The 288,358-nt window shown below is 33.4% G+C and overlaps 2 protein-coding genes across 3 annotated transcripts; one reads left to right on the forward strand and one right to left on the reverse strand.

Moving 5' to 3' along the window:
- Positions 1–23,673: 23,673 nt before the first annotated feature.
- LOC126880518 (uncharacterized) lies at positions 23,674–176,381 on the forward strand. The gene is made up of 4 exons (XM_050644416.1): positions 23,674–23,775; positions 91,436–91,600; positions 140,939–141,109; positions 176,147–176,381. Exons 1-4 carry the CDS (start codon positions 23,701–23,703, stop codon positions 176,312–176,314), a joined length of 579 nt encoding a protein of 192 aa, XP_050500373.1. The 5' UTR covers positions 23,674–23,700; the 3' UTR covers positions 176,315–176,381.
- Positions 176,382–197,152: 20,771 nt separating this feature from the next.
- LOC114341444 (uncharacterized) lies at positions 197,153–198,699 on the reverse strand. 2 transcript variants are annotated; one of them, XM_050644417.1, is made up of 3 exons: positions 197,751–198,693; positions 197,623–197,691; positions 197,153–197,544 (listed from the first exon to the last, which is right to left on the reverse strand). In XM_050644417.1, exons 1-3 carry the CDS (start codon positions 197,856–197,858, stop codon positions 197,419–197,421), a joined length of 303 nt encoding a protein of 100 aa, XP_050500374.1. In that variant the 5' UTR covers positions 197,859–198,693; the 3' UTR covers positions 197,153–197,418. The 2 variants fall into 2 exon arrangements, 1 of the variants encoding a protein (XP_050500374.1); XR_007696622.1 differs by having other exon boundaries at positions 197,153–197,691; positions 197,751–198,699.
- Positions 198,700–288,358: the final 89,659 nt, after the last annotated feature.

Genomic DNA, 288,358 nt, shown 5'->3' on the forward strand with positions numbered 1-288,358 from the left:
ACATTGTTTCTGCTAAAGCATAGTTTTAGAAATATTTACGAAAAACCCAAAAAAAAAACTACTATTTTACCGACTTTTCCCCCATCTCCCCCCCCCCCCCAAACCGGTCGCTCAAAATAGTGTAACTTTTTACTGAACAATATGTGGACCATATAGAACAATTTGGTGTTGAAGAAAACCTTTTACTTTGGATAGCTGGGTTAGACTTTTTTTTAGACCAATTATACTATACTACCTCGGTAACTTTTGAAACTTTTTTAAGATACTTAAGACCTTTTTTATTTAAAATTTAATGTAGAACATTTTTGTATAGAAGGTTATTCATGCTAGACCGCGTAGTTTTAGAAATATTGACGAAAAACGCAAAAAAATACGAATTTACCGATTTTTCCCCTCTCTCCCCCCAAACCCGAAGCTGAAAATGGTGTGACTTTTTTCTTAATATTATGTGGACCATATGGAACAATTTGGTGTTGGAGGATAACTTTCACTTTGGATGTCTGGGTTTGGGCCTAGTTATACCATACTAGTTGTTAAATAAAAATTTGTTTAGTAGTTTAATGTAATAAGCATTCTTCAATAAAATGTTTTAAGCTCCTTTAAGCCTTTATTGATGTTACTAGTGTGGTAAAATTTGCTCTTTTTTAGACCCAACATTAAATTTATTTTCATATGAGGTAGATCCTGCGAATAATAGGCGATACATCTGTTACCAGCCACAGGTTTTCTGTACAATTCATTACATATGCGCAAAGTATTATTGTTTTCACCCATTTTGAAATTATATGAAAACCTTGATAGGTCTGGATCCCGCGTATGAAAAAAAAGTTGATTAATAGCAAGCTGAAAATTTGTTAATAGCTTAAGGGTGTCTAGTCGGATAAACTTTGATATATGTGAACACTGGAACAAGGGAAGTTTTAATTGTGGAACAGGTTAAAATTTTGTAACGGTCAGACCACGAAAACGGCACATGTATTTTGTCCGACAGAACAGACTTAAACTCTCCGTACAGAGATTAAACTCTCATGCAAAAATCAGACTGCTATTTATCACCAAATGGGCGTTTTAATGAGTGGAACATGTAGACTATGTCAAATGACAGGAATTATGACAGGTGATAAATAGCAGTCTCATTTTTGCATGAGAGTTTAATCTCTGTTCGGAGAGTTTAAGTCTGTTCTTTCGGACAAAATAAATGTGCCGTTTTCGTGGTCTGACCGTTCCAAATTTTTAACCTGTTCCACAATTAAAACTGCTTCTGTTCCAGTGTTCCCATATTTCAAAGTTTATCCGACTAGATACCCTTAAGCTATTAACAAATTTTCAGCTTGCTATTAATCAACTTTTTTTTTCATACGCGGGATCCAGTCCTATAAATTATCCATGCCTGTCTGTCCCATAGATTTTGCAAACACAACTTCTCCATCATTAAACCAGTTAGAATGACAAGTGAGGTATAGAATTAAAGCTCATAATTCAAGAAGAGTATTAAACGTGAGGTAAAATAGAAGTAAAATTAAGCTAAGACTTCCAGTTTTAGAGATGCAATCGGAAGTACTGTTTCAAAGTCAAAGTAGTACAGGCAAAGTAAAACTTAGGAATTTGTAAGTCCAACTGCTTGTTTGTACGTACATTTTTACGTACATTTCTTCATAATATTTTGCCATTGTTTGCACTTTGTGTGATTATGTAGTTAATTTTAGATGATATCTCTCTGAACTGCGATTACCTCATTAAAGACGGAGACACAGCGCTGGAATATATCTTTGAATTCACTAAAGCTAGATTTTTCACAGTTGAATACTGTGAGTGTATAGAGAAACATACTGCGGTCGGTCAAGCTAAACGTAGAACTGGGGTTACTGAGAGGGTATCAAAGTTGCTTTCCTACGAAGGTAATTAAATCCATTTACTAAGTTTGAAAATCAGTACTCACATTCTAAATTAAATATAAATACAAGTTTTTATAGTCGGTCAGCTGTATGACGGGACAGAGCCGGTCGGTCGGCCCTAATAGTCGATTAAGGAAATGAAGCATTTTGGCTCGCAATTTTTTCGTTCAGCATGGATTTACTTGAAATTTTCACAGAAGGTAGGGAATAGCCCAAGAATCATTTTATATATCATGCCGCTATCATACGCTAAAGCTTTGGTGGTGATTGCCACCCCATCTCGGGGGGTGGTAATTTTTTATTACATTTTAACCATGTAATTCGATGGAAAAAGTGATTCTAAGCATATTTTCTTCGTAAATCTAATATTTTTTGAGTTATTCGCGCTTTAAAATAACAGTTTTTCGATGAAAAAATCGACTTTTTTGAGAATACCTCGAAAAATATACATTTAATAAAAAAAACTGTCGATACCAAAATTGTATATTTTAGTAACACAAACCAAATTATTTTCAAATAACATCTTTAAGACCAATACAAACCGAGATACGGCATGTTAAAAGTTAGTTTTTTCGTCAAATGCATAATTTGAAATATTCAAAGCCAAATAATGGGAAAAATTTGCATTTTTCGAGGAAAACTTAAATAATCTTTTTTCAAGTATACAATTAGACCTTTCAAAAAAATAATAAAAAGTTTCTAGCATGAAAATTATCGACATATAATCAAAAAAATATCGGTACCTGCTTTTCTCTACGAAAAAATCAGTGAAAACAACCCCCTAACAACCTTCCTAATTCAAAATTGGTCTTCACCTTTCTGTAGTTCCTTTTATATTTATATTATCAATACACTCAAAGAGTTTGACCTATTTAAAATGCCTAATTTTGGAAAAATTGGAGTTTAAAGAAAAATTGGTTTTTTGCAAGATGGTATTTTTCACCTTTTACTTCAAAATATCTCCGAAAATACTGAAGATACGAAAAAAATTATGAATCACTGAATTGTATCTTTTTTAATAACTAAAATTACCTTGTGCATAGATTTTCATTACAGTGAATAGTTAGCCAGATATAGCTGTTTAAAACCTCTACTTACCAGCAAACACCCCTTTATTCGAGCCCTTTAAACCCGCCCCAATTAAAAACTAAAGGATCTTACGCAATTTAATTTACACAGCCTTATAGCTCTTTAAAAATCCTGCACAATAATTTTTGAAGAAACTTTCTATCGCCAAAAATATATAGAATATTTTTCGAGGTATTTTTAAAAAACGCTCTAAAAAAGTCGATTTTTTCGTCAAAAAACTGTTATTTTCAAGTAGGAATAACTCGAAAAATATTAGTTTTACGAAGAAAATGTAAAATACACTTTTTTTTCTTAGAATCACTTTTTCAATCCAATTACATGGTTAAACTGTAATAAAAAACTCCCACTCCCGAGATGGGGTGGCAACCACCCCCAAGGTTTTAGCGTATGATAGCGGCATGATATAGAAAATTATCCTTGGACTATTCCATACTTTCTGTGAAAATTTCAAGTATATCCATGCTGGACGAGAAAACTGCGAGCCAAAATGCTTCATTTCCTCAATCGACTATTAGGGCCGACCGACCGGCTCTGTCCCGTCATAGAGCTGACCGACTATAAAAACTTATATTTGTATTTAATTTAGAATGCGTGTACTGATTTTCAGCCTTAGTAAATGGAAATAATTACCTTCGTAGGAAAGCAACTTTGATACCCTCTCAGTAACCTCTGTTCTACGTTTCGCTTGACCGACCGCAGTATGTTTCTCTACACACTCACAGTAATCAACTGTGAAAAATCTAGCATTAGTAAATGCAAAGAGATTTTGCAGTTCTTCCTCTTGGTCTATTATTGTTGGTACATTCTTATTGTTAAATATTTCCTTCAGTATCGGTTACTATAAAAAATATATAGAGTGCTACATTCTAATCATGTGTTTGCAACATTTTTTTTTGAGATTTGTTTGTTTGATTTTCCTCTTTCCATTTATTCGGTGACGATTATACAGGAATATTTGCACAACAGTTGGTTCATTAAGAAATAAGTACAGAAAGATTAGAATTTCGGTTCAGATCAGATCGAAATATGGATATTTGCCGGCAAGATCGAGAACAAGTAAGTCAACCGTCTAATGAATTGCCACAAAGCACCAAATGAGAAACAGTTAGAGATTATCAAAACGTTAGAAAATGAAAAAAACAGAAACGTCAAAACAACCAACAAAGAACAAAAAACAAAACAAATTATACGTACTAACGAGTATATTGTAATGGAATGAAAAGATAAGCATCGCAAGCCTATAACAGATCAGTACAGACTGCACAAGCGCGCTAAATACCAACGACCTATTAAAATAAATAATTCAGCTGAACCACCTCCTGTACGCCAATGTGTTGAAAGTTGCTTATTCATTAGTTAAGAGGTAATAATAAAATATTAACTTTTTTGCCCCTTCGCAACTGTCTTCGGTAGCTCATTAAAAGTTTTACGAAAAGTTGAGCCCGTAATTTCAACGAATAACTCTCTCGCAGAGCAAATACTTAGGAAAATTGCCGAATTTTCGTGAAAATTCAACGAACAGCACGCCTTAGCAGTTCCTTGTGGAGATTTATGAATTGGAAAAATGTATTTTCCGCTAATAGTACCGATTTTGAATATATTTTAGAAACTTGTCACGAAATTAATCTAATTTCTAATTCTAATTTCTATAATTTTATGGAGAATTTATGGTAATTGAAACGAATTTGGTGCTGTTGCTCAACTGTGGAGAAAAGTAAACATTTTTTAACAGAACATTAAATTGCGATGAACAATTAATAAAAAAAATGTCATTATATTCTTCTTCAAGTGATATCTTCGTGACGGAGGTCAGCAATCTTCATAGTTATTTGGAATTAGAAAAGGCTGCCCTGAAAGTATGTTTGATGTAGATCTCAACTATTCTATCTGGTTAAGCAGCCATGATATTCTACGTCTCCATAGGTTTTACTGTCCTTAAATTGTTTCCTGCATAATCAGTTGGAGAAAATTGTATCTCCCTCCACTTGTAGTATGTCTGAGATACGCAAATTTTCTTTTTTTGACTATATGTAATATATCGATTTCTCTTTCCATCCTTCTCAAAACCTCTTTGCTTTTGACGTGTTCCATTCATGAAATTTTTGGAATTATTATATACAGCCACAAATTGCATGGTTCTAGTCTTTTCATTGTCGCATTAAGGTCCAATCTTCCATTCCATGAAACAAAGTCGAGAAAACGTAGCCCCTGGTCAATCTAACTTTTAGGTCCAACTTTAAATTTCTTGTGCAGATCATTCTTCTCATTTTGTTGAAATTTGCTCTAGCCTTTTCTATTCTGATTTTGATTTTCTGGAAGTAATCATTTGTAGAGTTAGTAATTGTTCCAAAATATGCAAATCTGTCCATTATTTTGACATCGGTTTCGGCTATTAACAGATTCTCGTTATTTCTCGTAAGGTAGGGAACAGTATGGAATCAAAGATAAAAATAACCAATTGAAAATAGAGACTACAGAAATAGTAGAAGTATGGAAACAATACTACGAAGATAAATTCAAACACGAAGAAGTAGAAAGAAATGAAGCGGGAAGAAATAGACCAGAACTGGAAGAGGAACAGGAACCAGAGTGTATAAGGAAGGAAGAACTGGAAGAAGCTATAAACAATATTAAACTTGGAAAAGTGGCAGGAGCTTGCGGCAGGAGCGGCTTGGATCCAAATAGATCCAGAAATGATAAAATGGATGGGTGAAAAAGGAGAGGACTGACTATTACAGATATGCAAGGAAGCATGGAGTACAGCGAAAATCCCAGATGACTGGAAGAAAAATATAGTTCTACCAACATACAAAAAAGGACAAGATAATGAATGCGAGAATTATAGAACAATATGCTTGTCATCGGTCGCCTTCAAGGAATACACGAGAATTATAGAGAAGCGTCTAAGATCAGTGATAGAGAAAGAATTGGAAGACGAACACGCTGCATTCAGATCAAACCATCAAACAAACGATAACGTCTACATTATAAGGAATATAATAGAGAGACAATGCCGTAAAGGGGATGAACTATTTCTCATGTTCGTTGATCTGAAGGGGGCATTTGATACAATAAACAGAGAAAGAATGTGGAAATATTGGAAAACTATAATATACCAAAAAAGATGTAACAAGTCATAAAATCTATATACATACAGGGTGCGCCAAACCTCTGGTTTTCTTTGATTAGGGCTAAATTATGGGATATACAAAAAAATGATTTGAATATAATTAATGTATATCGAAACCGTCTATAATTTAAAATTATTTTCGAATATACAGGGTGAGTCAGAACGACGGTACGAACCAAAGTTTTGTTTTTTTAAATGGAACACCCTATATATTAAATCATTTTTGAATATATTTTTTAAAAATATTAAGAATTTGTATAAGGTAATATAGGCCTAAAGTTAACAATTTTCGAAATATTTACACTTTTATTGAGAAAAATGGTAATATTCAAAGGGCTGTGAATTAGGCTTTCAAGGTAATAAAAATTTAAGTGATATGCCAAAGTTTTCTTAGTATACTATTTGACATATAGCCATAGAGTATACAGTGTGATCACTATTTGCAAATACAAAATTTTCTCATTTTTTTTAAATAGGACACCCTCTATATGAGTATTGCCTTTTGTAGTAAATATTACAACCTTTCTTTTGGTATAAGGTTGTATGCACCTAGCATGTTTCGTTTTGTAGATATTTAAAAAAAAACTATAGATTTTAAGTTTTTGCGGATTTTTTATTAAAAAAATTTTTGCAGAAAAAATAATTATAATCTGGTTTTAGAAACATACATTAAAATATCAAATATGAAAATAAAAACGTAATTAAAGATTAAAATAAATCGTATACTAGTACAATTCAATTGAATTTAATAAATTAAAATTATTTTACAAAAAATATTTTACTATACCAATGAATGCATAAATTAGTTACTAAATTAAATAAACAACCAAATTTGATATCTACCCTAGAATTTTTTCTACCACAGAATCTTTCCTGTACCAAATTAATTGTTAGTTAGTATATTGTATTTACGAGTAAAATCAGTTAAACTTTTAATTTACCTACCTCTTAAATTTACTTACATCTTGAAAACATAATTATAAAGCATGCTTTGAAGCAAATGAATGTTAAATGTATAAGCCAAATTATTTATTAATATAAATAGTATTAACTGGTGTCACAAAAGCTGGTAATACTTTTGTAGTTGAAATTTTTGTAACAATTTTTTATATTTTAAATTTTAATTTTTCAACCGAACAATTGGTGGATATGACATTTGTTTTGGGCGAAACCATTAGAAATTATTACCAACTTTTGTGACAACTACATATTATTATGTAGATACTATTTACTTAATAATATACTTCTATAACGTTCATTTGTTTCAAAGCATACTTTATACTACGTTCTCAAGATGTAGGTAAATTAAAAAGTTACAAACTGATATTCAATTTAACTAACAAAATTAGGTACAATAAAGTTACTAGGGTAGAAAAATTTCTAGGGTAGATATCAAATTTGGTTGTTTATTTAATTTAGTAACTAATTTATGCATTCATTAATATGGCAAAATATTTTTTGTAAAATAATTTTAAGTTATTAAATTCAATTGAATTGTACTAGTATACGATTTATTTTAATCTTTAATTACGTTTTTATTTTCATATTTGATATTTTAATGTATGTTTCTAGAACCAGATTATAATTATTTTTTTTGCAAAAAAATTTTTTAATAAAAAATCCGCAAAAACGTAAAATCTATAGTTTTTTTTAAATATCTACAAAACTAAACATGCTAGGTGCATACAACCTTATACCAAAAGAAAGGTTGTAATATTTACTACAAAAGGCAATACTCATATATAGGGTGTCCCATTAAAAAAATGAGAAAATGTTGTATTTGCAAATAGTGATCACACTGTATACTTTATGGCTATATGTCAAATATGTTAATTTATTTAAGAATAACAGTATACTAAAAAAGTTTGGCATATCATTTAAATTTTTATTACCTTAAAAGCCTAATTCACAGCCCTTTGAATATTACCATTTTTCTCAATAAAAGTGTACAAATTTCGAAAATTGTTAACTTTAGGCCTATAATACGTTATATAAATTCTTAATATTTTTATAAAATATATTTAAAAATGATTTAATATATAGGGTGTTCCATTTAAAAAAACAAAACTTTGGTTCGTACCATCGTTCTTATTCACCCTTTATTATCAAAAATAATTTTAAATTAGAGACGGCTTCGATATACATAAATTTTGTTAAAAACATTTTTTGTATATCCCGTAATTTACAGGGGCGCACCCTGTATATGGAAGTAGAAGGAAAAGTACACATAAATGGAGAAAGATCAGGCACTTTTAAATGGGATAAGGGAATTAAACAAGGAGATGGACTAAGCCCCTTTTGTTTATAATAGTTATGGATACTTTAATCAAAAATACCAAAGATCAAACAAGAAACCTTTAATATATAGTAGGATATAAAAACTTAAATGCAATAAAGATCAACTCCCTTCTATACGCTGATGATATAGTTTTAATCGCAGACACTGTAGAGAAAATGAAGAAACCAATAGATATTTGGCAAAAAGAGATACAGAATTTAAACATAGAAATGAATCTCAACAAAATAAAACTCATGAAAATAAATGAAGATGAGAAAAAAGAAAGGAATACTTTCTGTAAGGGAACAAGTAATAGAACACGTATCTACTTTTGAATATTGGGGAAATATAATAACAGATGATGGGAAGACGGACTTGGCAATAAGTAATAAACTGAAAAAGGCAACTAACGTGTATAACTCTTTAAATAATACAATTTTTGGAAAGTCAGAAATAAACAACAAATCTAAACTCAGAGTATATAACAGCATAGTAAATCCGATAATGACATATGGGGCGGAAACATGGATTGTGCAAAAGAAACATGAATCAATGATAAACGCGACCCAGATGAAATACATGAGAAGAATAGCTGGAGTTACGACGTGTGATAGATTTAGAAATGAGGATATAAAAAGAGAGCTGGAACAAGGACCGATAATAAGGAAGATCGAAAAAAAAAACAATTAAGCCGGTTTGGACACATACAACGAATGGAGCAAAAAATACTTACAAAGAAGGTACATGAAGCCAAAATGTGAAACAAAAGGAAAAAGGGAAGGCCGAGGAAGACATGGATGGACCAGATCCAGGATATAGGTGAAAGGAGACGTATGAGTATGAGGGATATGAAGAACCTTGCCACCCTTAGAAGTGATTGAAAGAAATGGGTAAAAGGTGGAACCCGATATCTGTCGCCCTAAAGGGCACTAAGGATTCTGAGAAAAAAGAAGAAGAAGTTATTTCTTTGAGGTTTCGATATACTCACAAATTGTATCTTCTTGACTATCTTGACGTTCATTATTCTACTCCACTATTCTGGTCATCACTCTCTGAAAATCTTCAATATGTTTGGATAATATCTCAGTGGCATGCGCATATCTAATGTTGTTAATGGGAATTACATTTACCTTAATTGCAGCTCTTTCACCGTCAAGAGCTTTTTCCAGGATCTCTTTCGAGTAAACATTAAAAATAATTGGCCCCTCTCTCACCCACGTCTAATGTTAATTTTGTCTAACAGCTGGAGGTTAACATGTACATTGCTCGCAGCTTATAGTCTAACTTCCATATTATTTAATTTATGATGCAGAGGTAATTGTAGTCTATCTTCTTTGATTTCGGAACATTAATTAATATTGTTCATGTACTTTATCGAATGCTTTAATGTAATGTAATAAAATATGCATATGTATACATCTTTATTGAGTCCAGACACCTTTGTATCAGTATATCAAGTGAAAAAATAGCTTCATGCGTTCCTAGACCTTTGTCAAACTCACAATTATGTATCATTATGTCCATTTTCTGATATATTTGGTTACGGATAACTTTTAGTAGTAACTTTAGCACATAATACATCAAGCTAATGGTGACATCAATTTTGCGAAACCGAATTTGCCAACCACGCGATTTTTTACTCATAGACTGGGAAAGTGAGCTGCGTTTAGATCGTCCTAAGACAGGTTAGTTTGACCATACTGATGACTTGTCGGATGACGATGTCGGTAGTAATCCTCAGCACAAGAGGAACCGCAGTTTGGCTTATGACGTGGCTTACGACTAAACGATTCTAAGACCGCATATTTTCGACCGTAAGATGAGAATATATCTTAAGGTTACGGGAGCAGAAAGGCTCAATAAAATGTGACTTTACAGTCAATTGCAATTTGTTACTATTACTGGACGAGCATTCCGTTGAGATTATCGGTTTACGATGGGATCGAAGAACGACATACGGAAGTGAAACATGGACATTGCGAAATAAAGAAATCAATTAACTCAGCATGGGAGCTCAAAATCCTGCAAGTTATTATTATTATTATTACAAAATAAGTAAGGGCAGATTAGCAAGCTCCTATTATGCCCAAAAACAGGAAAACTTTTCATTATAAAATTATTAACAAATTCTAAAGTTATAAGCAAAATGGATAACAAAATTATGGAAACAGTAGACAATGCGGTCCTAAAAATAATAATGTCCTATCCTAAATCAAATAAAGAACAATTAAGTCTATTTTTGAATATGTTTACACTAGGTGCCGATATGGTATCTTGGTCCAAGTTATTCCAGATATTAAATATTCTGTTCTGCAAGAAGTTCACCCTGGATCTTGCTGTTGTCTGTTCCCTCTTTAATTTGTAACGATGGCTTCTTAATCTTTCGTCTTGATTTAGAGTAAACCTGGTATTCAGGTTTCCAGTATTGTATTTTAAAATACGGAAAGATATAATTAGGTCTTAAATACGAAAAGCCAGTCTTGTCGCTTTCTGCTGAACATTTTCAAGTAGGCTTTTATCGCGAATGAGATCTGGATTCCACACTGGCCCGGCAAATTCAAGAATAGGTCTGACGTATATTGTGTATAGTTTACTAACAGAGGTTAAAGATAAACGTGTAAAACGTTTACGGATCAGAAACAGTTTCGAATTTGCATGTTTACACACCGACACTATGTGATCAGACCAATGTAAATCACTATTAATTATATTATCACTCCTAGATCGTTGTGAGACGTTACTGACATGATGAGATGTCCATGAATAAAGTATGGTAGTGATGGATTATTTTTGACGATCAAGTATATTCAAATGGGAAATAAGCCACAATTTTACCTAAAAATGATTTTATTAACGTTTCGACGCCCAAGTCGGGTGTCGTTGTCAAAATACAAAATAATATTAAATAAACAAAAATGTTGTTGCTTAGTAAAAAATTCTTCTAATAATTTATTTAATCTGACTCATTTATATCGGCAATTCAGATACGTATTATACATTTTAAAGTAGACGACTTTAAAAATGATATTGCCAATATTGATGAGTTGCGTTCCTGGGACGACTTTACAAAAAGATAGTTCATTCGATTACATGAAATCAATCCCAACTCAAGAATAGCCGCCACAAAAAATCATAGCATGTGATCTGTCTTTAAAAAGACAACCAAATGCAACGGTGGTACTGAAATTCTCGCGTTAGAGATTCCATAGTAAATCACGAGGGAAAACCAGGAAAAACCTCGTGATACTATCCCGACATCGCAAGTATTTGGGTTTACATTTAGTTTATTCTCAAAACTAATACCAAATTCTGACTTGATATTTTAAATTTTAAATAATACTAAAATACTAAATATGTACTAACTCGATATGTTACTGATTTACTAATTGTGGTATTTTCTTTCTATTGACTTCCTCCTTTAGTATGGGTAACCACACCCTACTGCATTCTACCGAGGAATTTGCGACACAGTTGGTTTCATTTAGCATAATTAGAGCCGCTTCTTTGATTTTTCTCTTTTTACTATCTGCTTCTTTTAGGACTATACTTGAATCTCTCCACTGAACTCTATGTTCATTATCCCATGCGTGTTGACATATTTGAGATCTATCAAATTCTCTATTTTTTATATAAGACTGTTAAATATTCTATATTTTTTATATAATTTTATATAACTATATAAATATATTTAATATATTCTATATTTTTTATATATTTATTTTTTATATAAGGCTCTAATTATGCTAAATGAAACCAATTGTGTCGCAAATTCCTCGGTAGAATGCAGTAGGATGTGGTTACCCATACTAAAGGAGGAAGTCAATAGAAAGAAAATACCACAATTAGTAAATCAGTAACATATCGAGTTAGTACATATTTAGTATTTTAGTATTATTTAAAATTTAAAATATCAAGTCAGAATTTGGTATTAGTTTTGAGAGTAAACTAAATGTAAACCCAAATACTTGCGATGTCGGGATAGTATCACGAGGTTTTTCCTGGTTTTCCCTCGTGATTTACTATGGAATCTCTAACGCGAGAATTTCAGTACCACCGTTGCATTTGGTTGTCTTTTTAAAGACAGATCACATGCTATGATTTTTTGTGGCGGCTATTCTTGAGTTGGGATTGATTTCATGTAATCGAATGAACTATCTTTTTGTAAAGTCGTCCCAGGAACGCAACTCATCAATATTGGCAATATCATTTTTAAAGTCGTCTACTTTAAAATGTATAATACGTGTCTGAATTGCCGATATAAATGAGTCAGATTAAATAAATTATTAGAAGAATTTTTTACTAAGCAACAACATTTTTGTTTATTTAATATTATTTTGTATTTTGACAACGACACCCGACTTGGGCGTCGAAACGTTAATAAAATCATTTTTAGGTAAAATTGTGGCTTATTTCCCATTTGAATATACTTGATTATAAAAATGCCACAAGAAAATAGCTTCAGAACAACATTTTTGACGATATTTAGTACAACGCATTTTTCAATGTTAAGCGGAAGTAACCATTCGGAAGACCATTTGAATATTGCGTCAAGATCGTGTTGAAGAACATGTTGGTTAATAATTGGATTTACAAGTAACTTGGTATTGTCAGCGTAAATCAAAACATTACTGGATACAATGAGCGGACGATCACTAGTTTAGATACAAAACAGTAGTGGCCAAGTAATGATCCTTGTGGGAAATCCGCTCTTGACTGGTTTATCTAGTGAATAGGCTTCCCTAACACGAACTCGGAAGTATCTGTCAGATAGAAAATTTTGAAACCACATTTTTAACTTTCCTCGAATACCAAAGTGATCCAATTTAGTAAGTAGTCGGCGTTTAGGGACACGATCAAGAGCTTTAGAGAAATCTGAGTAGACTACATCAACAGGAAGCCGATTATTTAACGATGACGTCCAGTCTTTTATACAATAAAGAAGGTTTGTGATGGTTGAACGACCCTTGATAAAGCTATGCTGTTGTTGGGGGATGACATTTCCTTGAAGAAGAAACTCAGACATAGCTTCCGAAATAATGGATTCCATGACCTTGCCGACAATAGGAGCTAGGCTTATTGGACGATAATTATTGCAGTCAGGTTTATTTCCTTTCTTAAATATAGGAGTAACCGAAGCCAATTTGCAGGACGAGGGGAGATACCTCTGATTAAAAGAAACATTCATTATGAGAGATATGGGGATGACTAAAGGTTCAGCATATTGTTTAAGGAAAAAGGGTATTAGTCCGTCTAATCCAACAGATGAATTATTGCGTAATTTCCAAAAATAATGTTTAATTTTATCCGGTGTGGACGACATATTATCAAGAGTTGAAAGAAGACGTTGAAACATTATTTGAGAAATGTTATCGTTCGGTTCACCTGTAAAAACCTGGGGAAAAAGTAAAGATAAGCATTCCGAAGATTCATGATTCGAAGAACATAAAGACCCGTCAGCTCTTTGAAGTAGTGGTATAGACAGTATATTATACAGTGCTAGTCAAAAGTCCGTACCCCCCCTCGTATCTTTTGAACGGTTATACATATAATAGTGAAATTTGGAGGGAGGAAATAAACGGACGTACGCTTCTTAACTAGTCATGACAGGTGACGTAATAGTGACAGATGACTTTACAGCGCCACTGTGACAGATCATTTTAAATGGGACCTTATGGCAAGTGACACCTCATTTGAAAGGTTTTGATAATACCTATTGAGTCATACTAATTTTTTTGGGTTTAATTTGATTTTGATTTTGGTGAATAAATAAAATAAATATAACTTTGTAGTTTCGCATTTAATTATTAAAAATTCAAATGTCCGCCCATGATTATTTTGTCAAAAAGTTGACATTTTTCAGCTCTCTAGTAGTTTTTACGTCAACGTCAACCTTTTTGACAAGTAACCATAGGCGGAGGTTTGAATTTTTATTAATTAAATGCGAAACTACAATTTTATATTACTTCATTTATTCATACAAATGAGTTTAAACTCAAACAAAATTAGTATAGCTAAATGGGTATTTTCAATACCTATCAAACGAGGTATCGCTTACCATAGGGTACCATTTAAAATTATCTGTCACAGTGGCGCTGTAAAGTCATCTGTCACTTTTACGTCACCGGTCATGACTAGTTAAGAAGCATACGTCAGTTCATTTCCTTCCTCCAAATTTCACTATTATAAGTATAACCGTTCAAAAGTTACGAGGGGGGGTACGGACTTTTGACTAGCACTGTATATGGTCCTTGCATTGACAGTGTGACATATGAGTGGAGAAGCAGATACATCAATTAATTTAAGACTCTCTTCGGACAGGGAATCATCTTGAGATACATAAAAGTCAATAGATTAAGATGGCAAGTCACGTGGCGTGGTACGGAGTGATGACGACAGACTGATTAGCAATGTGTTTTGGGAAAATCAGACGGTAGAAGACCGACAGGACGGCCTAGAAAAAGGTGGAAAGAGGCAATCAGAGAAGACCTGAAGAAGATGGAAGTGAGACCATGGGAAATAGTAGCACTGGATCGGAACCAATGGAGGACAATAGTAAACGCGGCAAAGACCCACGAAGATTTGAAAAGCCAAAGATAATGGTAATGATGAGATCGATCCTTGTCAGGTGACCAGATCTTTAAATGAACGAACATTTGAATATGGTGGTTCTATAGGGTGTTCTAACTGGTAGAGCAGATTCCAGGTTTGAAACTCCCAGATTTGGGATTTCTAGTGTTGGTTAGAGAGACTTCTGGCATTTATTAAAAAATAAGGCCAGTTTGAAATCCTTTATGATAATAATTTTTAATTTTTAAATATATCTTTTTTTGTTTTTCCTATAATCAAATTTGGTGATACTCGCTAAGTTGCTAATGACATGGTATTGCATCTTTGACGACGTTTACCAAGCTAACTGGAAATACACTTCTATAATACAACAACGAATTAGAAATGGGGGTTTTTGTCAAAATACCGGTTTTCGGTTATACCGGTTTTTTTACTTACGGTTTAACCTGGCGGTTATAACCGGTCAAAAAACCGGTTATTCCAAAAACCGAGGTTAAAACCACTAGGTTAAAACGTTAAATTTGTATTGCACTTTAGTTTGTGATACTCCACATGCCCATTTTTAATATAAACTCCCTAACAGTTTTCGATATTTACAAAAAATATATTTTCATTTTGGAACTTCTAAGGGCACCAACTTGTTTTATGTGCACTTTTGTACTAAGGTAAGTTAGGTTCAATCGATTTATTTTTGGTCCCACAATATATGATTTCATTTCTTAATTACCTTTGTGTTACACCCTTTATAATAAACTAACGAAACGAAAATTTCGGCTGCAAATAATATCAAATAATTGCAAAATAACAATGGTGGTGAAATTAGGTATAAGACTATAAACATAATAAATTATGAAGCAAATTATACTATAATGTGTAGAGGTATATATATGTACATGAATTATAAAAACAAAAATGTAACATCAAAAATGGTAAAACTTATAAAATCAATCTTAAAATTCTAAACTGGATGTATTATTGTCTTCAATTTGTATGTGTATTGTATTTCCAAAAAAAAAATCCTTTTTGCACAACATACACAAAACAATTTTATTATTTTCATTTTTTTTTTAAGTGATTCCAGTGGAATGGTTTTTTTCTCCTGGATTTGTAAATATAAGTTTATTCTCGTTTGTTTAGGTATACAAGCAAGACATACTTATTCTCAAGTTCATCAAAATAGGCAATTCAGCTTATCAGATTTCTTAAACATATTTCAGTGACTACGAGAGTCATTAACGAATATGTATAAACATTAAACAAATCAAGAATTATTGATGAATTTAAACAAACAATATTTTTCCTTCGAATTCCTTATTTTATTCAAAAGTAACTTATCCGGTTTTTCACCGGTTATTACTGTAACAAGAAAAAACCGGTTATAACCGGGAGAAAAAAACAAACACTTAAACTGGTTATTACGAACTAAAAAGCCGGTTTTAGGTTATAAACGGTAGGTTTTTCCCATCCCTATAACAAATACTTAGAACCGAAAAACTTTAGAAAAATTATACTAAACATCGTCCCAGTGTATATGCATTTTTGTAGTTATATCTGCAGAGCTAAGCCGTCGAGACTGCAAAATAGAACATCTAATATTAATTTAAATAATAGCGATTACCAAATCAGTTTAATTACCCTCGCAAATACTGCTGAAAACTTCAAATTCGTTCCAGAATCTAATTCGACCGGAATTGCCGCTTTTCCAGTACTTCAAATGTAATTACAGCAAATGAATTAAGCCAGAAGCTAGATATTAAAGACTGATAAATTCCAGCATAACTAGGAAGTTTGAAAACATCGAGAGAGTGCTTAGTATTGTTGAGGTTTTAATAAGTGCTTTGTTCATTTTTCGACTATGATCTCGTTCCGGGCTAAGACATTAACGGAAATGGGGACCGTGCATTGTGTTTTCTAGTGCTTTATACTTTTTGTTTAGTTAATCAGAAAAATGGACTAGTGAACTTAAACTGTTATGAAAGTTGCTCAAAATTTCAGTTAAAACTAGTTCGCGTACGTTTTTACTTTTCATATTAAGAAAGTATTTCTCGCAAAACGAAAAATCGTATATGGAAATGTTTTTTATTAACACATTGTAGGTACTATACACCATACTCGTAATAGTGCAGTCACTAAAGGTGGATGTGAGCTATTACCTCCGATTTCGTTGAACCTCCATCGATTTGCATGAAAATTGGTGGGTGGTTAGAGGATATCTCAAGGAACAAAGGTTACATGGTGTTAACTTGCGCTTTTACCCTGAGGGTGGATGCCACCCCTCCTCGAGGGTGACAATTATTTTATTAAAATTAACCCCACAATTCGATAAAAGGACAAATTATAAGCAAAATTTGTTATATAAAGTTATTAAAATAAATCAAAACTTTTTGAGTTATTAAAGATCAAAGACTTTAATTTTTCGTGAGAAAAATGCATGTTTTTAATCGATTTTTCATAAATAAGTCAAAAACTAAAAGTTTTTACAAAAAAGTTATTATCAAAATTGAGGCTACTAAAAAATCAAATAAACTCCCTACTCGAAAATCCTTTCGATGTTAACTAAAAGTGAGTTATAGGTAATTGAATGTATATTACTTTCGTCGAGTACCCAAATCTAAGTATTCAAGCCTAAATACCGGGAAAATGATGCATTTTATAATATAAACTTATTAAACGTTTCTCAAAGTTCTTAGAAATATCTATCAAATAGCCCTCGAACAGGTTGATAGCATTAAAATTTATGCACCAAAAATGTTTCAAAATGTATCTTTTAAAAATTTTTCCAAAAAATGTTATTTTTTTTAAGTTATGTATACTTCTTTAGGCACGAGGGTAAATTTTTATTATTACTGGGCGCATGCGCACACTGACAGTATGGTATGAAACGTTATACGGGATCTGATTGGGTGTTAAAATCATCTGTCAATAATTGTTCAAATGGGGATTCTGGATATACAAAATGTTATGTATATTAGTATTTATTGTTGTGAGGACAGAGACAAAAAGGTTTATAATTATTGTAGTGACTTTTTAAATAGTTTTTAAAAGCAACAGGTACGTACCTTATTTTAAATGCAGTAAATCCTCTCAGTAACGGCAATATACAGTCGAACCCGCTTATTAGAATCCCTGTTATAGGAATATCCCGGTTTATGGAATATAAATTCAAGTTCCCGAAACATTTCCATTTACTCCTTAATAAATTTATCTGTTTATTGGAATAGGATCTAACTAGATAATACCGCTTATTAGCATATTTTGCAGGTCAAAGAATATTTTTTTTTACAATTTACTAAAAATTTAAATTATGTTTGGTATTATGGTTTGTCGTCAACGGCCTGTAGTGCTGGATTAGATATTATTAGGGTAATAAATATTTATTACTTTGTTACGAATACCAATTTGATCTTTAGCATGGACAGCATGGCCGACAAATGCATGGGTCATAAAATAATTTTTATTTGTCTACACAAAGGCACTGTTGCCTGTTATAAAATTGTTAGAAGCAGTTTATTTAGAATTCACTCAGAGAGTACCTACTTGTTTACAAGATGTGAATTATGGCTTTGTTAAATTCGAAAAGAAGGGAAAAGAACAAGAATGTAACAATCCATTTCTTAACGCCAATAAAACTTCTATTCAACCAATGGATTAAGGATTAAGGATGACCACACGGATTAACAACGAAAAAGCTATAATTACCAATAATTTCTCAAGAAAAGAAAAAGTAATTTTGTTATATATGCATTTTAATAAGAAAATATTTACATATCCACATATTGCATACATTTCATATTAATTACCTAATGTATTCATTCACATACATGTAATGTAATTTGGTATTTAACACATACATAGATAAGTACTAGTTACACTACTGTATTATTGACGTAAATAGACCTAAAACCATTTACATACACTGATTATGTCTTCTTCTTCTTCAGCCTGTGTTCGTCCACTGCTGGACATAGACCTCTTCCATTTGCTTCCATCGATTTCTACTCTTGGCAATTCTCATCCATTGCTTGCCCGCGACTTGTTTGATATCATCTGCCCACCTCTTCTGCGGTCTGCCTACTCCTCGCCTGTTCTCTCTTGGTCTCCAGTTTGTTAGTCTCTGTGTCCATTTTTCGGGATTATCTCGGGCAACATGTCCGACCCATTGCCACTTGAGCCTTGCTATACGTTCTGCGACATCAGTAATCTTTGTTCTTTCACGAATGTCGCTGATTATGTAGGTACCTACATATATGATATACATATTGGCATAGTATGTAAAACTACACATTGGCATAGTATGTAAATAATATTATTACCTACTATATATTCGGTAACACTTATTTCGATTAGCCACCAATGATCGGTTATTAGAATATCCCGGTTATAAGAATATTTTTTCCTTGCACAAAGGCTATTCCAATAAGCGGGTTCGACTGTAATTCTATCTATGAACGGACTCTACTAATACTACGAAAAAAAGGGGATGTTGAGATTTTTGAGGGGAAGAGCTTTGTTGAAGAATTTTTCAATTCAGTGTTATTTTTTTATAATGTCCTTTGATAATTTGAGTTTTTACAACACCATATTTTTCGGTCAACTTTTGTAATCTTAAACCGTACTTATAAATAGTGACAAATATTTCCTCTTTTATGACATTTTATGACCAGCACACCGACCCTAATTATTTAATCCCTTTTTAGGTAGGTACAATAGGTATTAAATATAGTACTGGGAATTACTATCAACAAGTTGACAAAAATATTTGGCCGACATTAACAGGTAAATTTTTATAAAATGTGCTTTAAAAATATGTGATTGTTTGGCCGCGTCCGTATTATAAAGGTGGCCGTAAATACCAGATAATAAATAAGGGAATCTACATATAATTTGTTTGGTGAATTTTGAAATTGGCCGTTAGTACAGGTGGCCGATTTTGACAGGTGGCCGGTAACACAGATTTTACTGTGTTTCAGTATTGTAATAAAAAATTACAAATTAGGTAAATACCTATTTGGAGGTAGTTAATAGGTAATGCTTTGATTTACATAATTTGATTACCAACAAAAATCTCCATCTAATATATAGCTTTTTTAGTCTATATTTTGTCGTATTTTAATTCCACAAGAATCAAACTTATTTGATTAAACTAACAGAATAAGCTACAAACTGCGAAAAAATTTTAAAACGTTTAGTTGCTAGGTATAACTTCCCACGTTATTCACAATGTCTCGGTAGTTAAATTCTGCGTGGGGCGAGTTCAAAATAATGGTAGGGGAGCCCAAGCGGGGATTTTTGCAGCTACTCGAGCGCGTCAGATTATCATATGGGGAGAAACCTGGTACCTTGCAGATGTACCTCTACCATATATTGGGTCTTAACACAGGGGAATTCGTTAATGGGGGCCCGAAAAAAAAAAATCTATCCTTAAAAAAACTCGAAATTGTCAGATTAAGATAAGGTAAGTAAAGTACATGTAAAAGAGTGTATATTTCAAAAATCTGACGATTTGAACCGGGCGTAAGGAAATGGGTGAGTCCCAAAGTTTCACAAGAAAAAAGGGAATAATTCGCGAAATGAATGACAGATCGAAAAACTAAAAAATATGCGCTCAATATTCTTTAAAGATCTATCGAATGATATCAAACATAACTTCCCACGGAGAGGGGTGGGGGGTAAATTTAATATTTTAAATACGAATCCCGCGATATTTCGCGAAATGAACATCAGATCGAAAAACTGTAAAATACACTAATTTAATATTTTTTTAAAAATGTATCGAATGCCACTAAAAACGATCCCCCACGGAGGTGGGGTGGGGGGTTACTTTAAAATATTAAATAGCAGCCCCCATTTTTTAGTGCTGATTTGGATTCCTTACGAAAAAATAAGTAACTTTTATTCGAAACATTTTTTCGAATTATGCATAGATGGCGTTATAATTGGAAAAAACGATTGTTGGAAATGGAAAATTACATTAAAAAATGGCAAGCGCCCACTAAAACGGAAAACGTTACTAAACTTTTTTTGGTTTTAGGACCTACTCTTCACAACCCAATAAGTCCCCAAAGCGCTCGAGTGACTGCACATTTAGCATACTTTGCTCTCCTACCATAATCTAAACGTGATAGACGCAGGTTCAATTCCCAATGGAAATTTTTATTTCTTTTTTATTTTTTTTATTTTTTTTATACATTTTATGATGGTAAGTATATTTACTATTTTTTTTTTCAGAAAATACGTATTTAGTTAAAATTTTCTCAACAATTTTTCAGAAATAATTTCTTTGGTTTCATTTTTCAATGTGTTTGCGTGTGTTTTATTCTTTTACTTTTTAATTTTTCGTATTGTTTTAATAAAATTTTTTGGAAAGTAGTAAGTATTAAAATTAGTTTAAAATTAGTTTAATAATAGAATTTAACTCCTTACGTGCGTACAAAGTACACACACATTCTTTTTTTTGTAAATATTTCCGTTAATTTTTAAGATATCAGGTTCACCTAAAAACTAATTAAAAGTTGATTCCAAGAGCTATTAAATAATGTTAAATTTAGTCTTTTACACCTCTTACTTTTTTAAAAATTAAAGGTTAAATCGCCCCGGTTACATGGTTCTGGCAGCAAAATTGAAATTTTAAACGTTTCTATCTCGGTTATTTTTTACTCTACAGAAATAGTAAAATGGGTAAAATATTTGGAATAGAAAAAACTAAAATTTAGTTTTATGTCATTTTTTACGTATATTGAATATTTTTGGAGTTATTATCAATAGAAAATGAAAAGTACGATAATTTAAAAAATTCTGATTTTTTTAAATTATACCTTTTTTTTAAATATGTATTCTAAACCGGTCAAAATTGTTAAAATCATTAACTATGTTAACCTAAAGAAATTCTTGTGAGGATGACTACAAATTTTAATTTTTGTGGAAATGGCGTATGTTTTATGTTTCACTTTTTCCTAAAATAATCGAAAGGATTCTCTTATTTTCATCATAACTTGCTTAATTTTGATGCTATTAACTTCTACTGGAGCTAATTTGATAGGTATTCCGAAGTACTTTGACAAGTGTAAAACAAGTATATTCTATAAAATGCATCGTTTTCCCGTTATGTAAGCTAGAATACCTAGATTTGAGTACTTGTGGAAAAAAATATACATTCAATTACCCATAACTCACTTTGAATTAACATTAGTTTAGTTCTTTAAGTGGGGAGTGTATTAAATTTTTTATTTTATTTAATTTTGGTAATAATAACTTTTTTATAGAAGCTTATAGTTTTTGAGTAATACGTGAAAAACAGCTTTAAAACATGCATTTTTTAAGAAAAAATAAAATCTTTGATATTTAATAACTCAAAAAGTATTGATTTATGTTAATAACTTTATATAACAAATTTTGCTTAGAAGTTACCCCTCTATCGATTTCTGGTATTATTTTTAATAAAAAAAATTTCACCCCTGAGAACAGGTGGCATCCACCCCCAGGGTTAAAGCGCAAGTAAAAAAACAGTACAAAATAAAAATGAAAACTGTGGTACTAAATAAAAATATTCTAGGAAATTGATATCTTCGGCGCATCCGACTGAGCATAAGCCCCGTGAAAATTTTTCGACAAGGTTACCACATTACTGTAAAAATGTTTTATGGTAGAATCTGTTAAAATTAGCCATGTGCTAATAAATTTATTATTCTCATGAATTTGAAATATCTAGCGTATCCGGCGTGTCATATGGCCCAATATTTTTGTCCGACAAAATTGTTTTCGCTGTTTATATGATAAAAAACATTGATTAAAATAAAATGCCCAATGTGGTTAAATTTTTTGCTTGCATAAAATTGACAATTTCGCGACAGTTTGACAGACAAACGCCCCACAACCATAATGCGCCAAGCTCCAAATTTGTCCGACTCTACCCAAATAACAAGTACAAAAATTTCGACGATGTGGTTATAAATAATTATTTTATATGTGGGCCCAAGGACTATTACGAAGAATGGTCAAGAAAATTATTGAAGGAGTACAGAAATTCATTACGGCGCTACTTTCGCTTTGTAAGTACTAGTAAGTAGCAGAGACATATTAAATGACTGTCATTTTTTCACGTAAAATCTTTGTAGCACTTCATTTATAATTTTGGTGACTACCAACGAAATATAGGAATAAAGAACAAATATGTAGAGTACATTGTTTCAGTTGTTTTCCCAAAACAGTCACCAGTTTGTTTTCTAATTTAATCAGCTGTAATTAGCGATAACAATTCATATGTTTTGACATACCTCGTATAAGATTAATAAACTTTAATGCTGTATATCTATTATAAAACAGTAAATTCTGTGTACATAAAATGATTAATAATATCGTTTTTGAGAGAGAAGCTTCAGCTTCTGCATCGCTGCGTCTATATCATATCCGAAAATTAATATTCGTCCTATTTCGTTGGTCCATCCGCATCCAGCATCCATTACAAAAGCTGCAATATAAATTTCGTGTTTATTTTCACTAATCTATCTTCTGGGTATCGCAGTCAATTTTATAAATGAGCACACAATAGAAACAAACCCGGACGATTAATGGAAGCTTTTCGAATCGCCAGCTTTTTCCACACAATGCCCAGATAACATTTACATTGTTACGCACAATTACATCTGACCAGATTTTTATCGGTCGGATAATAATCATTAGCGAAAATGTTTTTGACGCGAAACACATTACTGGCTAAGTGTAGCTATCAGTCTTTTTTAGTAATGGCTTCGCAGTTTTCGATCGCTATTCTGACGTGCAGTTTGTTGGCGATCATCGCCGAGGGACTCGAATTATTCGTAAGTCGATTTGTCAAGCTCAATTTTAAATTATCTGGTGATATATTTTATCAAGATTATTTTGAGTAAATATTTATTCTCAATTCTCTGTGTAGGCGTGAGGTTAATTATACAATATTAGAATAATATAGTTAGTGCACATAATACTTTTTTTGCACGATTGATCATTTTTGACTGTTTACCGTGACAGATTTTACGTCAGTAGGTGACATTTACTAGCAACTCGACGGTAAGTAATCCAACTCGACGGTAAGTACTCCAACTCGACGGTAAGTAATTCACTTACCGTCGAGTTAAAAAATCTCTTAATTTTAATTTATTTTTTGAAAGAATAAAGAAAACTAACGAATTATTTATTAAATTATGGTAACTTATGGTACAATTTGTTAAATTATTTAATGAAATCCCACTTGTTTGGGCTGCGGTTTCACTTCTAACAGAAACTCCTGCAGAATCGCATACATTAGTAGTATCCAACATTTTTTCTCTTCAAATACGCGATCAAAGTTGAAAACTTGGAAACATCAATGCCATCATAAAGAAAAACGGTGGATTTAATCATTGAATATTCTGCCCAGAGGCTTCCAGGAGCTTTCAACTGCATATGTCTTTGAACGAAACATGCCAATAGAGTATTTTCTTAGATTCTTAAATTCTTGCCTTCGCACCATTTTTTAAAACTTTGGTAGGTATTTTGATAACGGATTTTGGATTTTTCGGGAATAATTGCGGAACACCCTTCTTCCCAAGCCCGTTCAATTTCTTCAAATTCACTTTCGCTCATATTTTAATTTATAATAATCAAAATTGTACTTAAAATTATTGACAACTAAATAAAAACTCAATTCTCCATGCATTGTTGTCATGCACCCTAGTTACTACCTAACAACCAAAGTATCTATCTTGATAAAATAAATGAAACTAGTCAATATGACGAAAATGTTTAATTTTATAATTTATAATGGTATCAATCGTGCAAAAAACGTTATAAGCATGTCGAACGTTAAGGGTAACCGATCTCGGACAATAATTGGAGTCGTCGCTCCGCTCCTCCTCCAAACAATTGTCTTCGATCGGTATAAAACCCTTACCGTTCTCCATACTTAATATACTATAGTGTAACATACGGTGTAGCCAAGTTAGAAAAGGAGCAAATTAACTTGGGAAAGGGTCACTACAGGAGCAACGCGAAGAGTTTGTGACAATAATGTTAAAATTTCATTTCATTTTCAGACACTTTTATATTTTTGTTTGAAACGTTTAGACGTTTGGAATGTCTCTCCTCAGGGAGCTGTAGATTCCTCGTATGGATGTCCTAGTTGTTGCCTTGAGTCCTTGAGGTCTTTTAACATTATTGTTTTACAGTTTATTTTTGTGGTAGCGGTGGCTTGCTAAATTAAATGGTTTTTTGAAGATATTCTTCTTTAGCGGCGAATCGATTGAGGGTAAAATTGTACATTTACCGCGCGCCTGCGCACACTGACAGTATGTAGTTCATTGCTAATCTTTCAAGATAGGTATGTATGTATCTGTAACCGTGCGAATAAGTCATTAAAAGAATATATTAGTGGTTTTAGGAAATGTATTATTTATTATAATACTTGTGTTTTTGGATTAATAAAATATTATGTAAGCTTAACATTTTTACACTATATGTCGCCGTGTTGTGTAATTATATCCGAAACTTACATGTCTATCTCTAATGCCTCGATGGAGTAGTTAGAAATGCGTTAGCACTGAGATTGGAAGGTTGCGGGTTCAATTCCCGGGCGATTCATATTTTTTTTTTATTTTTGGTTGTTTTAATAAAAATTTTTTGAAAGTGGTAGATAAGAAAGTAAGTTTGATTTTTAAATAAAATACAAATAACCTTTTAAGTATATTTACTTCGTTTAAATTACCTATTATATAATAGAAGAATATCTTCTTACGTACGTACATAGTACACACACATTCTTTTTTTCCATTACTACTGTACAACACGTACATTGTGCATCGTACAACTTATTTTCTTCTCCCTTTTAGTCAATTAAGGCGTGGATGTATTAATTATACAGCTTTCCGATCGTTCTATGATCATACAGCGTGACAACTGTACTTTATCAAAGCACAAGAGACCGTGCATTTTGAATTCCACAGGCCACACCTGTATGTTGTTTAACCAATCCTTTTACCAACCGTCACCCATAATTTACTGACAACTTCTGGCAATTCGTATTTATGCTGAAGGGATCTTGTCGTGTAATGTTACATTCGTCCTGCTCTATGACCGTAGTAGCAGTTTAGCTCTATTCCTTACCTTGTTTAAGGCGTGTTAAATATCAATGTTCCAGTTGAGAGTCCTAGTTCCAGTAGTCTACCTAGGGGTCTACTTTAGCAGGACCCTCAACTGGAACATAGACATCCAACACACCTTAAACAATGTAAGGAATAGAGCTAAACTCCTAGGAGCGCTGTCTGGAATGGAATGTCGGGTGGTACATCAAGCCAAGACTCTCATTCACACATATAAAACATACATAAGGCCAATTATCGACTACAGGAATATTCTCTATGCCTCAATCAACCGTCCACATAATAATAACATCCTGGCCTGTGAGCGAAAAATACTCAGAAAATGCCTCAAGAAGCATTGGAGATATCCGTCGGTGTTAGTACATCCACTCGCAAAAATAATCCCTATCAACGAGAGAATCCGTTCTCTCAGCCACAAATACGTCTCGCGCATGATGAATGGTAACAACCATAGAGTAAAAGATGTTCTAACAAACCCTTGCAATCGGCAAGGTCACATACTGACCAGGTTTCCCAAAAACAAAGTTCCATTCCCTCCAGCCAATCTTCTACAATTGGTCAGAAACGAATTTCCTGATGAGTATTATGATATCCTAGAACAAATCCCCCTAACATATTGCAGATAACTTAAACTGCACCCCTAAACGCTGAATCCAAGAGCCGTTCTTCAGTAGTGGCAGCATTGAATCCCTCCTGGCTGGTTTGAGCAAGTTTACGGCAGTATCTTCTCCTTTACCTCTTACAGCTTCTCTGCTAAACTAACCTCCACCTTCTAAACCCCTGTTTCACTAGCAATTTTGCTCCATTCACATCAACCTAACACTCACAAACAAGCTTACTTTCATCGTACTTACACTCCCAAAAAGAAGTTCCCAGCACCCTGAAGAAGACAAGGCCTAAACGGGGTAAAAATAATGATTTCGATTCGATCGGAAGGCTGTATGATGAGTGTCTCTAAGCCTTTATCAGTTTGAGGTTCGTGTGCGAAAAGCTCAGGAATCTGCTCAGGTGTTTTATTGGGGACATAATTTATAACTACATCTTCTGTATAGTAACACCGTTCGATTTAGCTTCTAGTGGTAAACTTGGGTTCTTACTTTCATTCTTTTTAAAGTGTAATGGAGGTGCTATTACAATTACTGCAAACTCTTGTCTGTTTTCAGCTGTTCTTAATAGATGTTCAAAATTTAGCTCTGTCCATTGTAGAATGTTTCCTAGGCACGATAGTCTTTTCTTTCCCAGTCTTCTATTTTCCTTGGTCTTTTCTCTCACTATTAGTTGAACATCATATCGGTACTATTATTTCTCAGTATACGACCTAAGTATGATGTTTTTGTAACTTCAACTGTGCTGAAAAGATCTCGTTCCTTTCCTATTCTATGCAGCACTTCGTTGTAGGTATGCGATATCCATGAAATTTTGAAGACTCTCTGGTAAATCTACATTTCAAAAGCCTCCAATTTATGTACGGTTGATGTTTTAAGTGTCCAAGTTTTAACTGCATAGAGAATTTTGATCGGTCGGATAATAATCATTAGCGAAAATGTTTTTGACGCAACACATTACTGGCTAAGTGTAGAGCGATCAGTTTTTTTTTAGTAATGGCTTCGCAGTTTTAGATCGCTATTCTGACGTGTAGTTTGTTGGCGATCATCGCCGAGGGAGTCGAATGGTTCGTAAGTCGATTTGTCAAACTCAATTTTAAATTATCTCGTGATATATTTTATTAAGATTAGGTCATTATTTATTATCAATGCTCTGTATAGGGGTGAGGTTAATTATACAATATAAGAATAATATAGTTAGTGTAGATAATACTTTTAATGTAACATACGGTGTAGCCAAGTTAGAAAAGGGCTATATCAACTTGGGAAAGGGTCACTACAGGAGCAACTTGAAGAGTTTGTGACAATATTATTAAAATTTCATTTCATTTTCAGACACTTTCTTATTTTTGTTTGAAACGTGTGGACGTTTGGAATTTCTCTCCTCAAGTAGCTGTAGATTCCTCGTATGGATGTGCTAGTTGTTGCCCTGAGTCCTTGAGGTCTTTTAACATTATTGTTTTACAGTTTATTTTTGTGGTAGCGGTGGATTGCTCCATTATATGGGTTCTTTTCATTACTATTGTACAACACGTACATTGTGCATCTTCAACTTATTTTCTTCTCCCTATTAGTCATTTAAGGCGTGGATATATCAATTATACAGTTTTCCGATCCTACTATGATCATACAGCGTGACGACTGTACTTTATCAAAGCGGAAGAGACCGTGTATTTTGAATTCCACAAGCCACACCTGTCTGTTGCTTAACCAATCCTACTACCAACCATCACCGATAATTCACTGACACTTCTGGTAATTCGTATTTATGCTGCAGGGCTCTTGTCGTGAAATGTTACATTCGTCTTGCTATATGATCATAGTAGGAGTTTAGCTCTATTCCTTGCCTTGTTTAAGGTGTGTTGGATGTCAATATTCCAGTTGAGGGTCCTGCTAAAGTGAACCCCCAGATAGTTCGTCAATAGTCTAGTCAAACAACGTATATTTTTAATATTATTTATATTCCAGTAATGCGGAACTGATTCAAGGACTTTCTTCTAATCGGCTGAAAAAAGCCTAAAAAAAGTTGTTCTTTGCTCCCTATATTGGAATATATGTTTTGTTGAGCCTTTGTGATATTGTTTCTTAATAATTTTATTGAAGTTATACTTCTTTACGCTCGATATGAGGGTGAATTTTTATATGTTAAAACCTACGATCCCGGCGCATGCGCATTATAACTTTGTTCTGATTGGATGTTCAAATGATATGTCAAAAATTATTCAATATGTCGGCTGTGGCAAAGCTGTGGTTTGATTATTTATGGTTGTTGCGTTTTGAAATTTGTGTGAAAAGAAACAACAAACAAGAGTTAGTTAATAGTTTTACTACCTTTTTAAATAGTTTCCATATATATTTTTGGACTATTTTGGACAAGGACTCATTCTAATTTGGTAAGTAGTTTTTATTATAATCATATTGCAATTATACATTTGGATTAGGTTGAAATAAATTTATTTTTTCAAGAATGGGGATTTTAGAGAGAAATCCGAAATTAGGTCCGATTTATATTTTTAAATTATGATTTTTTGGCGTAGATTTATTTATCTAGTAGGTACGTAATGCTTTGATTTACATGCTTAATTTGATTACCAACAAAAGTTCTACCAATGTTCATCTAATATATTGTTTTCTTACTGTTTTGTAATATTTTAATATTTTCTTCCTCAAAAATCAAACTACATAATTTGATTTAAATTCAGAATAACTGTCAAACAGTAAAACGTTCAAATGACCTATTTTTCCACATGACAAATAATGAGTAATTGGATGAGTGAGTCTAGGCTTCGATTACGAATCAAAGCGTCCCCAAATTCGCGGGTTCGAATCCCGATGCAAGTTTTTATTTTTTGAATTTTTTTATGCATTTTATGATTGTAAGTATATTTATTATATAATTTTTTTTTCAGAAAATGCGTATTTAAAATTTTTGCCAAAAATTATTATCGTTCAGAAATAATTTTTTCTTTGTGGCATTTTTCAATGTGTTTGTGTGCGTTTTATTCTCTTATTTTTTTAAATTTTTGGTATTGTCTTAATAAAAATTTTTGGAAAGTATTAAGTATTAAAATTAGTTTAATATTTAAATAAAATATAAATAAACTGTTTAAAGTACATTCTATCAATTTCGTTAAAATCACATAATATGTAATAGAAGTATAACTTCTTACGTGCGTACAAAGTACACACACATTATTTTTTATTTGGGAGGAATTTGTACAAAGTCGGAAGACAAGACAATAATTAATCGACTGGTATTTTACTACTAACTGGGTGTTGTTTGATCATTCGGTATTAAATAAGTTCTTTCCTGATTATGAAGTCCTAGTTCTTCTTGCGGATTTTAGTCCATAATTTAATCAATAATTTAATCTAACTTATCAATTTATCGAATTTATTCTAAGAGTGATGTTATGTTATCAGTTCGTTAGGTATAAAAACTATGCCGAATTCTAGTCTTAATGTCCATAGCAATATTGTTGCTGCAAATTATTGTATGATAATCTTAGAATATATTACGGGCTTCTACAACACAATATAGTAATTTTCCTAACAAGTGCAGAAAGTCATTCTTTTCCGCACGCGACTGCAGTTTGCCGAACGACGCGAAGCGGGAGTTCGGTAAGCAGTCGAGTGCGGAAAAGAGACTTTCTGCAAGAGTTAGGAACAATATTTTTTCTAAGAGTTTTTAAAAAATTACCAAATCTTAATCAATTAATTTAATTAATATGAAAATACATACACAAATTAATTGTTTGACAAGGTTGTCAAAACCAAAGTTTTAATATAATTAGTTAGCATGACGACAATCTTGGTTTCCATGACGATGATTCAAAACGACTGTTATTGTCTACCGATTTGACTTTTGAATATTATGTCAAAATAATTTTATTTCATCGAATTGTCGCGTTAATTTCATTAAAACAGGAACACAATAAGATATATTTGAAATAAATTAGTAAATAACATCTAAATATTAGTTTATTGCATGTATTATAATTACTTTAAGGCCATATTAACATATCTAAATTAACACGCGTGCGGAAAAGTAAAAACCGCGTGCGGAAAAGTAACACGCGTGCGGAAAAGTAACACGCGTGCGGAAAAGTGAAACTTTCTAAACTAAAATGCGTGCGCGAAACTAGACATTTTTGCACGCTCGTAGAAAAATAATATTTTTTCTGGTATAAGTGGGTTCATTCCATTTCTATTGCTAAACACATTCCATTTTACTTACCAGGGCATCCTAAAACTACTTTGTCTTCTTCGTACTATACGTTTAAGTTTACTGCAGATATGTTAAGCTCAGGAATCTGCTCATATGTTTTATTAGGGACTTTTTTTAAAACTACCTCTCCCGTTCGATTTCACGTCTGATAATACATTTTTCTACGACCGTTTAATAACATGCTCATTATTCGCTATTTTTTCATAGATAATAGCACCCATTACTTTACCCGTGAGTAATATTTCATTACTCACGGGATGAAGTTAGATTCAAGTGGCGCATGCCACTTTTAATATTAATCGGATATAAAATGCAAATAAAATTACTTAAACTTGTTTATTTAATACAATAATTATTGTAATTTATATCAATAATTATTATCTTCGAAAAATTTTTAAAGGAATTTAAACTGTAACAGTGTCAATATATTTTTACGTTTATACCTTGTTTATTAAAAATTTTGAGGTTTATTATTAATTTATTTTAGTGACAGTGAAATTAGCGCATTTTGTTTGTGTTAATTGGAATTAACTAATATTGTGTTTATTTTTTAAATCATATTGTGTTAAATATGTTGTAACATATTGTAATCTGTAATTATATTACTATATTATATATAGGTAAATGAAAATATACATTATAACTTTAAGGTGAAACAGTAGCGATCAACAGGTAGCTAAAACGCGTTCCAAGATTGCGGCTGTAATTTTGAATATTTTTTCGAGATATTTGGCACGCGTATTCGTAATATAATAAAGAATGGCGGTACAGAGCCCAATTTGAAAAATATATTAATATGTGGAAATTACTCTGTAATTAAATACAATATTAAAAAAACGAGCCTGTACCGCCATTAAGAAGAACAAAAAAATACACTTTCTTCAAATAAACTTTTTTATCCGATGCCTAGATTTTGTGTCATTTTGGAACTACTAAAATTTTTTATTTCATTAGTAGTTCCAAAATGACACAAAATCTAGGCATCGGATAAAAAAGTTTATTTGAAGAAAGTGTATTTTTTTGTTCTTCTTAATGGCGGTACAGGCTCGTTTTTTTAATATTGTATTTAATTACAGAGTCATTTTCACATATTAATATATTTTTCAAATTGGGCTCTGTACCGCCATTCTTTATTATATTACGAATATGTGTGCCAAATATCTCGAAAAAATATTCAAAATTACAGCCGCAATCTTGGAACGCGTTTTTGCTACCTGTTGATCGCTACTGTTTCCTCTTAATGAAATACGTCCACCGATGATAGCCATTTGCTATTTATTAGATTCATTGACGGTAGGTACAAATTTATGCTTTTAATTTTTCTGAAACGACTAGAACTTGGATTGACTATTTCTTGTTGTATTTTTGCAATAGTGTTTTTCATTCACAGTCATTTGTTTCGAGCTTCTGTCATGTGTCACATAATATTAATATATCTACGTCATACGTTATTGATATATACCAATGATACAAACCAAAGACGTATGGCGTAGATATATTAATATTATGTGACACATGACAGAAGCTCGAAACAAATGACAGTCAATGAAAAGCCCTATACTTAAGAATTTGCTAGTAGTAGGCAACCAATTATTCAGCCACCTATTAGGGGTAAACGGCATTTAGGAATTTTTGTAAATTATTATAATTTAAATATCGAGTAGTTTATTCGAGTATATTTTTACTAATTAAAATAAAAAAAGTCGTAGAAAAAGTATAGTATTCTACTCGCATGTAATGGCTATTACATGCTCGTTGAATAATATACTATTCTTATAATATTCCGATACTGAGTTGCTCCTCTTATTACCTAGCACATATCTGCTTTTTTATGGTTGTTATTTTGAAATTATTATGCCAATTTACTTGGAATTATTACGTAAAATTAAATCAAACTCTACACCAAAAATAAACAACCAAATTAATCCCACCAAACAGGTAAATTGTCAATTTGTGCCGTTTCAAAAAGTCATGTTTTGTTTGAAATTTTTTTGTGCACCTCTCTCATTTTAGATTTAACGCAAAAACAATAAAAATATCCATCGACGAGCGCACGTCGAAACGAATAAAAACCTTAATCGGCCGTTTTCACTAAAACTGCCACAATAAAAAAAAACACGTAATAAAACCCTAATAAAAGCTAGAGACTATTGTTCAAAAATACAACCTTCAAAATAAAAAATAACGCAAGAAAAATCAACCTGAATAATATCTACGAGGTGAGTTTCATATGTTTTATCATACTATGTCTTGTGTAATATCTGATGAGGCAGATTTTTCGCGTTGTATCATTTTATACCTGACCTGACATGCTTCCTATAGACCTTTTAAAAATTATAGATCAGCAGCATATTGATGTTTTAGTGGTACTCTTGAACAAAATTTATAGCTCAAGCACATTACCCAAAGAATGGTTGAAGTGGATTTATTTGCCTCCCTAAAAAGAAAAACGCAAGAGAATGCGGCGACTATTGCACCATTAGTTTAATGTCCCTTGTGTTAAAGTTGCTACTGAAAGTCATATATAACCGAATATATTGTAACAAAACGAGCGTTCGGGTATTTATATACGACTTTATTATTTATTTGTACAAGTTCACTTTACAAACTTTAGCTTAAGACTAAAAACTATTTACAAATATGCCCGTATTTATACCCAGTTGTTATTCTGGAACAATCGACGCCCATCTCTAGCTATCAGCGTGTTCCGCCTACGGGTCGTACGTTCGAGAAGTTCCTCCTCCTTTCCGCCGAGGCCTAGATCATTCGATGACGTCATTCTCGAGGTGTTTACTGTTATACGGCGGTCGGCCAAGATTTCTCTTTTGTTACAATATCATAAACTGGACATAGACATTAATGATACGCAGTTTGTGTTTCGCAAAGGCCTGGGAACTCGTGAAGCTCTTTTTTACTTAACATACTTATACAAAAGTGCCTGGACGTCAATAAAGAAATATATGCGTGTTTTATTAACTATAATAAAGCATTCGACAAAGTACGACATGAACAATTAATGCATGTCCTGGAATCAAAGAAGTTGGACTACAATGACCTCAGGATTATATCGAATTTATACTATAAACAACGAGCAAAAGTACGTGTTAACGACCAGCTGTCAGACGAAATTGAAATCAGACGTGCAGTGAGACAGGGATGCGTGTTGTCGCCAATTCTTTTAATGCCTAGTCGGAAGTAATCTTGAAAAAAGCTCTTGAGGGTGAAACAGCTGGAATAAAGGTAAATGGAGTTTCCATTAACATTAGATATGCGTATGACACTGTCATCTTAGCTGAAAATATTTGGCATCTTCAGAGGCTGGTGACCAGAAGAGCAGAGTTTGGACAAGAATACGGGCTAACAATGAATGTCAAGAAGACAAAGTTTATGAGAATATCGAAAATTTAAAGAAATAACGAAAATCTCTTTATAAACGGATCCAATATCGAACGAGTCGACCAATATGTATACCTTGGAACAATGATCAACTCCACAGGAGATTACTAGGCTAGAGCAAATTTTAACAAAATAAGGAAAGTGCTCTGCACAAGAGATTTGAAGTTGGAGCTAAGAGTTAGGTTGGCTAGGTGCTACGTTTTCTCGACTTTGTTTTATAGAAAAGAAGCTTGGACCTTGAATGCTGCATCAATGAAAAAACTAGAATCATTCGAGCTGTGGGTGTACAGAAGAATCCTGAAAATATCGTGGACAGAACACGTCACAAAAAAGAGGTTCTGAGAAAGATGAACAAAGAAATTTTAAATCATAAAAACCATCAAAACAAGAAAATTTTAATTTCTCGGACATATTACACGTGGAGAGAGATACAGCTTGCTCCAATTTATTATTCAGGGAAAGATTCAAGGAAAGAGAGGCATAGGGAGACGCAGAATATCGTGGCTGCGCAACCTGAGAGAGTGGTACGGATGTACTTCAAATGAACTTTTTAGAGCAACCGTCTCTGAAATACGAATAGCTATGATGATTGCCGACCTCCGCCGCGGAGATGGCACTTAAAGAAGAAGAAGATCTGTTTTATTTGCATAGTGAAATAGTTGTCAGTATTATCTCCCAGAGATAAGATATCGAGAAAGAAACGTAAAAAATATCAGGAATTAACGAATCAAATTGACCACATCCTCATCCCAAAAAGATGGGCAGCAGACCTAACTAATGTCATAATGTCAGAACGTATCACGGGGCAAACTTTGACTAAAATCATTATGTCGTGGTTATTACAAAACTGAGACCGAAAATCGCAACAGTGACAAAAGGAACAAATAGTCGAACTAAGAAAATGGAATGTTAAGGTATTCAAAAACCCAATATAGAATCAAGAATATAAAGTGCCCTAATGCAGAGCTGCAGTAGAGAAAAAAAATGTGAGCTAGACTTAACCAACTTCAAGTAAACACAAGGGAAATTATAACATGCCCCAAAAGAGGGTGAAATTTGTATAACATGAAAAAGGAATATAATTTTGACAAGATGTTGATATGTCATATAAGGGGATGTTACACAATGAAGAATATTGGGTGGATTTTTAAGGGATGTTATGAGTATACTCTTATTAGCTTAAAAATTAAAAAAATATATAAAAATCAAAATACGGATGTCAAAAAAAAATAAAATATTGGGCGCCACTGGTTGCCTAAAGGGAACCAAAAATTATACAAAAAATAGAAATAATAAAGGAAAGATAGATAGCTAAATCAAAATAAACCAAAAAAACATGGTCCCACAGAATATACACCATATACAAAATATTTATAACGTAACTTACTTTATCTTACTCTATACTATACTCAGTTAATTCTTTATTGTTCTTACGATACAAGAGAGAAGGAAAAGAGAAATATTAAGATTGTATTTAGCAAATTAAACATTATTTATTAAAACAAAAAAAATAATTTAAATTTGTGATCTCTTACGGTCTACAAATAGAGATCGTGATTACAAAAAAAAAAAAAAAATAGAAAGTTTACAAAATATACCTTGTTTATCAGTCCTGATTTGCTTGGTGGTTGTTCAAGTCCAAAGCGCGATTTCACTTCACTAAAGTCACCAAATTGATACAACAAAAGTACATCAGGTTACCCATAGTTCGTTAAAAAAATCTCCATAGTTCATCAAAAAATTTTATAGAAAAATTCAGCATTATCAAAATAAATTAGCACTTACTCGAACAAAAATATTTAAAAAAAGAATTTGTTATCTAGTTCATTAACGGAATCAAAAAATACTAGCAAACTTTAGGCTTTAATTAGGGTGTTGAACTAAGAAATAAAAATAAACTGTTTAAAGTATTATATTTCGTTGAAATCATATAATAGAAGTATAACTTTTTACGTGTGTTACGACTGGCTTCTTCTTCTTTGAATACCGCTCCCAAATTTTATCAAGTCATTCATTTTATCAGTCTTTCGGCAGGTGTATTTAAGGGGTTCTTAGTTAGGGTTTTAGGGTTCATGACAATTTGCTGATATCGTTCTCGATCTTGCGTGGCATATAATAATTAATCTGCTGATAAGCCAGTCCATTGACGAAGGTTTGGGAGCCATGAATATTTCTTCCTACCAATTCCTCTTTTTCCGTCGATGTTTCCGTTGAGTATTAACTGCAGTATTCAGTATCTGCTGCCTCTCATTATAGGTATGCCCTAGATATACAACTTTTCTCTTTTTAATGATTTTTATCAAGTCGCCTTCGCCTATACCTATTCTAGATCGGCTTATTACCACTTAAAATCAGTTTTTAGCCATTTCACTAATAATTGTCTCCCATACGCGAAGCTTGATCTTCTTCGCTTTGTCCACGATGGGGTAATTTATCATTTCAAAGTAAGTGACTAAGAATACCGAATTTTTGAAGTGTAAATCGAAACGTTAAAATAAAGTAGTTTCAATTAATCTTCTGAAAAGAGCAATGAATATCTTTTTTTTTTCTATTCTCATATATCAATTATGATGTCACTACCTGCATCATAATGAACTTTATTTAGTCCAGAAAGCAACTGCGCATCCGCTAGGAAAAATATTCTAATTCGGATTTTTTGCACAATCTTACTCAAAAAGGACCCCTTTTAACAAACTTGCATGTTGCCAGGACCAAAAGTGGGTCAAAAATTTTTTAAACGTTTTTTTTTTGTTTTATTCCTAAAATTATTTTTCTTGCATGGAACAAAATTTTTTAGGTTTCTTGGATCATTCCAAACAAAATAGGTCTTAGGTAAAATTTCTCTAAAGTTGATAGTTTTTGACATATAACCGATTAAAAATTGAAAAATTGCGAAATCGGCCATTTTAAACCTTCAAGAACTATGTGAAAGACTTAAAATTTGAATGTTGCCAAGGTGGGTAGATATTCTTTAAACATTGACTGATGAAATCCCGAAGAGTTTTTTGCAATACAGTATTCAAAACTCCTTTGTTTTTTAATTTCTAATCACGCGTGCGCGACACTATTTTCCACCGTTGCATGTGTATACAGTATGGTGCAAATGAAAGGAATTAATTCGTTATTTCGTAAACCGGCAACTTTAAGGAAAAAACCCGAGACAGATCGATTTTTATTTTTAAGTTATGATATTGCGGCATATATGATATACTAGTGACGTCATCTGTCTGGGCGTGATGACGTAATCGATGATTTTTTTAAACGATAATAGGGGTCGTGTGGTAGCTCATTTGAAAGGTTCTTCAATTCTCTATTCAGTAATGTAAACATTTACATAATTATTTTTACAGAGTGTCCAAAATTTTTTTATTAAATTAAATTATTTGACAAAAAAGAAGTTGAAGGACACCCTGTATAAATAATTATATAAATGTTTATATTACTAAATAGAGAATTGAAGAATCTTTCAAATGAGCTAGCACACGATCCCTATTCTCATTTAAAAAAATCGTTGATTACGTCATCACGCCCAGATGGATGACGTCACTAGTATACCATATATGCCACAATATCATAATTTAAAAATAGAAATCGACCTGTTTCGGGATTTTTCCTTAAAGTCGCCGGTTTACGAAATAACGAATTTATTACTTTCATTTGCTCCATACTGTCGGTGGAAAATAGTGGAGTTTTGAATATACTGTATTGCAAAAAACTCTTCGGGATATCATCAATCGATGTTTATAGAATATCTACCTACCTTGGCAATATTCAAATTTTCAGTTTTTCACATAGTTTTTGAGGGTTAAAAATGGCCAGTTTCGCAATTTTTCAATTTTTAATCGCTTATAATATGTCAAAAACTATCAACTTTAGAGAAATGTCATTAAAAACCTTTTCTGTGTGTAATGATCCAAAAAACCTAGAAAAACTTTGTTCCATGCAAAAAACAAGAATGTGTGTGTACTTTGTACGCACGTAAGAAGTTATACTTCTACTACATATTATGTTATTTTTAAGACTATACCAAAAATTTAAAAAAATAAAAAAATAAAACGCACACAAACACATTGAAAAATGCCACAAAGAAAAAATGATTTCTGGACAATAATAATTGTTGGCAAAAATTTTAAATGCGCATTTGCTGAAAAAAAAAATTATATAACAAATATACTTACAATCATAATATGCATAAAAAAATAAAAAATAAAACTTGCATCGGGAATTGAACCCTTGAATTTCGTGCCGCTTTGACTCGTAATCGAAGCGTAGACTCACTCGTCCAATCGCACATTATTTATCATGTGGAAAAATACGGTAACTGAACGTTTTACTGTTTGACAGTTGTTTTGAAAATTATGTAGTTTAAATTTTGTGGAAGAAAATATAAAAATATAACAAAACAGTAAGAAAACAATATATTAGATGAAGATTGGTAGAACTTTTGTTGGTAATCAAATTAAGTATGTAAATCAAAGCATTACATACCTACTAGATAAATTAATCTACGCCAAAAAATCATAATTTAAAAATAAAAATCGAACCTAATTTGGGATTTCTCTCTAAAATCCGCATTCTTGAGAAAATAAATGTATGTATTTCAACCTAATCCAAATGTATAATCACAATATGATTATAATAAAAACTAGGTACTTACCAAATTAGAATGAGTTTTCCTTGTCCAAAATAGTCCAAAAGTCCAAAAATATAGGTATATGAAAACTATTTAAAAAGGCAGTATAACTATTAACTAACTTTTGTTTGTTGTTTCTTTTCACACAAATTTTAAAACGCAACAGCCATAAATAATCTAACTACAGCTGTGCCACAGCCGCCATATTGAATAATTTTTGACATGTCATTTGAACATCCAATCAGAACAAATTTATAATGCGCATGCGCCCGGTCGCTAGGTTTTCCCATATAAAAATTTACCCTCTATCGCCGGTAAAGAAGTATAACTTCAAAAATAATTTTAGGAAAAAAACAAAAAAAAAACGTTTAAAAAATTTTTGACCCACTTTTGGTCCTGGCAACATGTAAATTTGTTAAAAGGGGTCCTTTTTGAGTAAGATTGTGCAAAAAATCCGAATCAGAATATTTTTCCAGGCGGATGCGCAGTGGCTGTCTGGACTACAGATTTTCATTAGGATACTGATTTTTAACCAATAGAATCGCGATATGGCATTCGCGATAAAGATGGTATACGCGCAGTGGCCAATGGCGAGTCAAATACATACGCTTTGACAGTTCTCAATATGTAAACAAACCGTCAAACTGACAAACTACTAAATTTATTTGTGTTACAAAATTAATAAATTTGAATATATTTTTTGTCGTGAATGATCATAGAAAAAATAGTGTATACAACTTGCATTTAGTTATCATTTTGAAGCTCGTACTTTATATGAAACTCGCCGCACACGGCTCGTTTCGTAACCCTCATACTCGCTTCATAATGGCCATCATTAAATGATCTTTGCATAATATACTATTAACCTTTATTTTATAGAATAAATATTTTAAATAAAAAGTAAACTAAAGATGTAGATAGAAAATTAAGGATACGTAATAGATAGTCCCCGTATAAAGAGAGAAAGAGATTCCCAAAAAGAAAAAGGTGTTTATTTTATGAGTCTCATTATGAATTTATCTTGGAAGCTACGAAACTCCTGAACTCTAACGACGTAAGCTTCGATATTTTACTGGGGCGTTAAAGCAGATTGTAACTCGGCTCGTTTATCCCCAGATTCCCCAAGTCTACGGCGTTGTTTGGGAGCTTTTGGGAGCAGCCGGGAGGAAGGTGGTGGAGTCGTTGCAGAGACTCTAGCACCGATGCTGCTTTTTTTGTTCTCCTTTTTATGTAAAAACAGCGCTGTAGTCTGTACTGGTTTAGCGTTTAAACTTTAAAATTACCTGTGTTAGTAGAAAATTAAAAAATTACAAGGCCCGCTTAAGTTTAGACGGGCAAAAAATACAGTACGGCCTCTGGAGTTTTAAATAGCAAAGCTAATGTTGAGTTTCACAAAAATGAAGGTATATTGTTTCATCTACAGATTTTAAATTTTATATATTTTGATGAAATGACAATTTTTTTTTATTTAGCTAATGCCTCGACAACTAATGACCATTGGCATGGTAGGTACGGTGAATATTTGCAGTTGGGTACCTAGTGTCACGTGTAGTGTGTGTGTTGAGTAATTGTCTTGTTACTTTGAAAAGTCGACGTCATTGTCTGCAAACAGACGCTAATTTTATTCGAATGTCTGCGGTCCCTCCAGTGAGTACCGATCCCACAAGGACAGAAACTATTTTCATTTATTAATTTAGAATAAACTAAAAATCCCTGACCCTGGTGAGATTCGAACTCACGACCATTCGGACCTTTCGATCCAAAGGTAGGCGCTCTTACCATTGAGCCACAGAGGGGGCTAAAATGACAATTTAGCTGGGTATATAAATAAATATAAATGGTTATATTTATATCCTTTGCGTATTTTGATAAGGATAAAACAGGCGACCGGCGAAAGCCCAATGGTAGGGGAGCCCAAGCGGGGATTTTTGCAGTTAGTCGAGCGCGTCAGATTATAACATGGGGAAAAACCTTGTACCCTGAAAATATACCTCTACCCAGTATATTTTCGAATTTTTCTATCCTTAGAAAAACTCGAAATCCTCAGATTAAGATAAGGGAAGTTAAGTACATGCAAAAAAGTATACAATCAAAAATCTGACGATTTGAGGAAATGGGTGAGTCCCAAAGTTTCACAAGAAAAAAGCGAATATTTTGGAAATTGAATGACAGGTCGTAAAACCAAAAAGTACGCACTCAATATTTTTCAAACATCTATCGCATGATACCAAACACGACTTCCCACGGAGAGGGGGGGGGGTTGTGAGGTCCTGGCATCAGACAAAATCTATTTGCCGCAAAACATAATGGTAAATTTAACATTTACGAATCCCGCGATATTTTTGAAAAATCTATGCACCAAAATGGCACCAAACACGACCCCCCACGGATGTGGGGTGGGAGTTATTTTAAAATCTTAAATTGGAGCCCCCATTTTTTATTGAAGATTTGGATTCCTTACGTAAAAATAAGTAACTTTTATTCGATACATTTTTTCGAATTATGGATAGATGGCCCTATAATCTAAAAAAAGCCAATGTTTTTGGAAATGGAAAATTAAATTAAAATGGGAAAGTCCCCACGAAAATGGAAAACTTTGCAAAAATTTTAGAGCCGTAAATCCTCCGGCAAAAAAGACATCTCCATTATAATGTCACTGTACATTGAGGCGGAATGCAGCATGACATAAAAAGGGATCAACAGTGACGAATTTAACTTACTTACTGGAGTTAGACAAGGATGCGTGCTTTCTCCATTTTTTTTTTTAACATAACAGTAGACTATATTATCTCCAAACTAAACTCCGACACAAGAGGTAGACTCGTATAATGGATGTTAACCACACGCCTAAGCCATCTAGAATACGCCGGTGATGTATAACATAGGGACCTAAAATTATCACGAAACATAGTAACAGAGACTTAAAATTGGCATTGATGATCCACCTACTTCGCTGCTACGTGTCATCGGTCTTACTTTATGGTATCGAGTTTTGGACTGTGAATAAAAGTTATCTAAATTGCCTTGAAGCCTTCGAAATGTAGTGCTATCGAAGACTTTTAAAAACTTCTAGTTCTTGGGTGGAGAAAACTCGAACTTCCACAATACTAGAACGCCTCAGCAAGAATACTGAGATTCTACAGAGCACCAGGAGAAAGTTAGAGTCCTTCGTACATAAATTAAGAGGTCCCAAATATAGGTTCATCATCATCATCATCCGTGGCGTTGCAGCTCTTTATGAGCCCAAGCCTTCTTCAGAACAATCCTCCATTCGCCCCTGTCTCTGGTAACTCTTATCCATGCTCTAATTTCAATAGATTTCAAGGGTTATAGGTTACTGCACAATATTATACAATAAAAAATACCAAGCAAACATACTCCAGGACAAATAAATACTTCATAGTTGAAGAACTTCCGAGATTGGTATTGTTGTATTGGCACAAACATATACTATTTAGGGTGGCAGTGAATAAAATTAAGACAGATATGATGCTAACCAACGTTCTAAAAAGGACATCGTACATCAAGAAGAACATTATGATATCTGCCTTTTAGGAGAGAGGTTCCAATATGTGGCTAACCAATTGGAAATACTTTTCATTGAAGTTTGATAATCAATATTAATAAAATCAAATCCATGAGAATCAATGCAAGAAACAACATACTATTTACGATATATTAACAACGCGCAGACTTCCATATTTTGGAAGTGCCATAACAGAAAGTTTAGGGAAGAAAATATTTATTTTTTTCAATATTTTTGAAAATATATTATAGTAGGGGAGGAAAGTATGCTAAATTTTCAGTCACTCGAACGTTATGGGTCTCATTGTGTTGTGAAGATTAGTTCCTAAGACAAAAAAAGTTAAGTTTTCCATTTAAGTGGGGACTTTCCATTTCTTAATTAAATTTTCCATTTCCAACAATCGTTTTTTCTGATTATAGCACCATCTATCCATAGTTCGAAAAATGTCTCGAATAAAAGTTTCTTATTTTTACGTAAGCAATCCAAACCTGCTTTTATCGCTTTTTTCTTGTAAAATCTCCAAATTCGCTTTTTTCTTGTGAAACTTTGTAACTCACCCATTTTCTTACGCCCCGCTCAAACCGTCATATTTTTGAAATGTACACTGTTCTGCATGTACGTAACTTACCTTATCTTAATCTGACGATTTCAAGTTTTTCTAAGGATAGAATTTTTTTTCGGACCACCCTTAACGAACCTTCCTGTATTAAGATCCAGTATATGGTAGGAGTACATATATAGGGTACAAGGTTTCTCCCTATGTGATAATCTGACGGGCTCGAGTAACTGCAAAAATCCCCGCTTGGGCTCCAATGCCATTATATATTATTCAGATAAAATGTTTGCTGTTTTATGACGATAGTTGATCATAATCATACACCAATAGATAAGAAAATAAAAAAAAAGTTAGAAGAACGTTCTATATTTTATGCTAAGCTTTTCCTCTTCATGAGAAACATAACTCTTTGATAGCCGATTTTTGTTTGTATATTTACAACCATAATCTTTTTTACGTATAGCACTTTTTAAATCATAATTTGAGTCTCATTCGTCATTTATTTTCCATCTGTTGAATGAAGGTTTTTCCCAATTACTTATTATTTCATTTTCTACTTTATTTTGTTTGGTTGGGTGTAGCAGATCTTTTTTTGTACTGACATTACTCCAGAGAATACGAACAATTCTTCATAGGCATTTATTGGTAAAGATCAGCAGTGTATCTCTAAGGGTTATAGTCACTTTCCGGGTTTTACATCCGTACAATAGAACAGACATGACATTTAACTGGATAGGGGAGTGCATATATAGATTTTCACTTCGGAAAAAATCACTTCGGAACAAGATATAGCTTTTTGTAATTTCATTAAGAAATGTTTAATAAACAACATATCAAAAAGTTCTACTCGAGGAGTGGGTCCTTCATGTTTTATTAAACAAATGAACTAAGAAATTAATTTTTTTTTAAATAACTCCGAAAATATAAGTTTTAGAAAAAAACTGACTTAACCATAAAAAAATTCAGAAAATTTTGCAAAAAAAAAAATTTATAAAGAATTTTTTAGAATTAAATCTGTATCTTCTATAATTTTTTATTTAGAACGCTAAAGTCACCCTTCTCACAAACATTGGCGCACTGTAAACTAGCGTAAGGCGAAGTGTACGGTTGAGTTATTTTAATGTAATTCTTTAACTAATGGATCAAATGAAATTTTACAAATTGAACATGAACGAAAAATAATCAAGCTATATTATGGTTATAATAAAAAGAAATAAAATGTATGGTCATAAGTACGGTGTGGGCGGAAAATGAGCCTTACATGAATTTTGTTTAAAACTGATTTAAAAATGTGTAACTAATACAGTTTTTCTTATATAACCCTTATTTTTGCACAACTTACCTTTCAAGCATCTTACTCAATGATATTTCATTAAAAAAAATCTCACACATTTAATTCAAATGAGATGACGTCTCAAAAAATGTAATTTTTGAAATCTTCGTAGTTTTATAGAATTACCACCATTTTAAGACGGTATTACTCAAGTTTAAACAGATCCATTAGTTTTATAATTCCTTTTTTAAAGTTTGGGATGTAATCTTTAAAATGCACTAAATTAATTTACTTTAGAAATGAAACATACTATTTCTTTTTGAGAAAATTAAGAAAGATAACAAAAATGTAATACAAAAACCGAAAATTACCAGCTATAAAAATGTTTATACAAAGTGATCAAAACTTTTTTCTGTAAAACTTGCCTAAAATACATTATTTAATAATTAGCTTTAACAATAATAAAAAATGTTCAGCAAAAAAAATTTTTTTTAGCTCTTATGTAGTATGTCTACGTAACTTGGAACCTATTGATACCTTTTTTATGATCAGTTTTACGAAAAAAAGTTATTCATTATAAAATAATCTGCATCATATACAATCTAAGATCCAATCATCAAATATCAAATTTAATTAATTTTATACGAGATATGTCAAAGAATATGAATTTTACTCAAGACTAAAATACCGTTACATTTCACAATACATTTAATTACATTTATAATTAAAAAATTTGTTTAAGTGTTCAATTACATCCTTCTAATTAAAATATTTTGAATAATAAAGGCACTTAACTCTTAGAAAAATTCATATTTTTACTTACCTCGTATAAAATTAAAAAAGTTTGATATCTGATGGTTGTATCTTAGATTTTAGATCAGGGAGAGTATTTTATGAAGAATAACTTTTTTTCGTAAAAGTGATAATAAAATAGTTATCATAATTGTAATAAAATGGTGATGAGTAACCGTAATTTGGGAAAAAATGAAATTTTTTTTCGATTAGAATGATGTAATAATTACGTAGTATATTTAAACATAGTTTTTAATTTCAAACAACTTTTCATAATAGCATTTTTTGATATTCTGGAATATAAAGGTTCAACTGATGGTTGAGTTTTAGATTTTTGTCTATCCAGAGCATTTTATGAAGAATGACTTTTTTTGGTAAAATTGATTAATAAAAAAGTTTTCCATGTGGTTCGGTTCCTATCTACGCAGACATACTGTATAAAAGCTTCTGTATAAGAATTTTCAAATTGCAATGCCATATTCGGATTCAGCATAATCAAAAACAAAATAGAAACATATTTGATCAAAGTGAAATGATGAATTTAACGATATTTTTAAAATTATTTATACGAAATCATTGTTATTGTTTAAACAATTAACAAAGAATTAGCGGCCAAATCCGCGAGTAGAACTTTTTACTTTAACATGTACATAAACTAACAAAAAAAGTTATAGAAAAATATAAGCTTGTTTGTGTTTTTCCGAAACAATGCATGTTTTCGTTCTAATTGCACTCCCCTAGGAATATGTATACCTTTGCCGTTATATTATACTGTCCAGACTTCCAAACGGGATTGAGCATGCTGAATGATTGTTGAGCTTTTCGTATGCTTATAGGAATATCCTCTTCTGTACCTCTGATAATATAATCAGAAAAAACGATTGTTGGAAATGGAAAATTTAATTAAGAAATGGAAAGTCCCCACTTAAATGGAAAACTTAACTTTTTTTGGTCTTAGGACCTAATCTTCACAACACAATGAGACCCATAACTTTCGAGTGACTGAAAATTTAGCATACTTTCCTCCCCTACTATAATATATTTTCAAAAATATTGAAAAAAATAAATATTTTCTTCCCTAAAATTTCTATAATAATAAATATGACTAACACGGTATGGTTATGTAACTAGGTTTATTATTAATAAGAAGGTATTTTATGATGCATGGTTTTTAAGAAAATTGCTATTTTCAGAGTGATTTCCGCTTTTATACTAACTACTAAATGTCTTTTTCTTCTTATTTTTCTTTTATATAGACAGTACTGCCTGTTTTTCTTCAACTGTTCCCTTCATTCTGTCCCTAAATACTCATTCCCATTTTTTTCTTGGGCGTCCTATACCTCTCCCGTCTAACGGTGACTTGCCTCTGGCTATTCTTACAATCCTTGGTATACTCCTGGGTATAAAGACTGATGTATTTATATTGTCTACCCCACATGTGCGTCTGGTTTCCTTACTTCTTACTCGGTCCTGTACTCCTTTTCCAACAATCCTTCTTAAGATCTTCATTTCGTTGGTCTCCAGATGTCTTTTTGTTTTGCTTGTATCTGGTCTTGTTTTGGCCGTGTAAGTCATAACTGGTTTAATAACTGACTTATATAATATATAGGTTCGAATATTATTCGGGGCTTTGTTTCCACTCTTAGGTATTTGTTTTTCCAAATTGTGTCGTTTAGGCATTCGACCGTTCTACTGGCTTTAATTATTTGGTCTTTTACCTCTTTTTTTATATTGTTGTCAGCTGATAGATTAATTCCCAAGTATTTGAAAGTCATCATTTGTTGTATAATTTGATTGTCTAACTCCAACTCCAATTTGAATCTTATTGGTTCTTTGGAGATTACTTAACTTTTTGTTTTTTGGGCTGTTATTTTTATATTCATTTCTTTTGCTTTAATGTTGAATTCGTACAGTAACCTTTTTAGGTCGTCTTCGCACTATTCTACATTAATTCAATAAAATTGTGTTTTGACTAGGAAAGTTTTGATTTCTTCCATTATAAATGTATTTTGGGCTGCTGAATCCGGATATGAGATTTGCAGACAAAATTGCGTATTGGAACGTTGAAAAAATAGCGAAAAAAGTGTAAAATTTCTGATTTTTCCCGCTTTTTTGCTTAAGTCTCGAAAACCATAACCTTTCAGTAAATGGTCTGTTAATAGAAATTAAAGTACCTAAAATTCTCTACAAATATCACTATTTACTTTTTTTCAGACGAACCATTTGGTCTAAAATGCAAGTTGAGAATTGCCAATTTTTAACGGTCTCGGCAAAACCCACTTTTTACATTCCAAAACTTTAATTTTTATTAGAATGCTGTCATTTTATAAATTTCTCCAAGTTTTCTGCACAAATAATAAATGTTAGTTCATTTGATATGTCTCTTGTGATAGCTTTTATGAATCCATTCCATCCTACGAGGCCGGGAATGTCTCTGCGTTTCCCTTAGAGCCACAGGAGTCACAGTTTCAGTTGGTGTGAACATTTCCTTCTGTACTGTTATCTTGATTGCTGATAAATCTTGTGGTTTTGTCCATTTAAAATGAATTAGTTGAACAGCTCCCTGACTTCCATAAACCTTAGGCGCGGGTTTCAAATACAAGAAATGCCACCTAAGACGTTAAAAATGTGGTATCCGTCGATTTTATGTACGTTAAAATCAGCGTTATCGTACACCTGCTGTGTAAAACACGGCAGGTCAATTTTCTGCGGATCGCCTGCGAATGCTAACAAAACCCCAAAGAGAAAACTACATCAACCTATTTTCTTGAGCCGTACTTTTTGTAGAGAAACCGGCCAATCCTGCAAGAAATGGTAAGACGAATTATCTGGGCTTTACTGCCGCTACAAGACATTGAGCAAGCGTGTTGCTTGTCTGGAAGTGTCAGCAATCGCAGGCGATCCGCAGAAAATTGACTAGCCATGCTTTACACAACAGGTGTACGATAACGCTGATTTTAACATACATAAAATCGACGGATACCACACTTTTCACGTCATGGGTGGCATTTCTTGTATTGCACCAAAACATGTAGTAGCTCCTAACCAGTCCATTCCTCGGTTAAAAACTAAACCCGCGCCTGAGGTTTATGGAAGTCAGGGAGTTGTTCAAGTAATACATTTTGAAAGGACAAAACCTCAAGGTTTATCAGAAATCAAGATAACAGAACAGAAGGAAATATTCACACCAACTGAAACTGTGACTCCATCTGTGTCTGATCTTCCGGGTCTCTAAGCGAAAAGCAGAGACATTCCCGGCCTCTTAGGATGGAATGGATTCATGGAAGCTGTCACAAGAGACATACCATATTTATATTATGAACTAACATTTATTATTTCTATGGAAAACTAGAAGAAATGTATCAAATCACAGCATTCTAATAAAAATTAAGTTTTGGAATGTAAAAAGTGGGTTTTGCCGAAACCGTTAAAAATTGGCAATTTTCAACTTGCACTTTAGACCCAACGGTTCGTCTGAAAAAAAAGTAAATATTAATATTTGTAGAGAGTTTTAAGACCATCAACTAAAAGTTAATAGTTTTCCAGATTTTGGCAAAAAAGCAGAAAAAGCAGAAATGTTTCGCTTTTTTCGCGATTTTTTCAATGTTCCGTCAATAAATTTTGTCCGCAAACCTCATATTCGGATTCAGCCGCCCAAAATACATATATAATGAAAGAAATCAGAACTATTCCAAAACTTTCCCACTAGGGAGCTCTTAGAGTACAAATTGACAGAATTACTTACTATATGTCAATGTTATTAATGTATACATATCCCTATCAACTTTGTATATATTTTATTTATATACTTGATAAGTTAAAATCATATTGCAAGAAAATACTAACTTTTTTGTCTACTTAGAAGTCGTTCGACAGAAATTATCTCTCATCTCTTTCTTTTCATCATAAAGACAATTTCCAACTCGCAAAGAAATTGTCAAATTGCAAAAACTTCCATCCAAGATACGTCTTTTCCTATCATTAACTTCCAAATGAAAGTAATAAGTTGCTAGTTTCATTTCATTTATTTTAAAATGTCGGCGTCGTGTCGTCTAAAAAAGCGTTTCCGAAGACGAGCCAAACGTTCATCGACAGTATCAAAAATAAAGGACATTATGGAAGTTTTCAATTTTAATTGACAAAAGAAGAAGGGTTGAAGCGGAGGACTCTATCCTTAACAATCTAGTCACCTCATTCCGGACAACTCATTTAACTTTGCCTTATCAAATTAATGTCCCTCACTTATTACGGCTCGTAGTCCGGGAGCGCTTCCAGCTTTTAGAGTGTTCTTTTTTCATTTTATATGAAAATTATAATATAACTTTACGAAACGGTTAATAAATGAAAATAACAAATAAATATATACTAGGATATATAAATAAATGATTTCTTGAACTACTAATTGCTCTACCAGAAGAATATTCTTGTTTTTTAGAAAAATAAATCCTCAACTCATACTCCATTACTTCTTCTTAAGGCGCCTTCGCCATTATTGAAGGTTTGCTATAACTACAGCAAATTGCGCTTTATCTTGAGCTGTTCTTATTATCCAATGTGTGTCCATGCCTGTCCAGTCTCTTACGTTCTTCAGCCAGGAGCATTTTTTTCTGTTTCCTTATTAGGTTTTCCGTAATCCGTTAATGTGTTTTTTCTATTCTCATACTATAATATAGCATGGTTTTGCACCATCCTGGTGCTCATTTTCTAGCAACCTTATTAGGAGTCGTTTGGGTTTGTTTGGGAAAATTTAAGTTTTGTGACTATTTTGTGATTTTTGTAACTATGAAGTTCAAATCACAGACATTTGGTTGAGGTACTACGTTAATAATTACTTTTTTAAGATTTAGCTTACTTTTTTATATAGCAGTGAAATATTAGTGTATTTAGTTCTCAAACTGTTGTATCTACGGCAAGTTCTTGTGCACAAGAAATGAGCCCAGAAAATTAGGTTTTTATATTTTATTTTTTATTTAGGTCGATTTCATGTCAATATATAAATTTAGGTTGTATTAGTTGCTTGTTTCCCAGATATTTCGTTGTTCAATTGCTTTTTTTCATTTGCTCGGTTAATTCAGGTTGTTGTTTAGGTATTTGTCTTAACTTTAATTTTTTCCCCATTCATTTGTATATGTATTTAACTTTGCTTAACTCATTTTATTGTATTTTCTTTAGTCAAGCTTGTGCCTGCTTATTTATAGTTTTTCATATTCGTCGGTTTTTAATTTAGTTGTACGTAGCAAGCGTACTATAACCATTTGGTAACGATAAAAGTCTCATGTGAGTTGTGCCCTATATGTATAAGTAAGAGGTATATAACTTTGTAACATACCTATAACAGGACTGATATTATATATCCTGTTAAAGCGTTAACTTTGTCATTTTAATAATAATAATAATAATAGAGTTTATTTGTAGCAACTAACAACATAATAAATAAACCCAGTTTCTCACTGAAGTTGTTAGTCACATAGACTACAACTTGTGCGTGAGGGCTAAATTTTGATTAAGCATATTAAATAACATTAATTTATTTTATAAGTTAACAAAAAGGAATAAAATATAGTCTTTCTCGATCATCTGACTTAAAATTTGGGCTCCTCTTCTCACCTAATTCAGTTAGAGTCACATAATATTCACTTTGGTTTAACTAAGAGATTGTGCAGATCTAGGTAGCTATTTTTAATAAATATTTACTTATTTTGTATACCATCTATTTTTATTATTCCTTTATGTTCACATTTACTGATTTAATATGTTTAATATTCGACAGCAGTTTAAGATACCTGGGAAAATGACCGACCATCATTTTATTGGCGCCCATGATTTGTTAGTGTTATTTAATTTGATCTTTTTTATCAATTATTCTTCATTATCTAATTTCAGTACATGATTTTTATTGTAGTATTTACATTTTCTAGCCATCATCACTATCGACTTTGATCTACTGTTCTTTGACAGGCATGCAAAATTGGCCGTATCCATCCTTGAGTGTCAAGTTGTCGTTTTCTTGCATCTCATGCTAGCCAACTCTATTCAGTTTGCCTCTGTTTCTCCATACTTCTATAATCAGTCCATCTACTTCTACATCTAATCTTTTCCCCCCTACATAATACTACTACAAAGTAGTATTTTTCTCACTTCAGCCTCTCCAATGAGAAGCAATTTTTTCTTTATTTTCATTTTTGCTCAAATTTAGTTACACATTAGTCTTTTTCTTTTCCTTGGTTCTGTTGGAATTTATCTTTTCTCTTTAATTTTACCCCAACAAAAGTTCCTCTGTTTTGTTACATTAGTTATTTTCTTTTTTACTTCTGTTGGAGTTTATCATCCTCTTTACTTTCACTACAACAGAAGTTGTCTTCTTTGTTACAAAGTGTGTAAAATATGTAAATTCTAGCTGAGCACTTTCGGCTTTTAAAGCCATCTTCAGAGCAATGGGCAATAATTTCAAAATACCACTATGAAGAGAGAGGGATCCCATGTAAGATTTAAAAAATTTCTACTTCTTATGGAATTTTTTATTGGTAGAAAGAAACTTTGTCTGACTTTTGGAAAACATTGTCTAGGTGTTGTCGGTCGTGGTTGGGAAATTAAAAACATCAAATGGACAAACAACAAAGGACTCTCACACAACAAAAATACATTACAGATTACAGAGATTTGTTTTTTGGACCTTACCATGATCAAATCTCTGTAATGTATTTTTTTTGTGAGAGTCCTTTGTGCCCGTATTTGATCTTTTTAATGTTCCAACTACGACCTACATCTAGACAATGTTTTCCAAAAGTCAGACAAAATTTTTTGCAACCAATACAAAACTGCGTAAGTAGAAGTTTTATTTAAATCTTACATGGGATTCCTTTCTCTTCATAGCGGTATTTTAAAATTATGCACCATAGCTCTGAAGATGGCTCCCTGTCTTTCAGTAGTCATAAGTGTGTACAAAAACTATTTCAGTCTTTACATTTATACATGAATATATGCGCACACCAGCAACGTTATAAATTATTATATGCAGAACAAACGATGAATACAGAGCGTTATCAAGAGAAATCAGAAAACAGTGCCGCAAAGATAAAGCTGATTACATCTCTCAAATATGCAGAGAGATAGAGGAACATGGCTGTCGAAATGAACCGAGGGACTTATTCCAGAAAATCAAACTCCTTACCAGAGAATTTAAACCTCAAACGTGGTCTGTAATAGATAAGGAAGGTAATTTAAAGACCGATAATGATGAAATATTGGAAACATGGCGAAACTACTGTGGCGAGCAATATAAAAATAACGAGGTATCAGCAGAAAATCAGTGGCCTTCTGAATACCCTAGAGAACCTACTGTTTTACTCGCTGAAGTCAAAGATGCAATTAAATCACTAAAGAGAAATAAATCCCCAGGCATCTGGGGATGATGGCCATCTGATTGGTGTACCTCAATTTATATCCCACTACACAAAAAAGGAACTACTACCAGATGTGAAAACTACCGCACACTGTCACTAGTAACACATGCTAGTAAAATCTTGTTGCATATCATCAAAAACAAATTAAAAACCTATCTACATTACCAAATACCTCAGGAACAAGCGGGGTTTGTAAGGGGTAAAGGTACAAGGGAACAAATCCTGAACCTGAGACAACTCATTCAAAGTCTAGAGAATTTCAAGTACCTATGATTAAATGCTTCGTTGACTACCAAGAGGCATTTGATTGTGTAAGCTGGATAAATCTGTGGTCAATTTTAATAGAAATGGGCGCACCAATGCACCTGGTGATACTTATTAAAAATCTGTACCAGTTTAATATAGCGACAATAAGACTAGATCAGAAGTTCTCAAACCAATTCAAGACCGAGAGAGGTGTTAGACAAGGATGAGTGTTGTCACCTGACTTATTTAACATTTATGGTGAACATGTCATGAGGATGGTTTTAGAAGGATGGGACGGTGGAGTAACAGAAGCTGATGACACTACACTTGTAGCAGCAAATGAGCAAGAAATGTTTGATCTTCTGCGAAGAGTTGAGTACGAAAGCAATAAAGTTGGTCTAAAAATCAATAAAGCTAAGACAAAAATAATGGTGGTCGACAGATTCGACACTATTCAACTGACTAACATGTTACAGGAACAACAGATAGTAAATACCTTTATCTATCTCGGGTCTAGTATAACTAACGATGGTAACTGTGAAGCTATGTTCGGAGACGTATTGGTATGGCAAAAATGCGATGAGTCGCCTAACTAAAGTTTGGAAAGACAGATCTATCTCTCAAAATATCAAGATGAGACTGGTGAATGCCCTTTTATTCTCAATATTTCTATACGGAGCAGAGACTTGGACTCTTCGCGCATGTGAGCGCCAAAAAATTAAAGAATGCTGCGCATACCTTGGATAGCTCATAGGACAAACGCTTCCATTCTAAACCAACTCAATATTAAAAAACGGCTGTCCACAACATGTCTGCAACGAATTCTGCAATTCTTTGGTCACGTGGTTCGCAGAGGTGACGACAGTTTGAAGAGATTAATTGTTTCTGGAAACGTTCCGGGGAGAAGATCAAGAGGACGATCACCAACTAGATGGTCTGACCAAATAAAGCATTCAGCTGGAAACTCATTCTGCGAATCTCTTAGAGCAGCTGAAGATAGAGACCAATGGAGAAACATTGTTAGGAATATTGGAAGAAATCATGATCCTCAGTAATGGGGAAACGACAAGAGAGAGAGATAAATTATTATCACGGTGAACGACAGGTCGTGAATGCAATTGTAGATTCCCTTGTCGAGTATTTCACACTCCGTTTGCTCTATTTTTCCATCTTAAAAATCGCAGAGGATAAATAAATTAAGTTTTAATTCCTGCCTCATTATGACTTACGATAGGTACATAGATGGTGCTAGATGCATCATTTGTAATTATTATTTTAAAATTACACCGAAAGGATGAAAATAGTTGATTCCAGTTCAGTGCTTTTACAAAAGTGCTCTGACGAGAACAATTTGAATTAATAGACGCCGTATTCTGTTAACAAATCTGATTCATCTTTACTTTTAGTAAGAATATTCTTCTTCTTCACGTGCCATAACACAATTATCCGACGTTGACGATCACGATTGTGCAGGCTTCTCGATCTTTTGCAACATGGAATAATTGTTCTGCGTTTAATATTTTGAGTCCATCCAGGAATATTTTTTAAACAACAAACATTTTTTTCCTACACTTCTACAGTCTCCTCTTTTATCTTTAAGGATCAGTTGTAGCATTCTATATCGATTTTCCCTTACTAAGTGTCCCAGATAAAGTATTTTCGGTGTTTATTAGTCCTCTATTTTTATTGACTTAGCCCACTTAGCAATTCCTCACTAGATTTTCATGCTGCCCAAGGTATCTTCAGCATCCGTCGATCAATCCACATTTCCAATGCTTGAATTTTGTTCATAATTAATCGATACTTTTACTTTCGCACCATACAAAATATAGACTAGTACATACTATACTAAATTTACAATCAAGATGCAGAAGAAATAAACAAACCAAGACCCGTTAAATGCTACTAGGAGCACTCCCGAATCATAATTTACAATGTATAAACTTTAAAAATCATTATTTGGGACATACAATGTATACAGGGTGAGTCACCACTAACGGAACGGAAGATTACAGCGAAATGGTAAAAGATTGGAAAACAATTTTAAAATAGTAGTTTGTAAATTGATAAAACCTACATTTTAAAATTATTTTGAAATATACAGGGTGTCCCAATAAACCAATAAATGGCGGCGTATCAAAATTATATTTTTTCTTATGGAATACTCTGTATTTTACTGCATATTTTAATTGTCCGCAAAAAATATGGTAGAGTTTCATAAGGCTTCCCTATACCTATGTACAGAGTGTTCTGAGTTATGTTGACTTTTTTTAAAATGTAAAGTTTTAAAAGAAGGCCTATTTTCAAGTTATTTAAAAAATTATAATAAAAAATTACTTTTATATACTAAGTCTAAGTCACTAAGTATACTAAGTCACTCTCGATTTTTAAACCCATCATCTCGGCATAGTTGTAAGAAACGAGTGTAGTTGTAAATAAATTACTTTACTTTTAGTTGCTGATATGTAAAATAATTTTTTTCATTGAAAATAATTAAACACCTAACGAGACAAAAAGAATTTTTTAAAAACAAATACATGAATAATGAACCACAACTTATTATAAGTAAAAAATTATCAGTTATGTAATAGATGTTCAAAATGTTTGCCTTCTTGTGCAATAAAACAAAAGATTATATCTTCAAATGATTTGCTTACATTATACAAAGTAGCTGTTGTTATAGACGCAAAAAGGGTTCTAAATTCTTAATTTTATATCATCTGGAGTAGTCGGAAATGCAGCATAGATATACAATATTTTTAATATAACCCCATTTAAAACCCCATAAAAAATCCATCTTTGTCAATCCGGGTGACCTAGATGGCCAAATATATGGACTAGCTTTACCTATCCATTTATTTTTAAACTTTCTGTTTAGGTAGTTCTTAACATCACGTCAAAAATGAGCAGGAGCTCCGTTCAATTGGAGCCACATGTTTGTTCGGACGCTAAGTGGAAGGTTTTCAAAAAGGATCCAAAAATCTTGTTTTAATATATTTAAAAAGTTGTTCCATTCAGATTTTCGTCAAGAAAATACGGGTCGATAACGTACTCGCCCAGAATACCGCCCCAAACATTAACACTTTATCGGTGTTGACGATCAACAGTAGGAAATAAATGTTTGTTTACTGTATCATAATAAAATGAAAATTATGTCTATTTACTAGACCATTATTATGAAAAGTAGGTAGATTGGTCTGTATACAATACATTTAAAAAAAAAATCAGGATCTTCTCCAAATTCTAAAGTCCATAAACGATAAGTTAAATATTTATTATAATCCTGTTCGATCTAATACTGGTGTAGTTGACTTTTATACGGATAATAGTGGTTTCTCTTAAGTACTCTAACACTCGTTTGACTGATTTCCAATTCACCCGAAATATTTTTTTACTAGCATTTGAGTTTTCCGTAACAGAAACCAGGACATCAAGTTCCTTGACGTCATCACAAATAACTGGTTTATTTTTATTTAACTTTCCGTACGCAATATTACCAATAGCACGGAATCTATTAAGAAATCTCTCAAAAACGTCCTCTTTGGGTGTCTTCTATCAGGATACTTTTGAAAGTAAACTTTGGAAGGTAAGATACATACAGTTTTGGAAACACTCCCCAATGCAAAGTATCATGTCTACTCTTTCGTAGATAACGGTGATTATTCATTTTTAGGAACAACTAAATTTGAATATTAAACACGGATGTTTATATTTTTGATAATTACCAGACCGTACTGTCATAAAATGACAATGTCATATAGATCTTTTTTTAAAGTTCATTTACAGATTAGGAATTTAAATAATTGTAATTTACGCAAAAACTATGAGACCTAGGTATAGGACATCCATATACCATTCGAAAGAGGTAAACTTGTGTAGTATAATTATTTATTAATATACAAGGTGATCTATTTAAAATAAGCGTCATATAACACATTGAATAATCCAATAATATAACTGTAAATGTTGAACACCATGTAAATAAATGTGTAATAATTAATGATGGAATACATTCAACCAATATCCAGCTACTTAGAGGTAAAATTATTTTTTTATAATTTCTTAAATAACTTGGGAATAAGCCTTCTTTTGAAACTTTACATTTTAAAAAAAATTCAACATAACTCGGTACACTCTGTACATAGGTATAGGGAAGCCTTATGAAACTATACCTTATTTTTTTGCGGACAATTAAAACATGCCGTAAAATACAGGGTGTTCCATAAGAAAAAAAAACTTTGATACGCCCTCATTTATTGGAACACCCTGTATATTTCAAAATAATTTTAAAATGTAGCTTTTATCAACCTACCAACTACCAATTTAAAATTTTTTTCAAATCTATTACCATTTCGCTGTAATCTTCCGTCCCGTTAGTGGTGACTCACCCTGTATTCACATTGTAAATTTGGATTTGGGAGTGCTGCTAGTTGCATTTAACGTGTCTTGGTTTGTTTATTTCTACTGTATATTGATTGTAAATTTAGTATAGTACTAGACTTATCCTAGACCTAATCATTATTTGTTTTATTTCTAAACTGAGATGACTATGGGAAAAAATGTCTTCATTTTCTTAAAAAGTAGTTTAATTCATTGCTATTCTGCGTTTTATTTCTATGCTTGGATCTAGTTGTCATTTTGTGAACTATTTCAACTTTGCCTCTATTTAAATAAAGCGCTGTGCGTGAGTTACGACTAAATATTAAAAAGTTGATTTTGTTTGACTTTATTTTAATCCCCATTTCTCTTCCAACTTCGTCAATACGATCAAGCAGAATTTGGAGACCTTCAATACTTTCTGACAGTATTAGTGTATAGTCCGTGTATCACATCACATTAAGTAGGTCCCCGTTGATTTTTATTCCATATGGTTGTATCTTAAGTGCCCTTTTAAATAATTGGCCCGAGTAAACATTGAACAATGTTGGGACAAAATATAACCTTGTCTGACTCGATGGAGATTTCGTAGGACTATTTCAATTTTTACGATAGAAGTTTGATTCCACTATTTAAAAAAATTAACTTTTATGTATGACTGGTATATTATTTGATAAATAATGACATTATTTCGAAGTCTGTTAAGTACAGCATAACGCTCTAGGGCGTTATTTTGAAAAATAACGCCCTAGGTATTAAATTTAAATAACGACTTAAATACTACCAAGTTGACAAATATCAATCTAAGTAAAACTATGGTTAACACAATTACATTACTACTCTTACTGGTAAATGTACTTATTTTAAAACTAATTAATTCAAAATTGATTCAAATTTTTCGCATATAAAGGCAAGCATAAAAAACCGCTAAACGCTGTAAAAATGAGTGGGGCATACAATACTCCAGCTACAAAAGATCTGATATGAATATTACGTGTCGCGAAAATGTATTTTCGTTCTGATGCAAAATAAAATTTTAGTTTTATTTTAAAAGCTTTTTCCATAATATTTGCTAAATTTGAAGTAAAACGCGCCACAAAAGAGTAACTTTGATACAGTTTGAATTTTGAAACTGTTTTGTGGCGCGTTTACTTCAAATTTAGCAAATACTATGGAAAAATCTTTTAAAATAAAATTAAATTTTTATTTTGCATCAAAATGAATATACATTTTCGCGCCACATAATATTCATATCAGATCTATTGTACTTGGAATACTGTATGAGCCACTCATTTTTACGGCGTTTAGCCGTTTTTTGTTCTTGTATCAGGAGTTTTTTAAAGTTTTTTTTATAAATTAAATGTATGAACTTGAATGCAATTTACGATTACACGTTCAACTTTATAAATGGTCGCCTTTATCGCATTATCTCCCAAATTATCAAGTGTCCATCGAATGTACACTAGATTTTTTTCTATTCGAAATAGATCGAAAAAAATTATTGGGATGGCCCGTTAATGAATTCGGATTTCCCGTTGCCAGATCAAATTTAGCATCGTAACCACTACAACTACATAAACCATTTCGGAAATAATCGTTAATTTTATTATACTTTTGTAGTTTAATATCTTCTAAACAACTTAACCGATTTTGATCACTAAGCATGAGTTTGAAACATATTAACAAGTAGTATCTGATGCATCTAAGGTCAAGTAAGATAACTGAAACTATTATAGGAATTATTTAGATTAAAAACCCGTTTTCCCATAGGAAATAGATTTTATCATATTTATTAAGCCTATAACTTAAAAATTCAAGTTTTTCCAGATCTGCGGTATACACTGTCAGAATCGTCTAGAGTTCTTCCACAAACGCTGTTATTGGCGCGATTCGTAGGTTGAAATTTTGAGTAATTGTCGAAAAACCAAAATTTTCAAAGTTTAGTTTTTCAGTTTTTCGGCGATACTGAGCCGTGTGTATGTCTGATCGTAACGGATTAAACACCAGTTGAAAGCTTAACTCAACACCAATAATTTGGTGTATTTAAGGTTCTCCTGTCTCTTCTTGAACCAAAGATATATACCTGCAAAAAATATGCCGTTTTGTACCTAGCAATTCCTACATAGCTGGCTTATGGGTGATCAAAAGTCACAAACTACAGCAGTTCTGAATCGGTCATGACGCTCTCTTCAAACTCAGAAAAAAAAATTCAGATCGGTTTAACTTTTCCATCCACACACATACATATCCAAACATTTTCCCTTTTTTTAAATAGAAATTGAGTCATAGTTCTGATCTCGGTAACTTTTGAATGGTACAACCGATTTTCAAAATTAGACATGCGTCGGAAAGCTTATGGTCAGTAATATTCGAAGCCGCAAATGTCGGACTCAAATTTTCGAAGTCTTTGGAAGTTTTGGGGACGAGAACGAAAAACAGACCCTAAATAGGAAGGGCAGTAAAATCCACACCCTTGGACTAAAATGGATGGTTGATATATAAATGGGTTAGTCTTTTCCTGAGCTTTAAGATGGGAGTTAGTACAAATTTTAATTCCGTCAGATTTTGAAAATTGAAAATTTCGTGTATAATATATAGTGTCGCGTGTAGGGGGGTGTGAGTGTGCGCCACTGGCGAGACCTGCCGTTCTCTGGTAATAATTTAGTTGGCAATAAATGGTAAAGACACCACGGGTAATATAATAATAACGCTTTCGGTCAACGTATATCCCTCGGGCCGAAGGCCCTCGGTAAATATACCATTGACCTCAAGAGTTATTATCCTTATAATACACTTGGTACCTTAATAACTATAAAATTTAGTATCTTCACTTAACATTCATTTAACCTACATATGGGATTTTAGTAATTTTCAATTTTGCTTAATTTTTAATTATTATTTACCAATATAGATGTAGCATAGGACAGTGGTCCCGCTTTAAAGCTTCCTTCTTTATCATTTTAATGAATGACAGTCCACAGCTGTTCACTTGAATATACAATGTTGTAGCTCAGCCACATTGCCTTTCAAAATAAAAAAGAATTTAAAGGTGATTTTAATAATTGAAAAGGGATTTTACACCCGAGATCTGAGGCTTAGCCCAGTATCTATCCATTTTAATATGTTGTTTGGTAATTATTCTTCTATACAGGATTTATACCTATAGAACGTAAGTTTTTTCTTGTATTTTTATAAAGTCAGTCAGTCAGCTGTCTTTACTAGGCCAAGAATGGATGGGTGATACCTACACCCATACCATGAAAAAAGTTTTTATGTTTTTGTGCAACGTGTATGTGGCCGTTTTTTCTGTTTTTTACTGTTTGGTGTTGTACGGAGAACAAAGAAGTTAGCATTTACAATAAAAAAATCACATTTACATTCATAAGATGCACATGATTACACCTCTATATGGCGGTATTTTTTAATATTTGACCATTAGCTCCGATGATGACGTTTATGTCGAAAGCGCTCAGCTAAAGGAATAAATTATTTACACACTTTGACATACTACATTTTCATTTCCCTTATAAAAATTGGTGATATAGAGACATAATAAAATATAGGAACATAGATTCTTTGTAAGAAGTCTTTCTCTATATTATTTTGAAAAAAGGAGATATTTTTAGAAAAGTGTTCAGACCTTTTGACACCCAAGATTAATATTGCCGCTCAACTATAGCGCCCTTCTTGCAGTCTCTTCATGGAAAGTCTAATGAATCGCATTTAATAACCAAAATAGTCAAAAAACAAAAAAGCGGAAAGAACAGAACGACGGCATTCTTGTTGTCAACGCCTCTCTTGACACGTATCAACCTTTATCATTTTGTTTTTCACCGAGAACATGACTTTATCTTGGTTGTGGCATCGCGACGGACTTTGTGGAGTAAAGAAAAAACAATAAAAATTGCAATTTGCAGCAGCGTCGCTCGAGGAACTCACTCAATTTTAACTTACAATAATATAAACAAATGAAAAAAACTTGGCATCTTCCTGTTGCGATTCTCTCGCATTCTGCGTGAATAATTCATCTTCATTTGTCCATTATACTTTTGTGATTTGAATCTGCAATCTGCAAAAAATAGTTTTTAAATGTAAATTTCCATTACATAATATTAAAATCAAAATCGTGATACAAAAATTCAACCTTTTCTTTAAAAATAAATAACTCACTATTTTGTTTAGTTTAGGTATAAAGTATAGTAGGCTATATTGATTATGTATTTTAGAAAGGAACTACAACGTTAACGGGGTTTTATTGTTTCATACAGTCAATGGACCTATAAATATGAAAAACCCGTGAAGGAAAATATTTTTTCTTACAAAAATATGTTCAAAAGAAAAGCAAAAAAAAAACACGAAAGATAGCAATTTTGTTTTTTGCCCCATACCTTTTTTCCACGGGGATATAGGTATAGGAATTGCTTCACAAAAAAAAATCCTTCCTCTTTAAAATGAGGTTCAGTGGAAGTCTCTATGATATACAGTTTACAAAATATGATTTTGCAAAATTCGCCACTCACAGCGATTTTGGCCCATTTTCGTTGTTACTTCTTAAACATTGTTCTGTAACTTTTTTCTGCGTAGCTTTAGGTAGATGCAATGCCACATTTAATAGAAAGAAAAGTCAATTACTTTTAAAGTGGTCTATTGCAGAAGGTTGTGTGACTATTTTTAAGCAAGATATGGTTGTTCAAAATTTTATACTTTTAATGATTTTTGATATATTTTACGATTATGTTTCTTAAATTTCTCATTATAACTATTTTATTTGTATATTTAGGTATATACTGTTATATTTCTATTTGATATAAAAATTAAAATTTGATAATTATAAACAAAATTCACTTTAATATAAAATATTTTTAATTTTCTCAACCTCGGGTATATAAATTTAGAACAACCTGTATACAACAAATTGTTATATTTAATTTTAAGAAGTGATTAGAATAAGCGTACGAAACTCGGAACAATGTGCTTAGATAAACAAAGTGAATGACGCGTACCATTATCGTTCTTCTCGGAAGGTCGATCATTAGCCTATGCTAAATAAAACTCAGTGAAATAGATGATAGTTCATTATCGTTTTTCGCGGAAGGTTTCGATCATTAGCCTATGCTAAATAAGACTCATTTGAAAGAGAGAATAGGTCATTAAAATTTGTAAATAGTTAGAAAGTATTTTATAATGGGAATTAAATATTTTCTTTTGAAATCCATTAAGCATATTTAGAAAGATTAAAAATTGGTTTTGAGGAATATTACGAATGTGAGTTGGTGGTGGAAGATTGATTTGTGAATCTGGAAGGGATATTTAGAAAGTAGGGGAATGGATGAGAAAGTGAGAGCAGAATGTTTTGAGCTGTCGAGAAGTGAAGTCGAGTAGTAGACGGTAGTGTACGGAGAGTGAGAAAGCCGGTGTAGTTCCGTGAGTGTGGAGTATCTATCGTGGAACGAGAAGCAGGTCATGGCGAGAGTAAAAGAACCTCCTTGAGCCAAGAGTGTCCCGGTAGCTGATAGCAGTTTCGAGAAAGGTAGAACACAGCATCACGACAGACGCAGGAACGAGAGCTATTCGAGCTAGTTTTTCAAAGGAGAACATTACTGGAAGCCAGGACGAGGTTTGATCGCAGCCAAGGATAGCAGGAAACGGGTCTTGTGTGAGGACATTTTCAGTTCACCAGGAAAAGGTCAGTCTCATTTGTTTGGACATGAATGTATGGGTTTTTCGTATTAAATTCCACATAAAAAATTGAATAACATAATCAATAATATCAGAAAAGCTTCATCAAACTTAAATAGAGTTGTTCCTAATAACTCCTAAGAGTTAAATGTTAATAAAAACTTTCAATTGAAAACCAAAAGGAAATAAGATTCCCATTTGTAAATGTTATGTTTAAGAATAATAAGAAATAGCAAATATTAAGCATTGATTGCCTTTTAAATAAAATAAAAAATATTTTGATTATAATTGTAACCCATATGTGTATTTTTTTTACTCTTTTCTTTTCTATCCCGATTAGGAACCATTAAGAAATATTTAGAAGCCACGGAAGTAAGTAATTAATTTATAATTCGCCCTGAGATTGAAAACATATTGATATGTGATCTGGTTAATTAATTGGATTAGTATTAATACATTGATTCAATTAAGTAACATATAAGAATATTATCTCATATCAATAATCAAGATCACATCAACTGTCGTCCAACGTGGAAAGCATTGTAAAGTATTTCTAGTGGCAAATTTGAAGGATAGAAAGAGTAAAGCCGGTATTTGAAAATTTATATGCCTGTGGTAAAAAGTGAGATACTTACATTTGATAACATAAAATTTTAGATCTCTTTAGGTACAAATTTTACATAACTGATTTAATAATTTATTTTTACGATATTTACATTTGATATATTTATTGACAATTTATAATATTTGGGTGAGAAAAAGTCGTCTTGGTAACATACTAGTAAAATTTCATATTTGGCGGGGACAGTACTTCTTGAAAACAAATGTCTGTGACAAGAAGCCAAAGCAAAGACAACAAAAAACAAAAAGAACATTCAGACCAAGAAGATATTTTAGACACGACAATCATGGCATCAGAACAGCAAGAATTATCAGGAATAGATAAACTATTACAACTGATGCAACTCCAGTCACAAAAACTGGATGACAATCAAAGAGAAACAAAACTAGCAATGGATGAAGCAAAAAGGACAATGGATAAAAATCAGGAAGAAACATAAAAAAAAAGGATGACAATCAACAGGAAACAAAACAAGCCATAGAAGAAAACAACAGAAATATAGAGAGTATTAAGAAGGAAATGGTTAAAAAAATAGAAGAGATTGCAGAAAAGAGCGAGAAACAGGAGTTAGAGATTAAAGAAATCAAAATCAAAATAAAGGAGATAACGAATTGCCAGAAAAAAGAAATGGAAAGTTTGGAAAACAAGTTGCAAAACGCTATTCAAGCAGACATAGAAGAAGTGGAAAGAAAGATTGCGGAAATCAATACGCAACAAAATGTCGGAGAAAGAAGAGAAATGGTTATACATAGCACAGATGACGTGAAGATAAGGTTTGGCGGGGATGTAAGAAGATTACACCCAGTGCCGTTCATAAATAGCCTGAAAAAGAAAATACAGCACATCGGAAATTTCGAAACAGCAAAAGAAACTATCAGAAACCATCTCAAAAATGAAGCAAGCCTATGGTTCGATTGCAAAGAAGAAGAATTTGACAGTTGGCAACAATTTGAACAAAAATTTTTGAATTATTTCTGGGGAAAAGTCCAACAATTGGAAATTAACAAGGAATTGCAAAATGGGAAATACAATGATAGGATGGGTATATCAGAAAGGACATATGCATTACAAATTTACTATAACGCAAAACATTTACAATATAATTACTCATCGGAACAATTAGTCGAACTGATTGCAAGACATTTCGAAGAAACGCTGGAAGACCATATCACATTGCAAAACTACAAAGATATAGATAGTTTATGCCAATTCCTACAAATAAGAGAATTACGTGTAAGAGAAACAAAATCAAGAAGGTCGCGAGAAGATTACAGGCCCCGAGAAACACAGGATTACAGAGATAGAAATCAAAATAGGAGGGACTATACAAGACGAGATTTTAATCCCAGAAGGGAAAACGAAAATAGAGACAAAGGAAGAGGAAATTATGAACAAAGAAATAGGCAATGGAATGAGGACAGAAATCGAGAATACCAGAATAGAAACACCACACGCTCAAATCAAGAAAACAGAAATAATGGTAGACAAAATGAACAGGGATATCAAGAAAACCGAAACAGATCCGACAGACCAAGAGAAAATAGAAGAGAAGTAAATAATACCCAGACAGATGGATATGACGGAGAGAGACATTATGACGAAAATATAAACAACGATGAGCAACCGGCGTTTTTTCACGACGGCGCTCACTAAAAACCAAAAATCAAACAGGAATCTTTTGTAACCCCAAGGAGTTTATTAAATTGGCAAGAAACAACGAAAAGAAAAATGGAGTTAATTTAAAATTTGTGGATGGATTTATCAACGAGAAACCAATTAAAATTATGATAGGCACTGGATCTGAAATAACATTGGTCAACAGAAAACTAATAGAAGAAGTTAACTTAACAAATTTACTACTACTATCGGTTTACAGCGTTCTCCGACGCCTTCCGACTCCTAACCGCCATTCTTCTCTGTTTAACCATAGACCTGGAGGGATTTCTCTTTCCTCTAGTTCTTTTTCAATTCCCTCCCTCCAGCTTCTTCTCGGCCTTCCTCTTTTTCTTCTCCCTTGTGGTGTCCATGCCAAAATCTGTTTAGGGATCCTGTCATCTGGCATTCTCTGTACATGGCCGTACCATACCAATTGTTTTGTTTTTATGTCATCAAGTATTGTATGTGTTACTCCCATCATTTCTCGAACTTAACAAATTTAATTTACAAAATACCTAGGGTAAATTTAGTGGGCGCAAACAAACGGACATTGGCAACTATAAATGAAGGCATACGAGTAATGGTACGACTGGGTAAGAAGATGTATGCACTACAATGTGTAATAATGCCAAACATGTCACATGACATGATAGTAGGAGTTGACGAATTGGCAGAAAAACATGTAGTGATAGATTTTAAAAATAATACGATGAATCTAACAGAAGAAAAAGAAGAAGAACAGGACAAGGAACAGGAGAAACAAAATACGGACGAATCAGGTAAAGAACAAACAGTGGAAATGAATTTGGCAACGAAGTAAGGAAATATACAGGGAGTTGGTTTTGCCTCGAGAAAATTTATTTAAAAATGCAGATAAATTTTATCGAATACAAGGCGGGGATTTGTTATATTTCTATTTGATATAAAAATTAAAATTTGATAATTATAAACAAAATTCACTTTAATATAAAATATTTTTAATTTTCTCAACCTCGGGTATATAAATTTAGAACAACCTGTATACAACAAATTGTTATATTTAATTTTAAGAAGTGATTAGAATAAGCGTACGAAACTCGGAACAATGTGCTTAGATAAACAAAGTGAATGACGCGTACCATTATCGTTCTTCTCGGAAGGTCGATCATTAGCCTATGCTAAATAAAACTCAGTGAAATAGATGATAGTTCATTATCGTTTTTCGCGGAAGGTTTCGATCATTAGCCTATGCTAAATAAGACTCATTTGAAAGAGAGAATAGGTCATTAAAATTTGTAAATAGTTAGAAAGTATTTTAGAATGGGAATTAAATATTTTCTTTTGAAATCCATTAAGCATATTTAGAAAGATTAAAAATTGGTTTTGAGGAATATTACGAATGAGAGTTGGTGGTGGAAGATTGATTTGTGAATCTGGAAGGGATATTTAGAAAGTAGGGGAATGGATGAGAAAGTGAGAGCAGAATGTTTTGAGCTGTCGAGAAGTGAAGTCGAGTAGTAGACGGTAGTGTACGGAGAGTGAGAAAGCCGGTGTAGTTCCGTGAGTGTGGAGTATCTATCGTGGAACGAGAAGTAGGCCAGGTCGAGAGTAAAAGAACCTCCTTGAGCCAAGAGTGTCCCGGTAGCTGATAGCAGTTTCGAGAAAGGTAGAACACAGCATCACGACAGACGCAGGAACGAGAGCTATTCGAGCTAGTTTTTCAAAGGAGAACATTACTGGAAGCCAGGACGAGGTTTGATCGCAGCCAAGGATAGCAGGAAACGGGTCTTGTGTGAGGACATTTTCAGTTCACCAGGAAAAGGTCAGTCTCATTTGTTTGGACATGAATGTATGGGTTTTTCGTATTAAATTCCACATAAAAAATTGAATAACATAATCAATAATATCAGAAAAGCTTCATCAAACTTAAATAGAGTTGTTCCTAATAACTCCTAAGAGTTAAATGTTAATAAAAACTTTCAATTGAAAACCAAAAGGAAATAAGATTCCCATTTGTAAATGTTATGTTTAAGAATAATAAGAAATAGCAAATATTAAGCATTGATTGCCTTTTAAATAAAATAAAAAATATTTTGATTATAATTGTATAGTCCTGTCGCCAGGGGGGGTACAACGGCCTCGTTAATTCAGATGGACTTACTCAAGTTTTTTTTATGTATTTTGACCCGTAGAACACGAATTTTTTGGGTAACAGTTGATCCGGATGTCGATAAGATTGTTATAGACCAAGAACTTGAGGAATCAAATAACAGCGATTTTTGGCAAAACAAAACAATATTTTGTATTTTTTGGGCCATTTTAAGTAAAAAATATTTCTACAAGTTTTTTCGTAGGATGCACAGTTTTCGAGATAAACGCGGTTGAACTTTAAAAAAATCGAAAAATTGCAATTTTTGAACCCGAATAACTTTTGATTAAAAAATAAAATAGCAAGTCTGCTTACCGCATTTGAAAGTTTAAGTCAAATTATATCGGTTTTGATTATTTGCATTGGTAAAAATTTATTTTTTTATTGTTTAACAAAGCTATAAACACGTAGGGTTTCCCGTGCTTTTACATGCGTTTTAACGCATGTAACGTAGAAATAGTCTTGATTGCACTAGTACCTATTCTACCTACTCGTTCGATTTTAAATGAGAAATCATAGAAACATCACTCACGCACTAGTTGTTTGTAGCTTTGTTTAGCAATAACACAATAAATTTTTAGCAATGCAAATAATCAAAACCGACATAATTTGACTTGAACTTTCAAAGGCGCTAAGCAGAATTGCTATTTTATTTTTTAATCAAAAGCTATTCGGGTTTAAAAATTGCAGTTTTTCGATTTTTTGAAAGTTCAACCGCGTTTATCTCGAAAACTGTGCATCCTACTAAAAAACTTGTAGAAATATTTTTTGCTTAAAACGACCCAAAAAATACAAAATATTGTTTTGTTTTGCCAAAAATCGCTGTTATTTGATTCCTCAAGTTCTTGGTCTATAACAATCTTATCGACATCCGGATCAACTGTTACCCAAAAAATTCGTGTTCTACGGGTCAAAATACATAAAAAAAATTTGGGTAAGTCCATCTGAATTAACGAGGCCGTTGTACCCCCCCTGGCGACAGGACTAGTAACCTATATGTGTATTTTTTTTACTCTTTTCTTTTCTATCCCGATTAGGAACCATTAAGAAATATTTAGAAGCCACGGAAGTAAGTAATTAATTTATAATTCGCCCTGAGATTGAAAACATATTGATATGTGATCTGGTTAATTAATTGGATTAGTATTAATACATTGATTAAATTAAGTAACATATAAGAATATTATCTCATATCAATAATCAAGATCACATCAATACATTATACAAAAAAAGACAGCTTATTTTCTTTACTTTAAAATGGTGTGTTGTAGAAATTCTAGGACTACTTTTAAACAAGATATGCTTTTTCAGAATATGACATATTATACACATGCAGTAGGTCCCACTGAGTTGGAATCACATGGAAAAATTTTTTATTATTAACTTTATGAAAAAAATTTTTTCCTTATAAAATGCTCTGCATAGTCTAAAACCTAAGATGCAATCATCAGATATCAAATTTTATCATTAGTGTAAGAGGTATATTAAAAAATATGAAATTCGCTCAAGAGTAAAGTACCTTTATATTTCACAATACCGAAAAGTGTTATTAAGAAAAGTTATTTGAAATTAAATATTATATTATAATATGCAATTATATTCTTCTAATAAAAAGTAAAAGGAAAACGTGGACCAGGAACGCGAAGGATGCAACCACAACTCTTTTCAGAGCAGCAGGGTGAAAACAAAATATTATTTTTTCAGAAAAATGTTAAAGTTCATCAACATTTCATCAAAACGATACTAAAGAAATTGTACCGAGAAAAATGTTAACAAATTTATGGTCATATTATATCTTAAAACGTTAGAGCTAAAATAGCATAACCTTACGTTAAAAGATTCCCCTAGATAATTATAATATATGGGGCATTATATTTAAAATAATGAAGTTTCAGTCAACTTCCGGTATACCCCAAAGTGGTAAGGGATTCTAAATATTTTAGATTAGAGGGGTTTATCTAAAAACCGCCGAGTACTAAATTTTCAGGTATTAATTAGGTCAAGTTCCTCTAAAACATATAGCACAGTTAATGAACGGGAAATACGGCGATACCGTGTAATTTTCAGGGGCAACTCCGAATTTCATGAAAAGTTGGATTTAGGTTCTACTTACCCTCCACTTCATAGTTGAATCTGTGCATAGGTTGGTTTTACTTTGGGGGTTACAGTCACCCCTCCTCGGGGGTGAAAACATATATGTTCAAGATAAGACCGGAAATGGATAAATTGACTAATTGTAAGCAACTTTTGTTCTATAGAGTTTTAGTCAATACGTTTCGAGTTATTTGCGATTGAAAATGTTTATTTTTCGACAAAAAGCTACGTTTTTAGACGGTTTTTCGCAAATAACTCAAAAAGTAAATATTTGATCAACAAAAATATTTTTAGCAAAAATATAGTTTAGAAAAAACAACAAAAGAGCTGTGAATTTGTAAAGTCTCTAGATCCAGCAAAAGCAAATTTTTAGCTCATGAAAAATACGTTTTTATTTTTCCAATTCCAAATCGAATATTTCAGCGTGAAATAACCAAAAAATCAAGCTTTTTTCGGATAAAAACCCATTTAAACTTTTTTAAAGTGTTTAAAAAAGCTTTATTTTAATTATTTATAAAAGATTCTAGCATTAAAAATAAGCGAGTTACGCTTGAAATAAAGTTGGCTCCCTTTTTTCTGGTAAATAAAATCATGAAAATCTCCCCGTGTTTAGCTCCCCAAATGAAATTAATTGTTACCGATTTATAAACAATTTACTTTACTTACCTATTTTTTATATGATCTGTCAGTTTCACTGGTTTAAAGTGCTTATTTTTGAAAGGGCTATAGTTGAAACGGCTTGAACGGATCACTAAACACGAATGTATGCAAAATTTTGGACAGCCATATCTTAACCAATTTTGGTCTTACAGAAAAACAAAAGGAAGCTATCATTATTATAACAGCAAAACCTAAATTTTTTTCTCTTTGAGATTTTTTGTATCAGTAATACTTTTCAAGCTATTCTAAAAAAAAAATTTTCCAAAATTTTTAGAAAAATTTTTTTTTACTAAAAAACCAAATTTTTTTACTTATTAACTGCTTAAACTTACAGATCTAATAAACAATATACGTACATTTAGAGTAAATGGTAAAACGGTAACGATTAATTTTATTGAGAATGCTAAATATACGAAGATTTCACGTTTTTTTACCAAAAAAGACCTTACTTTTTTTCAGCGTAACCCGTTCATTTTTGACGCTAGAAACTTGTAGAAAATAAAAATAAAGCTTTTTTAAATACTTTAAAAAATATTTATAATTTTTCCCGAAAATTGCTTAATTTTTCGGTAATTTCACGTTGAAATATTCTATTTGGAATTAGACGAATAAGAAGGTATTTTTCATGAGCTACAATTTTGCTTTTACTTGGTTTATAGAATTTACTGATACACCATTTTTTTAGTTTTTATAATATAAGCTACACTTTGGCTAAGAATATTTTTTTGATAAAATATTTACTTTTTGAGTTATTTGCTAAAAACCGTCTGAAACGTAGTTTTTTTTGTCGAAAAATAAACCTTTTCAATCGCAATTAACTCGAAAACTATTGACTTACATAAAAATCTCTATAAAACGAAAGTTGCTTATAATTAGTAAATTTATCCATTTCCTGGCTTATTTTAAACAAACGTTTTTCACCCTCGAGAAGGGATGACTGTCACCTCCAAGTAAAAGCAACCAAGTGCGCAAATTCAACTTTGAAGTGGAGGGTAATTAGAACCTAAATCCAAATTTTCATGCAATTCGGAGTTGCTCCTGAAAATTACACTCAAAAACGTTCATTTAATTGGGCTAATAGGAATCCTTCATAAACTAAACGCGAATAAAAAAGAATTACTCGTATTTAGTGTAAAAAAAAATTTATTTTCCCGATTCAGTTTCTTTCTAGAATAGTTTACTAAAATTCAATTGTGTTTATCTTCATCACATTTCTTAATATTTATTTAAAAATTTCCTTGTCCTTATAAACATAACCACCGTACGTCCTAGATCTGATCTTGTCAGTATTGTTGACTTGTAACAGCCCAAGTGGAATCGCTGTAGCCCGCGGCAACTAAGTTTATTTCGTTTGTTTTCTACTTGCGATCAAAGTTTCCCTCGTCTTTTTACTATTCTGTATAAACAACGGAAAACACGACTTTTATTTGACGAAATAGATATTTCGAGAGAGCTAAACATCAGACTCGTTGAATGTTGTTATGTAAGGCATGTTTGTTTTTATGAAAAATACTACATTACCCAGTGATATAAAGTTTTCCAAAAATGTTTTCTTTAATTTTCTGATTAAAGCTTATTTCACTCGATATATATTTTATATAATGACTTTTAATAGTTATTCTTTTCTGTTAATAGAAAAAATACAGACAACAAAATACTCATTTTAGATATACTGGACGCCCCATATCAAATCATTGCACCGATCAAGAAAATTAAAATTTGTAGAAAATTATTCCACAGATAAAAAAAGAGTCATCATACCGTCCGATAAGTCTTTTTCCAATTCTCGCAAACCTTTTTAAAAAGTTCCTTATGCTAATCGAACCTATTATCTTGGAAAATAACTCCATACCAATCTACCAATCTAGCTTTATATAGAGTAGTCATAACAGCTAGAGGCAGCTGCCTTCCTAGATGTCTCGCAGGCAGTTGACAAGGTCTAGCATGATGGTCTAATTTCCCTAATCCAGTCTGAGCTACCTCATCATATATACAAAATTCTAATCATATATTGGATCGGTACTTCTCCGATCTGATCCGATCCGATCCGAACCGATCCGAACCGATCCGATCCGACGTCGGATTGAAAACAAAGTCATGGTATTAAATGACTGCACTTACATTGAATCCGTATTTCTCCGATCTATCCGATCGGATATCGGGCGATGGATAGGAGAAGCTACAGTAGAGAAGCAGTTCGACGTCGGCGATATCGGATCGGATGGGAGAAAAACGGATCCAATGTAGGTGCAGCCTTAGTTAATCATGGTGAAACTTACACTTCCCTATATCCGACCTCGGATAGGAGTTCTTCAAGTTAGTGCATTCGGTCCAATCCAATATTTTCTGTACACGACTAACATAGCTACGACAAAAAATAATACTACGATTGCTAAGTATACAGATGATACTGTTAAAATGGCTACATATGTGAATACCAGATTAGCATACAGAAATTTGCAAAAATATTTAAACCAATTAGAAAATTGGTTAAAACTAGGGAGTGTCAAAGAAAATAATACTAATTCAACTCAGATCCCATTCACGTTAAAAAGACGGAACTGCTCTCTGGTATTTATAGACCGAAAAAAATACTGTCTGCCAGGAAATATAGCAAATATTTGGGTATCCACAATCCACATCATAAATATATAAAAAGAAAAAATACAAGAAATGGTATTTTGACAACGGTATCCGATTTGGACGTCGAATCGTTAATAAAATCATTTTTTTAGTAAAATTGTGGCTTATTTCCTATTAAAAATAGTTAATTACAAAAATGCCGCAAGAAAATAGCTTCAGAACAACAAGATTTACTTGTTCTAAAACCCGATAAAACAAAATAAAATTCAAGTTTTTCAAAACCTGCTTAATTTTGTAGCCAATTTTATTTAAATACCTATAAATTTTTGCACTAAGTTCGATATCGTAACAATACATAATCTAGTGTTGCTAAGCTACAATGTTACTTAGTAACTGTCAACTCCGATAAATAATTTGCGAATTTTCATTTGTTTTTCGACAATGTGAGTGGTTCAACAAAGAATTTATTTTGTGAACTGTCACTCTTGATAAATATATTGCTTGTTCTTAAACCCTACAAAACAAAAACAAAAAAATAATAAAGAAGACTAGGAAAACTAACAGTAAATAAAACAACATCTGCTCGACGTAGCCTCCACCAACATAAGCGTTTATTAGCATGTCTGGGGTGATTCCCCTGATGACGACATTAACGATTGCTTGTTTCAAATCTCCAATATTTACAAGATAAATTCTTTGTTGGATGCTTAACATTGTCTTTTCGAAAAAGAATAACAATTCGCAAATTATTTTATCAGAGTTGACAGCTCTACTAAGCTACATTGTAGCTTAGCAACACTAGATTATTGTTACGATTTCGAACTTAGTGCAAATATTTATAGGGTTTACATAAAACTGGCTAAAAAATTAAGCAAGTTTTGAAAAACTTGAATTTTACTTTGTTTTATGGTGGTTTTATAACAAGCAAAACTTTTTACCAGGAATGACACTTTTCGCTAAAATTGAAAATAAAAAGTTTTTCCTCTTGGGCACCCCATCCGTGGACACACTGTATAATGTCTTGTTCATTAAAAAATAAATTTGATTTATGAAATTGTAACTTAATTTCAAGCCCTTTGATATAATAGTATATTACATACCTAGCGAGAAAGTACTCCATTTCAGCCGAGCGGCAAGGTAGTTTACCGAGGTGCGAAGCACCGAGGTAAACTACAGACGCGAGGCTAGAATGAGTTCCCGCGAAGTTTGTATACTATTTTACTCACAATCGGTGACATTGTTTTAGACGTACTTCAGCAACATTATTAGCAAATACAGGTGGGGACATCCTACAGTTGAAAAAGTTGGGGGGTTGGAAATCCAACACCGTAGCAGAGGGATATGTGGAGAATTCATTACATGGACAAATAAAAATTGCTAATATGTTGTCTCATGTAGAAAATCCAGAAACGTCGGCGTCATCATCTATTTCTGACACTCATAATTTTGAGCAACACGGTCTTACTTTAACCGTTAATAGTAACCATAATTCCAATGTAACTATTAATATTTATAATTTCAAATAGTTTTCTTTTGTTATTGTTGTTGTTGTTTCTTAATTAAATAAATGTTGAGTGGATTCTGTTCTTTCTAAACCATCTTTTAATCAAAAATGACATTGACATTTGCAGGTAGAAAAGTGACAGATGCTAGCCGGGAAAGTACTTTCCCGGCTAGCTGGGAAAGTAAAGTAAGTAATAAGTCGCTTCCTGATTACTTCAAAGATTAGAAATCCATAAATTACTAATAGTCCATGTGGTGAGACCGCTCCCGTCTGAAAAAAATTTCTGATTCGGTTTCTTTGTGGATTCCTATTCAAAAATGTCCCCTTTAAACAAATCTGAAGGGTGCCGGGCGGAAATTTTGGGCAGAAATTATTTAAATAATTTTTTTTAAACAAATACAAAAGATCATGTTTTTTGCTCCGGAATATATATTTTTAAATTTTTTGGGTAAATCTAAACAAGAAAGGTATCTTGTAAATTTTCTCAGAAATTGATAGTTTTCGAGTTATAGGCGATTTAAAATATGACATATGCGAAAATACGCATTTTCGAGACTTAAAAACTCATATTTAAATTAGTATTTTTGAGGCTACCAGATACTTAGATTGAAGATTAAACATTCAGCTTCAAGATTCTGAAGAGTGATCGCGTCTAACTTTAATTTGTACCGTTATTTTTTAATTGTTGAGTTTGTGTTTTTATCCGATTTTTTTGCCGGTGCGGCGCGCTTTATTTCAAAAATCTCCTATTATCCTCTGAAAAATATTTTTTCTAGATTCTTTGTGATATTCTACATAAAATAAGTTTCTTGCCATTTTTCTCAAAAGTTAATAGTTTTTAAGTTATAAGCGATTTAAAATCCGAACAATCACAAAAAAACGCATTTTTGGATTTTAAATCGCTTATAACTTTAAAACTATTAACTATTGAGAAAATTGTTAAGAAACTTATTTTATTTAGAATGTTCCAAAGAATCTAGAAAAAATATTTTTCGAGGGAAATTGGAGATTGTTGAAACGGAGCGCGTCGCACCGGCAAAAAAATCGGATAAACACACATATTTAACAATTAAAAAACAACGGTATAAATTAAAGTTAGACGCGATAGCTCTTCAGAATCTTGAAGCTGAATATTTAGTCTTCACTTAAAGTATCTGGAATCCTTAAAAATACTAATTTGAATATGAGTTTTTAAGCCTGGAACCTGCGTATTTTCGCATTTTTCAGATTTTAAATCGCCTATAACTCGAAAACTATCAATTTCTGAGAAAATTTACAAGATACCTTTCTTGTTCAGAATGACCCACAAATATATGTTTCGGAGCAAAAAAACGTGATCTTTTGTATTTGTTTAAAAAAATTGTTTAAACAATTTCTGCCCAAAAATTCCGCCCGGCACCCTTCAGATTTGTTTAAAGGGGACATTTTTGAATAGGAATCCACAAAGAAACCGAATCAGAAATTTTTTCAGACGGGAGCGGTCTCACCACATGGACGGTAACCGATTGTGAGTAAAGATATTATTTCTACATCCTCGTAAACATTTGATCATAAATCGACAATGTGTCAGTTTTTTGTATAGAATTTCCCCGGTCCTAAAATTTTGAATGGTTTTCTATTTTGAGGACGATTTCTGAAGTGAAAATCGAAACCTCAAATAAACTTACTTTTAAAGTAAATTTGTGGTTTATTTCCAACAAAAAATAGTAAATTAGAAAAAGAAATTCTTAAAAACATAACCTCTAATAAGCTGTTTACAAATTTTAAGACATCTATAACATAAATATGTAGTTTGATTTGTCACTCAGAAAGACAAGTTCTATTGGTACAATATAACTAGCGTATATTCTTTTTTTTTTTTTTTTTTTTTTTTTATTTAGAAATAACCGCATTAACCACGAAGGTCATCAGCGGGGTAACGAGAATACAATTAATAAGTTTACAAAAGTATGAAATTGTGTACAATTAAATCTTACTTGCTAGGTTACATTTATTAAGGAATTGAAAAAGAGGTTTACAGTCGGTTTGCAGGTTAAGAATGTCTTTCATATTGTTTGAATAACCAGATATAGATTGTTTGTAAGCGGCAAATTCATCACATTCTGTTAGCACATGTTTTACTGATACTGGTATATTACACCTTCTGCATTTTGGTGCTTCGGTATGGGTAATGAGATGCTCATGAGTAAGTTTACAGTGTCCTAACCGAAGACGAGATAAGATGACTTGGTTCGATCTGTTGGTTGTATGTGGATTCCATGGACCAGTATCTTCTTTAACGTCTCTTAACTTACTCGTGGATGTTTTCCATTTTTCACTCCATAAATTGAGAGTCATTGATTTTAGTAATTGTTTTATATCTGCGGCTGGAATTGATTGTTCTGCCAATGTTGGTAATTGCGCAGCTGTGTAAGCCCAACGATCAGCGTTTTCATTTCCCTCGATTCCAGAATGAGAGGGAACCCATAGAAAAACTATTTTTGAGTCTGTTTGATGCAGACTGTGTAATATTTCTTTGATTAATATGACTATAGGATTTTTCGTGAAGGTTTGTTGTATGAGTCTCAGTGAATTGAGTGAGTCAGATATTATTAAGAAGTGTTTGGTTTGTGCATTGGAAATGTGCTTCAAAGCTTGTAATATGGCATAAAGTTCACCATTTAAGATGCTGTAGGAGCTGGGAAGCTTAAATAAATATTTGGTTTCATTGTTTATGTATACTGCTGCTCCTACACCTTGGGAAGACTTAGACGAATCAGTGAATAAGTGGGTATAATTTTTATATTTTGCGACTATTTGTTTATAATTTTGATATATAAGACGTGGATTGGTATCGTATTTATTATATTTCGTCAATTGGGTGTTTACATGTGGGGTTCTGATAATCCATGGAGGAATGCTGTGTTCATTCATTAACCACGTTCTGGGGAAATTTTGGAGATTTAACGTTGATATATACCGGTGAATTCTAACATAAAAGGGTGGTGGAGGAGTGCTATGTTGAAAAGTTGATTTGAAACGATTACAGAACGTGTTTTTGTGAGCAGGAATTGATGGTATTGATGCTATTCTAGAGGCATAGGATAAACTAAGAATTTGTCGTCTGAAAGATAGAGCTGGTTCTCCCAGTTCGCAGTATAGGCTTTCTACAGGCGTTGTCCTGTAAGCCCCTAGAATTATTCTTATTGCGGTGTTGTGTATAGTATCTAAGCATTTTAATATTGAAGGGCGAGCAGATGTGTATGCAATACATCCATAATCAATTTTCGATCGAATAAGGCTTCTGTATATTTTTAGCAGCATTAGACCATCAGATCCCCAAGACTTGTTTGCTAAGCATCTTAATAAATTTAAGCCCTTTTGACAAGAAAGAGTTAGTGTTTTAATATGATTTTTCCACGACAGACGTTCGTCGAATATCATGCCCAGAAAATTTATGTGTGAAGTATAGCTTAGTTTCTGGTTGTATAGGAATATTGATGGTCGATGCTGCTCTGGTATGTTTCTTTTTGAGAATAATATGCAATTTGTTTTGTTTGGGGAGAAATTGTACCCAGACATTATAGACCAACGTTCGAAGGATGTTATGCATTGCTGAAGGCTTTGAGCCATGGTGCTAAGACATCTTCCCTTGATAAACACGATCATGTCATCTGCGTAAAGTCTGGCTACAACTGGTTTTTTTAAATCTTTTAAGACATCATTCATAGCAATTAAAAATAAAGTTGGGCTGAGAATTGATCCTTGTGGTGTGCCGTTTAATTGTTTCTTGGTTGATGATATTGTTCCAGAAATTCGGATTTGGAATTCTCTTTGAGATAAAAAATTGCTTATGAAATTTATTATATTGCCTTTCAATCCCCAGTGATGTAGTTTATTTAGGATGATTTTATGGCATGTAGAATCAAAGGCTTTGTTAATGTCAAAATAAATTGCTAGACATTTATCTTTAGTAGCAAATGCTTCGTGAATATGACTTTCTAGGTCAATAATGTTATCAAGTGTGCTTCTAGATGGTCTAAATCCGGATTGTTCGGGAATTAATAATTTGTGAGTTTCCAAAAACCATATTAGTCTCTTGTTGATTATTTTTTCTAGCAATTTACTCATGGAGCAGGTTAGGGAGATTGGCCTGTAAGATTCAGGCAAGAGTGAAGATTTGTTAGATTTAAATATGAGGATGATTGTTGCTTTCTTCCAGATTAAGGGGAAGTCACTATTATTCCACATGTGATTAAAGATATTAAGCAGGATTTGTTTCGCCGTTTCTGGGAGATTTTTTAGAAAAACTGGAGGGATGTCATCGGGACCAGAAGAACTGTCTTTTAGTGATGAGAGAGATTCCTCCATTTCTTCTTTTGTTAGTGGCTTGTTTAGAGAATTAAGGTTTTCCAGCTCTTTGAATTCCGTAGGGAGGGCAGTGTTATCATTAGTTATATTTCTGTTTATGGAAAGCTTATGATAATAGTCTGCGAATGCTTCACCTATTTCTTTTGTTTGGTTTATTCGTTTGCCGTCATAATCTAATGCTTTAATGACATGGTAAGTTTTGTTTCCATAAATACCTTGTATCTTCCTCCATGCCGATGATATTGTAGTGTTTCTGTTTATGCTTCCTACGAACTTCTTCCATGACTCTTTTTTACTTTTGTTGGTAATATATCTTGCTTTTGCCCTATGTTTTTTATATTCAATTATACTTGTTGCGGTTTTCTCCCTCCTACATCTATTTAGAGCAGATTTGCTGTTTTGTATTGCTTCGGCACATTCGTCATTCCACCAAGGCACAGGTTTAAATTTCTTGATATGTTTTGTTTTTCCTATTGAAAATTCAGCGGCTTTTATGATTATTTCGTTAAGTTGAGTTACTGCTGTATTTGCGTCCTTCCACTCATTAATTTTGTATATGTTATTCTCAATGGTTTTTGAGAAAGAGCTCCAGTCGGCTTTCTTTATTTTCCATTTCTGATGGATACTATCTCCGTTTGATATTTTGTCTTTTATACATGAATTCGTTAATTTTATGGGAAAGTGGTCACTGCCTAGTAAGTCATCCATAACTCTCCATTCAAGGTAAGGACTAATAGTTGGGCTACATAATGAAAGATCGATGCAAGAAGAATTGCCAGTAGCTATATTGAATCTGGTATTGCTGCCATCATTCAGTAAACTTATGTTCATGGTGTTGAATATGTTTGATAGAATTCGACCCCTTCTGTCTGTTTTTTGAGAACCCCAGGAGTAATTGTGGGCATTAAAATCTCCTAGAAGAATGAAAGGAGTTGGAAGTTGATTAACTAGAGACTCCAGTTCATCCTCAATTAAATAATGGTCAGGAGGAATGTATATGTTGCAGATGGTGTAATTTAGTTGTGCTTTAATTTTTACGGCTATCGCTTCTAGGTTTGTATTTATTCTAATTTGTGTTGCTTGTAGATTCTTTGAGACGTAAATGGCTACGCCGCCACTCGCAACTTGTACATTTCGGTTTTTAACGAATTCATTGTATCCCCTCATTTTGTGGACATTTTCGTCTCGGAAGTGAGTTTCTTGTAGACACAATATGTCCAGAGAATGGAGGGCTATGATATGCTGTAGCATATTTAAACGGGTATAGTACCCATTTAATTTCCACTGGAGTAATGACTCGAATGTATTTATTGGGTATCTTGAGATGTATTTGAGATATCAGATTGGGTATCACTTACATCTTGGGATTGCTTTAGTAATTTCTTTTTTAGCCTTGTGACACGAGTTTTTAGTTTCTTAGTGTTTGCGTGAGGATGAACTTCTTCTAACATATCTATTAGTTTTGGAATATCTTCTGTGAAGTCTTCCGCAATGCTAAGAACATCCCTCGATCCGTATGTATTTTCTAGGAGCTGTTTAAGCTGATGGCTGTTGATTATGAAGGGAGGAGAATGGGAGTCGATATAGTTTATAATAGATTCAGTAAGTTCTATTTCTTGATCTAATGTATTAGATTTGGGTTTTTTGTTTTTCTGAACGACTGTTTGGGGAAGAGAGAAGGTAGAAGTATTGGGTGGCATTTGTTCTTCTGGAGTGGCTGGGGTCATATCTTCAGCTGTTCGTTTTGTTGCGGATGAAGTTGTTGACTTAGTAGTTTTGTCCGAGGTTGGGATATTTTCAGATTGAGCAGTGTGATCTGGATTTGTTACCAGATTGGATGTGATCAAAGCAGTATTGGCAATTTTTGCACAATTTTCTACTACTGAGGAACTTTCGGGTAGAATATTATTTATTGAGTGGGAATTTAAGTCATTAGGAGATGTTTCATCCGGTTGAGATATTGGAACATTATGTGTGGGTTGTGATGATTGTTGGGAATGTGGGTTAATATTGCCCGAAGGGCATTGGGATGCAACATGACCCGATAATTTGCAGGTGAAGCAGCGTTGACTGTCTAGGGCTAAAAAGATATGATATGATAGATTATCATGTGTTATTTCTAAGAATTCGGGTATGGTAATATCTGGGGAAGGAGCGATATACACCTGTCTTCTGAAGCTGAGTATGTGTTGGTATTCTGGATTTGATGCACCTATTCTAAGAAAGTTTATTGGAGAAACTAATTTTAATCCAATATTTTCCAGTAAGGTTACAAGAGTTTCGTGTGGGATCGTTGGGCTTACATTCGATAATAATAGTCTGTCTGCTGGTGAAATTAGACGTCTTGCTTTGATGACTTCATTATTGACAACAATTTGACCATGATTAGTTAAAAACTCATCAACCAGTGATTTATTGGTTAGATAAACACATATTCTGTTGTGTGAAATTCTGCTACAGAAAATTATGTTTGTTGGTTTTACCAGAGGTCCCAATTGGAGAAGATAATCTTGAAGTTTTGCTCCCTGAATGGAGCCGAAGATAAGTGCCTGGTCTTTGTTAGGATACTTGTAGATATTTTTTGAGACAGTGCTTGCATAAGATGTGTTGGAGGTATTCATATTATTTAAATTATTATCTGGGTGAGTGTTGGTGGATGAAGATTGATTTGTAAATGTTGGTTGTGACATTTTATTTAAAATATTCAAATTTGCTAAGTTATTTTGTTAAATATAATTATTGTCCAAATCATTTTTCCCAGGCCGACCCTGCCTTTTGTTGTTAAAAATTCTTTATTTCGCTAGGCGAGTTTTTACTAGCTAATTACTTTTCAGTCTTGTGTATCTGATATCTAACCTCAATCAGCCTAACAAAAATCGTCTGGATGCAGTTAATATTAAAAATTTACTCACAGTTGCTGTTCTTGGTATTTTATGTCACTGCACTAGTAAAACTTAACTATTAAAAGGCTTTTATTTAGCGGTAATTTGTTTAAATCGACCGTAAATTATAAAACGTGTGTTTACAAACAGGTCTCACAAACAAGTCCAGCGTATATTCTTGATGTCATTAAATTTAAGGTATATGGAGAGATTATATAAGTATAAGGAAATATTAAGGTATAATAGGTTTTAATACAAATGTAATTATTATCTTCGAAGTCACACAATATGTAATACATACAGTCGGAAAAATGAAAGATTACCCATGAACGATCACATCAATCACTTATTTTGTATTTTCTGTCTTTTTCTATAAATAACCAGTGGCGTAGCGTGAGTTTCGGCTGCCCGGAGCGGAAGACAATTTTGCCGTCCTCTTATTTAGGTATTTTAATTTAATGTATACTATACATTAATACATTTAGATTTTAAATAAAACAGTTTATTTAAATTTTACAATCACGTCTATTTATACAGAAATTCTTTTGCTTTAACCAATTAGGTACATTTACATTGATATAACTTAGTTACCTCTAACTTAAGATTAGGTACACCTTGACGATCGACAAGATTAAATAAAATCAATTTTTAATTATCCCCTTTGTGGCTCAGTGGTAAGAGCGCCTACCTTTGGATCGAAAGGTCCGAATGGTCGTGAATTCCAGCCTCACCTGGGTAGGGAATTTTTCGTTTATTATAAATTAATAAATGAAAGATAGTTTCTGTCCTTGTGGGATCGGTACTCACCGGAGGGACCGCAGATGTTCAGATGCAATTAGCGTCTCTTTGCAAAGACAATGACGTCGACTTTGCAAAGTAACAAAACATTTACTCAACACACACACACACACACACACACACACACTACACATTACACTAGGTACCTAATCGGAAAAATCCATTGTACCATGCCAATGGCCATTAGCTGTCGAGGCATTAGCTAAATAAAAAAAAAATAATTAGAACGAGAACGATACTATAACGTTATATTTTTATTTTTATTGAAAAGTAATATGAGTATTTGTTATGATTAAAAACAAAACTTCCATCTTCAATTAAAAATTTAAACGTCTACTTTTTTTAAGAGCAAAAACTTTTATTGCACCCTCAATGTCTATCGCATCACACACCTCTTGCTCAATAGACAAAATAGCCAAATTAGTTAGAGTACTCATTGTCGATCTTAAATCATTTTTAATCAACTTCACTTCTGAAAAACTTCTCTCACAGCTGGAATTGCTTATAGCGGCTGTGAAAATTATTCGGAACATTATTAAAATATTGACCAGAGTATCTTCCAGCTTGGATTTAAGAATAAATTTATATAATTCAAGTGAGTCTGCAATAATCAATTTATTTTCATTGCCTGTAGCAGCAACGAAAGTCCGCAGTCGAAGTTTTTCCAGCTTGAAATTCTGCTCGTCAATTTCGTAGACTAGATTACATTCAGTGTTGTCTGGATCTAATAATATAGCCGGCGTTAGATATGCAAACTTATCCGTTAAATTCTGTAGCTGTTAAAAAAGGTTAACGAATTTTTACAATAACTATCTAACGAAGAAAACAGCTTTCGTCTCAACCCATTTTCACAAGACAAGTTAGCATCTCTAGTTCTGTCATTAAAAATATACTTTCTTGTTATGCACCTCCGAGGTTTTATGGACATTCCAAGTTCTTCACATATATCTTTTGCATAACCTACGGCGCCATTTGCCCATTACTCTATTTTCTCTGTCAATATCATCTGCAAAGCATTTACTTTCTAAGCGCACAATCTTATGTCAAGTCCCCTTGTTTGTAAATATTTTTTTGCATCATTCACTTCATGTAGCACCGGTTTCCACAGGCACAAAAAACAAAGAAAGGAAAAGGTGCCTCTTGCACTCCACCGCGTGTCTTGAACCCTTTTTAATCTTTTGCCTGTAGCTGCTATCAGAACTTCCCAACGATGTGTTGATGGGGGGAAAAAAAGAAAAGCAACGTTCTAAAGTGCCGAAAGAAGTTACTAAATCCACATCAACTGAGGCAGCGTGTAAACAATCTAGGTTTAACGAATGATTTGAGCAAGGTACAAATTCAGCTTTAGGGTCTATTTCTTGAATTCTTTGCTGAACTCCTGAATACTTTCCAGCCATAAGAGCAGCATTATCATATGCTTGGCCTCTACAGTTGCTTATATCTAGGCCATCAGCTTGAATCTTGTCCAAAATCATCTTTAAAATTTCTTCAGTAGTTTTGTCTTTAGTTTCAATAAAATCTATAAAAGATTCCATTACTTTTGCTTCCTGATTTTCAATTACAACGTATCTTAATACCTGACTTGTTTGAACTTTATGAGAAAGATCTGGAGTGCTGTCGAATAAAATTGAATAATACTTAGCCTTTTTTATTTGTCCGATGATATTTTGGCGAATGTTGGTTAAATTTAGCCGCCCCTAAAAAAGGCCGCCCAGGGCGGGCCGCGCCCGCTACGGAAAAATACGGAAAAAATACAAAACAAGTGATTGATGTGATCGTTCATGGGTAATCTTTCATTTTTCCGACTGTAATTAGACTGATAAATATGTAATATTGGTATTATATCTAATATGTTATGAAATTTCTATGAATCGAACAAAAGAATTTTATTTTTCTTCTCCGCGTAGCTGGAAAGAAGTAGAGTTCATACGCCTTAACAATAATAGCCATAGAACATTACGATGAACAAAATTAATGGTGGCATTAGATCCCCTGCTTATAAATAACTATGACTTATATCAGCAGAAGCAGTGACGATAAGAAAATCGAAAAATTCTCAGTCTCGCTGTATGAAAGAAAAACGACACAGCGTGAAAAATTAGAAAAATGGTATATGATATATGAAGATTATTATATATGTGGTTATAGTTTATACTGTTATAAAATTTTCTGATACTTCTTTTAACAAGATATGTATGTAACAACTATAAATCGACTACGTTTTGGGCATGCTTGCTATCCAAGTCATTTATATAAAATAAATGTGATTGAATACGATAATTGCAAACATTGCGGAAAGCGGGGTAATCTTGGTCATATCTTTTTTGAACGTACTAAGTTTCAGCAGCATTCAAACTCTCTCTATAAAAATTTAATAAAACTTGATATGCATGCACCATTCAATATCCAGTCTCTGCTGGCTGCAGTCTCACAACAAATACACAATATCATTATAGATTTCTTGTCAGATACACGCACGTTTCTATAAGATTTGTACGCGGGCATGTTATTTTTTATGATTTAAGTACAGATTTGCATCCTTTGTTATCATAAATGTTATATCACTTTATCAGAGATCCATTATTGTTTTTATTGTATTATTATTGTATTGTATTATTTACTGTATTACTATATTGTTTCTGTTTAATTTTGTATTAGGGATAGGATTGTATAATCTTTATTGCAACTGGCTGAATGACTAATGTCTATGCCATTAAAAACAAAAGAATGTGTGTACTTTGTACGCACGTAAGAAGTACGCAAATAAATGATTTCTGAACAATAATTGTTGCCAAAAATTTTAACTAAATACGCATTTTCTGAAAAAAATTATATAATAATATACTTACAATCATAAAATATATAAAAAATAAAAAAAAATAATAACTTGCATTGGGGATCGAACCCACTTCCCGTCGGTCGAAAATCAAAGTGCTTTCCCATTGCACCACTTTCTCGTATCTGTCATGTAGGAATATACACCAACTGAACGTTTACACCATAAACTTTTGACAGTTGTTTATTACTTATATGAATTAAATAAAATTAGTTTGATTTTTGTGGAATTAAAGGAATATTTTGTGGAATAACAATATATTAGGTAAATATTGGTAGAAAATTGATGGTAATTAAATTATGTAAATCAAAGCATTACATACTATTTTGGTAGGTTCATTTTAAATTTTCCAAATAGGTAGGTACCTATGTAATTTTTTATTGAAGTTATACTTCTTTACCGGCGATATGAGGGTGAATTTTTATATGTTAAAACCTATGATCCCGGCGCATGCACATTATAACTTTGTTCTGATTGGATGTTCAAATGACATGTCAAAAATTATTCAATATGGCGGCTGTGGTACAGCTGTAGTTTGATTATTTATGGTTGTTGCGCTTTAAAATTTGTGTGAAAAGAAACAACAAACAAAAGTTAGTTAATAGTTATACTGCCTTTCTAAATAGTTATCATATACCTATATTTTTGGACTTTTGGACTATTTTGGACAAGGAAAACTCATTCTGATTTGGTAAGTAGTTTTTATTATAATCATATTGTAATTATACATTTGGATTAGGTTGAAATACAGTAGAGCGTCGATTATCCGAACTAATTGGGGGACATAGGTGTTCGGAAAACCGATTTGTTCGGATAATCGAACTACAATATATTGATACATATTTATAGTCATACATATTTATCCACAAGTGAATAAAAGCCATATTTATATACCTACATATTTATTTATATCTTGATAATGACAACTAGCAACTAAACAAAAAAGTGCAGTTTTTGCAACAACATAATTATTTTTGGATAAAATATTGAAGAAAATTGAAGATATTTTAAGCGTCAATTACTAACGCTTGCTCGGTATTCGAGTGCGGGACGCGGGAGTCGATAGTTAGAATAAGCGGTCGTTCGGTTGATCGACATTCGGATAATCGACGCTCTACTGTGCATTTATATTCTCAAGAATGGGAATTTTAGAGAGAAATCCCAAATTAGATCCGATTTTTATTTTTAAATTATGATTTTTTGGCGTAGATTTATTTATCTAGTAGGTATGTAATGCTTTGATTTACATATTTAATTTGATTACCAACAAAACTTCTACCAATCTTCATCTAATATATTGTTTTCTTACTGTTTTGTTATATTTTAATATTTTCTTCCACAAAATTAAAACTACATAATTTAATTATATTCAAAACAACTGTCAAACAGTAAAAAGTTCAATTACCCTATTTTTCCACATGACAAATAATGTGGAATTGGACGAGTGAGTCTAGGCTTCGATTACAAATCAAAGCGCCCCGAAAGTCACGGGTTCGATTCCCGATGCAAGTTTTTATTTTTTTATTTATTTATGCATTTTATGATTGTAAGTATATTTGTTATATAATTTTTTTTCAGAAAATGCGTATTTAAAATTTTTGCCAACAATTATTATCGTTCAGAGATCATTTTTTCTTTGTGGCATTTTTCAATGTGTTTGTGTGCGTTTTATTCTTTTATTTTTTAAAATATTTGGTATTGCCTTAAAAATCACATAATATGTAGTAGAAGTATAACTTCTTACGTGCGTACAAAGTACACACACATTATTTTTAGGATACTGAAACATTTACAATAAGGTACGTACCTGTCGCTTTTAAAAACTATTTAAAAAGTCACTACAATTATAAACTTGCTTTTTTCTCTGCCATCACAACAATAAAAACTAATAAACACAACATTTGTTTATCCATAATCTCCATATTGAACAATTATTGACAGATGATTTTAACACCCAATCAGATCCCGTATAACGTTTGAGCGACTAATACCATATTGTCGGTGTGCGCATGCGCCCGGGAAAATAAAAATCCACCCTCGTGCCTAAAGAAGTAAAACTTCAAAAAAAAAACAAGATATGTAACGAGCATTTCCTCAAAGACCGAAAAGATGTGAATAATCACTTAGTTGTGCTTTGTGACATAATATTTTATATAGTTTTTTATTGGTGTAGATTTTGAAAATTTACTGTTAGTACATTTTCATAATTTATATTTTCTATGGTATTCATATAAAAGACAAAACCAAAATTATATGTTTACTACAAAAAGAAAAGAGACAGTTTTACTTCCATATCTAATGAAACAAGGGAATATCGTTGCGTCAGAATAACAAGGTCCTATCTGCAATTCTTGTCTAAGCTGAGATTTTTATGTAACTTGGTTTTATTTTATGTTCTTCACCTTAATATGATACTAGCACCGACATCTATTAACAGGTGGCTAAAATACGTAAGTTACAAGGTTCTATCTGAAAGAATTTTAAATGTTGATAAGTTAACAAGGTTTTACCTGACATAAAAATCAGTCAACTAAGTACACAAGTCCTATCTGCAAGAACTAAAAGTGTTTATAAGTTAACAATAAGACTTTATCAAATAACTTCAAGTTGTTTTATTATACATAAATTGTTAATAATATTATAAAAAAAAAAAATCAATGGAAAAATCCCAATAGTTGGCTGTATACCATAGTTTAAAAACCTATACAGAAGTAAAAACTTCAAATTGTATTTTGGTATAAAATAGTTTATTTAAAACTTCTAAAAGTCATCCACATGGATTGCAAAACGTTTTCGTTCTGAACAGAACATCTTCAGTGCATTCCGCAAAGTAGTTGTAACTAGCACACCAATGAAGGTGGTAACTTCAAAATATATGGCTTACATTATACCTTATGATAAAATATTATGACTACAAGTCGATGTTACTAGATTAAAATATGTATGTGCCTAAAGAGCAACATGCTTCCCTGCTCGAAAAGAATATTATAATAATTGTTAAACAAATGTATATGTGGAAGATAAACCTTTATTAAATAAGTTTAAATCATTTCTCAAATCAAAACCCCTTTGTATTAACTATTGTAAACTATTGTAAAGACTATAAATATACGAAGCAAGCTTTCAATCCTAATAGCAAATAATTAATATTGAAAAATATCAAAAATTACTAAAAGATTTTTAAATTGAAAACTTACTGGTAAGTTTTCAATTTAAAAATCTTTTAGTAATTTTTGATATTTTTCAATATTAATTATTTGCTATTAGGATTGAAAGCTTGCTTCGTATTTTTACGGCCAGATGGCGCTAGCCACCCATTACCATCATTTTGGCTGCAATATTTGGAAAAACATTTCGATGCGATTTGATTGGATTAAGGAGAACAGTGCCTACGTTCCTTCTGATGACGCTCCAATAAGAGCAGAAAATTGCAGTTAAAGGGACTGGCTGCACTCCTTATTCTAATTAAAAAGTAAGATTGTTTTTCCTTCGTATTGCAGCCGAATATATAAAAATGGTACACACATTTTTATTTTATTTTCTTATTACTCAGTAGAGTAACTATGGTGCATCTTTCAGTTCCTAGCCGGCTGCAGACGGGGGATTTGAATTGCAAAGTTTAGAATTCCTTCCCTATCGTCTTTACTGCAGCATCCATATGACTTGCAAATTGTAGAAGTCTTGGAGGTGTATACATGGGGATGTACCAGTAAGTTTTCAATTTAAAAATCTTTTAGTAATTTTTGATATTTTTCAATATTAATTATTTGCTATTAGGATTGAAAGCTTGCTTCGTATTTTTACGGCCAGATGGCGCTAGCCACCCATTACCATCATTTTGGCTGCAATATTTGGAAAAACATTTCGATGCGATTTGATTGGATTAAGGAGAACAGTGCCTACGTTCCCTCTGATGACGCTCCAATAAGAGCAGAAAATTGCAGTTAAAGGGACTGGCTGCACTCCTTATTCTAATTAAAAAGTAAGATTGTTTTTCCTTCGTATTGCAGCCGAATATATAAAAATGGTACACACATTTTTATTTTATTGTAAAGACATACAGGTGGCGATAATAGTAAAATAAATACATAACTTAGAAACTTTAAACAGTCGTAACTAAAAATTGCACCTGAGGCAGACAGAACTTATGTTTGGTTATTCCAATGCAACAATATAGTTTCGAGAGAATGGTCCATTTTACGTACTATCTAAGGGTTATTAGAGAAGAGAAAGTTCAGGAAGACTGGGAACTGAATGCCAGATTGGCTAAGAGAAATAAAAAAATGGGAACCTTTTCCAGGGTAAAATGGGAAGACCACGAAGGTCTCAGAAATGAAGAAGTTTTGGTTAGGAAGAAAAAATAATAAACAGGAGGAGAATGAAGAAGAATTGTGAGTCAATTTAGTAGGCAAGGAGCATATCTTGGTACTGGGGGTTGTTACCCCTGATGATGGGGTTGATTTAGTTGAAACACTATTTAGCAAAATATATTTATTTAGAACACTAAATAAGACAGTAACTAGTTGGTGGACAACGTGTCTGATCTAACCACGTCGTTGTCTGAATAATGAACAATCTCTCTTCTTTACTTTGTTTCTAATTGTTTTTTTATGATTGACTACACCTGAATGTGACCATTAAAATACTAATAGTAACATAATTGCTGACTCCATTGTTTTCAAAACGAGTGGGCTACATTGTAGAAGCAATGTCACCCATTTACGTAAAGTAAACAGTACATGTATATAATATTTGTTTGAGAGTTTTAAAAATTAAATCGATATGAAGTACTCTTATTTGTTGGATGCTAATATAAATACTGTACAAGCATGATTGGAAAGAAACCACTCCACTGGATACAATTGTTTTAATATAGTATTAAATTTTTGTAATATATAAATTGTATTTTTAGCCCTAGGCCTTCAAGGCCTGTTGAGCTTGTTAGATAACTAAATAATATTGTTTATTTCACTTTCCACTTCCATATAAAAACAAAGTTAATTACTATGTTTAAAATGTCTTGTGTGGTACAATGAAGTCGCTCTGATGAATTTCTGAGTGTGAAAAGAATCTTCTTTCTATAATCCGGTATGAATGACTACTAATATTTCTACGTAATTAAGTAGCTGAAGGTTCTAAATCCAAAGCAATATATATTGTTTTCAATATACGCTTACTATATAGGGTGAGGCAGATAAAGGGCCTATTAGAAATATCCCGAGAACTAAAGGCAACTGAATTATGAAAATTGGAATAAGGGGGTTTTAAAGACTGATCTATTTAATGAATATATTTTATCTATTGGGTACTTCCGGTTATACCGGAAGTTGCTTAACACTTCGTTTTTTTTAAATGGGACACCCTATATATTTTTACATTTTTGGATTCTCCTCGATTTCTTCTTTCTTAAAATATAAGATTTTGTAACATTATACGGGGTAGGTTAAAAGATAATTACGTTTTCTTATTAATTTTGTAGCAATATTTACACCCTGTAGGATTGTAGTAGTTTGACATAATAAACTCTATGTTTAAATGATTTTTAATATAGTCTACTATTATTATTAACAATTACTGGTATAGCTAAATTTTTAATACTAGTATACAGGGTGGGTCGAAACTCGAAATGAGTATTTTCTGAGTTTTCTTAAATGGAACACCCTATATTTTAGTATTGTAATGAAATGATATTTCATGGTACTTTTTTACTTCTTAAGCATTCCCTAGACCTAACTCCTTTAATTTGTGGTTAATTATTAATCGCACCAACAATCTTAACTTCCATGGTATTTTAATAGCTCAACCATTACTGGCAATTTTAAGTATCAGTCTAGATTAATATGTATTTATTTCCAAAAAATTATTTGTTATTGAATATTTTCACGGCCAACCTAATACAATTTCACGTATTTTGTGTTGCAATTAATGTTTGGCTTGAATCACCAATAACTCACAAATTAAAGCAGTTAGGTATAGGGAATGCTTAAGAAATTAAAAAGTACCATAAAATATCATTTCATTACAATACTAAAATATGGGGTGCTCCATATAATAATACTCAGAAAATAACCATTCCGAGTTTCGACCAACCCTGTATACTAAAATGAAAAATTTAACTATACCAATAATTTTTAACAATAGTAGACTATATTAAAAATCATTTGAACATAAATGGAGTTTATTATGTCAACCTACTGCAATCCTACAAGGTGTGAATATTGCTACGAAATTAATAAAAAAACGTAATTATCTTTTAACCTACCCTGTGTAATATTACAAAACCTTATGTTTCAAGAAAGAAGAAATCGAGGAGAATTCAAAAATGTAAAAATATATAGGGTGTCCCATTAAAATAAACCAATTTACAATTATTAACTTCTGGTATAACCGGAAGTAGCAAAGAGACCAAAATATTTTCATTAAATAGTTCACACTTCAAAACCCCTGCATTCCAATTTTCATGATTTTCTTACCTTTAGTTCTCGAGATATTTCTAATAAGCCCTTTATCTGCCTCACACTGTATATTTTCGTTGCAGAGTAAAACTGAAAGATCGCTGAACCTTCAAAAGCTGGAAAACTGTAGAGGGACACATTATCCTATGCAATGGAATAATGCGAAGGTTACTTTTGACAAGGCTTCAAAACAAAAAGTGCTCAGTGTTACGCTGCTGGTCAAGGAAGAAATTTCGACAGGCTTTTGGGTGAGTGTTGAAGACTTTTTAATTCAATCTAGTTTTATATAAAAGTGAGTTTAAAACATTAAACATTCGGTTAAATTGATCAATTTAGGTTTATATGCCAAAAGAAATGATTCAGGTACGAAATATTCAGAAAAATATCCTGTATCTGTAAAAGAGTACTTACCTTTACTGTTGCGCACAACAAATCATTAAGATCTAGGATATTTTGATAAAATACAATCATAAGATTATATATAAATACAGCTACAAAAACTGTTAACTATTCTGAACAACCAGATGAACAATATTTCTTCAATCATTGCTGTTTTGTACTTTACTTTTCTAGTACCTAATATTTACGTGTGTTTAAAGTTTTCCTTCACTTTATTAATTCACCTCGATCTAGGTATACCTCTCTTTTCCATTTTCATCAAATACTACACCCAAGTATATATGGCCGCCTTTTTAAAACCATAACTCTTACCACTTACAAACCTCACACTAAAATTTTCTTTTCTCTTCTTCATTCCTTTCTCCCACCCTCGTATTTTCTCTTCCTTTTATTTGTTTTCTCTTTTTCTTCCTGCCTTCTCCCACATGTGACATTAATAAGGTAGAGGGCCGAGTCGATTACAGCTTCTCTTATACTTCTTACTTTTTGGATGGTATTCATTTACTTTTAATCACATGATCTATCTGATTCATTGTCCTTCCATCTGGTGAGACCCACATACCTTTGTATGTCTCTTCTCGTTTTAGTTTTGTTCATTATGACCACCATGTATTTCTTCATCGAAAATCCAATATGTCATTGTAACCAATACTTTTAAAATAGTATTATCATGCTATATTTATACTCTCCAAGAAATTTACCACAGAAACTAACTTCTACTAACTAATTAACTAATTAGCTATAATTATTTAATTATACAATCACCGAAATTGTTGGATATACAGCTCAAATAGAAAACTTGGTGTAGTATGTTCTAGAGATCCACTATTTCGTTGGCAGTCGTTAACATCACCAGGGACGACAAAATAATACTAAAGGTATAATGGTAAAATTAGGTATTAAAAGGCAACTTGCTAGGTTGAGGTTGTTATGAAAGATATTTCATAAGTATATACAAAATACAAGCAGCATTATTTACAGCTAAATATAGCATTGAAATGAATGGTATTAAATAAAAAGATAGAGATATATAAATACTTAAAAATAAATAAGAATGATAAAAACCAATAAATAATAATATTTTAAAATTTATGTACATAGAAAAGTTTTAGAGACAATTATGTCAATATCACACCTCCGCTCAAAGAATGTCATAACTCAAAAAATTTTAAAATCGGTTTTATTGCACCATCAGTTTAGTTAATAAAACTAAAAAATCCTATCTCACAAAGTGCCACGTCTATGGGTCAAGTATTTATCGTTAGATGACACTAGTGTCATTATACGATTATCCAAAATCAACGACGTACCGAACACAAACAGTATCACATATCAACTTGTGCAAAGCATTTGTCCATCTAAGATATGTATAAAGCGTTGTTTGTCGAGTTAAGGCAGTATAATACGTGATTAATTTATTCAAAACAATCTGCTCATGTGCTCAAGAAAACTTATTTATCTTTATTTTTGCAGTATTCTCTGTTTGATGTTGTTACTTGTATTTAAACTTACATCATTAAAAAATATAAGTCTGTTGACCAGATAATAATAATGACATATATTCTGTACTGCAAGTGTCACGGTTTTAAATAATATTTCGTAGATTTTTCGTTATTTTATACGTATAGTGTCACAACTCAAATTTTTTTTTTAATATTTAATATACTTAATACTCTATTTTATAGAGCTTTAAAAACCATTGTAACTGACTAAAATAGTTATTATTCTAATTTTAATTGTTTTTGAATTAAACCCGAAAATGTTGTAGGACAAACTTTAAACGTCGTTCTCGAAACTTTGCTTTTTTGACTTATGACACTCTTTGAGAATAAATGATGCATAAATGATGAAACCTTAGACATTATCGTAGAATTGTTTAACATAGTGTACAAAACAGGCAACATACAAAAACAATGGTTACTCTCAACCTTTTGTGTTATCCCTAAAAATACAAACGCTAAAGATTGCAGTGAATACAGAACAATATCAATAATAAGTCACATTTTCCAATTATTCTTAAATATAATACATGGTCGTATAAATAAAAAACTAGAAGAAGGAATAGATGATAGTCAGTTTGGGTTCAGAAACGGGCTAGGAACCAGAGAGGCGTTATTTGCTTTTAATGTGTTAGCTCAAAGATGCATAGACATGAATGTGAATGTGCATGTTTGCTACGTTGATTTTGAGAAAGCTTTTGACAAACTAATACATGAAAAATTAGTCCAAATTCTAAAGACAAAAAACATAGACAAAAGGGACTTACGAATAATAACCAACCTTTACTGGAATCAAAGATCACAAATTGTAATAGATAACGAACCCAGTCCAGAAATTGAAATCAGGAGAGGAGCTGGGCAGGGATGTATTATGTCTCCATTACTCTTTAATGCATAGAGTAAAGCCATTTTTGAAGAAGCATTGCTATCTCAAAGTGAATGAATAATAATTAACGGAAGATCTATTAACAACATAAGATATGCAGGTGACACCATGATTATGGAAAGCTCTGCTGAACAACTCCAACTACTACTAAACAAAGCAAACAATTTCTGTGAAGAATATGGACTAAAAATGAATACAAAAAAGACCAAATACATTATAATAACTAAGAAAACAAACATACAAACAAGCATACAATTGGGAAATGTACCGATAGAAGGGGTTGATAAACACAAATACCTAGGAACCTGGATTTCAAAGAAAAATGATCAAACAACAGAAGTAAGGACCAGGATAGAAATAGCAAGAAATGCGTTTGTAAAAATGAAAACAGTTCTCTGCAACAAAGACCTTAACTTAGAACTGAGAGTAAGAACTTTGAGATGCTACGTGTTCTCGATACTACAATATGGATTTGAAAGCTGGACATTAAAGCAAGAACACATAAATAAGCTACAGTCATTTGAAATGTGGTGTTACAGAAGGATGCTTAGAATAGCATGGACACAGAAGAAAATGAACACGGAAGTATTGCGAGAAATGGGTAAAGAATGCGAAATAATAAACACAATAAAAATAAGAAAGTTACAATATCTGGGACACGTAATGAGGGGACCGCGACATGAAATGCTAAGACTGATAATACAGGGAACGATAAGAGGCGGAAGGAGTATAGGAAGAAGGAGAGTGCCGTGGTTGAAGAATTGAGAGACTGGTTTAAATGCAGTTCTATAGAACTCTTTAGAGCAGCTGTAGATAGAGTAAATATAGTGATGATGATATCCAACTTCCGATTAGGAGACGGCACTTGAGGAAGGAAGAACTCTTTGAGCGGAAATGCGATATGTTGTCAAGATATTGACAGAAAACCATATAAGGGTATAAGAGCGCGCTATATATATATATATATATATATATATATATATATATATATATATATATATATATATACATCCCGCTATCATTATGTCATCTTTTCATGTTGCAGTCATTTGGCATCACTAAGAAATACTATAATTTTCGAATTTTAATTCGTGTATGTTTGTTGAGCGCATTTTTTAATGCCCTGTATCGTTCTCAGTTTTCTAAAATGTTGATTTTAAAAATTTAAATTATATACAAAAATTTTTACACTTCACAGCCATTTTGACTTCCACCACATAAAAAAGTGTATTTGCGGTGTATTTGCCGTCAATCGATGTTGCCACGAGTTAAAAATATCAATCGTTTGAGGCCAGGTAGAAAAGGTATATTATAAACCATATAAAAGGTGGGTTCTTTATCTACCTGTTCGGCTAGATCGGCTGGTAAGGGTCCAAATATTTTACGAGTTGAATTGTGTTTATTTTATTTCATCTGCTAAATTATAATTTTCTCATAACGACTTAAAATATTTGTTTGAAAAATTAATTTTGGGTCATTCCATTTCAAATCACTCAATTTTGGAGCAAAAAAAAATTTGGACCTCTGATTTGTCTGAAAATTGGTATATAGCTTCTGCGGGACGTAAAAATAAGATATTTAAGGTCAAAAAATCTTCTTCTTCTTTTTTTCTCAAAATGTTATTTTATTCGATTTTACAGTGATTTGGTGTTTATTTATACAAATTTCCATTTTCTCTCGTAAAGTATCAATGGAAAACATAATATTTTAATAGAAGGGACTCAAAAATGTCATTATATGGCATTATAACAAGTTACTTTGATTCAAAACAAGCTTTTGATCAAATTTTATAGTATAGAAAACGTTAAAATACCGTTTTTTTTACATTTTTCACCATTCCCAAAATGCATCATAATCGATTTGGCTGAAAATTTTCCCACAGATAGACAAAACATAGGACTTTAAGTGGTCATAAGGATTTGAATTATATTACAATACCCAAAAAGTTACATGCAATATTATAGTCAAAAATATAGGCGTCTACTGTAAGTAAAATTAACTCGAAAATATCGACCTCACGACAAAAATTGTTAAAAAGAAATTGTAATAATTGTAAATACGATTTATTTGGAACAATTTCAGTTCCTTCCATTTTTGTCGAAAAGTTAAAAATGGCGGAGATATTGAGCAAAACAGGTTCTCCTTTAAAATCAAGATGGCCGCTAACGTAACGGAGGAATTCAGTCGCGATTTTAAATTTAGGCTACTATTGACTCCCCTAAAGATCAGAAAAATAAATTTTTGTGCAGCTTGGCATTCAAGGTCAAATGCTATCCCGACTGGACTAATACATACTTTTGAGTATGATATTACTGCATGTAACTTTTTTGGTATTATAATATATTTCAAATCCTTCTAACCACTTAAAGTCCTATCTTTTAGCTATCTGCGGGCAAATTTTTAGCCAAATCGATGATGATGTATTTTGGGAATGGACTTTACGACAGAAAATGCAAATTTGTTTAAATAAACACCAAATCACTGTAAAATCGCATAAAATAACATTTTGAGAAAAAAGAAGAAGAAGACCTTAAATATCTTCTTTTTACGTCCCGCAGAAGCTATATACCAATTTTCAGACAAATCGGAGATCCAAATTTTTTCGCCTAAGTGATTTGACATGGAATGTACCTTTTACATTTTCGTTTAATTTACTTACGGTTTTTGTTCAGAATTTTGAAGAAACGCTTGGTTTGACATAAAATTTGGGACACGCATAGCTAATATGTTAAAGAAAAAAAGTGATATTGTGCCGATATGTGCTTTTGATCTGGAGGTGAGTTTCGTACGTTATCGGGGATGAAAACAAATACGTTCAAATAAGTCCGGAATTGGATAAACTGACTAATTCTAAACAACTTCTATTTTATAGAATTTTTTCACTAATTCAATAATTTTAGAGATATTTGCGAGTGAATATGTTCATTTTTCAACAACAAAAAAACACGTTTTTAGACGGTTTTTCGCAAATAACTCAAAAAGTAGGTACCTACTTTATTGAAAAAAAATTAGCAAATAGCAAATATAGCTTATAGAAAAGTGTAAAAATGGTATATGTGTCAGGTCTGTAGACCCAGTAGAAGCAGAGTTATTGCTAAGCTTTGTTTTAAAACCAAGAGGAGTAGGTAAACTAAAAAGACATATTCACACCCAAGAAAGTCACTAGAAATATCTTCAGATACATCTTCTTTTTTGGTTGATCATATCGGCCTTTGACGGTAATATTGACTAAAAATCTAAAACTAAAAGGAATAACGCAGAAAATACAAAAATCGCTGATAAAATAAATAAACTAACCTATGAAATGCCAATAGTGTTAAAATTTTATAAATGTCATTATTGTCAAAATTTGATATGAGTAAAATTGCCTGAGGTTGTACCAATTACAAACAAGGTTTACGGCGCGGGAAATTTGAATTACTCTTAGTTTAAAAACAGACTATAATTAAAAATAACCTCTTATATGTCAAATTCCAAATCGAATATTTTAACGTGAAATAAAAAAAATGAAACACTTTTCTAGGAAAACTTATTACAACTTTTTTGAAGTGTTTAAGAAAACGTTTATTTTTATTTTTTTAAAAAGATTCTAGCAGCAAGAGTAAGCAAGTTACGCTCAAAATACAGTTGTTTCTTTTTTTTTGGTTAAAAATATCGTAAAAATCTCCCTCTAATTAACAGCCCAAATGGAATTAATCGTTACCACTTCACAAGTAACTTTATGTATTGTTTGTGTTTGTAAGTTTCATCAGTTCAAAGTGCTTATTTGCGAAAAAAATTTGGTTTTAAAGTAAATTTTAAATCTTTAATTTTGAAAAAAAAGACTTTTTTCAAAATAATTTAAAAATTATTAGTGATACCAAATATCTTAAAGAGTAAAAAATGTAGGTTTTGCTTTTTTAAATATTTGGGATTTTTTGATTTTCTGGAAGACAAAAATTGGTTAAGATATGGCTGTTTAAAATTTGCATATACATACTCGTGACTAGTGATTCGTTCGAGCCCTTTCAACAAACCCCCTTTCAAAAATAAGCATTTTTAACCAATGCAACTTACAGATCATATACAGGGTGTCCCCGAAAATAGTGCGTTCCTTAAAGGTATAGATAGAAAGCACAATGTAGAGCAAAAAATTCTTATAACATTTTCAGCCGTTTAAAACTTTTATAGAACAAAATTTGCTTAGAATTAGAATTAGTTAGTTTATCCACTCCCGGACTTATTTTGAACGTATGTTTTTTCACCCCCAAGAAGGGGTGAAATTCACATCCAGGACAAGAGAACATATCGGCATAATCTCACTTTTTTCTTTTTCATTTTAGCTACGTGTGTGCCAAATTTCATGTCAATCCAAGCGGTTCTTTAAAATCTGGAGGTTTTGCGATATTTTACCGTGAGTGAATGGAATAATTGCCGTTGTCACTTTTAGATAAGAAGTCATTATCACAATGACATAGTCAGGTTAACTGAATTATATAATTATTGTTTTTATCATTAAATGTGAAAACCTAGAATTATCCATGTCTGTGCGTCAATAAACACAACTCCTCTGTTAGTAGGACCGAAAGAATGACAAATAAGGTGTCAAATGAAAGCCTATAACCAAAATATGATATTACATGTGAGAAGTTTGACCTCGGACTGCCTGTTCCAGAGTTCCAACCGAAAGTACTGTTTTAAATTCGTCGAAATAGTACAAACTATTATTCAACGCGACTAAGAAAGACCAGAACAAATACATACTTCCGGTTTCATGCCTGTCTGTTCGTCCATGTCTGTCGGTGAACAAAATTCATCCGTCATATCAACTGACAAAAAGTTACACGAAGAGTTCAAATATCGACTGCCGGTTCAACTTCCGGTCACTTTGGGTGAAAAATTAGAACTTACGATGTCCAATTGCTTGTTACAATTTTTTTATAAGTGTTCTACTCTATCTATTCTGACTTTTTCTATAACTTACTTGGATCACATATAATTTAATACAGTTTTGATGTCAGGGTCTTCAAAATTTATGTGGTGAGTTCCAGTATATGATGAATGAAAAACGACTCCATAAGCAGAAGAAAAAAGTGTTCTTTAAAGTGTTCTCAAAACCTAAGACAATACATCGACTCACAAGAGCGTTGTGACAGTAGCAGAAATTCGTGTTGGGTTTCGAATTACTTCTCATACGGCTTACTCTCCTGACTTGGCCCCCTCCGATTATTAAGTGTTCCCAAATCTGAAGAAATGACTCGTAAATAAAAAAATCAGCTGAGATAATTGAAGAAAAAAATAACTATTTTTCAGAGCTTCCAGAATCGTATTATGCGCACGGCATCGACATAAAAAATTTGTAAAACCGTTAAAATCGCTGTATTGAACATATTGAATAAAATTAAGGAATTTTCATGAAAACATGTTTTTCATGAAAATATGTCTACTTTTATAGGACGCACTTCAGCAGTTCATAAAAAAAGCTTACAGACTTTCTAATGCTGTTTGCTAAATAGCAAAAATAACAAAACTTTTATTACTCATGAAGAAGATCAAGCAGCTAAATTTAAAGTAAAATCATTAGATGGCATATAAATAGATATGGAACAGAAGTTGATATCCACTTCTGAACCCACCTCAGAAGAAGTGGACGAAATAGAGTAATTGGGAGTCCTTCAAAGGTCACCTGAGCACTCAGAACCTAGTACCAGTACATGCAGCTGCGATAATATTAAAGAGAAATCCGACAAAAGAATTGAGAGGGAACTCTGGACCAAATATCAAAAACCAGTGTAACCTAACACTTCCAGCTTCATATTAATAATAGAAAATCACCGAAAGACAAATATGTAATGTAAAGAATTAATATCTCAATATTCCGGTCTACTAAACAATAACGACTGGCAAAACATAGTCTTTATTCAAGTCGTATATTCAAAAAATAAGAAAAGTAGAGTAATAAATGGATAATTAAAAATTGCGAGAAACACTGCAAGACCCGAAGACAAAAAAAAAACAAAAATTAATGTGCTAAATAAAAGTATTGATTCGTTACTGCAGAACTAGAACTGTTATATGGAGCTATACTAGTCTGGATCGGTGTAAATTAAATGAGAAAGAAAATAATATAATAAACACACTTTAAGAGCAGATAGAGAAAATATATGGATTATCAGAAGGTTCAAACGGCAGAATTATCAACGATAAACAAGAAAAAGTCAACGAGATAATGATTCTTTACCAACTGTTTTATTATAATTAGGGGTACGGAATAGATGCGACTTCGGCGAAATTTTTAACAAAAATGAGATAAATGTGAAATATGGAGTTTTTGTTTATTTCCGCAAAGTACCTGCAGGTGCTCAACTCGTCCGTAAATAAGTAGGTACTTAGTCACGTAGTAAATAAGGAATGGAAAGATTTTACGGAAGTCGGAAATTTTTCTATTGTACATAATTTTTAAAAGGTGTTTATTTTTCTAACACGTGTTGAAACAGAAGGAACTTTCATTGTTCATCATTAAATAGATAAAGATAAGATAAGGAATTGATATTTTTCAATGTTGATTCTTTGAGAAATATAAATAATCCGACTGTTGTTATCTGCATTTCGGTCTTTTGTATTGGTAAAAATCTAAGTAGGAATAAAAGTCGGCTAATTCTTATTTTCTAAACATATAAATTAGTCAAACAGGACAATCAGTGCTCATTCCGTCAATTTTTACTAAGAACATGGTCTATCAAAAAAGTTTTCATAGTAACATAAAGTTACTTAAAGTATCCCCTAAAATGGGACGCCCTAAAACAATTTTGAGTGATCGAGTCAAAGAATTTTCAACAGATGACCTATATCTGTGTGACACAAGACATAATTGCTACACAGTGCAGTTTTTCGTCATTTGCTAAAGCAGCATTACAAAGCATTTGGAGTCCAACGAACAGCGTAGACGCAGAACGATTCTTCAGCACATATAATATTGTAGTGACAGTGACAGATTCGAAGAACAGCTCTTAAAGAGTCGAATGTCGAAATTACAACGATGTTAGCTTTTAATTAATGTTTTCTGTTGTTTTACTCGTAGTTAAAAATAAATGCAAAATTTTGTAATTATAAAAAAAGTAAATGCGAAATTCATGTTTTTTATTTGCGAAAATTCCGTACCCCTAATTATAATTAGTTATAAAATAGCTTAAATGGGGAAAAGCTGTAAGCTTAGACCAAACACCAGTAGGGGGCATCCAATTAATTGAGTGAAAAAAATTAAATGTATAACAATATTCACTTCATTTACTGAAAAGGCATTGTCCCGCAAGAATGGTTGAAATCACAATTAATAGCCCTACAAAAAGACAAGCGCTTAAAAGTGATAAGACCATTGAACAATAAGCCTGTAAGCTACCTTTTACACACATGCTCAAAAATAATCCATAACGCAAGGATTGTTAGGAAATTCTTTTATAGACTTCAGGCAACAAATTCTCCTGATCATGTTTAAAAAACGTACGGAATGTACTAAATAAAAAAATATATTTATCATTTAAAAATATATACCCTTATACTATAACATAATTCTAACGTTGAATATATAATGCTTTCCTGTGGAGTGTACAAAGGATGGTCCTGTTTTTCCCGCACGCTGCCTTGTTTAGTCTTCTTTGTCGTTTAATTCGTTAAATTCTATCCTCTTATGTCACGGCTTCAGGAAGAAGTGGATATATGCAGTGAACGGGAGGCCTATGTCGAACAGTGAACGAAGGGGGCCTTTTCGCGTTTACCATGTAGAGAAGTCACCTGTCAAAAACTGGACGTATGTAATCGTATTCACTTTGTTAAATACTGTCACATAATATGTCATACACCTCTGTGCGTTAATCCATTTTATTTCTACAATTTTAAGGTGCTATTACATGCCGCCATTTTGATTTGTCTACAGTCGCATTCTGCCCGTTAAATCCCATCGTTTGAAGCGCTGTACGTCACGACTGGATCAATTGTAGCGAAGCTACATGACTAAGGCCCTTTTAAGATGTTGCTGTATTTGATTTTTCTGTGCCATTTTATATTATTTGTCAAGTACTATTATTTGAGGTGCTGTACATCACGATTGGACCAATAGGACCGTAGATACAAGACTAAGGCCCTTTTGACATGCTGCTGTACTTGATTTTTCTATGTCATTGTATTCTATTTGACAAATCCAGTTATTTGAGGTGCTGTACTCCACGATTGGACCAATAGGAGCGAAGATACGTAAATAAGGCCCTTTTTTCATGTTGCTGTATTTGATTATTCTGTGTCATTGTATTCTGTTCGTTAAACCCTATCATTTGAGGTGCTGTATGTCACGATTGGACCAATAGGACCGAAGATACATAACAAAGGCCCTTTTGACTTGTTGCTGTATTTGATTTGTTTGTGTCAAATTTGATTCTATTGGTCAAGTCCTATTACTTAAGATGCCGTACGTCACGATTGGACTAATAGGACCGAAGATACGCTACTAAGGCCCTTTTTACATGCTGTTGTATTTGATTTTTCTATGTCAATGTATTCTGTTTGTCAAATCCTATCATTTGAAGTGCTATATATCACGTTTGGTCTAACAGGACCGAAGATACATAACTAAGGCCCTTTTGACATGCTGCTGTGTTTGATTTTTCTGTGTCATTGTCTTCTATGATGCCTAAGGCATGTCTATGATATGCCTTATTTTTAAATAAAACAAGTAATTGGACTTCGTAAGTCCTAGCTTTTCACCCAAAGTAATCGAAAGTAGAACTGGAAGACAATATTTGAATTTTACGTGTAACTTTGCGTGGATTGATATACGAATTTACTAATTTTGAGTCATTTTTACTAAACTTTCACATTTGTCACCTCATTTGTAATTCTACCCGGTATAATGGCGGAGGAGTTATATTGGCGGTCGTACGGACCGACAGAAAGATTGCCTAGGTCAAATATCTCACCTTTAGTACCATCCTTGGATTATAAGCTTTCATTTGACACCTCATTTATCATTCTAGCTGGTATAATGATGGAAGAGTTATATTCGCGGTCGGACGGACCGACGGACAGACCGCCTAGGTCAAATATCTCACCTTTAGTACCATCCTTGGATCATAAGCTTTCATTTGACACCTCATTTATCATTCAAGCTGTTATAATGATGGAGGAGTTATATTCGCGGTCGTACGGACCGACGGAAAGACAGCCTAGGTCAAATATCTCACCTTTAGTACCATCCTTGGATTATAAGCTTTCATTTGACCTCATTTGTCATTCTACCTGGTATAATGATGGAGGAGTTATATTCGCGGTCGGACAGACCGCCAAGGTCAAAGATCTCACATTTAGTACCATCCTTGGATTTTTAGCTTTCATTGGACTCCTCATTTGTCATTCTACCTGGTATAATGACAGAGAAGTTATATTCGCGGTCGTACAGACCGACGGAAAGACAGCCTAGGTCAAATATCTCACCTTTAGTAAGATCCTTGGATCATAAGCTTTCATTTGACACCTCATTTATCATTCAAGCTGGTATAATGATGGAGGAGTTATATTCGCGGTCGTACGGACCGACGGAAAGACAGCCTAGGTCAAATATCTCACCTTTAGTACCATCCTTGGATTATAAGCTTTCATTTGACACCTCATTTGTCATTCTACCTGGTATAAAGACGTAGAAGTTATATTTGCGGTCGTACGGACCGACGGAAAGAAAGCCCAGGTCAAATATCTCACCTTTAGTACCATCCTTGGATCATAAGCTTTCATTTGACGCCTCATTTATCATTCTAGCTGGTATAATGATGGAGGAGTTATATACGCGGTCGGACGGACCGACGGACAGACCGCCTAGGTCAAATATCTCACCTTTAGTACCATCCTGGGATTATCAGCTTTCATTTGACACCTCCTTTGTCATTCTACCTGGTATAATGACAGAGAAGTTATATTCGCGGTCGTACGGACCGACGGAAAGACAGCCTAGGTCAAATATCTCACCTTTAGTACCATCCTTGGATCATAAGCTTTCATTTGACACCTCATTTGTAATTCTACCTGGTATAATGACGGAGAAGTTATATTCGCGGTCGTACGGACCGACGGAAAAACAACCTAGGTCAAAGATCTCACCTTTAGTACCATCCTTGAATCATAAGCTTTCATTTGACACCTCATTTGTCATTCTACCTGGTATAATGACGGGGAAGTTATACTCGCGGTCGTACGGACCGACGGAAAGGCAACCTAGGTCAAATATCTCACCTTTAGTACCATCCTTGGATCATAAGCTTTCATTAGACGCCTCATTTATTATTCTAGCTGGTATAATGATGGAGGAGTTATATTCGCGGTCGTACGGACCGACGGAAAGACAGCCTAGGTCAAATATCTCACCTTTAGTACCATCCTTGGATTATAAGCTTTCATTTGACACCTCATTTGTCATTCTACCTGGTATAAAGACGTAGAAGTTATATTTGCGGTCGTACGGACCGACGGAAAGAAAGCCTAGGTCAAATATCTCACCTTTAGTACCATCCTTGGATCATAAGCTTTCATTTGACGCCTCATTTATCATTCTAGCTGGTATAATGATGGAGGAGTTATATACGCGGTCGGACGGACCGACGGACAGACCGCCTAGGTCAAATATCTCACCTTTAGTACCATCCTGGGATTATCAGCTTTCATTTGACACCTCCTTTGTCATTCTACCTGGTATAATGACAGAGAAGTTATATTCGCGGTCGTACGGACCGACGGAAAGACAGCCTAGGTCAAATATCTCACCTTTAGTACCATCCTTGGATCATAAGCTTTCATTTGACACCTCATTTGTAATTCTACCTGGTATAATGACGGAGAAGTTATATTCGCGGTCGTACGGACCGACGGAAAAACAACCTAGGTCAAAGATCTCACCTTTAGTACCATCCTTGAATCATAAGCTTTCATTTGACACCTCATTTGTCATTCTACCTGGTATAATGACGGAGAAGTTATACTCGCGGTCGTACGGACCGACGGAAAGACAGCCTAGGTCAAATATCTCACCTTTAGTACCATCCTTGGATCATAAGCTTTCATTAGACGCCTCATTTATTATTCTAGCTGGTATAATGATGGAGGAGTTATATTCGCGGTCGGACGGACCGACGGAAAGACAGCCTAGGTCAAATATCTCACCTTCAGTACCATCCTTGGATTATAAGCTTTCATTTGACACCTCATTTGTCATTCTACCTGGTATAATGACGGAGGAGTTATATTCGCCGGACCGTTATATTATATTCGTCGTACGGACCGACGGAAAGACAGCCTAGGTCAAATATCTCACCTTTAGTACCATCCTTGGATTATAAGCTTTCATTTGACACCTCATTTGTCATTCTACCTGGTATAATGATGGAGGAGGTATATTCGCGGTCGGACAGACCGACGGACAGACCGCCAAGGTCAAATATATCACCTTTAGTACCATCCTTGTAATATCAGCTTTCTGTTGACACCTCATTTGTCATTCTAGCTGGTATATTGACGGAGGAGTTGTGATTACAGGCAGACGGACGGACAGACGGACGTGGATAATACAAAGTTTTCACATTTTTTCAAAATTGGGTGAAAACAACATGATGCCAGAATGATTTGTTGATGAAAATAATATATACATTCTCAAATTGCCTATTTTTCGGTGTGGATAATATTGTATTCAACAGTGATGCCAAATTTCTGATGCCAAAATGATTGATAATGAAAGTGGGATATACGTTTTCATGTATATAGCGGCAGCGACAAAACGGTAAAACACTGAACTAAATGTATATAATATTTTCACTGTACCATCATTTTGGACTCAAACATTTTATGTAATAAACTTATATAACTTAGTAAGGGATAAACAAAGAAAGCTGATATATTAAAGTAACATCAAGAAATCAAATCTCTAACTACCGAGTTGATTAGACTTCTGGTAACAAGTGCAGGAAAAAAGTTATTGAGGTAGTGTAAAGTGGCATCAATATACAGATGCCACTTTGCAAGACGATGCCAAATCGATGGTAAATGCATAATGTATCGATGCCAAATTGATAGTAGGATGTATATATATATATATATATATATATATATATATATATATATATATATATATATATATATATTGTATTTTGTCTACATGAAACATCTTTGACAACAACCTCAACCTAGTAAATTGCTTTTTAATACCGACCTAGTTTCACTATTCTACCTTTAATACTATTTTAGTACGCCTGATGATATTAGCGACTCCTAACGAAATATTGGATATTATGTAGAAAGTAGTACACTGAGTCTTCTGTTTCAGCTGTCTACCCAATAATTTTGGTGATTCTATATATATACACATATAGGTTGATTTGTATATCCTCGGTTGCCCTATTTATTAAAACAATATTGATGCAATTTTATTAATAAATAATATCAATATTTTTCTCATTTAAATTATATTGCGATTTATACAAAAGTGGAATGAATTAATAATTTTCGCCACATTTATATTTCAAATCGCAAAATCTAGTGTTGCTTTAATATAAATTACTTTTTAAAATTAATCCATACAATATTAAATGCCATTTGTGTTAAACAATATTTATTATGATGAAATTTCGTTCGAAGCAATTTAGAGTTAGCTTTTTGTACTAAATTAGCGGAAAGGTCATGTATTTCGTACAACACATTTCACCTTATTAATATTATTCATGAAAATTTATAACTTTCTATATTGATTTCTATTCTTATTTATGCAGTTTTTTAAACAAGAACCATTTAGACTTTTCATGCCAATCTTCAATTATTTTCAATATTTGTCACAGGAAAAGGCCACTATCAATTGCTGGAGCAACAATAAGTGGATGTAGTAAAAAGTAAAGAAACACTTGATAACAAACTATTTTGGGCAATATGAGGATTCAACCATAATCACTAATGGAGAAAGAATCATTCCCGTATGCAAACAATTAAACTAAAAATTACAAAATAATTCTTCCAACATAAAAAGATTCACCACAATGCATGCGAAAGAGCTACACTTATAAGTTCAACTATCGATTTCTCTATAATACGACAAACAATGACAGAAGTGGAATAAGAAATGTTATAGTTGAAAGTGGAGCCAATTCTAAAACAACAGAGATTACGATTTGTTTATGATAATGTATTGATAAAATAAACATTTAACGTTGGAACAGCTCTAGACCAGAGCGCATCTGTAAAAATATTGGTACATTTGGACGTTGAGAGGTGACTCAAATCTTTTTGCAGAAATTGCTTGAAAATAACTCAAATAATAATATTTGAGTTATCCTCCCTCTCAAAAAGGTCCGGAACATTGTTTAAATAATGAAAATGTCAAAAAATGAAGGAAAAATTCGATTTTTTTCTTCGTTTTTTGATTATAACTTTAAAAGTATTCATTTTCGAGAAAAGTTGTATTGACATAAAAGTTGCGTAATTAAATTTGATATAATATAGAATTAGTTGAATATTTAAAAAATAGTCACCTTTGTTGCAAAATAGCAATAATTGCGAAAAAACCATACAAAAACAAGTATTGGCATTTTACGTTTTTCAACCATTTATGCTACACTTAGCACCTTCATATTTTACCCAGAAAAACTTTATAATACAGTAAAACAATACTGTAAATTTCATTAAGAGCGGTTTAATAGATTTTGCAAAAAAAAAATTGAAATCCAGCTTTCGCAAAAAAAATTCATTTTTCAAAATGTTACAGGACTGAAACTAAAGCAGATAGTAAGTTGAATTTTTTTTGCATATAGAAGTGTACTGTACCTTTCATTTGCAATTTGTAAAATTAAAATCTATTAACTACCACGGCGTCACGAATTTTTTTAAATAAACATTAATTATTGGTGCTGCGCGCAGGACAACGGATAGTTTGCTCTGATTGGGCATTCCAATGACCTTTGATAATGATTAATACATTTTAATTTTTATTACATTTCGATATAAATAAATAAATTTGTTTATTGCAAAATAAAAACACATACTCTATCCTTTGAAATAACACTTTTTTAGCAAAAATTTTCTTTGTTCATATAGTTAAACTTAGAGAATAAAAGTTTATTATTTTTAAACATATGCAATTGTTTAAACAATATTTCATACACAATAATAAACTTAGTTTGATTTTTGTGGAATTAAAATATTAAAATATAACAAAATATAAAATAAGAAAATAATATATTAGATAAAGATTGGAAGACATTTTGGTGGAAATCAACTTGTGTGAATCGAACACCGCTGTCCTGCGCGTAGCACCAATAATTAATGTTTACTTAAAAAAAATCCTGACGCGTTGATAGTTAATCGATTTTAATTTTGCAAATTGAAAATGAAAGGTACCGTACACTTCTATACGCAAAAAAATTCACCTTGCTATCTGCTTTATTTTCAGTCTTGTAACATTTTGAAAAAATGAAGAATTCTTTTTGCGGAAGCTGGATTGCAAAATTTATTTTGCAAAATCTATTGAACCGATCGTAATGAAATTTACAGTACTGTTTTACTATATCATAAAGTTTTTCTGGGTAAAATATTAAGGTCCTAAGTATAACATAAATGGTTGAAAAACGTAAAATTCGAATACTGGTTTTTGTATGGTTTCTTCGCAATTATTGCTATTTCGCAACAAGGGTGACTACTTTTTTAATTTTTAACCAATTCTATATTGTAGGAAATTTAATTACGCAACTTTTGTGTTTGTACATCTTTTCTCGGAAATGAATACTTTTAAAGATATAATCAAAAAACGAAGAAAAAAATCGAATTTTTACTTCATTTTTTGACATTTTGATTATGACATATTAGGTAAAAATCTGTCTTCCTTAGAGCCTCCTTGACAACAGGTAGACCTAGAAATAGTGCTATCGGGGGATGGAGGAAGACAGATTTTAATCAAAACGAAACCGTAGATTTTCTTATTTTGTTAATGCCATACTCTGCATAGAGTACAAAGGCTCGTTTCATATGGGCTCTCTGAACCGCAAAGTGGAATGTTTTCCTGGCGGTGCCTTTTGGTATGTTATACCTGGGTTAAGCAGAAAGCTTGAATTGAGTCGAAATTCATTTCGCTTATTCCCCGTTAGAGGGCGTTCTATCCATACTGCGATATAAATTATTTTAATTTATATCGACAATCTACGGTCGGAATGGTAAAAATCTGTCTTCCTTAGAGCCTCCTTGACAACAGGTAGACCTAGAAATAGTGTTATCGGGGGATGGAGGAAGACATATTTTAATCAAAACGAAATCCGTAGATTTTCTTATTTTGTTAATGCCATACTCTGCATAGAGTACAAAGACTCGTTTCATATGGGCTCTCTGAACCGCAAAGTGGAATGTTTTCCTGGCGGTGCCTTTTGGTATGTTGTACCTGGGTTAAGCAGAAAGCTTGAATTGAGTCGAAATTCATTTCAATTATTTATATTATTCGTTCTTTTGTTGTTGCATACCACTTAACATGATAAAAATGCTGAATATTCCACGAAAAACATAATAAGTAAGTAACCTACATATTAGTAATTTTGCTTTCAAACTTTTTCTTTTATTTTTTTTTGGGTTTTTTTGCGAATTAAACTGTTTTGTCCATTCAAAACACACATAATAAGTGTTAAATCAATTCTAGTTTTTTGTCAGCAGACTATTGATTTTTAAGGGAAAATGGATATAATTACCAATATAAGAACCATTTAATATACTTATACCCAAGAAAATCCCAAAATATATTGCAAAACTTAAGTTTTTGAACCATTTATTAGCATTGAATCTTATGGCAATTTTAAAATTGTCGTACGAGTGACGTATTCCCGCCTTTAAAAAGCGAACATTTGATTGGTCTAAACTTACGAGACAACCTATGAAATAATATATTCACCTTGGTCACGGCCAACTTTAAAAGAAATTATCTTCAAGAGGCAAATCAAAAGGACGGTTCTTTTGTACAATCATCAATATTTTCATATAAAATTCATATTTTTTATTGTTTTTTATTTTTGAAAAATTGCCTCTAAATGTGTAAAATATTTACAATTTTTATTTTGGAGGAAAGGCAATAACCTTTTTTATACTAATTTGTTCCACTAAAGTTGCTGGTATGTATATATCCAATTAGACTCCTATAGATAAATTAAAAAAATATATGTATTATCTGAAATTATCATGGGGATTAAGTGACATTGAAACATAGGGCACCAGTAGGATCCGAAAATGAGATTTGTCATTTACAATAGAGTCTAATCCTCATTGCATTCAGATTAATTAAATAAAACCTTTGGAATTTAAGTCAAAGCCGCACCTATCTCGTTCCGCTCAGAAATTTCACATCCCTGAACAAGGCGTAGAACATTAGTTCTCAGAAGGGTTGAAGTTGCACCTTATATAAACAGATACGAAGATAAATGAAAAGAATTAAATGTAATAATTGTTTTGTTTTATGTTTAGCTATACATACAAGTTGAGAGTAAAATTAATATTGTTTATAGTTAAAAGACTAAGTTTTCAATCTAATCGTAAGTACATAAAACAACATCAAAATGCTGCTCTACATCCCACCAAATTGAAAACAATGGGAACCTTCTCTGGTTACACCTCAGAGGCTTCTAAAATTTGCAAGCCATAACTGATGCTGAGACTAAGGAAGATGAGGGAATTTTACAATTTATCATTCACGTCCCATCTGTTCAGCGCGGTAAAGTTCCAACGAGAATAGTTCCCTTCGTACTCCAATCAGAGTAAACATGTAAATTAAAAATGAATAACCATTTTCAATTCCGTTGCAACCCGAAACTACAGCCGCATCATATTCTGGTTCAATCAGAGAGTGCTGCAAGCACCTCTACCGGTTTCGAAACTTAGTCTCTCATCAGGAGGCACATAGGCTGTAGTTTCGTGTTTTAACAAAATTGAAAATGGTTATTCATTTCTTATTTACATTTTTACTCTGATTGGAGTACGAAGGGAACCATTCTCGTTGGAACTTTAGCGCGCTGAGCAGATGGGACGTGAATTATAAATTGTAAAATTCTCTAATCTTCCTTAGTTTCAGCATACGTTATGGCTTGCAAATTTTAGAAGCCTCGGAGGTGTAACCAGAGATGGTTCTCATTGTTTTCAATCTGGTGGGATGTAGAGCAACATTTTTGATGTTGTTTTATGTACTATTAGATTGAAAACTTAGTCTTTTGCTAGCAGTTGCCGCTAGGGCATCCATGCCATTTCGTTCGTTTCAATCCGTAACTGCACGCCGAGCTGGTTTGTCCTGGTTGGGTCAGAGAGAGCAGCATATGTGCCTCCTGAGGAGAGACTAATAGGTTTCGAAACCGGTAGAGGTGCTTGCTGCATTCTCTGATTGAACTAGAATATGATGCGGCTGTAGTTTCGTATTGCAACGAAATTGAAAATGGTTATTCAGTTTTGATTGTTTATATTTGTTTATATTCTTATCTTTAATCCTTAAAACCATTACTGGAATCAGACGGCAAATCTCATAGCTGTGAACATATTGAATCTCTAACAATTACGCGTGGAATGGGGCGAGGCTATATAATTTGTCTCCTATAAAAAAATCCTTTAAAAAATCCCCTTACTATACTGGTCCATCTCTATATAATAGACTACCGCTAAGTTTAAAAAATCAAAATAACTTAAGAAAATTCCAAAAAGAGCTGAAAGAGTTTTTGTTGAATAATGCATTTTACTCCTTGGAGGAATTCATCCAAGAGACAGCTGGGTAGTCGCGGATATGAGAGTATTGTATTATTTCTGTTTTTGTTTTGTATTTTAAGTGTGCAAGTGATTTGTGTAATTTGTATACTTTTTTATGTAATATTTATTATGTAATTCGATATTGACTTACCTTCATACATGTATGACACAAAAGGTGAATAAATTATTTATTATTATTTATTATTATTTATTATTATTATAACATTCGATCTCTATTCTAAAAGAATACTCAGCGAAAATTTGCACAAACCTGGAAAAGACATTCCACTTAACGGGTATCAGGTATTACAGTCAACAATATGGACTCAACATAAACGTAGTCATAATAATTATCAAGAAAAAGATAAAAGAAGGTCGACTCTACGTCAACCAAACTACAGTATAAAGAGTGGCGCACTACAACTAACCTGGCACTATAATTAATTAAGAATAGACCAATAACCAGTAAATCAAAGCGCACATCCAGAAAGCTAGATCAACCTTCAACTCGATGAAGTCCTTCCTCAAGAGCCACAACGTCTCTCTCGGTCTAAAAGTAGGAGTCTTCTCTGATATGTCTTCTCTGTCTTTTTTACGGTATTGAATCGTAAACCTTTAAAAAAAGTATGTGCAGAAAATTGGAAGCATTTGAGATGTGGCGCAAATGAATCCAGATGTGCGCTCCTACAAGCCATCCTGCAAGGAAAAATATTGGAAAGGCGTGGTTCAGGAAGAAGAAAAGCATTCTGGTTAAAGAATCTCATAACCTGGTGCAACACAAGATATTGTTAACACACATTTAGATAAACACTTTAAAAAAGAAGTAGTGCAAAGTAAAAATAGATGTGGAATCAAAGATATACAGAAGTAGTTCGGTATATGGGTGGATTAAATGTTGGATAAGCGTGAAAGACAATGAAAGTCTTTCCAGATGAAAGGAAAATATTTATGAGATTAGGTGACAAATTGATGAGAATTTTAAGATAATGAACAGGAAGAAATCATTGAACATACTGAAGTGAAATATTAACGAGAGATAAAAGAAATGCCCGCAAAAATCAAAAAATGGTGAAGCAGCAGAACTACAGATATCCCAGTTGAGTCGATTAGATATGGTCAAATATATTACATCAGAAATTGGTTAAATTATTTAACAAATGTTTATATGGTCAAGATATTCATATCAGATAATCGGAGTATTGAGTATATCAGTTAAATTAGAACACATATTGTTCTTGTTAGTGCTGGACGCTGTTATGGACAAGGCCGCAACATTTGGATGACATGCATTCATCTGAAGGATCTCGACCTTTCGGATAAAATCTGTCTTTTAAAGCAAATATTTGCAGACATGAAACTTAAGTAAAATAGATTAAAACCAGACTTTAAAGAAGATTTTGTTCTTAAGACACCAAAGGGATAAGAGTTAGTTCACCAAATACATATAGAGTAGCCCTTCGATGTTGGGCGTTCGATGGTAGAATAATCGACCTTTTGAATATCCATAAAATGTTATAGTGAATGTAGGGGTCCTGCACTATGTTAAAAAACTCAAAACTAAGGGTGTTTTGTGGGATCTATAAAATAGACAGAAAAATAGCATCATAGCTACAGGTGTTAATTAATCGAAGTATCAGGTAAATTATCAATATATGTTGGCATAAGTTTGTATAAGCGGGGGTACTACAGCTTCTGTCGCTTACCGCATTTCGATGGCCATCTTTCTCTATCTCTCCAGATGTCTGCATCAATGGCTCCGTCTTTCATGGTTTCCATAACACCTTGTATCCAAGACTTGGCTGATCTTCCTGGTTTCCTTATATTACTTAGATGAAATTCCATAGCTGTTTTTGGGGGTTAGGTGGAAGAGCAGATGTATGTTGCTGTCTTTTGGCAAACTGAATCTCGCCCTACAAATAGATTATAGTTTCTGATCTTATAATTTGTAAATATTAATAAAGACATTTCCAGATTTAGCCATAGGGCTCACACTTCCTCCAAGGGGAAAATTGACTCATCCCAGATACCTACGGTATCAAAAGGATTGAGCTCTGGTGGGACTCTTTCCGTGTGATCGAGCCGTAGGTGACTTGGTATGCTGGAGTGTGTCTTAAAAATCTTCGTACGTATATGGCCGTCGAGAGTAGTGCAGCTTTCTGCATGGTCTTATAAAGATGTTCATTTAGACCAAGCTTTTTTATGTTTTCAAGGAGGTTCTTCGGAATGACTCCAGTAGTAGACATAATAATAGGTATCGTCTGGGTACTTTGCATTTTCCATTGTCTTTGTATTTCCAGTTCTCTGTACTTAGCGATCTTTTCAGTAAATTTACTACTTAGATCAGGGGTTCTCAATCTGTGGTACATGTACCACTGGTGATATATTTCATTAGGTGCGGTGGTACACAAAACGCAAAACCACAGCCAAAATTCAGCATATTTGTAGTTAATTAGATTATCTACCTCCATAGATACTTCAGTTAGGTGGTACCAAAAATAATTATAAGAATTTTGGTAATACATGGCTCAAAAACATTGAAAACCACTGACTTAGATTATTGTTGTTAGGTACCACCACATTATTAATTAGTGTTGTTTGTCTTGTTAATTTATTAACTAGTACAAGATCTGATCTATTATGTGCCACTATTTGGTCTGTGAGCAGAGTACGGTCCCAGTATAGCTTATAGTAGCCATCCTAAAGCATACTCTGAGGGACGTATTGATAATATGGGAGATGGTCCGTTTGGAGAAGTCCCAGCTTGATAGCTATCTCTTGATGAACGATTTTTCCCACTGCGTCATGTCGTTCCTTGTATTCAGTTGCAACAAATGCCTGGCAGCCCCCTGTAAGATGTTCGATGGTTTCTTGGGTGCAGAGGTTTGCCAATCCAGGTGCGCATTTTTTCGTCATTAGTAAGGTGGTTTATACGCATTTCTGGTTTCCTCAGTTTGACCGGTGTTGTGTCGACTGCGCATATACTGCGCAAATAGCGCGATGTTAAGTAGATGTCTCAGCCTGCATCTGAAAATAAGTTCTTAAATTAGCAATCTGTTTATCTAATTGCTCACCTATATCCATAAGTCCTCTTCCTCCTAAATACCGTGGTAATGTCGTTCGTTCTACTTCACTTTTAGGGTGGTGTTTTTGTGCCTTTGTGAGGTGTGTTCGTACTTTTCGCTGAAGATTTTCTATATCCGTTTTTGTACACTTAACAATATCAAATGAATAGCTAAGCGCGGAACAAGCATATGTGTTTAGTGCCTTAAACAAATTTTTACTCTTAAGCTGTGAACGAAGCAGCTGTTTTACCCTTCGTATAAACTCAATAGTTATCTTAGTTTTCATTTGCTTATGGTCAATTTTCCGCGCTTGCTTTACTCCAAGATATTTGTACATATCGTTTTCGCCCCACGTCCTTGATGTTCTGGCCATTTTGCATATCTAATCCACCGGGCTGTACCTCTGACTATATCTAAAACACGGCACTTTTCTAGACCGAACTGCATACTAATATCATTAGAGAATGTTTCAACAGTTTTTAGCATCTGTTCTAGGTGTTCTCGAGTGAAAGCCATTAATTTCAAATCATCTATATACAACAGATGATTGAGCTTCGCTACCACAGTATTATTGTTTTTAATGTTAAAACCTGAGTCAGTGGAGTTTAAGAGCTGGGAAAGGGATTCATAGCTAAACAGAACCACAGTGGACTCAATGAGTCTCCTTGAAATAGGCCCCGGTTGATTGCGATATTTTCCGTTTCGATATTGTTTTCACCAGGTATTTTTAGGTGAATTTTAGTTTTCCAATCTGTCATTATATGCCTTAAAAAGGTCTCTATGTTGTCATCGACCTTGTATATCCTTAATATATCTATAAGCCATTCATGCGGCACAGAATCAAAGGCCTTTTTGTAGTCAACAAAAGCAGTAAAGAGGTTCCTTTTTTGGTAAATGCCTGGTTAGAAATGACTGAGTCGATAACAAATTGTTCTTTGCAACCCATAGAACCCTTAGCACATCCTTTCTGTTGAGGCTCTATGATATTGTTTAGAGCACATTGTTGGTAGATACGCCGGGTTACACAGGATGTGACCAATTTATACAAAGTTGAAAGATAAGTAATTGGGCGGTACTTAGCTGGATTTTGGGTGTTATTTTGATCCTTCGGTATTAAATAAGTGGTTCCGTGAGTTAGAAATGATGGTATTTCCTGCGGATTAGAAATAACATGATTAATTAATGTTGATAAGCACTCATGAATACTCCAAAAGTACTCCAAAATACGCCAGAAGTTCTGAACTCCGTCTAGTCTAGGAGATTTCCAGTTTTGAAGCTGTTTGATGATATTTGAGACCTCTTCGGTGGTGAATGGTTCGTAGTTAGCAGTAACGTATTGTTGACAGTTGTTCGTCGTGTCTTCAATGCATCCAACATTGTTGTTAAAAGCAGCTGGCGTGGAAAGTTAATTTCCCCAAAACTCATGAATTTCTTCTTGGCTTGGGTAAGACTTGGGATATATTATTCATATTATTATTGAAATTTCCAAAGAAGCTATGTAATCATATGTACTGTTTGACTTTGAGTTAAATGATTTTGGTTTTGAGAAAACCATTGTTTTGACGACCTTTCGGCAATATTGCACTTGCCATTGGCAAGTAGGTAGTAATATTTCTTGCTGGTGCTTAAAGTTTACTTAACAAATTTACTTACGTATACATAATACTTATGGGGTAGATGTGAAATTTCCAACTTATATTAGCTGACACGTTTAATGAGTTGTGGGTTTAACTCTAATATTTTTAATTCAACGAAGCAGATGATGAATAAACAGGCGACTTTAACGAAATGGAAATACAATGAACTAGACAGATACGACTAAGAAGTAACACTAATATAAAAATAAAAAATAAAGGGAACCGGTGATTTTGTCAATTAGAAATTATTTTATTTACTTAACCTCCCGGAATTGTCCCCTTTTCAGCAACGACCCTGTTTAAAGTGTTAATCAAAACTCCATAATTAAAAGATAATTACACTATGCAAAGATGTCTGCCAGTGAAAATTCTAGTGATTAATTGTTATTTTGTCAGGACCGGATTATTAATTTATTCGTTAGCAGATCTGACGGATTAAAACGTTCGAGTGAGAGGTAGAGAGATAGAGAGAGGGAGACAAGCGGGTCCATTGCACATTTCGGGTTATTCGATAATACAAAAATGTCAAAAACAATGGCCTCTGGATTTTATAGCGAAGCAGAATTTTTAAAAGTTACACTTAGGCGATTTTTATGGTAGAGTTTTGTACTTTTCGGACGTTGGTGGTTTGTCACAAATTTATTAGCAAAGACAGCACGATATATTCTGAATTGTATAGTAGAATATGACTTTGATTCATTATTTAGTATTTTAATTATTTTTATTAACCCTTAAATAATAGAGAAAATGTTTACTTTGTTTCACGCTCTTACTTGGTATTTAGTACAAAATGATAGCGGTTTAGATGGGTCAACTGTTGGTGCATTAGTAGAATATATTCCTAGCATCGCATCGCCCGATCTTTCCGGGTTAGAGATTGCTAAAGGCATGCATTGGTATATTATTTCAGTATTTGTACCAACTAGTTGTTGCGTCTTAATTTAGTTTAGTCCTCTTACGAGCCTCTCTGATGATGGGTAGACCTAGAAACACGTGTAAGAGAATGGTGACAAATTCGAATTTAATCGAAACGCAAACGACTATAAATTATAAACGGAAACAGCATTATGATACCAATGTTCAAGAAAGGAGACAAAGAAGACCCCAACAATTATATTGTTGGTATAAAACTACTGAACACGGCACTTAAGTTAACCACAAAAGTCCTAACCAACAAAATCACTACACTAACAAATTTATCAGATGAACAACAAGGATTCAGAACCGGAAGATCCTGCGTATACTCCAAATTTGTAATGAGACAAATCACAGAATTTGTACTGAGGAAATCACGGTAGTTATGGGCGATTTTATTCCAAAAGTCGGCAAGGGAAGTGCTGGAATAATAATGGGAGATCAAGGACCAGGGGAACGCAACGATAGAGGTGATCGTCTAATACAATTCTGCCAAGAACAAAATCTAATAATCACAAACACGTTCTTTAAATTACCTTTGAGACGGTTATATACATGGCGCTCACCAGCAGATAAACCGGAAGAAGTGGTAAAGAACCAAATCGATTATACACTGATTAAAGAGAGATATCGTAACACCATCAAGCCGTTAAAACATATCCAGGAGCAGATGGCACATCAGACCATAACCCACTAATCGCTAATGTCACGCTTAAGCTTAAACGTATTAGAAAACCCCAAAGAACTCCAAATATAGGTGTAAGAAAACTGAAAAAGTTGATATAAAAAACAAACTTCTACAGAAAATATACGAAAACTTTGATAAATTAGATACTAACACCTACGAGATAAACCATCAATGGGAAACACTAAAAAAACTGCCTACTTGTTCCATGCAAAGAGATATTAAAAGAACCGATAAGAAAGAGAGACAACTGGATGACCGACGAGATACTCGGAATGATGGACCAAAGAAGACAAGCCAAGTACAAAGACAATCACAATTACAAAATAATTAACAATAAATTCAGAAAAAAGATAAGAGAGACAAAACAAACTTACTATGAGGAAAAATGTAAAGAGATAGAAGATCTTCAGAACAAATACGATCTATTCAACCTGGATAAAAAGGTTAAAGAAATGACAGGGCCGCAAAAAAGAAACCACAACTCAACTCTTTTAGACAAAAATGGAAACACTATTATAGTATTTTTACTACAAAAACGTTATTACGTAGGTCAAAATTTTTAACGTAAGAGAACTGTCAAAACATTAGAATGTGACTTTTCATTATTGCCATTTTTATAATAAATATGGCAATAATGAAAAGTCACATTCTAATGTTTTGACAGTTCCCTTACGTCAAAAATTTTGACCTACGTAATAACGTTTTTGTAGTAAAAATACTATATAACGACTGACGAAAAGCTAAAACGATGGAAAGAATATATGGAAGAGCTTTTCGACGACGAAAGAGGAAACCTACAAGACACGTCTTTCGAAAACAAAGAAACAAGTGTAGAAATTACAAAGGAAGAAATATTGTATGCAGTAAAAACACCAGTAACAGAAAAATCCCGGGGCCAGATCAACTGCCTATTGACATCCTTAAAATAATAGAAAATGAGTATATAGATGTGCTCTTAAAGCTCTTTAATGAAATTTATCAGTCGGGTGGCATACCCAATGAATGGTTGACCTCAACATTTATCTGTCTACCAAAAAAGAAAAATGCTAGAGAATGCACCGACCACCGCACCATAAGCCTGATGTCTCGCACATTTAAAATGTTTTTTTCTACAACCGTGTTAAAAATGCCATTTTTAGCACTCCGTAAGAGTGTTAAAAATGCAATTTTTAGCACTCCGTACAAGGGTTAAAAATGTTACTTTAAGGCACTAGTGCTTTAAAAAATTTTAAGGCACTGCAGTTCGTATTGACCGTATAGGCAATTTTGATGTAATTTCAAAAAAATATAAAAATGGAATGTCAGTCAAGTTCAAGTAAAAGTTTTTGTAGATATTGTCCTGTAAATACGTTTGCAGAAAAAATATTGTATGATATGCGTGTTAAAAAGTACATTTTAAAGGCACTCATGTGAATTGCAGAACTCGCTTGGCTCATTCTGCAAACTTTCACATGCGTGCATTAATCGTGTACTTTTAACACTTATATCATAAATAACTATCAAAGATCATTCAAAACCCTTGATATGGATATATTGAAGGAAACCAATTTGGATTCCGTAGAGGAGTAGGTACCCGTGAAGCTCTCTTTGCATTGAACCTACTAATCTGGAGATGCTTGGACGTGATCCAGGATATGTACGTCTGTTTCATAGATTACACCAAGGCTTTCGATAAAGTCCGCCACAAACAGCTAATGGACGTCCTCAAAGCAAAACAATTACAATACAATGACCTTCCAATTTTAACAAATCTATATTATAAACAGCAAGCACACATACGCATTAACGAACACACATCAGAAGAGTTCGAAATTAAAAGAAGAGTGCGACAGGGGTGTATATTATCACCATTACTATTCAATGCATACTCTGAAGAAATTATGAAAAGAGCTCTTGAGGGAGAAACAGCAGGAATAAAGGTAAATGGAACGTCAATGAACAACATTAGATATGCGCACGATACTATCATAATAGCAGACAACCTTAAAGACCTCCAAAAGCTAATGAACATGATAGTTGAGTATGGAGAAGAATATGGATTATCAATAAACATCAAGAAAACTAAATTTATGAGGATATCAAAAACCCAAAATAATGATGAATGCCTGACAATTAAAGGTAAAACTTTAGAACAAGTAGAAAACTACAACTATCTTGGCACAATAATTAATCACACAAAAGGATACTCCAAAGAAATCAAATTCGAATTGAGAAAGCAAGAAAAAACTTCAATAAAATGAGAAAGGTACTTTGTGCAAGAGAACTGAAATTAGACTTGAGAGTTAGGCTGACAAGGTGCTATATTTTCTCGACTCTGCTTTACGGGATAGAAGCGTGGACACTTAACGCATCGAGTACTAAAAAGTTGAAAGCATTTGAACTGTGGGTGTATAAAAGAATCCTGAAGATATCATGGACTGAGTATATAACAAACAACGAAGTCATGAGAAGAGCCAACAAAAGACTGGAAATATTGGAAACCATCAAGACACGAAAGCTGCAGTACCTGGGGCATGTTATGCGTAGTGAGAGATACAACATACTTAAGTTGATTATACAGGGGAAAATCCAGGGCAAGAGAGGTGTAGGAAGGAGACGAATCTCGTGGTTGCGTAACTTGAGGGAATGGTACGGATGCACATCAACCGAACTATTCAAAACAGCAGCATCTAAGATCAGAATAGCCATGATGATTGCCAACCTCCGTCGCGGAGATGGCACGTGAAGAAGAAGAAATCACAGAAAAGGCCATTGAGTACAATAAACTAGCATATCTATGTTTTATAGACCTGACAAAGGCTTTCGATTGTATCCAAGTCCAAGTGGAAAACTAACGCAGTTTATACTAGTACAAAGCGGAGTCAGACAAGGTGACTCGGTAAACCCACTGCTCTTTAATATAATAATGGACAAAATAATACAAGCAGTACGTAAAGATCATGGTTACAGAATGGGGAGCAAAGAAATCCAAATATTATGTTATGCAGATAACGCCGCGTTAATCGCCGAGATAGAAGACGATCTGCAAAGATTAACACACATCTTCAATACAACAAAATCTTCCAAAGTCGAAATTGGTGGGAAAATAATAAAGCAAAAAGCAAAGTTTAGATATCTGGGAATAGATATAACCAGTTACGAAGATGTTGAAGAGGCAGTACGAAAACAAAGCTTAAAAGCAAGTAAGGCGGCAGGATCTCTTAATGACACAATCTGGAAGAACAAACACCTAAGACAACAGAGATGCAAATACTCCGACGAATATCAGGAAAAAGTCTGTTGGATTGGGAGATAAGCGAAAACATACGAAGATCATGCAATATAGAAGACATAAATGGATGAGTGATAAAACGGAAACAGGAGTGGAACGAACACATTAGTAGAATGGCAGAGAATAGGATAGTACGAGTAGCACGAGATAAGTCACTAAATGGACGAAGAAGTATTGGCAGACCAATAAAAAGATGGTGGGATAACTTAAACAATTTAGGAGGCTAATATTGAAGAAGTAACAGGCTTTTAAGCCTATATAGAAGAAGGAAGAAGAATAAGAAGAAGCAAACGTTTATGTTTATATTATAGACAATGTTAAATTTTTAATTATTTCAGATCCATAAAATTATGTACATAATATGTTTAACAAAAGGTCATGATATACAAATAATTATATTATATAATCATATATGCATATTATACTGTTATGTTGGCTAATAATGTTGAACATCTGCAGACACTGAACTAAAAGACCGAGTTTGTAACAAAATGAAGAAAACTTCTGTTGGAGTGAAAGTAAAAAGAAAGATATACTCCAACAGAAGTAAGGAAAAAAAATAAAAGACTATAGGAATAAAAATGAAGAGATAGTGGGTGTGTGTAAAGAAAAGGGTGAAGTGGCTTCTACGTTGAGGCCGAAGTAAGAAAATAAAAAATGAAGGGGCTTCAGCGGTTGAGAAGCCGCAATAGGAAAAAATACTACTTTGCAGTAGTACTGAATAAAGGGGGATTAGAAGGGATAGAAGTAGAAGTGGGAAGAGACAGAGGCAAACTGAATAGAGTTGGCTAGCTATAGATGCAAGAGAGCAACTTGACACTCAAGGATGGATACGGCTCGTTTGCATGCCTGTCGAAGAACAGTAGCTCTATATAGATAGTAATGATGACTAAAAGGTGAAATAATAAAATAAGAATAATGTACTGAAAATGAATGGAGATAATAATGACTAAAAACGAACAAAATAAATAAAACTAACTAATCATGGGCGCCATGAAAATGATCTTCGATCATTTTCCCAGGTATCTTATACTGCTGTCAAATATTAAATATATCAAACCTGTAATAATGAACATAAAGGAGTAATAAAATAATTGATATACAAAATAAATACATATTTATTAAAAATAACTACTAGATTTTTGACAATCTCTGAGTTACACAAAGTGTATATCATGTGACTCTAAAATGACATAAGTTATACAAAAAGTTATCTCTAAGATAACAACAATAATGTTATCTGTTACAAAATTACAGGTATAAGTACCTCTCACTAACATATAGGGTACAAAATTACATAAGTCTTCTACCAAATGGTTATAGTACGCCTGCTACGTACAACTAAAGGAAACTGACAAAGATGAAAATACTACAAATAAATAGGCCCAAGCCTCACTAAGGGAAAATACAATAATGAATAAATAAATTTAAATATACAATTGACTAAAGTAGAAATGAAGTTGAGATAAATACCGACGATGACCTAAATTATCCGAACAAACGGAAGAAAGCAAATAACAGTAAAATATTTGGGAAACAAGCTAGTAATATTAAAAAATAAATTTACCCGAATTATATAAACCAATATCAAAGCAATAGTAAAGTATTAAAAACCTAATTTCCTCTAGGCTTATTCCTGTGCACAAGAAGTTACCATAGATACAAAGTTTGGGAACCAAATAATCTAATATACAAATATGTCAAAAAAAAAACCAGAGGTAACCTAAATCTGGAAAAAAAACATAGTGTATTTAACAGATAGTCTGAAATATAAAAAAAAACCAATAGTTACTAAAACACCTCACTAAATGTTCCCAAACGAGGTTGCGGTTGCATCCTAGAAAATGATGCACCAGGATGGTGCGACCCCATGACTCCTGTAGGCCCAGGTGCCAAGACGAAAATTGAGCTGGAACGCTCCCATAGCTTGCTCCCAATTAGACATATTCCCAATGGTGACTTGGCCGTGGCTGCAGTGGTTTCCCTGGGTGGTCAAAGGGCTACGGTTTCATGTTAGGGTTTCTTCCAAATGGCGAATGATTCCTATTAGGCTCCAACAGGAGTTGTCACACACATGTCTCCCTAACTCCAGACAACCCTTGCTGGTAACTTTTTACTTAAAAAAACTGGATTGATGTTATAAAATAAGGTGTATGGAACTCATTCGCCATTTCATGGTACCAGTACCAAGTACCAAACCAACCCACTTAATTAGCAGCCACAAACCAAGTGACGAACGAGAGACGTTTCTCCTCCAAGGTGAACGTCAAATTCTCTCAGAACAGGAAATAATTCTCGATAAGTAGAGTACGTTCCATCACCGAGGTATGACGTCACCTCAGTAGTCTATACGAGAAATTAGAGAATTTAAATGGAGACCGAGGGAAAATAATTATAATAATAATTAAAGAGCTAATTTTGTAACGTGACCGTTACAAGTTGTGGAAGCTTCTAACAAAAACAGCATGATATAGAACTGTAAAAAGACAGAATTCTATATGTTGGCAAACATGATAAAATGCAACATACATTTAGAGCAAATAACAAAACTTCGGAAACAGTTGACAAAGTTACCTAAGTAGGATGAAGTCTACATAAGGATGAGACTACTAAAAAAAAATTTGAAAAAATTCTTTCATGACATATTAATTAAAACAACAAATAGTTTATAATTTTATATTGTGTTATACAAATAATAAAAACGTGGTATCATAAAAAGTTATTTTTTATAACAGTGTAATTATTTGTATTCTATTTGTTAAATAAGCTGACCTCGAAATTTTGATATAGAAAGCACATATGATGAATCAAGAGATCGGATAAATAATGCAAAAAAATGAAAAAGAAAAAACTTAAACATGTTAAAAGGAAACTCTTTCCAAAATTTTCAACAGTAAGATATAAAATTCTGAAGTGTTTTTTTCGTTGCTAAAGTTAAATTAATCTGAAGTAGCTAAAGTTCCAATTCAGGACACTGCTTTTTATTCACTGCTTTTACTATCTGGCAAACTACTAAATAACTTTCTGGCATAGTTATTTCGCCAAGTAATGTATTTTGCTGTAATTAAAAATACGATATTTATCCACTGTTTCATTTTTTGATCGCGTATATGATAAATAGTGTAATTATCAAACCGGAAATTTTGCTTTGGTTAACAAGTAGAGCAAAACTTATGTAATTAGAGTAATAATTCAAAATTTGGACGCCATAACTCAATTAGTGGAACGACAACGGGCAATTTTTCAAAATATGGTTAATTAGATACGTCAGATAAGTTAATTAGCCAGCGGCTTATATTGATGACTCTAAATTTCAATACTGAACGATATTCTACGTTATCATTTTAGCTAGCTATTTTAATCGCGCTGTCCTACGGACCATGTCAAAACGGTTTAATTCAATAATTCCAATCAAAACCTGTTCAAAATTATTCAGATAACACCTACGATATAGGCCTGTACTTGAATGCGATATACTGAGACGCTGGGGCAGTAAAGAAGAAGAAGAAAATGAGTTAAATGGTACTTCAGGAATAGATGTAGTCCAGAGAAATAAGGTCTGCCCGTTACTTTGATCCAGTCGGATATTTGAAAACTTTTTCTTATTTTTATGAACCTCGACAGGGCCGGATTTAAGGGGTGGCAGACTGGGCAGCTGCCCGTGGCCCCCACAAAGCTCCAAAGTTAAAAAATTAGCACATTATTCACATATAATAATTTTTGTCAATCAATTAACTGTGATAATTCGTTACATGGAAGGTTTCACTCCTGTTGAAAGGTTTCTCATATTTTTGCCAAATCACGGTCATAAAGCAGAAGATATATTTAATTCTCTAATGACATTCTTGCAAGAAGATGATACCGATTTGAAAAACTACAGGGGACAGTACTACGACAACGTGTCAGTTATGAGTGGAAAATAAAATGGTGTTCAGGCTGAAATAAGATAATATAATAGCTCGAAGTTGTGGATTCCGTGTGCCGCCCACTCTCTAAATATAGTTGCAAGAGCTGCAGCTGAGTGTTGTGCTACTGCCATAGCATTCTTTGATTCCTTGAAAGGACAATATGAACTATATGTATTTTTTAGTTCCTTTACATATAGATACAACGTGTTAATCGAATGTTTGAAAGTGGCGTCTTCAAGCGAGAGCAACGCCGACCTCCGCAGAAATTGTTACTAGAAGAGTAAATACTACTAGATGGTTATCTAGAAGTGAGGCTGCAAAAGCACTAGTTAAAGGTTTATCAGAATAAAGGAGCATTATCCAAAATTTCAGAAGACGATGAGCAACAATTTGAAACTCGTAGCCGTGCAAATGGTTTTTATAATCAAATGTGTTTACTGGAAACAGGAATATTTGCAATATGTTGGAATGAAATCTTAGAGAGGGCAAACAGCACAAGTCGTATTCTCCAAGATGCTAATATTTACCATAATTCAGGACTTGTGGCACTTAGATCATTTAAACAATTTTTATTCTTTTAAGGAATATTTCAGAGACTGAAATGACAACATTTGAGAAAGGTGACTGTAGTCACATAGTTGTAAATAATAAATTTTGTGGAAGTACCGAAAACAAAAGTTTTCAGTGTTTTATTGTGAGATATTTTTAAATAATAAAAAAATACAAAAGCTTTATCTTGTTACAGTAAAATATTCAAAATAAACATAGTAAAATATATGGTTAAAGTCCGGGTACCCTTCGAGATTTTTTAATTGAAAATTCCTTGATTATGCTGGAAATGTCTAGTTGCTTTAAGACATCGTGTTCAATGGTCCTTATAGAGAGATGATTAAAACGCTCTTGGCCCATCATAGACCGAAGTCGATTTTTAATTAACTTAAATTTTGAGAATGTAGTTCTTCGCTGTTGTAGTTAGCTCGAATCAGAACTAAATATAAACGAAGTGTCACCACAACGTTTGGAAACGCATCCTTCACATTCTTTTCTTTTAGCAGTCGGTACGTTTTAAGTTCTTTACTTATATTTGATTAGCCAATTTTCCCTTTAGATGAATTAAAAAATTCTACAAATTGTACCAGTTCGACACCTAGGTTTTCATCTAAATCATTGCTATAAATGTCGGTCACCTTTAGTGAGTGAGCTCCAATTTCATTAGGGGTTAAATTTTCCAAATAATGTAAAAATCCAAAATTGGAATGAATGGATTTATATGCAGAAAGTCTCTGACTTGAATGATGAAGTGATCTATAATAACGATAAAATTTTTGATTCCTAAATTTCTCAAATGTTGTCATTTCAGTCTCTGAAATATTCCTTAAAAAAATAAAAATTCTTTAAGTGATCTAAGTGCCACCACTCCTGAAATAAGGTAAATATTAGCGGCTTGGAGAATACGACTTGTGCTGTTTGCCCTCTTATACAGCCAATCATAGTCATTCTTTCAATGAAGAGTTTCAAATTCTGCATATCCAAAATAAAGGCCTTAAGCTATCTTTTTTAGCATCTATGGAAATTAATAAACTGAAAAATACAGATATAATTCTGAATGACCAACTCGAGACAAACAGCTCCCCACGGAATGGGACGTTTCGATGCTGCCGGTTCATCGCCGGCCGTTTCGATGTCGCCGGTTCATCGCCAGTCCTTTTCATCTTCGTCGTATCTCGCATTTCCTAGAATTCCTAATTAATACTAAAAATAACTAATAATTGTAACTGTCGAAAATTCGGAAATATATCAGATAGCGATTAATTGACTGGCGATGAATCGGCCGGCATCGGCATCGAACTGGCGCCATCGAAACGGCGCGCGGCGATGAAACGTCCTAGACCGGCTCCCCACTCCTCAACCTCTTCAGTTAGAGACTTAAAAAGGCAAACACATTTTAAATTATATCACTTGAGAAAGGCACTCTGCCGAAACAGCTGTAGCCACATAGTTGTGAAAACAAAAGTTTTCAGTGTTTTATTGTGAGATAAAATGAACTTCCATCAAGTAACGGTCGAATCCATCAATTATTTAAAAATATATTTATAAAAGTTGATGAATATATTTTTTTAATTTCTAAAAAGGAAAACCCTGTAGTTGGCTGTGTACCATAGTTATAACAACATTTTTTAATGGTAAAAGACACACACCAATTCTGCCCAGGGGCCCCCACTGGCTTAAATCCGGCTCTGAACCTCGATAACCCAAACCTCTATGTTTTGTGAAGTTGCTTCGTTGGACTTTTTAAATTTTTGACAATTTAAGGCCAAATTCACCGTTTTAAGAATTTTCGTCTACAAGTAAAAAGTAAAACATTTTGAACCAATTTGGAGGAAATTATTTAGTAACTATTTGGACGTAACTCCCAACCAGACATAATGAGTCTTGGCTTGATCTAGGATCAGCTTCCATTCCTACCTATCCTTCACCTTGGTTTTCCAATTTCGTACTGCCAACTCTGGTAAGTCATCTTTCATCTGGTTAATAAATATATAAAGGACCGTAAGTCCATAAAATATCAATAACGAAGAAAAATTAGTTCAGTAGCTGTTGAGACCTAATATAAGTACTGAAATAAAAAGATGGTTCCTACTAAGCTAAGGTAAGCTAACTGTAGCTTCCTTTCAACATCATACGTGTGTTTAAAAAGGATCTACAAAAATATAAAAACAATAACAATAATATAACTATAATCCTACAAGAATAATAATAAAAAAGACGGTGAGGTCCTCAAAGTTCCATAGCAAGTTTCTTCTTTGTTTTTATCTTTCGCGGCTCCCTACTCAATTCGAAAGCTGCCTTGCTATGGACTGTCCAAGTTGCTCACCACATTTTCTCTATATACATACATATTCATACATACACATGTAATACACGTACACACATATACTTTTAATACTTGACACTACAAAACTATTTTGGTACTTGACAGAAACATCACCAATGCATTATACATACTCTCTTGTCCATTAGCTAAGATACTAAGGATATTTAACGGAGCTGGTATCTTAAGTCTATGTAGCTGCTGAATAAATCGATCTGTTTCATTCTTATATTTTTGGCATTCAAAAAAAAATATGATCTTAATCATCTTTTTTGGACATCGATCATTTTCGAGAACACGAATTTTATGCAGGTGTGTGGGATAACAGGCGTGACCAAAACGAAGACGTGTTATAGTTGTGATGTATTTTCTTGAGTAATTATATGGCTGGAACTACGTTCTATTTGGTATTTTCTTTTGTATGCTACAGTACCTAGAAGGGTTGGTGTAAGTATGATGATGTGACTAACATATATTCCAATTTGTGAGGTCTTTCATTTTAATATAAGAGACTGCATCACAAAAACTTACAGGAACTTTATTCTTTTTCTTCAGGTGCCATATCCGCTACGAAGGTTGGCAATCATCATAGCTATTTTAAATTTTGAGGGAGTAGCTCTAAATAATTGTTTTGAGCTGCACCTAAACCATTCTCTCAGGTTTTTCAGCCATGAAATTCGTCTTCTTCCGATGCTTCTTCTGCCATCCATTTTTCCTTGCATTATGAGTAGCAGGATGCCATACTTCTCGCCCCGCATCACATGTCCGAGATACTGTAGTTTTCTTTCTTTAATTGTAAGTTCAACTTCCTTCTCTTTACCTATTCTTCTCAGTACTTCGTTGTTCGTAACTCTATCTATCCAGGAAACCCTGACGTTTATTAGGCAAACGATTTTTACACTTTTCGCCAGCATATCAACATGCTCATTATGTTCAAGACCGATATGTGCTTTAACCCATACAAAATTAATCTTTTTATTAACTTTATGTGGTTTCAAAAAGCTAAGACTTCTACACTACTATTAATAATGTTCCCTCTTGCTGTTACTGCTAATTCTCTAACAGCTATCTAGTTACATAGAAGGTATGATAGGCTATCTTCCTGTTGAAGTCCTATCTGTCTGGAAAATTGTTGATACTCCGTTCTGCACTCTTACACTCAACTGTTGAAAGGGTCGCTTTAATCACCAACTTCAGTAAGTATATTTGGATATTGAATTCTATCATGGCTTTACATACTGCATTTCTGTCGGCACTATCACAGATACATCTAAAATGCACGGAAAAATGGCGAGTGTCAATTCCATACTAATATGTTTTTCCAAAGTTTGCTTTAGAAGGAACATTTGATGGATAGTTGATTTTTCTTTGCGAGATTCACACTGGTATTTGTCTATTATGTTTTCAGAATAATCCAACATTCCATCACACTGTTAACAAATCTACTGTCACCAAATTTGGTAAATATTTTTTCAAAAAAATCTTAAATCCTTTAAATCCCCCATTTATAGATGATACTCAATAATGAACTCCCGTCATTACAAATTTCACTATCTATTGTACAGTCACTCGACATAATAAGTAATCAAGCTGATTATGTAAACGATTTCATACGAAATATTCATCGGACCGATCTAAAATTAAGCGACACAATGTCATCTAAATGTGTCAATGGAAGGGAAGTGAAGTTAAAGTGATTTACATTATACGACATAATGCAATTCAAAACTGAACAATTAGATTAACTTAAATGGAAAATCGAGTTGACAAATACGTGCTCATTAATAGAGATAGATATATGGTGGATTTAATGGCGGATTTTAGATTATTTTAATCGTTGAAGATTCTTTGATGCATATTAAGATAATAAAATATAATCAGTTACATTAGAAGTGTTACACCCAGAAAGAATCATTTCTTGAACTTAATTTTTTGGCAGCACAATGACTATATTTAAAGTATGCTATGATAACAATATCAATGTTTTATCTTATATTTTTTGGAAAAATATACTTTTAGCTTTAATTTTTTGTGTGAAAACACCCATTTATGAAGACCGGTTGATACTGAAATTTTTAGTTATTATTGCAGTCTAATTGTATTCAGTGCAAGAATATGACTTGAGTTCAAAGACACCAAAATTACCACCATTTTAGCGATTTTGACAGGGGTAGAATTATTGCCTATATATGGGTTAGTCGTATCACGAAATTGGCCGTCGTATTAATTGTACGGCAATGACAGTTATGCGAGTTTGTCGTGTGTGGACAAACGAAGGTAGAGGAACACAAAGAAGACCAACTGGTCAACTGAGGTGTACCACAGGGCGTCAAGATGGGCGCTTTAGACTCCTGGCTCTGCGAGACCGTTTTGCTACTACGCGTCCAATTGCTAACCAATGGTTTGGAGTAGAAGGTAGACTTGTTACTATACGTAACCTATACCGTAGCATTCGAGCCTTTGGACTGTTTTCATTCCTCCTACGACGAGTGCTTCCATTGACTGCGGACCACTGTCATCAACGTTGGAATTGGTGCAGAGAACGGCAGCATTGGTGGCAGAATGGCATAATGCAGCATTCAGCAATGAATCGCGATTTTGTTTAGGTATGCATGATGGTCGTAAGATGATAAGTAGGAAGCGGATTTTATGCTAAATGCATATTGCATGCATATTTCGCATATTTGAGAACTTTACTAAATTTTGCATATTTTTGAAAAAACATGCATATTGCGTGCCTATTTAAAAACATTTAAGTCCAAAAAAAATTAAAAATTTTTTAATTCGACACAAAATATTTCCCCGTACGTACAGGCTGTCGTATCTATGTATTAATTCGAGAACTACTTGAAGAGAGACGGCTCATTCACTGCCTTTTCATTTTTTCCTAGAAAATACCCGATCTTTACACAAAGTACTTAGTACGCCGCGCCGTTATAAAATTATTTGTAGGATGTTAAAATGATGAAAAGGATGGTTTACCGGGAAATCCTAATTTTATTTACTTTCATTATATTTAGTAGGTACCTATAATTCTGGTGATTCTTTTAAATACCCTATTGTTAAGAGAATTTACACCTTTAACCATAGTTTTACGATTTTCTAATGGAAATTGAAATGTTCATGTTTTAGATCTTATCCCGTAAATCAGTAAAATTAGTTACCTTTAGTCGGTCAGTGGGAATGTTTAGTTTTTGTTTAATACTTCTGTTTGAAAATATTTCAATATGCCGAAAGAATCTTGCCTGGTTTATTCCTGGATCAGAACCTATCCCGAGCTTCATTACAGCAATGGAAACTCATTCTGCAAAGCATGTAGTAAAATGGTGAGTTCTAACATTGATTTCTTCCTATTTTTCTTTAATAAATGGCTAATATTTGGCTGCTTCCTCATTAAAGTTTACTTACTTACTTACTTAGCCCTAAGCCTTTCTACCTTTAGGTGTAAGGCTGGTGGATTTGAATTTGGCATTACAGTCTACATGTTTTCCGATCTTGTGTTAGGTTTCTTGCAGTTTCAATGTCAATCCTTTCTTCTTGACTTCTTTCCTGATTTCATCTACCCACATAACTCTTGGTCTTCCAGGAAACTTTTGTTTTTCCCCTTCACTCTCGTTTCGAACACTCGTTTTGTTAGTCTCACGTTCGACATTCTACCCACGTGCCCCAACCATCTAAGTTGTCCATCTACTATTTTTTTATTGATTGGTTCTAGTTTTAGGTTTTTGTCTGATTGTTTCGTTTTGTATTTTGTCTGTACTCTTCAGAACAGGAATCCCAGTATCACTGAGAATAGCAGTGGACTCAACACGCATCCCTATAATTTGACGCATTGACTTGTAGTAAATTTTCTGGATTCGTCGTTATTGGTTGTTACTGTATTTGCATTATTTTTGTATATATCCTTTATTACTTCCATGTTGTGCCTGTCGACTGCCCCGTCTTTTAGTTTCTTCCATACGTCCTTTCTTCGGATTCTGTCAAACGCCTTTTCCATATCGATGAAGCATGTATGTATCTCTCAATTCTTATTGATTACCTTCACACTCACATGTCTTATTATGAATATTATAGGTCTTGCGTGATTCTGCACTTCCTGAATCCACACTGTGTGTCTTCTCACTGTGAATAAATTGCATATGCAAAAAATAATGTTTTTATTTCAAAGATAACATACGATTGCCCCCCCCTATAAAAGAACCCGTTAGAATAGAATAGAACAGAAAACTTGTGGTTTCTCGAAATGCGCATTTTTTGAATTTTTGTGCATATCTTGCGCATATTTCGTAATTTTTTACTGCATATATATGCGCATATTTCATCAAAATTGATTGCATATAAATCCGCTCCCTAATGATAAGACGCCGCCGTGGAAAGCGACGAGATATTGGGTTTGCTGTTAAGAGGCATCTACACAGGACAGTTGGAGTAATGGTTTGGGGGGTATTGCCTATGGTAGCAGATCACCACTTTTGTTTATTCGAGGCAGTATGACAGATGCGCGTTAAGTGGATGATATCTTACAAACCACTTTACTGTCTTTTGTAGACGGCCATCGAAACGCCCTTTTTCAGGAAGACAACGCGCGTTACACCCAGAAGGAATCATTTCTTGAACTTAATTTTTTGGCAGCAAAATGACTATATTTAAAGCATGCTATGATAACAATATCAATGTTTTACCTTATATTTTTTGTAAAAATAAAGTTTTATCTTTAAATTTTGTGTGAAAAGACCCATTTATGAAGACCGGTTGGTACAGAAATTTTTAGTTATTATTCCAGTCTAATTGTATTTAGTGCAAGAATATAACTTGAGTTCGAAGACACCAAGATTACCACCATTTTAGCGATTTTGACTGGGGTAGAATTATTGCCTGTAGAGATATGGGTTTGTCGTATCACGAAATTGGCCGTCGTGTTAATTGTACGGCAATAACAGTTATGCGAGTGTGTCGTGTGTGGACAAACGAAGGTAGAGGAACACAAAGAAGACCAACTGCTCGTCGAACTATGGACTTTCTCCAAGAAGCTGGCGTTAATTTTTTGCCGTGGCTACCCCTTTCACTGGATTTAAATCCTATCGAACATGCGTGGGATATGATGGGAAGGAGACTGTCCACTTTGCACCATCCTCCACAGACTCTGACACAGTTAATCCATGAAATTTAAGTTGCTTGGAACGAGGTGCCTCAAGCAGACATCGATCATCTCATTATGTCAATGCCTAGACGTATACAGGAGTGTTTTCAGCTAGGGGGTCGCCAAACATATATTAATTCTTTTTTGATTACATGTCAATAAAAAGTCTTGCCAGTGTTATCGTTTTATTCTTGATGAAAATGTACCATGTTGCCAAAAAATTAAGTTCCAGAAATTATTTTTTCTGGGTGTAACACTTCTAATGTCACTGAATATATTAAAAATACGTGGTTTCAATATAAATTTTAAATATAAAATATTTCGTATAACGGAAAAAATCATGTCTCGTGCAGTGATTGAATTTTTCATTTTGGTTTAAAACGGTTTAAAAACAAAGGAAATTCATGAGCTAATGTCAAAAGTGTATAAAATCTCTTAGCCTTGCATTAGTACAATAGATAGGTGCGTTGTTCATGATACCAGTTGAAGAAAAATACAGTCGCATGCGAATTTCTCAGTAAGATTTAGAGCGTTTTAGACAGGTAACGTGGATTTTGTGCATTGATTCATCACTATGGATGAGACTTGAGTGTACCACCATGATCCTGAATCTAAACAAGAGGCTGAAGAGTAGTGTAAAATTAGTTCCTCGACTCCGTTCGTGTCCAGAAATCGGCCAAGAATGTGATATCATCAGTTATTCGGGATGCGAAAGAAATTTTATTTCTAAGTTACTTGCAAACTGGTAAAGTAATAAATTTTAAATATTATTGTACCGATTGTACCGATAAAAGATCCGATTGTAATGATACGCCGCGATCACTCACCGACAGCTAGGACCGTACGAGTTCCACAAACCATGCAGTTACCCCACTTATTTCCACTTCTGCGAAACAGTACAGGCAGAGAGATACTTACGGCTTGATTACACCTAACGAGTATTGTAGCGAGACCGTGTTCTCGGCCGAGTGCTCGTTTGGTATAAACATATTAACGAGTACTTGGCCGAGCACTCGACCCAGTCATATGGCGAGACAGTCACTCGGATCTTGTTCTATTTACTAGGCCGAGTCTTCGACCTCCCACCCTTCAATCGTATACTCGCCAATCCACTCGATATGTGTAAACAACACTCGCTGTGTAACTGTGCATTGAGACAACTTGTGTTAGTCAATGTGATTTGTGATTCTCAAAAATAGCTAACAAATGGAAATCAGATAGGACAATAAAGTTTAGTTCAATTGTATAAATAAGTCACACCCGTCTTATGAAATTTCAAATCTTTGTTTGGAATACAAAAAATAGACAAAAACGTGATGCAGCATATGTATCGATTGTAGAATAAATAAATATTGTTGGTTTTAAAACTCAAGAAGTCAAATAAAATAAAAAATTTAAATTCGACAAATAGACAAGATATAAAAAAAATCAATGAATCAAAGAAATCAGGAGCAGCGAGATTTGGTATTCTTAAAATCCATTGTCTATAATCCAAAGACGCTTATCTCCTTCTCATAATATATCCATCACTACTTATATAAGCCGTTTGATATGTTTTTAATGTTAGCTTTACATATAAGTACACTACTCCTTGCTTACGTATTAGTTATCTTTACGTATAAGTACACTACTCCTTGTTTTTGTAAATCAAAACTGAACTGACTCGCCTCCAAATTAAAAAATTGCCAAATACGTACAAACCATCTCTCGCCCTCACCACTGTCTCGGCCTAGTAACAGTTTGCTGTCTCGCCACTATACTCGTTACGTGTAATCAAGCCATTAAGAAGGCCAGCGAACGAAGATTCTCCAGTCTTGAAGTGACAGCTCTGGGCTCCACTACTAGCCAAGCGAAGTAAGCGAGGCAGGTCGACCTGAGTAGCGAGCCACCGTACTGACGTTATCTCGCAAACTGAGGCAGGCCGACTTGAGCAGCGAGGAGTACCGTTTTGAAGTAATTCGCAGGCTCATAATTAAACGGTAGCAAGTGAAGTGAACAAGCTCCCGATAAATTTATATATTTTAATCCCGTGACTGTTTTGCAACTTACACTGCAGTGAGGTGTAAGGATATTTCGGTTTGTTATTAATTTTGCTTTTCTTTTTTAGACGTCTACCCAGTAGGGTGGTTCGAAAAACACTTTTTTTCTTATTTCAGATCGCTATAGTGCGGAAAAGTTGCCATTGGTATAGACTTGAAAAAAGCACTAATTATTATTTTTTTACTAATTTGTCTTCCGGTCGCGCAATGCCATCAAAGTTAGCAAAAATTGTGAAAAACCTTAATTTTTCTTATATTTTTTTGACAGGCCAAATGGTTTTAATTGCGTTCCTATAGCATGAATTAACTACTAAAAGTATAAAAAATCAATATAAATGCACTTATTATACATTTGTTTCATATCTTCCGGTCGCGCAACATAATACAAAATAAGTAAAATTAGTTATTTTTGCAAAATTTCGAAGTTTGACTGTTTGGTACAATTTAATCATACGACTTTTAGAGATGGTCTAGTTTAATTCAATTACAATAATATATTTAAAATCCAAGCATATAAGATAAATTTTGATATTCAATTGTTATTCGGTCGCGCAGCTTCGTCAAAAACAGCAGACTACCGAGAGGCGAGGCGAAAGTGACGAATGCCAGCGAAGCGCGCGCAGCCACAAGTAAAAATACATGTGGGAATACCTCTACAATGGAGTATTTTTCTTCTCCATTACAACGAACTGCCATTCCACCACCTTTTCCAACACTTAGATGAAAATACAACAAACCCAATAGGATATTCTGGACCAATTGGAAAGGTCCTACCTGATTGTGAAAGACTACCACTTATTGATTTTAATCCTATTGATTGTGAAATTCCAAAAGTTGACAAGCGTATTCTTAGCAAGCACCAATAATTGTACTTGCTTGAAATATCAGAAGTCATCAAGTCAGGACATTGTTCAGAAGACTTTGTAGTGGGTACGTGATCCTAGCCCAACGTCACATTCAAGATGGCTTACTACTGCAAACCGAGTTTTGCGTTTCTACATCAGTGTGTCCAACCCTTCTGAAAATCTGAGAGAGATTGTCACATTCATTCTCAAATGTTATAATATGCCTCTGTGGTTTGCCACAAAAATAAACCACAAATTCACAGATGGGCCTAGACATGATTACAAAATCATTGAATATTCAAGGTACTTACCAGAAGAGCTGCTTCAAGTTGTTGATCCCGTTTTAGAACGGAATGCTTACTTTGCCCATCCCGAAAATTTACTTTTGGCTATGATAACTAATGACAGAAACCATGTCCGAGAGCTGGGCTTTAGGCGTATCATGAAGGAAAATCAAGCAATATCTGAAAGTGACTCTATCAGAATCTTTAAACCACCAAACTTAAACTTTGAATCTAAATAGTATTACGAAATTATCAAATGGAACACCAGTACACTGACTCCCCTCTACTGCTAAGAACATTGACTAATGAAGAGATAAAACAGTATGTGAGCAATGACTTTAAGCTTGTTATAAGTATAGATATATATTTACTTTGCCATGCCATACACAGGCAGTTGAAAGATGCGTTAAGCTAGTGACCGAAGCTTCAAGTAAAGTGTGTGGACACAGTTCCAGAGACGGCTATATTAGAACCACATTATTGCATCGCTCAGAGATGCCAACGATTAAAATCAACAACAACTGGTAGCCTTTCACAATCAGGTAGGGCCTTTCCAATCGGTTCGGATATCCTATAGTGCCTGTTGAATTTCCATCTAAGTGTTGGAAAAGGTGGCAGAATGGCAGTTCGTTGTAATGGAGAAGAGAAATGCTCCATTGTAGAGGTCTTCCCACATGTATCTCTATTTGTGGCTGCGCGAGCTTCGATGGCATTCAACACTTTCGCCTCGCCTCTCAGTAGTCTGCTGTTTTTGACGAAGCTGCGCGACCGAATTCCACTTCAATATCAAAATGTATCTTATATGCTTGGATTTTAAACATATTATTGTAATTGAATTAAACTATAGCATCTCTAAAAGTCGTATTATTAAATTGTACTAAAGAGTCAAACTTTGAAATTTTGCAAAAACTAATAATTTTACTCATTTTGTCTTATGTTGCGCGACCGGAAGATATGAAACAAATGTATAATAAGTGCATTTATATTGATTTTACATACTTTTAGTAGTTAATTCATGGTATAGGAACGCAATTAAAACTATCTGGCCTGTTTAAAAAAAATATGAAAAATTAAGGTTTTTCACAATTTTTGCTAACTTCGATGGCATTGCGCGACCGGAAGACAAATTAATAAAAAAATAATAATTAGTGGTTTTTTCAAGTCTATACCAATGGCAACTTTTGCGCACTATAGCGATTTGAAATAAGAAAAAAAGTTTTTTTCGAACCACCCTACTACCCAGGGGAGGAGTTCGCAGCAAGATAAAGAGAATTGTATTTTATTTTTATTTTTGACCTGTACATAATTAGGTATATTGAATATATTTATTTTGTTTTAACCTGTGCTTTACTGAGTCTGTCTTCTTAAAATAACTACCCGTCACACGATTTACAAAAGAAAAAAGTGTGTTTCATTAGCACACTATTCTTATTAGCAACGTAGTCTAGTAAAATAAAATTACACTACATGTAAATCAAAATGTAAATTCGTACAGGTTGAAACAAATTTTGTATCAAAGTTTAGGTGGGTACAAAAGAAATTTTCAAGAAAGTATCCAAATCATACAAGGGGATCATTGTTTAAATAATTAAAAAGTGGTCATTTTTGCAAAAAAATTACTTTTTTAACTGCTGAGGTCATTCAATTACTAATGAAGGTCTATAGGATTTTTTCTGCAAAGTTGAAGGGTAATTCTTTCACATAAGACTTACTAAATTAAATTTGACCCCCTATTTATTTAAATAATTGTATATAAATCTTTAAAAACAAATTTGCAAATAAAATATTTTTAGCGTTTTAGATAAGAACTATAAAATATCTTATTTTACAGACTAAGTTGCACTATCTTATCAGTATTAAGCAAAAAAAATCGGTCAAAAAATATTTAATATTTTTTGAGATATTGAATTTGTTTATTAAATGTTACTATATTTTAAATTGCAAAAACGCGGTTGTTGCCAAAGAAATGTACACCTGCTTAAGATGTCACTATTTTTATTTTTATGTATATTTTTGATAAATGTATTAATAAATTCAAAATTCAGTTAAACTCCCCCCTAAAATGGCATTTGAAAATTATTCAAATTTGTTTATAATTTGTTTTTTTAGTAACGTCGCGGGGATTAAATATTTTGAAATGCCGTTTCGATAATTGGGTTCCTGGGAATGTTTCACTAATTAACAAATTTTTTGTCTTTTTTTCCTCTTCATTTTTTTTTCTTGGAGTTATATTATTACGGGCCCTTTTAGGGTCAATTTTCATTAAGAATATCGAATCTATAAGTTGTAGATTCTAGACATAAAAATATTAAGATTCGTCTAAAATCACTTAAATAAAATGTGGCTACTTACTGAGTTACAGGGTGTTTTATTTAAAAATTTAAAAATTATTTTTACCAATTACTTTCAAACTATTTGACGTATCCTTATCATACTTGGCAGAAAGTTTGTGTACTATACAGTCTACTAATCTGTGATAAATAAAAGTTTCTAGCTACTACCAGAGGCGTACGACAGGGGATAGTTAATGGTTGACCCTTCCCAAACTCTACGCCACTGAGGGAATTACTATTTTAGCGAAATTTTTTGATTCTCCAATACTTTCTATGTAAATAATATACTCTTTACTGGTAACGCTTAAGTCATTAGTTTCCGAGATATTGGACGTTAAAAATGAAACGGCATAGTTATTTTGATTCATTCATTCATTTATTTTAAACTTCCAATATCTCTCAAACTGATGACTTTATCTATACCAAAAAAGTTATTTACATATACAGTATTGAAGAATCGAAAAATTTCGCTAAAATAGTAATTCACTCAGTGGCGTAGAAATTTGGAAGGGTCAATCATTCACTATCCCCTGCCGTACGCCTCTGGCACTAGCTAGAAACGTTTATTAATCACAATTTAGTAGGGTGTATAATAGCCATACTTTCTGCCAAGTATGATAAGGATACGTCAAATAGTTTTAAAGTACTTGGAAACAATAATTTTTAAGTTTTTAAATAAAACACCCTGTAACTCAGTAAGTAGCCACATTTTATTTAAGAGATTTTAGTTAAATCTTAATATTTTTAAGTCTAGAATCTACAACTCAGAGATTCGACATTCTTAATAAAATTTAACCCTAAAAGGGCCCGTAGTAATGTAACTCCAAGAAAAAAAAGAAGAAGAAAAAACGACAAAAAAATTTTGTTAATTAGTAAAAAATTCCCATGAACCCAATTATCGAAACGACATTTCAAAATACTTAATCTCCGCGACGTTATTAAAAAAAAAATTATAAACAAATTTGAATAATTTTCAAATGCCATTTTAGTTTTGTTGCATTTTGTATTTATCAATACATTTATCGAAAATATACATAAAAATAAAAATAATGCCATTTTAGTTTAATTGCATTTTGTATTTATCAATACATTTATCGAAAATATACATAAAAATAAAAATAATGACATCTTAAGCAGGTGTACATTTCTTTGGCAACAACCGCGTTTTTGAAATTTAAAATATACTAACATTTAATAAGCAAATTCAATATCTCAAAAAATATTAAATATTTTTGGAAAAATTTTTTTTTGCTTAATACTGATAAGATAGTGCAACTTAGTCTGTAAAACAAGATATTTTATAGTGCTTATCTAAAACGCTAAAAATATTTTTTTGCAAATTTGTTTTTAAAGATTTATATACAATTATTTAAATAAATAGGGGGTCAAATTTAATTTAGTAAGTCTTATGTGAAAGAATTACCCTTCAACTTTACAGAAAAAAATCCTATAGACCTTCATTAGTAACTGAATGACCTCAGCAGTTAAAAAAGTAATTTTTTTGCAAAAATGACCCCTTTTTAATTATTTAAACAATGATCCCCTTTTATGATTTGGATACTTTCTTGAAAATATCTTTTGTATCCATCTAAACTTTGATATAAAATTTGTTTTAACCTGTACGAATTTACATTTTGACTTTTTTTATTTTATTAGGCTAACGTGCATTTCAATGAAATGTCTATAATAAGCATTTAGAAAATTATTCAAAACCATAAACTTAAGCTCAAATTGTTACAGAATCTAGCATATTCACCAGATTTGGCCCCTAGTTACTTCTGTTTCAGTAGCTACCCAGAACATTCATGAAGAGGCAATACCAAAGACAAAATAAAATTTATCAAATAAAACTGCATTTTGGGCAAAATTTTTTAAGAAAAATAAACTCATAAAAATACCCCACAAAATATTGACAGCAAACTTTTCCTAGAATCATCATCTTGTAGAAAAATGGTTTTTAACTTTCTTGCTAAAGTCATTTCCTCCAATACACATTTTGGGATTCACCACATCCTTCAAATAAAATGCTCGTTACTAAACTATTTTTGTTGTAGATGACATTTTCGTTTTTAAAATGTGACACATCCGGCAACCCTGACAGTTGTGAGTATATGTTGAAGGACCAGAAAATAGAGAATATCTGCAAGTACCTTGGAATGAAAGATCAGAGTTGGAGTGAGTTTCTAGGTTGTTTTGACAAACAGTTTGTATGTCCGATGAAACCGGTAAGTTTCATTTTACTATCTGTTTAAATAATCATTGGTTGTAAAATTGACAGGTGTTAGTATTATGTTATAGTCTAAGAGCTAGTGAACCCTCCGACTAACGGTCGTCCTGTAAGGCTAGAAATTTGTCTAGTGATAATTCATAGCACACCAAGGCTAATAACCATGACCTGGCAGGCATCAGCTGTGCACGTGTATCTACCAGGTGAATCGAAAAGTGCATAGTTTAGGGGTAAAATAAACTTTCTCCTGTAAGGTTTAAATTTAAGTATGTGTTTGAGTAAGTCATTTAGAAGAAATGTGTACAATGACAGGCGATTCTGAAGAGCATAAGACCTTGCCAGGCGAGGGGAAAGATTAGGGGTTTTTCCTAAAATTATTTTTTTTGCATCGATCAAACTTTTCTTAGGTTTTTTGAATTATTCCAAATAGAAAAGGTCTTTAGTGATTCTTCTCTTAAGTTAATAGTTTTTGTTATATAAGCGATTGAAAATTTTGAAAAATCGGCCATTTTTAACCCTAAATCGGACATTTATCTAAAAATTTCAAAGTGGCCAAGGTAGGTAGATATTCTTTAAACATTGATTGATGAAATCCTAAAGAGTTTTTGCAATACAATATCGGAAATCCCTTTGTTTTTTAATTGCTAATCAAGCGGGCGCGACACTGTAGTATAAGTAAGGACGTTTGAGTTGGCATAAATTCATTATCTCGAGCATGAGTAAATTTCAAGAGAAATCCTCAGACAGGTCGATTTTTATTTTCAAATTAGGACTTTTTGGCATATATATAATACTAGTGACGTCATCCATCTGAGCGTGATGACGTAATCGATGATTTTTTTAAATGAGAGTAGGGGTTTTGCGATAGCTCATTTGAAAGGTTATTTAATTCTATATTCACTAATATAAACATTAACATATTTATTTATACAGGGTGTACAAAAAAATTTTTATTAAATTAACTTTGATTAAATTTGACAAATAGAAGAAATTTTATTCAAATTGTTTATCATAGAGAGCATTTTGTTTTTGCAATAACATAAGTCAGAAGAAAATGACGTTAGAACCATTCCACAGGTGTCAAATGAAAAAGCATGAGCTATGTTTTCCACTTGGTTTAAAATAGTGAATAATGCATTTATTAGTAATAAATAATTAGGCAAAAGTATCGTACATCTTTCCTTATAAACTTTTTATTTTGTTATATAAGAAATTATACATATTTATTACGATTTTTTATCAATTATGGTATACTTAGGTAACATTACTTAGTAGCTGTGCACTTAAAATAGGGTAAAAAAGTTAATTTTTTTGGAAAAAGTTATGCAAAAAGTTTATAAAGAAAAATTGGCGATACTTTTGCAAAATTATTTATTACTAATAAATGCATTTTTTATTCACAGTCTGTTCAGAACCTTCGAGCTGAACACATGTAATTAAGAAGCAATTTGTCTAATTATTATCTTATCATATTGTAATTAGTATAAATCCATCGTTATCAAGAAACCGAAAAACAATAGCCAAAAAATTGTTAGTGTTTAATGCTAAAATAATTATCCAGTAAGTAATTTCTACTACATATTTAATTACTAAGTTTATCAACATAAATATACCTAAATATAGAGAAAATAGGCCAGTATATTATCAAAATATGTCGGAATGTTTTAAAAATTCCTAGCTATAACTAGGGGAAAACTATGAGTTACCAACACGATAACCAGGAACAATCTACTAGTTATCCATTCAGTGAGGACATAAATCCAGCAATTAGAAGAAACAGCTTAGCACGAACTCCTCCACCTGTAAGCACTCAAAAAGACAGTTCCAATCCACTAGATGAACAGCAGAAAATTGTCAAAACATACAACAACGATCTACAATCACATTTATCAAATTTTCAAATAGATAAACCGCAAGAACATCTCCCAGATGCAGATGTAGCAAAAAGTGATGGTGAATGGGTAGCAGTCCACCATAATAAACGTCAACGCAATGACGACAGTCCTGATTTGAAAAAAAACCAAACAAGCTACACTCAATGATTATTGGCTGAGTAAAACTGTTCATACATCTAACAGATACGAGTTACTTGAAGATGATACATTTCGTGAAGAAGTTGTAACGTTGAAAGACCGAAGAGAGGATCAGCCACCACCCATATTTATACAAAATGTTGAACGCATCAAACCACTACAGGAATTACTACAGAAGATAACTCCAGGTAAATATACTTTAAAATGTCTTGCTAACAATCAAATTAAAGTTCAAGCTGATTCATCAAAAACCTACTCAATAATCGTAAAATCTCTATCAGAAAAAAATACTCAGTACCATACATACCAACTAAAACAAAACCGAGGATTCCGAGTTGTTATACGTCATATCCACCCTTCAACAGATCCAGACGACATTAAAAAGGCATTGCTGGATCTCGGGCATACTGCACTGAACATCTCTAATATTAAGCAAAGAGGCACAAAGAAAAATCTGCCGCTATTTAATATAGAACTGGCTATTCACAGCAATAATAAAGATATATATGAGATCACGAAATTACTCAACACTATTGTCACAGTTGAGGCACCGCATCCGAAGAGGGAACTACCTCAATGTCAAAGATGTCAACATTTTGGCCACACACACAATTATTGCCACAGGAGTCCGCGCTGCGTAAAATGCGTAGGAGATCACCTATCGTCTAAATGTCCAAAAGAAAAGAATATAAAAGATGTCCAATGTGTAAATTGTCGAGAAAATCATCCTGCAAGCTTCAAGGGATGTTCTGTATACAAAGAACTGCAAAAGAAAACATTTCCATCGCTTCGAGAAAAAACCGCAAGTCAACCACCTCGTGTTGCACATTCGTCAATCACTCAACCAAATATCAGTTATGCGAACATTGCTGCAGGAAAAGATAATAAAAATACAACTAACACAAATGAGACTACTCATGAAATAGAAACAGCAACTCCCCAACATATACAAAACAATTTAGAACTTGTGGTACATAAACTAATGGAAAAAATGGATAAGATGTTTGATCTAATAATGTCTCTGATATCTAAGCTTAATCTTCAACACTAAACTTAAGATGTGCTGTTGGAATGCCAATGGCTTAACTAATCATTTTCATGTAGTAAAAGCTTTTATTTATTCTCATAATCTAGATGTTATGTTTATTTCCGAAGCACACATGACTATTAAGAGTTATTTTAATATTCCCAAATATTCAACCTACGTAACTCAACATCCATTAGGAAAGGCCCATGGAGGTACGGCAATTATTATAAGAAATAATATTAAGCATCATGAAATAAACAAAATTAGCAGAGTCAACATTCAAGCTACATCAGTGTCGGTAGAAGATTCACAAGGCTCGATTATTTTATCTGCTGTTTACTGTCCACCGAATAAAATAATTAAAGCTGATCATTTTACTGAATACTTTGAGATACTCGGACACCGTTTCATTGCTGCTGGAGATTACAATGCCAAACATCACAAATGGAGCTCCAGAATCATAACCTCACGAGGGCGAGAATTATTAAAAAGTATTAATGAGAATCATTTAACTTCTCTCTCTACTGGACAGCCTACTTATTGGCCCACTGATAGACAAAAAATTCCTGATCTTATTGATTTCGCTATATTAAAAGGAATAACACACACCCATATCCAAATTTCTCCTTCTTTTGACCTATCATCGGATCATTCCCCTTTCTTCATAGACCTACTAAGCCAAATTCACAATTGTCCTAAACTTCTAACACTGTGTAATAAAATAACAAACTGGGATAGGTATAGAGAAGAAACAAAATCATCCATTAACCTAAACCTCTTAAAAGTGACAGGGACATAGAAAATGCAGTCACTCACTTAACTACAGTTATTCAGCAAGCTGCTTGGTCGTCCACTCCAGAAATTACCTACACACACAACTCCGAGTCGTATCCTCCTCACATAAATACACTTATACTGGAAAAAAGAAAACTAAGAAAGAGGTGGCAGCTCACTAGACACCCAGAAGATAAAACAAATTTTAATAGAGCTTGCAGATTACTCAAAAGAAACTTGATCCAACATAAAGACAATGGAACCAACAATTATTTAAAGAACCTCTCACCTTCAGATAATACAAATTATTCTCTGTGGAAACTAACAAAAAAACTTAAAGACAACGAACAAATGGATATGCCAATCAGGAAACTAAATGGCACATGGGCTAAAACTGACAAAGATAAAGCTTATACTTTCGCAAATCATTTATGCGAGGTATTTCAACCGCATCAGAGGGAAGTCTCAGCTGAAGAAGAAGAAGATATTCATGAAGTCATAAACGCACCATATCAAATGGTTCCGCCTATTAAAATTTTCAAGAAATCTGAAGTAGAAGAAGTAATTGATAATCTGGAGAATAAGAAGTCACCTGGGTATGATATAATATCTAGTTTGGTCCTAAAAAATCTACCCAACGAAGGTGTAAGCTTAATTACTTATATATTTAATTCAATATTAAAAACAGGTTACTTTCCACTCCAATGGAAAGTAGCTCAAATTGTTCTAATCCCAAAACCTAATAAGGATCACGCGGAAGTATCTTCATATCGTCCAATAAGCTTGTTGCCTATTATATCTAAAGTGTTCGAACGACTTTTCCTGAGAAGACTAGAGCCTACATTAGACAGCAACAATGTTTTACCTAATTATCAGTTTGGCTTTAGGAAACAACATGGTACCATCGAGCAAATTCATAGGGTAGTAAAAACTATCAGAAATTCGCTCGAACACAAAAATTACTGTACAGCTGCATTCCTAGATGTCTCACAGGCATTCGATAAAGTTTGGCATGTAGGTCTTATCTCCAAGATTAAATACATATTTCCTTATCCCATAAGTTCACTATTAAGATCCTATCTGACAGATAGATTTTTTCAAGTCAAAAGAGGAGGGGAAATTACTAACCTGTTTCCAATATGTTCTGGAGTTCCACAAGGAAGCATATTAGGACCAACACTTTACTTAATATACACATCGGATCTTCCAACCACCATTAATACAACAATTGCTACATATGCGGATGACACAGTTATAATGGCTTCAAATCCTATAGCAACAGAAGCATCCGAGGTATTGCAAAATCATCCGACTGAACTAGAGAGCTGGCTTAAATTGTGGCGAGTACAAGTCAACAGTTTAAAATCCACACAAATAACATTTACTTTAAAAAAAGGTGTCGCGCCTCCGGTTTCTATAAATAACACTCCACTACCAGTCAATACCGCCGTAAAATACCTGGGAATTCATTTAGATAGTAAACTTAATTGGGGCACCCACATCTGGAAGAAACGTCTTCAACTCGGCCTAATCTACAGGAAAATGTATTGGTACATGAGTAGGAAATCAAATCTTAGCCTGGAGAACAAAATTATGATTTATAAATGCATTTTAAAACCGGTGTGGCTATATGCAGCACAAATATGGGGAACAGCTAGTAATACCAACATTCAAAAACTTCAACGGTTCCAATCAAAAGTGTTACGCCAGATCTGCAATGCCCCTTGGTATGTTACGAACCAGAGATTGCACCACGACCTACAGCTACCAACAGTTAGCGAAGCAATATCTGCTGTAAATTCTAGATACAAGACAAGACTATCCTGCCATCCAAATCCACTCGCCACAGACCTGCTCAACATTTCTCATGAAAGACGATTAAAAAGACCTGACCCTTTGGACCTCTAGTACATCTGGACTTCAGAGCAACAACAGAGTGCAGTGTCATAGTGCAGTGAAATAATCATGTTTTAGTGTTAGTGATTTTTAAATTTCTTTCGTATTTTTATTCATGTTCCTTAGACTTTTAATAATCATATTTTTATTGTCTGAACTGTCCACTATACTAAATTTTATCTATGTATTATATTCCAAGTAATTGTTATGTCTTATTTTAAAATTATAATGTTATATGTCTTACTGGGTGCTCGCCACTGGGCGGCTTCCATCTGTGTTATTTTTCAATAATATTATGTATTGCTTATTGTTTGTGATCAGACAGATTGCAATAAACGTTGGATGTTAAAAAAAAAAAAAAAAAAATTTTTATTCACTTTTTTAAACAATTTTGAAAACGTAGCTCATGCTCCTTCATTTGACACCTGTGGAAGGGTTCTAAGATCATTTTTTTCTGACTTATGTTATTGCAAAAAAAATGCTCTCTGGGATAAACAATTTGAATAAAATTTAAACAATTGAATGAATCGCTTTGAAATTTTTATCGCATATTAAGCACCAAAGAACCCTCATTTGACAAAGCTGTACACTAATTTTTACAACAGTTATTGAGAAAATATTTTATTTTGCAATTTGGTTTTTTTCGCAATTATATTAACAATAAATGAGTATATCAAACTTTGTAATACGTCATTTTAAAGATTTTTCCATAATCTCGAAGATATTTGTACTAAAAAAATCATAAGTTTTACTGTTTTCCGTTGATTTGAAAAAAAAGGGGGAAATGCCATTTTTTAAGAGTTAATTGTTTATAAATAAAAATGGCCGCCAGATCCTACGCAGGAAATAGTTATAATTTGTTCCTATAGGTATTACCTGTCGAAAAAACGCTTCAGTAGTGTCACGAACAGGGTATAATTTTGTCTTATTACCCTGGCCTAAAATTCATCTGTGCTTTGTCCTATGAATTCATGAAATGTAAACTGTCCGAATCTGGCTTGCTTATCAGATTTACACTCTTAATAATGATAATGAATATCTTTAGATAGCTTGGAGAACTTAAATATCAACAGTTTATTAATTTTTTTATTCGAAATTTTAAAATAAGATCCACGTGCCATTTCACGTCACTTTCGACATCCTGAAGAAGATGCCACCTCTAAGGAATATCTAAATAATTTCCCATCGGCCGTAAAGTCAAAATGCGTCTTAGTTTTAACTTCCTATAGAGATTAAACTTCCTAATTCCCCCTACTTGCCAGAATGCTAACTAGCTACAAGTAAGTAGAATTTAGTCGAGCTAATTCTCAGAAAAGTGCAAAACGACAGGTAAATCTACTTTGAATAATCATAATAAGCGTCGAAAATGCGCCTAGGCGCTTAAACGACGTCCTGAAGCGTCGCGCCCAAAGAACTTCCCAAATAAATACAAATTAAAATGCAAAGCATTCTTATAACTTTTCACGCCGTCTAAACGGTGAATAATTGCGAAATAAGACCGTTTTATTCAAAAGTTTGCAACTGAGTTGGTGGATGGAAATAAGCGAAATATTTTGAGCTGTATAAATGAGCAGATGGACTTTGAGCGAATTGGGATTCACTCTCGGTATTCAAATCAACTTAAAAAATGTAAATAGGCCAACCGGGGGTGTATGTTTATTAATCCAGCTTTATTTACATTATTTTTATCTAAATAAAACATTTTCTGCAAGCTTTTTAGTACACTGTTTGCCGTGATTGAATTTTGAAAAAAATCGAATTAGATATGAGTATCATCATATTCTAAAAACCATAAAACCAATAAATTACCGATCCAAACTAATCAAACAACACCTTACAAAGATACTATTTACGGCACTCATATTAATTTATACAGGGTGTTTGGTAAAGAATGATCCATAGTTTTACTTTAGATTCCTGAGGTTAAAATAGGTCCATTTAAGCTAACTTACCTTGGTACGAAAGTTGATAATAACCAAAATACAGGGTGTCAAAATTAAAATTTTATTTTATTTATTTTTGAATATTTCCTGACAGGCATTGGACAACAACACAAAATTTGGTAAGTGGTGCTGGTATTGTACAATCTACTAAATTATGTTAAACAAACGTTTCTGGCTACTACCAGAGGCGTACGACGGGGAAACGTGCATGGCTGACTCTTCCCGAATTCTACGCCACTGGCAGAATTGCTATTTTAGTGCAATTTTTTTATTCTACAACACTTTCTATGTAAAAAACATACTCTTCATTTGTAACGATAAAGCCATTAGTTTTCAAGATATTTGAAGCTAAAAACGAAGGAGCATAATACATTAATCAAAATAAGTGTGCCTTTTCATTTTTAACTTCAATTATCTCGAAAACTAATGACTTTATCGTTACGAATGAAGAGTATATTATTTGCATAGAAAGTATTAGAGAATCTAAAAATTATTCCACAATAGCAGTTTCATCAGTGGCGTAGAATTTGGGAAGGGTCAACCATTCACTTTCCCCTGTCGTACGCTTCTGGTATTAACCACAAACGATTATTTAACATAATTTAGAAGGGTGTACAGTACCTACACTATATGTCAAGTACCATAAGGATATGTCAAATAGTTTTATAGTACCGAGCACACATAGTTCTTAAAGTTTTAAATAAAGAATAAATTATTAAAAAAAAGGATACTTTAAAATAATTATCCGTGTAATATTTGGCAGAAAGTGTAGGCACTGTACACTGTTTCTGGCTACTACCAGAGGCGTACGACAGGGTAAAGTGAATGGTTGACCCTTCCCAAATTCTACGCCACTGATGAAACTGCTATTTTAGCATAATTTTTAGATTCTCTAATACTTTCTATGCAAATAATATACTCTTCATTCGTAACGATAAATTCATTAGTTTTCGAGATATTTGAAATTAAAAATGAAAAGGCACACTTATTTTGATTAATGTATTATGCTCCTTCGTATTTAGCTTCAAATATCTCGAAAACTAATGGCTTTATCTTTTACGTATGTTTTTTACAAAGAAAGTATTGGAGAATGGAAATATTGCACTAAAATAGCAATTCCACTAGTGGCATAGAATTTGGGAAGGGTCAACCATTCAGAGGTTCCCCCGTCTTACCCCTCTGGTAGTAGCCAGAAACGTTTGCTTAACATAATTTAGTAGATTGTACAATACCAACACCACTTACCAAATTTTTCGTGTTGTTGTCCCATGCCTGTCAGGAATTATTCAAAAATAAATAAAATTAAAGTTTAACTTTGACACCTTGTATTTCCGTTATTATCAACTTTTGTACTAAGGTATGTTAGCTTAAATCGACCTATTCTAAGCACAGGAATCTAAGGTTAAGTTATGGGCCATTCTTTACCAAACACCCTGTATACCTTCATCATCATCATCATCATCCAGCCTTCTGCATCCAAAGTTGAACATAGGCCTCCCCTAATTTCTTCCAGTTTTGTCGGTCTTGGGCTTTCTGCAACCAATTCCCAGCAATCCTTTTGACGTCGTGATACCTGTATACCTTACAGCAAACAAAATGCCAAGATGGTGGACTAGAGCGGTAAAAATAATGTGTCAATAATCTCCACAGCAATGATTGGCATCTCTATAAAGAACATCTACAAACCGCTAGTAACTAAATGGTCATTAAATGTAATCAAGACTATGAGCAGGCAATCTGCAGTTTACATTGGGGACTGCAAGAGTCACCACAACAACCGGAGATATGAAAACAGTGGTGAAAATGGGAAAAACTTCTGGAGTTCACCCAAGACAACAATATTAATGTTATTCATAGTCAGTAACATAAAAGTACCTTCTTTTCCAGAAGATGGAGCAAAGGTTACAACCCGGATATTTATTTTGCTCTCGAATAACTTACAGATTTAACCACTTTCAAGCTACCGAACCGTACTCCCTAGTTTCCCCCTCCGCCAACATTAACCTCTCATAATCGTAATAGGCAGACAAATTCCTATCGTTAAATCCATGCAAGGACCACGCTAAAATTTTAATCAAGCAAACTGGCCCAAATACACCAAAGATCTGACCACCTGCATTTGCTTCAATGACCCAAGGGCAACAAGAATCACCGCTCTATAGCGATCTCTACCTCGATAGAAAAAAAAAAACTACACCCTGAGATTACCGAAAGAAATAAATCCCAGGCTGTATGAAGGAAAGCCTAAAACTATATGACGAATAACTTACTGAAGTCATTGGACTTAACTAGTTTTAATAAATGGAAGTCTACTGGACGACCTATTAGTTTCTCCCATTCCAGTCGGAAGACATGGAGACTGATCCGCAAACTGGGCCACTCAAGCAGAGCACAACACTCGAATAAATCAACAATTAAGCAAAAGAAATAGCCAACAGAATAATAGTGAACTCCCGAGGTCTACCTGAGAAAACCTGAAAAAGAATATCGCTTAAACAAGTTAAAGCAAATATACCAGAAACGTCAGGACACTCACGTGCCTTCTCAATTGATGAAGTAAACGAAGCACTTAATCAAACGAAAACATGAAAAAGAGCTGGCTTCGATGGGATGCATCCTGAAATTATAGTTTACATTGGTTCAAAAACAGGACACTAGCTCAGAAAATTATTTAGCTAATCGTGACCACAATTTTGCTAGTTCCTTAATTCAAAAGAACAATAATTATCGCAATCCAGAAGCCTAGTAAAGACAACAAGCTGCCTGAAATTTAGCTGCCTATTGTATTACTCAGTTAATGTTATAAATACTGGAATGACTCTTATACAGGTGTTCAGAAACTCTACCGAAAAACTAAGACAGGAGACTCCTCGGATAATTTTAAGACAATTTAACCAAATTCACCTAGTCCAAAAATGCTTCCTTTCTAAGGGAGCTAGAGCTCTTTGAAGATTGCGCCTTGTAATTAGTTTTTCTTAAATACGTCCAAAACGATTCCAGTTAGAGAAATGAAAATTGGTACGCATATTTTTATCTTCCAGAGATAAATCGATTCCATCTATTGCGAATTTCTGGTACCGGTCCGCGGTCCATAACCGTTTTGTCTTTAACTTTTAAGCATTTTTGACTGTGGTTTATTAAATTGTGAGGTAATAGAGTACTAAAAGTTATTCTTGCTTTAAGTTGGTAGGATACACCGTTTTCTAGAAAAATTGATTTGAAAACGTTTCGTTTCTTGAATAAAAAAAAAATAATGCATATGACCGCTACTAGAAATTCGTAATTGATGAAGTCAATTCATCTCTGGAATATAAATAAACGTTTTTGTTTTTCTAAATGTTTTTTTTTTATTTTTTTTAATTTAGAAAACGAACAAATTTTTAAATCGATTTTTCTAGATAACGGTATCCTATCGAGAGTATCTTTTAGTACTAGAATACTTCACAATTTAATAATCCAGAGTCAAAAATGGTTAAAAATCAAAGACAAAAAAGTAATGCGATAAAATAACTTTTGCCCTACCCAAAACCGACGCCTATGAATGGTACTAGAAATTCGCAAGAAATTAATCGATTTACCCTAAGATGACAAACAGGCGTACCTCTTTTTGTTTTTCTAAATGGAAGTCTTCTGGAGGTATTTAACCCGGGAGTAGTCGCGCTCACTTCTGAAACGTAAATAGTCGCGCGTAGAGAAAAAATCTCACAATATAGATTTAAATACGAATTTAAATCAAATTTCTATTTAATAATATTTTTATTTACTTGTTATATTAAAAAAATTTCTAACAATTTTAAAGCTAATTAGTTCTCACCAAAGCCATAAATTCCACAAAAAAAAATAAAAAATAAAAAAGAATTAAAAAAAAGAATTTGTGTGTACTTTGTACGCACGTAAGAAGATATTCTTCTATTATATAGGTAATTTAAACGAAGTAAATATACTTAACAAGTTATTTGTATTTTGTTTAAAAATTAAACTAACTTTCTTATCTACCACTTTCAAAAATTTTTTATTAAAACAACCAAAAATAAAAAAAAAATATGAATCGCCCAGGATTAGAACCCGCGTCCTTCCAATCTCGTAGCTAACGCCCTACCAACTACTCCAGCGAGGTCCTTGTAATTGACCTCTAAGTTTCGGATATAATTACACAACACGGCGACAATTAGTGTAAAAATGTTATGCCTACATAATATTTTATTATTTTACTACAGAGAAACACAAATCCAAAAACACAAGAATTATAATAAATAATACATTTACTAAAAACACTAATATATGCTTTTAATGACTTATTTGCACGGTTACAGATACATACATACCTATCTTGAAAGATTACCAATTAACTACATGCTGTCTGTGTGCGCAGGCGCGCAGATTTATGTACAATTTTACCCTCAATCGAATCGCCGCTAAAGAAGAATATCTTCAAAAATTTTACGCATTCCTACGATCTTCCTCAAAGCACTTACGAGTAGAAAGTAATGTTGAAAAATTTTTCATCAAGTTATCACGGAAAATGATAAAATGTGAGATTTCTCTCACGGCGCGACTGCTCCCGGGTAAAGAAAAACTAGACACCTTGTTTAACAAAATATAACACCATTGAGGTCGCTGCACCAATTGAGCAAGCTGGTTTTAGAAGAAGACGAAGCTGCTCAGCTGACTGAGTTTCAAAACCTTGTTTTAAAAGACGTGAAAAATCTGCCATAACATTCAAATATCTCACGGCTGCCTATGACACTGTGTAGAGAGGGTCTTATTTATAGGTTGATGTAAATCATCCCTGCCTAAAAAGTTGTCATGTTATAAAAGAGTTTTTCATTGGCAGACTGTTACAGGTATATACGAATAATGCCGGGACTAACGTTATAAAACTGAACAACGGCTTATCACACGACTCAGTGCTAGCTTCATTATTATTTTACCTTTATACTATAGACATACCTGAAACAAAATCGAGAAAATTCGCTTATACTGGCGACCTGGCCATTAACTTCTAAGATATAAAGAAATAAGCAGAAGAATGAGCTCTAAACAAGAAAGAATGAAGGAATGCAAGATTATTCATACAATCAAAGAGCATAAGTCAAAATTGCTGAGAAATAGTCGAAAGAAATGAGCAGCGATATGGCTTATTCTTAATTGTTCTTTAGCGTATGATGTATGGTAAAAAAGAAGGTATCAGAAGAATTTCTTACTTCAAAATTTGAGAAAACATGTCTACAATAGTTGTATTTCCCGTTGTCATTTCACTTTCCAGATCTTATTATATTACTGTGCTGGCATCTATAATGTTCCGTTGGTGTATATTGACGGAAACAATTATTTGAAATAATAAAAATAAGTGTTACAAACGAACAGTAAAATTATTATTTATTTTGTTAACAAGAAAAGGTGTTTGCTTAGATCTCGAAAGAGGGTCGATTCTTAGCGAGCCGAGGGTTTGTCTGCATTGTTCGCATGCTGTGTAGAGACTGGCTAAAACCACAACACTATTATATCGATGTATGCCTTTCTACAATATGGCCCGAAGAGGGCAATAAATTATTTAGATCTGGCGTTTAAAAACAGAAACACTTCTGCAGATTTAAGAAACGTCTCGAATGCATGTCCTTTGTGAGATGTTGACCCATATGATTTGATATGGTAATTAATTTATGGAGAATTCATTTTGTTAAACTGAACACACCAAAAACCATATGGTTAGGGATGCATTTAGTTTCGTAAAACCGTGTCTTTCTTAGCATCTGGTTTGTATATTAACTGTGACTTTTATATGATCCATGTTATTTCATTTTGTGAAAAATTAATAAAATTAGCAAATATTATCGCTATACATCTTCTTCTTCTTAGGGTGCCTGTCCGTTCCGAACGTTGGCGATCATTCTGGCTATGATGACTTTGTTAGTTGCTATACGGAATAGTTGAGTTGAGGTCTTTCTATACCATGCTCTCAGGTTAGCAAGCCAGTATACATCTAAGCCATAGTATACATCTTACAATTTAGTTACTATATTATCTTGCTGATTTTCTCTTACAGATGCCAGCAAAGTAATATAATAAGATCCGGAAAGTATAGGCACTTACTGAAGAAAGACAATTTTTTTATAAATTTTGTTTATTCGTTACGAGTTATAAATATGAAAAAATGTTCAAAACAAGTGACTTTTGCCAACAAAAGTTTTGTGTAGTTATCTTTACAAAATAATATAAATAAGGTATTTGTAATTAAAAAGAATCTCAACCATTAGCACCTTTTAAACGATCACCAAAAGTCACTCAAAATAAAATGCAACGAAAACTATCGCACAAAGGCCCTTTGCATTCTCTCTCCCACTCAATTCTCGCCCACTCAGACTGCGCCGACAACTTCCGGAAGCAGTTAACAAGGACAATGAAAGAAATTATGACACAATTAAAGTAGGCCTTTAATTAATTTGAATAATTAGTGGAGCAATTAGAGTTACGTGAACGAGAATTTTCATTCTTCGTCCTGTGCAATTTTTTGTTCTTGGGCCGGCTCTCAGCGTGATCCCCAGCTGGCCCGTCGTAAATACGAGACGGAGCTCTTAGACGTTTTATGCCGACATACTTTATAGGTTATAAAAATTTTTATTGTGGGACCGTGCGTATACGCGCGTATTTTTAGCGTATCTTGGTAAATATTCAAGAGGTGTGCAGAGAGGAGAATAGAGTAGCAAGTGTGCTTGTTTGAAGTGCTTTGAACTATTCAGTTTTATACAGAAGTTAAAAAATCTGAATAAAATTATGTATCGTGTATCGTACTAAAAAGAATTAGAGGAACACACTGGTCAACCTCAATTTGGTTTTAAGAATGGCTTCGAAACAAGACAAACATCTTTTTAATACGTGTGCTAGTTGAAAGATGTAGAGACCTAGCAATATGACCTCCATAGAACTATTCAGGCAATATTAAATGGGCAAATGTAATGAATGGCCAACGTCCTTAAGGACAAGGCACCGAAAAAGGAGACTAAAGAAGGATAAAACCATTTACACAGAATTAAATGAATAAATCGGTCCAAATATTGGAAAATCTAATGCTAAATTCTAGAAAATACTCAATAAGTGGTTCATTTAAAAGTTCGTTTTAAGTTTTGCTGATAACAATGCAATCAATAATTGTTTCGAATCTGGCTTTCGAAGACACCGATCCACTCGAGACAAACTGGTCCTTCACAGTGACATCGCCATATCTATCAATGAGAAGTATGAAGTAACGGCTGTCGTTATGTACATAAAAGGTGTATTCGACACGATTAGTCGACAAGCTATAATCGCCAAGCTAAAGAAACATCATATTACCGGTAATATATTTCATTTTATACAAAATTTTTTGTCTCAAACAACCTTCAAGGTTTCTGTTTATACTCAAACCGATGGCACCCCTCAAGGTTCAGTATTAAGTCCTGCCTTGTTTAACCTTGCTATAAGCGATCTACTCCAGGGAAATAAGGCAAAAATATACCATGTTCGGTACACTTGAGCAGCCAGGTTGCAAATAAGTTTTTTGGGTACTATATATCTAATACATTATACATACAAAAATGCCCGTCACAGTTCGGACGAGAAATTTATTTATTAACAAATAAGTGTCAAAAATGGCAGTTTTTTCATTTAAATCGCTACAGGTAAAAATAGGGTAATTAAGTATCTTATTTATACTGTTATTCTTTTAGTAGATGAGCCAAGGTTTAAAATGGCAGTTTTGAATTTCGGTTCGATCATTTGTTGCTTCAGAAATTGCAAAATAAAACAGAAATTTCTAAAATAATAAAATTGCTATAACTTTTGCGGAAATGACCTTAAGACTTTCATATTGCAAGAAAAGTTGAGGCCAACAGTCCATATAAAGCAAAAAAAATTATAAGACGATTCGTCAATTAGTTTAAATTTTATTCAATTTGTTTATCCCAATGAGCTTTTTTTTCGCAATATTATTGTTAAGAAAATGGTAATGTAATAGCAATTCTGTGAAAACCATATGAAAGAAGAAAAGTCATGATTTCAAAGTATTTTAAAAAAATCATTAAAAAGTCATTTTTATCATTCCGAAAACATTTTACTAAAGTAGGGTCATTTTTAGTTCAAAAACAATTTGAATAACTTTGTTAATATTGACTGTAGATTAAAACTACTTTGAGATTTGAAAAGCTGGTATTTTTATACTAATTTTCAAAAAACACTTTTTGTCTAGGTTAATTACATTCAAAGTTAGCCACTTTTTTTATTTAATCGACAGCTACTTTGTTTATACCAATTAAGCAACCCAACTGGCGCCATTTCGAAGTTGAAGGTATATAGTTTATGCGTAAAAGTTTGAGTAAACTTTAAACTTTAACAGTTGTTAATAAAGCTTTAACAATAACGTTCTAACGAAATCGATTTGTGGTCGGTGGAAATGAATTATTAAAATCCGTGCACTCAAAAAATGAAACTGATTCTTCAAACATAATGCTGCGATTAATATCTCCAGAGCTTGTTGATGGATTTTGATCATAATTTTTTTAAATTGTATGTACTCGTAGTCTTGTAGAGTACGTTATGTACGTAAATCCCCACCTAACAATTCAAAATGTTAGGGGGAGTTCCCCTTATCATTCAGGGATATGAAAAATAGATTACGACCGATTCTAAGACCTACCGAATATACATATATAATTTTATAAAAATCGGTCAAGCGGCCTCGGAGGAGTATGGCAACTAACACTGTGACAGGAGAATTTTATAGATGTAAATATATAGATAGGTATTAATAAATAGGGGTTGGTGATATAAAAGTGTAAATTAAGGGTTGTATGTATTTTTTAATCCTACATCATATACATCATATAAAATTAGGATAGACAATTTTGTCCAAAAAATTAAAAAAAAATGTCAGGGGGGCAACCTCCCTTGTAACTTATGGGTATGAAAAATAGAGTAAAACCTATTCTCAGTCCCATAGGATATACTTGTAAAATTTCATAAAAATCGGCCAAGCCGTTTCGGAGTAGTATGGTAACTAACACTGTTACAGGAGAATTTTATGTATATTAAAGTAACTGTGAATTAAATAATAAAAGTGGCTAACTTTGACCGTAATTAACATAGGCTAAAAGTTTTTTTTTTGAAAATTTGTGTAAAAATACCAGCTTTTGAAATTCCAAGGTAAATTTACTGTACAGTCAATATTAACAAAGCTATTCAAATTGTTTTCAAGCCAAAAATGACTCTACTTTAGTAAAATGTTTTCGTAGTGACAAAAATTACTTTTTAATGATTTTCTTCAACAAATTGAAAACAGGACTATTGTTTTTTCATGTGGTTTTCACAGAATTTCAATATAATTATTATTTTCTGAAAAATAACATTACAAAAAAAGCTCTTTGGGATAAACAAATTGAATAAAATTTAAACTAATTGACGAATCGTCTTATAATTTTTTGTGCAGTATATTAACTCTTTGACTCAACTTTTTCTGAAATATAAAAGTCGTAAGGTCACTCTCGCGAAAGTTATAGCAAATTTTTTATTTTCGAAATTTTAGTTTTATTTTGCAATTTTCGAAGCAACAAATGATCGGACCAAAATTAAAAAACTGCCATTTTAAACATTGGCTCATCTACTAAAAGAAGAATACTATAAATAAGATATTTAATTATCCTATTTTTACCTGTAGCGATTTAAACGAAAAAACTGCCATTTTTGACCCTTATTTGTTAATAACTAAAATTCTCGTCCGAACTGTGACGGGCATTTTTGTATGTATAATGTATTAGGTATATAGTACCCAAAAAACCCATTTGCAACCTGGCTGCTCAAGTGTCCCGACAAAAACCTTATTTCCCTTGAGTAATCTTTGTCTTAACTTACCTTCTCCTACCAAATATGTAGCTTATGCAGATGATTTAATATTTTTCTGTCACGGTCGTTCAGCATCCACTAGTTCAATAATTTTGCAAACTGCAATAAACATAATAACCACTCGGACCCACTCTCTGGGACTAACTTTATCCCTCATAAAATCCAAAACTATTAAATTTAGCAGACGGCCTCCAACGCCTCCTACAACTATATTTATGAATGATTTACCTCTTCCTGTAGTTAATCATTGTAAAATACTGGGATTGATATTTGACTCACGCCTCACTTGGAAGCAGCATATTCTTAAGTTAAAAAGTTCCTGCCATAAAAGATTAAATATTCTTAAAACATTGTCTCATTAGCATTGGGGTGCGGATGAAAATTCGCTCCTTAAAGTATATAAAGCACTCATTCGTTCTAAATTAGGTTATGGTAGTGTCGCCTACATGTCCGCTTCCAAGAGAGATCTGGATTCTTTAAACTCTATCTATAACACAGCCTTCCGACTCTGTCTAGGTGCATTTCCCTCCAGTCCATCTGAGAGTCTCTACTGTGAAGCCGATGAGCCTCCCCTCTGGATTAGACGGCAATAACTTCTCCTTTCCTATGCTTCGTCTGTCTCTTCTAATCCTTTTAATCCTAACTATCGATTATTCACAACATTTTATACCACCCCCTCTCCAATAATAAATCCTATATTTTCTATATTATCCACGATAAAATGCGACATAAACTTTACTCTCACATATCTCATCAACCTCCATCAAATTCCTCCTTGGATTATGCAGCCCCCTCAAACTAAAACTTATTTAACAAAATTCGATAAATACGAAACACCTAAAGAACTAATGATTAAGACATTTTATGAAATAATACACAATAACCACTTTGATAAAGTTTTTTACACCGATGCTTCCAAAAGTGACTTGGGCGTTGACTGTTCAGTCACGACTAAAAACAATCTCATTTGTGCTTCTATTATTCCTCTTTTGTGTAGCGTACATACTGGAGAATTATATAGTATCTTACAGGCTGTTAAGCACATTAACCTCCCGAACATAAATGTTGCCATTTGTACAGACTCCATGGCTTCCTTACAATGCATTCAGGAATTATTTACCGATCATCCACTTGTCCAAAATATCCATCACCGTTACCACCACCTTTCTACATTAAACACTAAGCTCACCTTCATGTAGATTCCGTCTCACATTGGTATACCTGGCAATTAACTCGCAGATCATCATGCTAAAACTGCTTCAAAAGATACCACGTCAACAACGCATATCCAGATTACCAAAGACTTAAAAACAGAAGCGTACAGATTCACCAGGAGACTATGGCAAACCCACTGGAGCTCTTTAAATACTTTATTACGTGCAATCCATCCGTCATTGCATAAGCTTCTATACATTGGACCCACGGGACTTTCTAGACACGACCTTACAATTATAAGAAGAATCGGTATAGGCCATACCAAACTAACACACAGCTTCCTAATGACATCAGATGTCTGGCCTAACTGTCAAACATGCCAGTGCTACCTAACAGTCAAACACATTCTTACCGAATGTCATAAATTTAGTACAGTAAGACGACAGCTAGAACTCAAACTGAAGCTATGTTAAATACTCAGTGACTCCAACCAGATAAACAAAGTCCTTCAGTTTTTTAAAAAAGTATCGCTGTATCATAAACTCTAAACCATTTTTTATATGATATTATTGTGACACCTTAATGCTACTATATTAGGATAACTTATTAATTCTATTATACCTATGTAATATTGTTTGTAATCGCCCCCGTGCGAGTGGTCATAGTTGCCGAGCACGTAAATGTAAATAAAATAAATGTTTATAAACAAAAAGTTAGCAATATACAACCTCCACAATCTTCCATTTTTCGTTACTACAAATTTAGAAAAAGTTTTACCATCGCCGGAATAAAACACTGATTCAAATATCTGCATATAATATGAATGATGCAATGCAACCGTCTTCACATATTTTACCACTTTACATAAACATCGAGATTTTAATGCGCTATAACTCGCCCCATTTTTATGAGCTCGTTCAAGAATCCGATTAAATTTATTGTACGTCATCATCACATGTATGATTGCCTATAAACTTGTCACTTAGGATATTAATTTGTATTTGGGATCATCATAGTGGCAACTACATTTCACATTGCAATAAAAACGTCACATTAAATTTTCTAATAAACTTTAAGTAAGTTTGGTCCATACAATTAAGCCTCCATATACAAAGTTAACATTAAGTACATTAAGCAAAGTGCAGTGGAGACCCAACTGAATGAGTGCGGTCGTGTTGCGGTTGGACTCGGCTGCAACCCGACAGCACCCTGCAGTCCGGTTTAAGACGTGTGCGACTACAATACGACTGCACCTGTTCAATCGGTTGCAATATTGATTCGGATGAAGAGAGTCTATTTCTAATTTTGTTGTTACGTAAACGAATGCGTAGAAAACGACGTAGAACGTGGGTGGAAATGGAATAATTCATACATTGTATCCTAAGGTTCAGAGAATTAGATTACATAAATAATATATAATAAATTCCATATAGATTCATATGACTTAATTTCATTTATAAATAAATCGTCATCCAAATCAGCTACATTTTGCATTTTTCTTGATAGCAACCACAATAATAGTATTCTATATATTATTGTGTATCAATTTATCAATCAAAGATAGAATAAAAACTTTATTAATTTTAATATAACGCGGGCACATAATTTTGATACACCCTGTATGTTGATTTTTAACTATTTATTATAAGTAGTTTTTAAGAAGTGGCTTATCGTTAATGAGTTTTTCCCTGAAAAATAAAAGGCATTAGGAAAGATAGTGATATGAATAGACAATAATTGTTCAGGGTATTTGGAGATTATAACGGTGCTTTGTTATGCACGAGGCCAAAAGCCACAGGTAATGATATCTTTAGAAAATAATGTAAAAGAAAGTTTGGAATTTTAATCTCTTTTTGTTTAACCCCGAGTAAATTTTGTAGAATTTCCCGAAAGTAATTATTATGATGGTAGGAATATTTTTGAAAGTATGAGTGGGTTTTTTCGAATGAAAAAAAGAATGGGAAGAAGAAATGTCTCTGATTGGTTTAGCAATTTGGAATGGGAAGGAGAGAAGGTTGAATTTTCAGATAGTTTTGGAAAGAGGGATTATTATGTGATCGGCATCGCGGAAGAGCAGTCAATGTTTTCGTGGATAGTTAAAAAGCAAGTACCAGTGGTTGTTTGATAGTGGAGAGTGGAGCTGAAAAGTGGAACGAGAGACAGATCAAATTGAGAAGAAATACCTCTTTGATTCTATATTATTGTGAGAAGGAAAGGAGAGAATTTTGGAGTTGTTTGAATCGAGTACTGGTTAAAAGAGGCCTGGCTTGTTTTTTGGAGAATTAGTGCTGGTATGCTGCTGGACTGAAGCTTGAGAACGGAGAGGGCTTTGATGGGTAGCCTAACATAGTCAACAAGGGAGAGCTGTTTGGGTCAAGAGGAGACATCATTGTGAGTGAAGCAAAAGGTCAGTCAGTTTATGTGAAAGATATTTTTATGTTCGGAAACTAAAATTTTGAGTAGAAGCATATGAATTAAGATTCCAATATTTCAAAAATTAAATATGAAGTATAAGTAATTTTGCGAATACTTAAATTTGTTTGTTTAGCTTGTTTTATCAAAGTCATCGGGAACAAATCGATAAATTTTTATTTGACTAGAATAAATTTAAGTGGTAAAAATTTCATTCGGACAGCTATGTCCACAGGTTTTAATTGATCGATTTTTAGAGTATTAATTTTGATAATAAAAGATATTTCTGTATGCTTATTTTAAATTTTTATTTATTTCCCTTTCCTATTTTTCTCCCGATAAGAACCAACTAAGAGATACTGAAACTACAAGAGAAGATAAGTATAACATATAATCCTGTCGCCAGGGGGGGTACAACGGCCTCCTTAATTCAGATGGACTTACCCAAGTTTTTTTATATATTTTGACCCGTAGAATACGAATTTTTTGGGTAACAGTTGTTCCGGATGTCGATAAGATTGTTATAGACAAAGAACTAGAGGAATTACATAACAGCGATTTCTCGCAAAACAAAACATCTTTTTGTATTTTTTGGGTCATTTTAAGCAAAAAATATTCCTACAAGTTTTTTCGTAGAATGCATAGTTTTCGAGATAATCGCGGTTGAACTTTCAAAAAATCGAAAAATTGCAATTTATAAACCCGAATAACTTTTGATTAAAAAATAAAGTAGCAGTTCTGCTTATCGCATTTGAAAGTTTAAGTCAAATTATATCGGTTTTGATTATTTGCATTGCTAAAAATTAATTTATATTATATTTTATATTAATTTTTTTATTGTTAAACTAATCTATAAACACATAGTGCTTCCCGTGCCTAATACATACGTTTTAACGCATGCTACGTAGAAATTGCCTCGCTTGCACTTGTAGCTACTCTACCTACTCGTTCGATTTTAAATGAGAAATCATAGAAAACATCACTCACATACTAGGTGTTTATAGATTAGTTTAACAATAAAAAAATTAATTTTTAGCAATGCAAATAATCAAAACCGATAAAATTTGACTTAAACTTTCAAATGCGATAAGCAGAATTGCTACTTTATTTTTTAATCAAAAGTTATTCGGGTTTATAAATTGCAATTTTTCGATTTTTTGAAAGTTCAACCGCGGTTATCTCGAAAACTATGCATTCTACGAAAAAATTTGTAGGAATATTTTTTGCTTAAAATGACCCAAAAAATACAAAAAGATGTTTTGTTTTGCGAGAAATCGCTGTTATGTAATTCCTCAAGTTCTTTGTCTATAACAATCTTATCGACATTCGGAACAACTGTTACCCAAAAAATTCGTATTCTGCGGGTCAAAATATATAAAAAAACTTGGGTAAGTCCATCTGAATTAAGGAGGCCGTTGTACCCCCCCCCCTGGCGACAGGACTAATAAGATAATTTAGATATTTTTTTGTATTATAAAAAGGCACCCTGACATTTTTGAAGTTATACTACTTTAGGCGCGATTGAGAGTAAAATTTCATAATACTGCGCGCATGCGCACACAGACAGTATGGCGTTTAGTTGCTAAATATTTCAAGTTATGTACAGTCCGTCTAATTTACTTACCGTTGCAGTCATTATACACGCAAGAGATCTAAGTTGACATAGTTGCCAAAGTATAAAAAAATCCTGAATCCATTTTAAATCAAATAGATCACAAATTATTGTAAACGTGGATTATACAACAAAACAAATTAATATTCAATGTAAGTAAATAAAAACTTAAGAAATAGAGAACAAGAATTAAGTTATAATCTTTAAAGATTTGCAGTGCAAGCATTTTTGCACTGCATTGTTAATAATTATTAAAAAACGGCCCCGAACTCTTGGGAGAAGCCGATAGGTTTCTTTGTATATGTCTACAATAACAACTACAACAAAAAGTTGTCAGATACCTGGATTATTCCAAGTCGTGATAAAATTAGGTAAAATTTATTTTTTTTATAGTAGAGGATCTTTTTATAGTAAAGTAAATAATAAAAACAGTAAATATAATAGAACATATACTTATAGTAAAGAATATAACCAAATATGAAGTGTCATCATCGCAACTGTCAAATAAATGTTACCAATTTATTCTAAAATGTCACCTTCGTTCGATTACAGTTACAGTGTGTCCCGAACAAATGTGCTTCATAAAAACGCTTTATAATCCATTTATACAAATTAAATGAATCATATTATTGTGTATGTCTTTAGGTTAACATTAATAGAAATCTTCAAATATTATGTCTACGCGTATATAATAAAATATGTCTAGTGGCTGTAATTCCAGTGTACTCGGCAAAATGATTCTAAAAAAGAACACACCTACCGCCAAATATTTCGTGTTGGTATCATGCGACGTCACAGGCTATGACGCGGATGACGTGCAACGGTTAGTAAATTTGACTAAGTATATAAATATATCAGTGCAAGAAAAGGTGTGAAAAGAATATATTAGTGTTTTTAGTAAATATATTTATTATAATTTTTGTGTCTTTGGATTTGTCTATCTCAGGAGTAAGATGAGTATTATTAAAACATTTTATTGTATACTTATTATACTTCACCTTGTCTGTTTGTTACCGTGAATTGTCATTAGGTACGTCCGAACCAATACAGACACAGTCCTCGTAGCGTATTTGGTATAGCATTCGGCCAGAGATCGAGAGGTCTTGAGTTCGAATCCGGAGCAGTCCTATACTTTTTTATTTTTTTGAAAGCGGTAAGGACAAAATTAGTTTGGTGTTTAAAAAAAATTAAAACAAACTGTTTAAAGTATATTTATTTTTAAGAAATCATATAATAGAAGTATAACTTCTTACGTGCGTACAAAGTACACACACATTCTTTTTTTCTTAATTTTTTTGTATGATTTGCGACAATTGGATAATTGAATAAATAATTAATTGGAGTAATCAAATAAAGACTAATGGATATAAAAGTAATAAAAAGCAAATCATAACAATATACACACACCCAAACTTATATGGAATCATCTGATATTTCTTAATATTTCGTGCAAAATCAAAAAACGAACACATGAAGTGAAACAATACTTATTCTAAAGCAATTTAATAACAAATACATAACAATCAAAAAAAAAACAATAAAGTATTTAAGAAAACCAATTGAAACTAGTTGTTTTAAAGTCGATAGCATAAAAAAATACAATGTAAAACGAATAATGTTTAGATTCTTTTTATTTATTTTTTTGTTTTTTTTTTTGGTCGTCAGTGTTATCACCTCCAGTTCTTATGCAAGCTTCAGTTTGCTTGGGCACGCTCCTAATCAAATTATCAACATTGTGTTGTGGTAGGTTGCTCCATTCTTAGGGGGGATACCTTCTGCTTCAATGATGTCTCTAGTCAACCTAATGGTATATGGAGCTCTATTATCATGCATGAAAATTAAATTTTCTCCTGTTGCACCTCTCCAGAGCCCAACTACAGGTTATCAACATACATGTTAGCAGTTAAAGTTGATTGGATGAAAATATTATAATATGAAAATATTGGCTATAAAGAACGCAAAAAACGGGAAGGCGATCGGACCAGATGGGATTTACGTAGAAACACTAAAGCTTTTAGGTGTCGAGGGCATTAAGATACTTACGAAATTGTTCAACTTAATCTATGAAAGCGGAAAAATTCCTAAAGATTGGCTTAAATCCTCATTTGTTGTACTACCAAAAAAACACAGAGCCACAAAATGCAGCGACTATCGTACCATCAGCCTAATGAGTCATGTATTGAAAACGTTTCTTAGAATCATTCATCAAAGAACATATAGAAAAATTGAGGAAAGAATCTCAAGTACTCAATTCGGTTTTCGCTGTGGCCTTGGAACGCGTGATGCACTATTCGCAACCCAAGTTTTAATTCAAAGATGCAGAGATGTAAATCATGATGTTTTCATGTGCGCGATTGATTTTGAAAAGGCCTTTGATAAAGTTCGCCATGAAAAAATGCTACATATTCTCAAAACTACCGGTCTGGACGGTAGGGACATTAGAATAATCGCAAATTTGTATTGGGGCCAGGCTGCATGTATTAGGGTTGCGAATCAGTGCTCTGAAGGAGTAAAAATCAAGCGCGGAGTTCGACAAGGCTGTATATTGTCACCAATGTTGTTTAATCTTTACGCTGAAACAATCTTAAATGAAGTCTTGGAAAACGCAAAAGAGGGAATACTCATTAATGGTATGCTTATGAACAATATCAGAAACGCAGATGACACCTTGTTGCTGACTGGATCAATTGAACATCTTCAAGCGTTATTGAATCGAATGGTGGCATTCTGCGCGATATATGGACTCAAATTCAACGCAAGAAAAACAAAGTTTATGGTTATTAGTAAACAGGCAGCCGTAAATAATAATAACTATAACGTAACAATCGGTAATGACTCAATTGAACGAGTAAGTAATCTTGTATATCTGGGTACTCATATTAATGAAAGCTGGAACCCTAGTACAGAAATAAAAAGTAGAATTGCCAAAGCAAGAACAAGTTTTATGAAATTTAAGAAAATCCTGTGCAGTCATGATCTAAATTTGGAACTTCGCATAAGAATGGTCCGATGTTATATATTCTCAGTACTACTTTACGGGGTTGAAGCATGGACACTGACAGAATCGCTTTTAAAAAACCTAGAAGCATTTGAAATGTGGGTCTACCGCCGTATTCTGAAGATCAGTTGGGTAGAAAGAGTTACAAACGAAAGGGTTTTGCAACGTTTGAATAAAAGTTGCGAAGTAGTGAACACGGTTAAAAGGCGCAAATTGGAATACTTTGGTCATATAATGCGTCACCCAGAAAAATATGACATACTTCACCTTGTCATGCAAGGTAAAATAATGGGAAAAAGAAGTGTGGGCCGCCGTACAACTTCTTGGCTTAAAAACCTACGCCAATGGTTTGGGAAAACTAGCACTGAACTATTTCGTGCGGCTGTAAATAAGATAATGATTGTTAATATGCTGCGCAACATGAGAGCCAACGATCGACAAGCGGTCTCGGCACCTTAAGAAGAAGAAGGATGAAAATTAAAAAGTTTTTTACGGATCACAATTCATCTTCAGAACATTACACTTCCACTTGTATATTTGTGAACAGATCTGACAGTTTTCATTCTTGCTTGTCTTCTTCGACCTCTAAGTACACGATTTCGTAGGTCATCTGATTTTACACAAATCCTGACATTTTCTGAAAATAGCACATTTTGTCAATTCCCAATGTTCCATTTTTGAGGGTGAAGACACCAATTTAGGCGATCAATCTGGTGCTGCTTGGATAACTCGCAACCTATAACTGTCTCCTGCTGTATACTTTGTACAATAAATATATTATACACGGCTCACTAAAATAATTAGTTACGCCCCTGTACTACTGATTACTTAAAATTCAAGTAGTATTTATGTAACCTTTCTGGAAACTCCAGGTTATTGTTGAGACTCGCATTTGAACCCCTCGCCGGGGCAGATCGTCAAAAGCTTCCTAACGAGAATCATCTCTAATCTATCGACGCTCCCGCTATTCGTAAAAAGGCCGCATTTTACCGGTTTTTTTTGCTATCGTTTTATACCGCTCAGATAATTCAATCTGCTCAGTATTATCGACGATGATTTATTTAGCGTATTAGTGAGTGCCTTACAAATGAACCAAATGGATTATGGAATTCAATCAGAGCTCTGATGTGACACGTCATCAAGGAATAAAACTGTAAGTACTCTACATGTATGTGAACATAACTTATTAGTCGTGATACTGTATGCATTTTGAACCATATACCTCTCGTAGCAAATATTCTTTGTGCCATTTATGCAGATAATACTTTAAATTACATATGAAAAATCGTTATCTACTCTTAACCAGCTTACCTATGGGAATATACTCTATAACCGTACAATAAGTATAGGTTACTATTGTTAAGGATACTTTACGTATTGCCTAAACATTTCTGTTCCATCGAGCCGTATCATATTAATTATTTATTAATTAAATCCTCAAGGTCCTTCGTATTTGCATATTTTGATAATCTCTATTCTGAGAATAACGGTTTTTCATTTATAGTGTCTTTCTGTTGCATTTGGAAATTTCCAAGCCACGCCGCCCCGGCACAAAAATAAAATATTCCTCTCTTTCTGCACTCAAATTCTCAGTATTTAACCCAGCACGTCTCTACAATAGCTGGTAGGTTGTTAAGCCCGGTCTACACGTGCAATTTCAGAAACTACTTGCTTTGTTCAAATAAAGGAGTCGTTTTGTTTGTATGAAAAAATATTTGCATATATTACATTATTTTATTTTCGTAAATATATTTTTCTGTTTATAGTATACAAAAAGTGTACTCATTTCTTGGCTGATAGTACGGGTGTTATAATTTTAACATTGTTTGTTCAACCTTTTGATTTAAATTAAATTTATAATTTTGAATCCGATTAAGCCTGGTTCACAGGTTACAAAAATTATTAAAAATAATTTTGTTTTCTTGCATAAATTGTAAGTTTTTGCTACATTTAGCTTCGCTTAAGCTCATTTTACACTTCTAGAAAACTATAGAAAATAAATAATTGTTTTTTCCTTCAATTTAATTAATTTAAATACTTGTTAAGGGTGTCTCACACTTGCTGAAAAATACCCATTTTGGAAAATTGCATATATTTTGAAATTTTATAGTTTTGCATTTCATATACTAATCTGCGCTCATACAGGGTGATACTATTAAGCCAATCTCACACTATTAAACGTGTAATATATAATATATTGTACATATTCTCTCATTTTCGCATCGATTTATAGGTTTAGACATTTGCAAATAATCTATCTAATCTCACATTCTCGCAACATGGCTGACCGATCAAAATATAACCGACAGAGGCTCACCGCAAAACTTGATATAACCAAGTTGGCTGATTCGGTTCCCACAACTCTTAATTCTCTAAACAAATATAAAATTCGTGAAATAATTTCACAACTCAAACATTCTTACGGACTTTTCCGCGATGCTCAAAATGTGCTGGAGACGATCCCCGAGGAACCTACCCCCTCTACTGATTCCTCTGTGGTTTTTGATAAATATTTGGATACAATTTCTCTATTGGAAGAAAGGTTAGAGGTCATTGAAAGTTCTAATGTGACTGCTACCCCCTCCCTCCAATTTGACCCTAATTCTTCTCTAACCTCACAGTCTATGGCTAGGCAACGAACAGTAAACCTCCCTCGTATTCAGTTAAAACCATTTAGTGGCTTAGTTACTGAATACAATTCATTCATTGAGACCTTTGATACAATAATAGGATCTGATACTACATTAAGTGATCTGGAAAAACTCATTTACCTCAAAAGTTTTCTAACTTCCGAGCCTTTGACGCTTCTCGAGCATATCCCACTCACAGGTGACAATTACAAAATAGCCCGGGATAACCTGACACAAAGGTACGCCAACTCTAAATCGCTTATCAAAACTCTCATCTCTCAAATTCTTGATGCGCCTCCTATTTCTGGAAACGCAAATCACTCACAATTAAGAAATTTTCATACGGTCATGTCAAATAATTTCAAGGCCCTATTGAACTTGAATAGGCCCCCTTCAGATCTCTTGCATTTACTTCTCATACATATCGCTACTCAGAAACTCGACGCACCTACCATTAGGGCTCTTGAGTTCCAATCCGGTGGTAGCCAAGCTACCCCTGATTTTGTCCATTTTCTAGGGGAAATCGAGACACGCGTTGTTCATCTTGAGAATATTCAATCTCAATCAAAACCAAAATCGACTACTACTTCCAGACACTCTTTACACCTAGCCTCAGACACTTCTACCAGTAACCTTTCGCCTCGCTTAGGTCCTAAGAAATGTTCCTATTGCAACGACTCTCACTCGATCTACTCTTGTCCTCAGTTCAAGCAGTTGAATTCTAAAGAACGTTTTAGTTTTGTCAAACAAAATAAATTTTGTATTAATTGTCTTGGGTCTCACATGCTCGATCAGTGTAAATCCAAATTCTCTTGCATAGTTTGTAAATCTCGTCATCACACGTTGCTCCATTTCGACAAAACGGGTCATAGTAACCCTTCCGCGGCTGTTGGCCAACACAACTCAAATAATCATAATAAAACCGCTATCTCAAATAACTCCCATACACAGGGTAATTCACAACAGGGGCCCTCACATGTTAGAGCTCCTGAAACGGAAGTTAATCTTCAAAATTCGACTCCACATTCAATGGCTCTATCTGCAGCCTCGCTTGATAATCATTTGGTGTTATTAAGCACACTCCAGGTCTATCTTGTCGCTCCTAGCGGCAAGAGGGTCTTCGCAAAGGCACTTTTAGACTCGGCCTCACAGGTTTCATTTATTAGTGCTGACCTCGTAAAGGAACTGTCACTCACCACTAGAGATGGAAAATTACGGATCAATGGAATTAACTCCACCTCATCCTCGTCTCAATCTATTGTAGATACAACAATTTTCGCTGTCGCTAACGACGTTCCTTTTGACATCTCGTGCTCTGTACTCCCAAAGATAACAAATCCGCTTCCTCAAATTTCTATTTCGGCGAGCAAACTAAACATACCCTCAGAGATACCATTAGGTGATCCGATGTTCCATGTAACATCCCCAATTGGTATCCTGCTCGGTGCAGACCTGTATAACGATATCATTCAACCTGAAATAATTCGTTTGGGAAAAGGTCTTCCCGTTCTTCAACGCACTCTACTCGGGTACACGATATCAGGGTCAGTTCCAGACTTTGCTCTTAAGTCGAAAAATACTAAAAAGGCTTTGGAATTTTATTCAAACTCTCTCGTTACTTGTTGTTCTCATAACACTCCTTCCGCCGTAAATGAGCCGGTAGTGTCCAACGAGGAACTATCCGATCATTTACAAAAATTCTGGGAGCTGGAAGAAGCCGCTCCTCAGAACACCGATCTCATTAATGATCACCCCGCTGAAATTAATTTTGTAAAACATGTTAATGTTCTCCCCAATGGACGATATGAGTCCACACTCAATCTCAAACTCCCTATCGAAGATATAGACATGGGAAATTCGTTTCTCTCGGCAAAAAGACGTTTTCTCAGTCTCGAGAAACGTTTTCAACTCAACCCTGATTTATTGGAAAAATATCAGGACATTATATCGGAATATCTCAATAACGGACAAATAATTCAAGTGCCGTTAAAAATGCTAAATGACTCAGGTAAACCTAATTACTTTCTCCCTCACTTTCCCGTTTTCAAATCCAACTCTACTACTTCCACTCGTATAGTTTTCGATCCAAACAATAAATCGTCTACGGGAATCTCCCTCAGTGACGTCATAGACAAAGGTTATGTCGTCCAACATGAACTTTTTGACATTCTCGCTAAGTTTCGTCAGTTTAAATTCGCACTAGTAGGCGACATCAAGGCTATGTTCCTACAAATCGCCATTTGTCCCACTGAAACATTTCTGTTAAATTTTCTCTTTAGGGACAATATTCAGCAGCCTTTACGGTGCTATCAATTTCAAAGATTACCCTTCGGGCTCCCAAGTAGCCCATTTATCGCTCAAAGAGTTATCAAGCACATCGCTGACAACAACAAACATACCCACGAACTTGCTACTAGTGTTCTGCAAGAATCTATCTATATGGATGACCTGATCAGCGGTGCTGACAGTCTTCATGAATTAAGTTGTCTTTTCGAACAATTAACTTCTTTGCTAGAAACCCATGGTTTCCTCCTCCACAAGTGGAACTGCAGTTCTTCAGAATTTCTGTCTCAACACAATTTAAATCCCGTCTCTGAAGTCAGTCTTAACTTCACGGGATCTGATAAAGTCTTAGGCATATTCTGGGATTCAGAACGCGACCACTTTTCGTTTAAAACTCCTATCTTCAAATTGGCTAATGTTGTTACTAAACGTACTATTCTCTCCTACATTGCTACTTTGTATGACCCGCTAGGATGGTTATCCCCTGTCCTTGTGAACGCTAAGCTCTTGATACAGGAAATATGGTCCCAGAAACTGGACTGGGATCAACCCATTGACTCACCCATCATTATGAAAAATTGGCAAAACCTCTTATCGACATTCAAAACTATAGAAGAGGTCAAGGTACCTCGATGCTTACTTTTACAAAAGAAAGTTGTTGATGTTCAATTAATTATTTTCACCGACGCATCGGAAAAAATATACAGCACTTGTGTGTATCTCAAAGCGACATACTCAGACTTTTCTGTATCGTCGCGGCTTATCGCTTCTAAAAACAAAATTTCTCCGCTAAAAAATAAACTCACCATCCCCAAATTGGAACTTTGTGGAATAGTGTTGGGAGTCACTCTGGCTCATAGACTTTTTCACATCTTCAAGAAAAATTTGAGTATATCTTCATCTCATCTCTTTGCTGACTCTACAATTGCCTTGTCTTGGATACTTTCTAAAAAACACATTTGGAACATTTTTGTACAAAACAGAATTCAAAAGGTCAATTCCTTGTTGGAAACTTTTCCTTGTGATTTCCATTTCGTCAGAAGTCACGAAAACATCGCTGACCCCGCTTCCAGAGGGATAAATGTCTTTGATAATCCCCAGACCACCGAAGACTGGTTATGCGGACCTAGCTTTATTAGAGACAATCCCATCGATTTTTCTCTTCATCAAATTCCTCATTTTCAGGATGATCTTCCTGAATTAAGGAAGTTAGTTGTCTCAAACATAGCAACAAATCACGAACTCAACGACACCTTTGAAAATCTATTCGCTAAATCTTCTTCTTTTCGTAAAATTCAAAGAATTGTCGCTTATCTTTTTAGATTCATCAGTAATATTAAAAAGAAAATAAATAACTCTCCACGAGATACGGATATATTGACGCCACCCGAAATGGAGATCGCTGATCACGCGATCATCAGGTATATCCAAAGTATCTACTTTAAAAAAGAGATTCTTGAATTGAAAAATGCTAAACTCGTGACCAATAAAGCCATTCGTAAACTCAACCCCTTCCTACAACATAATGATGGGCTGATTCGTGTGGGAGGACGTCTCCGACACGCCCCCATATCGTATAATCAAAAACACCCCATTCTACTTCCTTCTAAATGTCGAGTTGTAGAACTAATCTTGACTCAAGCTCATCATAAGTTATTACATTCAGGCGCGCAAACAGTACTTTCGTATGTCAAAATGAAGTACTGGCCAATTGACGGATTAAGACAGATTAAACGCTTAATTCGTAAGTGTGTAAACTGTTTCCGATTCATGACACCCAATTCTGTTCAACAGATGGCAGATATGCATCCCGATCGTGTACTCCCCACTAGACCCTTCCAAGTCGTCTCAGTGGACTATGGGGGGTTCTTCTTAATTAAGTCCTCACATTTGAGGAAGGCACCGCTTTACAAAGCATACGTAGCCTATTTCATTTGCATGAGCACTAAATGTGTTCATATCGAACTCGTCACAGGATTAAGCGCAGAAGCCTATATTCTTACTCTGAAAAGGTTTATTGCCAGAAGATCCACGCCCAGTATTATTTGGAGCGACAATGCCACAAATTTCCATGGGGCAAAAAATGAAATGCGCGAATTCTATGATTTTTTCTTAAATCAAAATAATTCGGAACAGATTAAGGAATTCTGTACTCAAAACTCCATAACTTTCAAGATGGGTGTTCCCCGCAACCCCCATCAATTCGGCCTCCATGAGGTAGGAATAAAGAGTGTGAAGTATCACCTCTATCGAATTATAGGAAATTCCCACTTCACCTTTGAAGTGTTTAACACAGTATTATGCCAAATCGAGGCTATTCTAAATTCGAGACCCATCACTAGGATGTCGTCTGACGCCAATGACTTCGCTTTCCTATCTCCAGCTCACTTCTTAGTTCAAAGAAGTTTAACCGCGCCCCCTGAACCAAGTGTTTCAGAGATACCTGAAAATAGGTTGAATCTTTTTCAGCGTATTAGTAAAATTCAACAGCAATTTTGGAAATTGTGGAAAAAAGACTATCTTTGCCTCCTGCAGCAAAGAAATAAATGGACCGACCCTACTGACCCTGTCAAGATCGGGGATTTGGTTCTGTTGAAGGAGGATGGTACTCCTCCACTCTTATGGCCAACTGCCAGGGTAATAGATGTATTGCCTGGTAAGGATGGTCTAGTTCGTACTGTCAAGATTCACACTACTCACGGTGATTTTCTTCGTGGTATTACGAAAATCGCTGTGATTCCCCTGGAAGATTAAAATCTATCCCTAGGGGGAAAACTTATCGTTTTCCTCCATTTTATCGTTGTTACCCCTTGTGTATATAAACTCTAATTTCTTCAAACATTTCTTATCGTTGTGCACATCTTTGCCAATCCCCTCTCTTCGAGGTGATATAGGCCATCTCTCTCGCCTGTCGCCCCCGGCAATATGTACAATAAATATATTATACACGGCTCACTAAAATAATTAGTTACGCCCCTGTACTACTGATTACTTAAAATTCAAGTAGTATTTATGTAACCTTTCTGGAAACTCCAGGTTATTGTTGAGACTCGCATTTGAACCCCTCGCCGGGGCAGATCGTCAAAAGCTTCCTAACGAGAATCATCTCTAATCTATCGACGCTCCCGCTATTCGTAAAAAGGCCGCATTTTACCGGTTTTTTTTGCTATCGTTTTATACCGCTCAGATAATTCAATCTGCTCAGTATTATCGACGATGATTTATTTAGCGTATTAGTGAGTGCCTTACAAATGAACCAAATGGATTATGGAATTCAATCAGAGCTCTGATGTGACACGTCATCAAGGAATAAAACTGTAAGTACTCTACATGTATGTGAACATAACTTATTAGTCGTGATACTGTATGCATTTTGAACCATATACCTCTCGTAGCAAATATTCTTTGTGCCATTTATGCAGATAATACTTTAAATTACATATGAAAAATCGTTATCTACTCTTAACCAGCTTACCTATGGGAATATACTCTATAACCGTACAATAAGTATAGGTTACTATTGTTAAGGATACTTTACGTATTGCCTAAACATACTTCTTGGCACGAATTCTTCTTCTTCTCGTTTAAACTGAAACAGTTACACTTGTATCTTTAAAAAGCTCTCTTTGGAGCTGCAGGTGAGAAATGGTTTGGCGTCTTCTAGCTGATTTGACAATTAAACGATCGGGTGGAGCCTTTCCCACTTTTTGGCGACTTTCCCTTGCTTTATTATTGAAATTTCCTAGTTCCTGTCCCCTAGCATAGGTTTCGGACAGAACGCTCTAAGTTACGCCTAGCTCTGCAGCTGTTGATTATGCTTGTGACAATGTATTACCATTGTCACAACCAATAATAATAATTGTTATTGGGCTTGGCTTGAGACAGAATGGATCTCAGACGTTATCAAAGAACGAAATAGTTGCCAGGAAATTGTTGCATGAAATGTTACTTATTGCTTACTAAAATAATAGTATAATAATAAAATTGTAGAATTCTACACATTAAATTTTAGTATAATTTTACACGACACTGAAAATACTCCTCCTTCTCCTGAAATTCCGTAATGATCCACGAACTTCGAAATGAATCACTGACAACTATTTTGTCCTCTGTATTTTGTGTGAATGTTATTTTGATGTTGTACTTGTTTTCTATCGTTTTCAATTGTTGTTATAAGCTCTTTATATAATGATCCTGTTGTCATTTTTGAATCTCTTCTTGTGTGTGCCTCTGGAATGCTTGTGGTATTTTGTTATTTCTTTTCTTCAATCTTGTGGCATTCCTTGTATATAAATGATACTACTTAAATGATAATACATAAGCTTTTTCTCTTATTTCTTCTTTTAAAATGTTATACAAATACAAAGAAGGAAAATCATAGTTCTTTTGTTTATTTTAGGATACTTACAAATGCAGCAACTTATCAGTAAACGCTAGATCCTTGAAGAGACTTCCAATAAAAGATGCTGTTTGGAAACTACACATCGGGGGCCACGACAAGGGCAAGAAAATATCGTGTGCTGATGTAGAAATAAAAGTGGTAACACCCCTGGGTCAAAGCAGATAAAAGATATGTTATAAAATTTTCGGACATTTTGTAAAACTATTAAATCCAATAAAATTGTTGTTTCTTAGATAGATGTTTTTTAAGTATTCTCAAAATTATGCCTTAAGTTGAGGGTATTATGGTATCTATTATACATAAACGGTATTTTGAATATATTCATTTTAGATGAAAAATAGTTGTTTTTGTAGTGTGTTTCAAATAATATTATGTAGTAACTTCTATAAATAGACAATTGTCTTTTATACCATGGTGCGTTCAATATGGACGAAGAAAATATCTCATAGTAATATTTCAATAGTAAGGAAAAATAGCTTATCAGAAGAGTCAGTGTAAAGTTTTACGTTTACAAGTACAACTACAATTATTATTTGTGCTTTTCAGTACAACTGAAGAGTTTCAAAATTACAGAGCAAAAAAATTGACTCAGTCGATGAACTGCAGTTTATAGAATAGAATAGAATAGAAAAATGCTTTATTGTCACTGAAATTTTTGCAATTTTATGGACAAAGCTTACATACAGTCAAAAGAAAACATAATATCAATAGCAAATAACAACTACTACAATTTACTAAAATTAGATAAACCGTCAATATATGTACAGTATAATATAAGATATAAAAGCCAAAACAAAAACAATTTATTGCAAAATTTATATAAATTGCAAATTGAACATACTTACAACAAATAAAATAAAATACATAAGGAATTGACAAGTTAATGCTACTGCGTATGAAACCCAATTTTCTTAGTTATTCATTAAGAAATTCTTCTATTGAATAGTATGGTCTTTTAGATAGATAGGCTTTTGTCATTTTACCGAACTTTGCGAAAGATAATGCAGATTTAAGTTGTAACGGGAGATGGTTGTACAGTTTCTTTGCGGAATATAATATAAATTTCTTTACTAACTCAGTAGGTCGAATCGGTAAATAAATGTCAAAGATTGAATTTCTGGTGGAGTAAAGATGATTGGGCCTTGCTGGAAAGACAAGAAGGTGTTTACGAATTAAACAAACCGTTTCTAGAATATATAAAGATGGAAGTGTTAAAATTCCGTGATCTCTGAACTAACTGCAATGTGTAGACCTTCTGAGGCCAAACAGATATCTTATTGCTCTTTTTTGCAATTTAAAAAAACATCAAATTGAGCAGCTGTACTAGAACCCCAAAAAGGAAGACAATATCGAAGATGAGACTCGAACAACGAAAAATATGTTATTTTAGAAGATGCTAAATTGAGTTCCCTTGAGACAGATCTTATTGCATAGCAAGTTGAGGCGAGTTTCTTACTTAACGAATCGATATGGAGGGACCATTTGAGGTTACATCTGGCTGTTAAAGAGGCAAAGGTTGAAGATCTCCTTTATAGGATAATGCTACTGTTTTACCTACGTTAAAAGAGAGTAAATTAGAGTCAGACCAGGTCTTTATAGTCAGTAGATCCGAATTTATAATTTCATGAAGAGATGCAATAGTTGAGTTGCTCCAAGTGATACTGGTATCATCAGCAATGTTCAGCAATCAGCAATCCAAGTTCCCATCGATTTTTAAATTAGTGATATCATTTATAAAGATAAGGAACAGAATCCAATACTGAACTTTGTGGTACTCCATATACAATGTTTTTGATACTAGAGTCAGTATCATTTGCTCTAACTAGTTGTTTCCTATTATTCAAGTAGGATTGGAACCAATTTAAAGGAATACCTCGAATTCCATAAAAATTTAGTTTTGTAATCAAGATGTCGTGATTTACACAATCAAAAGCTTTGGCATGGTCGCAGAAAACAGTGGAAGTATAAAGATTATTGTTTAGTGCTTGGTAAACCTCATGTAGTAAAGAAAACATGGCATCAGTGGTACAATTATTTGTTAAAAAGCCGAGCTGATTTTGTGATAAAATGTTGTTATCAACGACAAAGGACATAAGTCGAGTTTTAATGAGTCTCTCAATAATTTTGGAGAGTACCGGTAGTAAGGCAATAGGTCTATAGTTGCAGGCATCAGATTTTTCACCACCCTTATGAAGAGAAATAATAATGACTGTCTTTAGGCACTCTGGAAATTTACCTTTTTCGAAGGAATCATTAATTAGAGACACGAGGATTTCCAACACATTTTCTTTGAGATTAGATTTTTATAGATAGTCCATCAGTGCTACAAGATGATTTGCTTTTGATAGCTATACATAATGATATGCTTAGTAATTTCATCTGTGAAAAAAATAGTGTCTATTGTAAAGCTTCAAAAAAATAATTGTTTTATGCAAATTGGCAACGTGTTATAAACTTTGTCGTCTTCTGTAGTATAGCACATGGAATGCAGCAAGAATTGTAATGGGCACGTTCTACGCAATTTATACCTCTGTGAATTTGGCGGTGTTCGTCTCAGTCGCTTTTGAAACGTTGACCTGTATATACACTTCAAAGTACAGAAAGTAAATATCTTACAATATGGATACTTCATCAGCGAAGGCGGTCCAGGTAGTTCCATAATTACGAGAGGGATATAGCCAAAGGACTGTCGCCCGTCGCCTTCTTATGACAAAGCTGCAATCTTAAAGGCTTACCGTCAATACCAAGAGACCGGTAACTACAGTCGACGACCAGATTCGGGTCGGAGACGTGGAATGACCGAGATGAATGATCTATTTATTCATAAAATCCTTTAAAAAAGGTATATTTGTTAAAATCCCTATACAGGGCTACATCAAAGACAGAACTAGTTTTCAGTCGGTTGACCGATCATCATCAGTGCAATCCTAAAATGTGTACAACCAGATAAAATGATGCAAAGTATTTGAAATGTTGACTAAGGTTAAAAAAAAATTTTATAGGTTATACTCACTTAGAATCTACATGCAAGCCACCAAAGTAAAAATAACAGGGTAAAAACCCTTTACAATTGATCAGTCATCGGAACATATGACTAAGATGTGAATTATAACATGGATGATTAAGATATCCAATGTTTTTCGCCCGAGGTACCAATGAGCTCTATCTGACAAGTTCACATCATGACTGTATGGAAGCAAGTGATTTTGATAACGGAAATTCTGAATGGTGACATGACAAGAATGACAGTTCCACAGGAAGTTATAATTTCCCTGTTGTTTTGTGGTATTTATTGTAAAATTTGTTAAATTAATAACAATAAAAACAGTCGTTCCCACTGTGGTAGATAGTCTGTAAAAATGGAAATAGACTTGATGTAAATGTTAAAATATTGTAATGGAGGAAGTAGGCAAACCACATTACACATAATACAGACAACTTAATAAACGTTATCAACCCTTTATATGTGATATCTAGGGCTTAGAAAAGCAGTTGTGTGTTTATTTAAAAGTTATCAATTATATTAGAATAATTTTTTAGGATTGCACTGATCACAAACCATATATACTCATAGACGTTTCACGTAAATTGTCAAGGTCAAGACAGCAAATTAGTTACCATTCCAATCCAGAGATGTCGCTGTCAGTAAATTTTCTTGTCATATTTAACAACTGACAGTTGACAATTAAATTAATTTGTTATTTACTTTTTATTTTACAGTTTGTGGCTTAATTATTTTATTATAGTGGTGTTACGTTTTTAATTAGATTTAATCACAATTTTAATCTATTATATTAACCTCCTCCCCGTTTTTATGAGTAGAATTTTTAGTTTACATTGATCATCCCGTGTTGTGTTTCTCCACATTTAAAAAAACAATATATTAGATCCTGAAACAGTTTATTCCAATAGACAAGTGTGTCATCAACATTTCGGGCCTATATATTTTTGGAAGTTTGTAAAAGATTATAAGGTAATATTTATCTAAACAATCATTCTACAAGATTCTTTAAAAAATTTTCATTCAACTCAATATTACACATCAGTGTCTCAGTGCTTTCATTTGACACATGGCAGTAGTGTTTAGCATTTTGAAAACAAATTGGAATATTTGAAGTTTTCAGTAAAATATTGAATAAAACATTGAATTGTCTTTCTGTTGTTTTAATTTCCTGCGAAATTTCATCAAAAATCACGCAAAATTTATAATTTGAAATTCCCACGTACTATAATTTGTCAATTTAGTTCCCATTCCAATCAAGAGATGGCGTTAATTCGATCCGAAAGATTAACATGGTCGTGAAACGTCTAAGAGTATGTATGGTTTGTGGCACTGATGATGATCGGTCAACCGATTGAAAACTAGTTCTGTCTTTGATGTAGCCCTGTATAGGGATTTTAACAAATATACCTTTTATAAAGGATTTTATGTTTTTGTAATGGTATACAGCCAACTACAGGAAATTTTTCCTCGTGGATTTGATCTATTTATTGTCCTGAGTGCCTTGCGGAATCGGCACGTGACAGGAGTTGAGCTTCAATAATCCTTCAGGAATGTTCGAGGTGATTCCCTCACTCAGTTGATAGTTAGCAGAAGGTTTAAGGCTGCCACTTTGACTCCCAGAGATGAGCTAACGAGCTATCAAACAGCTCAATTTGAACGTACGTCAGCAACAAGCTCGACTTGAACCGAGTCTCACCAGAGCTCAATTCTTTTGATACCGTAGTTATCTGGGATGAATGAGTTTTCCCCTTTCTCTTTAGAGGTAGTGCGAGTTGTATGGCTTAAATCTGGACCTAATGTCGATAAATGTGTCACCCAGGGTATCTCCCAATATTGTCCTCTAAATAATATCATAGAGCATATTAACAACTTATAATTGACTCGGTCATTTCTAACCAGGCATACAACGAAAAAAGGTACCTTTTTACTGCCTTAATTGACCACAAAAATGCCTTTCATATCGTACCATATGAATGGTTTATATCTTGAAGATATATAGAGTTACTGAATATTGTGACCTTTTTAAAGCATATAATGACGGAAGGGAAGACTAAACTTAACCTTTAAAGAGCTGATGAAAAAAGTATCAAAACTGAAGATACCCCAATTAACCAAAGCCTTTTCCAAAGGCCTTTTCTATCCAGCGATTAACCCACTATTTCAGTTACTGAACACCAGTGACTCGGGTTTTAAAATTGAAAGTAAAAATACTGTTGTGGCGGAGCTTAACCACCTGTTGTATATGGATGATTTAAAACTAATGGCTTCCACAGGAAACCACCTAGATCAGTACAAAGGACCGTAGAAACTTTCTCAAATGATCCAATATGTATTTTGGCCTAGACTATATAGAGCATAAAATCTCTTTTATATAACAAACAACCCTTTTAGAGTAGTTAAAGGAGTTGCTGAGTAATAAAATAAATCGAAACGAAAATTTGCTTAGAGTAAATTTCCAATAAATTATCGACAGCCGTTAAATCGCAATCGTTATTTGTGTAGATTTAAAAAAGTTAGACAAACAAACAAAAACGTGCATTCCGACATTCTTATAAATATCCAATGATGAAAATTTATAGCTGCAAGCAGGGAGTAACATTTCTTAAAACAGTTTTATTTCCTTTTCGGCTGTTTAGACAAAAGATATAAATCTTTCCGTGTTGGGATTTACAGCCCAACTTTATTCGGTACTTAGCCATCACGTAAAGTATTTAAAAATTGAAATGATTCTGCTGCTTCGAAATTTATACGCTATATTTTTCTCTTTTTACTGTTTATAAACTAAATTCTTGCGCATCTCACTTTTATGGGAATTATATCCGTCTAGTCATTTCTTTAATGGACTTTGGGAGAACATAGTTATCAAATTTTTGATAACAAAACATTCAATACAACATTGTGTTTAATCCTTTAAGGGACAAAATAGAAGGGAATCTCAAATTTTGTGTTTTTTGAAATAACTCAGTGTTTAGAAATAACTTTTAAAATAACTAAAATAACGCAAAAAATCGTAGTCACAGCAATTGTTTGGTATTTTTTTAGTTTTGTGGAGTACGTATACGTACCACTTAGTGCTCTGAAGAAAATTTTAAATGTTCGGTGGTAAATACCATTTCCAAGTTACCTCATTTTTATGGGAAAATCTAGAAACTCATTTTTTCCTTTTTACTGTCTATAAACTAAATTCTCACGCATCTCAGTTTTATGGGAATTATATCCGTCTAACTATTTCTATAATGGACTTTAGGAGAACATGGTTATCAAATTTTTGATTAACAAAACATCGATAACAACATTGTATTCAATCCTTTAACGGCCGAAATACAAGAGGCATTCAAATATTGTGTTTTTTTAAATAACTGAGTTTTAGGCGATATCATTAATTAAAAACTAAAGTCACAGCATCATTTTGGAGTTTTTTTTTTAGTTTTGTGGAGGTACATGTACGTACCGTTTAGTGCCCTCAGAAAAAGGAAGTTGTAAAAGTTTAGTGGTAAATATGTATACCATTACCAAGTTACCTCATGTTTTGGCTGTTTTGACAAATATTGCAATGTTAACTTTTGGTTCCCTGAATTTCGTAATGACCATATAATTACATTGGATGAACCACGTACTGGACATCTAAACATTCCGTATATGTATTTGGCACCTAGGAGTTTTCTATTGGATTCTTGCAGCACGCGGCCATATTTTAACCACTAGGCGGCGAGGTGCCAAATACATATACGGAATGTTATTCGGTGCGAAATTCATATACGGAATGTTAAATATTCGTAGACCGAAAAAGACAACTTTTTATTAGTCAGTTAAAAGGAAATTGATTTTAAAATACTTGTTAATGTATTATTACATAAAAATAAAACAATTATAGTATTTGGAATGTTATTTGGTGAAAATTTATATGCGGAATGCTAATAATTCTTAGACCAAGAAAGACGACTTTTTATTAAAGTCAGTTAAAGAAGACTTATTTTAAAATGTTTTGGTTATGTATTATTAAATAAAAATAAAACACGACGAAGTAGTTTTCAATACTAATAGTAAATTATTAATATTGAAAATATTAAAAATATTACTAAAAGATTTTTAAATTGAAAACTTATTGGTACACTTTCCTGGTGACACCTCCAAGACTTCTACAATTTGCAAGTCAAATGGATGCTGCAGTGAAGACGAGAGGGAAGGAATTCTACACTACGCAATTCACATCCCCCGTCTGCAGCTGGTAAAGTTCCAACGGAAAAATGCACCTAGTTACTGTACGGAGTAATACGATACAAAATAAAAATGTATACCATTTTTATTCAGTTGCAATGCGAAGGCAAAACAATCTTACTTTTCAATTAGAATACGGAGTGCAGTCCAGTCCCTTGAATCGCGATTTTCGGCTCTTATTGGAGCCTTCATCGGAAAGAACGTAGGCACTGTTCTCCATATTTTAACTGATTCGCATCGAGAGCTTTTCCCACCCATTGCAACCGAAGTGATGATAGTAGGTGGCTAGCGCCATCTGGCATTGAAAGACGAAGTAGTTTTCAATCCTAATAGTAGTCAAGTCAATTCAAATTTATTCATCACATGCGACATTATACAAAGTTGTACATGTATGAGACAAGTCAAAGTTACAGATATATAATGTACATATCTTTCTTTCTTTCTTTCTCCCCTTCCTTATACCCTTTCAGGTATCGGATTTGGGTTTAATTTAGCTACATATTCACCCATCTCTTCCATTCTTTTCGGTCCTGTGCTATTAGTTTCATTTCTTCTAGCGTTTTCTGTTTGATTTTTCCTGCTTCTACTATTTGCTGTATCCATTTTTTCTTCGGCCTGCCTTTTTTCTTTTTTGTAATATTCCTTGTTTCGTGAATTTTCCTTGCTAGTCTACTAGGTTTCATTCTCATCAGATGTCCATACCAGTTTAATTGCCTCTTTATTATTTTATTCATTATTGGTTCCTGTTTAGTTATCCCTCTTATTGTCTCATTTCTTATTCTATCCCATTTGGTCTTTCCGGCTATAGCACGTAAATGTCTCATCTCAATTGCATTTATCCTACCATTATGCTTTTTCTGTAAAGTCCAATTTTCGCTTGTATACAGTATCGTCGGTATCACAGACGTTTTCCTCAGAATTGGCGCTAGTGCGTAGTACAGTTTATTTGATTTTTTAGTTCTGTTTGTTATTTCGAGGTCTATTTTCCCATCATTGGTAATAATACTTCCAAGATAATCATATGCTGTAACTATTTCCACTTAAGTATTTTTGCATTTTATAATTACTTCATTTTCTTCCTTTTCGCCGATGACCATTATTTTACTTTTCTCGATGTTTATTTCCATTTTTAATTTCTCTATTTCTTCTGTCCATATATTTATGAGTTTTTGCATTTTTGTCACGGAATCTGCTATAAGGACTATGTCATCCGCATACAATAGGGCTTCTATTTTTATTGGCTGTAATCTTTGGTATCCTATTATTGTCTGTATTTGGTTCGTTCTTTCTCCAGTATTTCTAGTCAATTCATTCATGACTATTATGAATAGTAGCGGACTAAGACTGTCTCCTTGCTTGATACCTCTTTCCCAATTGAATTCTTCAGATCTTTCTCCTGCTATCAGTACACGTCCTTTTACTACTCCGTATATATTTTCAATTATTTTTATCAGTGTACTTGGTACCTTCATGTTCTGCAAGCATTTCCATATAATTTGTCTTTCTATAGAGTCGAATGCTGCCCTTAGATCTATGAGTGCTAGAATGAGCTTTCCCCCCGAATCAATACTTCTTTCTATTATATTTCTAATGATGTAAATGTTATCGTTTGTCTGTCTTTCTGGTCTAAACGCTGCTTGTTCTTCTCCCAGTTCTTTTTCTACCTCTTGTCTTAGCCTCGTCTCTACTATTTTCGTGTATATTTTAAAACATACCGATGATACTTGTTAATACTTGTTAATGTATTATTACATAAAAATAAAATAATTATACTATTTGGAATGTTATTTGCTGAAAATTCATATGCGGAATGCTAATAATTCGTAGACCAAGAAAGACGACTTTTATTAAAGTCAGTTAAAGAATACTTATTTTAAAATGTTTTGGTTATGTATTATTAAATAAAAATAAAACACGACGAAGTAGTTTTCAATCCTAATAGTAAATTATTAATATTGAAAATATTAAAAATATTACTAAAAGATTTTTAAATTGAAAACTTATTGGTACACTTTCCTAGTGACACCTCCAAGACTTCTACAATTTGCAAGTCAAATGGATGCTGCAGTGAAGACGAGAGGGAAGGAATTCTACACTATGCAATTCACATCCCCGTCTGCAGCTGGTAAGTTCCAACGGAAAAATGCACCTAGTTACTATACGGAGTAATACGATATAAAATAAAAATGTATACCATTTTTATTCAGTTGCAATGCGAAGGCAAAAAAATCTTACTTTTCAATTAGAATACGGAGTGCAGTCCAGTCCCTTGAATCGCGATTTTCGGCTCTTATTGGAGCCTTCATCGGAAATGAACGTAGGCAGTGTTCTCCATATTTTAACTGATTCGCATCGAGAGCTTTTCCCACCCATTGCAACCGAAGTGATGATAGTAGGTGGCTAGCGCCATCTGGCATTGAAAGACGAAGTAGTTTTCAATCCTAATAGTAAATTATTAATATTGAAAATGTTAAAAATATTACTAAAAGATTTTTAAATTGAAAACTTATTGGTCAAGTCAAGTCAAGTCAAATTTATTCATCACATGCGACATTATACAAAGTTGTACATGTATGAGACAAGTAAAAGTTACAGATATATAATGTACATATTAAAAGTATATAAATTAATCAATACGACAGAACATACTTAAAAGTTATTTTTAGAATATGGCTCTAGCTCACAAATTTATTGATATACACACCTCCGAAAGTTTGGCTGATGTAAATTCATTCGTATATCTATTGCCAATTTGCTAAAGAAACTTATGGCTGCATAATATGTGCTACCTTCCAACAAAACAGAACGATGTTGTGGAAGCATAAAGTGATTGTCTCTGAATCTTGTTGAATAAACATGGTTAAATTGAAATTATTTATTGAATTCATAAATTTTGCAATGTAAATACATTATACACGAAAATATATCATCATCCAGCCTCAAAAGTCCACTGCTGAACATAGGCCTCCTCCCCTCGTTTCCAACCCCATCTATCCTGCGCCGCCCTCATCCAGTTTTTATTTACCTTTCTTAAGTCGTCAGTCCATCTTGTAGGCGGTCGACCGACGCTTCTTTTGTCTTCTCTTGGCCTCCATTCCAATAACCTATTCGTCCATCGCCCATCTGTCATTCTGTCTACGTGTCCTGCCCATCTCCACTTCAACCTGGCTATCCTCTCGATGACGTCAGTCACCTTTGTTCTTCTCCTGATTTCTTCGTTTCTGATTTTGTCTCGCAGAGTTATTCCTAACATTGACCGCTCCATTCTTCTCTGCGTGACTCTTAGTTTGGTAGCCGAGGCTTTAGTTAAGGTAAGTGTTTCTGATCCGTACGTCAAGACTGGGAGGACGCACTGATCGAATACCTTTCTCTTTAGACATGTGGGTAACTCACTTTTAAAAGTTTCTCTCAGTTTTCCAAATGCTGCCCACCCAAGACCGATTCTTCTCTTCAGCTCATGAGTCTGGTTATCCCTGCCAATCGTAATTTCATGTCCCAGGTATTTATATCTATCTACGAGTTCTATTTCCTTCCCACCAATACTGATGTTCTGGTTGGGTACCAAATTTGTCATTATTTTTGTTTTTGAGATGTTTATATTTAAACCAACATTTTCTGTAGCTACAACGAGTTCTTGTACCATCTCTCTTGCCATACCTAGATCCTCAGCTACTATGACTATATCATCGGCGAAACGTAAGTTGTTTAGGTATTCTCCATCTATTTTTATTCCCTTTGTCATCCAATCCAAACTCTTGAAAGCATGTTCTAAGACCGTATTAAAAAGTTTAGGTGACATTGGGTCTCCTTGTCTAACCCCCCGTTCTATTTTTATGCGATTACTGTTAGTATGTAATTTGACAGTGGTTGTTGCCTGTAAGTATATTTTGTGTAATAATTTTGTATACCTATAATCTAGCCTGCATTCTTTAAGCGCCTGTAATATTTTGCTAAGTTCAACTGTATCAAAGGCTTTATGAAAATCGATAAAAACTAGAACTAGGGGTTTATTGTATTCCACTACTTTCTCTATCAGGGTTTTTATACTTTGTAGATGGTCATTTGTTCCGTAATTTTTTCGGAATCCTGCCTGTTCTCTTGGTTGATAAGTCTCTAACTTTCTTTCCATTCTCTTAACTATTATTCGCGTAAATAACTTATATAAATGGCTGAGGAGGCTAATCGGTCTGAAATTCTCTAAATTGGCTTTGTCTCCTGCTTTGTGTAATAGAATCATAGTAGCGTTGTTCCAGTCTGTTGGAATATTGGCGTTGTGAAAGCAGATATTGAAAAGTTGTTTAATTTTTTCAAGTAGTATATTTCCTCCAATTTTTAGTGCTTCTGATACTATTCCATCTTCACCTGGGGTTCGATTATTTTTCATTTTCTTCAGAGCCTCTTTGATTTCTGATTTTGTTATATCGGGCATTAAATCCGATCCTTGATTTAATACCCCAGTTTTTACTGTAATTGGAGGTTGCGCATTGTCATCTTTTTTTCTTGATTTGTATAACTCTGTGTAGAACTCTTCGACTATTGTTAATATTTCATCTCTGTTTGTAGTTTCTTTTCCAGTTCTGTTTCTTAGTTTGTTGATTTCTATTTTTCCTTTTTGTACGCTTACGTTCTTCAAAACTTTCATGTTCTTATTTTGCTCTATTGCTTGTTTTGTTTTTTCTACATTGTAGTTTCTTATGTCTTTTCTTATTGACTTTGTATATATACAGACCAGGAATTGTAAGAATATTATTTTGTCTAAAGATACCTCTACAAGAATCTCTAAATTTCATTTTATATATTATCCTAATAGCTCTTTTCTGAAGTACGAATATCTGCTCTAATTCAAAGGTACAACCACAGACTTCAATGCCATATTTGGCTATTGAGTAAAAATGGGCAAAGTATACTGTTTTTAATATTGATGTATTAAAGAGACGTAAAAGAATTCTCAATGCATAACATGCGCTACTTAATCTGGATTTCAAATTAGAAATTTGGTACACAGAAATTTGGTAATTTTATTGGTACACTTTCCTGGTGACACCTCCAAGACTTCTACAATTTGCAAGTCAAATGGACGCTGCAGTGAAGACGAGAGGGAAGGAATTCTACACTATGCAATTCATATCCCCCGTCTGCAGCTGGTAAAGTTCCAACGGAAAAATGCACCTAGTTACTCTACCGAGTAATACGATATAAAATAAAAATGTATACCATTTTTATTCAGTTGCAATGCGAAGGCAAAACAATCTTACTTTTCAATTAGAATACGGAGTGCAGTCCAGTCCCTTGAATCGCGATTTTCGGCTCTTATTGGAGCCTTCATCGGAAAGAACGTAGGCACTGTTCTCCATATTTCAACTGATTCGCATCGAGAGCTTTTCGCACCGAGAGCGAAAATCGCGATTCAAGGGACTGGACTGCACTCCGTATTCTAATTGAAAAATAAGATTGTTTTGCCTTCGCATTGCAACTGAATAAAAATGGTATACATTTTTATTTTATATCGTATTACTCCGTAGAGTAACTAGGTGCATTTTTCCGTTGGAACTTTACCAGCTGCAGACGGGGGATGTGAATTGCATAGTATAGAATTCCTTCCCTCTCGTCTTCACTGCAGCATCCATTTGACTTGCAAATTGTAGAAGTCTTGGTGTCACCAGGAAAGTGTACCAATAAGTTTTCAATTTAAAAATCTTTTAGTAATATTTTTAATATTTTCAATATTAATAATTTACTATTAGGATTGAAAACTACTTCGTCTTTCAATGCCAGATGGCGCTAGCCACCTACTATCATCACTTCGGTTGCAATGGGTGGGAAAAGCTCTCGATGCGGATCAGTTAAAATATGGAGAAGAGTGCCTACGTTCTTTCCGATGAAGGCTCCAATAAGAGCCGAAAATCACGATTCAAGGGACTGGACTGCACTCCGTATTCTAATTGAAAAGTAAGATTGTTTTGCCTTTGCATTTCAACTGAGTGAAAATGGTATATATTTTTAATTTAAAAATAAAACAATTATAGCATATTATGGAATGTTATTTGGTGCGAAATTCATATACCGAATGTTAAATGTTCGTAAATCAAAAATGACTATTTTCGTCTGGTAGCACACAGCCCTAAACTTCAACTGAATTGAATAGCTTAACATACCTTAACCTACTAAACCATACGTGTAAGTCATTAAAAATTCTGCGAAAGCGAAACCTTAGTCAAATAAAGAAATAATGTCTCTCAATCTATACCATTACATTTATGAATTTCGCGCCAAACAACATTCCATATGCTATAAATGTTTTATTTTTTATTTAATAACACATTACCAAAATATTTTAAAATCGGTCTTCCTGAACTAACTTAATAAAAAGTCGTCTTTTTTAGTCTACGAATATTTAACATTCCGCATATGAATTTCCCACCAAATAACATTCCAAATACTATATAATTATCCACAAGGAAGAATTTCCTGTAGCTGGCTGTATACCATTAATTACAAATAAAATTTAATAAAAAATTTTGGTCTTGGTAAAAGGTATATTATTTTAAAAAGCCCTATAGGGCTACAAACATCGAACAAAACGTTTTCGCTCTAAAAAGAGCATCATCAGTGTTGCCTAAAATAAGTATAACCATATTAATTATCAAAATGTTAAACTTAAAATGATGACCAAGGTAGAAGCAAAGTTTGGTTATACTTACAAGAACATGGTGAGCCAGTGATGAAGTCATCAATTTACGTACACTTCATTGATGATTGTGGGTACTCAAATTCCCCCTTCTATTTTATATCTAGATAATCTATTCTCACTAACTCTTTATTTTTATAATTCCAACACACTGATGTTAGCTGTTATCATTGCTTGTACTATAAACAACTATAAATTTAGTAGCTGTGTAACCAACTTTTCATGATACTTCAAGTTCCGTTGACAATTGTTGTCTTGACATCGGACAGATTCGCTTTTGATATCTCACATCTTAGTTGCCTGTCAGCTCTTGTAACATAATGACCTAATTTGTTACCTTTGACCCACTTGCAACGTGTGGGAGTCATATGTTATCCTAGGGCCGTATCCTTAGGGATTATATCCATCCTTTGCAATTTGCTATGTTAGCATTTTGATGTGACTTTTAGTCTATTTTTGAAAGGCTTTGACCTTCGTATTTTTTGGTTGGCTCACCATGTTCTTGTAAGTATAACCAAACTTTGCTTCTACCTTGGTCATCATTTTAAGTTTAACATTTTGATAATTAATATGGTTATACTTATTTTAGGTAACACTGATGATGCTCTTTTTAGAGAGAAAACGTTTTGTTCGATGTTTGTAGCCCTATAGGGCTTTTTAAAATAATATACCTTTTACCAAGACCAAAATTTTTTATTAAATTTTACTATATAATTGTTTTATTTTTATTAACAAATGTTTTAATCAATCTCCTTTTAACTAACTCTAATAAAAAGTTGTCTTTTTCGGTCTACGAATATTTATCATTCCGTATATGAATTTCGTACCATTCCGTAGAATAGAAAGGTCCTAGGTGCCAAATACATATACGGTATATTTAGATGCGGACGGGCTACCAATGGATGCAGTTACACCAAAAGATATGAGAATGATATACGACGGATGAAGTTACACCAAAAGATATGAAAACATTAAACTAAATGATTCTAGCTCATCATAAACTGAAGATGCTTGTATTGGCTGAGGCAATACTATTAGAAATTGAGAACCTCATAAATACACAGAAGTGGTCGAAAGACGACATAAGTCCACCGAAGCGGCCAAGACTCGATCAGTGGATCGGAAAAATCATGACGTGTTTTTTCTCTTCTCTCTCTTCAATCCTGATCATACGGAGGGTACGTCGTCGTCGACGTGATGTGTATTGTACGTCTTCAAAGATTGGTCTATACTTTTTACTCATTCATCTAAGTTTTTTGCATATTCCTGTAATTTGATCGATCCTTCTTGTTGGGGGTCTTTCTGGGTATTTTCGGCCTTCCACCTTTCCTTGTATAATTAGTTTTTTAATGAGTTTTTCCTCTTGGTGAATGTTATATAGATTGACTTGCTCTCGTTTATACTTGTACGAAATATGTACATATGTGAGAGTTTGAATATACTTTCAGAGGGTGTGGACTGTAGTTAGGGATTGCTAGTTTACTGGTTCAAGTGGGAGTATAAAGGTTTTATACAGACAACATTCATATGTATCATAAAGTCTTACAAAGTTGTAAAATTTTGTCCGGAACACTGAAGCCGGTCACATACGAGATGACTGTTGCGAAATCGTGTATGGCGTCACTCCCGAATTACTGTTCGTGCACGTATTGCTATTGTTCGATTCAGCTCAAAAGAAAGGCTGGACTATCTAGAGATAAGCGGTACCGACTTGATACGTCGAAAGATCGTGGCGAAGAGATTGCACCCTCACATGTGAGTGGTACTTGTTGACCGTCGAACAGCTGATGAGAGAAAGAGGTTCACCCTTTGGCAGGTGTACGAGAAGAGCGAAAATTCTCAATCCCAAATAGTCCAAATATTGTCTGTCTCTAAGGGTAAGGAGAGAGGGTAAGAAATAGGAGGGATGAAATGGTACTATTGAACAAAGCTGGCTTGAGATTTATTTAAAGTTAAGGGTCCTAATAAGAGATTAAACACAGTAAAAAATATGATAATATTTTTGACATGTGAAAATTAAACGATACTTATACTGAGAAGCAATGTTGGAGTTTGAGTGCGAACCTAAATTTGCTTTGTCGTCTGCATACGTTGCTGTGATGATATCGTTGCTCTTAGGTAGATCGGCTGTAAATATCAAGTATATAACAGGCCCCAGTACACTACCCTAATATAACCCTTGCTTTGATTGCATATAATCTTGTGTAGTGATCGTAATGTGTCACTAAGAAATATCGTTCATGGAGGTAGGACATGAAGATAAGGAAACAGTTCAAGGGAAGGACTTCTCTAAGTTTGTAGAGTAAATCAGTATACCAAGTTTTATCAGATGCTGGAGAAAGATCCGAACAAGCCGCTGAAAAGTATTTCCTTTCTTCTATAGCTTCATGAATAAAATTAGAGACTCTGAATCCAAACTACTGGTTAGGTATTAGTTGGTGTTCTGAATGAATTGGATGTAACTTGTAAATGTAATTGTAAGTTATTGTAGTTGGATGTAATTTGTGCCAATTTCCATGGAATGGGGTATATTGAATTTCTTTTTTAAAAGATATTTGACGATATTATACGTGAAAATATTTCTTTAATTATAGATTTGGCTTCGTTATAATATTTATAAAATCTGTGTTTTTGAGAAGTTGTATTCTGTTATTAAATATTATGTCGCAATTATCAATTACTGGTGCTGATTTCAAAAGTTTTTCTTACTGTAGAAAATGTTCTTTTAAATAAAATAGAATGTAGGAGTAGTTAGTTTCATAAAGTTTACCAATAGTTTACTCATTTTCTTTAAAAACTGCTAAATAGTAGTCAAAAAGTAACACAAAACACCGCCTTGTGATAAAGAAATCAACAATAATTGAATGAATAAATTGTTAGCTGCTCGAACAGAAACTAACTCCAATCTTTACATTGACTTTCGGAAAGTTGGTGTATTTCGCATCGCTCAAAAAGTAAAGAAAACTGAAAAAGTTTCTTGGAAAACTTCAATAATATTTTATACTAATTACATCACTCTTGTACTAATACTACGTTAACAAAGTGCCACTTCGACTTCGACTTTGTCGAAGTGTTTCATTTTCTTATTTCCTCGCCAGTTTTCCGACTCATCTTTTACTGTAATTAAATTTGTTGGAGATGGTTCTGCTTTTTTTTTTATTTAATAATGGGTTCGGCTGATTTACTTTACCTGATGGTATTGGTCGCTTAGGGGAAATAGGGGTGTTAACATTTTGGTAATAGAAGTAAGTAATATCTGAGTAAATGTTTCAAGTGACTAAAGATTAAGTTCATAGAGAGCAGGGCATCTTCTCTTTCTTTTTTTTTTGACCTTTTCCTTCTTCTTCAAGTGCCCTGTCCGTTCCGAAAGTTGACTATTAACATGGCAATTCTGATCTTGCTTGTGGCACTTCTGAATAGTTTGACCGATGTGAACCCGAACCACTTCCACAGATTTTGGAGCCACGAGTGTCTTCTCCTGACTGGTCCTCGCTTGCTGTCTATTTTCCTCTATATATAATCAATTGCAGTAGACGGTACTAATCGTGTCTCAATGTGCAGCTTAGATAATAAAGTTTTTGAAGTTACACTTCTTCACGATCGAGGGTGAAATTTTATAATTCCCTGGCGCATGCGCAAACAGACAGTATGTAGTTCGTTGCTAATCTTTCAAATTATGTAGGGGTAGGGGGCAGAACCGGGTATCGAGGCATAACCGGGTACCACCACTTTTTCTGAAAATCGGCGGTTAAATTTTAGTCACGTAGCACTGTGTTGATCTCTCATAAGGCGTCAGTGTTTCATAAAATTTTGTAGGGTGTGGCGTGTTTGTTTACTAGTGTGTTGCAGAGTCAGTTGAATTTAAGGTACGTAATCTTATTTTGTCTTTATTTATTATTACCTACAGACACATTTAACTCTATACTATGATTATTTCGCATACATAAAGTGATTTATCAGATTTTTGGCTGCAAAAAAGAGAGTGGTTTTGTCCAGATGCGCATATATTTTTTTTATTATTTAAGGTTGTATAAAAAATGAGCTGTGGGGCACAACCGGACAGTCCATGTGGGGCAAAACCGGGTAGTTACCCACCAGTTATGTATAGTTAAAAGTTATAGGTCTATAAATATTTATATTAAAGGGTTGGTTTTTATTGTAGCTTGTGAATAATATGGTGCGTACATATAAGCGGAAAACAGATCGTCAAAATTGGTCAAAGGATGACATGAAAAAAGCAATTAACGACGTTATTTCTCGAACAATGGGCTACAAAAAAGGAGCCATTAGTTATAACGTTCCACAGTCTACTCTGGAGGATAGGGTTAAAAAGATAAGAACTGAAGTACCTTTGGAAACTGCTTCTGCTAAAGGTAGATTGAATTAATAAAAGGTAATAAAAATAGATTAAATTTAATAAGACGTTTTTTAGGAATGGGTAATTTTAAATGTGTTTTCGTTAAAGAACAAGAAGAAGAATTAGTAGAATATATCAAGCACATGGAAAGTCGCTTATTTGGACTAACCACTACTGAATTAACAAGACGTGTCGCATTCCAGTTGGCCGAGAAAAATCAACTACAATAAAAATTTAATATTGAGAATCAAAAAGCTGGACTAGATTGGCTCAAGGGATTCCTTAAACGACATCCAGATTTATCATTAAGATCTCCAGAGCCTACATCAGCAGCTCGAGCGATGGGATTTAATGAAGTAGTAGTTGGAAGATTCTTTGATTTCTTAAAAGGTTTATGTGATAAACATATGTTTCGGCCAACTAGAGTTTATAATGTCGATAAAACAAGTCGTACGGCAATTCCAAAGTCATTCTAAAGTAATTGCCATGAAAGACCGCAGACAAGTGGGAACTTTAGCTTCTGCATAACGTGGACAATTGATAACTGCGGTTATATCTTTCTCAGCTGCAGGTCATTGCGTGCTTCCTTTATTGATTTGTCCACGTGTCAGAATAAAAGCGGAATTGCTGAATGGTGCACCCGCTGAAACAGTTGCTGCATGTCATCAAAGGTTATGAATCAAAACGAAAACAAAAAAAAACTCACTAAAAATTAAAGTGTTCCGTTCAGAAGGAGAAGGAGAAGTTACAAGATCACAGGATGATAGCTTCTGCTTATACTGTAAGGAGCAATATGCACATACCACCAGTGTTGATGGATGGATTAAATGTTCAAACATGTGTAATAACTGGGCACACGAAGGTTGGACAGGATGGCCAGAAGACGATTTAGACGACTTTGTGTGCGGAAATTGCCATACAAATATAATACAATCCAATTTGAAAAAGCGAATGCAATTTTTTTATGTTTTTGATTTTCTGATGGTTTTTATATAGTTAAACGCAATTCATTGTTTAGTTATTATGTTAAACCATGTAATAGTTAAGTATCATTTAATAAATATAAATAGACTATTTTTTATAGCTACTTTCCCTTAGCTACCCGGTTATGCCCCCCTTCCCCTATGTATCAGCGCAAATAAGTCACTAAAAGAATATATTAGTGTTCTTAGTTGGGCTCCCCTACGACTATTAGAATAGGTACGAAAAACTTCATGTCCGTTCGCTAAACTCAGACACTACTGGCCAGTGATTTTAGTAGGTAATTTTTTTGTTTTTGGCCAATTTTGCCAAAATTGTGAAAATTACTATTTAGTAATTATTAGCTATTTAGTAATTTTGTTTTGCCAACTTTACCAAATTGGCAAAATTATTTACTAAAATCACTAGCCAGTTGTGTCTGAGTTTAGCGAATCGACTGTACACAGGATAATACGCTGTGAACATAATTATTATGTTCTTAGAGGTGAATGATACAGAATCATTCAGCTTATCACGAAAGATAAAATCGGGTGCAGTAGAGAAATTCAAATGAAAAAGATGTCGTGGTTCAAGAATATTCGCGAGGGGATAGGAATACGTCATCATCAGCCCATAATCGTCCACTGCTGAACATAGGCCTCCTATTCAAAATGGAAAAACTTCCATTCAGATCTATTCAGCACTGCTGCAATCCAGTTGGTACAAATCCTCTTTATGTCGTCAGTCCATCTTGTGGGTGGTCTTCCCGGTCTTCCCGGGTCTTCCATCTTCTTGTTAGAATAAGTGTCTCTGCGCCATATTGTAAGAACAAGCAGGGCACATTGATTAAAGACTCTTCCTTTTAAGCTGATAGGTATATCACCCTTGAAAATATCACGCAGTCTTCTATATGCTGCCCATCCCAAAGTTATTCTTCTTAGCAGCTCAGCAGTTTGATTATCTTTGCTAATTTTTACCATATTATGTCCAAGGTATATGTAGCTATCAACAACTTCAATTTCAACGTCTTCTACCTTTAAAGGATAGCTCAGAACTACGGAACGTAGGAGTATAAAAGGAATACGTAGTGCCGAACATATATATTCCAATTAGCTGAAAACCGTGAACAACTCACGAATGTGAGTTAACACTAGAAGCACCACCATTTATTGTGCATACCTAGAAGCACCGCAGTGGTCAAAATGAAGGGTATTAGAATTTTCTATCTCCAGCTGTCTTTGTATTTTTTTTACTAGATAAAAACCTATATTGAGTTAAAAACTAATAATAAAAGACATATTTAGTTAATCTAAATAAATTATTTAAGCCCAACTTATGCAGTAGCAATTTTTTAAATTTTGCTTGTACAAGACCCATACACAAACTTTTTATAACAAACACATGCATTTCACTTTCACATGCTACGATTTCTGTGTTCTTTTTTATGATGTTGAATCACGGACCTTGAACGAAGATGTGTGCCGAAAATTGTAAACATTCGATATATGGCTATATCGGAGAATACTTAAAAACCCGTGGGCTGAGCGAGTCACTAATGAGGGGGGACAGACAAAATCCTGACGGCCAAAATCCCGACACGCCAGAATCCCGACAGGCCAAACAGGTTTTGTTTTTGGTTATCTGTTTTTTATGTTTTGTTACTAAACAAAATATTTACTATTTAATATGAACTAATCTTCTAAATAAAATTTCTAACATGGGTATACGAATTAAATTATTTTTTTTACCAATATATAGTCCAATAATATATGTATAGCGATGTGAAATTACGTGTAATTTCAGAAATTGTAAGTTACACGTGTAAAATTACCCAAAAATTACAAACCAGATGTAATTTATGTAACTTATGTAATTTATGTTCATTGTATTAAAAAATCAATTGTTTGCATTCATATTGAATATAATAAACACAAAGTAACTACATACTTATGAAATAAAGAAAAGTGGATAAGAAATACATACAAATAATAAAGAAATGAAAACATAGGTTCTTTAGTTTTGTTTTAAGCGGCTTTTATAAATCACAACTTCCTTTTTCGCAGACAACTGGAGACCTTCTTGTTATAAAACGTCGAAGTTTCAATTGTTTGCTCTTCCAATGAGCCTTGTGTAATTTTTTTTATCTCCGGCAAATCCAGAACTGCATCCTGAAATTAAATAGGAAAGTGTAAACATAGAGAGTAAAAATAATGGGTTTATAATATAATATATACAGATCTAACTACCTTGTTTTCGGCATCTGAAGTATCCTTCTCGACTTCCGTTTTTTTTTGGGGTTGTTCTGTGCCTTTACCCTGAAATTGATAATTTTGGAATATAAACAATAAATATGTATGTGTTTACACTAATTTACCGATTTCATTAAGACGTTTTCTAAAATGTTCACTTTGCTTTGTCTCAAAATGCGTGCTGGTCTCTGTTCCCTAGTTTCCATTCTTTGATCAATTTCATCATCGGTCATTGCAAAGTCAGCAAAATTAAAATCATCGTCGGAATTTCCATTTCCTGTTGTATTTGAATGCCATGATGATATTGTCTGAAAACATAAGATTTATAATTTTTTATTCGAAAACGGTGGAATGCATTGGAAAATCGGAAAAGAAGCAAACTGCATATATCACATGCACATATCACATATCTAAAAAATGCCTAAATTTAAAATTACCTCGTCTAATTCTTCCTCTTCGGAAATATGGTTTTCAATTACTTCTATCTCCTTCTGTAAGTTTCTACCTTCTATCGAAACGTTGTTCTGTACAGTCTCTTCTATAGGATATTGACTTTGTATGTGATGTTGTCGTGAACGTTTCAGCAATTTTGAATTATATTGTATATAATTTAAATTTGCTGCCCTTTGAGTTGTTAGGCGATTTCTTCTCTTCGTATGAATGCTGCTCTGGGAGCTAAAGCTTCTCTCTGTTGCCGCAGAAGTGCACGGCATTGTCAATATCCTGACTGCAACTTTGGAGAGGCATGAATGTCCACAAAATCCTTTCCACCATGTAACCAAAGAGACATTATCGAGTATGTTCCATAAAAATGTTTCGCCAAAAAAGTCTGTTTTAGCTAAATAGTTTCCTAAATCCTCAGTAATCTTTGACACTCCTTCATCACCAATCTCTATCGTGGTCGTGGTTGACATAGTAGTAATGTATTTCATCGCTTCAATCCTTTCGGCTGATGATAAATTTGCACCAACAGACCGAGGGTTTAGTAAGTCTGCGGCAAAATGGATCGGTTGAAGGGCGTATTCCTTCCTTGATATAAATTTATCCATCGCTTCTGTTTTTTCGCAATCCGTTAGTTTCACGCATTCTAAATGAGTAGATATGTTACTACCGATTTTCGCGAAAGTTTCACAAACCAAATGAATTGACGAAGAATCTCCTTCAAGACGTGTTATTGCTTCAGTAATTGGCTTAAGCAATTCAACAAGAGCGCTAGAATTTATCCAGAATCCTTCATCAAGTAAATTTGCTTTTGCGCTGCGTATTCTATCTTGAATTGTTTTATCTGGAGATATTGCTAGACGTTGTAGGACGGACTTGCATTTAGTCAGATCTTGAAGACATTTTACATGTGAACCCCATCTTGTTTTTACAGGTAGGCTAAGAGACACTCCACACTTCATCTCATTTCTTATTTCTGTGAATTGAGCTCTCAGTACTTGACACTGGTTAATAGTTTTAACGATATGTATAATATGTGACAAATGTGTCTCTATTGAAGATAATTTCAAAATATCGCTGCACAATAAATGTAATGTGTGCGCTAAACAGCCGTATGATACAAGATGGGGATACATCTCTTCACATTGTCTCACAGCCTTCCTCATATTCTTTGCGTTATCAGTCACAATAGCGAAAAATTTTTTAGGTCCATACTCCTCCAGAACTTCAACCATTAATTTTGTTATATATTCTGCGGTATGCTTCTCTGCTTTTGTTAGTACTGATTTGACAAATAACGGTTCGGGTGTTGTAACAATGAAATTAATTACACTTTCATTTCGCAAGTTGGACCAACCATCGCATTGCAATGATAAATTGTCAGCTTGCTTAATTTTATCATTAACTTGAACTTCAACTCGCTCGTACTCTTCGGTCAGGAGACGATTTGATAACATATATCTCGATGGTAAGGTGTATGAAGGTCTAATTTTTTTAAAAAACAATTTCCAATCTTCATTCTCGGTAATTGAATGTGGTGCTGAACTGGTGTAAATAGCTCTAGCAAGCAAAATATTCAATTCGTTATTTTGTTCGTGTGTCATTCGATCACAAAATGATTGTATTCTGTTGATTTTTGTGCAAACAGGTGTTTCCACATGAATGTTATCAGAAGCAGATGTTGATGCTGTGGAAACCGTTGATGATGTACAAGCAGCATCAGTGTTATCGTTATCCAATTTTGCCGATGTGATCTTTTTCATGGATGTTTCAAATGGAAATTTAGAGTGATTCCCCTTTGACTTTGGAGTTAAAATATTGAATTTAAGTTTTATCATATGCGGCACATAAGTGCATTGTTGAAGATGAGATTTCATTCTTGTAGCATTTTTTGCATGTACACTCTTGCAAAATTTACACCTCACATTTATGGTCTTTTGATTAGAAGAACCCGCAGGTAACACTTCAAAATAAAGCCAGATATCTGTCTTACGTTTCACCATGTTTTATGACCTAAAAAAAATATTCAGGTAGACTTAAACATTAAGAAGGGAAAAAACATTATTTTTCAAAGTATTTGATGGGCACGAGGGCATAAAAAATTGTTAGGCATCCTTAAATAGAAGAAAGATTAAAATTGAATCTGTGTAACAATTTAATGAAATTCGAATAAGCAGAATACTGGATCGGACAACTACATTATTTTGCCCTCAACGTTATCAAAATTTTTTATTTAGTAAGTTATGTCAGTGTAATTCAATTACACATGCTACATGCACAAGTACCCCGTTGCTCCTATCATTCTTATAGTTATTGTACAGTAAACTAATCTAAAAAATCGAATAAAACTTGGTAAACCGAATTCAGAATTAAGTACTGTAGCCACATATAAAATGACGCGCGTTAGATTTAACGTACAGTCGATATGCGATAGGCCCGCCCCTGTGTTTCCCAATCTAAGGTTGCTATGGACATCACCGGCACGTGTTTTGCTGTTTGTAGAAATAATATATTTCTTACCTTATAGTTTCTGTGCTTCCTTATAAATAAATGTAAAGTAACCAACGCTGCGTGAATGAATAGAGAAAGAACAGTCGAAAACTAACTTATACATACACATTACACATACAATAACAGAAATGTAAACATAACCTGCCTGACTCAGACTAAGGAACGACTAACGAGCGACGAGCGTAATAGCACCCACTGGTTCGCGCGCGCCGGCACCGGCGCACCGCACTTACGACAATTGCGCGCGCATAAGTTGCCATAATATATGTAATTTTACCAGTAATTACATAAATTACGGTAATTTATGTAAATTTATCATAAGTTACGTTAAATTTCATAAATTACGTAAATTCCAAAAATTACATAAATTACATTAAGTTACGGGTATCATGTAATATTACCGTAAGTTACGTGTAATTTATGTAACGTAAGTTATGTAATTTTACAACTCACATCACTATATATGTATAATAAAACCCTGAAATCAAGTTTACTATCATATACAGGGTGAGTCATGAGGAACTGTACATACTCCTACCTCGTATAGAGGTTCCTATGGGGAATAACAAATGACCATTAAAAAGTGTCTTCTCCCATTTTTTAATAATATACAGGGCGAGTTTCGCATTTTGACCGAAATTTTTTATTCGTTATAATTTTTCAACGGTCAGATCGATGTATCTCTTATTTTGGTCAATCGTTACACTATTACCACCTTATCAACTGATTTATTCAAACTAGAAAAAAATCAGGTCCGGCTTCAAAAAAATTAGTTCGTTTGTGTCTTAGAAAAAATTTCATCCTGTATACGCTTCTTGAAAACTATAATATAATTTTGACATATTAGACAAATAAGCAATTAAAATGACATATTTATTTTTTTTTCCACACGATTACTTAATTTTTTATAAAAAAATCAAATTTAATTATGAATTAAAAGTTTGATAAAGTGAACCATAGATTTAAAAAAAATAACTTTTATTAAAAAATTAATTTTTTTGAACAAATATTTAATTTACGTTACCACCCAATCAACTGATTTAGTCAAACTAGAAAAAAATCAGGCCCGGATTTAAAAAATTAGTTCGTTTTGGTCTTAGAAAAAATTTCACCCTGTATACGCTTTCTGAAATGTCTAATATGAATTTTAGAAATTAGACAAATAGACAATTAAAATGGCATATTTATTTTTTCCCCACACGATTACTTAATTTTTTATTAAAACATCAAATTTGTCATATTCGGAATTTTAACCTAAAAATGAAAAAAAAAAAAATGAAATCACGGTTTAACTCGCTACAACTCTGTTCCAGTTTAATATTTTTTTTTCTGAAATTTTTACAGCACATATCTCTTACCATTGTGAAGATTATGAAAATTGTTGTAGACTTTCAGTTTTCTTCTCATAAAAGTTATGAATTTTTAAAAATGAAAGGTGCAGATTCGTTATTTGCACAGTTAAATCACAAAAATTAAGTGAAAAAATTTAAAATTTATCTATTTGATCACGTCTATATTGGAGACTTTGATCACGTCTCTAAACTATAGAGTCCAAAGAGAAGTGTTATGGGTTTTAGATCTAGACGTGGTATAGAAAAAAAATGGTGAAGCTTTTAATTTTAAGAAAAACGTTGTTTCATTTTTTTTTTATTTTTATGGTAAAATTCCGATTTTGACAAATTTGATTTTTTAATAAAAAACTAAGTAATCGTGTGGGGAAAATATAAATACGCCATTTTAATTGTCTATTTGTCTAATTTGTAAGATTCATACTAGAGTTTTCAAAAAGCGTATACAGGGTGAAATTTTTTCTAAGACCAAAACGAACTAATTTTTTAAATCCGGGCCTGATTTTTTTACAGTTTGAATATATCAGGTGATTGGGTGGTAACATTAATTAAATGTTGGTTCAAAAGAAATTAATTTTTGTAATAAAAGTTATTTTTTTTTAAATCTGGTTTCTAGTAAATATGATTCACTTTACCAAACTTTTAATTATTCATAGTCAAATTTGATTTTTTTATAAAAAATTAAGTAATCGTGTGGGAAAAAAATAAATATGCCATTTTAATTGCCTCTTTGTTTAATTTGTAAAATTCATATTAGAGTTTTCAAAAAGCGTATACAGGGTGAAATTTTTTCTAAGACTAAAATGAACTAATTTTATAAATCCGGGCCTGATTTTTTTCTAGTTTGTATAAATCAGTTGATTGGGTGGTAACATAAATTAAATATCTGTTCAAAAAAAAGTTAATTTTTGTAATAAAAGTTATTTTTTTTTAAATCTATGGTTCACTTTACCAAACTTTTAATTCATAGTCAAATTTGATTTAAAAAAAAATTAAGTAATCGTGTGGGGAAAAAATAAATATGTCATTTTAATTGCTTATTTTCTTATTTATAAAATTCATATTATAGTTTTCAAAAAGCGTATACAGGGTGAAATTTTTTCTAAGACCCAAACGAACTAATTTTTTTGAAGCCGGACCTGATTTTTTTCTAGTTTGAATAAATCAGTTGATAAGGTGGTAATAGTGTAACGATTGACCAAAATAAGAGACACATCGATCTGGCCGTTCAAAAATTATGGCGAATACAAATTTCTGTCAAAATGCGAAACTCGCCCGGTATATTATTAAACAATGGGAGCAGACACTTTTTAATGGTCATTTGTTATTCCCCATAGGAGCCTCTATACGAGGTAGGAGTATGTACAGTTCCTCATGACTCACCCTGTACTAGATATGATCATGTCATTAATACATAGTGTTAAAAATAGAAAGCAGTCAAAATGACTGCTCTGGTGCTTCTAGTGTTAAACCAAAGTTAAAAAGATAGGAATGCACGTATCCACTAAGGTGCAACTGCTAAAATCTATACGGCATGCGCCCATCTACATATAAACTACCACCGATTGGAGGGCCGAGGCGGAGAACGCACTATTGTACGGTCCGGGAGCGCAAACGTGTCTACTATGTGGAGCAGTTGCAGCAGCGCGGAGCGCAACCACAGTGGGTACGTGCCTTAATAAGGCACTAGAAATAAAGAATGCAGGGGGCTGTTAGCATTGTAAATGATTACCTAGAAAGGACAGCAATCCCTGATAACACAAAACATTCCAGGAATGTTTCTAGAAGGTACACACAGGACATTGAAAACATTCCTGGAATGTCCCCAAAAGCACACGAACGTCCCTGGAAAGTCCCAGGAAAGTGCTGTGTCAGCATTTTAAACATTCCTTGAATGTCTTGTTGGAACATTCCATGAATGTCTACGAATGTTCTTTGAACATTCACAGTATATTGTTTAGACTGAATGACTTGTTGAAACATTCCATGAATGTTCTTAGGTAATTCAAAGTATATTTTTTAGACATTCTCTGAAATATATCGTCAGTGATGTGACAATACCTCCTATATGTTTTTTCATGAGTTTTGCAGGAGACGAAAAACATTTTTTACGGTCACCTCCTGTTTTCATACGTAAGTTTTGACTTGTTTTGTAGTAAATAATTAGTTGAATTTACTACAAGACAAATCAAAAATATATGAAAACACGAGGTGGCCCAAACAAGTTTTTCATCTCCTACAAAATTCATGAAAAAGCAGATAGGAGGTATTGTCACATCACCGACGATATACCAGAAGTACAGTAGGAAAACTGAAAGAATACCCATGAACGAACATATAAAACACGCTGTATTTTCCTGTCACCGTGTCACACAAAAAACTGGTCAGCACAAGTACATGTAATAATTATTGTTACTTGCACTGGACAATTTTCTTTGTGACACGGTGACAGGAAAATACAGCGTGTTTATATGTTCATTCATGGGTATTCTTTCATTTTTCCGACTGTATATGTAGCCATACCAAATAATACATCCTTGATAAATATAAACATTTTTATTGCACAAAATCTTGTCATATATTTTTTTCCATAATCATCACTACGATGACGATTCATTGTATTGAATTGTTCATTAGAGTTACAATCTGGTCATAACTCTGACCAATGAGCAATTTTAATTTAATCTAAATTACTACTGTTCTTTAAAATAAAGAGCATACCCATAGCGTCTCTTATCTAATCTAACAGGCACACATGCACTATGCTCTTCTTTTCTAACCGCACTATTCTAACATACACATGCACACAAGCACTCAAACTAGTTCAAAAGGCTTTGTCCTCTTCAATCTTCTAGTTTGCCCAGTAGTATCTAGGAGCAGGATTTCCTCAATATTCTTGTAGGTACTTACGAAGTTGTTGCTTGTGACTTCCAACTTTACTCCAACTTTAAAAGCAAATCCAGCTGTAAAATATTTATGTGCCTAAAGGCTTTTGTATGCTTTCATCTATAATATCTATAACAGTAATTTGGTGGAATGCACTTTATGGTAAAATCCAATTCTGACTGAATTGTATATGGATCTAAATCCCCAATTATTTTCAGCTTCAATAAATATCTAAAACAATAAAAGAAATAATGTTATTGCCTGCCAAATTCATCAATATTTATAAATATCAAAAAATGAAAATTGATAAAAATTGTTTGCCCTACCTTTCTCCAAACATCTGGTGTCTCCAATAATAATTTCCTTAAATAATCACTTTGCAGTGTGGTAAAGTTTATAAAGTTCACAAAATACAGCAAACGAAATCCAAATGAATCCAAAATATGACGATAAACATTGAAATGATCAAATGAAATGATATTACAAACATAACCTCTGTAACCTGTATGCCATGCCAACCAGAACCAGAAGTCACGTGGTTTGGATTGCCTAAATACATATACACGCGCAGCAAATTTGAAAATGAATGCAAATTGAATAGTAAATGGCCTCTCTTAAAATATAGGACATTGGTAGTATGTTCATAGAATGTCTTGTGGTAACATTCCACGAATAACTTAATCAGATATTCACCGAATGTTCCTTGAATGTCCAGTACATTCAAACATTAATAGAACTTTGATAGTACATTCCTGGAATGTTTTGTGTTTTTAGGGAATAATATCACGAATGTACAGGAGTAGAAGTAAACAAACAAAGAACTTCTTTAAAAGAAACAGCGGTGGACTGAATAAAAATGCTATCCTTGACGTGGTTTGATGATTCGTTAAAATTTTTTGCACATTGTTTTTTCGACGCATTCTTTCTGCCTATTTTTCTACAACTTAGAAAACAAGATCTCTAACAATCCTATAAATTTAATGTTACTAGCTATTTTGGAATATTATAAAATGTATCTCCTATCTAACTAAATATAACTATCTCAATACTTTGGGTCTATTTTTGGTAAATTTTAAATTTGCACAATACTCTGTTCTACGTTTCACTTAATAAATACCGACTGAAATGGCACTTATCAAAGTTTGATGACCAGCTACTTCCAACACCAAACTCTCTTCGTAAATGCAACAATTTGTGACGTGTCGATCATAATTATTTAGAAAGGGCGCCGTATATACAATGACATTAATGGTTCTAATACAATTATGAAGCCCTTAATGGATTTTATCCCTCAATTATTGACATTTTACCTCAAGCTCGCAACTGTATAGATACGTTTTTGAAGGGTAACGCTAAATGGACCCTGTTCTGCAACAATGGTGTAGTCCACAATTTGTTTAAAAACTTGATTTACATACCAACAAACAAGTTTATTACGAGTGGTTTGACAAAAAACAAAAATGGTGTAAGCTGTATCTGGTACTTTAGTGACATCTATTAACCAAAGTTTTAACCCACATTCGTCAAACCACCGATAATGCATAAATCTACAACAACCAGGTAATCCACAGTACGGGTTACATTTTTTTTTGAAAAATTTTCAACAGGTATAATGTGTAAACATAAACTACAATAATTATCTTTCAAAACAACACTTGCAGAAAAAGTAAATCAATTATTTTATTGGAACAAATTGGCTATAGATCTCAGTAATCTTTTGTTCTAGGTATATGATGTAGTTTGCTATTTACACAAAAAAAATTAGCGGTTGATAGCCTGGTGCTATAAAATGTGGTGGGTTACGCCGTTGTTGCTTATTGCTGCATTATACACTGGGGTAAAAACTAAAACAAATTAAGTTAATGGCGTTATACATTACATGCCTTTCATGATGGCTACATGGCCATCATAAAATCCTGTCGAAGAAAATAGAAGTTTATCATAAACCGTATCGCAACTAATTATATTGTATAAATTGAAGAGTTAGAGAGGTCGATTACAAATCGCAAGATCGACTCAAGTAATAAACAGCGTATTAGTTGGATAAAAACCAAAGTTCTAAGGATGAACAAGCATAAACCCACTATTTTGTACATGAAAAATCACGTTACAGGTCCTTCCTTTTCAGCAGAAAACATCGAAAAGGCAAGAAAGGGCAAAAACCTATACATGGAAACATAAAACTACCTCCACTGTGGCCAAATGGTAGACAGCTTTCTACAGCTTTCTGCCGAAAAAATAAAAGACCTGAAAGAAATCTTCGATTTAGTACCAAAAGATACAAAAGGCTTTTATAATTTCTTAGACAAAGTCGGAAGTGAAAATTTCACAGACGATGTAGAAGGACATGGAAAAATGCCAGATTTTGCTATTGATGAGGAGCAATATGACGTTGTAGATGAATAATAACAATTACTGTAACTACTTTTTCTCAATAAAAATGGTTTATGATTATCTTTTGTATCAAACTGTAACAAGAGCTGTGAGACATTTTTGAGTAGGTATTTTAGGCAACCTGAAAATTTTTCAGGTGACTCTTCCATGATAGCCTAATACAAAAATGCCGGTCTGGCTGGAGGGTAGCGGTTATTTTCCCCAAAAATCCCCCCCAAAATAACAAAAAAGGGTAAAAATTGTTATTACAAAAAATATCATTGACGTGATTTTAAAGTAAATCTAAATATTCAGATATAAAGAAAATAAACAGGCCAGGCGATTTGAGGGCGATTTTAACTCTGCAAGATAATTGCATGGGCGCCCCAGGATTATTTTCAGGGGATGCGTATACTGTTGTATCTGAGCGAGTCCGTTCGCTCGAGAAAAAATCACGTGACCTGGCGATCCCATGTCGTTGTGCATCGAAACGTTAGAGTAATTATTATATATTATAGTTTTTTAAGTAACTTTTTCTTAATTAAAGAAAATGATACGCACTATACAATAGATTTTGCAAATAAGATAGAAAAAGACAGATTTATTATTATAAATATATAGGTAGAAAAGTATAGAAGTATAAACTAAATTAATTCTGTGTCCGAATCTTGTACTTCTTCTTCAAACTCCCCATCTGAGCTTAAATATTCACTGTCTTCTTCTTCGTCAGACTCCCCTCGAGACTCTGATTCCTCTTCTACATGATCTGTAAATAGTTGTAAAATGTATTTAGAATTAATTAAAAATTAATTAGCTATAATTTAATTGAGTTACTACGTATTCTCTGCCCTTTTGTACGAAGTCGAAGCCTGGACAATCACGGGCGCATCTAAAGAAAGACTTGCAATTGTTGAGATGTGCTGTTATTGCATAATGTAAAAAATATCATGAACCCAACATGTAACAAACACGGAAACATTAAGAAAAATGAGAAAGGCAAAAGAAATACTCAACACTAAAAACGAAAGAAAAATGAGCCAAAATAAATATTCATTCTCTTCTTCTTCATCAGACTCCCCTCGAGACTCAGATTCCTCTTCTATCTGATCTGTAAATAGTTGTAAATATGTATCCAGAATTAATTAAAATTTAATTAGCGATTAATTAATTGAGTTGCTACGTATTATTACTTATATAACTAATATATACTTAATAATTTTCCTTATATTATAAATCACATCACGTTTTTTATTTCTTAGTATATGACCAAAATAGCTCATTTTTCTTTCGTTCATAGTGTTGAGTATTTGTTTTGCCTTTTTTTATCTTTCTTAATGTTTCCGTGTTTGTTACGTGTTGCGTCCATGATATTTTTTACATTATTCGATAACACCACATCTCAACAATGGCAAGTCTATCTTCAGATGCGCCCGTGATTGTCCAGGCTTCGACTCTGTATAAAAGGACAGAGAATACGTAGCAACTCAAATAATTAATCAGTAATTAATTTTTAATTAATTCTAAATACATTTTACAACTATTTACAGATCATGTAGAAGAGGAATCTGAGTCTCGAGGGGAGTCTGACGAAGAAGAAGACAGTGAATATTTAAGCTCAGATGGGGAGTTTGAAGAAGAACTACAAGATTCGGACACAGAATTGATTTAGTTTATACTTTTATACTTTTCTACCTATATCTTTATAATAATTAATTTGTCTTTTTTTATCATATTTGCAAAATCTATTGTATAATACGTATTATTTTCCTTTAATTAAGAAAAAGTTACTTAAAAAACTATAATATATAATAATTACTCTGACGTTTCGAGGCACAACAACATGGGATCGCCAGTCACGTGATTTTTTCTCGAGCGAACAGACTCGCTCAGGTACAACAGAGGAGGCAAACAGCTATCGGTATACGCTCTTTCCCACACTGCTGCTTACCTATAGCGCTTTTCATTTATATGCACGCGTAATTTGTTCGATCACATGGCAGTTGGAAAATTTCACCAAAAAACCTGTCTTTTTGGAATATTTATTTTTAATATTAAAAAATACCCTGTCAAAATAATAATTGTACTTCCCTGTCCGGAAGGAATGTACATAGCTTTCAGCTTTGCATGTATAGTTGTATATTTTATATTCGTTAATAGTATGTACAGATTCAGATGAACTCTTCTGAAGTTCAGATGCCTCCCCTGAAAATAATCCTGGGGCGCCCATGCAAGTATCTTGCCGAGTTAAAATCGCCCTCAAATCGCCTGGCCTGTTTATTTTCTTTATATACCTATGAATATTTAAATTTACTTTAAAGTCACGTCAATGATATTTTTTGTAATAAAAATTTTTACCCTTTTTTTAACTTTGGGGGGGATTTTGGGGAAAATAACCGCTACCCTCCAGCCAGACCGGCATTTTTGTATTTGGCTATCATGGAAGAGTCACCTGAAAAATTTTCAGGTTGCCTAAAATACCTACTCAAAAATGTCTCACAGCTCTTATACTAATTATTTTGACACAATGAACTATGATCACTTACTCAATTTTGCAACAATCATGTAACCCAGCTTTTATTGTTTTTTATAGCAAAGATTAAAGGTTATTTTTTTATTTCGATATTTTATGTTTATTTGTATTGTTGTAAATCAGTAAAACATTTAAAGAAAAAAATCTCAAAAGTGAATTTTCTATGATAACGAAATACAAAAAGCTAATTATCTCAGAACAGGGCCGGATTTAAAGGGAGGGCAGGCTGGGCAGCTGCCCGGGGCCCCCACATTCCGGGGGCCCTCACAAAATCCCAAACATAAAAAAGTCAGCACATTACTCACATAAAATAATAAAATAATTTTTGTTTTATGCAAACATAATTATGTATATCAAAAATAATTTCTTATTTATCGTTATCTTGACTTGGCACTACGCCACTGAGTATAACAACATTGATCAAAACATTGCTTACTCCACATTTACAAAGTTTGAACTTAAATTTGAGCCAAACTTGCCTCCTGCGCCTACAATAATTTATTTGTCTTCTTTTCTACATATCATGCATATTTTTTAAATGCCCTTTTTGCATGGATTGCAAAATTCTCAGAACATAATCGAGTGGAATTCAGTCTTTTTTGTTGAGTTATAATTTGGTTACCAGTTTGACCTTAAATTATCCCGTTGACAAAAATTGTGGCATAAGCAAATCTGAAAATCTGGCACTAAACCACTTATTTGTTTTGTGACTTTGTTGCTACTAGCAGAAAGAATAATAATTGTCAGCTGTAATACAATTTACGGTATTCTAATAAAACAGCAATATTATTCACCTGTTTGTATTATTTCGTACTGTTACCCCTGTTGAAAAAGGTAAGTTTTTACTTTATTTTTGTGATAGTGTTACGGGTTAAAAGTCGCTAAGCAACTAGAAACGATTCTTATAAATAAGATTGTCATAATTTTTGCTTTATTGTCACAAGTACTGGCCTAAACAATTATAAAAATCAGGCTTCTATATTGTCTTGAACATTAGCGGCTATCAAGCCATTTTTAAGTCCGAAATCATATAGAAAATCAGGCATGAAGTAGGCTTTAGGTATACATTGCTACCTGTCTAGTAAGGGTCATCTCTTTGTCTTTACCTGTCTAGTGTCATATCTTGCTCACTTTTGATTTACACTTCATGAGGACAAGTTAGTATTGTCCTATGAAACTCCTTGAGGATATTTAATCAGAAGTAATCCAGATAACTAATTAAGAAATATTCAATTTGATGAAGTTGACGATTGTCTTGCTCAGCAAGGATTTAAAATATCTGGATATTTAGGTCCCCAAGACCTTTCTTTTTGGCCATACGCTATCTTTAAGGTAAGCTTTGTTTTTTTTAACACCTGATTCGTTGTCTAAAGGGAAACCTTTAGTAATTTTAATTTATACCTTTTGCTCTGCTTGCATGCTGATGTATCTATTCATTTCAGGCCAACAATTTTTCTTTCTCTCCAATTCATTTTGATGTTGTGAGTTTTTTTGAAACACCCTTGTCCAGGGTCGATATATTATATAACCTGTATAACTGTGAAGTATCCAAGTATGTAAATGCCGTACGACATCGTCCACGTGTATAACATCGACAAAAGAAAACATAAGGTAGGATTAAACCAATACTTCTCTTAAAAGAACGTTGTTTTGCCTGTCTAAGCCACCACACCATACAGCAGTCTGACAAATATCTTGGTTTTGTATTTTTTTCTTGTAAATAGTACCTAAATATAATATTACATAGTTTTAAGAATTATAATATGGGTGTACGCTGAAAAGAATATTCTTAGAGGCAAATATAAACTTTAGTTGAGCTTTTTACCTTTTCCTTTTGGGTTTTTTTATATTTTAAATTAAGATTAATATGAATTATTTTAGTTTTGGTTAATAAGAATAAATAGTTTGTGAATTCTCCGATTTTTTTGATTTCTTATTATTATTTTTTTTGTTTGGTAGAAAATAAAACTAGTTATTTACCTTCGCATACCTTCAATAAAAACCGGTAACATCGGCGAAGAGTAACAATAGCCTAGAAGTTTCCTATCTAGTATTTGGAGGGTTGGGGACTTTTAAAATATGAAAATTTAAATAAAGTCATGCTACTCATACAAATATACAAACATGGTCAGGCCAGGACGGAAAATATTTAAGTTGAGATACAAATTTAAATGCTAATTTCTAAAATCATTCAAAAGGTACGTATTAAATAAAATTGTGCTGCGTGCTCTCATTGTTACTGGTACCTATAATAGTCCATTGACTCACGGTTTTTTTCTGAAAATTTTAAAGGACCGCTTGAATTGACATGAAATTTGGCATACACATAAATAATAACATGTCAAAGAAGAAAAGTGAATTTTGCCGATTTGTGCTTTTGCCCTGTTCACCCCTTCTCGGGTGTGATAAAATATAAGTTCAAAATAAGTCCGGAAATGAATAAACTGACGAATTCCAAGCAACTTTTGTTCTATAGCATTTTTTCACTAAGTTAATATACAGGGTGTTTCTAAATTCATGCGACAAACTTCAGGAGGTGATTGCTCGTATGAAATTAATATGGGTTCTTCCTATAACAGAATTTCCTCAGCCCAACCCTTAAGGGTGATATCACCCATAAAAGGTGGTAACTAAATTTGAGTTTTTATTATTTTTTTTTAAATTTCAGTAAAGCTAGAAACTTGAAATTCTCTAATTTTCGTGCACTCGCAAAGGACTAACCACGTGTATTTTTTCAATATTCCTGTTACATTATACGGGGGTGAAATTAGCAACCCTTACTTTATTTCATATCAAAACTTTTTTTTCGAGACGAAGTTGTATGAAATAAAATTTAACTTAAAATCCTTGTTTTATTTAAAACTTTTTTTTATTCTTAAATTTTTTTCCCAAAACCAATAGCTGCAGAGAAAAAAAATAAACATATAATTTATAATTTTTTTAATAAATTGAGTGGAAAACAGTAAAGATGTAAAATGTGATACGATTCATAATAAATGCTGGAAATGACCACCTCTACCTTAATGTTTTTAATTACAAAGTTTTAGGATAGTAGGCTGCTGTCACTTCGACATTTACCGTGTTTACTTAATGTTTATTCAAATTTTAGTAGACTGATGTCAAACACTGTTGTTGGTAGTTACCAATCGAAGTTTACTTGTAAGTTTGTAGGTTGTTATTTTTGCATTATCTATGTATTGTTTATTTTATAACATGTATACAAACGCTGAAATGGCCGACATGCATTTTGTGTATGGTATGGCAAATGGTAATTGTCGACAAGCTAGACGTCTTTATGCTGAAAAATATCCGCAACGAATAACGCCTCATCATTCCGTATTTGCACGTATTCACAACCGCTTATCCGAAACTGGAATGCTAGAAAGAAATTCAAACAGTACTGGTCGTTTCCGGACAGTTAGAAATGTAATGGTAGAACAAGCAATTTTAGATGAAATTGATGTACACCCGGAAACAAGCACTAGAATAATTGCCAACACCTTAAATATCAGCCATTCATCTGTGTGGCGAGTTTTAAAAGAGCAGCAGTTATATCCTTACCACATCCAACGGGTTCAAGCTCTTTTACCTAGAGATTTTCCTCAACGAGCTAGATTTTGTGAATGGTTAACACACGAAATGCGACAAAATCCTCAATTTTTAAATAATGTATTGTTTACGGACGAGGCACATTTTTCAAGAGTAGCTATCATAAATTTTCACAATAATCACGTATGGGCAGACGAGAATCTTCATGAGATTATAGAGCACCATTTTCAAAATGTTTTTTCAGTGAACGTATGGATTGGTATAGTAGGGAATAACTTAATTGGGCCACATTTTCTGGCTCAGCCATTAAATGGAATTTCTTACACCAGTTTTCTACAAAATGATCTACCTGAACTACTTGAAGACATCGCACTAAATATCAGACAAAACATGTGGTTCATGCACGATGGTGCTCCAGTACACTTCTGTCGGACTGCTAGGCAACATTTAGATGTAACATATCCCAACCGTTGGATTGGCCGAGGAGGGCCCCAACATTGGCCTCCTCGATCTCCGGAGTTAAATCCTTGTGATTTCTGTTTTTGGGGTTACCTTAAATCATTAGTCTACACGACACCCATAGTTGATATCAACGATTTGAAGAATCGTATTCAAATAGCGTGTGACACCATAAGAAATACACCTCAAATCTTTGAACGTGTACGGCAATCCATGATACGTAGGCTACGTTCATGTATTTTGGCTAGAGGTGGTCATTTCCAGCATTTATTATGAATCGTATTACATTTTACATCTTTACTGTTTTCCACTCAATTTATTAAAAAAATTATAAATTATGATGTTTATTTTTTTCTCTGCAGCTATTATGATGTTTATTTTTGTTCTCTGCAGCTATTGGTTTTGGGAAAAAAATTTAAGAATAAAAAAAATTTTAACTAAAACAAGGATTTTAAGTTAAATTTTATTTCATACAACTTCGTCTCGAAAAAAAGTTTTGATATATAAAGTAAGGGTTGCTAATTTCACCCCCGTATAATGTAACAGGAATATTGAAAAAATACACGTGGTTAGTCCTTTGCGAGTGCATGAAAATTACAGAATTTTAAGTTTCTAGCTTTACTGAAATTAAAAAAAAAATAAAAACTCAATTTTAGTTACCACCTTTTATGGGTGATACCACCCTTAAGGGTTGGGCTGAGGAAATTGTGTTATAGGAAGAACCCATATTAATTTCATACGAGCAATCACCTCCTGAAGTTTGTCGCATGAATTTAGAAACACCCTGTATATGTAGTGTTATTATTTTAGTTATTCATTACCATCAGTAGCTCGACAATCATTTTCGGTCCTGGCTTGTTCTAGGATTTTCCGCCATCCTGTTTTGTTCTTTGCTTTGTTTTTCCAGTTGGTAATCTTAAGTGTTTTCAGATCTTGTTCCATGTATCTAAGTTTGGGTCTTCCCTTTGACCTTCTCCCTACTGGTGTCTGCCTCATTATATGTTTTGGTGTTGCAGTCTTCAACATTCGTTCAACATGGCCCATCCAGTGCAGACGTCTGATCTTTATGGATGTTATGACGTCGGGTTTGTTCTTTGCTGCATATAGTTCAAAATTGGATCTTCTACGTCATTCGTCATTTTCTTTCACCCCCTTATATATTATGAGTCTAAGGATTTTTCGTTCAAACGTACCTAATAAGTTCTCATCGCTTTTCGACAGTGTCCTAATAAGTTCTGATCCATATAATATAAGGACCGGTTTTATCAGGGTTTTGTATATTTTGCATTTGGTTTTTCTTGTGATATTGTTAGTCCATTATATGTTTTATTAGCAATATGTATTCTTCTCTTAACTTCTTCACTGACATTGTTATTTGCGGTAACTAGCCAACCTAGATCTGTAAAAATTTTAACGCTTTCGATATTATTGTCTCCTATTGCCAGATTCTGTAGGTTTCTTTGGCCTGTCGATTTGCTGGCCTTTATGTATTTGGTTTTTATTTCATTCGTGTTTAGGCCACTGTTTTGTGCCGCTCTGTCTATCGCATTAAAGGGTTCTATCATCCCTCTTTCGCTTCTAGCTATGATATCAGCATTATTTGCAAATGCCAATATTTGCACACTTTTTCTTACTATTGTTCCTCTGGTGTTAACTTTTGACTCTCTAATTATTTTCTCTAATGTGATGTTGAATAGAATACAGGATAGGGCCTATCGTAGGCCCGTTCTAACATGGATAAATTCTTATCATGAATAAGTAAAAAAAATGGTGTATGTATGAATTCTAGAGAGCAAGTCCAGCCTTGCTGTCTCTAACTGCAGTGGAGAGTGATCATTCTCCAAACTAAAGTAAATTAAAAATCGCCTTCGGTCTATGATGGGCCAAGAGCGTTTCATCTCTCTATAATAAGCAATAAACACGATGTCTTAAAGGAACTAATAGATATGACAGACAAAATTAAGGAATTTTCAATTCAAAAATCTAAAAAAGTACCCAGACTTTAACCACATATTTTACAATGTTTATTTTTAATATTTTACGGTAACCAGTAACACCTCTTGTATTTTTTATTATTTAAAAATATATTTATAAATGTAGATCAACATTTTTTTTTTAATTTTTAAAAGGGAAACTCTCTATTTTGCTGTATACCATAGTTACAACAACAATTTTTTAATGGTAGGAGGTAGGGTCTCACACCAATTCTGCCCAGGGGCCCCCACACCAATTCTGCCCAGGGGCCCCCACTGCCTTAAATCCGGCTCTGTCTCAGAACAGCATGCCGGTGGCTTACACCATTGTTGCAGAACTGGGTCCAAATTATGTTAAAACATTTAAACAGGACACTAAAACAAGCAATTGAACTTCGTAAGTCCCAAGTTTTGACCCAACGTGATCAAAAGTAGAAGTCGATATTTTAACCCTTCGTGTAATTTGCGTCAATTTATTTCACTAATTTTTGCCAAAGTTAAGGACATAACTTTTTAACCGGAAATAACATCAAAAACAAAACTAAATATTCGAGTTTGACGACAATATGCAATGACTGGGATATCACATCTACTATTTCTGCGACTATAATGTGACACTTCCTGTTACAACTTTTCAACTGGAGGTGACAAAAAATCGGAAATATATATTTATTCTCACCTTGCTAAGGCGCGTCGATTAATATATCGCTTCTATTATTTCTGAGACTTTAAAACAGTACTTCTGGTTGTAACTCTCGAACCGAAAGTCGGAGGTTAAATTTCTCACCATAAATACCATCCTAGAGTTACAATAACCTCTCACTCGACGGCCTCATTTCATATTTTATAAGTTCTAATAACATAGGACTTATATTCTCGGGGAAACACGGACAGAAAGGCGAGAAATTGGAAACATATATTTGTTTTCGTCTTGCAAAGTCGCGTCGAAAAATATATCGCTTGTACTATTTCGGCGACTTTAAAATAGTACTTCTGGTTTTACAATACAAGTTTTTTCCATTATCAGTGTGTACCGTTTTTATGTACGAAGGTAATCAGGTCATTCCACTAGCATCTACGTGTTTTGCCATGCTTTGCAATATACTTCTACTAACAATTTTACAAATCACTTTACCATTGGTAACTGGTACTGGTAACTGGTATTGGTGTGTTCTATCAGCACTGCAGGCCTTTCCTTTTTTAATTCTTTTTAAAGCGTGTTGTAGTGTTTCAACTTTTATATCTTCAAGTTCTTGGTTTTCTGTTTCTTCTTTCGTTAGTTATTTATTTTGTTTTTTCAAATAATTTTCTGTCTAGTAATATTTCCATATTGTTTTAATTTGTTTTTATTTTTCATTCATTTCTCTTTTCGAGGCTTGCCTTCATTTTTCCCATCTTGCCCAAATTCTTAGATATAGTACAATAGAACTGTATTTTATTTCTTTAGTGGTATGGCAAAACTTGATAACTCCGATTTTTTCCAAAATGAGATTATTTGCTTGATATGACATGCTATTTAGTAACATTTCTTCATGTTGGTAGGGTTTGGTATGTCTATGATTAAGGTAAAACCCTTAAAAATGAGAATGACAATATAATATCGCCGGCCCGGAAGAAAAATATCGTACCTAATTGTAAAAAGCCAATTTTTTTCAGGAGAACAAAAAACGATTTTTATAGTATAATATTAAGTATGGAGAACGGTAAGGGTTTTATACCGATCGAAGACAATTCGCACACCTAGTTCAATTATAGTGCCACAAGTGCAAAACACAATATTCTCGAGAAATGAGCAAAACGTTCTGTAGTAAATGCGTTATGCCCTGTAAATAATTTATTTTGAGAGTGACTGGCTTCAAAATTACAATTTAGGTAGTAAATTATACACTTATTGGCTGGATCTTATTACAATTTATTAAAAATAACACGTTATTATTGTTTTGATAGTAATGGCGATATTGCATTATGAAGAAAGTCATTTATAAAATAATACTTAGGAGATACGGCGGCAATATAATGAAAAAATCAATTGATTTTTGCAGTTGTGGCCGTATTGAATTATACCGGTTGTATTGTGGCAGTGTATATTATCGCCACATCTCTCTTGATTTTTGCAGTTGTGGCCGTATTGAACGTATTGAATTACATCGGTTGTATTGTGGCAGTGTATATTATCGCCACATCTTCCAGTTATGGCCGTATTGCATTTTCAAAACCTCCAAAAACCCTACAGTGAAATACCGAAGTAACTTACTTTATACTTATCCAAAACAATATTTTAGTTCAGGCTGTATTGCATTAGATGGGCCATTATATTAGGCAATATTTTACAGCCTTAACCCAAAATTCGAATTTTTTGCAGTTGTGGCACAATTGAACTAGGTGTGCGAATTGTTTGGAGGAGGAGCGGAGCGACGACTCCAATTATTGTCTGAGATCGGTTACCCTTAACGTTCGACATGCTTATAACGTTTTTTGCACGATTGATACCATTATAAATTATAAAATTAAACATTTTCGTCATATTGACTAGTTTCATTCATTTTATCAAGATAGATACCTTGGTTGTTAAGTAGTAACTAGGGTGCATAACAACAATGGATAATTGAGTTTTTATTTAGTTGTCAATAATTTTAAGTAAAATTTTGATTATTATAAATTAAAATATGAGCGAAAGTGAATTTGAAGAAATTGAACGGGCTTGGGAAGAAGGGTGTTCCGCAATTATTCCCGAAAAATCCAAAATCCGTTATCAAAATACCTACCAAAGTTTTAAAAAATGGTGCGAAGGCAAGAATTTAAGATAAATAAAATAAATTTCGACTAAGAGTCAGGATTCTGTTAACCGAGATACCATAGTATCAAGCGGCGCCGCTAGGAGGAGCTTCTCCAACAATGCGTCTCAGAATACCTTAAGAACACTTGGTCATTTTGTACTCTAAACCGAGTAAAGCATGAAAAAGAAAAATAAAATAATCGTTTTCGTTTTGATTCAATTCGAGTCTCTTGCCATCCTCTGACACAGTGTTTCTGGGTCTCTACCCTTTGTCGAAGAGGCTATTGCAAGTAGACTGAATTGAATCAACTCGAGACGAAGAAGAACTGCATCTATTAAAATATCTGCAGTATATTGTGGTTAGACTGTCCTCTAACGGGGAATGACAAAATAAATAAAATAAATTTCGACTAAGAGTCAGGATTCTGTTAACCGAGATACCATAGTATCAAGCGGCGCCGCTAGGAGGAGCTTCTCCAACAATGCGTCTCAGAATACCTTAAGAACACTTGGTCATTTTGTACTCTAAACCGAGTAAAGCATGAAAAAGAAAAATAAAATAATCGTTTTCGTTTTGATTCAATTCGAGTCTCTTGCCATCCTCTGACACAGTGTTTCTGGGTCTCTACCCTTTGTCGAAGAGGCTATTGCAAGTAGACTGAATTGAATCAACTCGAGACGAAGAAGAACTGCATCTATTAAAATATCTGCAGTATATTGTGGTTAGACTGTCCTCTAACGGGGAATGACAAAATAAATAAAATAAATTTCGACTAAGAGTCAGGATTCTGTTAACCGAGATACCATAGTATCAAGCGGCGCCGCTAGGAGGAGCTTCTCCAACAATGCGTCTCAGAATACCTTAAGAACACTTGGTCATTTTGTACTCTAAACCGAGTAAAGCATGAAAAAGAAAAATAAAATAATCGTTTTCGTTTTGATTCAATTCGAGTCTCTTGCCATCCTCTGACACAGTGTTTCTGGGTCTCTACCCTTTGTCGAAGAGGCTATTGCAAGTAGACTGAATTGAATCAACTCGAGACGAAGAAGAACTGCATCTATTAAAATATCTGCAGTATATTGTGGTTAGACTGTCCTCTAACGGGGAATGACAAAATAAATAAAATAAATTTCGACTAAGAGTCAGGATTCTGTTAACCGAGATACCATAGTATCAAGCGGCGCCGCTAGGAGGAGCTTCTCCAACAATGCGTCTCAGAATACCTTAAGAACACTTGGTCATTTTGTACTCTAAACCGAGTAAAGCATGAAAAAGAAAAATAAAATAATCGTTTTCGTTTTGATTCAATTCGAGTCTCTTGCCATCCTCTGACACAGTGTTTCTGGGTCTCTACCCTTTGTCGAAGAGGCTATTGCAAGTAGACTGAATTGAATCAACTCGAGACGAAGAAGAACTGCATCTATTAAAATATCTGCAGTATATTGTGGTTAGACTGTCCTCTAACGGGGAATGACAAAATAAATAAAATAAATTTCGACTAAGAGTCAGGATTCTGTTAACCGAGATACCATAGTATCAAGCGGCGCCGCTAGGAGGAGCTTCTCCAACAATGCGTCTCAGAATACCTTAAGAACACTTGGTCATTTTGTACTCTAAACCGAGTAAAGCATGAAAAAGAAAAATAAAATAATCGTTTTCGTTTTGATTCAATTCGAGTCTCTTGCCATCCTCTGACACAGTGTTTCTGGGTCACATTGTTGGAGAAGCTCCTCCTAGCGGCGCCGCTTGATACTATGGTATCTCGGTTAACAGAATCCTGACTCTTAGTCGAAATTTATTTTATTTATTTTGTCATTCCCCGTTAGAGGACAGTCTAACCACAATATACTGCAGATATTTTAATAGATGCAGTTCTTCTTCGTCTCGAGTTGATTCAATTCAGTCTACTTGCAATAGCCTCTTCGACAAAGGGTAGAGACCCAGAAACACTGTGTCAGAGGATGGCAAGAGACTCGAATTGAATCAAAACGAAAACGATTATTTTATTTTTCTTTTTCATGCTTTACTCGGTTTAGAGTACAAAATGACCAAGTGTTCTTAAGGTATTCTGAGACGCATTGTTGGAGAAGCTCCTCCTAGCGGCGCCGCTTGATACTATGGTATCTCGGTTAACAGAATCCTGACTCTTAGTCGAAATTTATTTTATTTATTTTGTCATTCCCCGTTAGAGGACAGTCTAACCACAATATACTGCAGATATTTTAATAGATGCAGTTCTTCTTCGTCTCGAGTTGATTCAATTCAGTCTACTTGCAATAGCCTCTTCGACAAAGGGTAGAGACCCAGAAACACTGTGTCAGAGGATGGCAAGAGACTCGAATTGAATCAAGACGAAAACGATTATTTTAAGAATTTAAGAATCGAAGAAAAGACTCTATTGGCATATTTCGTTCAAAGACATATGCAGTTGAAAGCTCCTGGAAGCCTCTGGGCAGAATATTCAATGATTAAATCCACCGTTTTTCTTTATGATGGCATTGATATTTCCATGTTTTCAACTTTGATCGCGTATTTGAAGAGAAAAATGTTGGCTATAGGCCTAAGAAAGCGAGCATTTTTACACGAGAGCAATTTGAAAAATTTCTGATGGAAGCACCGGATGAAGAATTTCTAGTTCACAAGGTAATATAAGCTAGTTTAGGTAAAAGAAATACTCTAATGAAGATTTTTTCATAATTTGTAGGTCGCAATGATATTGGGAATATCTGGTGCCTGTAGAAGAGAAGAATTATATAATATTACTATGAACGACATCCAACAAACCGATGGTTTAATGATTGTAAAAGTACCCAATACAAAAACGAACATCCAGCGTACTTTTACAGTCGTTAATAAACCAGACGATAAAATTCCATATTTAGAAATTCTGCAAAAGTATATAAAACTTCGTCCATTACAAGTAAAATCAAATCATTTGTTGTTAAGATACGCCAAAGGAAAATGTTGTGCTCAAGTAATAGGGAAAGGGACAATCGGGGCTGGCCTTCTCAAATTGCCAAATTCTTAAATTTGCCTAATCCCGAGAACTATACTGGCCATTCGTTCAGGAGGACATCAGCAACGCTTTTGGCTAATAAAGGTGTTGATGTCCTCGGATTAAAGCGTCATGGAGGTTGGCGTTCATCGACAGTGGCAGAAAGCTATGTAGAAGATTCTCTTCAAAATAAAATAGATTTTGCCGAAAAAATATTGTGCAATACTAGTAATACTACTAATGTATGCGATTCTGCAGGACTTTCTGTTAGAAGTGAAACCACAGCCCAAACAAGTGGGATTTTATTAAATAATTTAACAAATTGTACCATAAGTTTCAATATTAATAAATAATTCGTTAGTTTCCTTTATTCTTTCAAAAAATAAATTAAAATTAAGAGATTTTTTAACTCGACGGTAAGTGAATTACTTACCGTCGAGTTGGAGTACTTACCGTCGAGTTGGATTACTTACCGTCGAGTTGCTAGTAAATGTCACCTACTGACGTAAACTCTGTTACGGTAAACAGTCAAAAATGATCAATCGTACAAAAAATATATTTAAAATAGTGATTAATAAAGAGTAACCGTCTAGGAGCATCGGTATGGTGTTTACTCTTACAATGATGGCTTTTAGTTTCATCCCTATTGGTTCGAATTTCATTATCTTAATTTAATCCCCCCATTTTCAACTTCATCTACAGTTGCATCATTCTGCATCTTAAAATTTTTCTGTACAAAAAAACCGTTTTTAAATACATTTGTATTTAAAATTATTTGCATTTTTGTATTTAGTGTGCCGTATATTATTACAGCAATGGCTTTTATTTTCATCCCTGTTGATCCGAATTTCATTATCTTAATTTAATCCCCTTATTTTTAACCCTATTTTCAGTTGCGTTATTGTTCATCCTAAACAGTCTGAGCTGGCTCGTATTTCAATAACGATGCAACTACCCTGTAGGGGCTCAGCAGATAGTTACAGTTCTGTCGCTTTTGTATCATCTGTGTATACAGTATTTTTAGAAGTTAATTACGCAATAAACAGGAATTGACAAAATTAGCAGTTACGTCATTATTCTTTCGGACCGGCGATATGATATGTCCGCTGTGGTAGTTATTAGGTAGGGCAGAACTTGAATCTACTTGATTTCTTATGTTGAGAGTTATTGATAAGTCCATTTACTTTTCGTTTTTGGATTCGAAAAACATGATATGGATCTTGTTTTTCCTTGCTTGAAGATTGACGAAAATCGTTAAAAAGATGTATTCATTAAGAGCAAACAGTAGCGATCAACAGGTAGCAAAAACGCGGTCCAAGATTGCGGCTGTAATTTTGAATATATTTTCGAGATATTTGGCACACTTATTCGTAATATAATAAAGAATGGCGGTACAGAGCCCAATTTGAAAAATATATTAGTATGTGGAAATTACTCTGTAATTAAATACAATATTAAAAAAAACGAGCCTGTACCGCCATTAAGAAGAACAAAAAATTACAATTTCTTTAAATAAAATTTTTTATCCGATGCCTAGATTTTGTGTCATTTTGGTACTACTAATGAAATAAAAAATTTTAGTAGTTCCAAAATGACACAAAATCTAGGCATCGGATAAAAAAGTTTATTTGAAGAAAGTGTATTTTTTGTTCTTTTTAATGGCGGTACAGGCTCGTTTTTTTAATATTGTATTTAATTACAGAGTAATTTCCACATAATAATATATTTTTCAAATTTAGCTCTGTACCGCCATTCTTTATTATATTACGAATACCTACTACGATACCTGTTGATCGCTACTGTTCCCTCTTAAAGAATAATTATCTAATTAGTGCAGTCACTGAAGGTTTTCACCTCCGATTTCGTTGAACCTCCATCAATTTTCATGAAAATTGGTGAGCAGTTAGATGACACCTTAAGAAACAAAAGTGACATGATGCTAACTTGCGCTTTTACCCTGGGGGTGGATGTCACCCCTTTTATGGGGTGAAAATTATTTTATTAAAAATCATATCATTAATCGATAGAGGGACAAATTCTAAGCAAAATTTGTTATAGTCTGTTCGCTAAACTCAGACGCAACTTTCTAGATATTTTAGTCGGTAATTTTGCCAATTTTAGCAAAATTGGCAAAAAATAATTTTTAAATAGTTAATAACCACTAAATATTTAGTAATTTTGCCAATTTTTGCAAAATTGGCAAAAAACAAAAAAAATATTGACTAAAATATCTAGCCAGTTGCGTCTGAGTTTAGCGAACCGACTATATATTATGTTATTAACATAAATCAATACTTTTTGGGTTATCAAAGATCAAAGATTTTATTTTTTCTTAAAAAAATGCATGTTTTAAATTTTTTTTCACGTGTAACTCAAAAACTATTAGCTTTAACGAAAAAGTTATTCCTACCAAAATTGAAGACAATAAAAAATTAAATACACTGTTCACTCAGAGTACTAAGCTAATGTTAATTCAAAGTGCGGTATGGGTAATTGAATGTATATTTTTTTCGATGAGTACTCAACTTTCAAAAAAAAACTCAAAGGATTCAAGCTCAAATAACGGGAAAACGATGCATTTTGTAAAATATCCTTGCTAAACAACTAAACACTTATCAAAGTACTTCAGAAGACCTAACAAATGAGCTCCAGAAGAAGTTAATAGCATCAAAATTAAGCAAGTTATGATGAAACGAAGGGAACCCTTTCGATTTTTTTTAGGTAAAAGTGAAAAATAAAACATACGCCATTTCCACAAAAATCAAAATTTATAGTAATCCTTACAAAAATTTCTTTGTATTAGCATAAGTAATAATTTTAACAATTTTCACCCGTTTAGAATGCATACCTATTTTTGAAAAAAAAAAATAATTTAACAAAAAATCAGAATGTTTAAAATTATCGTCATTTTCATTTTCTTTTGATAATAACTATAAAAATACTCGTAAAAAATGGTAAATACCAAAATTTGAGTTTTTTCTATATAAAATATTATACCTGTTTTACTATTCCTGTAGGGTGAAAAATAATTTAGATAGAAACGTTTAAAGCTTAAATTTTGCTGCGAGAACTATGTAACCGTGGCCATTTAATCTTTGATCTTTAAAAAAGTAAGGGGTATAGAAGATTAATTTCAACGCGTTTTAATAGCATTTGGAATTACCTTTCAAACCGTTTGCAGGTGAACCTAATATTTTAAAAGTTAACGGAGTTATTAGAAAAAATGGTAACATTTTTTGGAAATTTTTTTAAAAGATTAAGTTTGAAAAATTTTGTAAACATAAATTTTAATGCTATTAACTTGTTCTGCCTCTCATTTGATAGATATTTTTAAGTAGTTTCACAAATGTTTTTATAAAATGCATAATTTTCCTGTAATTTAAGCTTGAATACTTAGATTTGGGTACTCGCCGAAAAAAATATGCATTCAATTACCTATAACTCATTTTTAGTTAATATTAAAAGGTTTTTTTGGTAAGAAGTTTATTTAATTTTTAATTAGCTTCAATTTTGGTAATAATAAATTCTTTGTAGAAAGTTATACTTTTGAGTTATCTATGAAAAATCGGTCAAAAACATGCATTTTTCTTACGAAAAATTAAAATTTTTGTTCTTCAGTAACTCAAAAAGTTTTGATTTATTTTAATAACTTTATATAAAAAAATTTTGCTTAGAATTTGTCCCCCTATCTAATTGTGGGGTTATTTTTAATAAAATCATTTTCACCACGAGAAGGGGTAGGATCCGCCCCCAGGGTAAAAGCGCCAACCGCAGTGTGCTTGGTACCAGAAAGAAATCTCTGCAAATTTATGCCGGTATAACAGCGACCGAAGCTGATGTATCATGAGTCCTTTTCTTTCTAAATACAAAAATATCTATAATATATAATAATAATAATAATAATATTGTTCATATATATCGCCTGAAATATATCGTCAAAGACCCTCAGGTTCAAAACGACAGATGCCGATATGGATGTCAAGCCCAAGAAACCATCCAACATCTTACAGGGGGCTGCCAGCCATTTGCTGCAACTGAATACAAGGAACGGCATGACGCAGTGGGAAAAATCCTTCATCAACAGATAGGGATCAAGCTGTGACTTCTCCAAACGGACCATCTCCCATATTATGAATACGTCCCTGAGAGTATGCTTGAGGACGGCAACTACAAGCTATACTGGGACCGCACTGTGCTCACAGACCAAACAGTGGCACATAATAGACCAGATCTCGTACTAGTTAATAAATTAACAAGACAAACAACACTAATTGATGTAGCGATATCTAACAACAATAATCTACGTAGTAAATTTACTGAAAAGATCGCCAAGTACAGAGATCTTGAAATTCAAATACGAAGGCAATGGAGAATGCAAGGTACCCAGACGATACCGATTATTATGTCTACTACTGGAGTCATCCCAAGACCCTCCTCGAAAGCATAAAAAAGCTGGGTCTGAATGAACATCTTGATAAGACCATGCAGAAAGCTGTACTACTCGCGACGGCCAGCATTTCAAGTCACCTAGGGCTCGATAACACGGAAGGAGTCTCACCAGAGCTCAATTCTTTTGATACCGTAGGTATCTGGGATGAGTCAATTTTCCCCTTAGAGGGAGTGTGAGCCGTATGGCTAAATCTGGATTGTTCATTAATTTCACAGTACAACAATATAATAAAAAAATACATACATTTTAATTTTATATTCTACGTTTTACATTATTACATTCTCCTTTCTAATTTTACATGTCTATCCTGGAAAATAAAGAAACATTTACTCTATAGTATGTGTACACTAAATGCCTAGCTACAAACATTTTATTATCTTACATGTATCTATTTATTTTATTTTATTTTTTTTATAATATTATACATGAAGGAACTGGGTAAATTTAACAAACCTCTATTGCAAACATTTTTTTAAAAAAATTTTCTCTTGTTACGTCAGATCAAATAATTTATGCATTACGATCTAGGTTCAATACATACTTTTTGAATATAGATTTTACTATACTTATTGAATTAAGAGTATTAATATATTATATCTTGTATATGTTGGGCAAGTCATTAACTACTTTTGGAGCAAGATACATGGCAGATCTCTGTCCTATTGATTTTTTAATATTTCCCAATTGCACGTGTTGGTTGGGTTTAGTACGAGCCTGTACGAGCCTGTGTTTAGTATAAGCCTGTACAAAAACATTTTTAAAAGGTAAAGTTCTAATCCTAATAGCAACCTTAATAATATTGAAAAATATTAAAAATATTACTAAAAGATTTTTAAATTGAAAACTTATTGGTCCATTTCCTTGGTGACACCTCCAAGGCTTCTACAATATGCAAGATAGATGGATGCTGTAGTGAAGACAAAAGAAACGGAATTCTACACTAAGCAATTCACAACCCCCGTCTGCAGCTTGGTAAAGTTCCAACGGAAAATGGACCTAGTTACTCTATAGGAGTAATACAAATGTAAAATAAATAAAAATGTATACCATTTTTATTCAGTTGCAATGCGAAGGCCAAACAATCTTATTTTTCACTTAGAATCCGGAGCGCAGTCCAGCACTCTGAATCGGCGATTTTCGACTCTTGTTGGCGTCATTCTCGGGGAGGAGTAGGCCTGCTGCTCCATACTCGAAGTGACCAACCCTGAAAGCCTATTCCCACATTGCAACTAACGTGTATGGATTAGGTGACTAGCGTCATCTGGCAACTGAAAGGTAAGGTTTTCAGTCCTAATAGCAACCTTAATATTATTAAAAATATTAAAAATATTATTAAAAGATTTTCAAATTGAAAACTTATTGGTCCATTTCACCGGAGACACCTCCAAGGCTTCTACAATATGCAAGCCAGATAGATGCTGAACTTTTCCAAGCTGCAGACGGGGCTTGTGAATTGCATAGTGTAGAATTCCTTTCCTTTTGTCTGCACTGCAGCATCCTTCTGGATTGCATATTGTAGAAGCCTTGGAGGTGTCACCAGGGAAATGGACCAATAAGTTTTCAATTTAAAAATCTTTTAGTAGTATTTTTAATATTTTTCAATATATTTAAGGTTTCTATTAGGATTGAAAATTTTACCTTTCAATTGCCATATGACGCTAGTCACCTGATCCATACACGTCAGTTGCAATGTGGGGATAGCCTTTCATGGTTGGTCACTTCGAGTATGGAGCAGCAGGCCTACGCCTCTCCGAACATGACTACAATAAGAGTCGAAAATCGCCGATTCAGAGTGCTGGACTGCACTCCGTATTCTAAGTGAAAAATAAGATTGTTTTGCCTTCGCATTGCAACTGAATAAAAATGGTATACATTTTTAATTAAAAAACATTTTTATTAGCTAAATTACAAAACTTCTATTATTTTAACCTCGTTTCCCTTTTCAGTGACCCCACTTCAGGAACCTCAGAGTATTAGCAATGTGCCTCTTTCAGATTTTAATTATTGGTCGGTTGGCATTGACGGAAACATCAGAGGGTTGATTTTTGTTGCTTTTGGATGCTTTTTATGTCTCTTTACGTATTCAGGGTATTATCGGCAATGTTTACTTTTTCAAAACCACGCGAATGCTACCGGTAGGTCAGCACCAGAGTACTTTTCGGTATTAAACTTGAATAATACGTAAATAAAAGACTACACGAAGCTTAGTTTATCATTTGGCTAAATGAAACGATGCTCTTAGTCGTATGAATCGGAATTTATCGGGTTCAAATTTTGTCTTTTTTTACAATTGTTCAAAATTTGCTCATAACAAATTTCATATAGTAGGAATGAATCATTAATTATTAGGATTTTACAAATTTTTAATTTAAATTTTTTGATATCGCAGCATAAAATTGAGGTATATTGACATCTGTATACTGTCATAATCTGTTATCTATTATCATCTGTAATTTTTTGATCTATCTTAATATCATTATTGGGTATTGTAATTTGAATTTTTGTTAATTAAAAATTCAGAAAATTAGAAGAGATCTTAAAGGAAGTAAAAAATAACATGACATCTGGAAAATATATTTCAAAAGAGTGATCAGAAGACTTTGGCATTCAACTCAAGAATCAGAGAAGAGCCATGCTAAAAGCAAATTGAAAGTTGTACAGATCATCCAAAGATACAAAATGTATAAAAATCAAAAATCCCAACTTTTTATGGCAGTTCTTGAACATGCTTTCAAACAATTGCAGTCGGACGCCAAAGGAATCAATCATGATAGGAAAATGCTCTTCCCCTATGATTTGCAGACCGCATAGTCTGATAATAGATAACCTAAAAGAGATTGAAACTATACTTGCTATCATAAAGAAGTAAAAACTTCGTTTGTATAATGGTATAAAAAGTTTATTAAAAAACTACTAAAAAGTTATCCAAATTAATTGCAAAACGTTTCCGATCAGAATGAATGCAAAAGGTTAAAATTGTGATTAGTTAAAGAAAAAATGTGGCAAATACTTACATTCTGCTTAGTAGATGAAATTAGAACACTTTTAAAATTGATAACATCTATATATATATATGGTTTACATGTTAATATTATGATAAATGTAGCGACTCCAAGTCGATGTTAAAAGATTATATATTCAAAGTGCCAAAGGGCAACATGGTTCCATATTAGAAAAGAACGTGTGGTTCTTGCCAGTTCAATGGACACAAACCAACCAAAGTGTAGGAGATGAAAATCTGTTTGTCAGACAAAAGTGCCATGACAAGACAGGTAGTCAATTTTTGGTTATGAACTTAAAAAGAGTATAGTTTTGAATTTAGATTATTAGTGAAGCTAAATGTTTGTTAATAGCTGTATTAAAGTGGAATTTAAATTATAATGAATTTGATTATATTGTAAAAGTATAAATGGCAACTTTCTGTTACAGAAAGAACTGTAATGAATGTTATGTTGATAAAAATATTGTTCATGGTAAAATCAATGACAGTTTAAATGTCATGGATGACAATTTAAAAAAGACGAAAGTTTAATTTAGTTTGAAAGAGAGAGAAAAAGGAAAAATACTTACATGTAAACAACTTATAAACGGAAAAAGATAAGATACAGAGTAATGTTGTAAAAGATAAGATACAGAGAAATATACTTAAAGAGTATAAAGAGTATAAAGAGCAGAAAAATTCTATACGGGGAATTCAACATTAATTATGATGCTGCTTATGCTACCCAAATGTCCTTGGTCAACATATTTAAATCATATGGTCTCTCAATGCACGTTAATTCTCCTACAAGGATTACAAAAACTTCATCTACCATAATTGACTATATTGTCTCAGATTTCTCACCCCTTGATGTCTGCTCTACAATTATTAATGCGGGATTATCAGATCATGAAGCAGTATTTACGAAGTTTAACATCTTCAGCAAACCCTCCTCGAAAACCCGACGTTTAGGTAGGATTTTTTCCGCTCGGAATTTTCATAAATTCCAAAATTTATGCTTAACTTCTGAGTGGCATTTTCCTTCTGCGGACGTGGACTATAATTTCAACGATTTTATAGAAAAGCTTGTCTCTATCTTCAATCAGGCATTTCCTTTAATTTCAATTAAGCCAAAACATCACAAACCCTGGGCTACAAAAGGTATTCGCATATCAGCCAAAAATATGCGCTCACTATTGTATATCAAGAAATTTGCTACCAACGTCTCTGTCACTCAATATATCACCAAGTACAGGGTAACCTATCCAAAACTCATCAAATCAGCTAAAAAAGCCTACTATCAAAATCGTATGGAAAGCTCTAAAAGTGTTGCAAAAGAAACTTGGTCCATAATAAACGATCTTCGAAATAGAACTCACGCAGTTCAAACATTTGCCCTTCCAGACCCGGAAAATCTAAACGAATATTTCGTTAATGTGAGTAAAAATATAACTTCTACTATTTTGCCACAAAAAGATCCCATTTCCTATCTCCCCAATTCAGGAGTGTTCTCGAATTCATTCTTTTTAAGACCAATCGATATATCTGAACTGATCCAAACTCTCAATAGTATCAAAAGCAAATCATCCTGTAGTACTGATGGACTATCCATAAAAATCTTCTCAAATCTCACAGAAAATGTGTTGGAAAACCTCGTCTTACTAATTAATGATTCCTTTGAAAGAGGCAAATTCCCAGAGTGCCTAAAGATAGCCATTATTATTCCCCTTCATAATGGTGGTGAAAAATCTAATGCTTGCAACTATAGACCTATTGCCTTACTACCGGTACTTTCAAAAATTATTGAGGGACTCATAAAAACCCGTCTTATGTCCTTTCTCATTGATAACAACATTCTATCCCAAAATCAGTTCGGCTTTTTAACTAATAAATGTACCACTGATGCCTTGTTTTCTGTGTTTCATGAGGTTTACCAAGCACTAAACAATAATCTTTATACTGCCACTGTTTTCTGTGACTATGCCAAAGCTTTTGATTGTGTAAATCACGACATTTTGATTAAAAAACTAAATTTCTATGGGATTCGAGGTATTTCTTTGAATTGGTTCCAATTAGGGATGGCGGTTTTTGACAAAACACCGGTTTTCGGTTATACCTGTTTTTTTTTTGCTTACGGTTTAACGTAGCGGTTATAACCGGCCAAAAAAACCGGTTTTTGGAAAAACCGGTTTTCGGTTTTTTTAATCCAATAGGTTACAAAGTTACATTTACAATGCACTTTAGTTTGCGATACTCCATTCGACTCGATATCAATATGATCAAAATTAGTACATACTAACGAAAGAACATAAAGATCAATAAAAATAAAACACAATTTTTAATAAAACCATTTTATTCTATTAATTAATATGTTTATTTATTATTTTATTATTATTATATATTTATTGATTATTATGAAATATAATATAGCGTAAGATTAATAAATATATACATTGGATCGAAATAAAATTTGATTTGTGTGAATCCCAAAGATTTGTGAATTTCAGTAGTCAGATGTAGAGAACAGTAAACCAAAATTATTATTATACTACTGCTCAACAGAAAGCGCTAAAATAATTCTGGTTCTATCATCATTGAATATATTATGAGAGTAGAATATAATATGCAATTATTGTATTCAATTAATGACGCAAATTTAATTTACCATTTAAAAATATAATCCTCTAAAATACCCACCAACTTCCCTCTCCTCCCAAACCCAAAAAAATCCCCAACCATTTCAACTTATAAAGGATTTATCCCAGACTCTTTGAAATGGGATTTAAAAAAAATATTATCAACATAAATATTTTACTTAAATAAATTTGATAGTGCAATTTATCTTTTATTTTTACTACCATCAAAAAAAATTGTCATGTATTACTTTTAACACGTTTGTATGTTTGTAAAATAGGTACATTTTAACTCATTTAATACTTCCTGTACGGGTGTATCGTTTTGAAAACGTAAGGAAATTCTTGGAGATTCGTATTCGTAAACAGTAATTTGATATTCATAGTCAGAGCATTATTTTTGGTAATCATAAAAAGTAATTCACCCACTTTCAATGTCAAGAGTTAAGTGTGAAAAATACATGATGTTTGTGTCTTCAACCAGATCACTTTTTATGTAAATATTTTGATTACAAATACCTTTTCAAGGAAATATTATAATAAAACTTATATGTATATTGTTTCTGGCTGATGTGAGATTGCACTTTCAGTTTGTTTCTGTATTTATAAAATAAAATAAAATTTGAATTATGGTTTTGTTTGGAATAATTACTTGAGAATAATAATTATGATTGGGATCCAAAATAATACCTAACCTAATCCTAATCACCGTAAAAACCTAATAACCGGTTTTTACTTTAAAACGAAAAAACCCGGTTTTAACCGGGACAAAAAACAACCGGTAAAACCGGTTATTGCAAAGTAAAAAAACCGGTTTTAGGTTTAAACCGGTAGGTTTTTCCCATCCCTAGTTCCAATCTTACTTGAATAATAGGAAACAACTAGTTATAGCAAATGATACTGACTCTAGTTTCAAAAACATTGTATGTGGAGTACCACAAGGTTCAGTATTGGGTCCTCTACTGTTCCTTATCTTTATTAATGGCATCACTAACTTGAAAATCGATGGAAAAATTTTTATTTTTGCTGATGATACCAGTATCACTTGGAGCAACTCAACTATTGCATCTTTTTATGCAACTATAACTTTTGATTTGCTTACGATAAAAACCTGGTCTGACTCTAATTTACTCTCTTTCAACGTGGATAAGACAGTAGCATTATCCTATAAAAGTGCTCTTCAACCCCTGCTTGTTAATAACAGCCAGATCTCTACCGTTGATTCTGTAAAATTTCTTGGTATTTTTTTAGACAGCAACCTCAAATGGTCCCTTCATATCGATCTGTAAAGTAAGAAACTCGCCTCAGCCTGCTATGCTATAAGATCTGTTTCAAAAGAACTCAATTTAGCATCTTCTAAACTAACATATTTTTCTTTGTTCGAGTCTGATCTTCGATATGGTCTTCCTTTTTGGGGTTCTAGTACAGCTGCCCAATTAGATGTTATTTTTAAATTACAAAAAAGAGCAATAAGGTATCTGTTTGGTCTCAGAAGAACAACACATTGCAAAAGTTACTTCAAAGATCACGGCATTTTAAACCTTATATCTTTATATATTTTAGAAACTGTTTGCTTAATTCGTAAACACATGCATGTCTTTCCAGCAAGGCCTCGTCATGACTACTCCACCAGAAATTCAAATTTTGATGCCTATTTACCGATCCCGTCCTCTAAGTTAGTAAAGAAATCTATATTATATTCCGCAAAAAAACTATACAACCATCTTCCTTTACAACTCAAATCTGCAACATCTTTCCCCAAGTTCCGTAAAATGACAAAAGCTCATCTATCTAAAAGACCATATTATTCAGTAGAAGAGTTTCTTAATGACTAACTAAGAAATTACAGTAATGTACAAGTAACCAAACTTATCTATATTTGGGTGTCACGTGCAGCAGCTTAAACTTATTAGTTCCTATGTCTATAAATAGTTTACTTTGTTGTATATTCACTTTGCAATTTCGATAAATTGTTGCAATATATCGATTTTTTCTTTTTTTTTTCTTTACTTTATTAACTTATATTTTGTATTTAGGTATATTTTGTTTATATTGACGATTTATCAAATTTCAGAAAATTGTATTTGTTATTGTTATTGTTAGATATTATTTATTTATTTTTTCTGACTTTAATTAAGCTTTGTCCATAAAATTTGTATTTTCAGTGACAATAAAGCATATTTCTATTCTATTCTATTCTAAGAGCACAGGGGAAAAACAAGGAATGTCACATTTTATACATATTGAGAAAAACACCAATAAACGTTTAATCCTTATGATACCTAAAAACTACTTAGGAGTTTCTTAGTAGAATTCTAGCAATTCTGATTATATAATCTTGATATAATATGAATCTATATTAACTTATTAATTTAATAATGCACCAAAAAGCTGCTAACATTTCTTATTTTTGTCCAGTGGCGTGCGGACAATACTGGTCCTTCGACTGGATACAAATGCTTAGAAAATTTATATAGACTTATCTTTTTAAAAATGAATAACCATTTTCAATTTCGTTGCAACACGAAACTATAGCCGCATCATTATTCCAGTTCAATCAGAGAGTGCAGCAAGCACCTCTACCGGTTTCGAAACTTATTAGTCTCTCATCAGGAGGCACATATGCTGATCTCTCTGACCCAACTAGGACAAACCCCGGCGTACAGTCACGGATTGCAACGAACGAAATGGCAGGGATGCCCTAGCGGTAACTGCTATCAAAAAACTAAGTTTTCAATCTAATAGCACATAAAACAACATCAAAAAATGTCATTCTACATCCTACCAGACTGAAAACAATGGGAACCTTCTCTGGTAACACCTACGAGGCTTCTACAATTTGCAAGCCATAACTGATGCTGAGACTAAGGAAGATGAGGGAATTTTACAATTTATAATTCACGTCCCATCTGCTCAGCGCGGTAAAGTTCCAACGAGAATGGTTCCCTTCGTACTCCAATGGGAGTAAACATAAATCAAAAATGAATAACCATTTTCAATTTCGTTGCAACACGAAACTACAACCGCATCATTATTCCAGTTCAATCAGAGAGTGCAGCAAGCACCTCTTCCGGTTTCGAAACTTATTAGTCTCTCATCAGGAGGCACATATGCTGCTCTCTCTGACCCAACTAGGACAAACCCCGGCGGCATATACGTAAACTGCAGACGCACAAGGCATGGGCGAACGATTCGGCTTTTTCCGATTAGCGGATAGTAGAGATACGTCTGCTGTTTACTACGATTGATCGTGCATGCCAATATACGTCTACAATTATTTAAGCCTGTTTAAAAAATGTAAATAAAACACAGTATATGTTCGTATTATCAACGTTTTTAATTATCTTTATGTACAATAATCGAATTTTACGAATTCGCGAAAAATCACTAAGTACTTATTTTCTAAATTTATTATCACCTAAACCAATGTTACTTTCTACACATAGTTGTAATTTATGTGGTGCTCTTTTTTGTTGTTTTTTGATAGTTCTAGGTTTTCGTCCAGCCATCGATGCTCTTCTACCTGCCATGGTAACTTTACGTCTCGATACAGATGTTGATTGTACGGATATTTTTTTCCCTTTTCTTATCACCGCCTGCTTCTTATTTTTAGATGAAACTCCTGTGTACTTAAAAGCACAATGCATGCCTGATATTAAAGACTGATTTGATTTGGCATATTTACTACAGTCAGCGGGCCCAAAGGATTCAGGTTCACTTTCAAGTTTTGACATAATTAAATTCGAATGTTCTGCCCATTTATTTTTAATCTCTTCTATATCAATATTACCCTTATCATTAAATTCCATGGCATTAATATTTGCATCATCACAAATAATCATCTTTTGATCCTGTTGTTTTTTGGACAGAAGAATTACAAGGAAAATTGTCCTGGTTTAATTTTTTTTGCAGTATTTTCCTTGATTTGCAGTTTATCAAAAGTAGATGAATCTGCAATTTTTCCCAACGCTATTTCATAAAGAATGTGCTTGGAAAAAAGCGATAAGGTATTAGTTGCCGTAAATATATTATGTTTTTTCGCAATGGCCCCTTGGTGTTTGCAATAGTGTCCATTATAACCAATCGGACATGAACATTTGAAAACAGACATATCTACAACGTACCAAATGATCTTTTGAACTGCTAACTTTAAAATCCATGTTTCCAAGACTGATAATGTTATTATCTTCATTGTCCCTTTCGCCTGGAAAATACTTTTTTGCAACAGCTTTAGAAACTCTATTAAAGATAAGATCCATAATTCGCTGGGTAAAGTAATATTCAAAACTAGTAATTATAAAATCTGTTAATTGCGTTAAATTAAATGCCTTGGTTCTTTCCAGTGGAATATCTTTTAAGAGACGAAACATTACTTCAGTATAATTGTTTGTATCAGATCCTCGAACCATAAGATCATTCCTATACAGTAGACACCACATCTCAATTCGATCAAGCATACGCTCTACATAATCAGCAAAATTCTGATACAAGCATTTTTCGTAAAATGTGATAATAGATATTTCAGCATTTTCCATATTTTTTGACATTAAAATATCTTTAAATAACTTGTAATGGAGTTGAGTATGTTCTTTTAAAATTCCATTTTTGGCCATGGTAATCCATTTTCAACATGATTTTAATACATGAAAGGTACACAATAACATTTTTGCATTAGGCCAAACCGTCTGAAGGGCTTTTCTTTCACCAAGATCATCATCAGTTAAAATTACTGAAGGCGTAATCTTTACGGGAAGAATCTCATACAATGATTTAACAGCGTCCAAAAACACTTCTAATTTTTGACTATTTGTCAAAATGCACCCAATAGGCAGCCCAACAGCAGGAGATTGTGTCACGAAAAAGTATACTTTATGATTTTCCACCTCGCAGTTACCTGAAGAATCCAGAAAGAGTATTTCATTTGCTTGGGGTAATAGTCGCGCTACGCGTTGCATGACAGGTGTACATATTGCCTGAATAATTATCCTGAACGCAAGAAACTTTATATAATATCCCATGATTCTTTTCTTGTTCTTCTAAATATTTTTTAAAATAAATTAACATATTTTTTCCTGATCTCTCTCCGTATGATTTTTTAAAGTTGGCCTTCCATAGATTTTGAACGTCATTTTTGGTGGGAAAAAACATCTGTCTGAAACGTAATTGTCATACGCATCACCATAATGTACCATCATTTCGACACAGTATGTATGATAGGCACTAGAGGCATTGTGACCATGCTCGAATAATTCAAGAAAACGATTTTTGGCTGCGTCCAGTTAGCAATAAGGCTACTATGGCCTGGCAACTTCGGCTTAGCTAGTTTCCGTTCAATTTTTATAAACATTTGATGAGCACAGTTAGTATTTCTGCTTCGGGATGACTGCGTGTCTTCCTTCCTTGTATTGAAATGGCAGTGATATATTCTTTTAAAAATATTAACCGGTCTTACAGAACCTACTGAGAACGTTTTGGTTATTCTATAGGTAACCTTGATTTTTTGTTCTAAATCATGTACCCATTTCTGTAAAGAAAAAATCAATAATAATTTCAGGAAAGTCATTACTTTTTTGATTTTAAAATAACTTTTTTCGTATTGTCACTTTTTTCGTGCTACATGATGGTGTTTTTAATGTTATTATCTTTAACAGTTCCAGTGACTGAAATATACATAATACGTTGTTGCGTTGACAATTTCGGTCATTTTTAAACTGTTGAAACCCTTAGAATCATGTAAATATACTATATAAAATGACCGATGTGAAATTAGCAGATAAAGTTAGCAGAAAGTTTTGCCTATTTTAGAACAGTAAATATGGAAAAAGGTGGTCAAACATTTTTTAAACGTTTTTTTTTGTTTTTTTCCTAAACTTATTTTTTTTGCATGGAAAAAAGTTTTTTTAGGTTTTTTGGATCATTCCAAACAGAAAAGGTCTTTAGTGACTTTTCTCTAAAAATGATAGTTTTTGACATATAAGCGATTAAAAATTGAAAAATTGCGAAATCGGACATTTTTAACCCTGAAAAACTATGTCAAAAACTGAAAATTTTAATGTTGCCAAGGTAGGTAGATATTCTTTAAACATCGATTGATGAAATCCAGAAGAGTTTTTTGCATTACATTATTCACAACACCTTTGTTTTTTAATTGCTAATCAAGCATGCGGGACACTATTTTCCACTGTCAGTATGGTGCAAATGAAAGGAATAAATTCGTTATTTCGTAAACCGGCGACTTTAAGGAAAAATCCCGAAACAGGTCGATTTTTATTTTTAAGTTATGATATTGTGGCATATATGGTATACTAGTGACGTCATCCGTCTGGGCGTGATGACGTAATCGATGATTTTTTTAAATGAGAATAGGGGTCGTGTGGTAGCTCATTTGAAAGCTTCTTCAATTCTCTATTCAGTAATGTAAAAACATTTACATAATTATTTATACAGGGTGTCCTTCTACTTCTTTTTTTGTCAAATAATTTAATTTAATAAAAATTTTTTGGACACCCTGTATAAATAATTATGTAAATGTTTATATTACTGAATAGAGAATTGAAGAACTTTTCAAATGAGCTAGCACACGACCCCTATTCTCGTTTAAAAAAATCATCGATTACGTCATCACGTCCAGATGGATGACGTCACTGGTATACCATATATGCCACAATATCATAACTTAAAAATAAAAATCGACCTGTTTCGGGATTTTTCCTTAAAGTCGCCGGTTTACAAAATAACGAATTTATTCCTTTTATTTGCACCATACTGTCGGTGGAAAATAGTGTCGCGCACGCTTGATTAGCAATTAAAAAACAAAGAAGTTTTGAATATTGTATTGCAAAAAACTCTTCAGGATTTCATCAATCGATGTTTAAAGAATATCTACCTACCTTGGCAACATTAAAATTTTCAGTTTTTCACATAGTTTTCGAGGGTTAAAAATGGCAGATTTCGCAATTTTCCAATTTTTAATCGCTTATATGTCAAAAACTATCATTTTTAGAGAAAAGTCACTAAAGACCTTTTCGGTTTGGAATGATCCAAAAAACCTAAAAAAACTTTTTTCCATGCAAAAAAAATAATTTCAGGAAAAAAACAAAAAAAAAACCGTTTAAAAAATTGTTGACCAACTTTTGGTCCTGGCAACATGCAAATTTGTTAAAAGGAGTCCTTTTTGAGTAAGATTGTGCAAAAAATCCGAATTAGAATATTTTTTCTAGCGGATGCGCAGTGGCTTTCTGGACTAAATAGTAAAAACAACAATAAACATATTATAAACTCTTTTTCGTATCACAGTCAAGATTTAAGCAGTATTTGAAACCAAACTTATATGTATGTATATTTTTGTACGCCTATAATAACTATTGACTATTACTGGTAAAAACGGCGGCATAAGATTCAAGACTTCTCTTTAACCGCCGGATATAAAATTTGCGTTCCATTATCACTACAATTGCCGCAAAATTATACTAACCTCTACTTCTTCTTTGGAATGTAGTTTTATTCTAAAACTACTTTGGTTTATAATGCTATATTCATAACCTTCTGGAATACTTTCCATTGTTTATACTCATCACTCTTATAAAAATGTCACACCACTTAATACCAAAACAACTTGTAGCTATATACTGTTAATTGCATACGTATAAGACGCATTCACGTCTCCAGTTTACGCGCGGGCGGAGAGCAACTACGCCGATCCTTGCCGAACTTCTACGAAATATTTGGCTATGCCTTGTGCCGCACAAGACGCACAAGTTGTGCGTCTGCAGTTTACATATATGCACCCCGGCGTATAGTCACGGATTGCAACGAACGAAATGGCAGGGATGCCCTAGCGGCAACTGCTATCAAAAAACTAAGTTTTCAATCTAATAGCACATAAAACAACATCAAAAAATGTCATTCTACACCCTACCAAACTGAAAACAATGGGAACCTTCTCTGGTAACACCTCCGAGGCTTCTACAATTTGCAAGCCCATTGTTTTCCCCATTGTTTTCAGTGTGGTAGGATGTAGAATGACATTTTTTGATGTTGTTTTATGTGCTATTAGATTGAAAACTTAGTTTTTTGATAGCAGTTGCCGCTAGGGCATCCCTGCCATTTCGTTCGTTGCAATCCGTGACTGCACGCCGGGGTTTGTCCTAGTTGGGTCAGAGAGAGCAGCATATGTGCCTCCTGATGAGAGACTAATAAGTTTCGAAACCGGTAGAGGTGCTTGCTGTACTCTCTGATTGAACTGGAATAATTATGCGGCTGTAGTTTCGTGTTGCAACGAAATTGAAAATGGTTATTCATTTTGATTTATGTTTACTCCCATTGGAGTACGAAGGGAACCATTCTCGTTGGAACTTTACCGCGCTGAGCAGATGGGACGTGAATTATAAATTGTAAAATTCCCTCATCTTCCTTAGTCTCAACATCCGTTATGGCTTGCAAATTGTAGAAGCCTCGGAGGTGTTACCAGAGAAGGTTCCCATTGTTTTCAGTCTGGTAGGGTGTAGAATGACATTTTTTGATGTTGTTTTATGTGCTATTAGATTGAAAACTTAGTTTTTTTACTTATCTTTTTGTTTATTGTCCTGAATCGATAGCCTAGTCGATCTTACTCAGTTTTTTCTACCACATGGGGAGAAAAGCCAAAATTAATGAAAAAGTGAAATTCCTTGTTTTTCCCCTGTACTCTTCACTTGCTATTTGCTATGTTAGATGCCACCTGTAAGGAAGTTGGTTTGAGGATTAACTTAGATGTAATTGGGCAAGTGGCACTATCTCTCCCTCACACCAATAATAATATCCCCTTTATCATTTTAAGGATATTATTATTGGTGTGAAGGTACTCTCTTTTAACTCTCGAATTTTATTTCTGATGTTGCTCTAAATTCCTTTGTATTTATTCCGATATTTTTCTTTATGCTTTTTCGTTTTTTAATATATTCAAGAATTTCTACTGTATTTCAAGGTTCTCTGTTTTGTCAAAGTGGTTTGAGGTTTTATTTTAAAATTGACACAACGGCACGTTAAGTTTTTGAACCTGTATATTATATTACAAAGCGAAATTAAAACAGAGCGTAGGACCACTTATAAAAGCATAAAAAAAGTTTGATATATGTAATAAAGATAAGGAAGAAATTAATTAACATTTTGTGCTTTGCAACAAGCTTTACACCATATTGTATTAAATAGAAAAATTGCCCTAAAACATAATTTCCGTGTCTCAAATAAAATAAGTAATAACATGAAACATATTATACCTACCCGAGTAATTACTCGTAGTTATGCAGTGCATCGTCAAGCAATAAATTAAGGCCATCGGTACATAATTCGCAAATATTTTACGGCTATCCCTACTTTTGTACGTGTAGTTAAATTCTCACTGGTATGGATATGTAAACTTTACTTGACAATGTCATCATTAAAGATATGGCTTTTGAATGTTTTTGGATAACTGTTACTTGTACAATTAATTGCATTAATTATTAATTTAGTTACTTAATATGATAATTTTTTCACTAACTATGTATTCAGTGATTGTAATAATTTACCTACTTTAAAACAAAACTAATAGTCATACTCAATCGAGAAAAGAGGAAAAGTGATGAAGTGATTTTTAATAATATATTGTTACTATGCTTACAATTTTGAACATCTTTAACAACAAAATACTTGGATCACTAAATATATCCTGGTGTATTCTCTGCTTGGATCTTCCAAAAATAATAAACAACAAATAAGTATTTATTAAGTTCACGTCTTAAATCAATTATTTATCAAATACACTATCAACATTATTTAATCAACAACTCAAAATATTCCCAATGCCATGTCAAATATTTAAAATTTTCACTGTCTTGTCACCATATTCTATTCGACTCAGTGCGTTATATGACAAAGATAGCGAATGTTCGACGTGGAAAATATCACCACGGATATGGTGCCTATTTTTTTTTTCTAATTCTGAAAGAACTAATAAATATTTTTAATAAATTTAAACGCAGAATGAAAGACTAAATTATTATCGAGGACCGAAGGTCTCTTAGAATAAATAAAAAGTTTCTTTTGAATAAGATATTTAAAATTAAAAATCACACCACATTTTGTCTTAGTTTTACACCCCTGTAACTTATTAAAATAAACCTTATAGAAGTTTGCAGGGACTTTCGGCCCTGGGTAAGAACGTAATCTTTCATTTTGCCTTTAAATTTTTCAAAAATACTTATTAGTTTTCTCAGAATTCGAAAAAAATTAATCCCACTTAAATAGCATAGAAACCGAAAGTTCGTACCCATCCCCTTAAACTGATTTATTTGGGTACATACATACCAGATGTTATCAATTTTAAAACGGAATTACGGAACAAATTACATCCAATCAATTATTAATATATCAATTCTTATTAAAAGAAGAATAATCCAGATTTACTGAATTATTTGTTAAAAGCAATCAACACCGATAAAATTATATGAGGCAACAAATACAAGCTCCATAATACTTTACGTGCCAAGTATACTCCTGATTAGGATTAAATCTTCCAAAGAAATACTCTCTATCCACCGATGAAAAACTCCCAATTTAAAACTGTCCGGATCAGCATTATTTATACTGAATCCGAGATCCGAGGTAGAGTTTCTCAGCAGCCGTCGGGACTTTATGTTGATCAGACGCAAAACAGAAGAACAGAACGGAATGCTGAGACTGAACTTCATTAATTTTCCAATGAACAGATGTAGATTCGAGTTTCGTGAGGCACATGCAGCGCCTAACCCTAAGCGGTCGATTGAAATTGCAATTGGAATTAACAAAGAACTGCCAATAAGGTTTTATGTGTGGTAAAATGAACAAATAGTTGCATTATTTAGGTATTTCGTTTAAGGCGTTATTTATTTATCGTATAGCATAACAAAGACCTTTATATATTGTTCGTCCGCTATAACTTTTCCCATTCGTCACTATTCATTTTCAAACAAATTCAGTCAAAACATAAAGTGAAACGAACGTCGATGTGTATATGTTACAGTTCAAGTTGATTATCCAGTTGAAGTTGACTATTCCTAGTTCGAGTCAACTCAAACGGCTGGTTTCAGTAACTGTGGATTATAAATATAAAATGAAGATGTTTATTCAACACTTACTAGTAAAAGTAGACTCCAACTAGTTAAAGTATACTCTTCCCAATGCCATTTAGTAAAAGTTGATTCACACAAACAACCGATTCTATTTAGAAATTAAACGTTACTGGATATTAGTTCAGGAATTGAAGCATTTTGGCTCGCAATTTTTTCGTTTATCATGGATTTACTTGAAATCCTCACAGAAGGTAGGGAATAGCCCAAGGATCATTCTCTATATCATGCCGCTGTACGATGAAACCTTAGAGGTGGTTGCCACCCCATCTCGGGGACGGAAATTTTTCATTACATTTTAACCAGGGAAATCGATTGAAAATGCACTTCTAAAAAAATTGTTCCTTATGTTTTCTTCGTAAAACTAATATTTTTCGAGGTATTCGCGGTTGAAAATACCAGTTTTTCGACAAAAAATCTACTTTTTTCGAGGGTTTTTTGAGAATAACTTAAAAAATATACAGTGAATAACAAAACTAGCTTTAAAAGTTGTAGCTTTTAGAACCAGAAACAAAATCCTTTTTTTTATAATTTTTCTACAACCAATACAAACTGAGATACGGCATGTTAAAGGTTATCTTTTTTCGTCAAATGCAAAATTTGAAATATTCCAAACCAAATAACGGAAAAACTCTGCATTTTTCGAGGAAAACTTACAGAATATTTTTGTAAGTATAAAATTAGAGCTTTCAAAAAAAAAGTTTCTAGCATAAAAATTGAGCGAATTATGATCAAAATAAGGTCGGTACCTACTTTTTTCTACGAAAAAATCAGTGAAAAGTACCCTCCTAATTCAAATTGATTTTCGGCCTGTAATTCTTTTTATACTTATACGTACTATCAATACACCAAATTAGTTTGACCTATTTAAAATTTAGAAAAATTGGAGTTAAAAGAGATAAAATTGGAGAGTGGGGAGATATTTTTTTTTAAATTTCGTCAAATATCTCTTATTTAAAATATCTCTTATCTTTTATTTAAAATATCTCCGAAAATATTAGAAATACAAAAAAAAATTATAAACTATGTATTAAATTGTATCTTTTTTAATAACTAAAATTAACCGTTGCAAAGATTTTCTTTACAGTGAACATTTAGCGAGGTATAGCTGCTTAAAATCTCTATTTACAAGCAAACAACTCCTTATTCGAGCCCTCTAAACTCACCCTACTTAAAAACTAAGGGGTCTTACGGAATTTAATTTACAAAGTCTTTATATACAGTGATGAACGCGCTAATAACCGGCAAAATAGCACAAAAGATGGAAAACATAATACATTGCGAAACAAAAAGAGATGAAACTAGTGAAAGTGGAAATGATCGTTATAAACGTATACATTAACATTACATTAGATAGTTTCCCACATTTAGACGGCTGTGACAGGAGAATTTTTATAAAATTCTACTGTCATAGTGACAGTTGCCACACTCCTTTGATACCTCTAAAGGTGGGAAACTATGTAATGTAATATTAATTTATACGTTTAAAACGATCATTTCCATCTCCACTAGTTTCATCTCTTTTTATTTCGGAATGTATTATGTTTTCCGTCTTTTGAGCTATTTTGCCGGTTATTAGCGCGCTCATCACTATATAATTTAGCTCTTATAGCTATAAGATAGCCCACCAGTTATAGAAATAGACGAAGATGACATCGATCTCGATGAAGATGACTAAAAAACTATTTGTATTTGTATGTGCATTTGTAAATTCGTATTTTTGTGTAAATAAATGTTTTTGTACGTAATTCTACTTTTTTCTGTATAGATCTATTAAATTACTTATAAAAATTGCACTGTTATTAAGGGTGATTTTTACGTGTTGAAGTATTATTATATTATATCCTAAAGCATAATACAGTCATTATTTAACAAATCAAAACCAAATTTTACCCATATTAAGGTTTACAACGTTTTATATAATTTTTGTCGATAAGGGGTAGTTTACACCCCTAAATATAATCAACGCCCTTGGGCATGATATAGAATATGAAGTACAGGGTGAGATGATCCTAATCCTATAAAGCTCCAACGAGGGTGGGTTTAAGAGTTGAAATATTATAATACTATATCTTAAAGCATAAAACGATGATGATTTAACTAATAAAAAGTAAATGTTGATCATATTAAAGTTTAAAATATTATTTTTTAATTTTTTACAATAATTAGGGGTAGTTATCATTCTTAAAAAACCAAAAGCGTATAACGGCTCAATATAGAAAATGTGCTAGAGGGTAAAATGAGCCTAATCCCAAATTTTTTGTACAAATCGATGCTGGACGAAAAAATAGCGAGGTTTTTCTATTTTTTCAGCTTCATTTCCTGGCCTATATGTTCAAATCATGATAAGTAGTTGAAACGGTCAAAACAAAGAGGCGCTTCTTCTTCTTAAAGTTCCGCTCCTATCGGAGATTGAAAATCATTCTGGCAATTAGAATTTTGTTGATTACGCGCCGGAACAGTTCAATTGAGCTGCATCCAAACCATTCACGGAGATTGCGTAGCCACGAGATTTTACGTCTTCCTACGCTTCTTCTGCCTTTGATTTTGCCCCGCATTATATTCCTTAATAGTTCGTATTTTTCACCTCTCATGATGTGCCCAAGTACTCCAACTTCCTGATTTTTATGGAATTTAAAACTTCGCATTGTTTTCCTAGTTGTTCGAGCTCTTTTGCGTTTGTTTTACGATCTGTCCATGATATTTTCAGAATACGTCTATAGCACCACATTTCGAATGCTTCCAGGTTTTTAATGTGGGATTGTTTTAGTGTCCATGCCTCAACCACATACAAAAGGGTGGAGAAAATATAACAACGAAGCATTCTTATCCGGAGCGTTATATTGATATTGCGATTACAGAAAAGTTTCCTCATTCTGTTAAAAATGGATCGTGCAATTTCAATGCGGCATCTTATTTCTTTTGTCTGATCAGTATCTTCTGTGATCCATGCTCCAAGGTATTTGTACGAAGATATTTGCTCAATTTCTGTATTATCCAACACTAGTCTAACTCTGATGTTTTGTGCTTTTGTAAATACCATGAACTTGGTTTTCTTCAAATTTATTTTTAGTCCATAATCGTTGCAATGTATATTTAGTTGTTGAGCAAGGTGTTTCAATTCTTCTAGTGTTCCCGCTAAAAGTACGGTATCGTCAGCATATCTTATATTATTAAGTGGCTCACCGTTAATTATTAGGCCCTCATTGACTTCGGCCAACGCTAATTCTGAGATGGCTTCACTATATAAATTAAATAACAATGGTGATAAAATACACCCTTGGCGCACCCCACGACGAAACTGGATATCCTCAGTCGTCAAAGAAATAGACGCACAGTCATCAAAAAAAGCACGTGAGATTATACTCGTATAATCAACATTTACTGAATCGATCCAGGAATAGTCAACTCAAACTAGTAAAAATTGAATTAAATTTTTCGAATCAACTTTTACTGCTCATTTTAGTTGGAGTTGACTCGAACTATGAATCATCATCCAGCCTCAAAAGTCCACTGCTGAACATAGGCCTCCTCACCTCGTTTCCAACCCCATCTATCCTGCGCCGACCTCATCCAGTTTTTATTTACCTTTCTTAAGTCGTCAGTCCATCTTGTAGGCGGTCGACCGACGCTTCTCTTGTCTTCTCTTGGCCTCCATTCCAATAACCTCTTCGTCCATCGCCCATCTGTCATTCTGGCTACGTGTCCTGCCCATCTCCACTTCAACCTGGCTATCCTCTCGATGACGTCAGTCACCTTTGTTCTTCTCCTGATTTCTTCGTTTCTGATTTTGTCTCGCAGAGTTATTCCTAACATTGACCGCTCCATTCTTCTCTGCGTGACTCTTAGTTTGGTAGCCGAGGCTTTAGTTAAGGTAAGTGTTTCTGATCCGTACGTCAAGACTGGGAGGACGCACTGATCGAATACCTTTCTCTTTAGACATGTGGGTAACTCACTTTTAAAAGTTTCTCTCAGTTTTCCAAATGCTGCCCACCCAAGACCGATTCTTCTCTTCAGCTCATGAGTCTGGTTATCCCTGCCAATCGTAATTTCATGTCCCAGGTATTTATATCTATCTATATATATATCGGTTTTAAAACGTTCTCCTACGTCTTCCGATGCCTAGTCGCCATTCACTTCGGTCCATCCAAAGGTCTTCATCCAATTCTCTTTCTCTCATTTCTCGATTTATGCCTTCTCTCCAACTAAGGCGGGGTCTTCCTCTTTTTCGTCTACCATGAGGGGTCCACGTTAGGATTTGTTTCGGGAGTCGTTCTTCGGACATTCTTTGTACGTGTCCATACCATCTAAGCTGTTTGGTACTAATGTCATCTACTATTGTGTGTTTCACATTCATTATTTCCCTAATTCTGTTGTTGGTTACCCTTTCTAATCTTGATTTTCCTGCTGAGCGCCTCCAGAAATCCATTTCTGTTGCTTCAAGTTTTCTCTTGTATCTTTCTTTTATTTGCCATACTTCACTGCTGTAAGTGATTATACTCTTAACAATTGTATTGTATATTCTATGTTTGTTGTTGTTTGATATTGACTGGTCCCACAGGATGCTATTGAGAAGGGTAATTGCTTTTCTTCCCTGGTTGTTTCTTTCTTCTATCGTCCGGTCTACGCTTCCTTCTTGTGTGATGGTCATACCCAGGTATTTATATGCGTCGCAATGTTTAATAATTTCGCCATTCCCCAGTGTAAGGTCCTGCTGTGTCCCACCGATACACATATATTCGGTCTTCTTTATGTTTATTTCCAAACCACCTTTTTTGTACTCCTCTATTAATTTCCTTGTCATATATTCTATATCATCGTAGTCTTGCGCTAGTACAAGTTGGTCGTCTGCAAATGACAAAGTGTATATTGTATTGTTGCTGATCGGTAATCCCATGTTTTTGCATTTGCGTTTCCAAAGTTTTAGAGTTTGTTCGAGGTAGATCTTAAATAATGTCGGTGAAAGGCAGCACCCTTGTTTTAGGCCTTTGCTAATTTGGAATCCTCTCGATAGCCTGCTTCCAACTTTCACCCTTGATGCAGTTTTGGTATACAATTGTTCCGTCGCTGTTATTAAATTTGCGCTTATATTGGTTTTCTCTAATGCTTCCCATAGTTTGTTTTGTGGGATGCTATCATACGCTTTTCTTAAGTCCACATATAACAGATGCACCTCCTGGTTGACGGCCAGTTTCTTCTCAATAATCTGTGTAATACAAAACAGATGGTCAACCGTTGATCTCCCTGCCCTGAATCCTGCCTGTTCTTCAGCTTCTATATCTTTATATTCGTTTTCGATTTTATTTTTAATCAGTTTTCCGTATATTCGGCTGATCGAGTTCGTTACAGCGATGCCTCTGTAGTTGTCACATTGATCCCGTCTGCCTTTTTTATGTATGGTGGATATCCATGATGTCTTCCATTCTTCTGGGATTTCCGCTCCGTTGATGCATCTTTGAAAGAGTTTAGCCAGGTTTTCATATAATTTTGTTGTGCCATATTTTATTAGTTCAGCTGGTATGTTCCCTGGTCCTGGTGCTTTGTTATTTTTTAAAAACTTACATACTTCTTCTACTTCTTTTGTTGTTACCCGTAATGGTGAGGCTAAGATATTTACATTGCTGGTATCACTGTTATTTAAAAATTCCGCTCTGTCCTCATTTAGGAGTTTTTCAAAATATTCGTCCCATTGATCCGGTGTGATTGCTGATATTATATCTCTTTTCTTTTCCTGTCGTAGCGATTTTAATACTTTCCAACTTTCTGTACTTCTCCGTCCTCCTAAATGTGTGTTAATCATGTTACACTTTTGCTCCCAAGCCTCATTCTTCTTTTGGCATATCATTTTTCGCACTTTAGCTTGGACCCTCTTGTATTCTACCTTATCGGCGTCGGTCCTTGTGTTCAGAAATTTTTTATACTTCTCTCTTTTATTTTTAATCTCTTGTTCTATTTCTTCGTCCCACCAATACGGAGTTTTTCTGTGGTGTTTTATTTGGAGTCCGAGGGCCTCTGTTGCTGCTTCCTGAAGACAATTTTTTATATAATGATAATGCTCTTCATTGCTGGTAAATTGCATGGTTTCTAACTTTTTATCTAATCTACTCCTGTATAAATCCCTCACGCTTTCTTGTTCTAAGCTGTTTAGGTTGTATTTCTTTTCTGTTAATTTTTCTATTTCCGCTGCAGCTTCTTTTAAATCTCTTGCTCTATCTATTCCTATTGTGAGCTTTGTTTTTAATAGATGGTGGTCATTTATATCTATCTACGAGTTCTATTTCCTTCCCACCAATACTGATGTTCTGGTTGGGTACCAAATTTGTCATTATTTTTGTTTTTGAGATGTTTATATTTAAACCTACATTTTCTGTAGCTACAACGAGTTCTTGTACCATCTCTCTTGACATACCTAGATCCTCAGCTACTATGACTATATCATCGGCGAAACGTAAGTTGTTTAGGTATTCTCCATCTATTTTTATTCCCTTTGTCATCCAATCCAAACTCTTGAAAGCATGTTCTAAGACCGTATTAAAAAGTTTAGGTGACATTGGGTCTCCTTCTCTAACCCCCCGTTCTATTTTTATGCGATTACTGTTAGTATGTAATTTGACAGTGGTTGTTGCCTGTAAGTATATTTTGTGTAATAATTTTGTATACCTATAATCTAGCCTGCATTTTTTAAGCGCCTGTAATATTTTGCTAAGTTCAACTGTGTCAAAGGCTTTATGAAAATCGATAAAAACTAGAACTAGGGGTTTATTGTATTCCACTACTTTCTCTATCAGGGTTTTTATACTTTGTAGATGGTCATTTGTTCCGTAATTTTTTCGGAATCCTGCCTGTTCTCTTGGTTGATAAGTCTCTAACTTTCTTTCCATTCTCTTAACTATTATTCGCGTAAATAACTTATATAAATGGCTGAGGAGGCTAATCGGTCTGTAATTCTCTAAATTGGCTTTGTCTCCTGCTTTGTGTAATAGAATCATAATAGCGTTGTTCCAGTCTGTTGGAATATTGGCGTTGTGAAGGCAGATATTGAAAAGTTGTTTAATTTTTTCAAGTAGTATATTTCCTCCAATTTTTAGTGCTTCTGATACTATTCCATCTTCACCTGGGGTTCGATTATTTTTCATTTTCTTCAGAGCCTCTTTGATTTTTGATTTTGTTATATCGGGCATTAAATCCGATCCTTGATTTAATACCCGAGTTTTTACTGTAATTGGAGGTTGCGCATTGTCATCTTTTTTTCTTGATTTGTATAACTCTGTGTAGAACTCTTCGACTATTGTTAATATTTCATCTCTGTTTGTAGTTTCTTTTCCAGTTCTGTTTCTTAGTTTGTTGATTTCTATTTTTCCTTTTTGTACGCTTACGTTCTTCAAAACTTTCATGTTCTTATTTTGCTCTATTGCTTGTTTTGTTTTTTCTACATTGTAGTTTCTTATGTCTTTTCTTATTGACTTTGTGATAGTTTTATTTATTTGATTTAGCGCTTCTTTGCTGAAACTTATATCTCCTTTCATCTGTCGTCTTAGTTCTATAAGGGTTTTAGTAGGTTGACTTAGTTTTTCATCTTTTTGGTTTGTTGGACAGTATTTAGTTTGAGCCTGTTGTATTGTGGTGATTATTTGCTTGTTCAGTATATTAATGTCTGTTGTTGTTGTATCTTTCAGGGTCGATTTCTCATACCTGCGGTAATCTATGGTTCAGTTGAACCAGGTTCACCGGTGATCTACGGTTTTGTCGGGATTGCATTTCTCATTGCTGGTTCATGTCAGCGCTCGTTCTACAGCTTTCGAGAAATGCCAATAGATGTCAAAAGGTAAAAAACTGTCGCCATTTTGAATTATCTTTTTTATGCTGTTTTTGAGTAAAGTTAAATTTAAGTATTTATAGTCAAATAGTCATTTTAATAATTATAAATAAATATTATAAAAACAAAAATAATGTTATTTTTTATCGTTAGGCTTAATATAATAAAATAGGATATATTTATATATGACAGCGTTTCGTGTTAATACAACGCATGCGTAGTCCATGAAATCATCTGAACTGAGTTCTGAAATCTTTGAACGGCCGAATTCCACCGTTCAAGCATCGTTCAAGTTTAAACTGCCATCGGTTGAACGTGCGAATTGAGAAAGACGACTTTGACTTTAAACTGACGTTTACTAGAAGTTCAGGTTAAACTGGAGTTGAACTCGATATGAGAAATTGGCCCTCAATGTATCATTAATATATTTTTCGAACTCCTGAATATTAGTTGGTTTTACCCATTTCTTTGGGTGTTTCTTATTTATCATTTTGAGTCTTTCCTTTTCGATCGATATCGTTATTTTAGCTCTTACTAACCTGTTATCACTGCTTGTGCTGAACTGGTTTAACACATTTACGTCTTTAAATAATTCTTTTTTATTTGTTAAGAAATAGTCGATTTCGTTCCTTGTTTTTCCATCTGGATTTTCCCAGGTCCATCTTCTGTGTTTTTTCTTTTTAAAGAAGCTGTTCATTTGATAGAGATTTTTTCCAAAAGAAAAGTTAACAGTTGTTTGCCTCTATCATTTCTGCCTTCGCTTCCAAAATTTCCCAATATTATTTCAGAGGGGTCTTCCTTGGTACCTATTTTGGCGTTGAAATCACCGCCTATTATTAAGAAGTGGCCAGGATTTTCCTTGATTGCACAGGATATTTGGTCGTAGAATATTTGGACTTCTTCATCTGAATGGCCTGTAGTAGGTGCGTATACTTGAATGAACTTTAGGATATATCTGGTGCTCATTTTGATGTTTAAGTGGACAACCCTTGTTGATATTTGGTTTATTGACACAATTCTGTTTGCAATTCTTTTGTGAACAAAGAAGCCGACTCCTCCGACAGTCGATTCCTCTTCTCTTTTGTAGTACCACAGATGGCCTGATGGGGGTGAGATAAGATTCTCTCCTTTTTTTCTAACTTCGCTGATACCCACAATATCCCAATTCACTTTTGAAAGTTCTTCCTCAATTTCTTCGAACCTTTCTTCGGTAGAGAGCGACCGAGCATTATATGTGGCGATGTTGAGGTTTATATTTTTGACGCACTTTGAATAGGGTTGGTTTACACTGGTCGGGTTTGTGGCATTTAAACACCGTGCTTGCCTTGCGTGTTGGTGAGTATTCATATTTATTCCCACGAGTAGCTGGGGATCGTTGTCGATTCCTGTAGAGCCCCGCGTACAGGAACAAGGCTAATTTTCAATGGGATTTCGCCCGGTGTCCCAAGAGCATCGTTAGCGGCCGCGTGACGTGCGACCATTCAGTTTTTAGCACGATAGCTTCCACCTTAACTTACGGATTTTTTGCATCTGGTTTTCTCCATATTTTGTTGGGTAAGATGGGGAGGGAAAAAGGTGTATATGGGAAGAATCTGTAGCAGAAAGAAATATAGTGACCCGTCTGCCTTCGGAAACCTAATCGCCATTCGGGGTCGGAAAAAAACAAGAGTTAGCCAAGAGAGGCTGATAGAAAAGATTAAAGACATTTCACTCAAGACAAGTTAAAGAAGAGTAAAATGTGAAGGCCCTTATGATCCGCCAGGTGCGTTTCATAAGCGTATGAGTATTGGTACGCTTTGTGTTCCCGCTCATACTTCGGGGTGTTGACTACAGACTGTATGGCTCGTCCAGCATGCCATAGCATGGAGGATAAGGTTCACGTAATTTTTACAATGTAGACACCCTAAACTCCATGGTCTGACCGTACGAATAGTCAATTCTAACTGAGAATCAACTTGAACTGTAACATATATACATTTTGTATACTGTATACTATATACTACACACATCGGCAAACATTTATGAAAAAAAAAAATCAAACTTAACAGATTTTGCATAATTGGTATCACCATTATCATTCAGCTTTATGTGTGCAAAACTGAACAGTCTCTAATTTCTTTTAGTTCTGTCGGGCTTGAGATACCTGCAGCCAATTCTCAGCAGTTCTTTTGTCGTCTCTCCATTGTGTAGGTGGACTATCTCTGCCTCTTCTGTCTGTTCGTGTTCTCCACACTGTAATTTTTTTGGTTCGATCGCTTTTCATTCATTCAGACTACATAGTACATGGCCTGTCCAGTTCCACTTCAGCCATGCTGTGCACTATATGAAATTTGTGGCACCTCTCCTTCTTCTTATCATCTTTTTCTAACTCTCTATCTGAGGGTCAGTCCAATAAACGACAGTTCCATTTAACCTTTAACTACACGCGCTGGCGTACTTTGTACGCCAGATATAAGAATTCTACTGGAAATATATTTAAAAATTTAATTTTTCACCTTGCTTATTTTTCTAACCTATCACTGGAATGTGCTTTACAATTTGGTTTTAGTTTCGTTATAATCGGCGTTCTGGAAAGATCGTAATTTACATTTTATTATTTGTTGTTTCCGGTAGTGGACAATATACCCCAGAATTATATTACTATAAGTCGTAATATAAGTACATATTTTAATTGTTTTTTAGTCATTATGGCAAAAAATATATTTTTCTTTGTAAACAATACTTTTTCTCCTGTAAAAAATCACATTTAAAAAAATTTTTTATTAGTAATTTTATTTATCATGGAATCCAGTTATTCCATGATTCCAGTTATAAATCCCAATTGGCTTACTGAAAAGGAACTCCAAGTATTCACTGATGCCGAATAAGGTTTATAACAAACAACTAAGTGTATTTTTTCAAAAAAAATTAAACAAATCCGCTGTTTTTAAGTGTATTTCCTTGTGGCGTGCAAAGTACGCCACGCGTGTAGTTATGTTATAACTTGATGCGCGGGTAGTTAAAGGTTAAATAACTAAGTTTCTTCAAATAATGTTGCTCTTGAAGATGCTCTACATTATGTAATCTATGAGTGATTTTTATTGCAGTTCATCGTTTTGGTTGTCCCCGGTAATTTGCATTTCATCACCTAAGTATTTACATTATTTTATGAAATAACGATATTTGGAACTAACTGATATTTTTTATGAACTAATAGTTCATCAATAGGTGGTCGTTAGTGCCAAATATTTTCCTAAAACCTGACTGTTCCCTAGGTTACTAAAAATGTAAATTTTAAAATACACTCACTGGCACAAAATTCCGCCACCCAAAATTTTTGATTAAGTTTGATAATTTATAACTTTATTATTTGTATTCAGATTTTAAAGATTCTTGCATTAGTTTGTAGGTAAATGTACTGATATCGTTTGGTATTATTCAGGTAAAACAAAAATTTTGTTTGCATTGCATTATACGGGGGTGAATAGAAGTGTTGTATTTCCTCCTAATTTTAAAACATTCTGTGGAAAAATGGAAGGCCTGTTTTTGTTTCATAGTCCTGTCATATTATTCCGGAGGCTAACATATCACTAAAATTTTGTTTTTTGAATTATCTTCTTCTTCTTCTTTAAGTCCGTCTCCTATCGGAAGTTGGAAATCATCACAGCTATTCTTATTTTACTGGCGGCTGCCCTAAATAGGTCGATGGAACTGCAGCCGAACCATTCCCTCAGATTTCTTAACCAAGATATTCTGCGCCTACCGATACTTCTCTTACCCCTGATTTTACCCTGAATGATCAGTCTCAGCAGCGAGTATTTGTCACCTCTCATAACATGGCCAAAGTATTCAAGCTTTCTTCTTTTCACAGTAAGTACAACTTCACATCCTTTTCCGATCCGACGTAAAATTTCGGCATTCGTCACGTGGTCCACCCAAGATACACGTAGCATTCTACGGTAACACCACATCTCAAAAGCTTCAATGTTTTTAATGCTGCCCATCTTGATGGTCCATGACTCAACTCCGTATAATAAAGTGGAGAAGATATAACACCGCAGCATACGCACTCTCAGATCAAGATTTATGTCACGACTACAGAGAAATATTTTCATCTTGTTAAATGCTGATCTAGCTATTTCTATTCTTGCTCTTATTTCTTTTGTTTGATCGCCTGTATGATCCAGGCAAGCTCCAAGGTATTTATAGGAGGATACCCTTTCTATAACCGTGTTATTGACAACCAAATCATTCCTGGCGTGTGGATCTTTTGTTATTACCATCCATTTAGTTTTTCTGAGGTTTAATGTAAGTCCGTAGCTGTTGCAGTAGTGGTTAGTGCGTTCCATCAGTCGTTGCAGATCTGTAAGATTGTCTGCTAATATCACTGTGTCGTCAGTGTATCTCAAATTGTTGATTGTATTTCCGTTGATCACTATACCACAACTAACGTCCGATAGAGCTTCTTTAAATATGACTTCGCTATAAAAATTAAACAAAAGAGGAGACAGAATACACCCCTGTCTTACTCCTCTACATATTTTGATCTCCTCGGTCATTTCATCATCTACCTTGACTTGTGCTGTTTGATTCCAATACAAATTAGTTATTATTCTAATATCTTTTCCATCAATGTTCTTTTCGATTAGAAGTTGTCTCAGTCGGTCGTGTCGGACTCTATCGAAGGCCTTCTCAAAGTCTATAAAGCAGGCGTATACATCCTGATTGATATCCAAACACCGTTGAAATAGTACGCCCACACCAAAGAGCGCTTCCCTCGTACCAAGGCCGTTCCTCAAACCCATTTGTGTTTCACTTATAGTTATCTTCTTCAAGTTTGCGGAAAATTCTATTATGAATGATTTTTAGAAAAACTTTAAGCATATGACTCATCAAGGCAATCGTTATGTAATCCGAGCACTCTTTTACATTTGATTTTTTAGGTATTAAAATGAATGTGGACCTTAACCAGTCTTGTGGTATTATTCCAGTATCATATATGTTGTTAAATAACTCTAGTATCATGTTCATCACTTCTCCATCAATAAGTTTTAATACTTCAACCGGTATTTCATCAGGCCCTGGTGTCTTACCATCCTTGGTGTTTTTTAAAGCATATTCCAGTTCTTGTTTAAGTATCATTAAACCCTTCATTTCTTCTCGTTTCACTGTTATTATTTCTCTTTCGTCGTCAAAAAGTTATTTTACATATTCTTTCCATCTTGTGAGTTTTTGTTTGAAATCTATTATAATCTTGCCTTCTGAATCATTCACCATTCCACTATGAGTCTTCTTCTTTGTACCAGTCATTTCTCTGATCTTCTTATGCGTGCCGAAACTATCGTACTTTCTCTCACATTCCTCAATATCCTTGCATTGTTCTGACAGCCACTTTTCTTTTTCCTCTTTGATCATTCTCTTTATGGTTCGATTTATTGCATCATATTGCTGTTTGTTTTTGTTCTTATAGGCACGTCTCTCATCCATTAAATTAAGAATTTCTTCTGTCATCCATGCCTTTCTTTTAGTTCTCTCAGTTCGTTTAGGAGTCAACGTCTCTTTTACAGCTGTTGTTAGTGCTGCCTTTATCTGTTTCCAATTATTTTCAACTTCTTCGGAGTTCACACTATTAATTTTTTTCAAGTTTTTATTAATTTTTTTTCTTTTATGTCTTCTCTTGTTCTTGTATCTTTTAGTCTATTGAAATCTATCCGAGTCGTTTTTTTCTTTTTTAGTTTCTTCAATTTTATGTTTAACACAGATACAACCGGATTGTGGTCAGAGTAAATGTCCGCACCTGGGTAGGTCTTTGTTGATAGTATAGAATTTCTAAATCTGTGGTTAACCAGAATGTAATCTATTTGATTTCTAATCATCCTCCCGTTACCACCAGCAGGGGATTTCCATGTGTAAAGTCCGAATTATCCGAAAGTTTGAGTTATCCGAATATCTCTTTTCTTGTAAGAACTGTACCATTTTTGGTAAATAAAAACACTGATTGACTCATAAAATAGAGGCTGGATTGATAAGATTAGAATTATAGGATGAATTAAAAAAGCTATTCACCGTCATCCTAGGCTTCCAGAAAATTTGGTACAGTTATGGCCCTGGTAGAGGAATATCGGACTATTCCCGAGGCAAGGATAAACAGTCGTTACTGCAAGAGGTGGACATACCCGCTATTGAATTGTTTGGTCTTGTTGTTAATTTTGTTTTGTTTTGTTAATTTTAGTGAGTTTGATATTTTTAATTAAAAAAACCTTCAAAGCAGTGTTCTTATTTACAGCTCTTACAAGAAAAGAGATATGTATTTGGATAATTCAAAAAACAAAACCCTAGTGATAATTCCAGGATAATACAAAAGGAGTATGAAACAAAATCAGCACTCAAAATTTTTCTACGGAATTTTTTAAAGTTAAGAGAAAATACAACGTTTCCATTCACCCCCGTATAATGCCATCTAAGCAAAAAAATTTTGTTACCGGAATAATGAAAAACGACATCAATGTACCTACAAACTGATGCAAGAACCTTGAAAATCGGAGTATAAATAATAAAGTTATAGATTGTCAAACTTATTCAAAAATTATGGGTGGCGTAATTTTGTACCGGTGAGTGTATAATTTTGTAAAATATAAAATGTATCTGTAAATGTACTTTATGCAAATAAAAAGAAAATATTAAAACAAAATAATTTATCAGGTATTGAAAGTTATATAAAAATTTTAACATAAAAATAAATAATTTCAAAAATACTTTAAGAAACCTTTCAATCTAAAGTAGGTAAAATGTTATACTAATAGGTACCAGACCTTGTTTAATATAAAGCAGTTAGGTAAACCCCATAAGATATAAAGCATTGAAATCGAGCATTTAGGGAATCCGAATTACTTGAAATATTAATGAGGGTTAAAAGCAATAGAAGTAAACAAGCAGTCCTTAAAAAGACACAAACTTGAAATCGATACTCCTTGAAAAGGAATAAAAATAAATATTTGATCTCTAAAATGAGCTTATAAGGAACAATTTAAACAAGTAGGTATCCTGGTATTTGCGATAAATATTTATTAGGAATAAACGAAAATTGTTAAATTTGAATCATGCTGATTAATATTTTTGTCTTTGAGATCGGATATTATTTGTAAAAAAAACAATCAATGATAAAAAAATATGAAAAAAAAGTTTTAAGAAACGCGTTTCTTTAGTTACGAGTGACTAAAATTAATAATATATAAAAAAGTTCAAACTTGAAGGATTATTCGAAATAAACTGTCACAAACATTTGTTAAAAAATTGAAAAAATCTAACACATTCGTTAAAGAAAAGCGTGGGGCGAAAACCGTTTATTCGATGAAGATGCACCCCACGCTCTTCTTTAACGAATGTGTTAGATTTTTTCAATTGCTTGATAAATGTGTCTGACAGTTTTTTTTTGCTTTTTAGTCGATTTTTTTATAATATTTTTAATTTTAGTCACTTTAAACTAAAGAAAAGCGTTTCTTAAAAATTTCTTTTCACATTTTTTTATTTTTTTTTTACTTTTTAGTCTTACACTTTTCAAACATTAAAATATATCATCAAGTATATTAAAATATATGTATAAATCGCATGATGTAAAAACATGAAAAGTAGTCGGAATTGGCAAAAAATTTTAAACTATATTGTTCATTTATGAAACATAACGTAAACAATTAACGTAAAAAGTGAAATTAGGTATAGTTCATATAATTAGCTACAATGCCTAAAAGTTTCAAGTTTCTTCATTGTAAAAAAGCAGAGAATTTAAGCATTTTCCATTAAAATCGTTTTTTTTTATTTAAACAATTAATGAAAATAAAAAATAATTTTATTGACTATTCGTCTATTGTTCCCGCGAATGCATATATCTGCAAATTTTCATTCAGTTGCATTGAAAAAAAAGCAGTTAAATTAACGTCTAAAGATTTGACCCAAACGATTTAACTGAAGAAAAGCGTTTAAAAAACAAAAGTATTTTGTTTTTTCTTTTTAGAAATGAAATAAAATTATTTAATTTTGTTATAACAACTTGTGTTTTTAGTCAAACACTTTTACCCTTAGGATCACGAGTACGACGCTAGATTAGGCTAATCCAGCACTTTTCTGGACGAATTGGTAGACATTTAAGCAAACATTGGTAGACATTATTCCTACAGCTTCTTAGGCTTCTTGAAACGGCTTCTTCAGACATAAGGACAATCAAGGTAGAAAGAGGGACGAATGCCAAGTAGGAAATTACGGGAAAGGAGAAGAAATGAAGTCTAACATGTATTTATTGCAAGACGAATCTCTAAGGGATCTTTATAAGAGGAGACTTGACCAGGAACTAAGAAAGTTCGGTTTCAGAAACATATAAAAAATATATATATAAAAAGTTTGAACACACCCAATCCCCAGAACACATAGATAAGTTCAAAGAGAAAAACAGCGAAGTAAAACAAAGAATGCAAAAAAAAAGAATAAAGAACTGGAAGCAACACGTGCACAAAACAATACATAGGAAGAACAAGGAAATCTGAATTCTTAAAATATTGAAATTTTTAATGAAGATCTCATATTTTGTGTTTTTTTTTTGAAAAAATATTATCACCAAAACCATAAGAAAGTACATTACGAAGGAATTTTGCAGACATCGGACATAGAGCAGTATGATGATAATTTTCATTACAAATACTTTGGCAGAATAATACTTTTTGTAGTAATGTAAGCAGTTCCAACCACTTCTCAGTAATTGGAAATCACCTATAGCGACCATGTTCCAAGAGAAATACAGGAACTTTATGTAAATTTTTTCTGTCTCAAACCATGTTTAACGTACGCGATATGTGTCCGGAATAGATCAAATTAGTTTGTATACAGAATACAACAACCAATAGCATTGAAATGTTTTGTTTATATAAAAAGTCTACTATTTTTCCGTGGATTAGGATTGAGCACTTTTCACTCACAAACTTTTTAAACCAGTGTTTATTGAACAATTCGACTTGATTGTCAAGAGCAGGTTAAATACAACTGTTGACGCAATAGTTTCAAAAACCGGAAAATATTTTATCAGCACTGGTCCTGGTGAGCCGAATCAACATTTCCCGTATTAGTCCATTCACTCACGGTAAAATATTGCAAAATATCCAAAAATTTTAAAGAACGCTTGGAGTGACATGAAATTTGGCATGCACATAGCTAACATGTCAAAGAAAAAAAGTAATATTGTGCCTATGTGTGCTTCTGTCCTGGGGGCGAGTTTTATCCTTTCTCGGGGTTAAAAAATATACGTTTAAAATAAGTCCGGAACTTGATAAACGTACTAATTATACGCAACTTTTGTTCTATAGCGTTTTTTTCCTAAGTTAATACGTTTAGAGTTATTTGCGATTTTTCAACTTTTTTAACAAAAAAAAAAACACATTTTTAGAGAGTAAAAAAATATTCTTAGTGAAAAAATAGCTTATAAAATAGTAAGAAAGTGGTGTTGGTAGGACCATTATAAAATATGTAGACCTAGTAGAAGCATAGTTCTAGCTAATGAAAATTAGGTTCTTATCCTTGAAATTCCAAATTGCTTTTTTGAACGTGAAATAATAAAAAAATGAAGTAAAGTAGCTTGTGAAACGGTAATGATTAATTTCATTTAGGATGTTAATTAGGGGATGATTTTCGCGATTGTTTTACCAAAAATTAAAGGGACCAACATTATTTTAAGCTCAACTTACTTTTGATTTTAGAAACTTTTTTAAAAATCAAAAATAAATCTTTTTGTAAACACTAGTATGCGAAATCATGTCTAGATCATATCCATACAATACAAAACACAATAGAGAAGAAAAGAGCTAGCAACAGAGATGTACACATGGGGTTTGTAGACCTTAGGAAGCCATACGATACCGCTCCCAGAAAATAACTGTACAAAGCAATGACAAAAATTAATACGAATACCACCTAACCTAACACAAGCAATCAAGAACATACACAGTGGGTGGAAATGAAGTACGTAAATATAAAAATCTGAAACAAAGTAGTAGTTGCTAACTTCAAATTAACAAAAAAATTACTGCAAGGATTCCCAACGTTGCCAACTTTTTTTAAAATATTTTTGAACACGCACTAACAACTTGGAAGTCAAAATGTAGGGGTATGGGAATACCGATAAGGGACGATCATCTCTACACATTTTGTTACTCAGACGACCAGGTGGTGATAGCTCAAGATGAGGAGGATATCAGTTACATAGTAAGAAAAGTAAAAGAGGAATACAGAAAGGTGAGCCTAAAAATAAATATGAAGAAAACGGATACTTATTATTATCGGAAGAAGATGTTAAAAATTAGGAAATAGGTAGAAATAAAACGAACGAAGAATTTTAAATTTTTGGGTTTTTAATGCAGAAAAACGGAACAACAGAAGAAAAGTTATAGATTGAGGTAAACAATATCTTGCATCAGACAACTCAGTAGTGTAATCTGGAATAAAAACATCAAGGGTAAAACAACAAAAATGACATACCAAATAATAGTACTAATTGTCATGACATATGCCGCAGAATTTTGGTCATAAACAAAAAAAAAACTAAAGGAGCATTCTGGCGACCGAAATGGAATACTGGACAAGATACTGTGGTCTGATCAGAAGAGACAGAATTCCAAATGAAGCGATAAGAAGAATAACGCAAGTGGAAAAAGATGCCCTACAATAATATACATATAAACGAGAAAAGACTAAAATGGTACGAACACGTACGCAGAGCAGAAAACACATAGATAAATGAGGATGCAGAATGGAGCCTAAGAGGAACAGGAAGAAGAGGACGACCGATAAGATGTAGGAAAAATGAAATCGACGAAGCCATGTCAAAGAAAGGATTGAAAGATGGAGACTGGGAAAATCGAAAGAATGGAAGTCCTGGTCAACTGTAGAGAAACGGCAGTAGCTGTAGAGAACCCTTTATATGCAGGGTGTCCCCGAAAATAGTGCGTTCCTTAAAGGAAGGGGTGGGCAACTACTTTTAAGCGCGGGCCAAAATGATATTTTCAAAATGTTTCCCGGGCCGGAGTATAACGGTACGTATCCATAAAAGGGTGAACCACGCCCCGTGTAGTAGCTCCACATAGGTTAGTGGACCACATGGATATGTCGGTGAACCCCGCTCGGCGCTCACCTTCTTTGATCCAACCGGTTCGGGTTTATATGTAGAGGAGCTCATACCGTATCCATTCGAGCTGGTTCACGCAGCGGGGTTCGCCCTTGTATGGATACGTGGCCATACATGGAAAGCATGAATGGAAAGGATTCCAATAGGGATATTGGCCTGTAGCTTACTGATCTTCTTCCGTCCTTCCTTGGTTTTAGTAGAGGGATGATCTTTGAATGTTTCCAGTAGTTTGGAAAATGCGCATTTTTTAGGTAAAATCTAAAGCTGTAGTACAATAATTATTGTAGTATCATTTTCTTCGGTAGTCCCTTGAGTATTAAGTTGTAGATGCCTTTCATTCCTGGTTCCTTTCAGCTCTGGTTCCTTTTAATTATGTTATGATTTTAGCAACTTTTGTTACATTACGTAACCTTCTTCCTCTACTAAAACTTGATTTCTTCTTGTTATCCTGTCGTATTCGTTGTTGACTTCTTCGATCGTTTGTTGATTTAACATATTTTGATTTTGCCTCTGTGTTTCTGCCATTCTTTTTGCGATTGCATCCAGTTTTCCTTGTGTTTGTTGGAAGTGTGTTCGTTCCTCGTCGATTATTTGGGGCATCTTTTGTTTTTCTCTTTCCTTAACTCTCAGCATCTTTCAAACATTTCCATGGACTTTTTTTGCCTTACGGATGTTGTGCCATTTTTGCTTTGAGAATTAAAAATATTGTTTGCGGGATTTTTCAACGGGACGGATAAAATTAGCAAACGGGCCGCATCCGGCCCGCGGGCCGGCTTTTGCTCACCTCTGCTTAAAGGGGTAGGTATAAGGTACCATGTAGAGCAAAAAAGTATTACAATAACATTTTTTTTCTAAATTCAACCGTTTGGCCAAAAAAACAAAATACATTTTGTTGTGCAAATTGAAATCTGAAAACTAGATATTATACAAAAATCTAAACATAGACAATCACAATTCAAAAATAGTTGCAGCATTAGCCTTTAGTATTTAAATTAAACCCTGTCTTCATCCTAAACAAACAAACAAATTATTGTTTTGTTATTTTAAAACATGGGGTGGTATAACTATTTTTTCTACGAGCGTGCAAAAATGTCTACTTTCGCGCACGCATGTTAGTTTAGAAAGTTTTACTTTTCCGCACGCGTGTTACTTTTCCGCAAGCGTTTTACTTTTCCGCACGCGTTTTACTTTTCCGCACGCGTGTTAATTTAGATATATTAATATGGCCTTAAAGTAATTATAATACATGCAATAAACTAATATTTAGATATTATTTACTAATTTATTTCAAATATATCGTATTGTGTTCATGTTTTAATTAAATTAACGCGAAAATTCGATGAAATAAAATAATTTTCACATAATATTCGAAAGTCAAATCAGTAGACAATAACAGTGGTTTTGAATCGTCGTCATGGAAACCAAGATCGTCATGCTAACCAATTATGCTGAAACTTTGGTTTTGACAACCTTGTCAAAAAATTAATTTGTGTATGTATTTTCATATTAATTAAATTAATTGATTAAGATTTGGTCATTTTTTAAAATCTCGTAGAAAAATTATTGTTCCTAACGCTTGCAGAAAGTCTCTTTTCCGCACTCGACTGCTTGCCGAACTCCCGCTTCGCGTCGTTCGGCAAACTGTAGTCGCGTGCGGAAAAGTATGAATTTCTGCACTTGTTAGGAAAATAACTATTGCAGGTGTACCTGTCTGACCTACATTTTTCTGGTGTCAATAACCTAAATCACTAACAGTTCTTGTACAGTGATGCCGAATTTTTAAATTTTATGAAAATAAAAGTTCGCTTATATAAGAACAATATAATTTTTTTTGAAAATGATTGACTTTGGAAAAAAAAATGTTATAGGACTTTTTTGTTCTACATTGTGTATTATATCCATACCTTAAAGGAACGCATTATTTAGGGGACACCCTGTATAAAAGTTGTAATGAATTGTTTCTAAAAAGTGTTTCATATTTTGGTAATTTTACGTTGAAATATTGGATATGGAATTTGAAGAATAAGAACCTACATTTCATTAGCAACAATTCTACTTTTATTGGGTCTACAGATTTTCTGTGTACACCATTTTTTTCACTATTTTATAAGCTATATTTTTCCTAAGAATATTTTTTTCTTAGGAAAATCTTATTTGCGTTATTTATGTTATTTTCGAGAAACCGTATAAACGTATGTGTTTTTTTGTTGAAAAATGAACTAATTCACTAGCAAATAACTCAAAAAGTATTGCTAAGCTATAGAACCAAAATTGCTTAGAATTAGTCAGTTTATCCAATTCCAACCTTATTTTGACCAAAAATTTTTCACCCCCGGGAAGGGGTGAAAATCACCCCCAGGGCAAAAGTACACATTAGGGTGCATTGAAAAAGGGAAATTTTTTTTTGCAATGGAAAAGTAATACCTCAGAAAAGTTGCCCAATCAACTGTTAAGTATTTTGGTAAATTTTTTTCGAAATTGGAAAATATCTTCTGCCCCCCAAGACAATTAAAAATTTTGAAAAAATGTTAACAGACGAAAAAAAAAATTTATTTCGAAACGAAAATGTAATAGCTCACAAAAGTTGCCTAACACACTATTTAGTATTTTAGTAAAATTGCGTTGAAATAAAAAAATATTTTCTGCCCCCACGTCAACAAAAAATTAGAAAAAATACATTAATATGCGAATTTTTTTTGTAAGGGAAATGTAATAGCTTATAAAACTTGAATAAATAAATTCGATTTAAATTGGAAAATATTTTCTGGTTTCACAAGGCTATTAAAAATTTAACTTAAGGAAAGTATACTAAAATATTCTTTTTATAACAAAATAGCCTAACTTATCCAGCTCCCTGACGTCACCCAAGTTTATTAATACTAAAATAAATATAAAGCAAAGTACAAAATTAGGTATATAAATATTACAAAAAAATATGGTAAAAGCATTCTATTCGAAGATGTCTTCCGATTTAGCATTAAAATGAGGCATAGTTTTTCTGGAATCAATTCGAGTTTTATAAATCCATCCCTCGAATACGCTCCACAAACTGCTAGAGAAGCTTGTGTCACAAGCTTGACACATCGTTCTACACCTTGTTTGTGGCAGTGATATTTCTCAATCTCAATGTTAAAAGGGTCTAAGTTAGGGTTCTTAATAAAATGTCGCAGATTGCCACTCGAAAATCTAGAGATATAGGTGGTTCTGTAAGGTGATATTCTTGTTGGTTAATTAGCTCAAAGTAGTCGTTTGAATAAAATTTTTTATAGGAGAAAGTTTGAAGACCCTCACGTTTTTTGATTTGGTCACTGGCAAACTTCTTTTAATGTCCAAGGGTTAGATCATTTGAATGTCGCAGACATACAAACCACTGAAGCGGTTTTTTAAGATGTTCTTCTAACAGCCGTATTACATCACCCTTAACGCCAGTATTTACGACTGTTTCGTCACATGCAGTAGCTAGATTTGATACTTTCTGATATACCAGACTGGGGATACCCATATCCGAAATATTTGCACCCTGGCTCATGCACAAGTGTTATGTGTTCTTCCACGATCGATTGACAATAAAACTTGGTACTGTTTTTACTTGAGCTACAGTTTTGTCTTTGCGTCGGTAACTTTCTTCTTTTATCGTTGTTCTCTCTGATTATATTTATTTTTGTTTTCCCTATTAATCAAGCTTATCACCATTTTTCTGGGACCTCTTTGATTTAATAGAAATTGGCGCTCATCCAGAGGCACTTTTTAAGATTTGCTACAAAGACAATTAATCAGAGTGTCACATTTGCATGCTGCAAGATCGAAACGTGTAGTTTTACTTTTGTTCTTAAAGCATTGAATTTTATTTTGGTAAAATTCACTGTTTTGCCTGTTCTTAAATGGTTTCATAAGTTTCATATATTTGTCATGATAGGCTTTTAAAAGCTGAATATACCTTGTATGTTAAATTATTGGAATTAAAGCCTTTTTCCATATTTCCTCCAATTTAATTGCAACTTATTCGGCAATACCTGAAAATTCTGGCTGTTTCTTGCTGAGCTTTTTATCCTTTTGCAACCACAAAATTTCATCGCTTGTTTGTGTTTCGGTAAAACATTTTCAGGTATATTTGGTGGTTGCCCAAAAATGGGGCGGTCCACAGCACATCTTGATTTTATTCCCCATGGTCCTGGTTTATCTATTTTAAAAATCTTTAATTTACAAACAACAATAATAACAAAGTAAGGCATCGCACCAAACATAAGTGAAAATTACACGCACGGACTCGCGAAGCGAGACATTTCAAAGGGGTTGGAGAGACTGAAAAAACAAATAAAATTTTAAATATCGTTTAAATTTGTAATTGACAACATTTTAAGTTTTCTTTGATTGATCTTAGATCGAGTTAGCACATATTTTATTCCAAATAATATAAATTGAAATTTCTATAAAAATCAAATATTTAATAAAATTCAAGGTCGTTGGGGGAGCAGAAGATTCGCTTAGAAAAAAAAATTAAAAATGCTAATATGCTGAAAGATAACACTAGCAACTTTTTCACACTATTAGATATAACATTTCCAACTTTAATTTTTTTGATGCACCCTAGTACACATCATCAAAATATCGCTTTATTGCTGGACATGTCAGCTTTGTGTATGCCAAATTTCATGTCATTCCAAGCGGTTCTTTAAAATTTGGAGCAAAACCCGTGAGTAATTGGACTATTTCCCGTATGTTATTCCGCCCATCGTCATCGTGGAAATAACAATGTAAAAGCTAGTACACGTCAAAATTTGGCGACGCGTTAAAAGTGCTTTACCCCTTCAATCGTTATCCTTTCCACTGGATCTACATAATATGAAATTCTATTTATTGGTTGAACATTTTCAGTTTGAATATTTAATGACTGGAAAATGAAAAGCTTATTATACTAATAAAAGCCTGAAATCTAATTTTGATTTATAGAATTGCACAAAATTTGGTAATATATTCACAGCAGTTGTTTCTATCTAAACCAACGCTTAATGAATGGACTGTTTTATTACCTAGAGAGGTACATATGTTTCAAGATAATATGAAACTTAATATTACAAGCATATTTTTTGTTTAACAAACTTGTTTTCTTCAGATTTTAGAAAAACATCGTATCTGAGCACATACTTCAGAACGGTAAATACTCTCTAGGCTACATGTCATCATGCAAAGTACAGTAGAGGAAAGAAAAGGCTTGGAAAGAAAGAAGAAATCTTCTGTAGACCAGGGCACATCTGTAAAAATATTAGTACATTTGGATGTTGAGAGGTAACTTAAATTTTTTTGCAGAAATTGCTTGAAAATAACTCAAATAATAATATTTGAGTTATCCTCCCTCTCAAAAAGGTCCGGAACATTGTTTAAATAATCAAAATGTCAAAAAATTAAGGAAAAATTCGATTTTTTCTTCGTTTTTTGATTATAACTTTAAAAGTGTTCATTTCCTAGAAAAGTTGTACCAACATAAAAGTTGCGTGATTAAATTTCCTACAATATAGAATTGGTTAAAAATTTTAAAAATAGTCACCCTTGTTACAAAATAGCAATAATTGCGAGAAAAACATACGAAAACAAGTATTGGCATTTTACGTTTTTCAACCATTTATGCTACACTTACGATCTTCATATTTCACCCAGAAAAACTTTATGATACAGTAAAATAATACTGTAAATTTCGTTAAGATCGGTTTAATAAATTTTGCAAAATAAATTTTGCAATCCAGCTTTCGCAAAAAAAATTCATTTTTTCAAAATGTTACAGGACTAAAAATACAGTAGATAGCAAGTTGAATTTTTTTGCGTATAGAAGTGTACTCTACCTTTTATTTGCAATTTGCAAAATTAAAATCAAATAACTACCACGGCGTCAGGAATTTTTTTAAATAATTATTTTATTGGTGCTACGCGTAGGACAGCGGATAGTTTGCTCTGATTGGGCATTCCAATGACTTTTGATAATGATTGATACATTTTCATTTTTATTACATTTCGATATAAATAAATAAATTTGTTTATTGCAAAATAATAACACATATTCTATCCTTTGAAATAACACTTTTTTAGCAAAAACTTTCTTTGTTTATATATTTTAACTTAAAGAATAAAAGTTTATTATTTTTAAACATATGCAATTGTTTAAACAATATTTCACAAACAATAATAAAATTAGTTTTATTTTGGTGGAATTAAAATATTAAAACACAACAAAATTTAGAGTAAGAAAATAATATATTAGGTGAAGATTGGAAGAAATTTTGGTGGAAATCGACTTGTGTGAATCGAACATATAAATAGTGGTAAATAGTTGATTTTAATTTTGAAAATTGCAAATGAAAGGTACAGTACACTTCTATAAGCAAAAAACAATTCAACATGCTATATGCTTTATTTTAAGTCCTGCAACATTTAAAAAAAATGGATTTTTTTTGCGAATGCTGGATTGCAAAATTTATTTTGCAAAATCTCTTAAACCGATCTTAATGAAATTTAGAATGAACCTGTATGAAACGAAATGTTTCATACAGGTTCTCTGAACCGCATATTGGAATATTTTCCTAGCGGTGCCTTTTGATATTGTCATATCTGGGTTAAACAGAGAACTTGAATCGAGTCGACATTCATTTCACTTATTCCGTTAGAGGGCGTTCTAACCATACTACGGTATAAATAGTTTTATTTTTGTACCGAGAACTACGAACGTTTTGGTGTTTTGGTTTTTTTCTGCAAAGCCTCCTTGACAACAGGTAGACCTAGAAATAGTACCATCGGGGGATGGCAGGAGGCAGATATAAATCAAAACGAAACCGTAGATTTTCTAATTTTATCAATAACATAAGTCAAACCTATGGTCTTAAAATAGATACAACGAAAACAAGATTCATTATCATCAGCAAATATGGTATAGTATGATCCTGGTGATAAAGACAAAATTAGAATGAAAATAGCTAGATTTAGAAATGTACGTTATTTAAAATGAAAGCACTATTAGCAGAATAGGTGGTTATTGGAAATACTATGGATCGACAAAGTATCAAATAATCGAGTGTTGGATAAAGATAAGGAACAATGTACTGTTCAGCGAAGAAAAGTAACTCGTTGAAGGAAAAGATAAAAGAAAGACGAGACAAATACATGCCGATGGCTCGAAATCAGGAAGGCCAGCCCTCTTGTTTAACTAGCATAACCGAAAACTATTATTTATAGTTGATGGTCTCCAACCTCCGATAAGGAGAAGGCACATGAAGAAGAAAAAATTATATCATTCAATTACAGAGCAAACTGTAACAATCTGCATTATTATTTATCGTATGGCAATTACAACACATTTAGAACAAAATTACAAACACTAGTAATATAGGTATATGACAAATTTTAAATAGTTACAAACAAACATCAAGTGTATTAATATAATCAATTGACTCTGAAGTTGCAAACAGGAGGTCTTCAGGGCTACCATTGTAGGATCTTGAGGGACACTCTTCAATAATGTGGTAAATTGTTTGGTTCTCCCCACAGTCACATTGAGGAGACGGGTTCTTTCCCCATTTATGTAGCATGTATGCACATCTGCCATGTCTGGTTCGGATCCTATTTAGAGTGGACCATATTTTACGTGGAAGATCGAAACCTGGTGGCTCGTGGGTAATGCAGGGCATGTTATTTTGCCATGCGTTTCATTCTTGGGACCATGCATTCGTGATGGTGAACTTCTCATGTATCATTCTTGCCGTTTTTATTGGTGGTTTTCTAGAGCGGAGACGGGTATTTCGTGCATCCTCGGTATCTTGGTGAGTCGGCAGATTTATATTGTTCATTATCTTTTTGTATTCACGTGTAAGTGCGCCAACTCGTCGTAAATGTGGAGGTGGGATGTGATTTAATACTGGAAGCCATTGGGTGGGAGTTGATTTAATTGTACCAGCTATCATCCTCATAGTGCTGTGCAGCTGAGTGTCGACCTTTTTTACGTATGGACGGTTTAGCCAAACTGGAGCACAATATTCAGTGGTCGAGAAAACAAGGGCTAAGGCAGTAGAGCGGAGAGTGGAAGCCGATGCTCCCCAGGTGGTACCGCAGAGCTTCTGTATCATGTTATTTCTTGTATTCAACTTTTGTTGAGTGTATGTGTGGTTTTGTAAGTGTGATATTTTCAAACTGTATGTTGAGTTTCTTTCCAGCAAGTTTATTGTTCAGGTGAAAGCAACTAACTTCTGTTTTGGATGCATTTGGTTGAAGTCGCCACTTGCGAAAATATTTGCCCAATATATATAAATCTGCCGTCAGAACTTCTTCAGATGTTTCTAGTGTTCTACATCGTGTAGTGAGGACCCAGTTATCGGCGTATACGAACTTTCTTGATTGTGTTTCCGGCATACCTGCAATTGATAGTATAAGAAAATAAATGCAAGAGAAGGGGTAGGTACATTGAAATAAAGAGGTAGAAATCGTGGCTCAAAAATAATAAAAAATGGAAATATAGTTAGAGGTAATTTTTCTATCAAGTCTAGAACAGAGATTCATTTGAGGTTATAGTAAACAACATAGTAAATGACACAGAGATGAAGGAAAGCCCAAATATTTCTCTATCGAGAAGATTACATCATCATCAATCATCACCAATCAATACGCGTCCACTGCTAGAAAAAAGTCTCCCTCAGCTCTTTCCATACATCTCTGTTTTGTGCGGCATCCGGTTACCGATAACATGCTTCAGATCATTTGTCCATCTGGTTGGTGAGCGTCCTCTTCTCGGTAGTCTTTCTTCTCGTGGCCTCCATCGACAATACTTTTTGTTCCTCAATCTGGCGACATGTCCTGCCCAATTCCACTTCAGCGGTGCAATTTTTTCAGCAGCGTCTTTTGTTTTTGTTTTACGACGTATTTCTTCGTTTCGGCTTCTCAGGGAGACACCCAACATTTGGCGCTCCCCAACTCTGAGTTACGCGAATCTTGGTCGCTAACTTTTTTGTGTGTGTTATTATTTCCGCTCCATAAGAGAGTACAGGCAATACACATTGGTCAAAGATTTTCGTTCTCAGGCATATGGGTAAGTAGGATTTAAATACTTACATAGTTCAGATTACCAAACGCTGCGCCCAGGCTAATCCTATGAGACGTGGGAGTTCGCACGTCTGGCAATCTCTTCGCAACCGAATTACATGTCCTAAGTACTTATAAGATGCAGTCTATTCAATATTCACTCCATCAACAACAGTATTACGATTTAGCACCAGATCAGTCATAATTTGCACCTTGTTGATGTTAATCGTTACTCCGACATATAAAGTAGCATGATATAATTTGTTCAACATTATTTTTGCATCATACATACGATCGGCTATTAGGACGATGCCCTTATTTCCTCTATAAATCTCAAATGATTGAGCTTCTCTCCATTTATGTTAATACAAAGAATATTACATAGGTAATCTAAAAACTGTGTTTAGACCACATACCTATCGAATTTTTTTTATTGTTGTCTCACCTTGTATAGTATGTATTAGCGCTATCATGCGTGACCTTTACAGTTAACTAACAGTCAAGTATAATATATGTAAAATTATTATAATCATCCTTTATGTACAAGGAACCACTTTCTCTAAAATTCCAAACAAAGCTAATGCTCTCTAGTTGCCCTCGTAACACTATCAAGCCCTTGTGTTGATGGCTAATGCGTGTAAGTTGGCTCTAAGTTGTCCCTAATCTAGGATTTTCGAGAAAGGATCAATTAGTGCGTATACAAGTTGCGTGATTGACTGACGATAAATGCGAGTCAAGATCGAAACAGGCTTTATTAGGGCTCAACTACGGAAGCCAAATTGTCAAATTGGCCAATCAAAATTAATAGACAGAGATGGACGTTCATGATGGAGGTTCTGGGAGAGTTGCGTTAATGAGGTATATGGTCGTTACTTTCCGATTCTGATGTACAAACTAGACTCTGTATAATTATTTTCGTTAGATAATTTACCTACGTAACAGCTGCGTTTATACAAGCAACACATAGATCTAATTGTCTAGTTTTTATTATTGGTAACATGTCATTTTTTACAATAAGCGATACACCATTGAAAGAGTGGAGAAAATATGCTATTTGGGCTGCAATATTAGGGATACTTGGGGTCATAACTACGAAATAAAAACTCGTATTGAAAAAGCCAAAAGCTCTTTTAACGGTCTTAGGAAAATTACCTGCAACTTATCTTTAACTACTAATATAAGTTTCCTCCCTTTACTTTTTTGTTTCCTCCCTTACGGAATATGAAGCTGGTGTCTTATAGAAGATGACGTAAAACGATTAGAGGCATTTGAATTGTGGTGCTACCGACTCGCGACGTATGTTAAGGGTCTTATATACAGGGTGTTTCAGTAAAAATTGTTCATGTAGTAACTTAGAGAAACCTTAGCACAAAATACGAAGATTTGACCTAAAATACATAAATACAACTATTCCTCCTTACCGAGATACAGAATGTTTTATTACACATATTTTAAAATGGTTTTTGGTCCATTATTTTGAAACCTTCTAATATTTTTTTGTCCCAACTTGGCAAACAGTTTACAAATGTTAGGATACTCTAACTAACTATGTAGTGTTAAAAGATAGTTGTCCCTCTGTTACCAGAGGCATACTGTAGGGATATTGATATTATACTTATATATTCTTCCTTTTTTCCCCTTTTTCCTCTCATAAATTTACACAATGGAATTGTACGAGGAATTGATAGACAAAGCATCTGGTAAAGGGCCTTTTAAAAACTCGCTATAACTACTGCTAAGCTAAGATCGTCTGCAAAGCTGTATTAAAAGCAGTTTTGATTTATGGCAGGAAGGAGCGAATACGGCGAAATACGGACAAAAGAAAAGAGAGCTGCACTTTTAGAGGAAAGAGAAGTATTTAAACATTTTGAGAAGGCGTACGATACAGTTCCTAGGTAAGAGCTGTAGAAATGTATTAAAGAAAAATAGGTTTCTAAAGAATGGCAAAGGAAATGTATGAGGTAGTTCATATCAAAGTAAGAGCTTGTGTCGGATTGATCAAAAGTTTTCCAGTGACGGTTGGTCTCTATTAAAGTTATTCATTGAGCTTTTACCTGTTTAATATTGATATGTATGTGCCGTCGACAGAGAAGGTAAGAGATGGAGTTCCTTGGCAAATGCTCTTTGTGGATGATATCGTGTTCGTATGGAGGAGAGCAAAGAAATGTTGGAGACGTTGGACAGTTGGAGAAGAGCTAATGAAGAGGGAGGATTTAAAATAAGCAGGTAGAGATCTAGGTAGACAACTAATGGCCATTGGCATGGTGGATACGGTGAATTTTTGCAGTTAGGTACCTAGTGTCATATGTAGTGTGTGTGTTGAGTAAGTGTCTTCGTACTTTGCAAAGTCGACGTCATTTATCTTTGCAAAGAGACGCTAAGTGTATCCGAACGTCTGCGGTCCCTCCGGTGAATACCGATCTCACAAGGACACAAGCTGTTTTCATTTATTAATTTATAATCAACGAAAAATCTCTGACACGCTGAGATTCGAACTTACGACCATTCGGACCTTTCGATCCAAAGGTAGGCGCTCTTACCACTGAGTCACAGAGGGGCTAAACGATCATGTGTAAGTTACTAAAATGAATAAATAAAAATAGTCTTTGTTTAGGAAGAAGGTACTTGGGTGATTTATTTGAAAATGTTTTGCTCAATTAGAAATCCAATGAAATCAATTAATTTGTGGTCATCTGATTGAATACAACCAATAAAACCAACATTATACTGAAAACAGATCCCATGGGCTGTTTTCACTCAATCATGTAGCTATGGATACCTACATTTCGTTTCATTTCGATTTTGACATTTCAAATATTCAATATTTCAAAATGTCACGATTTGGTTGTAATACATAAAAATTATTTATAATAAAACACCATAATAAAATTATTAACAGCATGCGTAGTGGAAATACATCTTCATCAGTTATAGAAACTAACATGTCTGGATCTTCATTAAATTTTTCTAATTGTTCCTTTGTTAATTGCACATTTAAATAAATTGTTTCTGCTCTGTATTTTTTTTTTCATAACCAGCAAAAAAATTTCTATCCGAATAACCCTCGAACATTGATAAATGCTCAAAAATTTTTTAACAACTTTCTCAAGCTTGTTGCTTACAGGCAACAGACCTCCGCCTACGGCGTCGGTCTGTTTCCAAGCAACAAGCTTTCGAAATCTGTTATAAAATTTTTTCGAACAATTATCAATGTCCTTGGGTTACTACTACTGTTAATGTTATTTATATTGCTATTATTAATGTTATTTATATTAATGTTATTTATATTAATGTTATTTATATTGCTCCCTGTATTTACAGTTTCCTTTTTTCATTTCATTAAAAAACCCGCCCTGTTCAGAATACCCCTGTTTCTATTAACACATATCATTACGTATCTAATCCTTACTAATTACCAAACAATTGAAACGCCAATACCCTCAATTTACAAGTAACACCCCTAATTCCAATTGCTAGGAAATAAAAAAGGGGACCGCCATCACGCCGCACAATACCGTAAATTTTAGGTTTATCATACGTACACTACTCTCCGGCTGTGTTGTGTAAAGTTCGAATGGACGACTAAGTGCATTAGACTAATTGCATTTTAGTTCATTTGTCCCGTTATGCAGCTACGAGCCGCCGACGTATTGTGCCACTGTAATTCGGGAAGGGAAATTGTAATGGGAAATTAGATACAGAGCTATTTTTCTTGCTGGAATTTTGGGGAACGTCAATAGACGGTGCGTGGTGAGTCAGCTAAGAATTCGAATGGCAATGAAAGATTCTTAATTGGGTAAGAGTTGTAATAACTTAAAGGGAAATTACTTTACGCGGGGTGGGTTCCTAGAGGAAATTGGATGCATTTGTGTAGATAACAGTTAATTTAGCAGTAGAGAAAAAGGCGCTTGCAACGGGAGAGTTATTAGAAAAAAGCTGATATTAAAAAAGTTGTTAATAATAGATCAAGTTAATTAGTTTAGATTATGTGAGGTCATTAAGACCATGCAGTCTCACGCACTTCAACCTGTAGAAATCTTTTGTGCATACCTTGATCTAGTTAAACTCTAGAATGCAATACCTTGTAACGTTACAAATGTCACATCTTTGATATTTTATTTTTAAATAATTATTTTACTTTAGTTTCTTTAATATTTTATTAGTAATAATTTTCTTCTATTTGTTTTACCTGTTTTCTTCGTTAAAAATTCGTTGGCGCTCTCTTTTATTATCCTCTTTTATTATCCTCTTTTATTACCCTCTTATATTATCTTCTATTTAATATATCTCTTTTCATCTAAAATCTAAATAATCATACTGAACGTACCCCACATATTCTTACTCTGTGATTATCTGTTCTAATACGGAACATGCCTAACTTCCTACAGTTCACGCTGTCATTTCAATTTTCAAAATAGTGGTGGTAATGACATAAAAGGCAAAGAAGCTTCAAAATTAAAACATTTTATTTCTAGACGATCGTTCTCTTGGGGTAAGAATACTAAGAATTCTATTTATTACAATCATTATATTCCTCATTATATTCCTCATTATATCCCATGCATATCTAGTTTCTTATAACAGTCTTCCTAATATTTTTTATACCTAACCTTTAAATGTTCAACTATGTGTTTGGTTTCTATATTTCATTTTATCTATTGATATGCTTTTAGTAATCAAATTTTAGCTAGTAGTATCAATCTTAATTCCATTTATTTTATTCCTTTGCCAATAACTACTTTTTACGATTATTTGGCAAAGGCTCGTTTTTGGTTTTTCTTCTTGACGATTGATATGTGTATTTATCTTATAGTTTTTGGGAATAAAACATTTTCTCCCTTTGGAAGCTTCAAGTCATCCACATCGGTGATGGAACATAAGAAGAAGACAACAGGATGCATCTAGATAGACAGCAGCACCCAACATCTACAACACCACCAAGACCGTAGCTGCAGGGACCTAGGGCCACAACATCTGCCCAGCTCTACAAGTTATTAGCCGTACCATTCGACATCAAGAAGTTACCAGTAAACCAATACCAAAAGCCATAAGCATAATCTACAGATTGTTAGTTTTTGGCAAGAATTTGAATATATTTGTTAATGCATCTAATAAGTAATATTTTTATTATATTTTTATGAACAATAAACATGATTAGTTAAAAATCTGTACCCTGTGATCAAAAATGGTCAACTCCATTTTTACCATTTTTATAACAGTCGAGATAAACACGTATATATGACAAACAAAATAGACTGGCATTTAGTGATACATTATTATTTTCATACTAATATATTATATTTTGTGTATCAATTAATAATAATGTATCACGAAATTCCAGTCTATTGTGTTTGTCACATATACGTGTTTATGTTGACGGTTGTAAAAATGGAGTTGACTGTTTTTGATCTCAGGGTACAGAAATATTGTTTTGTTTGCTTCCATTCCAAATTTTCTTAGTTCATTTCCAAGATTAGGACAAGACGAACACACACCTGAGAGACTGAGCTAAGCTAAGGGTGAACGATAGCTATCTTATTTGGTTGAAATATTATTTTCGAATGTATTTTAATTAGCTGGGGTAGTCTATCGCCTTTTTTCGTTTCACTGGCGCCCAACTCCCTGTATGAAGTTGATTTACCACCTATCTGACTTGTTTCCTATGTCAGAAGGCGCTAGACTGACCTCTTCGAAGAATTTTTGTCGTTTTCAGAACAGTGCTACGCAGCTGCATAGTATATGTTCTGCAATTTCTTTTTCGTTGTCCCAGAAACGACAGCTTTCCCTATCTGATGTGCCCATTGAGATATCTCAGAGGATAGTGACAAGTGATAAGGCAAGTAACCATTTTGATATCTCTTTTACTCATTTCAAGAAGCCAGTATGTTGCAGCAGGCGACACTTTTGTTAGGCATTTTACTTGCCTTTGTCCTGGTGTCTTAGACCAATGTGGTGGTAGTTGATTGAGTTCCCAGGTTCTGGACCCTGGAATGGGTTATTAGTCCCTTCTTTCGCGAGGCTGTCAGCTTCCTTATTTCCAGCAATTCCCTTGGGCCTCGGCACCCACATCCAAGTTAATTTGTTGCGTTCAAGGCCAACTTGGAGACCAGGTGACAAAAATCGTTGGAAGCGCCCTCCCAAAGACACAGCACAGACCAATAATTTGTCTTTCCAACGCGGCAATCAGATACGAAATTGTTCCTTTCAAGAGAAGGTTCAACTTTACTAAAGCAAAATGGGAAAAATTCTCTGAAACATTGGATCAAGAAGTTTCCCAGCTAGAACCTTGCCCTGATTCGTACGATAAATTTGTAGAAATCGTAAAGCAAGTATCACGGAAATTTATCCCTAGAGGTTGTCGAACTGAGTACATAACGGGGCTCAATGAAGAATCTAAACCCCTACTTAAAAGATACGAACAGCTATATGAAGAATACCCTTTCTCGGAAGCGACAATACAGGCTGGGGAGGAAATGTTACATGCGATATCCGCCAACAGAACGGAAAGGTGGTGCAAGCTGGTCACGAGTCTGGACATGAAACAAAACAGCAGACGTGCCTGGAAGCTGATTCGGAATCTTGGCAACGATCCCGCTGCTCCGGCAGTCAACATGACAGAAGTCACACCCGATCAGATAGCCCATCATCTTCTAATGAACGGTAAGACGACATCAAGAAAGAACAAGGTGAGAGCTCAACGGAATATCGACGAAGAAAGAGATGTTCTAGGTACCTCTTTTTGTCTAGAGGAGATGAGAGGCGCGATCCATCAAATGAAAGATAATAAAGCGGCTGGCCTGGACGACATACGAACAGAGCAAATAAAGAACTTTGGACTAAAAACCGTAGAGTGGCTCGTAAAAATGATGAATTGCTGCATCCGTACATTACAAATCCCCAAAATCTGGAGAAAAGCTAGAGTGGTAGCCCTCTTAAAACCAGGGAAGGATCCGGCGGATACAATGTAGTTTTAGACCTGTATCTCTCTTGTGCCACCTTTTCAAGGCCTTTGAAAGAATGATACTGAACCGGATCGCAGAATATGTGGAGACTAAAATTATTCCAGAACAAGCAGGATTCAGACCCGGAAAGTGCTGCTGCAGTCAAATTCTTAATCTCACCCAACATATTGAAGATGGTTTTGAACGAAAGGAAATAACAAGAGTAGCGTTCATAGACCTAACTGCCGCCTATGATACAGTTAACCATCAACGGCTACTCGCAAAACTCTACGAAACTGCAAAGGATTTCCGACTAACAAGGTTAGTGAAATGTCTCCTCCAGAATAGACGCTTCTACGTAACGCTCCAGTCCAAGAACAGTCGGTGGAGGGACCAAAAAAATGGGCTACCACAGGGAAGTGTCCTCGCGCCGATTCTATACAACATATACACCAACGACCAACCCATACACCAACAAACAAGGCAATTTATTTACGCTGATGATACAGCGGTAGCAGCTCAGGGAAGAACCTTCAATGAAGTCGAAGTGAAACTGACAGATGCCCTGGGAGACTTAGCTCTATACTATGATAAAAACCATCTGAAACCCAATCCCACAAAAACCCAGGTATGTGCTTTCCACCTGAGAAACAAGCATGCCCGAAGGTCGCTGGAGGTGGAATGGCGTGGTCAGATGCTGGAACACAACAAGACGCCAAAATACGTTGGCGTCCGTCTGGATAGAACTCTGTCTTACCGATACCACTGTCAAGATGTCAAGAAGAAAATAAGTGCCAGAAATAATATCATCCGCAAGCTAACTAATACAAAATGGGGAGCACAACCATACACTCTCCGCACTTCTGCCTTGGCATTATGTTTTTCGGCCGCGGAGTTTGGAGCACCAGTATGGGCAAACTCTGCTCACGCAAAGAACGTCGACGTGGCTCTAAATGAAACGGTCCGTATAATATCGGGTTGCCTGAAACCGACACCTATCGAAGAGGTATACCCCATTGCTGGAATTGCTCCACCACCTATCAGGAGGAAGGTCACGTCAGAGATAGAACGGAAAAAGCACGAGACGGACCGAAGACACCCCTTATATGACCACCAAACTCAGCCAAGCAGACTAAGATCTCGGAAAAGCTTCCTGAAAACATCAAGATCCATCCCCGAAGCGCCAGAGACGCGCCGAATACACCTATGGCAAGCGTCAGCTACCGCGACACATTTTCCTCCCTCAGAGGAAATGGCTGCTGGACACAATTTACCGTATCCGACTTGGAAAGCGCTAAACAGACTAAGAACCGGCGTTTCACGTTGTGCTAGTAACCTGAAAAAATGGGGATACCAGGAGGACGATACCTGCGACTGTGGCGCGGTTCAGACCAGCCGGCATCTGCTATCATGCACAGAGATGAGAGAGACCTGCACAGAACAAGACTTAATTATAGCAAATGACAGGGCCATCTATGTGGCCAACCGTTGGAAATACAGAATTTAAAGTTGTTGGTGTTCCGGACACGGAAAGTAAAGTAAAGTAGGGCCAACTTCTTGAGGGATTGTGTACAGTCCCAAACCAACTTTACCTTTGAGGCGTCTTGGGTGTCTGATGAAATAAATAATTTTTCCTTGCGAGTGTCTCGGTTGACACATCTTTGGGCTCTAAAGTCCAGCATGTATTCCTGCCTGAAGAATACTTGGAGCATTATTTCTAAGAGGTTTGGATATCGTGATATTGGGCTCAGTAACTTCCACTCATACCCTTTCCATCTAACTTGGATCCATCCGTTTAGTATACCAGTGAAACTACTTCCAGTTTCGTTCAACGTTTTCGCCCATTTGGTGGTTTTTTTATGGCCACTTCAAAGGGTGTTTCGAAGTCTATTTCAGTAGGTGGCCTACTGGATTTTCACGTTTCAATATTTTTGTCTGTCGTAGTTATAAGACGATCGTTACTGCCGTTTTAGTTTAATTTTACCCTTCAAGACGTAATAAAATGGACGAAAAAAAATAGAATAAGTAGAGAGTCGTCACCTATCGAAAGAAGTTCAATCTATAAAGACATATAATGGCAAGTCCAGTTCCAATAGAATAAGTGAGCATATTAAAGAAAAATAAACCTTATACATACATAGACAAAAACAGTAGAGTTAAAGAAGATCATTTTTGTTTGGCAAATTTTATTGTATATCTCTACTTCAGTCTAGAAACAAATAGAATCACACTGTATTGTAAATTTAAGCCAAAAACCGTAATATCAGCCCGTATTTCAACATAAAATATCTTTATTGCTTTTTCAAACAAATTCCCACTTTCTCGAACCAAATCCTCGACGGCATATTTACAAAAAAGGAGACGAATGAACTCCTTGTGATTTTTGATGACTAAAGCCAAACCTCAATTTTTTCAACCCTCGAACTTGCGACGTCGAGTGAAAAAATGATCGGCAGTAAAAAAATCCCCCGAAAAGAAAAGTTTCCTAATGAAAGAAATGTGTCAAGTCCTGAAAATAAACCCTTATAATTCGCATTAAAACTACCTCCATTAAATTCGTTTGGCGATTTTGGTTTGAGGAATCGATATTCGACAGGGGAAGATTGAATTGAAAACAGAAGTCGAAATACTTTTAAATTGGACGTCTTTTATGAATTTATATTCAGTTATTTTTTAAATATAATAATTACTTCTTGATGCTAGCGTGAATTTTAAAACTTAAATAGCTCGTTTTGTTTTGTACGTCGTATCCAACGACTATCAACTCGGATTAAGAAATTGTATTTGAGGACATAGAAACAGCATAACATGATTCACTAGCATATTACATAATAACTATTATGTGCGACTTTAATACAAAAATGGGCTGTAAACAATATACAGTGTGTCAATTTGAAAAGTTGCCACCCCCTATAATTTGGTCCGTATAGAAAATCTAAAAATATGCAAAAACACGTCAAATGGCTATAGCGGGATAAGATGGTCAAAAATGCCCCCGTACCGATCTGCCCAGATACTTATGTTTTCGATAAAGGATATAAAATTATGCCCTCATGCAAATTTTTAGCTTCCCAGAGGTCCTAAAATCCCTTAAATCGAGAAAAGAAAAATTTTTAGGTTTTATTTTTTTGTGAGCGCAATTTTAATTTAAAAAATCTGAAAAAATTTAACAGGATGTATATTTTGAATACAAAACAGCCTGATTTTTTTCAGACTTTTGTAATAAAAAATGAGCCCAGGAAAATTTTTTGAAATGTTCAAAAAATTTTTAGGTTATGTAAATATGATTTGGCCAACTTTTGAATAGTATTTTCTTGTGTGTTTTTTATCGTTCTTTTGAATGGCAGAGGCAGAATTTTTAATATCTGAGCGGAAAGAACGAAAAAATTGAAAAAACCGTTTTTGGCTGCCTCGAGATGCATCTTGGGACAGCCAATTTTAGGATCTAGGATCCTGACTACAACAACTGAAAATAACACTAAAAGTGTGAATTTTGTCATAAAATTTGTTATGTGGGCTTATAATAATATTTGGAACAGCTTTTCCAAATAATTTTTTTCGATATCTCTAACGCGAAGCAAATCGAATCGCATATCTAAAATTCACCCTGTTTGTGGATTCGCAGTAGACCTCGTTTAAAAATTAAATTTCAGTTGACTATTTTAAAAATTGTGAACCATTAACCTGTATGACTGTGCCAAATTTCAAATCTGTATATATTTTGATAACTGAAATATAGGAGTGTCTTCATTTTAAATGCGACACACTGTATATTATCAATTTGATAATTTATTGCAACTGATATAGTCGTATTTTTTATACCTATATTCAAAATATACATTTAAAATACTGACTAATTCACTAATTTTATTATAAAAAGTTCAAATTTATTGCATTGAAGTATTGAACCAATTAATGTGTAATAATAATATATACAGAGTGAGGTTTATGTACGGAAACCCTCAATTATCCCGAAAACAGTTTGCACGATATTTTTTAATTTTGGTGGGTAGGGGTTTTCTAATGTGGCCGATATTATAGTGATAATTACATTGTTGTCAGATTTTCCGTTTTTCCAAAAATCTAATTAAATTTTTTACTTCAATTGGAATAACCTGTATATTTTTTGCGTTTTGAAGTCCTTAAAAAATACTAATTATTTGTTATGTTATATTCCCTATACCTAAAGGCCATAATTTTGGAGTTATTGCTACTTTTCTTTAAAAAAATTTTAACAAATTATAAAAATCAATTTTTTCAGCCCGGGTAGACATTTTTTTTGTTCTTTGGACCATTAGGAACAAAAAATTCTCTAAAATTGTAATTTTTCTCTAAAATTAATCGTTTTCGAGTTATAAACAATTTAAAACTGAAAAAATCTCGAATAATGACGATTTTCAAGGTTCAAAAACACAAATCAAAAATATTATTTTTGAAACTGCCCAGTATACAAATTCAAGTTCTAGCCTTATTTTATCAGTTACCAATAAGTAATTTAAGCTTGTTTCATTCTAAAATATTGTTTTTTAGTTGTTAATGCAGCCCGATCGCCCGTCCTCTCATATGCGCTTCACTAACAATTATTAAAAAGCAATGTTTTAGAACAAAACGGACCAAAATAGTTTATAGCGAGCGCCTAGAAGAAGGGATTAGCTTGAATTTAGGTACTCAGCAGTTTCAAAAATAATATTTTTTATTTGTGTTTTTGAACCTTGAAAATCGTCAGTTTTCAACTTTTTTCAGTTTTAAATTGTTTAGAGCTCGAAAACCATTAACTTTAGAGAAAAATTACAAAAGACCTTTTTTCTTCCCAATTATCCAAAGAATGTAAAATAATGTCTACACGGGCCGAAAAAATTGATTTTAATAATTTGTTAAATTTTTTTTAAATACATGTAGCAATAACTCCGAAACTATGGCATTTAGGTATAGGGAATATAACATGAAAAATAATCAGTATTTCTTAGGGACTTCAAAACGTAAAAGACATACTGGGTGTTCCATTTGAAATAAGAAAGTTCATTAGATTTCCAGAAAAACGGAAGATCTGACAACAATGTAATTAACACTATAATATCGGCTGCGCTAGAAAACCCGTACCCACTAAAACCTATAAAAATCGTGCAAGATTTTTTCGAGATAATTGAGGCTTTCTATACATAAAACTCACTCTGTATATTATAATAATTACTATAATAATGTTATATTAATAGGGCTTTTCATCGATTGTCATTTGTTTCGAGCTTCTGTCAGGTGTCACGTAATATTAATATATCTACGTCATACGTCTTTGGTTTGTATCATTGGTATTATCAATAACGTATGACATAGATATATTAATATTATGTGATACATGACAGAAGCTCGAAACAAATGACTGTGAATGAAAAGCCCTATACGCATTAATTGGTTCAATACTTCAATGCAATCAATTGGAACTTTTTATGATAAAATTAGTGAATTAGTCAGTATTTCGAATGTATATTTTGAATCTAGGTATAAAAAATACGACTATATTAGTTGCAATAAATTATCAAATTGATAATATACAGTGTGTCGCATTTAAGATGAAGACACCCCTATATTTCGGCTATGAAAATATATACAGATTTGAAATTTGGCACAGTCATACAGGTTGATGGTTCACAATTTTTAAAATAGTCAACTGAAATTTAAATTTTAAACGCGGTCTACTGCGAATCCACAAACAGGTTGAATTTTCGATATGCGATTCGATTTGCTTCGCGTTAGAGATATCGAAAAAAGTTATTTGGAAAAGCTGTTCCAAATATTATTATAAGCCCACATACCAAATTTTATGACAAAATTCACACTTTTAGTGTTTTTTCAGTTGTTGTAGTCAGGATCCTAAATCCTAAAATTGGCTGTCCCGAGATGCATCTCGAGACAGCCAAAAACGGTTTTTTCAATTTTTCGTTCTTTCCGCTCAGATATTAAAAATTCTGCCTCTGCTATTCAAAAGAACGACAAAAAACATACAAAAAAATACTACTCAAAAGTTGGCCAAATCATATTTACATAACCTAAAATTTTTTTGAAAATTTGAAAACATTTTTCTAGGCTCATTTTTTATTACAAAAATCTGAAAAAAATCAGGCTATTTTGTATTCAAAATATACACCCTCTTGAATTTTTTCAGATTTTTTAAATTAAAATTGCGCTCACAAAAAAATAAAACCTAAAAATTATTCTTTTCTCGATTTAAGAGGTTTTAGGACCTCTGGGAAGATTAAAGTTTGCATGAGGGCATAATTTTAAATCCTTTATCGAAAACATAAGTAGCTGGGTTGATCGGTGCGGGGGCATTTTTGACCATCTTATCCCGCTATAGCCTTTATTTATAAGGGGAACATTTTGTAGACCAGTTTCCAACTAAATTACATCAACCCTATAGCAGGGCGGCCACAACCCCCAAAATCTTTAATGGAAAGGGGGGTTGAGTGATACCTCATTTTGAAGGTCATTAAATTACCTTTTCAAAAACACCACATGCCTTATATTTCTTTGCTGTACTTTTGAAAAAAAAAGACGCAATAATCTAAAAAATTTTGGAGTTCTGAACTCGATACTTAATATCTTTATGGTTTTACTTGATTTTTCCAACAATACTTCAAAAAACACTCTAAATACTTCAACACCCCAAAAAAATTCAATTTGGAGTTCAATACTTCAAAAAAATTTTTGGAGTTCTGAACTCGATATTTAATGTCTGTAGGGTTTCACTTGATTTTTCCAAAATTACTGAAGAGAAATATAATGTATGTGGTATTTTTGAAAAGGTAATCGAACGATCTTTAAAATGAGGTATCACTTAACCCCCTTTCCATTAAATATTTTGGCGGTTGTGTCCGCCCCCGCTAGAGGGTTAGTGTAATTTGGTTGAAAACTGGTCTATAAAATGTCCCCCTCACAAATAAATTTGACGTGTTTTTGCATATTTTTAGATTTTCTATAGAGACCAAATTATAGGGGGTGGCAACTTTTCAAATTGACACCCTATATGTTGTAGAAGTAGCAATGGGCAAGTTTTAATATGGTGAAACAAAATGAACGAGGTCAACGATCGCCCAAAAGCTCAAAGAAACTCTTAAACAAGAGAAATTTATCCGTGATGAACTTTTTTTTTTTCGATAAAAAGCCTCAGTGTAAACTGACATGGATAAGCTCAGATATCAGTGTCAAAAACTAGATAAACTACATATATATCATAACAAACAGAGAAGAACTAATTAAAAGCATTGAAACACTCAATAAATTATCGATAATCCAAACAATCTAGATGCTTTTAAAACATGGAAAAAGAAATGGATTCCCTAAGATAACAATTAACTGAATGAAGATATGTTACCGTAAAAACCGGATTTCAGTTAAAACCCGAATTTTGTAGGAAAAACTAGTTTTAGCTATTAGACAATTCTAGTTTTAACTAGTAAAAACTAGAGCTATCAAATATTTTCAGTTAATTCTAGTTGAGACTAAACATTTTTGAGTCAAAACTAGTTTTTACTAAACTTTTCAATAATTTATAGATTCAACTAAAACTCGGTAAATAATTTGCTACTCTGGTTGTTTGTAAATAATTTCTCTAAAACGTAAAATACTGGACAAGAACGTTAACGTAAAAAACGCAAGTTCTTGACCACTTATTTTTATCTTGCATCCAGACTGCTAACATTTTCTCGATGTCTTGGTTAGCTCGCTTTACTGAACCTTGATTCTGGTTGTGCCTTGGTTTTCCATGAACTAATTTTGCCTTAGGCCAGTATGACATTACCGCATTTATAACTAGATTACCGAACTCTCGGCCATTATCGGAAAGTAAAATGCATGAATGTAAAAATCAAGAGTATATCCGTTAATTATTAATAAGCAACTTCCTCCGCCCTCTTACTTTGTAATGGTCTCAACAAAACAAATTTTGTTAAATGATCTTGATAAACTATAATAAACTTGTAGCTGTGATCTTCTTGTGATTGCATATCTATAAAATCTACCTAACAGCGACTATTCATTTCTGAATGCAATATAGGTTTCAACACAAGGCCCCTCTTCGCTGTACTCTTCTTCCGTTGGCAGGTCTCACAAATTGATATGAAATTATTGAACATACCAATTGTTACATTTGCGTATTTTCTGGGGGTTCCATTTTTCAACCTATCCCAACTTTCATGGCCAATAGCAACGTGGGCTGCTTCAATTATGTCAAAAATGTCTTCAGCAGGTACATAATATTTGATTGGTTCAATTCTAGAAGCCAATTTTTATTTCGATAACTTTAACAATTCTAAATCGTTTTATAATTTTTGGTCAGACAGTTCCACATCTTGTACTACGGGCATTAATTTATTATACATACTTTGGTCACAACGTTGTAGTGACTTTCTTTTTTCTCGGTCTGTTCCTTTTGTAAGATCTTTTCCAAAAAACATTATTTCCAAGTTCTTATATCTCTGCTCTCAACTTGATCTTCGACATTATCACTCATGGTGAATAATACACAGTAGTGTAATAATGGTAATATAACCAATAAAAACGATGCAGAAAAATGAACAGTTGCACACACTAGTTTTTTACCGTTTGTAACTCTACCTCGAAAACGCCAAATCGTATTCCAGTAAAGACTAGTTTAAACTAGTATAAACTACTTTAAATGAAATTTGTTTGGGATTTCTAGTTTTAACTGAATTTATCAGTCAAATCTAGTTTTGACTAGTTAGAACTAGAATTGTCTAAATCGCTGAGTTAAAACTAGTTTTTCCTAGTCAATTCGGGTTTTAACTGAAATCGGGTTTTAACGGTAACAGATATACTAAACAGATATACATATACAGATAGAAAACGAAATAAAAGATATTGAACAAGAAAATAATGGCAAAACTAAAGCATCAAGAAAACGGAAAGGAAGTGTTTGTGGACCATGTAACCCATACCCAGTAATTAATCCAAAATACCAAAGAGAAAAGAGGTAAAAGAAGAAAACTTATGGAAAATATGACCCAACTAATTACATACACAATAATGTAGAAATCAAACATGTGAGCTCCCACGTCGCAAAGGAATAGCTTGAAAAAAAAATGAAAGATGCAAGAGTACCAAAAATCAAGAGTAAATACAGAGATAAGTAACAAAAAAAGAATAGTAGATCGATCAAGAAAGAGATGGTTAGATGAAGCAGAATAAAACTTTAAAGAGAAAGGTGCTAGAAGTTGTATATTATGTATGTATGTCGCTCCCAAATACAACGAAAGTTATAATGTTACGACAATTTATATTTTTACAATTTCTTCAAAAAACCTGCCACATTAAAAGCTTATGTCTTCGCTATTGCATTTTCATTAGCTACTTTGTACTAATAAGAGCAAGGTTAAAAAAATTAAAAGTTCTTGTGTAAGTTCTTTGTTTTACGCAACTACAACAGCTTTTTTAAGCAAGCTTATTTGATTAAATTAAGGGCATAGGCGCAAAGTGTCGCTCCAATGTGTTTTAAATGCATTAATTTTTTTTCGAAATCCCTTAGATTAACCAACAATTTATTTTGAATGAGATACCTATTTGAAATTAAAAATCACACTAATTTTTTTTCATCCCTGTAAGTTATTAAAATAAACGTTATAGAAGTTTGCAGGAACTTTCGGCCCTCAGTAATGACGTAATCTTTCATTCTGCGTTTAAATTTTTCAAAAATACTTATTAGTTTTCTCAGGATTCGAAAAAAATGAATGTATTTAAAACACATTGGAGCGACATTTTGCGCCTATGCCCTTAATGACTAACTAAAACGATATACAAGCATTAATTTCCATAGGTAAGAAATAAATTAAAGCGAATTACTTGAGATATAAATTTTACGACCTACTTAAGATGCTTTAAGACCATCCGTGAACAATTACTGGTCTCAAACTTGTAAGTTACAAATCTTGCTCCCTTACAAAGTCTGCAGTATTCTTTGGCCAAAAACCCTTTAAATTGCACACTTTATTAGATGGTGAGTCTCCGACCGTTTAATTATGACAAAATGCACCTCTTGGGTCGCACTCTTACCTTTATTTTTCTCCCTCGGAAGACGATGACTCAGGAACGGACTGGTATTGATCCTCCAAGCTGAAAATAATGAAAACCGTGTAAATTTCTTACGATAGAAAAAAAAACAACTGTTACACAAATCAGTAAATTTAAAAAATATAGTTAATGAATTCAAAGAAATATTTTGTATTTTATGATTGCTTTGAGTAGTTCAATACTGGTTCAAAAGGTAAATAATGAACATAAGCGATGTTACTTCTGTGACGACTTTTTTAATTCAATAAATTCAATTTTTTAAAAAATAAAGTTAATGAATTAAAATAAATATTTTGTATTTTATGATTGTTTTGAGTAGTTCAATACTGGTTCAATAGGTAAATAATGAACATAAGCTATGTTACTTCTGTGACGACTTTTTTAATTCAATAAAGTTGGTCGGTATACTTCTTATTTTCGGTTTTAATTTAATTTTGTTTGTTGTTGCCATCTTAATCGCATAATTGCCAAGAAGTAATTTAGTACCGACTTTGTAACGGTTCAATACGTTACGAGAATATTAATTTCTCTAATTGTCTCCTAATTAACAATTTATTCTTTTATATTTAAAATTTCTTGCAACGATGCCACACCTAATTATGTTGTGGTATCACTGGTTGGTTTGTAATATACACCACCTAGTGGTATTGACAGTTCGTTGGTT

The sequence above is a fragment of the Diabrotica virgifera genome, chromosome 2 (assembly GCF_917563875.1).
Source record: "Diabrotica virgifera virgifera chromosome 2, PGI_DIABVI_V3a".
NCBI classification, from domain to species: Eukaryota; Metazoa; Arthropoda; class Insecta; order Coleoptera; family Chrysomelidae; genus Diabrotica; species Diabrotica virgifera.

What these genes read in the sequence shown, in the direction of transcription:
- LOC126880518 (XM_050644416.1), top strand. Translation starts at nt 23,701, where the DNA reads ATGGCTTCGCAGTTTTCGATCGCTATTCTGACGTGCAGTTTGTTGGCG. An exon ending in CCGAGGGACTCGAATTATTC is followed by an intron (nt 23,776 to 91,435) that starts GTAAGTCGATTT and finishes TTTTCGTTGCAG; the next exon opens with AGTAAAACTGAAAGATCGCT. An exon ending in TTGTATGTCCGATGAAACCG is followed by an intron (nt 141,110 to 176,146) that starts GTAAGTTTCATT and finishes TGTTTATTTTAG; the next exon opens with GATACTTACAAATGCAGCAA.
- LOC114341444 (XM_050644417.1), bottom strand. Translation starts at nt 197,858, where the DNA reads ATGACCGATGATGAAATTGATCAAAGAATGGAAACTAGGGAACAGAGA. An exon ending in AAAACGTCTTAATGAAATCG is followed by an intron (nt 197,692 to 197,750) that starts GTAAATTAGTGT and finishes TATCAATTTCAG; the next exon opens with GGTAAAGGCACAGAACAACC. An exon ending in CTTCAGATGCCGAAAACAAG is followed by an intron (nt 197,545 to 197,622) that starts GTAGTTAGATCT and finishes ATTTAATTTCAG; the next exon opens with GATGCAGTTCTGGATTTGCC.